Below are 267,754 nucleotides of genomic sequence, written 5' to 3'. Positions count from 1 at the left end.
AAAGACTTGGTTTTTATTTGTTTGTTTTGTTTTATTTTTTCAGTTTGGGGTTTTTGTTGGTTTGGTTTGGTTTGGTTGGTTGGTTGGTTTTGCTTTTAGGGCTGCACCCAAGGCATATAAAAGTTCCCAGGCTAGGGGTCAAATCAGAGCTAAAGCTGCTGGCCTATGGCACAGTCACAATAACGTGGGATCCAAGCTGTGTCTGCGACCTACACCACAGCTCAGAGCAACACAAGATACTTGACCCACTGAGCAAGGGTGGGTATCAAACCCGCCTCCTCATGGATACTAGTTTTTAAAACTACAAAATGGGAAGAGGCATTTTCCCACATTCTTCCCAACCCTTCTTTTAAAGGTTGAGATTCTGCATTCGTTTTCTATTCCTGCAGAAAAAAAATTACCCCACAACTTAGTGGCTTAAGTCAACAAATATTTTCTCACAGGTTATCTGGGTCAGGTATCTGCGTGTGAGTTAACTGGGTCCACTGGCTCGTAGCCTCATGACTGTGGTTATCATATCAACTAAAGCTGCTATCTACTCAAGGCTTCCCTAGGGGCTGGGGAAATGCTTCCAAAGTCCCCTCCATGGCTGGTAACAGGATCTGCTTCCAAGGTCCCCTGCATGGCCAGTAACAGGACTCAGAGCCTTCCTAGCCATGACATAGGACGTTAGTTCCTGTCTCATGGATCTCTCCCTGGACACCACACACCATGGCAACTGATTTTCCTCAGAGTAATGAGAGGGTGAGAGCAAGAGCAAGACAGCAGTCATAGGTTTCTTGTGACTTCATTACAGAAATGACTTCCCAGCACTGCTGCTGTATTCTATTCACCTGGAGCTGAGTCACTAGGAGTAGTCCACACTCAGGAGAAAGAGGTTGCACAAGAATGTGAATTCCAGGATCATTGGGAGCCATCATAAGATAATCTACTACATGTGCCCAAATCTTGGAATGATCCTTGGTCCTCTTTTCCCTCATACTCCACATCCAAGTCCTCCTCTACATCTTACATACAAAATAGACCCAGAATCTGATCACTTCCCACCACCTCCAAGGCTACCATCTTGTTCTAAGTCCCTGTTATCACTCACCTGGATGATTGCAATTATTTCCTAACTCTGGTCTCCCTGCTTCCATCCTTGCACACCTCAGGCTACGTTCCTCAAAGCAGCCAGAGGGATCCCATCACTTTTCAGACAATGTGCCCTCCAATGCCTCCCTACCTCATAGTCAAGCCAAAAGGAGTCTATGGTGACCTATGGGCCCCTATTCTAGCTGCCCTAACCTCTCTGATTTCATCTCCTGCCACTTTGCCACTTACAAGCTGGGCTCCAGCCACAGTGGGCCCTTGACCTTCGCTGTCGTCTCTTCCCCGAATGATCTTCTCCCATTCTCTGTGGAGCTCACTCCTTCACTTCTTTCAAGCTTTTATCCAAATATCATATTATTTTCAAGACTCTAGGACCTCCCCTGCCCCCCAGGCTAGCTTTCCCATCCCGTTTACACTGATATATGCCTCTCATAGCAATTTCACCATTGGACATTCTATGTATGTACTTGATTATTCAATGGCCTCATTCGCATGTATGTTAGCTACTTGGAAACAAAAAGATTGACTTTTTCTTTCACTGTTATAGCCCCTTGTCTAGAACACTGGTTGGAACCAACCAGATACTTAATAAAGACTTACGGAGTGAATGACTCTATGCTTCATTCAGGACTTAGGTTACTGTTTCAGATGTAAAGCAGTTATGCAGGTCCCTGCTGGCAGGGAGCACCAAACACAGTGAAGGTAATAGGCTCTAAGGAGTGGATTGGAGAGCAACTTTGTCATAGGTGACATTCTAATTACTACTGCTGCATAACAAAACACCCCAAAACCTAAGATCAATAAACAATGGAACTGTGGGGTCTGGAATTCAGACAGGGCACAAGAATGGCCTTTCTCTACTGTCTGCTGTCTGGGGCCTCAGTTGGAAAGACTCATTTAGGGATGACAATGGGGGCTGGAATCATCTGAAAGTTTCTTCATTCATACTTGTAATGATTGAGTTGACTATTGACAGGAACCTTAGCAGGGCTTTCAGCTAAAACTCCTATATGTGTCCTTGTCAGGCAGTTTGTGTATGTGCTAGTTTGAACTTCATCATAGCATGGTGGCAAGGTTCCAAAAATAAGTGTCCCAAGGTATCAAAGTAGGACAGGGAAGTTTTATGGTCAAGCCTCAGAAGTCACATCATATCACCTGTGTTGTCACCATAAGCCTGCCCAGATTCATGGGGGGGGGGGCTGGATATTTACCTACTTCTCCATGGAAAGACTATCAAATAGCATGAGGGGAGGGGAATATTGCTGCAGTCAGCTCTGGACAATCCAATCTTTCGTTCTTGAAAAGAGAGCGTCGTTGGAATGATGGATATAAAGGTACCACACTGGCCAGTTCTTCATCTAAAGTCCCCCCAGGGAAACTTTCTTAGGTGAGGGAAATAGAATAAGTTCTCAAGGGAAGAGAGAATTTGTCATATGACAAAACACTCTAATCTCAGCACTTTCACCACTGCAACCTGGGGTCAATTCCTGGTCTGGGAACTAAGATCCCACATCAAGCCACTGGACACCACCCAAATATATATATATATATATTATACATATAATATATTTTTTTAAAAAAGGAACTATCTAATCCTATCTCTGACTCCCTCTCTTGTTCTTCCCCTTCTTCTTAGCAACGTACACTCATTTACTAGAAGGATGACAGCAGTGTAACTGAGCCATAGAAGGCAGTGTCTGGCATGGATCCCATAGAAGGGAGTAGCTCACAGATAAGAGGATCTGAACACAATCTTGTGCACAAACTGTTGCTGCTCAGAAGAAAAGATGAGGCGCTTTCTAGATGTAAGAATTTTCCTTGATCAACCCCTCCTTCTGACCAGAGCTGGCCCCAGACCAAGGCAAACATAGAGGTTCCCCTTCCCCTCCCGGCCGTTGTAATGTTGTAATGTTTTCCCAGCAGATGAATCTGCTGAGGCCCCTCCCCATCCCTCACAGCCCTCCTCCATCCTCTAAAACAACAACAGTCGTGCTTCCTCTCCAGAGATCTAAAGCCACAACCTCACCCAAAGCCACAGCCACTGCAGTGCACTCTCAAAGCCAAGGGTTCCCATTAGATGTGGCTCAATTTTATCAGTGACATCTCTGAAGTGGGAAGAATAGGGCCCCCCTCCCTTGAGGCCTCATTCCCAGGGGCTCTCCTTCTGAGCAGCTGTGCAGTTCACCGAGCACAGTTGTTGAACTCTCCCACAAGACTGAGAAACCCTTAGAGCCGTAATCTCTTATACTTTGTGTCTGATTCCTCTTTCACGATCTAGAAGCAGGAACTGCCAAAATCCCACAGCCCTTGCCACCCATCATAGTCACTTCCTCTTATATTAGGGAGACGGAAGCTTCACTTCTCACCGCGGAGCACAGAGTTTCCAGGCTCTCTAGGACAACATTCAGAAAGAGCAGGTTCCAGGAGCCACCAAGATGCCTGTCCCTGCCTCCCCATCCAACCTGCCTCTGCCGTCCGTGATGCTGCCTCTGCTGCTGGGACTCACAGGTGAGCACCATGCCTTGAGCACCAGCCCTCAGATACCCCTGTGCAGGGATGCTTACCTGAGTTTGGCAATGGTACCACCCCCCCACCTGCAGCGAGGCCAATGGATCTCTGTTCCAAGGCCTCTTTCTTTTCTGCCTCTTTCTCTTCAAAATATTTTTCTAAATGTTCTCCTTTACAACAAGGATATCCTAAACAATTTCCCCCAGCATTCTTTTTTTTTTTTAAGGGCCTCACCTGTCACCTACGGAGGTTCCCAGGCTAGGGGATGAATCGGAGCTGCAGCTGCCGGCCTACACCACAGCCACAGCAACACCAGATCCAAGCCATGTCTGCGACTTATACCACAGCTCATGGCAAAGCCAGATCCTTAACCCAATGAGCGAGGCCAGGGATTGAACCTCCACCCTCATGGATGCCAGTCAGATCCATTTCCACTGAACCATGACAGGAACTCCCTCCCCCAGCATTCTTATTATTTACAGAGATCTACTTCTCTCCAGTGCAGGTCCAGACAGGATTTAGTCCACCCAGGCATTTCTCAGTGACAGGGGTTCCTAGTCACTCCTCAGCTCCCATATCCCTGACATCCTGTGAAAGATCCATGATCCTCTATGGCTTTACCTGAAGGAATGGGTACCATCCTAGGGAGGAAGTGGAGATGTGACAAGTGAGCCTTCTGTCCTGCTAATGACCATAGAACCTGGGAATCAGGGCTGCTTAAACTGAGATGAAGATAAATGGATGGATAGATAGATAGATAGATAGACCACAACTACAAATGCAACATAGAACTATTAGAAAAAACTGGCACGTGGTACTTTTTAGACTGTTAAGTCTCCGAGAATCTCAGATTCTTAGGATTATATTCTTAATATGGGGATTATACCTGCCTGTTCACTTTCATTTCCCTAGATATGACCCCAGACCCAGGCAGGCTGGTGAGACACCCCTCCCTTCCCAGCAGTGTTATCATCTTAGTTGAGAGGTCAACCTACAAGTGGTTAAAAGCATAGATATATTTTGAAACCAATATGCCAGTGTTTGAATTCAAGTTCCATCACTTATAACATGTTTGACATTGTGCAGAAACACAGAGAAGCTTAGTAAGAAGTTTAGGAGTTCCCGTCATGGCACAGTGGTAACAAATCTGACTAGGAACCATGAGGTTGCAGGTTTGATCCCTGGTCTTTCTCAGTGGGTTAAGGATCTGGTGTTGCCGTGAGCTGTGGTGTCGTTTGCAGAAGCGGCTCAGATACGGCATTGCTGTGGCTCTGGAGTAGGCCGGCAGCTATAGCTCTGATTTGACCCCTAGCCTGGGAACCTCCCTATGCCATGGGTGCAGCCCTAAAAAGCAAAAAAAAAAAAAAAGGAAGAAGAAGAAGTTTAGTAACTTCTCTTTGCCCCTGTTGTCTTGTTGAAAAATTCTTTACTAACAGGATTATGGTGAAAATTAAGGAAACTAATTATATTAAATTAGTTAATATATCCAAGTGTTTTGAGTGATGCGTGGCACACACCAGCTTCTATAGAAGCTCTGACTCATTCCCTCCAGGATTTAGTTAATGCAAATATGAACACATAAAAATGATCTCACTGTTTCTGGCATTACAACATTCATTCTGGGTCCTTGACAAGCCAGTGTCTTCATTTAAAACTCACAGCAGACATGAAAAACGGGAATGATCCAATATGCTTCATAGAAAAGGAAACCAAATAAAAGGGAAGGGGCTTCTCAGAATCTTCAGGCTTGTTAGTGCTGGAGTCAGGCTATGTGCCCACATCAGCCTGCTTCCCCGGGCCAGGGGCGTCCCCTTGGCTCCAGTTCTGGGTGTCTTTTTAAAGTTCTCAGTTTCAACAAATCTCAAGAGAAGTCCCCTGGGCCAGCCAGGAGACTTGGAACTGCTTTGTGTTTCCCTCCAGGAGCAGCAGGTGAGGAGGGGATGCAGGTGCTTCAGCCTGAGAGGTCCATGTCTGTCGCACCTGGAGAGACGACCACTCTGCCCTGCACTGTGACCTCCCTGATCCCCACTGGGCCCTTCAAGTGGTTCAAGGGGACAGGACCAGCCCGGGAGTTAATCTACGATTTCAAAGGAGATCGGAGCCACTTCCCCCGAGTAACAAATGCTTCAGATACCACAAGGAGAGACAACAAGGAGTTTTCCATCCGTATCCGGAATATCACCCCTGCAGACGCCGGGACCTACTACTGTGTGAAGTTCCGGAGAGAGAGCCCTGTGGACGTGGAGTTTAGGTCTGGGCCAGGCACCCGGCTGTTTGTGCGTAGTAAGTCCAGATCCCTGAAAACGCAGACCTCTGTTTTAAAACAATCACAACCTCCAGTCTTTTAGCCCAAGGTTCCTGCATTGTTAGCCCTTGGATCAAGTTTGAGGATAAAAGATGGGGACAGTGAGAAGTCACAGGAAAAAGAAGAGTAAACGTAATCTCAGGGACACATCAGTACAATCCTAACCCTTTAGAATATTGCAGGTTTCGAAGGCCACGAAAAAGACTTATAAACAAAGTGGATAAAAGTATAGACTCTAGGTCCAAATAGCCTGGGTTCGACTTCTAGTTCTGCCATTAACAAGCTGTGTGACTTCATTAACTTGCTAAAGTACTCTGTCCCTCAATATCCTCTTCTAAAAGATAGGGAAAGGAGTTCTGTCATGGCTCAGTGGGTTAAGAACCCAGTGTAGTTCCGGGAGGATGTGGGTTCAATCCCTGGCCTTACTCAGTGGATTAACGATCTCACATTGCCACAAGCTGTGGCGTACGTTGCAGATGCATCTCAGATCCTGCATTGCTGTGGCTGTGACATAGGCCTCACCTGCACCTCTGATTCAACCCCTAGCCCAGGCACTTCCATATGCCACAGGTGCGGCTGTAAAAATTTTTTTTAATTAAAAAAATAAATAAATAAATAAATAAATGGAAGAGAGGGAAAAAAACTGTACTTACTTTGTGGATTTGTTGTGAGGACTATAAATTTAAATGTGTTTATAAATGTTAGGTACTTAGAAGAGTACCTGTAACATAAGAAATATTATATTACTGTATATTGTCAGTTTTCAGGATTTAAAACTAATCAGACTTAAAAATACATTCTTAACAGCACGGAATCATATATTACACAGAAACAAAGACTAATAGAATTATTGAGGCAGAAAATTATAATCACTTTTTTTGGCCACGCCCATGGCACAATGGAAGTTCCTAGGCCAGGGATTGAACTCAAGCTACAGCAGTGCTAACTCCAGATATTTAACTGCTAGGCCACCAGGGAAATCCTAAATATCATCTTTTTATGTAGAATATGTAATTTTTATATTTCTTAAGTTTTGTTCTGGATTTCTATAAGTCCTGCACATTCTTGGATTTGGTCCTGACTAATAGAATCATGGCTAAAGACCAACCCTGCAAAACTCTGAATATTATCCATCCATTAAAGGAAACCCTGGGAAGTGGAGCGATTAGTTCAAGCCTGTTGGTTGACAAAGAAATGAGTATAATGTTTTTGATATTGAAAAATTAGTTTGAAAATTTACTCTAATAGGAACATAGCAACATACATCAATAGACTTTTTGACTCTTTAAAAGTTTGGCATCTTAGGATCATGGAGAAACAAAGACAACGGCAGGTAGTATTTGGGGACAAAGAGAGGATCACATGGTTTTCAAGAAAGCAAATTATATGTGGGCAATTTGAATGAGATCAGCAAGAAATTTCCAAGGACAAAATTGAAAACTAGAATGTAAGGAGCACTGCCTTCAAAATTCTTAGGGAATCTGATTTCCAACCTAAAATTCTACATGCAGCCAATTTGTCAAGTTTGTAAGTTCCTAGAACTACATTTCATTCACCTTTTTTGTTTTACCAGGAAGAGTTAAACAATGACAAGGTAAGGAGTTCCTGTTGTGGCTCAGCAGGTTAAGAACCCCATGTGGTCTCCATGAGAATGTGGGTTCAACCTGTGACCTTGTTCAGTAGGTTAAAGATACAGCATTGCTGCAAGCTGCAGCACAGGTCACAGACGAGGCTCGGATCCACTGTTGCTGCGGCTATTGCATAGGCTGCAGCTACAGCTCCAATTCAGCCCCTAGCCAGGGAAATTCCATATGCCATATGTGTGGCTGTAAAAAGAAAAAAAAAAGGCAAGAATGGGAAGCAGGAACAGGAGATTGGAGATCCCAAGATAGGAGCTGTGCAGGAGGCATAGGAATGGCCATAGGGTCATTCCAGACCAAGAGGACTGAGGGCTTTTAGAAGGACATCTCAAAAAGATAAAATTGCTAGAATATTAAATCATTTACAAACTCATACTCACCATTTCCAATATTATTTAACATTGCATTAAAGCATAAGCCAATGCTTTTAAAAAGAAGAAAGCAATAAAAAGCAAATGAATTATAAAGAAAATGGGAAAACTCTATGGCACCTGGAAAACTTAAGAGATCAACATTAAATTTTACAATCTATAAGATAATTTAGTAATTTAGCAAGTTATAAAATCAACAAACGAAAATCAAAAACTTTCATATATACAAACAAAGATAGTAAGAAGATATAGTAGAAAGGACAAGCACATATACGGTAGCAAATTTTAATTAAATTAAATTATTAGGTCAACTTCCACCAAAACTGTAATAGGGACTGGATTGACTTACCCACTAAAAATCTAGGCAAACTATATGAAATAGTGGTTGACAAGATGTTGGATACCAGGCAACAAACAAGGGTGATCTCTGGGAAATAAGGAACAAATGAAGTGAGACCCAAAACTGCCTCCAGCTTACACGCTGAGAAAGCTTGCAGACCACCGTGCAGGAAGAGAGAACTCAGATGGAGCCTGGAGAGCTCCCGAGTTGATAAGAAGGAGCTAGAAATCCAAGGAGGGAAAGGTGGTGGAATTTTCAGTGGAGCTCCAAAGGGGAGAGAGATACACAAAGAGCAAAATCCAAAGTACTTGAGCATGACCTTGAGGGAAAGAACTCTGGAGCTCACCTAAGACCAAGAACAGTGCTGTTCTCATCAACCTGAGGGGAAAATCTCATAATTTGGGTGTATCTGGGAGAATACAAAGGGTTCTGCTGCAGTAGAGGTAAAAGAATAAACTCTAAGAGTTTCGTTGTGGCTTAGTGGGTTAAGATCCCAACACAGTGTCTGTGAGGATGCAGATTCAATGGGTTAAGAATTCGGCATTGCCGCAAGCTGTGGCATAATCTCAGATGTGGCTCAGATACGGCATTGTTGTGACTGTGGCATAGGCTGGCAGACACAGCTCTGGTTCAACCCCGTAGCCTGGGGACTTCCATATGCTGCAGGTGCAGCCTTAAAATAAATAAATAAATACATACATACATACCTACATACATACATACATAAATAAGGAAAAAAAGAATTAACTGTACGCTAAAAAATGCTGTGATTCAGCACCACAAACCATAAATACAACGTATGAAAATGTCAAACTGTTTCCAGGTAATTTAACCATTCCCAAAACAATTTTGAGCATGTTTAATACAATACAAAATATCCAATATCCAACAAAGTGAAACTCACAACATCTGGTATGCAATAAAACATGGCCAGGCAAGAAAAAGACAGGAAAATATGAGAGAAAAATTTATAATGAGAAAAATCAATCATTTGAAAACCAACCAGAAAAGACAGATGATTAGGATAGAAAATAGATGAGTTGGGATTAATTGGAGGTAAGACATTGAGAAAAAAATTAATGAACTAAAAGACACAGCAATTGAAACAATCAGGAGTTCCTGTCGTGGCGCAGTGGTTAACGAATCCGACTAGGAACCATGAGGTTGCAGGTTTGATCCCTGGCCTCGCTCAGTGGGTTAAGGATCCAGCGTTGCCGTGAACTGTGATGTAAGTTGCAGATGGGGCTCAGATCCCCAGTTGCTGTGGCCCTGGCGTAGGCTGGCAGCTACAGCTTGGATTAGACCCCTAGCCTGGGAACCTCTATATGCCATATGAGTGGCCCTAGGAAAAAAATAAAAAGAAAGCAAGTAGGAGTTCCCGTCGTGGCGCAGTGGTTAACGAATCCGACTAGGAACCACGAGGTTGCGGGTTCCGTCCCTGCCCTTGCTCAGTGGGTTAACGATCCAGCGTTGCTGTGAGCTGTGGTGTAGGTTGCAGACGCGGCTCGGATCCAGCGTTGCTGTGGCTCTGGTGTAGGCCGGTGGCTGCAGCTCCGATTCAACCCCTAGCCTGGGAACCTCCATATGCCGCGGGAGTGGCCCAAGAAATAGCAAAAAAAGACCAAAAAAAAGAAAGAAAGAAAGAAACAATCAATAGGCCAGACCCCACACTGACTGCACTGAGGAATCCTACTAAACATTTAAGGAAGAAATGCTAACAATTCTATATATATTATTCCAGACAATTCAAGAGGAAGTAATGCTTCCCAATCAATTTTTAGGTCCAACATTATTCTGGTACTAAAACTAGATAATATCCCTCATGAACATAGAATTATTATGAAGCTACCATAATCATACAGTAAACTACTGGCATCAAGATAGACTAGAAGATCAATGGAACAGCACAAAGATTCCAGAAATAAACCCATACATATTTTCAATCAATTTCTTTAGAACAAAAAGTAGGGATCACTCCTGGGCATATATTCAGAGAAAACTATTATTAGAAAAGATACATGTACCCCAATGTTCCTTGCAGCACTATTTACAATAGCCAAGATTTGGGAGCAACTTAAATATCCATTGACAGATGAATGGATAAAGAAGATGTGGCATGTATATAATATATACAACATATATACAATGGAATATTACTTAGCCATAAAAAAGAATGAAATATTGCCATTTGCAGTAACATGGATGGACCTAGAGATTATCATACTAAGTGAAGTAAACCAGACAAAGACATATACCATGATATCATTTACATGTGGAATCTTAAAAAGATGCAAATGTACTTATTTACAAAACAAAAATGGACCACAGACATAGAAAACAAACTTACGGTTACCAAGAGGGAAAGAGAGAAGGGCTGAGATAAATTAGGGGTTTGAGATTAACATATACATACAAAATAGATAACCAAAAAGGACCTACTCTATAGCACAAGGAACTATACTCAATATTTTATAATAACTTCTAAGGGAAAAAATTTAAAAAAGAAATTGTGTGTGTGTGTGTGTGTGTGTGTGTGTGTGTACATATATATAATATATACTTCAACTTTTAATCTATAAATACTTTTTTTTTTGTCTTTTCTAGGGCCGCATCCGCAGCATATGGAGATTCCCAGGCTAGGGGTCTAATCGGAGCTGTAGCTGCCAGCCTACACCAGAGCCACAGCAACTTGGGATCTGAGCCCCATCTGCGACCTACACCACAGCTCATGGCAACACCAGACCTTTAAGCTACTGAGCGAGGCCAGGGATTGAACCCACAACCTCATGGTTCCTAGTCGGATTCGTTAACCACTGGGCCATGATGGGAACTCCAAATAATTACATTTTAAGAGGTAAGGGGAGTAAATAAGTAATAACTGTGTTGATGTCCTTAGAAACTGGGATTTTCAGTATGAGAACCAGATACAGAGTTTAAAAACTGCATTATTAAAATTTAATTAGAACTATGAGCATTAATCCATTCAATTGTCTTTCTCAAAAAAAAAACAAACAAACAAACTTAACCCCCCTGCCCATCATAATGACCCAGTAGCAACCCAGTTAATGAACACCACTGGTACATAGATTAGAATCTCTAAATAGCAATAACACTAAAAAGAACCAAGGCTCCATAGGGAAATGACTGATTCCAGATCTTGAACAGGAAATGTCCAAGCAAAATGAGCTTGGAGTATTTTTTTATACAGAAGCAAGGAAGCAATATCAATTGAAGTTATGTAAAATGAATCAGGAAATAATTTTTTTTCTTTTGTCTTTTTAGGGCTGCACCTTCAGCATATGGAAGTTCCCAGGCTAGGGGTCAAAACGGAGCTACAGCTGCTGGCTGACGCCTCAGCCACAGCAACACAGGATCTGAGCTGCATCTACAACCTACACCACAGCTCACAGCAATGCCAAATCCTTAACCCACTGAGCAAGGCCAGGGATCAAACCCACGTCCTCATGGATACTAGTTGGGTTCGTTAACCCCTGAGCCACTACTGGGAACTCCACAGGAACTAATTTAAAGGAGGCTTCCAAAGATGGGACAATGTATGAAAAAAAAAGAAAAAATTGGGCTAGTGGAGAACTTTATATAGATGGATTGAGCTGGTGGCACCCAAAGCCACTAGTCAATCTGAACACCGTGAAAAGAGAGACAGCCTTATATCACATGCCTCAACATAATGCAACCGGAAGTTGTCAGAACCGCATATGAACGATTCTTGACAAAATTATGAACCTGCTTCTAATCAACTAGATCCTCTAGCTCCATCTACTGGCAATACAGGGAGAAAGGGTCTTGTTAAAGGACACCACAGGAACATAGCCAGAATGTGGGAAATTCTGCAGGTTTTGTCCTGCAGATTGGGTGTTTTCAGCAAATAATTCTTAAAAATAAGATGGTGGGGGAACTCCTTTAGCTCAAAAGAATGTTAAAAGACATAATAACAAAATGTAACATACGGATCTTATTTGCATCCTGATTCAAAGAAGCTGTTTGTAAAATGGTATTTGGGAGACAAACCGGAAAGTTTAAATGCTGACAAATATTAGATGACATTAGGGAATTACTGTGAAGTTTTAAGTTTGATAATAGCATTTTATTACATTCTTTAAAAGAATTCTTAACTCTTAGATATACATGTTGAGGTAATTGTGAGTGAAATGATTAGCAGTGTCTTTAAGATAATCCAACAGATGGTAGGGCAGTAAAGATGAAACAAGATTGGCTATTAAAGTCTCAATGATGAGTACTTCCTATTTTTATGTGTTTTTACAAATTATGGTGATAAACAATGAGTTTTTTTAATACAAGCCTATACAGCCCCTGCAAAGTCTTTTATGCATTTCCAGGTATACATGTACCCCAAACTGAAGTCCACTGTAATAGTGTTTTCAAAAATACTGGGAAGAATTACACCCATCTGGCAGGATTTGAGGAATGAAGTTTTCATAGGTTTCTAGAACATTAAACCAATGAAAAGAATGAGAAACTTAATTTCCAGGAAAACTAAAAGCTGTAAAAGAAAGAAAATATAATCATGACTTCTTATATGACCCAGTTGTGAACAATGCTTCTTTGGCCATAATGATATAAGTGCTGAATCCTAATAAAATCAGAGTTGAATGCATCCATGCTAGAAGGATGTGAATGGAAGAGTGAATGACAGATGGAGGCAGATGTAAGAGAGCTAACTCACTATCTCCCATAGTAGGTCTATTCATGATACATAACACTGAGAGATAAATAATAATATAAGAAGGTTACCTAGCAACACAGAGAGAAATGTCCAAAAAATCAACTAAAGTACTTTAAAAGTAGTTGACCCCTAATTTTTGCAAGAAAAGGAAGTTACGACTCCGGTACTTTCCACTACACACCTTAGATGACTTTTAACACAATGTACTTTGGGGAACAAAAGAAAGGGGAGGGAAAAGGAATGACATGGTTGAATCTGCATGCTCGCATGATCACCACAGCCTGGTACTTCAGTGTACATGCAAAGGTTGAGAAGCAAGTTAGTGAGACCAGCAGAAAAACTGTTATGATAAGAAGAGTCATAATAGGAGTTCCCGTCGTGACTCAGTGGTTAAGGAATCCGACTGGGAACCACGAGGTTGTGGGTTGGATTGCTGGCCTCGCTCAGTGGGTTAAGGATCCAGTGTTGCCATGAGCTGTGGTGTAGGTCGCAGATGCGGCTCAGATCCCGTGTTGCTGTGGCTCTGGCATAGGCCAGCAGCTACAGCTCCGATTAGACCCCTAGCCTGGGAACCTCCATGTGCCGCAGGAGCGGCCCTAGAAAAGGCGAAAAGACCAAAAAAAAAAAAGAGTCATAATAAAAAATGAATATGAGAAAACTGAACCTGAGATGCAGTGGGGAGAGTTCTTGCTGGATGAACCATAAGGGCTGGTTTTGCCCTGGAAAATAACTTGTCATCTTCCCTTCTCTCCTTTCTCTCTCCATCTTGCCTTGATCAAAGCTAAGCCATCTCTTCCAAAGATTTCTACCTCCTCCAACCCAGCCCGCCCAGGCCAGATAGTGAATCTCACCTGTGTAGCAGCTGGCTTCTTTCCCCAAAATATATCTCTCAAATGGTTTGAAAATGGCATGGAGCTTCTAGCCCATCAGAGCCACATCCTGCCACGTGGAGAAGCTTTCTCCTACACCATCATCAGCAACATCCTGGTGACCCTTGCCTTGACTTCACTCTACTCCCAGGTCACCTGCCAAGTGGTTCACAGTGAATTGCAGCACCCCCTCAGTGGCCATCTGAATATCTCCACATTCCTTCAAGGTAAGGACCCCACCTACACACCCACATGGCCAAACCTAAGTGACCTCTACCTATTCCCCGTTTGGAACACCTCACCTGAATCTTCCTATTCATTCTTCGCCAAAACCCACATGAGGTGGGTACAAGTTCCCCTATCTTATGTAACCATCCTATTTCCTTTAATGCCATGATCAAGACCTTTTCTTTCAGAGCTTTCTTCCCTCCATTGTATTTGGGAGGTAGGAGTTCATTCATTCATTCATTAACAAGTATTAATTGATTATCTGCTGTGTGGTGGCATTATTCTAGGAACTGGGGCTTCCATGATAAACAGAACAGACTTGATTCTTCCTCACTGAGTTGACTGTCCTGTGAGTCCCATCAAACAAGAAGTAATGACTTGTGACATTTGCTAGGATAGAAAAGAACAGGGTACTGAAATAGATGAAAACAGCAGACATCTAGTTGACGAGGAAATGTCTTTTTGAAGAAGTGATGATGAAGCCAAGTCATGAAAGATGAAAAAGAGTCAGCCAAGCAGAGTAGAGCCTTCCAGGTAGAGGAAACGGAATGTGCAAGACACTGTGGTGCAGTGGGGTGAAGCATAAGACACACTTGAGGAGCAGAGGGGATCCCACAAGTGGTGGATCTTAGTGAGAAAAGAAGTGCATGATAAAGGAGATGACGGGGAAGGCAGGATGGGGACCAGATCACACAGGGCTCCTAGGCCACAGCAAGGAAGTTTCTCCCACTTGGACCCTCCACATGGACTCCTAAACCCTTGTCCAGACCACCATGTCTCTACTGCTTTGCTGCCAGTACACCACCTTTGAAACCCACCCTGGCTCCAAGGGAGAGAACAGTGCAGGAAAGGCTATGCCCCCACCTTTCTTGCTGTGACCTCATAAAGACAAATCTATTACTGTAATGTCAGACTTTGCATCTCAACTTGCTCTACATGTGCTTAAATAGTCACTCGGGACATAACTCCTGGGGTATCACAAATGTTACATCACTCTGGAAATATTCCATGGAAAAATAACATCATAGTGATTTGATTTCCACCATCACCCACTTTGACAAACAAGACAAAGTCATCCTTCATAACCAGAATTTTTATCAATCCTTTTTCTTCCTAAATTCGCATTTCCATTCTAATTCCTATGGAGAACTTTATCTTAGGATAGCATATTTTATATGTGAAATTCTTTTATGGACCAGAACATTAACATATCATAGAGAACTATGTGAACACAGAGAACCACCAAAAAAAGTCTATAAATTAAATTTATTTGATTTTTCCTTAGGAACTAAGGGTCTCACTGTTTAAAAAATATTTTGGATTAAAGTGCATAATTGATCAAAAACAATCTAGATATATGGTAAATTATTGTAACATAATTATTAGAATAACAAAGTTATATCAGAAAGGTGGTTCAGTGGGAGATGGAAGAGCTTGTGAAGCTTTTTTTTTTTTTTTTTGGTAAAGATGGAAAGGGAGAATTGAGAAACAGGAGGCAGGAGAGGGGTCTGGCTCTACTGTGCAATTTTAGGAAAGAGTCATATGAGGGTTCAGGATATGGCAGTTGATTGTATGAAACAATCTCTGTATTTACTCTTTAGGGTGTCATTATGGGCCCCAGGGTACCTGTAGCAGCAGTAAGTATAGACAGTCTTCAAAGTGGCTATGAATTAGGCTTCATTTCATCTACATTGCCCCTACTCACCAGGGTCACCTTTCTGTCCTTGGAATGTGCTAGGCTTCACCTCAAGGCCACGGCCGATGCCCTTCCCTTTGCTTGAGATGCACTTTCCCACACACAGCCAACCTCAGTGCCCGCCCACCTTCCTCTTGCCCTCCTCCAGCCTCTTTGCCTAATGGTCCGGTTACCAGGGCTGCATACTTTATCCCAAAGTTATTCCTATATTCTAAACTTATTCCAAATCTTCAAAATTGCTCACATATGCTGTAGTTTAGGAAATTCAGACAGGGCCCATAGTGATGGCTTTCTGCTCCATTACATCTAGGACCTCAGCTGGATGATTCAGAGGCTGGGGTCACATGAAGGCTCCATCACTCCTCACACATCTGACCACTTGTGCTGCTTTGAGCTTGGGGCTTTGGTTCTTGACGTGAACCTCTCCTTATCGTCTTTCCACATGGGCTGGCTCGGGCTTCTTGTACCTTGCTGGCTGTGTTCCAAAGGTGAATGTCTCAGGATTCCCAGGTATAAGCCACATCAACTTTTATAACCCAGCCTGAGATATCATACAATGTCACCTCCACTGAACTCTGTTCCTTGTCACAAAATTCTGCCCAGGTTCCAGGGGAGCAGAAATATTCCCCTGCCAATCAGGAGTGGTGAGGTTCTGGATGACCTGGTGGGCTGCTGTAGTCATTTGTGGAAGATACAATCAGCCATACAGAGTTCACACATATTCATCGTTCATATATCTGCACTTTTCCAAAATCCTTCCCTACCCGCCCACCTCCACACCAGATCAGGTGTCCCTACAGGCTTTCATAACCCATATGGGGGTCAGGTAACTGCTCTTCCTTTCCTGCCCCCCACCAAGAGAGGGAGCTCCTAACTGTCTTTGTTCACTGCTGTATCCCAAGAACTGACAGCAATGCCTAGAAAGGTATGGGTGCTCCTTGAGCATCTTTTGCATGAAGGAATAAGTAATGAAGGAAAGGCTGTTGTTGCAGTTGTTCCCACAGTAAATATATCAGCACACCATGTCCCAAGCCTCCAGATGGCCATCCTCACCTGCCACGTGCAGAGGTTTTATCCCAAAAGCATGCAAATCACCTGGCAGGAAAGGAAAGGATGCTTCAGGACCTGTGAAGACTTGACCCCCACCAAGAATCCAGATGGCACATTCAGCCAAGACAGTCATAATCTGGTCAGCATCTCAGAGGACAAAAGTCTGTTCACCTGTCAAGTGTTGTACAAGGCCCAGACACTGGTCCAGACCAGCTTCCAGCTGAGCGAGTTTACAGAACAGCAAACAAGTTTAGGTGAGTAGGGGAATAACAAAGCAGCTAAAGATTTGAACCTGGAGACAGACAGGCCAGGTTCAAATGCTGGCTCTATCATGTTAGTCATGTGTGATCTTGGGAAGGTCACTTCACTTTCTGAAACTCAGTTTCTACATATTTAAAATGAAACAGTAAATATAGCCACCTTTATACGCTGTGATGCCTTAGATTCCAAACAGCAGTAATCACTGCTGTGCCCTGATGACACATCCCTTTTACCAGATATCCTTGTGAAACACCAGCGTAACACATATCTTTCACCAAATCCCACCCAACCTCCCCAAATCCATTCAGATAATACAATTACTGAGCACATATTAGGTACTTTGCTGGGTGCTCTTATTTGATACAAAAATGATCTAAAGAGCATGCTATGATTCCCATTTTAAAGATTATGAAACTGAGGCTCAGAGAGTGAGGTGAGTCCCTCCAAGACCAAGGTGTAATCTTGGTACCTGAGTCCAGAGTGGACTGAACCTGCCTGGTGGTTGAGTGATGGGAATAGGAAGAAGGATTCATCCTGATATCTTCCCATCACCAGGTGCCATAGCATCCAGCTCTCTCTTTGGGACCGTCCTCCTGCTTATCTGGAAGTTGCTTCCCTTGACTATATTTTCCATCATCTATGTCCTTGGGAGGAGCCTCCCTTCCAGGTAAATGGGGGACCCAAGATAAGGGTTGGGCTCCCTGGGTGGGACTCCAGGCTGACAGGGGGTACTATGAGGAGAAGCCATAAGATGCTCCCTCCCAAAGTAGAGTCTCCTCTGCTTCGAAGGTACATTGAATCCAGAGGGTCCTTGAGAGCTGCACCCCAATTCCTACAATCTTGCCTTCCTCCTCTCCCAGCTTAGTCTAAGGATGCACAAAGATGCAGGCTGCTCTGACCTGGGCAGTGGCTAGAGGATATTTATGAGGGAGATAGAGTGGGAGGTGGTACGGAGAGAACACTGATGATGTGGTCTCTGGGGAGCGGTCTGAGAAGAACAAAGGCTTCAGCCCCAGATCCCTGCTTCCTCTACAGGTCTCGAGCACTGCAAGACCCTCTTTAGTGACATAGAACCCTTGTCCTTTCCTGTCTTATTCAGGAGGGCTGATCCAGGAGGACCACTTGCCGAAATGCCTGTAGCCACTACCCCAGCTTCTGCCTCATCAGCCTTCTGACATATGTCCAGCACTGGCTGCCCCTCCTTGTCTCCTGTATCCCCAGAGGAAGTGAGAGTCTCAACTGGGAAATTCAGTAGTGAGAGGTAGGCTCTCGTACCCTACCCAGGAATGAAGCTTCTGCAAACACCTGATCCTGAGCAAGAAACCCAGCAGAGGCAGAATGGGCTCCCAGAGAGAACCATACCTGCAACTCTGAAGGCACTTTCCAGGCTCCTCAAGGAAAACTCGCTATGGGCACCCAACTTCCATGAGACATTTACAGTCTCTTCATTAATGGAAATAAAGGAAACACTAATTGCCAATAAATATAAAGAGATATGCAATCTCATTAGTGATCAGAAAAAGCAAAAGCAAGACCACACTCAAATGACATTTTGTGCCTACTGAAACCACAAAAATATAGAAGCGACTGGGTCTTTATTACATTGATCATGTGCATTTAAATTGGCACAGCTACTTTGGAAAACAGTCTGGAAAGTTTAAGTTGAACATTTATATACCCTATAACCAGGTATTTCCTATTATCCTAAACAAATTCTGGTACATGTACACCAAAAGATGTACACAAATATATACATGGTAGTATGGTTCAAGGTTAGCAAAACCTGAGAACAATCCTAATGCTCACCTACAGAATTATGGGCAAATAAGCCCAATCACAGGATGAAATGATTTGCCACAGTAAATAAATAAATAAATACCACTACACACATTAATATGGATAAATCGTCACAAAAATATCAGATATGCATAAGCCCCCCAATATTTTGTAAAGTATGATATATGATAAAATCATATTTTTTCAAAACGGATGAATGAGCCAAAGATATGAAATAGTAGTTGCTTTGAAGTGGGGAAAGGCCAAGGAATGAGGATGGTGGGCGCGCACAGGTAGGTGTAGGTCATATCAGAATTCGAGATTCTAGTCTGAGTGGTGGCTTCATCAATGTTTACGTCATTTTACACCAAAAAATAAATAGAGAGAATAATAAAAGATCGATGAATTTGTATCTAAATAGATATATATATTGCAGGCCGAAGATTGGAAAGAAGGAAGGGAGGATGGGAGCAATGGGAAAAGGAAGGATAGGTGGATGGATGGAGGGATGGATGGGTGGATGGATAGGTAAATATATTAATAAAAGTGTGCATGGATCTATGATAAGAGTATCATGAAACAATAGTTGTGACTAAATACAATTTTATATACTTAAGATCCAAAGGAAAAAATGAAAGAGCATTACTTAGAGAGCCCCAAATTTCCTATTATGACAATTCTACATAAAGAGGAAAACATAATTTTGGTGCCACTATGGATCTGACACTTCACATGCAGTATCTTATTTCATCTTCATACCAATCCCACAGGTGGGTGCCATTCCCCATTTTACAGATGAGGAATTTGAAGGAACTTAGTGTCACTAAGGTGTCAAATGGCAGAACCAAGAAACTCAGATTTAACCCAGCTATGAACTCACCTCTATCTTGATTTTCTGTAATCCTATCACCACCCAGGAAATATTACTGTCGCTATATTTAAAAATCTATTGAAGCAGCTTGCATGTATATTTTAAAAAGCACTTAAGATAATTTTTAATTTCTGTATTTACTATCCAAGCAAAATAAAATAAAATGAACATAATAAAAAAATAAAAATAAAAAAATAAACCCAGCTATGCTCGGTGCTTTTTTTATTTTTTTTTATTTTTTCTGGTCACCCCTGTAGCATGTGTTTCCAGGGATCAACCAGGGATGAAAACCTCTGCCACAGCCAGCGCTGCAGGGCAATGGGGAATCCTGGAAGAGGGACGGCACAGTATAACAAAACACACAAGATTCCTTACATTTAGAAAGTGGGGGACCAGAAGGCACTCTGTTCTGCAGAACAAAGGCGCCTAGGCTTTAGCCCACGTGACTTTAATTAAGGAAGGTGAAGTATGTAGGTTAGTGAGCAGGAACAGGCATAGGTAATGACAAAGCTATCACTTAGTGAATAACAAAGGAAACTACTAGCAAGGAAATTACTGGTACCTATCTCTAGGACATAGTGCAGCTGCTTATAGAATAGCATGGTTTATGCATAACTCTCTTATCTTGTCTTTGAAGGAGACCCTGTACTTTAGAACTCTGTGTCAGCAGATATTTGCCTTCTGCAGAGTTCAGCAGTTCAGTGGTCTCCAGCAAACCTTGCCACAGCAGCGACCCAAGCCACTGCAGTGACCACACTGGATCCTTAACCCACTGCACCACAAGGGAACTCGCTCAGTGTTTCAAGGAGGCACACTGTGTACAGTTCTAGAGACAGACAGGGAGATATTGACCCCACCCTCATTCTACTTCTTCTTGGCCTCTCATACCTGCTGTTCACACTAAAGCCCACTCCATGCCTCTGAGTGGAACAGAAGGGAGGAACGCATGTGCTTTGCCAGGTTTGAAAGATGGTTCAGAAGTAGAACGAGGGTTAGACATGAGCCCCAAAATGACCCTGGTAAAGACATGGAGGAGGTAATACACTCCAAGTTCTGGAGAAAGGCTTCCTGTAAAAGGATAAATATGTCCAAAAGAAATAGGCATCTGTGGTATTTGTTTCACTGTGGCCTTGAACCTTTGGAGTCACAGAGATGGAGGAGCTGAGCCCAGCCTCCAGTACCTCTCATATGTTGTTCTCCTCTTCTCTTCTACTCACAATAGTGCAGCTTCAGCTTCAACATCCTCATCCCAGTCTCCTTCCGCCTCACCTCTCTCCAGGACTAGCCGAAGAAGAGCAAAGCAAAGTGCCCACAGAGCAACATTTAAAGATATGCTTCTTCTCAGGGCTGTAGAAAGACAGTGTTTGCACATGTCCAACTTGGCCAACTCACATTTTGGGTCCTACCCACCCTAGGCCTCCAGGTCCTATAGGATTCTCCTCCCTCCTTTTCATCTTCACATTTGCTCAGACCCCTCATCAGCACTCACCTAGATCACTCCAATAACCTCCTCATGTGTCTCACTGTGAAATCTCCATCCATACACCACAGACATCAGAATGGTCATTCCAGAACATTTGCTCAAAAACTTCAGACAGTCCTCAATCCCTAAATCATACTTCAGGAAATTGATGGTGAATGTCGCAGGTGTCCCAGACCTTAAAATCAGAGATAAAATGAAGCAGCCAGAGGAGCTTCCCAGCTTGGGCATGAAGATCCCTTCTCCCTTTAAGGAAATAGACCATGTCCCAAGCAAGCCCAGGCCAGAGCTGCCACACAAACAATTCCTCTTCTTGAAGGAGGTTATGCCTCCATTTATTCTGCAAACATTACTGAGCTCAAGGTATTTAACAGGCACTGTGTTCAACACAGAGAAAACATTGGTACAGATGGCCCCCACATTTGAGGAGTTTATTGTGTAAGGAGAATGGACAGAAAACAAATGAGGGAGGGAAGAAGAGAGGGAAAAGGTAGAAAAAAAATAAAGGAAGAAAGATGGAAAGACAGAGAAATAAAGAATGAATGGAAGGAAGGAAGAATGAAGGAAGGACAGAAGGGAGGGAGGAGGGAGGGCAGGAAGGGAAGAAGGGGAATGTGATGACTAAGCTGAAGAAAATAAAAGGGTGCACAGAATGATGGGGATTGCAATGCTGGAGATCTCCATAGGAATCAGAAATTAAGAGGCTGCTACCTAGAAAGAATGGCAGAGAAAGCCCTTCTGAGAAGGAATTATTCCTCAGAAAGGCGTATCTGAAATTTGCAATAGCCTGGAGAAAATACTCTCTTGTTACAGATAGCCCGCTGTACCAAGCCCTAAGGTCTGAAGGAAATTAGAATGTTCAAGGAAGAGGAAGAGGGTGGTGGAACATGAATTTGAGGGTAACAGGACATGGAAAAATGATGAAAAAATGGGTAGGAGCCAAATCACACAGGACTATCTGCCATGGTAGGGATTATGGATTTTATTCAAAGAATGGAAAGATATCAGAGAGTTCTAATTTATAGGGTATTACGTCTAATTTACAATTTTGGAAATCACCATGACACCTGTGCCATAAGTAGATTGGCAGGCAACAAGTAGTTAGAAAGTTCAGATATGAGGTTACTGCAACAAAGCAGGAGGCAGTGAGGGTGGCTTGAGCTATGGCGGTGCCAGCAGAGATGGAGAGAAATTGATAATATGAGGTGTGTTTAAGAGAGAAATGATGAGACATGTTTGAGGACTGAATGTGAAAGTTCATGGAGAGGGAGGAATTGGAATGGCTTCCAGGCTAGGTTGAGCAGAGGAATGAGATGGGGAAGTCAGGTGGAAAAATAAGCTGGTGATGGAAACTATGGTTTCAGCGTTGAACACATTAAACATAATGTTTGTTCATCATCCTAGAGCAGATGTTGAGTAGGCAGACAGACATATATGTCTCCAGCACAGGAGAGGGATTGGAGCTGGAGAGATATTTTTAGAGTCATTAGGTCTTGAAAGTTGGTTGCCAGGGCAGCCAAGCAGCAGAGCTGAAATATCCATTTACCTTTTCTTTCTTCTTGCTTCTCCAAAGCCCTAGGATACAACGTAATCTCCAGACTGTGGTTCAAAAGGAGTACTTACTTATGTATACATAGATTGGAAGGGGAATCAGAAAGACAAAATGTTTCCATTTATCATGATGACAGGATGGTACCTATGTTTTTCTTTTGCATTTTTATATAATCTCTGCAGGAATTGGGAAGGTCCCCTTTTCCCCTGTCATACGGGGCTATCCTGGTAATGCTCACTGGACACTGTGGGAAGGACTGCAAAGAGAGTAACATATAAGGAAGACATTCACAAGTGGGCAGTGAAAGGAGTTCCCGTTGTGGTTCAGTGGTTAATGAACCCAACTAGCAACCATGAGGATGCAGGTTCGATCCCTTGCCTTGCTCAGCGGGCTAAGGATCCAGCGTTACCATGAGCTTTGGTGTAGGTTACAGATGTGGCTCAGATCCCGCGTTGCTTTGGCTGTGGCTAAGGCCAGCGGCTACAGCTCTGATTCAACACCTAGCCCGGGAAACTCCATATACCATGTGTGTGGCCCTAAAAGATTTAAAAAAAAAAAAAAGTGGGTGGTAAATAGTTTAGAAAATCAGAGACATCAGCTGGAAGATCTCTTGATACCATTTAATCCAACTTCTCTCCAAACCAAATTGGGGAGTTGGTGTCTTGGAGATATTAAGTGACATGATCAAGTTCAAACAATGCAATTCTTAATACCAAACAATACCACTCCAATGTGTGCAAAAGCACTACATTTTAAATTTTTTCCATGATTTAACATGATTTCTATTCTAAGATCCCTTTCCATGGATTTAATCTTAGTTGGATCATAACCTCTTCCATCAAGTCAGGATCCCCCTCATCCTCTCCATCCTCTGTGGTGTTAAGGTGCCTTTGTGATATTAGCCCATGCAGGCATTTGTTCAGATGCACCTTGTGCTGCCCTTGACTACAGATCCACAAGGTGCCTCTAACACTGGTGTCTTCCTGGTCTCACAGCTTCCCAATAACCACTTGATTTCAGCTCTGCTCACACTCCTTTAAAGCACTGCCCACAATCCTCTTAAGCACACTGGAAAATTTGGCTACTCTGGGATCCCGGAATCTCTGCGAAATGCTCTCTGGTCCATTCGCCTGGGAAGAGCACACACTCAGTTCCACTCCTCTGTTGCCAAACCAAGCTGGAAACAGGAATTCTGCAAACCATGTTATCAGGAAGGAAGGCATATGTTCTCCTGACTCTACCACCCTTCTCTAAGCCAAACTGGACCTGGGGTTTGGGAAGCAGGTCTCGGTTCTCCACCAGTGTTGGTTCTCTCCAGCTCCCCTCATCCTTCCCACAAGTTGGGCAATGTCATCTAGTTTGAGAAGGTAACTGGAATGTGGGGGGAGATGAGCTGCCTCTACTAGAGCCTGAGTTTTTCCAAACTTTTGCATCTTTCATCTAGATATCAGCTTTTGAAACTCAGAGGTGAATTTATCCTCTATTTCTGCAATGATAATATCCTTTGCATTACTCTGATCTACCATCTAATTTTGTCAAAATAAAACAATCCACATTAAGGTGAAGGCATTAGTCAAAATTTTGCATCAGTAAGATCTCAGCAGTGACACCAACAGGCACATTTTATAACTACAGCTGCAAGTCTATGGCGTAAAATTCAATGCATCCCAACTCTATGAATACACTCAAAACCATTGAATTGTACACTTTATAAGGTATGAGGATTTTAGGTTAGGTTAATTATATCCAGTAAATTTATAAGAGAAAAATGACAAAGTTACAACCAGCCTTATTACAAATTTCCAACATTCTTTCATTATTAAAATGGTGGAAGAGGGAAAATAATGAATTTCAAAAAACCTTTTGGAGCCTTCATTATTTTCCACTTCCCAGATAGAACTAATGTTGACATTTGTGGGAGGAGGCAAACAAGTCATGTAGAGGGCTATTTCATACCATGTGATATTGTACCCAGTTCTCAGAACTTAAAGCTCTGAAACTTCTGACAATAGTTTCTATGATGCTTTAATGATGGAAAGTATTAGACTCACACTAATAGGAAGTTTCTTACCAAATCCACTGTCTGTACACAGATGTAATCAGCTAGTGGAAATTTTTTCCCAGAAGCCTCCATCCAACTTCTTTTTACATCTGATTGGCCGGAATCTCAACACATAACCCGGACTTAACCATTACGCAACCAATCACTGAGGAGAGATCTGGGGCTGCAATAACTGGCATGGTCTAGCAAAGATCCATCTCCTGAGGCTGGGAAAGGGCTTATACCACTGAAATTCATTACTGCACATGAGTGGGAGGGAAGGGGATCTGCTACCCAGGTGAGAGGGGGTGTGGCAGGGCAGGGGCCCAAAAGCATCATCCATGTGGGTGGGTGGTGAATCCAGTGATTTGTAGAAAATTGCACCCTGCTAGGTTGCAATATCACTCTGGTGTCAGGACATAGAGACAGTGTGCAGAGGTGCATGCCAAAGATTTGGCACCAAGAACCATGATCCTCATATATCCCAAGGTTGGGGGGGGTTGCTTGGGGATCCATGAAAAATTGATAGTGTTCACCCTGCCCAGACTTAGTGGGGGCAAGTGCTCATATTAGATTTAATCAAAGTAAGAAAAAAAATGTTTCAAGTGACAAGATTATTAATTGCAAAGAGAAAAATAATTTTGCAATGGAATCTCTTGACAGATATCATCTCAACCAAGCAATCAAAATGAACATCACCTGTAATGAGATGAATTTAAATCTGTGCTTCCTGATTGGTCACAATGAGAAAAACACAGCATCGCTTCTGGATATATCTGCTGAAGATGCAAAACCTGACTCTACTCAAAAGGAAGTGTCAAAAATCAAAAGTAGAGATATTCTACCAAAAAAAAAAAACTGGCTGATGCATTTCAAAAGTGTCAAGATCATAAAGGAAAGACAAATTGTTCTATATTAAAGAAAACTAAAGTGATGTGACAATGAAATGAAACTGGATCATTTTCTAAAAAAGACATTTGGGGACAATTGGCAAAACTGGTAGGAGATCTGAGGATAATATGATAGTAACATTTCAATGTTCCTGATTTGGAAGACACTGTGACAAAGTAAGAGAAAGTCCTTATTTTTAGGAAATACACACAAATATTTGGGGATGATAAGGCAACATGTCAGCAATTTATTCACAGATGTTTCTGAAAAAATTAGTTCATCGTACCATACTTACAGATTATCTTTAAAACTGAAATTATTGGCGTTCCCGTTGCTAAGAATCCAACTAGTAACCATGAGGATGCAGTTCAATCCCTGGCCTTGCTCAGTGGTTAAGGATCTGGCTTTGCCATGAGCTGTGGTATAGGTCACAGACATAGCTCAGATCTGGCATTGCTGTGGCTGTGGTGTAGGCCACCAGCTTCAGCTCCAATTCTACCCTAGCCTGGGACCTTCCATATGTTGCACATGCAGCCATAAAAAGAAAAAAAAAGTAAAAAAGAAAATCAACTTAGTCTAGTTCAAGCTTCCTTGCTCTTAACAACCACATACTCTCCTTTGATGCTCTGTCTAGGCCAGTGACCTTAAAGACCATTGATAACCCAAGAACTCCTAAATTAATTTACACCTCTCTCTTAAACATTATAACTACCTACTCACTTGGAGAGCAAAGTTAACATTTCAAAAACTGACCTTCTCAGCCCCCTAAAACCTCCTGCACCTGTACACTTCCCCGTTCCAGTTAACGGGAACTCCATCTGTCCAGGTGTTTGACAAAAAAATCGAGGAGGCATCCTTGTCTCTTCTCCTCTCCCATCCTACATCCTTCCTACCAGGAAATTTTGTTGATTATACCTTAAGACATATCCAGAATCCAGCCATGTCTCTCCATCTCCACTGCTTAGATTCACCCACAATCCTCTTTCCTGGATTCCTGCGATCAGCGCCTCGGCAATGTCCCTGCTTCTGCTCTCACCTCATCCACTCTCAGTAGAGCCAGCAAAGGATATGTTTAAACAAAAGCCAGGCCCTGCCCCACCTCTGCTTAAAACTTTCTAATAGCTGCTTGCATTACTGGGAGGAAAAGCCCCCATGGGCTCACCTCATCTCCCTTTCCTTGCTCACAGCTTTTTTTCATAGGATTGAACACTTTCTAACATACTCCATCCTTTACTTATCTGCTTCATTATTTATTCTGTGTGGCTTTTCTTTCTTCCTACTCCCTAGGATGTAACTCCAAGAAGGCCACAAGTGTTGTTGGTTTTGTTCACTGATGTTTCCTAAGCACCAAGAACCGGGCATACGGTGGGTGCTGAATACTCATTGAGTAAACGAATGAGTGAATGACTACACTATACAGTCTCTCATGTTGAATAGGTGAGAGAAGAAATGCAGAGACAGATAATTAGAAGGCAAGAAGCAGAAGGGGAGAAAAAGAAGAGAGGATTCTAGATCTAGGGCTGCAGAGAAAATCCCCTGGTCCAGCGAGCTGCTCTAGCTTATCCCATGATCTATGACTAGAAGTTTCTAGGAGACCACAATATTTAGGAAAATCATTCTTTTGGGAAGGTAGCAGTGAGTACTGCACAATATGAGGGTTTGTGAGACTGTTGCAAGCTCACACACGGGGCTCACCAATGTCTGCCATTTCTCTTGCCACAGAAAGGCAGCTTCTCTGATGTGGGATATTGTCATGTGCCTTTGTCAGGTTCCAGGGAGGGAAGATTGGGAAGAAGCAGCCCTTTACCTCACCTCCTGTGAAGCCATAGGGAAGAATGAAACCTTGCCCTGTGTGACAGTCTGGGTGGACCTTGAAGGCATTATGCTGAGTGAGATAAGTTGGACAGAGAAGGACAAATACTGTATGATCTCACTTACAATGTGTAGTCTAAAAAAACAAACAAACATTTGTGATGGAACATGATGGATGATAATGTGAGAAAAAGAATGTATATGTATACAGATGTATATAGATGTATAACTGGGTCACTTTGCTGTACAGCAGAAATTGACAGAACATTGTAACTCAACTATAATTTTTTTTTTGTCTTTTTGTATTTTCTAGGGCCTCACCTGCCGCATATGGAGGTTCGCAGGCTAGGGGTCTAATTGGAGCTGTACCCGCTGGCCTACACCACAGCCACAGCAATGCCAGATCTGAGCCACATCTGTGACCTACCCCACAGCTCACCACAACTCTGGATCCTTAACCCACTGAGCAAGGCCAGGGATCGAACCCGCAACCTCATGGTTCCTGGTCTGATTCGTTAACCACTGAGCCACGACGGAAACTCCTCAACTATAATTTTAAAATAAAAAAAAAAATAACTCATAGAGAACAAATTGATAGCTGCCAGAAGCTGGGAGGCAGGGGATAAAATGGCTGTAGGAGATCAAACTGCCCAAATTTCTAGTTATCAAATAAATGTCATGGTGACTATAGTTAATAATACTGTACTGCATATTTGAAAATTGCTAAGAGAGTACATTTTAAAAGTTCTCCTCACAAGAAAATTATGTTTATAACTAAATATGGTGATGGACGTTAACTAGATTTACCATGGATTTTGCAATATATACAAATATCAAATCATTATGTTGTGTACTTGCAACTAAAATAATGTTAGATGTCAACTATATTTCAATTAAAAATTTAATTAAATTTTAAAACTGAAATGAGATATCATCTTACATCCATTAGGAGGGCCACTATTAAAAGAACAAAAAATAACAAGTGCTAACAAGGATGTAGAGAAATGGAAACCCCTGTGCCGTGCAGGTGAAAATGGAAAAATGGAAAATGGTATAGAGGTTTCTCAAAAAATTAAAATGAGAACAATTATATGATCCAGCAATCTCCGATATACATCCAAAAGCATTCAAATCAAGATTTTTTTTTTTATCTTTTTGCCTTTCCAGGGCTACTCCCTTGGCATATGGAGGTTCCCAGGCTAGGAGTCTAATCGGTGCTGTAGCCACCGGCCTACACCAGAGCCACAGCAACTCGGGATCCGAGCTGCATCTGTGACCTACACCACAGCTCACAGTAACACCGGATCCTTAACCCACTGAGCAAGGCCAGGGATCAAACGCAAAACCTCATGGTTCCTAGTTGGATTCGTTAACCACTGAGCCACGATGGGAACTCCCTCAAATCAAGATTTTGAGGAGATAGTTACACATTCATGTTCATCACAGCAAGAGATAGAAGCAACCACATGTCCATCAACAGATAAATAGATAAAGAAAATGTGGTATGTCTATGCAATGGAATTTTTCAGCCATAAAAAAGAAGGAAATTCTGGGAGTTCCTGTAGCGGCTCAGTGGGTTAAGAAACCAGTGCTCTCTCCAAGTGGATGCAAGTTCCTCCCATCCCTGGCCTTGCTCAGTGGATGAATGATCTGGCAGAGCCACAAGCTGTGGCATAGTTTGCAGATGCGTCTCAGAGCTGGTGTTGCTGTGGCTGTGATGTAATCCTCAGCTGCAGCTCCAATTCAACCACTAGCCAGGGAACATCCATATCCCCAGGCTCCTCCCTAAAAAGAAAAAAAAAGAAGAAAAATGACATCCCATCACATGCTACAAGTTGGATAAACCTAAAGGACATTGGCTAAACAAAATAAGCCAGCCACAAAAGGACAAATACTGCATGATTCCACTGATATTACATATCCAACGTAGTCAAAATCATAGAAATAATAAGTAGAAAGGCAATTGCCAATGACAAAGAGGGATAGTTAAAGGCGAATTAGTGTTTAGCCAGCATAGTTTCTGTTTTTTGCAAGATGAAAATGTTTTGTTAGTTATTGCACAATAATGCAAATATACTTAGCACTACCAAATTGTAAACATTTTGAAAGGGTCAAGATGGTAAACATAATGTCAGGAGTTTGTTTAACCACAATAAAAAAAAAAAAAAGAGCCCCCACACACTAAAAAAAAAAAAACCTTAAGATGAGTGAAAAAAGCCAGACACCAGTCACTATATGACTCTATTTATGTGAAATTCAAGAACAAGCAAGATGAGTCTATGGTGACAGACAGCAGATTGGAGGTTGCCCAAAGGGCCAGAGATTGAATAGAAAGGAGCGAAACAACAACAACAAAAAACAACTTCACTTTCTTGGGGTGGTGATTATATGGGTGTATACAGACATAACAAGTCTAACAATTCGGTGAGCTATGAGTTTGTGCACTTACATACATTACTCTGTAAATCATACCTCAATAAAAATTAAAACAACACTGTACTACCATACACAAAATGGATAAGTAATGAAGACCTACGTGTAGCACAGGAAATCTGTTCAGTGCTCTGTGATAGCCTGTATGGGGAAAGAATCTGAAAAAGAAGGATATATATATATTCCAAAGTGAATCAGCTAGAGAAAGAGAAAGATCTGTATAACTGTTTCACTTTGCTGTATCCTGGAAACCAACAGAACATCGTAAGTCAACCATATTTCAATAAAATGTATTCTAAAAAAAAAAACCCACCAACAAACATGTCATGGGATTTGAGATAAAATAGGAAATATAAACAAGAAAGGGGGATGGACTGGGAGTCTGGGGTTAATAGATGCAAACTATTGCATTTGGAGTAGATAAGCAATGAGATCCTGCTGTATAGCACAGGGAACTCTATCTAGTCACTTATGATGGAACATGATGGGGGATAATGTGAGAAAAAGAATGTATTTATATGTGTGTGTGAGAAAGAGAGACTGGGTCACTTTGCTGTACAGTAGAAATTGACCAAACACTGTAAACCAACTATAAGGAGAAAAATAAAAATCATTAAAAAACAAAAAAGAGGGAGTTCCCATCTTGGCGCAGTGGTTAACAAATCCGACTAGGAACCATGAGGTTGTGGGTTCGATTCCTGGCCTTGCTCAGTGGGTTAAGGATCCCGCGTTGCCGTGAGCTACGGTGTGGGTTGTAGACGAGGCTTGGATCCCTCTTTGCTGTGGCTCTGTCATAGGCCAGTGGCTACAGCTCGGATTAGACCCCTAGCCTGGGAACCTCCACATGCCAAGGGAAGCAGCCCTAGAAAAGGCAAAAAGACCAAAAAAAAAAAAATGCACCAAACCACAGGACAGGACAAATTCCAAACAGCAAATAGTCAGGATCAAGGATCTAGTTGCTTCAGAATTAATTAGACACCAAGTGCTTCTTCTAAGTAAAAAGAATGTCTGACATGACACTAGATGAATTCAAGGTCAGATTTTTTTTAAACTAATTCTGTTTGATTCTCATAGAAACTGGGGGATCCGTTGCATACAGACCACTGGGCAGCCTCACTGTTATAGCTCCCTCATCCACCCCTAGATTTTGGAGAATCAAGAGTCTATGAGAGTAGCAGGAATTCCCCACTAGCGGTCACAGCTGCCTGGAATTTACAAGTGACTTATGGAAGATTTATGGTGGAGGCCACTGCAAAACCTCACATTTGCAGCATTCCCCATCGTGGCCCAGTAGTTAACGAATCCGACTAGTATTCATGAGGATGTGGGTTGGATCCCTCGCCTTGCTCAGTGGGTTAAGGATCAGGCATTGCCATGAGCTGTGGTGTAGGTCGAAGACATAGCTCGGATCCTGTGTTGCTGTGGCTGTGATGTAGGCCGGCAGCTAGAGCTCCGATCAGACCCCTAGTCTGAGAACCTCCACATGCTGTGGGTGTAGCTCTAAAAAGACAAAAAACAAAAAATAAAAAAACCAAAAAGAACCCTCACATTTCCCATCTTCTGATGCCCACACATCGTCCCTTTCCATTTCTAGAAGGACATTCCATGCCTCTCCTTCTCTTTCACCTTCCAAATCTTCTCCCAGCACCTCTTAGTGGAAACTAATCCAGAGCAAGCCTGGCAAGAAGTTCTGGAATATGTAGTCCCCAGGGTTCATCCTCTCTGGTAAAAAAGAGAAAAAAAGGAACAGTGGTCAATGCAGTTGCAAAAACACCAGGGTCGGTATTTTTTAATTGTTGTTTTTTTGCTGATGAACTTGAGTGTCTTCCTTAGACTCATTTACCGGGTTTTCCATTTTGCGGTAAACAATGCAGAAGCTGTTGTTTTACAAAGTTCCCTTTCTGCAGGGGGGAAAAAAGCCGAGGTAAGTGTAGACTAGTGTTGTTTTTATACCTCAAGTGCTCCTGTTGAAAACAATTTAGACTAACGCCTCAAGCTAGTAAGAGATACCACCATTCCCGTAACAACCAAGTACCAAGTCCACTAACCAGGGGAAAATCACTGCTCCTGGTTCTGAGTGATTACTGGGAGCCAGTGCCCCGCACGCTAAGCACATGGCATCCATTTTGCAGTGAAGGGTCAGGTTTACTATTTTTTATGTACTTCTTTATGCATTTTTCATCCTCATAGTAGCTCCTACCTGTGCGGCTTTGTCCCTGTCAAAGCTGGAGCCTCTGACTTGTTGCCTTAAGGAAGGGACTGGAGCGATTCCTGCTAGAACCAAGAAGACCATCTGCCTGGAAAAGAGCTGAGGTTAGGAAATTCCCCACAGAAAGATAGGGACGCCTTCCCTATAATTTGATGAGGGTGGCCAGTCAGGGGGAGGAAGGGCAAGAGTTGAGATGCTGGGGTCCTGGCACCCCACAGCTGGAGTCAAAACTTTGGGGTGGGGTGGGAACGGTGCATATAAATCCCAAGTATGTTTAGAGAGCCTAGAGCAGAAGAGATTTGGCCTGGCTTTTTGGGGAGGTCAGGAACCTTCCTCGGGTGCAACAGGCCACACGGGGCCATGTTCAACCTGACATCCGAGCAATAGGTCAGAAACAGCAGAGGAACTGAATAGCTCCAGAAACTGGTGACTCTGGTCAACCTTAGGGAAGGTAATATTGAGAAGAAGCCCTACGAAGGAGACTATGAACCCTGTGAATTTTTAACCCTGTGGATGCTTGTGGTAAATAAAAACATCCACAATTGGAGTTCTCATCATGGCTCAGTGGTTAACGACCCAACTAGCATCCGTGAGAACACAGGTTCGATCCCTGGCCTCGCTCAGTGGGTTAAGGACCTGGGCATTGTCATGAGCTATGGTGTAGGTTGCAGACTCGGCTCAGATTCTGCATTGCTGTGGCTGTGGCGTAGGCCAGCGGCTACACCTCAGATTCGACCCCTGGCCTGGGCACCTCCATATGCCACAGGTGCAGCCCTAAAAGACGAAATATATATATATATATTCACAATTCTTTACCCCCTCCCTATATCCATGCCCTTTGTAATCAGATTTTGAAGCTCCTCCTCTTGAGAGGTGAGGTCTATTTTCCACTCCTTGAATCTGATCTGGTCTTGTGACTTGCTTTGGCCAAAAGAATGTAGCAGAAGTGACATGGTGCCTTACAATTTCTGCTTTCTCTCAAAACTGCCTCTCTCAGCTGAACAAGCCTAGACTAGCCTCCCGGAAAATGAGAACTGAGGTAGCCTAGGCAACAGTCAACCAACCACAATAGCAAAGCAACCTAGTCAATCTGCCACTGATCTCAAGTACATGGCAATTACCAGTCAAAAAACATCTGACATGTGAAGAACCATGGAGTTGACCCCAGACAAAATTTTCAACCCCACAGAATCACAAATTAAGTCAAGGTTATGGTTAAGTCATGGTTACGATGTCTTGCCTATTAAAATAAATAAAAGCAATTTTTTATTTTTCATTTTTTTTTATTTTTAATTACTCAGAGAATTCTACCACATTTATAGTTGTACAATGATCATCACAACCAAATTTTATAGCATTTAATAAAATTAATTTTAAATAAAACGAGAATAAAAGAAATAGAATTCACATAGATGAATGGCTGATTCAAAATTTCCCCTGTGGGAGTTCCTATTGTGACTCAGCAGGTTATGAACCCAGCATAGTCTCTGTGAGGATGCTGGTTCTATCCTTGACCTCACTCAGAGGGTTAAGGATCCAGCATAGTTGCAAGCTGCAGGTCAGATGTTGCACTGGCTGTGATATAGGCCTGCAGCTACAGCTCCAATTTGACCCCTAGCCTGGGGAACTTCCATATGCTGCAGATGTGGCTATAAAAAGAAGAAGAATTTCCCCTATAAGGATGACTTGGAGGTCCTGATGTTCTGGTAGAAATTTTTAGGCCTGTGGTCTGTACAAAGAGGCTCCAATGTGGGTCTCCTCAACAAGAGAACAAGCAGAAGAAGCATTGGGATTTGCAGTGGTGCCAATGCAAGGTCCCAAAGGCCACACAGGACCAGCCACACCTCAACAGACCCAGTGCAAAGTACTCAGGGACAAGGCCAGACCAATCTCTGAGACAAGACCCAGACCCAGGGCCCACCATCCTGCCCCAGAAAGAAACTTCAGCTTCCTCTGCATCTAAGACCATCTGGAGTGGGTAAGAAGGAGGAAAACACTGAAATCTTGAGCTTCTGGTTTTTGTTGGGTTTTGGGGGGATTTTTTGTTTTGTTTTGTTTTGTTTAAAGATTGAGTTAACCTAAAGATGATGATGTGATGGTGGCATATACGGGCTTACTCCATCTCACACATGCAGCCACATTTTATTTGTATTTTGCAGATTAAAGGTGCTCAATGGTTGCCTGAGTCACTCAGCCAGATCTGGACAAAGCCAAGATTTGAATCCAGACAATGCAGATAAAGAGGCTGTCAGAAATGGGGAGAGCCTGGGATTGCTTTAATTAGCAAACTTAAGCTTTTCCTTCCTGATAGCCAGCATGATGGGAGGTCCCAAGGAAGTTTAGATCTGTTACAGAAAATCAAGATGCCATAAACACGAAGTTTTGCATAATCTGAGTGTGTCATGTTTGGAGCCAAGGAAATGGAGGTTTAGAGAGTTGCATGATTATACATTTAGGAAGAGGGGTCTGTGCCCACTCTGCACTGCCAAAGGGGGCCTCCACGGGACAGGCTTTATAATAAACCCTTCTTCTTAAGCAAATGTCACCTCTTCTGGTTCCTGCATATTATGAGCAATGATGGCTGATATGTGTAGCCTTTACATTGCACTAAGCCCTACAACATCTTTCTTAGAAAGAGATTGCTACTATCTGAATTTTGCAGATGAGGCAACAACAAAGGCTCAAAGATAACAAATGACTGAAAGGCCACACAACCAAGAAGAGGCAGACTCAGTTCTTGATCCAAAGTCAGGCTAACTTGGGGGCACACTGTGACAGCCATGCTCATCTCCCTCCCAGGGGTCCAGGACAGGGCCTTGGAGAGGTCATCAATGTTTTGACAGAGTGATTATAGGAACTACTGCCTAGATACAAAAGCGGAAACCCCTTCACCCAGCTTCTTCCTCTTGCACCAGCAGCTTTGTCTTGCTGTAGTGAAAACACTTCTCCAAGTAGCCTTGGCCAGAAGAAGCAGAAAACAACTTTCCCATGTATCCCATGTCAGACTCGAACACCCACTGGAGAGAAGAATGGTGGCCAGTCTAGGGGACCACAGAAGACTCCCCATACAGTTTGTGATGCTTACCCCTACCTGCCTGGCTCACTCGCCTCCCTGCTGCTGGCTGCTGGCACTGCTCCTTGTCCTTTCAGGTGAGTCGGATCTGAGACAGAACAGGTCCCATAGAGGGATGCCAGGAAGGGCTTGACCCCACCAGGATAGAGTAGGAGGGGGGAGCCGAGAACTTTCCTGATCCTAGCAGAGCACGAAGATCAAGTGTCTGGAAAAGCAGAACTTCTTTGGCAGCACAGGGACAATGAGCTCCCAGTCTCCGGGCTCACACCACTGTGTTCTGGACACTTGTATGCTCATGTCAGAAGCTCTTCTACAAGGAGCCTCTCATGGGACCTTTCTCTAGGGAAGCTGTAAATATTAAATATTTAAACGGTGAGGCTCAGCCCAGGATCAGCTATATAATTTGCCCAGCCCAGTGCAAAATGAAAACACAGGTCCTTTGTTCAAAAAACACTAAGAATTTTAAGACAGCAACAGTAGAACATTAAGACAAGCAAGAGGCCTCTCTAAGCATGGAACCCTGTGCAGCCATACAAAGCAAACATCTATGAGCCAGTGGGGCTCCATAAAATGGGGCTAATCCTAGGAGCTACCTCATGACTTTGTTGGGAGGATTCCACAAGATAATACCTGTAAATATCTGGCACAATGTAAATAATAACTGTTTGCTATTATTATCATACTCATGCCTCTTCTAAATCAGAATCAGTCTGGTTTAGCTCCTGAGTTTTGAGGCTTCTGCATACAGCTCCTCCTTGAGCCTAGAGTCCTCTGATCTGCTAGGCAAGATACATGGCTCACAGTGGGTTCATCCATCCCCTGCCATCTGGGTCTCTGCCCCAGGCCCTACTGAGATGTAGATTCTTCATCACCCCTTGGGTCTTCCAGGATGGTCCCCTCCAAGAGAGGTCCCAGTGGGACCCAGGTGTGGAGACAGACCTGGATGTTTCCTCACTCACTGGCTGTGACTTAGGGTACTTCTCTCCTTCAGGCTAATTTCCTGATTGCAAAATGTGAGCTGTAATTGCTAGTCACAATACTTTTTTTTTTGTCTTTTTTTGTTGTTGTTGTTATTGTTGTTGTTGTTGTTGCTATTTCTTGGGCCGCTCCCTCGGCATATGGAGGTTCCCAGGCTAGGGGTTGAATCGGAGCTGTAGCCACCAGCCTACGCCAGAGCCACAGCAACGCGGGATCCGAGCCGAGGCTGCAACCTACACCACAGCTCACGGCAACGCCAGATCGTTAACCCACTGAGCAAGGGCAGGGATCGAACCCGCAACCTCATGGTTCCTAGTCGGATTCGTTAGCTAGTCACAATACTTTTAAGTGTCCACTGCTTGTTAAGCACCAGTCTAGGAAATCATACACCTAATCTAATTAGGACCAAAGATTCAAAAAAAGTTTTTTTAGACAGCCACTCCCACGGCGTATGGAAATGCCCAGGCTGGGGCTCAAATCAGAGCTGACGCTGGGGCCTACCCGACAGCCAAGGCAACACGAGGTCTGAGCCACATCTGTCACCTATGCCACAGCTTGCAGCAACCCTGGATCCCTAACCCACTGAGCAAGGCCAGGAATCAAACCTGCATCCTCACAGAGTCTATGTCAGGTTCTTAACCCAGTGAGCCACAGTGGGAACTCCAAAATGTTTTTGAAAAATAATGATTTCTACCAAGCTTCCCAAAGGGAACCCCTTGACTGTGATCATGAACACCAAGGCATGCAGATGGGAAGTGGGTGGGAAGGAATCCTAGAGCTGTGGTCCATCCAGCTTCAGAGACACGGTAGGGGCAAAGCTCTAGGACATTCCCCAAAGTCCATGTGGCCACATGAAGGAGAATCAAGAAGAGGAAGGTGAGAAAGGGTGTGGGGCCCAGGGCAAGATCTCAGGTTCCTGTTCCTTCACTGTAGTTTCACTTACCCTGACTGACTCAACTGGGATAAGAATCATGAGGTTTTCTGAGCCCTCACTGCCTCCCATTGCCTCTTCTCCCATTCGTGCTCCCTTTCTCATCTCACACAGAAGCTTCTTCTTCGTGACGTTTTTAACAGCTTTACTGAGGTACAACTGACATACAATAAACTGTACACGTTCAAGGTGTTCAAGTTGATACGTTGTGTGAGCCTTGATCGTGTTTCACACTTGTGAACTTATCACCAAGATAATCAAGATGATGAATAGATCTGACACCCACAAAATCTCCTTGTGATTCATCCTTTCCACTCCTTCTCCCCCTCCCCCCGCCCACAATTGCTTATCTGCTCCCCACCACTGTAGAATAATTTACATTTTCTAGAACTATTTTTTTTGTCTTTTTGTTTTTTGTTTTTTGTTTTTAGGGCCATACCTGTGGCACATGGAGGCTCCCAAGCTAGGGGTTGAATCAGAGCTATAGACACCAACCTACACTACAGCCACAGCAAGGCCAGATCCAAGCCGAGTCTGTGATCTAAACCACAGCTCATGGCAACGCCGGATCCTTAACCCACTGAGCAAGGCCAGGGATCAGACCTGCGTCCTCATGGATACTAGTCAGACTTGTTGCCACTGAGCCATGATGGGAATTCCAAACATCATAAGGTATATACCGCTTTTTGCCTGGCTTGTATTTTTTTAGGGCCGCACCTGTGGCATATGGAAGTTTCCAGGCTAGGGGTTGAATCAGAGCTGCAGCTGCCAGCCTCTGCCACAGCCACAGCAAAGGGCAGGATCCAAGCCCCATCCTGGACTGATGCCACAGCTTGCAGCAAAACTGGATTCTTAACCCACTAAGTGAGGCCAGGGATCAAACGTGCATCCTCATGGATGCTAGTTAGGTTCGTAAACCACTAAGCCACAAGGGGAACTTCTTGTGTGGCTTCTTTTACTCATCGTAATTATTCTGAGATCCATTAGTATTGTTGTACATATCACTAATCATTTCTTTTCATTACTGTCTACTGTATGGATAAGCCAGTTTGTTTTTCCCATTCACCTATTGAGAGGTGTTTGGGTTGTTTGCAGTTTGGGGCTATTACAAATAAAACATTTATGAACATTCATGTAAGGTTCTTTGCACAGACATATGCTTGCATTTCTCTTGGGAAAATACCTAAGAATAAAATGATTGGATCATGTGGTAGGTGAATGTTTAATCTTTGTGACACTGCCAAAATGTTTTCCAAAACGGTTGTACCATTAGACATTTTCATCATCAATGTATAAGGATGACATTTCCCCCACACCCTTGCCGACACTTAGTATGGTCAATCTGTTCAATCTGAGTCATTCTAAAATGTGTGTAATAATATCTCATTGTGGTTTTAATTTGCATTTCCCTAATGTGTAATGATGGTTCACTTGCATTCTTTTTTGATAAGATTCTGTTCAACTCCTTTTTTTAAATTGTGGTTTTTTATTGAGTTTGGAGAATTTTTGGTATATTCTGGTTACAAAACTATTATCAGATGTATGCTTTGCGAAGATTTGCTCCTACTCTGTGGTTTGTCTCTTCTTCCTTCACAAGTGTCCTTTCAACTCCTTTATCAATTTTTTTTGGGGTTTTTTTTGGGTTTTTTTTTTTTTGGTCTTTTTGCTATTTCTTTAGGCCACTCCCGCAGAATATGGAGGTTCCCAGGCTAGGGGTTGAATCGGAGCTGTACCCTCTGGCCTACACCAGAGCCACAGCAATGCGGGATCCGAGCCGAGGCTGCAACCTACACCACAGCTCACGGCAACGCCGGATCCTGAACCCACTGAGCAAGGGCAGGGACCGAACCCGCAACCTCATGGTTCCTAGTCAGATTCGTTAACCACTGCGCCATGACGGGAACTCCTCAATTTGTTTTCTATGGATCATCATTTTGGCGTTGTATCTAAATACATGGTAGAATTCCCTAGTGAAGCTATCAAGGTTTGGACTCTTCTTTGCAGGAAGGTGTTTTTGGTTTGGGGGGGGTTGTTTGTTTAGTCTTTTTAGGGCCATACCTGTGGCATATGGAAGTTCCCAGGCTAGGGGTCAAACTGGAGCTGTAGTTGCCAGTCTACACCACAGCCATAGCAATGCGGGATCTGAAATGCATCTGAGACCTATAGCACAGCTCACGGCAATGCCAGATCCTCAACCCACTGAGCAAGGCCAGGGACTGAACTGGAGTCTTCATGGATATTAGTTAGGTTCGTTACCACTGAGCCACCATGGGAACTCCAAAATGGGAGACTTTTTAATACAAATTAAATGTTGTCAATAATATAGTAGAACTCTCCCCTTATCTCTTCTTGAAGTAGCTTTGGTTGTGATATTCAAGAAATTTGTTTGCATTGTCAAATATATATATTCACAAAACATGTTCACAATAATGCCTTATTATCCCTTTAATATCTGTAAAATCTATACTGATGTCACCTCTCTCATTCTTGACATCTATGGCTCTCACTCCCTCTCTCTCTCTCTCCTCTCCCTTTTCAGTATGGCTAAAGGTGTATCAGTTTTAATGCCCATTGATTTTCTCTATTGCTTTTGGTTTTCTACTTTTTTGATTTTCACTCAGATATTTGTGGTTTCCTTTCTTTCATTTACTTTTAAGTTGGCTTTTTTTTCCAGTTTCTTAGGGTGAAACTATGATCATTCATTTAAATCCTTTCTTTTTTCCTAATATAAGCATTTAATGCTATAAATAGCCACCTGCTTAAGCAGCATGTCACAAATTTTAAAGTTGTGTTTTCATTTCCATTTATATTACCTTCTAATTTCCCCTTTAGTTTGTCTTGGCTTGTGTGTTATTTAGAAATATGTTATTTTGTTTTCAAATATCTGGAGTTTTCCAGGCACCTGGTTTTGATTCTACTAATTTAATTCTATTGTGGTTGAAGTTTATGCTTTTGGTGACTTGAATCCTTTTAAACTTATTGAGGCTTTTATGACTCAGCATATGCTCTATCCTGCTAAATGTTCCTTGTGCACTTGAAAATAACTGTATATCCTGCAATTTGGGGATATAATTCTCTATAAATGTCAATTAGGCTAAGTTGTTAATAGTGGGGTTTGTGTTTGTTTTCATTTTGTTTTTGTTTTTAAGTGGCCACACCTGCGGCACATGGAATTTCCCTGAGCCAGGGATCAAGCCACCACCACTTGTAGAAGCAACAACATGTAGTTAATGTTGTGAGCCACAAGGGAAATCCAATAGTGTTTTTTAATTTTCTGTATTCCTTCTGATTTTCTGTCTACTTGTTTTATCAACTATTGAAGTAAGGATATTAAAATTACAGACTCTGACTGTGGACTTGTTTTTTCTCTCTGAAGTTCTGTTGGTTTTTGCTTAATATACTTTGAAATTCTGTTATTAGACACATAAATGTTTGAGTTTTTTATGTCTTCTTATTTTCTGCCTTTATCATCATCAAATGACATTCTTTATTCCTAGAGATAGTCTTTGCTCCAAAATCTACTTTATCTGATTTTAATAGCTATTCCAGCTTTCTTTTGATTAGTATTAGCGTGACATATCTTTTTCCATAATTCTTCTTTTAACATATTTGTACCTTTAGATTAAAAGTGCATTTATTGTAAGCAGCATATAGTTAGATTTTACTTTTTTATCCAATTGGACAATCTCTAACTTTTGCTGAGAACTTTTAGACCATTTACATTTAAAGTGTTTTTGATTTAATTAGGTTTAAATTTATTAATTTCCTATTTTGTCCTACTTGTTCATTGTTCCCTTTTTCCTCTTTTTCTGTCTTCTGTTGGTAATTTAATATTTTCATAATGCTATTTTATCTCCTTTGTTGGCTTATTAGCTACAACACTTTATTTTGTAATTTAGTGGTTGCTTTAGGGTTTATAATATACCTCTTAATTTATCTACCTTAAGTGATATCATATCATTCATACATAATATAACAACTTCATTATGGTGCAATATTCCCAACCCCCATCCCTTATTCTATTGTTGCCATAACTTTACTATACATGTGTTTTAAGTCTCACAATAGAATGTTATTATATTTTATTATTTGGGGGCCTGGCTTTTCAGATTTGCTAAGTGGGACCAGAGCACTTCTCTCCAGGTAGAGTACTTTCTTCTGTGTAGTCTACCCATTGCCCTGTTGATCATGAGATTTTTCCAGTGACAGGTGAGAATAGGCACTATTCTTAGCCCTATGCCAAGTGCTGGGCACAGTTCAGTGCATATATATGAGGCCAGGGAAAGAACCGTGAGAAATAATTAGAGAGAACAAGGTTTGATTGATTCCAATAATGCTGCTTGGGGGTGGATGTTGCTGAATTTCTTGGAACTAAGGACACCAAGGGCAAACGGAATGCCTGGAATTGAACATGAGTTGTCACTTGGTCACAACCGTGAGGCAGTTCCTAGTGGCTAATGGCACATGTCCAGCTGAAGATGGGCAGGGAAAGAACTTAGAATGCCACAACTTTCCCCAGGTCCTCTTAGAAGGGAATGTTTTGCTTCAAATTTCTACTCCACCACCTCACTTGCATTGGAGAAACATCATGATATACTGCAGACTTAAGTCTTGGAAAGAGATCAGGTTATTCTCAAGCCCTGAAGGAAACACAGATGAAGGGAAACTCAGGGCGCAAAGATATTGACCTTGTGGTGAGCCGAACCTCGAATCACTGAATCCAAATCCTGGCCATGACACCTCCTGAATGCATAGTTCCCCTCAGGTGTCTGCACTTCCCTAAGCATTAGTTTTTCTCTCAAAAATAGAGAACCTCACAGAGTTCGTGGGGGGAGTATCTGTGACGATGTTGATAACCCATGGGATGCCCTCGTTCTCTGTGCCCAGTTTGAGGGTAAACTCAACAGTTTAACCTCTCTCCCAAATAGATCCACTTCATAATGCATTAGCAAGAGTGCAGTTTGTTGAAGGAGTCACAGGAGGTGGGAAGGGCACTGAACATCACAGCACATAAACTTTATGTGATGCATTTGGGGGTAAGATCAGGGACTCCAAAAACAGGCTGCAAGTGTTTAAATTCTGGCTCTGCCATGTTTTTTGGTGGGTGATGTATTTGTTTGCTAGGACTGCCATAACAAAGTACCACCCGTTGCTTGTTTAAACAACAGAAATTTATTTTTCACAATTCTGGAGTCTAGAAGTCCAAGATGAAGGTGTTGGCAAGGTTGATTTCTTCTGAGGCTCTGTCCTCAGCTCACAAATAGCTCTCTTCTCCTCATGTCTTCACAGTTTCCCTCTGTGGGTGTCTGTGTCCTAATCTCCTCTCCTTATAAAGACATCCGTTACAGTGTGTTAGGAACCAAATATTTTAATTTAATTATTAGATAGAAGACCCTGTCTCCAAATAGAGTCTCATTCTGAGATACTGAGGGTTAGGATTTCAATATATGAACTTGGGGCAAAGGCACAATTCAGCCCAATAAACACCCATCCTGAGAAATCCAACTAAGCTTCCCGGGCTCTGAGTGTCTTCTGTTGTGACAGGAAGATGATGTCCCCACCTCGAAGGAACATCAGAGGAGTAAATGAGATAATATGCGCAGTACCAGGCCTATGGTGATCTCTCAAGTGCCATCTGTCACTCATAAGTTCTTTATCCAACAGCCTTGTTCTCTCTCTCCAACTGGTTGCCCCTCCTGTTTTACTTCCTTCTCCAACAGCACCCTGTCCAGTGTTCTGAGCAATTGTTCCTGACCAGGTAATGGTTGGTTTGTGTTACACTTGCCTCTCAGGGCTGCAAGTACCTCCTACCCAGCATGAGGCCTTTCTTCCTGTATTATAGGAGCTTCTGAGCGGAGCAACAGGTGTGAGGGGCAGGTTCTACAGCCTGAGGGTCCCATGTTGGTGGCAGAAGGTGGGACACTCCTGCTGAGGTGTACAGTCACCGGATCTTGCCCTGATAACATGATAAAATGGGTCAAGGTGAGCAACAAGGACCAGCAGGAAATTTACAACTTCAGACATGGCTTCTTCCCCGGGGTGATGCCCATGATCCTGAAGACACTGGAGCCACTTAACTGTGACTATTCCATCTATATCCACAACGTCACCAGGGAGCATGCTGGAACCTACCACTGTGTGAAGTTTGATGGCTTGCGTGGGCACGCAGAAAAGAAGCTGGACGAGGGCACCTCTGTGCTTGTGAAGAGTGAGTATCATGTCCTGCAGGTCAAGCACTCTGCTCTGCTCTACCTCCCTGCATCAGTTACCCTTATCCATACTCATGCTACACATCCAAAAATCTCAGTGGCATACAACAATTAGTATGTCTCACTCACATATATATAGGCAGCTGGAGTGGTGCTATTCTATGTCTCATTCCCAGGCCCAGACTGGCCAGAGTGCATATTTCTCATGGAGATGGCAGAAGCACGAGAAGGCAAGTCCCAATGCCCTTAGCACAGTTTCAAGGTTCTATTCATATACTGTCTGCTAATAGCCCATGGGCTACAGTGGCTAAGGTCAAAGTTAAGAGACAAGAAAGTGCACCCTGCCACCATGGGGCCATGGCAAGAGTTTGGAGGTACCACACCATTAGAAGGGATCAAGAACAGGGGCTGATCATTTAATCTACCATGCTCCCCAAGTAACCAGTCATGCCATCTGTAAGGGCACCAGTGGTGACCTGGACACCAAGTCCTGGCTCTGCTATTCAATAGAAGTATGTTCTTAAATCGGGCACTACAGCACTATATCCTTCAAGTACTTAACTCGTAACACAGGCAGTATAATTCCTACTACAAGGGTCCTCCAAGTGATGAAACAGAAGAAGGGATGTTTGTGAAACCACCCTGTACATGGTTGAGATGGAGGGTAACTGTATGCATGTATTGGGATAAGTGTGAAGGTGGGGGGCTCATTGTAACTTCAGGTAAGCATTTCAGGAAGTCTTCTCTAACTCCTTCCAAGCTGTGACAGATGCCTTCTCTTGGTCCTGCAGTCCTCTGGGTTTCCAGCCTCAGGGGGGTTTCTGGACTGTCTCCATCACCAGACTGAGAACTTATCCAGGGCAGGACATTTGTGTGTCTTGCTGAGCTTCTCTTTCCCCAGTCCTAGTAGCAGCACATAGTAGGTACTAGCCACTTCTTTGCAGAGTGAATCAGCCGATGAATAATGATGGAATGTGGGAGGGAGTGTCTGAGTGAAAAAAATCAGGGAAGGGAAAGGGGGAAGATACAAAGGAGGAAATGAGCAGACTGTGGAGGATAAGAAGGAACAACAGTCCTCTCTTTGCCTTTAGGACCTACGGACACAGAGCCAGACCTCTGGATCATCCAACCCCAGGAGCTGGTATTGGCAACCGCAGGAGACACTGTCTTCCTGAACTGCACGGTGCTTGGAAATGGTCCCTCAGGACCCATCAGGTGGTTTCGGGGGACTGGTCTGAGCCGAGAGGCCATTTACAACTTTAGAGGCATCTCCCACCCCAATGTGACAGCAGTTCAGGCCTCCAACAGCGATTTCAGCATTCTTCTTCATGGCATCTCCACTGAGGATTCAGGCACTTACTACTGTGTAAAGTTTCAGAGGAAACACAACAGGCAGTACCTATCTGGACAGGGCACCAGGCTGAGAGTGAAAGGTGAGACAGGTGTCAGGGCACAGGGGGAGGTGGTCCACAATGAACTCTTTACCGTGTCCCAAATAAGCCTGGTCCTCTTAGCTTCAATGCCTTTACATAAGCTGTTTTCTCTGCCTAGAATGCTTTCGCATTCTCTATGGAGAACTACTACTTATCCTTCAAGACCCAACACAAATAGCCGCTCCTCTGTGAAACTTTCTCCTTCTCCCAGGCTGAGTTAATCTCTTCCCATTCTTGGATCCAGGGAATTTTGTATAGACTGTTAATGACTCAAAAAATATCTATTATTGCAAGCTTCTTGACTGTTCTATGCTGTACTAAGTGCTACAGATACTGCAATGAAGCTGACATGGTCCCCACACCAGAGACACTCAAGCAGCTCTAACTATTCATTCATAGTTACAAAGTTTGACTTCTGGCCCCCACCCCAGGTAGATACCTGCAGATTCATCTCAGTGACTCCAGTTCCTAAGGCAGGGGCTCAGGAAGTGGAGGGATAGAAAGAAAGGGGAAATGTGAGACCGCCTCTCTCTCTTGCAGCAAAGCCCACTCCTCCCCAAGAGCCAGAATTCACCAATGTACATGCAGCCAAGTTATTTCCATCAGGTAAGTGTGCCTACCTCCAGGGGCATTAACCAGGTCCCCACAAGTAAATGGGGCCAGAAGTGGGAAGGGAGCAGTTCCAGATTTTTAGGGCCCTTCTGTCACTAAGGAAGGGCCCAGGATTCCATCTCATCTGCAGAAGCAGCCCCCAAAGAACCATGTAAAAACTCAGTCAAAAAAAAAGGACTTTCTAACAGTCTGTGCTAACTGTTCAGTGGGCAGTCTTGCTTGCAAGGTAGTGAGCTCCCTGTGAGTTAGAGCAAGGATACACTGTGAAGTTGTGTGTTACAGTGCTGAAGACCTTGGCTTTGTAGCCAGGCTCCCTGGATTGAGCCTCTTTCTGGCTGTCAGACTGGGGACAGGCTGCCTCACTCCTTGCATCTCTGGTGCCCTGCTCTGTAAACTAGCGGGGGAAGGGAGATAAGAATCAGAGAGCCTAAATCATGGGTTATATACCGAGCCAATGGGATCACAGGTAACAAGTACCCAGAACTGTGCCTGTCACATCACCTGAAGGTGCATTCAAGGGCACCCTATAACTCAGGGGAATTTGGACTAGAGCTTAGCCTCCCTGATACTCAGTCCTATTCTTAACCATTCCTGGGAGACAGACCATCTGGTCCCACCACTAACTTGACCCAAATGGTGGCCCTGAGCAAACCACTTCTCCACTCTGGATCTGTCTTCTCATTTGTACAAGTTGGATTGCTATCCTACTTTGTAAGATTAGTTTGAGGGTGATATAAAACAATTAGAAAGTGCTTAGTTCAGGACCTGGGACAGAGGAACTTGAGTAGCCAATACAAAAAGCAGTTTTCTGTTATCAGAGGTTGTTATTATGATGTCAAAATGATTAAAGGTATGGGTGGGATTTGGGACAAAGGCACTTCCTGCCTGAGACAGGGGTCAGGGAGGTCTTTGATCTCTTCCAGTGTAGCAAGGATGTGATCCCAGAGGTTATACAGAAGCTGGCCCCAACTTCGCCAAGGGGGCACTGAGGCATGGGTGGTGGGGGCGCTCACCTGAGGCCTTACCTGAGCTTCCTCTGTGTCCTCCAGGCCTCCTGTCTGTGTTCATACCTGCAGTCCTGGGCCTGAAAGCAGTGACCTTGGCCGCACTTCTGCTGGCCCTGATTGCCCGCCAGAAGAGCCTTTAACAAGGAGACGTCAAAACTGCAGGCCCAGCAGAGCTGTGCTCTCCTTAGCATGGGGCACAGGGTAGGGATGAATGAGGAGTCAGCCCTGGAGTGGGTCCTCTGAGTCAAAGAGGGCCCGGGACTCCCCAGCTGTTGCTCTGCTTCCAGTTCCAGCCTCCAGATGCCCTCAGGCCTCATGGTGAACTCTGGGATCCCTACATCTGGTTTCAGTAGATAACCAGTGATCTCCACTTCCATGGCATAGAGGCAGCTTCTTACTTGCTCTGTGGGCTTGCTGAGCTCAATTCTGAGCTGAAATGACACGTCTTTGTACCACCACCTCCCCTAGGGTAGCATAATGGTGGGCAGTAACTCTCAAGAAGAGTATACGTTGCCCCCCAGGGGATAGGTGGCAATGTGTAGAGATGTTTTTAATTGTCGCAAATGAAGGTCCTATTGCCACCTAGCAGGTAGAGGTGAGGGATGCTGCTAAATATCCTATAATGCACATAGCAGACCCCACAAAGCAGAGTTATCTGGCCCAAAGTGTTAGTAGTACTGAGGTTAAGAAGCCCTGGTATAGAGGAAAGCGTGAATCCACCTGATTTCTAACCCTGAAGCTCCCATCCCCTCCCTGTGTGCCATTAGTAACTAATGAGTCACTGCACCTCTTGGAACATTGGAGAAAACAATGTGGACTCTGCAGTGTACAAGAAACAATTCGAGGAGTTCCCATCATGGCTCAGTGGTTAACGAATCTGACTCAGAACCATGAGGTTGCGGGTTCGGTCCCTGCCCTTGCTCAGTGGGTTCAGGATCCGGCGTTGCTGTGAGCTGTGGTGCAGGTTGCAGATGCAGCTCGGATCCCGCGTTGCTGTAGCTCTGACGTAGGCTGGGGGCTACAGCTTTGATTCGACCCCTAGCCTGGGAAGAAACAACTCGATTCAACACAGCCTCAGGGCTTACTATGTGCTCTGTGTATACTCAGTACACACGAACTCTCTTCTCTTTCCATGAGAACATTTACTAGTACCTATTATGTGGGGGAGTGGATTAGCCTGGATGTTTTTCATTACAACAAACAGAAAAACAGCTGGAACTAAACTAAGCCTAAGGGGCCATTAATCTATTCTGAGTGTTTTGTGCCAGTTTCAGTGAACTGATAACCAATGTTGTGGTTGGGCCCACCCCTTTCGTTCTTACTATAATTGCAAGACACCCTTCAGTAATAATCATCAGGGAAATTGGAAGAAATAGAAGTTACAAGACCTGGGAGTTACACAGCACTCCTGGGGCCACACAATGAGGTCACAGGTAGATTAGGGGAGAGAGAGAGAGAGAGAGAGAGTGTGTGTGTGTGTGTGTGTATCTGAGGTTCTGTTTTGGGGGGATCAATAGTTTCATGGGCTCACTCTTTATTGATGAATTTAAAACTTAAGCGTGGGAATGTAAAGCACAGGCAGAGAAAAAAAACAAAAACTATACCCAACGACATTCTCTCTGCATAGTAACCAACACCAATGTGTGCAACTTGAATTTTTAGATGGATTATTTTTAATCCTTTAAAGTGAAGTTTATTTAAGGGTTCAAGAAAATAAGATGAAGGATCTTTCTCATAAATGAGTCACACTAAAAAGATGATATATGATCAGTTATTGAAATCAACCAAGGAGTTTCCATTGTGGTTCAGCAGGTTAAGGACCTGACGTTGGTCTCTGTGAGAATGCAGGTCCAATGCCTGGCCTCACTCACTCAGTGGGTTAAGGATCCATTGTTGCTGCCAGTTGTGATGCACGTCACAGATGCAGCTCAGATCCAGCATTGCTGTGGCTGCAGGCCTGTAGCTGCAGCTGATTAGACCCTTAGCCCACGAACTTCCATACGCTGCAGGAAAAAAAGAAAGAATGAAATAAAGGAAGGGTAGGGAGGGGGAGGGGAGGGGAGGAGAGGGGGAGGGGAGGGGAAGGGAGGGAAAGAAAGGAATCCACCAAGATCTCTAAACAAAAAAGCCTCACTGCAGGCTTGGCTCTTTTCTAGCCAAGGGGCTGGATTCGTTTTTATTAGAGATGAACACGTTGAAGCAGATGCCTCTTTGAAATGGATTCCTCAGCAATCAAAGCTTAAATCAGACAATCGCATTACCAAAAAAAGGGAAAAAAACAATTGTCAGGGTTTCCAAGGCACTGAGAATTGAATAAATCAATGAATTACCAGACATCTGAAGAAAGGGTAGGTACAATAAATCGAGTAAGGTCTTTCCACAAAAAACCTCCAAGCCCTAATCCCTGGAACCTGTGACTGCTACCTTATTGGCCAAAAGGACTCTGCGGACATGCTTAAAGATCTTTAAATGGGGAGGAGGTCTGGAATTATCCAGGTGGGCCCTAAATCACAATCCCAAGTGTTCTGATGAAGGAGAGACAGAAAGAGAAGGAGAAAGCAATGTGACCCCAAAGGCAGAGATGGGAGTCATCTGTCCACAAGCCGAAGCACGCCTGGGACTGTGAGAAACTCAAAGAAGCAAGGAACAGATTCCCCCCAGAGCCTCTGGAGGGAGCGAGGCCCCCTGACACCTTGATTTCAGCCCAGGGATACTGACGTCAGACTTCTGGCATCCAGACTATGTGAGAATAAATTTCCGTTGTTTGATGCCACCAGATTTGCAGTGATGTGTTACAGCAGCCACTGTGACATTAACAGAATGGAATGGGGCCTCTGCGCTAACTGGAGATAGTTCCCTGACCTGCCCCTGGAAACCTCCTCACCTGTCAGGGTCCTGCAGGATTTAGTCCCTGCCATGCACCCCTCCCTCTTCTCATGCCCCACCCCTTAAAGTGACTCTGCTCTGTACACACCTGGGCCACACACATCCAGCCAAGCCTACTTAACCATTTCCTTCAAGATGCCTCCCCAGACCACCCCGTCCAGCATGACATCTTCCTCCTTCTTATTTCCCGTTTGCAGCTCGTTTCCCTCACAGCACTTACTGCTACAAGCAAATGTGAGTGTGTATGTGTTTCCTTGATGTTGATTCCTTGTCCCCACAAGACCTTGAGCTCATCAAGGGCAGGAACCTAACTTGTCACTATTGCAGCCTCTTTCATTTGGCCCTAAAGAGCAGCTGGAGGCTGATGATGTGCCAGGCAGGTGGTGGGAGGCGGGACTAGAGAGTGGGACTGGGGTGAGCCTAGGATGGGAACTAGGGTGAGGATGAAACTGAGCAGGGGGTGGCGGGGGTGGGGGGAGTTCCTGTTGTGGCTCAGTGGGTTAAGGAACAATATAGTGTCCATTTGGGTGCAGGTTAGATCCCTGGCCTCACTCTGTGGGTTAAGGATCTGATGTTGCTGTAAGCCGCAGCATAGGTCGCAGATGCAACGCAGATCGGGCGTTGCTGTGGCTGTTCATAGGTTGGCAGCTGCAGCTCTGATTCCACCCCTCGCCTGGGAACTTCCATATGCTCCAGGTGCAGCCCTGAAAAGGAAAAGAAAGAAACTGGAGCAGGGCTGGGGATGAAACTTGGGGAGGGAGTGGGCTTTGGAGGATAGGGGGTGCATGGGGTGCTGGCAGCAGGGTTGGTGTGAAAGGGGTGGGGCTGGGTAGGTCAGGAGCTGGTGGTGGTGGATCTTCAAGGCATAGGTGAGCCTGGCAGTGGCAGCGGTGGTGGGTCTTGGGGGTGGGGGCAGGGCTGGAGGTAGAAAGGAGAGCTAGGCCTTCAGCACCACCCCCACCCACTTTTGTGAAGGACATTTAAATAGGTGTTATGAAGATATAGTTTCAACTTCATACCCTCAAGTACCCTTCCAATCAAATTGTGGCTGTAAATACCTGCAGTCAGATCACCAGAAGTGGAAGCACACGGCCCCGTGGGCCAAAACGGGCCAGGATGGGAGTTCCGGTTGAATCCGGCTAAGAACCATGAGGTTGTGGGTTCGATCCCTGGCCCTGCTCAGTGGGTTAAGGATCCGGTGTTGCTGTGGCTGTGGTGTAGGGCGGCAACTGTAGCTCCGAATAAATCCCTAGCCTGGGACTCTCCATATGCCGCAGGTGCGGCCCTAAAAAGCAAAAACAACAACAACAACAATAAAAACCAGGCCAGAGGGGTGTAGTGGTTAGGAGCACAAGGCTCACACCCCAGGTGCCTGGGCTCAAGTCCTTTAGGAACCTAGGTTTCCCCATTTATAAAGTGGAAGTGATGACAATAGAACTCACTGCATAGGGGAGTCATGAGGATGAGTGAGTTAGTGTAGTTAAAGCTCTTTTAAGAGTGTCTGGGGAGTTCCCGTCGTGGCGCAATGGTTAACGAATCCGACTAGGAACCATGAGGTTGCGGGTTCGGTCCCTGCCCTTGCTCAGTGGGTTAATGGCGCAGTGGTTAATGAATCCGACTAGGAACCATGAGGTTGAGGGTTCGGTCCCTGGCCTTGCTCAGAGGGTTAACGATCCGGAGTTGCCGTGAGCTGTGGTGTAGGTTACAGACGCAGCTCGGACCCCATGTTGCTGTGGCTCTGGCGTAGGCCAGTGGCTACAGCTCTGATTCGACCCCTAGCCTGGGAACCTCCATATGCTGCGGGAGCGGCCCAAGAAATAGCAAAAAGACAAAAGAAAAAAAAAAGTGTCTGGGGTGTGTAGTAAGTGTTCAATAAACACCAGCTGTCAGGTAGTTATAGGGGGAGGATGCCTGGGGTGTGGGGGGGTGCAGGGGGATATGGAGGAAGGGCCAGGGATGCCCTGGCATTAAAAAAGGCTTCTCCAGTGGCAAAGAAGTGAAGAGGGGTGACATTTAGGTTCAGGGATTCAAACACCAGCCAGATCATGGGGAGCTGATCCCCTACAAACCTTTAAGCTGGAGCAAGTCATCGATCAGTTTCCAGGGTGGACAGACCTGGCTTGGCAGCAGAGCAGAGCATGAGTGTGGTCGGAGTAAGTCTCCAAGATCCTGGACTTTCTGGGAAGTCGGGGGGCGTTTGGGGTTGGCACAGCGATGAAGAGGGCAGGAACTGGGAATCAGGGCTGGTGCTGGATGCTGTGGCAGCAGGAAAGGGGATTCTTGCACCACAAAAAATGTTCCCTCCTCCCACATGTCCTGTCAGGACCTGGTATAGCTGAAAACTTGATTTTAATAACGTTTGAACCTAGATCCTCATTCATTTAACATATAAACTTGAGGTATTTTGGGCACAGTTTTGATATACACCATGTTTTCCAGAAAGCAACTACCTGCCAATAGAAGGCAGGTGGAACTTTGTGTTGCTTATAATCTTAGAGAGGCTTTTTTGAAAACCACTTTGAAAAATTACATCAGCCAATAGCAACACACTTACAATATTTTTTGTCTTTTTAGGGCCGCACCCATGGCATAAGGAAGTTTCCGGCTAGGGGTCAAATCGGAGCTGCAGCTGCCAGCCTACACCACAGCCAGAGCAACACAGGATCCGAGCCGTGTCTGCAACCTACACCACAGCTCATGGCAATGGCTGGATCCTTAACCCACTGAGCGAGGCCAGGGATCAAACCTGTGTCCTCGCGGATACTGGTCGGGTTTGTTACCGCCAAGCCTCAATGGGAACTCTCATGGACAATATTTTAATCACCCATAATACAGCCCTGTAGGTAGAGATAAGCCTCTAATGGCTTCATTTTGCTTTTTCCTGTTCTTATACTTGATAATTTTATCCCAATTATCATCCTTTTTTTCCCCTCCAGTTAGGGCATGATATTGGTGTTCCACATGCACGGAGGTCAGTTTTGCTATCTCTGAATTCCATTTATGGCACTAAAGGGATGTGAGGAAAATGGGTCTGAGAAGGCTGTGAACACTGGGCTGGCTCACCCCACCTCCTACCATCTTCAAATAGAAGCCCAGAGTGGGCAAGAGGCCCGTTCTTCTCACCCAGCTTGTCCAGGGTCACCATTTCTCCTAGCCACAAAGGCATCCATTCTATGGAAAATGAACATTTTATTTATTGCAATTAGCCCACAGTCAGCTCAACACTCTTCAGGGGTCCAGGTACCCACCCTGCATCCTTGTCCTCCAATGTCAACCCCTGCATTTCTCGCCTGGTTTCATTTATCCACTCCTTCTTTAATTCAGCAGTCATTAAGTGACGATAAGTGACAAGTTTAATGCCAGTGGCTGCAGGTCATGGGAGAGAAAATGACAGCTAACATCTCCTGGGGCCTTACCAAGCATCGAACCTTGCTCTCAGCAGTTCACACTGAATCCTCACACATCCCTCATGGGTAGGAACTGGGAGGAGCTCCACTTTACCCATCAGGACACGGAAGCTTAGAGACATCATCTGCCCAGTAACACAGGCAGTGATAGCTGGGCTTCAACTCCAGGCTATCCAAGTCCAGAGCTTGTGTTTCTTGTTTGTTTGTTTGTTTTTGTCTTTTTAGGTCCACGCCTGCAGCATATGTAGGTTCCCAAGCTAGGGGTCTGATCGGAGCTGTAGCTGCCGGCCTACAGCACAGCCACAGCAATGTGGGATCAGAGCCTCATCTGTGACCTACACCACAGCTCGAGGCAATGCCAGATCCTTTACCCTCTGAGCAAGGCCAGGGATCGAACATGCATCCTCATGGATACTGGTCGGGTTTGTTAACCTCTGAGCCACAATGGTAACTCTTAGAGCTTGTGCTCTTAAGCCACGTTGCACTGGACACAGCCTCAGCCATACTGCCACCGGGATCATGGCCCTTGGGGAAGGTTTGACATGGTGTCAGAGGGCATGCAAGGGGGACTGTCTGATGGAGCCTGGGGATGAGAAAGGCCATGGGAGGAGGGAACACCTAAACTGAGACGGGAAGGATGAGCAGGAGCTGACGGGGGAATAGGGAGAGAAGAGCACCCCGGGTAGGGTGGTAAAAGGCAACAGGGCAAAGAAGCTGAGGACCTCTAAGGCAAGATTGTGTCTGAGGATGTGCCCTTGGAGCAGAGACTCAGGAAAGTGAGCACCTTGCCCACCCATGAGGGAAGGGTGTTCCAGGCAAAAAGAGCAACAAGGCTCCGAGGCCAATATGTGTCTGGTGCACCGGAGGAACAGCAACAAGGACCGCGTACCTGGAGCCAAGGAAGCTGTTGAGACGTGTGAACTGGAGTTTGGCACTTGCCACCTGCCTCTACATGGACTGAATCAACACCCCCCGAAAGGAGCTCAGGGTAGAGATCAGGAGTGAGGCACTCTGTGCTCTGGGGAAACCAGCAGGACAGGTCTTCGGATACGTAGACATTTTCAGGAGATTTGATGAGCTCAATTCTTGCATCTCCTCATACCTAGAAAAGCACTAAAATCCTCTGTGGTGATGTTTGCACCTCGTGACTAACAGTAATCTTCATGAGACTAGCAGCAAACATTTGTAAAATATGGCTTGCTTCCATGTACCTTCCCCTTCACCAAAATCACATGTATACTGACATTTCTCACTGCCCCTTTGGAGCGGTATTTCAGAGCTATCTGAAATGGTGCCTCCCAGTCTGTATCTTCATTTTGCCACACATAAAACTCAACTCTCAACTTTTAGGTTCGCATTTAAAAAAAAAAAGCTTAGGAGTCTGGGGTCTTGAAGGCCGTGAGATTGTCTTTTATGCACATTGAGATGGGGAGCCAAAGAAGGGTCAGGAGACAAGAGTGACTCTTTCAAGGCTGTCAAACATGGGCAACAAGAAGGGCAGGTATTTTATTTTGCAAGCCATTGATCCTCAGCCCTGGAAGAGCAGGAGCCCTTTGACAACACTCAGTAAATATTTGAACAAGTAAATGAATGAACGAATGAGTAAATTAATGACATGATAAACCAACTCAGTGTATAATTGTGAAACCGACTCCTTCCGGGAGCCTTCATGCCACAGGCACTGGTGGAAGACTCGCCCTGCTTCTCATCCTCCCCTCATCTCCCACCCCACGCCATTAGACTTCGGGTTCGCGCTGTGGCCGCCAGAGGGCGCGGAGCGTTGACGGTTCCCGGACGGAAGACTTTGCGTGAGGCACCGCGTGGGGCGGGGCCTGTGGGCGGGGTGCTGTTCGGCTGGGCTGGGTCTGCTGGCGGGCGGAACGCGGTGGCGGGGCTGAGGCTGTGCGGCGTCGCCCGGAGCGCTTTGGGCGGCGCACGGGGCGAAGATGGCGGCGGAGCGACAGGACGCGCTGAGGGAGTTCGTGGCGGTGACGGGCGCGGAGGAGGACCGAGCCCGCTTCTTCCTCGAGTCGGCCGGCTGGGACCTGCAGGTAGAGCCGCGAGGCGGGCCGTGTCGGGCAGGCTAGGGGCTATGGGGCGCGGGCGCTTGGAGCCTCAAGCCCGAGGTGGCCGAAGCGCACAGTCATCCCGCCGGGCCCAGGCCTCAGGGTCCTGGGGCCGCTGCCACGCGTCGCAAGCTCCGCCTGGGTGTGGTGATATGCGGGCCAGCCCCGGGCCCGACCTTCTCTGCTGGGCCTCAGTTTCCCCTTCTTCCTGGCTGTCGGGTTAGCGAGAGTTGGGGCACTGCCGCATCCCGCGTGGAGAGGGGAGCCTGGGGGCGTGGCTGCCGCGCCGTGTGTCGGCTGCAGGCCGGGCGGCCTGGACCGACCAGCTCCCGGGTGGCGCTGGGGACGAGGTGCTCCTTCGTTTCCATCTCTGAGGCCCCAGCCGCAGGAGGAGGGAGAAGCTGTGCCTGGGACTTGACCCACCCCTCCTCCTACCTAATTGCTGGGAGAAACTGGGTGGTGGCGCAAGATTGGAGCCTATTCTAAGTTACTCACCTGTAAAGTGGGAGTCTCAGTGGAGCTTATCGTCTAATTCATTGGCACGTATTGGTACATTAAATGTTTGGTAATTAGTTAAGGAGACAGGAAGATGAGCCAAGCGAGGCAGGGAATTTTGTAAACTGTTGAATCCCTTGTGCCTAGAACAACATCTGACTCAGTAATTAATGGTAGAAGAAATTGCATACATATTCTTGGCCAGTGTACATCTTAGATGATGATGATTAATGTTTATTGACTGCCCACGAGAAGCCAAGTGCTGTTCTAACTGCTTTTTGTGTCTTAAGTCGTTTAACTTTTGCATTTTGAAGCTGAGGTTTAGGGAGGTCAAGTATCTTGCTCAACGCCTCACTAGCTCCTAAGTGGAAAAGATGGCATTAGAACTCAGTTTTGCCTAATAACAGAGCCCAAGCTGTCAATCACCATGTGTCAGACACTTTATATATGATTAATTTAATCCTAGCAACACTGTGAATTAAAGAAGTCTACCTCAGTTGTACAGATGAGGAATCGGAAGCTCAGAGGGCAGGTGATCGGCCCAAGGTCACACAGCCAGGAGTTAGGATTATGATCTGGGTCTGCTGACCTTACCATTTATATGCTTCCCCACAGTGAGAGTCAGGTAAAGCATTACGCTTCACACAGTGTGAAACCCCTGCGCTGGGCAGAAATACAAAACCTAGCTTTTGCCTGAAAGACCTAAAAGCTCACAGGGTTACAGTTGGCAACTCGTCAGCCCCATCTCCTGATGCTATAGGTGGTGAAGCCGGCTCATGCATGTGGCATGACTGTCCTGGCCCTGCCCTCAATGCCAAGTCAGTGGGCGTTCCACCACAGCTCACTGCCTCCTCACAGGCCTGCTGCATCCTGCCAAGGCATACTGCTTCCAGCAGGCTGGTTGTGTCCCATGAAGGAACGCTGCTCCTGGCAAGCTGGTTATGTCCCACAGCAGCTCACTGGCTTCTATGAGTTGGTGACCTCTACTGGAGCCATTTCTTTTTCATCTCTGTAAACCTCATTGCTGTCTTTTTTTTTTTTGGTGTGCCAAGTAAGTGATTAGTAAATATCTATGCGTTGAGTCCATGAGAGAAACATCCAATCACAAATGGCCAAAAGAAACCCATATTCCTTCTGTATGTATAGAGCTGAGACATGAGTGTGCATAAATGTTAAAGGATCCTCTCATCCGTTTTGCAGGGTTGGTGGAACGGGTGTCCCCATTGCACAGATTACGAACAGCTTCAGAGAGAAAGTAAAAGTAGCAGTCTGGACTGACCTCACAGTTCCCAACTCCTGGCTGTCACCTAAGAGCTGAGAGTAAGAGCCTGAGCAGACTGCCTTAGATCAAGCCTGGCTCTACTCCTTACTAGCTGTGTAGGCTTGAGCAATTTTCTTAACTTTGCAGGGCTTCTCTATCAGCTATAAAATGAGACAATAGCACTAACTACATAGCGTTCTTTCGGAAATGAGTTAACACAGGTACAGTTGTACTCAGAACAGCATGGCATGTAAGTAAGTGCTCAGTAAATATACACTGCTTTTCCAAGATCACATTTCCTAATAAAATGAGAATGAGGAGTGTCTCCATCCCAACTTTCCTTCTTGTCTTTTTTTCCTCTTGGTAGGTGGTATTTGTTTTATGTGATATGAAAATTAGCAATTGGGCCTTTGGAGTTCCCATCATGGCTCAGCGGTTAACGAACCCCTCTAGCATCCATGAGGACGCGGGTTTGATCCCTGGCCTCACTCAGTAGGTTAAAATCTGGCTTTGCCATCAGCTGTGGTGTAGGTTGAAAACACAGCTTGGATCCTGCGTTGCTGTGGCTCTGGTGTAGGCTGGCAGCTACAACTCCGATTGGTAGCTTGGGAACCTCCATATGCTGTGGGTGCAGCCCTGAAAAGACAAAAAAAGACAAAAAAACAATTTGGCCTTTACTTTTTGGTCTGATTTTCTGTGGCCCCCAGATACACATTGCCTTGTAAACATAGGCCGTGTTTTTGCATCTTTGCTTCTTTGTGATCAGAGAAGATGTGTTAGGTGAAGGTTTATTTAAGGATCCCAAGTTATCACCTCTCTGTTTCAGATCGCCCTAGCGAGCTTTTATGAGGATGGAGGGGATGAAGACATTGTGACCATTTCTCAGGCAACTCCCAGTTCAGTGTCCAGAGGCACAGCCCCCAGGTAAGGGCCAATTTCAGTTATTGCTACATTGGTGTGTTTCCAGCAGTGATGATCTGTCTCCTGCCTCCACCTAGGGGCCAGGCCCAGGGATGTGGACCAGTGGGTTTGAGTGAGAAAGACTGGCTGGTGAGTAGTAGTTCCTTGCAACGCTCGTTGCTTTGCTGAAGAGATGAGAGATTCTTAACTGAGTGTGGTTTATGATCCAATCCTAGAGGAAACCACAGAACCTACTTTTAAGATACTTGGGGCTCTCTTATGTATGAAGTGTGAGGACTGGCCTCTCCATCTCTAGAAGTTTTTAAGGAGAAACCAAAGTATTTCCTTTCTAGGCTGCTGCAGATGTAAAAGGTTAGACCAGATGACTTTAGAAAGGCTCTTTGAATATTTTATGATGCCATTACCCTAGTAAGAAGGCTTAGAGGAAATAAACCTGTTTAACCCACCTTTTCCAAATTGATTAGGGAGACCTTTCTTATCTTGTGCAACAATGTTAACCTTTGTGATCCCATTTGCGCCCCCTGTCCTGGCCACCCCGGCTCCCAGGTTCCCACATTACCATGATCTGCAGAATAGGACAATGCAGGTCTTCCAGGAGACAGGCAGGGCCTCTTCCTATAAAGGTGTCTGAACTACAGCTCTCCTCTCTTCTGTAGCCTGATTTGTTTCTACTTTCTGGTGTATGTTTTCACCAGAACAGTTTGTCTGGGTTTGAATTCAACCTTGGAAGCCAGTTATAGTGTTTCTTTGATGAAGAAATGGTAAGTGGCATTCCTCTCTAAAGGCATCTGAGCTTGAAATTACATTTCCTCCCTTTCAAGAAGGAACACTGACCTCAGCTCTCATCGCTTTCTTAACTTCTTCCCCACCCCTGTTTCCAGAGGAAGGAGGTAATAGGACATCTTCTAGTTATTCATAGGTGCTAACGTGTGAGGTGTCAGTGTTGGCACATCAGGATGTGACTGCCTGGACCTGGTTGACAGGGTAAGCGCTCTTCTTGCAGCTGCTGATAGACTGCTGGTTTCCTGGAGTGTGTCTTTCGCAGACATCCAGATTACTGTTGGGTGTTGGCACAGAAATACAGAGGGGGGAGTTGAAACAGCCAGTGATGACAGTCTACCTGTCTTGTCTGGTAGACTTTAAGGCCTATTAAGACAGTGACTTATTAGAGCATGGCCTAGGAGCCTGACTGCCTACGTTCAAATCCCAGCTCAGCCACTTTAGAGCTTCGTTACCTTGGGCAGGTTACTGAACATCACCGTCCCTCGGTTTTCATCACCTGTCAAATGGAATGATAGTGCCTACCACATGGGAGATTAAATGAGTTAATACTTACATAGCCCTTAGAATACAGAACATGTTAGCTGCTGTTATTGTCATTTTATTATTAGCATCCATTCTCATTTTCCCCATTCTCCTCTTATTTCTACCCCTTCTCATTCCACGATAAGTTCATATGTAAAAAAGTAGACTTAAGGGAGTTCCCGTCATGGCTCAGAAGAAATAAATCTGACTGGTATCCATGAGGACGCAAGTTCCATCCCTGGCCTCACTCAGTGGGTTAGGGATCCGGCATTGCCATGAGCTGTGGTGTAGGTCGCAGATGAGGCTCTGATCCCACATTGCTGTGGCTGTGGTGTAGGCCAGCAGCTGAGCTCCTATTCGACCCCTAGCCTGGGAACCCATATGCTGTGGGTGCGGCCCTAAAAAGACAAAAAAAAAAGTAGACTCAAAAGTAAAATAATGAAGGGAATAGAGTTTAACATTAAGACTGAAGGGAATAAAAGAGTGAGCACACATGCAGGCCTAAGTGTCTTGTTTTTTCACTTTGATTAAGCCTCAGACTTGGTATGGGCTTAGGTTTAGCCAAGGGAAAGGGAGAGGGAGGCATAGTCTGTTACATCACTGTCCTGGTCCAGAAGGACAATGCTGGCTGCATCTTCAGGAGAAGGCAGGCTTGTGCTCGCACCTCAGAGGAATTCTGTGCGGGGGCTGCCTTTCCCCTGAGTGACCTGACTGTTGCAGGATTTAACCTGCTGCTGAGCTCTCCCTGACCCCACTGTCATCCTCTCACATACCCTCCACATCTTCACTGCCTCTGTGGCACAACACTCAATTCCTGAGTTCCTCCTCTAAAGAACAGGGGTTCTTCATGTGGAGGCCCTGAACCCCAAAAAAAGGAATCTGTGGAATGGATGTCAGAAGGTCCATAAATTACCTGAAATCATAGGTAAAAACTACATGTGTTACCTTTTCTAAAGAGAACATCCATTATTTTTATCAGATTTTCAAAAGGCTGTGGTTAACCATCACTATGAGAGAAAGTCATAACTCCTCCATGATAAAAGCTGTCATTTATCAGGGCACATACCAGCTGCCAGGCACTGGGAGGCTTTTATATGTACATCTCTTTAATCCTCACCACTACCCTGTGAGGGTGGGTACTGTTATTCTTCTCATTGTACAGATGAAGACACTGAAACTGGGCATCTTCTCAAGATCATACAGTTAGTCAAACAAGGGTTTAAGTGCAGATCTCTTTCTGCTTCCAGCATTTAGCTCTCAGCCAGAATGATGCATTGCCTCTCCCTGTGGACAGTCAGCATCCTTCAGAGTTTGCCATGAACCTGCCATCCTCATTTTACCCCCTTTTCCTCCTTTCTTAAATCTTCATTCCAACCAAACGGATTTCTTTGGTGTCTCAATTCTGCCTTATTTTTGGTTCTTCTCCTTTTGTTTGGGCCTCTCACCCGATGACTGGACATTTCGCAGTCTCTTGCTTCCTTTCCACCTGTGCAAATCCTTTGTCTTCCTCCAGGTTTAGTTCCCTCCCCACCTTTTTCTTTTTCTCTTGAGCATGTTATCCCCCAACCTGTAGGCAGCACGCCCAGTCCTATGCCTCGGAGCTCCAGGTCATGACCCATATCCCCACACTGCTCTGTGACATCTCTCCCACATTGTCTTCAACCCTTCTGCTGATAGTTGCCATAATATTTTTCTCCCTGAGTAAACTCTTAAGTTCCTAGAGGTGGGAGGACTAGTATTCAGAGGCATCCACTATTTAGGTCTGCCCCCTTTTTTTGGGGGGGGGGGGTCTTTTTTAGAGCTATACCCATGGTACATGGAGGTTCCAAGGCTAGGGGTCAAATCAGAGCCACAGCCACTGGCCTGCGCCACAACCACAGCAATGCTAGAACCCAGCTGCATCTTCGACCTGTGCCGCAGCTTGCAGCATGCCACATCCTTAACCCACTGAGTGAGGACAGGGATCAAATTCGAATCCTCATGGATACTAGCCAGGTTCTTAACCTGCTAAGCCACAACAGGAACCCCTCTGCCAGATATTCTTTTTTTTTTTTTTTTGGCTTTTTGCCTTTTCTTGGGCCGCTCTTGCGGCACATGGAGGTTCCCAGGCTAGGGGTCTAATCAGAGCTGTAGCCGCAGGCCTACGCCAGGGCCACAGCAACTCGAGATCTGAGCTGCATCTGCAGCCTACACCACAGCTCAGGGCAACGCCAGATCCCTAACCCACTGAGCAAGGCCAAGGATTGAACCCGAAACTTCATGGTTCCTAGTTGGATTCGATAACCACTGCACCATGACAAGAACTCCCAGGTATTCTAACATATATTCTCCTCTTGTATCTCGATAACTGTGAAAGTAGATAGGATGCTAACCATTTCACAGATCAGGATGCTGAGTCTTAGAAAGGCTGAGTAACACATTTGCTGTTATTGCAGATTCAAATCAAAATTTGTTTAAATCCAAAGCTTTTTCTACCGCCACATGCTAGCTGCCTCCTCATCCAGTACCTCCCTGGCCCTCCCCCCCCCCCCCCCCCCCCCCCCGCTCCCATACCTAGCAAGAGGTAGGCTTTTAGTTTCTTCCTTTTTTTCTTCTTTCATCCAACAAAACTACTTTCTTAGAATTCTAGGGATCACTATTGTATGAGTCTCTAAAACTATACTATCCAGGATAGTAGCCACTAGCTTTGTATGGCAGTTTAATTAAATAAAATAAACATTCGGTTATTCTTTCACATTTACCAAATTTTAAATGCTCAATAACCACGTGACTAGTGGCTTCCATATTGCCTGGTACAGACACAGCATTTCTGTCACTGCATAAAACCAGATCTGACAAAGCAGTTTTGTGCCACTTCAGGTTGCCTAGGAGATAGACTTTTGATGCCAAAAAAATTGAAATTTCTGAATCATTTTGCCAATTTGTAGAGGATATAAGACAGTATTCTGAAATTAGTAATGACCCCAGGACATCTGTACCATTGAGTAACTCCCAGAGCATTGCAGTATTTCTCAGACTTAAGCATGCATCAGAATTACTTGGAGAGCTCCTTGAAACAGGATTGCTAGACACTCCTTTGAGTTTCTGATTGAGGAAGTCTAAGGTGTGGCCTGAGGGTTTGCATTTCTCACAGGTAATGCTGATGCTTCTGGTCTAAGGACACTTGGAGAACTGCTGCTCAAGAGTAGTGCTTGAGATGTGCTACTCCGTGCACCAGCACCCCCAGTGTCCACAGCAGGCCCAGGAGGTTGGTGCTGCTTGTCTCCATTTTCACGTGAGAAGACAGAGGCTTAGAGAACCTCATTAGCAGGCTCAGGATCCCAGGGTGGGAGGCTAAATTGGAATTGGAACCACGTATGTGGACACCAGAGTCTGTGTTAGAAACTCTCAAAGTCTAGGTGTGAGAACATTTAGGGAAAAGAGACCGATAGCCAGAGCAAGTGGTTTCCTCAAGCAGTGGTTAGTACATGTATTTGAAGGTGTTTAACAACAAAGAGAGGACTTTTTTTTTGTCCCATAGATGCTAAGCTGAGCATCTGTGGAAGACCCTACCACCCCACCCCCAGGAAAATTAATGAGCGGATTAGCCTTTCTGGGCAGTAGTACGTATCTTATGGCTTGCATCCTTTTTAACCGTGTTGTGTAGAGCATGAGGGGATGCCTGGGAGGTTGCTCTCAGCTAACTCAAGCAGGAATGTACTTGCTACTTCAGTTGCTCTTTGTCCTCTCATTTCTAGTTGGTGGAGCCTTAAGGCCTATTCTGTCCTTTAATTGTCTCCCTGAAATTAATCTTTCCTCAAGACTGAACTGGAGAAAGAGTTCACATTGTGGCTGAGCTGGTTAAGGACCTGACATTGTCTCTGTGAGGATGTAGGTTCAATCCCTGGCCTCATTCAGTGGGTTAAGCTGCAGCATAGCCTGCAGGTGCAGCTCAGATCCGGTGTTGCTGTGGCTATGGCCTAGGCCTGCAACTGCAGCTCCAGTTCGACCCTCAGCCCAGGAACTTCCATGTGCTGCAGGTGCAACTGTAAAAAGGAAGAAGGAAAAAAAAAAAAGGACTGAACTGGAGTAAACGACTTCTCCTTCACTAGCGTCAGTAAATCTCTGTTACCCTCTTCCCCCCATATTAAAGAGAAATGACTTTTTCCCCCTAAGAGATACCAAACATGTTTTATAAATTGTGTGTCTCATGATCCTTCAACGACTAGGAATGTTCCTTGAGGACAAGACTAAACTAGAAAAAAGTGACCGTGTCAGAGGAGGGAGTTAACCCTTCTCATACCACGTTTAGTGTGCTCTCTCCACTGCACCCCACACAACTCTGCTCTTTCTCCTAAACACTAATAAATCTTTCTTTCTGTCTCTTTTTGGCTGTGCCCACAGCATACAAAAATTCCCAGGCCAGGGGTCAGACCTGCACCACATCAGTGACAAACACCAGATCCTTAACCAGTAGGCTACCAGGGAGCTCCAATAAATAGTTCTTCTTGACCTACCCAAGAGGCCTCTTCACCCACATGCTCATTTCATCTCTAACATGTTACCCTCTGTATATGTGCATACGTGGCTTTCCTGCAATGCCCTGCTGGTCCCCTTTCCCCACCAGGCATACCGTCCTTTATTCGACTGGCTGATGGTCCACTAGTTCTTCAGCACTTGGTCCAAATGCTACGTTTTTCTGAAAAGTCTTTCTTGATATTCCCCCACCCCTACCTAGAGCAAGAGACTCTGCTGTCACATCCCAGTGCTTCCCTGTGTCACAGCCACTATGGCACAGTATTTAATGGATGTTTCCTGGCCAGAGTGCCCCTAGCCTATAAGCAACACAAGGGTAAGAACTGCACGTGATCTTTTATAGACCTAGCATCCGGTTCAGTTCCTGGCAGGCAGGCATTCCCTCAGTATTTAAAAATTAAATGATGAAAACCGCTATCCAGGAGTAAGTTTAAAGTAGTACAAACCCTATCCCATGCCCTCCTCCACCGGAGGAGAGCTTAAATTGGATTCCATTTTAGTTCATGGTACACTATCTAATTTTTCTCTTAGCACCATGTGACCTTTGAATAAATAAATGTCACATTATTTTGCATATAAACTCAAGAGAGGTTAATCCTCTTCCACATAGATCCTCTTCCTGCCCCACAAAAAAAAAAATCTAACCTCAGTATCTTCAACTCTTAGCAGCTGATGATGGGGAGTCACCTTTCTGTAACTCCCCTTGAGATCATTTTGCTCCTTTCTGTGTCTCCAGTGATAATAGGGTGACGTCCTTCAGAGACCTCATTCATGACCAAGACGAGGACGAGGAGGAAGAGGAGGGTCAGAGGTGAGTTTATTGGGGGCACAGTCCGTAGGAAGGTCCGTGTTAATGTATAAATTACCCAGAAGGACCTAGAAGGATAAATGTGCTTGGTTATCATTGGCCATTACTACTGTGGGCTAGTCACACACATACTAGAAGCAGTTCCCCACTCCTATTGCTTAGAAGTGACCCCTGTCATCTTAACTATTTTTATTTTTCTTATGGAGTGTTCTGGATTTTGTTTTTTTTTAGTTATTAAAATAATATGTATTAAAGAATATTGGGGGAAGGGAAATAAATTAAGAAGGAAAAAAGCCATTCATAATACTACAACTCAGAAGTAGCTAGATAACAGTATTTTTGGTGTATTTCCTTCCAGCATTTTCTTAACTGAAAAAGCAATGTATCACATAATAAACAGACTAAAGAGCTTACAAGTGTATATTCCCCCAAAATACAGACACGGTACTGTTATTTCGTTTAACTTTTAGGAATGTTATAAAAATCATTGTCCATTGTGGAAGATACAGAGTAGTATGTTGAAAACAATAATATAGCACTTGTGAACCCTTCAGTAACTATGGTTAATATTTTGGCATATTTCCACTCAGTCTTGGTTCTGTGTATAAATGTTTATATTGTATTTTACATGGTGAAGTTCAGATAATTTTTTGTTTCTTGCTTTTTTAGGATTAATGCTACATCTTAAATAATTCTCCATGTTATTGAGATTCTTCATAAATGTTTTCAGTAACTGTAATAATAATACATCATATGCAATGTCCAACATGTAGATCATTTTGAAATTTTTACCACTGTAAATATCAGTGCTGTAAATATCTCTGTGTATTAATCTTTGACTTCATTTCAAATTATTTTCTTAGAATAGTTCCTAGAAATGAAAATAACTAGTCAAGAGAATACATATTTTTAAAGCATTCAATCACAGGTTCCTTGTTCATAAACCAGGGCTTAATAAAGACCTTTCACTCCATTGAACAAAATATCTACCTGGAATGAACAAGGATGAACTGACTACAACCTCATTTTACAGGTTTTGGTTTTCCACGGACTCTGCCTCGGTCTGTCCAGCATTCCTAAGAACATTGTATAATAACCATATGGAAAGGCAGTTACCTCAGCATGGTCACTCTTTTGGAAGTGGGCCAAAAATTACATGTGTTCTGTTTTCCATTCTCACTTACGTAGTGACCTTTACACTGTCTCAGAGCCTTCAATTCAGTTACATTCAAAGTTCAGGAATAAATGTGATGTTCAGTGTTTTAACACCCATGAATGAAAGGTAGTGTCAGCACTTAAGTGAATGTCCAACTCCTAAATGGCCTCTTCCTACTTCTCCCGTCCTGTGACATCGTCCAGTCAGTGGCCTTCTTTTACTTCACATCCTGGTTACCTCCTTGGTCCCTCAGCATTTCTGATCTGATGACACTGCTGCTGTTGTCCATGCCAAGACCTAGGGCTTTTTCCCTTGCATTTCCTGGGGAATGTCAGGTATAGAAGGCTGAGGCTCAGTTTTCTAGGTTCTCAGTTCTCCCCACTTGGAAATGTGCTGCTGACTTAGCTGTGAATAAGAGTGATGACGGGGTAGCTATGGGATTGCAGTTTTCAGATCCAGGTGAAAAAGCACTGACCTAATCTCAGGCCATGCTTGGCCCATTGTAAAGCCTGGTGTGGATATCTTGGGGCTTGTGTATGAGCTTCCCTGACCCTCTGCAGTACCCTCTTTCGTTCCCTTGGTGTACGTACGTCACAAGACTTGCAAGGTGCGGTGAGGCTTGGGTGAGCTCTCGGTGCTGTATCACACCACCTTACATGTGTGCATTACTCTGTGCTTATTCTTTTGCATACGCGCGCGCTGCTTTGAACCTCACGGCCCTGACTTAAAGGAGCAGGTAGGTAGGGCATGTGGTCCTTCCCTCCCATTTCAAAGAAGGAAAGTGATGTATACTCAAAGCACCGGCCCGCCCAGGTCACTCAGTGGCAGAGCCAACACTGGAGCCTAGCTGCTTGCACTAACCACGCCGCTGCCGCCATTAATCTAGGGCTGCTAGCAGTAGCTGCTTCTGACTGTGGCCAGAGTTATCATCTCCTGGAAAAGTGCTGGCCACCTGATGGATAATTCCCAGACCTGATACACGGTCATGCATGCCTGGAATGCCTTTCCCTGGTTTCTTTACGTGATAAACTCATCCTCAAGGTTTAGCCTAGAAGGCACCCTTCGTGGAACCCCTGACTGTCCTTCCTAGCTCTGTGTTCCCAGAGCACCCCTAACTGACCTCTGGTGGCTTATACTGCAGTATGCCTGCCTGCCTCTTTACATCTGTCCCCAACTAGACAGTAAGTTCCTTAAAGATAGGCATTTGTAGCCTTCGCCTCAGTGTGCCCATCTCCTGGCCCGGAGCCTGGCACATGCTCTATTCCTGTTTTCTAAGTGTATTTGGTGTTAAGTGTGTGTGTTCTCACAGGTTTTATGCTGGGGGCTCAGAGAGAAGTGGACAGCAGATTGTTGGCCCTCCCAGGAAGAAAAGTCCCAACGAGCTGGTGGACGATCTTTTTAAAGGTGCCAAGGAGCATGGAGCTGTAGCTGTGGAGCGAGTGACCAAGAGCCCTGGAGAGACCAGTAAACCAAGAGTGAGCACAGGGGATCATCGTCTGTGTCTGAGGTTCCAGAGCCAGGGAAGGAGGCCTTCCTCAGCCCCAGTAGTGACTGTAGTGAATTGGTTTTTGTTTTGTTTTTCATTTGCTCACTTCCTCTCTTACGCAGAAAAGCAGCACAGTTGCTCTTATCCTTTAACATGAAATCAAGATTTGGGGCAGAGTTTTCAAATCTGTGGCCTGTGGTCTGGATCAGGTCCTGCAAACATGTTTTGTTTGGCCTAACCGACTTGACTTACTCAGTGTCTTGCTTTATTTTTATTTTAATTGAATCAGTGGCCACCTGTTTTACATAAAAATCTGAATTTCTGTTTTCTTTGTGAAAAATCAAAGTCTTTGGTATTATCCCACACGTAGATTCCTCCGAGCCAGTCACAGCTAACAAGAGCTTAGTAGCAACCATTCCCTTTTTGCAGCAACCCCCCCAACCCCCGCTTTCCAGTTTTCACCCCCGTCCTGGTCCTGTAGCTCTGAGTTTGCTCCCAGAGAAAGTACACCTAATAGTTAACACGCTTGAGAAAACATCATTGTATATGAGTAAACTGATCACCATGGACCCACTCCTTGGGTGTTTATGAACCTGTCTTTTATAGCCATTCGCAGGGGGTGGCTACCGCCTTGGAGCTGCACCAGAGGAAGAGTCTGCTTATGTGGCAGGCGAACGGAGACGGCATTCTGGCCAAGATGTGAGTGTGCCTCCACCTTCTTTAAGGAAGCTTGTGAACTGTTTTATCATTTTTCAGGAGAAATCGAACCCTTGTTACTGGTGAATCAGTAGCCTCTGAAAGGAAAGAGGCAGCACCTTTGTTGTCATCTGTGAATGGAAAGGCTTACCTGAGACTCAAAGACAGCTCTCATCTGGCTGGAGGGGGCACAGGGGGCTTCATCTGTCCATGGGCAAAGCAGATGGACGGATGAAGGTTTCTGAGCATTCCATGGACGTCAGGCAGAGGAAAAGTGATTCCAGGGTTTTCTGCTCCTGTGGACATGGCTAAGGAACTTGGTCTCCAGACCACCCAAGGAGGCCTGAAACACAACTTTTTAATTTTTTTTTCCTTATTGCCATCCAGTCCTTTTTTCCCCATGCATAGGGATCTCCCCCCACCCACCGCCGCAACCAATAAGTGTAACCATACTGTAGAGACACTTTGGAGTTTTTAATATGCCTTAAGCATTTTCATATGACCTTGTGACCGTTAGTTTCCATAATGTATTTGTTTTTAGTCATTTGGGGTTTTATTCCAAAATAAAGTCAAGGAGTTCCCGTCGTGGCGCGGTGGTTAACGAATCCGACTAGGAACCATGAGGTTGCGGGTTCAGTCCCTGCCCTTGCTCAGTGGGCTAAGGATCCGGCGTTGTCGTGAGCTGTGGTGTGGGTCACAGACGTGGCTCGGATCCTGCGTTGCTGTGGCTCTGGTGTAGGCCAGTGGCTACAGCTCCGATTGGACCCCTAGCCTGGGAACCTCCATATGCCGCGGGAGCGGCCCAAGAAATGGCAAAAAGACAAAAAAAAAAAAAGAAAAGAAAAGCCAAAATAAAGTCAATCAAGAAGGAAATAAACTGAGGCATGTGCTACCTGAGGCAGCCACTGCTAATATGTTGGTCTTTAGCCCTATAGGCTCCTTTTTAGAGGCATAGAGGAAGTTGTTAACAGAAACTGAAGGTGTCATTGTTAATGTTGCAAAAATAGTCCATGTAAGATTTCCATGCTGGAGTTCCCATTGTGGCTCAGCAGGTTAAGAACCCAACATAGTGTTCTGAGGATGCGAGTTCAATCCCTGGCCTTGCTCAGTAGGTTAAGGATCCAGCATTGCCACAAGCTGTGGTGTGGTCACAGATGTAGCTCAGATCCAGTGTTGCCGTGGCTGTGGTGTAGGCTCCAGCTGCAGCTCCAGTTTGACCTCTAGCGTGGGAACTTCTGTAGGCCACAGGTGCAACCATAAAAAGAAAAAAATTTAAACTAAAAGAATAGCCATGCTAGTTTAGTTGAGCATGAGCCTTGTGCCAAACACACTGACAGCCCAACCAATAAGGAAGCCGTGGGTTCATTTGAATCGCCTGCTCTGCCACTTTGCTGGTGAGTGGCAAAATCGCGACACAGACACAGGTCTGCTTAAATCAAAGCCCATGCTTTTAACCTGTGCCACATGACCTTCCTATTTTAGGTTAATACTTATTTCATCGGTTGTTGATGGAGCTCCTTGTGCATGCATACACGTTTGTCCATCTGTGTGTTTTAATAATGACACGGTCAAATAGTAAAATTCACTAATTTGCAGGTTCACACTGGTGTGCTTGCCAGGTTCCTGACAATGTATGGACTGCTTACCTCCTGTTGTCACAGGTTCATGTAGTGTTGAAGCTCTGGAAAAGTGGATTCAGCCTGGACAATGGTGAACTCAGAAGCTACCAAGACCCATCCAATGCCCAGTTTCTGGAGTCTATCCGCAGAGGGTGAGCAGAAAAGCCCTCCTTCAGGTTCCATTCTGTGAGATGGCAGATTGGAAAGAAGCAGCTGATTCAAATGTTTGTTATTTAAGAATTTTAAAATTTTAAGCAGATTTAGCACAGTTGAGACACAGATTCACAGATGTGCTCCAAGAGCCTTTCCCCTCTGGAATTAGGATAGAGCCAAGTCACCAAGTAAGATACAAGCACAAGAGAAGGGACAGCAGACAGGTAGACAGGCTGACAGGTAGCCACTAGAGTAGCATGGAGGCCCTGTGCTTTTTGCAGTTGGGACTGAGAAGTTTCTTCTCCCTTTGCATCCATCACTGTTATTCCCTTCCTGCTCTGTGTGGGCCCCAGCATTGGTTTTTCTCCCACAGAGAGGTGCCAGCAGAGCTACGAAGGTTAGCTCATGGTGGGCAGGTGAACTTGGACATGGAGGATCATCGGGACGAGGACTTCGTGAAGCCCAAGGGAGCCTTCAAAGCCTTCACTGGCGAGGGTCAGAAACTGGGCAGGTAAGAGCAGTACAAGTGGGAGTGGGACTGTGTGGGTCACTCCTGCCAAGCCCAGCAGACCCTGTATAGCTCTTTACTGTTCGTCATAAAGTACTCCACATGTTATTGTTACGGGAGAAAGAGTATGGGCAATGTGGGCTCTGGCATTAACAGGCCTGAATTTAAATGTCTTCTTCTAGCCATATGACCTTGGGCTTGGCTCAATTTATAAAGTGGAACTAGAGTCCTTACCTCCTCGATTACGGTTGGGGGAGCACATAGAGCACTGCCTCATGGTGAGCATTGGTGTAAGCAGCAAGGGTGACACATTGCTGCTCTGACCCTAGGGTTATCTAGGGTGTTGTGGGCAGAGATGACCTCCTTGATGGCTTTAAGGCTGAAACAGACACATGTACTCGGGTCACATAAAGTGGGGATTCAGAGAGTGTGGAATCCTGGACTCCTCCTCCCAGCCAGCCTTGCAGCAGCATTGTTCAGGATCCAGGGAAGCTTAAGGACATCATTGCCCCTGTGCAGGCTGCTGCTCCACCATTATGGCAGCTCTTATCTCTACTTCTTTGGTCCTGCCTGAACTCACTGTCGCTTCCTGTTGCCACTATCTCCATCTTTCTTCCAACCCCTGATAGGTCCTGAGGGGCTGAGAGCCCCTGTGGCAGACGGGGTTCCCCCACCAGAACCTTGACCAGCCCCATAGGCAGGCAGCCTTTCCTCAGGGGCCCCCTTGGCTTTGGCTGTGTGTGGAGTCCCTTGGTCAGTATTCTGCCGAGGGATCTGTGTACAACGAGGGGCCCTCAGAACGTAGTGACCCTCCCCACCAGGACGATCCTTATTTTACAGAGGGAAAGCTGAGGCTTTTGGACTTGACGGGTTAGCCGTGGGTACATGATTTGTATGTGATGGAGCCAGGACTGGAACCAGGCCTTTTGATTGGCATTCATTCCTTCCCACACTCCTGCACAGCATGACACCCTCTCCAACGCAGCTCTGGCAGCTCTTGAGCTAGGCATTGCCCTTATTCACCCCACCATCATCTGAGTGTGGTCTACCAGCAGCTTCACTCTTTGAGCTTCTGACTGGCTCCTAGAATCCCCTACCTCCCTGCTGGCCATTTTTGCCTCATCTGGAGCAAGGGTGATAGCTCAGGACATCGGAGACCAATGGATTGTGATTTACCAGGACCACAGTAGTTAAGTCCACCCTGATATCATTTCGTCAGCTACATTGGGGCCTGTGAGTTAGTCTGGAACAGTTGTTCTCAGAGTGTTCCATCTGTGGCTTCCCTGAGCTTTTTAGAGCACCAGATAATTTTTTTCCTTATATTATTAAAATAAAATGTATTTATCTTACCAAAAAAAAAAAAAAAAGGAGTTCCCATCGTGGCTCAGCAGTTAACGAATCCGACTAGTGTCCATGAGGACGAGGATTTAATCCCTGGCCTCGCTCAGTGGGTTAAGGATCCAGCATTGCCATGAGCTGTGGTATAGATCGCAGACACGGCTTGGATCCTGCGTTGCTGTGGCTGTGGTGTAGGCCAGCAGCTAAAGCTCCAATGGGACCCCTAGGCTGGGACTTTCCATGTGTCAAGGGTGAGACCCTAAAAAGACAGAAAGAAAGAAAGAAAATAGTCTTACATATATGCATATGGGAGTGTATATGTGTGTGTGTGTTATGAACAACATTATTCATCTCTAATTAAATCTTTATATACCCTTTGATGTTGGACTAGATGTAAATAAAATTGCTAACTCAAAAGATCTTTGTATTTTTAAGATGTTGTGAAATTGCCTTCCAAAAAGGTTGTATCCATTTTTCACCCACCAGCATAAGGAAAGGCTCAGAACTCAGAACACCATGCAGTCTGGGTTTGTCAGATTTCATGATACTAACAGAAGATGCTTCTACTATTGGAAAGTCTAACTATTATGTGGGCAAGACTCCACATCTCAAAAAAATACCTTTTAGGAGTTTGTTTTAGCAGGATGGGAATAGATACTTTATTAGTGTGGTTGATGAATCAACAAGTCAAGACAGAGCTCGGTAATCAGACATGATGTTTGTCAGCTAAATAAATATTCATTGCCAGTTCCACTTTGATTTTATTTCAGTTTTTGTGAAAAATGAGCTAAAAAAAAAAAGTTTTATACAGCTAGGAGAGATGGGACTTTAGCTTTTCAGTGTAAACCATATGGACATCTTTTTTAGTTTTTCCAATAAATTTTACAGTGTCATCTTGTTAACTAAAATGATCACAAGCCCAAAAGTTTAAAAAATTCTTCTCAGGTTTGCCTCAAAACATCAGTCAATCCTTGTTTTTTCTTCCAATTATCTAGAAAAATAAAGTGAATGCATAGATCTTTCTCAGTTCAAAAGTTTGAAAAATTTCTTTCAGTTGCATGAAACTTTGTTTTAGGTCTTGCATCTGTTTGGATGGGAACTAATCTGAAGATTTGGAAGGACTTTGTTTATTTGATTTTGCGTAAAAGTACCAGGAGTCCACTTGGGCTTGGGGGGTGGTCACTGCTGCCAGGGATGAGCCTCGGCCGCTTACCATGCTTTCTGTAGTGGTCATGTGTGTAAAGGAGGTGGCAGGGTCTCAGGACTTAACCTCTGTGGCAGCAAAGCACCTCGGTGCCCAGTTTATTCCCACTACAAAGGAAATGAATGAACAGTGAGGGGATTCAGCTTCTTCCTTGTTCAGGCCTTTGTGGCAGGCAATAGCTTCGGTGAGTACCTATCACGTACTTGGAATTGTTGGAAATAGTTGAGGGACAGGCTGCCTAGAGTCTAATTAGAGAGTTGACCTAATGCCCTTAAATCGATAACCAAAACAGAATAGATCTTAGGCATTTTACAGGCATGACGTTTAACTTCCCACTTTTCCAAGCACCTCCTCAGGCCTGTGGTGATGTAATTTATCTTTGTGTCTCAGCCCACTTTTGAGTCCCACACCCCGTGAGGCTGATGCATAGAGCAGCTCCTCGCACAGCCAATAAGTATTGCTAGGGTTCTCTTCTGAGCTCCACTTGAAATTCTCTAAGCCCATATTTTTCTCTTTCACAGAAAAGAGTAAGTTCACTTTTCAGTTTTTTGTTACTAATAATACGCTCTGGGGCAGCATTTCACAAACTGTGTTCCGTGAAACAATCTGCAGGAGGTTAACAAGTATGACATGAAAAAAGGATGTGGCAGTCAAAAAAGTTTGGCTTAACTGCCCAATCCCTCAAGACCTTTAATGTGTTAGTGGCCTGTGACACTGTTGGTATGCTATGTGGCATCACTAAAACCTTCCTGGAGATAATTCAAGGGCCTGGAGTCCCAGGGAACACACCTAGGAAAGCACTTTGGTTGGATTTGCTAAGAACACCCTATTTAGGTTGTAAAGATGAGAGGGAAGGGTGAGGTGCAGGAACTGACCTAAGTAGAGGCTTTGGGAGGAAGCAGGGGAGCTCTCATCTAGTGGCCTCTATTCTTTGCTTTAGGTTTAGGCCAGGGCATCTGCTAAGAGAAAGGCTGACAGCGAGATGCATACCTGGTTTCAGGAGAGAGATGAAGTCTCCAAATAATTGCAGAGAATTGGGAGCTCATGTACACTTTATGTTTGTCAGCCACCCTGAGTGCTTTATGTTGCACCCCTTTAAGCCTTACAAAAGCCGAGCAAGGCAGGTAGCCTTTACCTTTGTTAAAAAATTGTCCTTAGTCCCCTCATTGAAACTCAGGGAGCTTAAATAATAGCCCAACACCACCAGAGCTAGTGGGTGAATTCAAACCCTGGTCCATCCCACTCCTAGATATGAGCTCTCAACACTGCAGCAGGCACCATGTCCTGTTGTATTGTGCGATTAATCCCTGTGGTGCCAGGCATTTATTTGGCCTTCTGGAAATCTCAGCTACCTCCTGATAGCTGACACATGAGTATGAGATACTCGCATGAGTGAGGTTTCACTAGGACAGGCAGGCCTGAAAATTCCAGCAGAGGAAGAGTCTGGACTTGTCCCCTGTATCCCAACAGTCAGCTGCCAGGCTGTGTCAAGCCTGCCTCAGCTGCAGACTTGGAGTGCCCCCTCCCCGTTTGGCCCTCAGCCTTTCTCATTGAGACTAAAACCCACCCTGGTCTGTTGGGTCCTCCAGCCTCAGGTCCCGTCTCCCAGCCCAGGCGGTCCCCCATACTGCTTCCCTCCTTTCAAGCCCTTGTTCCATTGCGGACATCAAGGAAGAACGGAGCTGGTAACTTACCCAGCCCCAGGAGTGAGGAGCTAGCAGTAACTCGGGTTTGAGGGGAATTCCACTGGACCCATAAGTTCTGCCAGAGCAGGGATTCTGTCTTGGTCACTCCTTGTATCAGTAGCAACAAACAGCACCAGATGTCGCACATGCTCAGTAAAAATCCAAGACAGCCTTCGCCTCCTGCTTGGGGCCTTATTTCTCTTCGTATCCTAATGCTACTCTCTCTCCTAGCACTGCCCCCCAGGTGTTGAATACCAGCTCTCCAGCCCAACAGGCAGAAAACGAAGCCAAAGCCAGCTCTTCCATCTCGATCGACGAGTCACAGCCTACCACGAACATCCAAATACGGCTTGCCGACGGCGGGAGGCTGGTGCAGAAATTTAACCACAGCCACAGGTACCTTGCATTTTGTGGCCCAGCTTATTCTAAACAGGTCCCAGAAATTCCTACACATAGATGGGAAGCAGGGAGCAGTTCTTCCTAAAACCAGCAGGCACTCCCTGGCTTCCCCAAAGGAGGCAGTAGGGTAGGAAGGTATGGAAATCTGAAGTCTTTGGTTCAGTCCCCACGCTTCATAAAGTGTGGCCAGTGACTGCACACTCCCCTCCTTGGGTCTTATTCCTCATCTCTAAAATTAGAGGATCAGTATCAGATTCAGGGGCGCAGAGGGGAGGCATTTAGCCACCAAACTACTTGTTCATAGGAAGTTTCATGCTAAAGCCCAGGCGTAGAACAGAGAAAATTTAAAATGCAGTGGTTGATGGAGAAGAGATGAGACACAGTGCCAGCATCCCACCACCGGGCCTCCTCTGCCTCCCTCCCCCATGTGGCCTCTGAAAACCACTAGGCTATTTAGGGCTCTTCTAGATGGGGACTTTGAGAATTCTGGAATACCTGTTCTACCATCTCAGATCATCTAGGCTGGATCGAAGCTCACTGTGCCTCCCCGTTTAAAGATAGAGAAACTGAGGGATTGGCCCAGGGCGCGGGGAGGACTGTTGTCAATTAAGGTATTTGGCAGCTCCTTTTTCTAGAACAGCAGTATCTACATTTCATCACCCATAGGCCATATAAACCGGAACCCACATGCAAGGCCCAGGGACTGGCTTGCCAATCCTTGTGTGTTTACAGGCTTCACATGAGGTTAGTTATGCAAATAACTAGTTGTGATTAGCATTATAGAAAAGAGATCAGGCAGAGGAGGCTCTCAGAAGGAGGACCCAAATGTGAGCAGGGAGCACGGCCTGGTGAGGAACTGAAGTTGGGCAGCGGGAGAACAAGGGGGAGGAGGGAGGTGTAAAATTAGACCTCAGGACCACAGTCTGGAGATTGGTGTTTAAACCAAGGAAAACGGGAGCAACTGTGAAGGGTTTCAGGCAAAAGAGTGACAGGAGACCATGTGCTTCCAAATGAGAGCTTCAAGAACTTTGGCCACCCTGTGGAGAAGGATGGGGTGAGGAAGGACACTCAGGGTGTGATGCAGCCTCCCACAGGGCAGGGGTGGTGTGGGCAGCAGCGGACACTGCTCACCCACCTCCCCACTCACCTCCACTCCACCAGGATCAGCGACATCCGACTCTTCATCGTGGACGCCCGGCCAGCCATGGCTGCTACCAGCTTTGTCCTCATGACTACCTTCCCGAACAAAGAGCTGGCCGATGAGAGCCAAACCCTGAAGGAAGCCAACCTGCTCAACGCCGTCATCGTGCAGCGGTTAACATAACCGCCCAGCCCGGCCAGCGGCCTCATCTCCCTCCTGTGTCTCCCATGGCCAGCTCCCCGTGGAGGCCGCCCCTCCACCCCTTCCCAGGCACCCAGCAGTCCAGTGCCACGTCTCCTCCGTAGCTCTGGGTTCTTAGTTCTCAGTTGGACATTTGTTTTCTCCTTAGTTGCATTTCCTGGGTTTTTGTGACGATCAATGGACTTTAAAGAAAAAAATAAAAACAACCAAAAAAACTGAAGGAATATCACCAGCATGTTGTACGGAACCTCTCCCCTCAAGGCAGGCTTTGATTGCTGTCCATCATGCTTACGTCTGGGGTCTTTCCATCCTCGCCGCGTAAAAATTGCATGTGGCACACAACACCCGCCACCCCCAGGGTGACTAGTGGAGGGTTTCCTCTTTGTAGGGACAGGAGTGGGAGGACCTAGGGAAAGGCTTGACATTCCCTTGCTTCCACAAGAACAAAGCTCTTGCCTGATTAAAACTGGGCAGCAACAAGAGGCCCCTGAAGCCTGAGGTCAGATCCAGAGGTCAAAGTGAATCACTTCCCTGTGCTCCTTTCCCACAAACCCTGGGAGGTTTACACCCCCCAGGCCTTTCCTCCCTCGTCATCCGGGCTGCCCTCCCCAGCCCTTTCCTCCCTCGTCATCCGGGCTGTCCTGTCATTGCTTTATCTCCTCCACGTGCAAAAATCTGTACCTGGGAGGAAGGAGAGCTTCACTGTGCCAACCCAGATGAATTCAGAGTCAGGTGTCGTGGCCTGACAGGGAAACACAGTCGAAATGTCACTGAGCAGATGATGTGTGGCAAGTCACACGTTGAAGGAGTGGCTTCCCTGTGCTGCAGGCTCCTTGCACTATGTTAGCATTTGAAGGCAGCTTCTGCTGACTAGGTGGGGTGAGTAACGGCGATGGCTTTGGTGTGCAGGCTCCCCTCCGCTCTTCTCTGCCCGCTGAGTTCTGACTTGCACCAGCTTAGGGAGTGGGCCCAACCTGGCAAGGACTGATCCCTCCTAAGTGTGCAGGTTTGGGAGAGGAGAGTCGCTGGGGTCTAGTAGCCTTTCCAGCCCCTACGAAATGAACTGCAGACTTGAAATCAATGCTGACTCAGAACCTCCTGGTCTTGAATCCTAATGTGCCTCTGTCCTCTTTCCAAGCAGTGGATCACTCTCTCTCCTGCTTCACCCCTCCTTGATGAGCCGAGAGCCCACACTATGACTACCCAGGGTGGGGAAGGGCTTGGGCTTGCAGCCCAGACCTATCCTGAGAAAGGGACTTGGGGATCCCACCCCCAAAGAGGTGGGGGTTGCTAGGGCTGCAGCATCCAGACACAGCATGTCCTCCTGCAGGTGGAGGTAAATATGAAACTAAATGAGGTTCTGGAGAAACTGTAAATTACTGTCACCTTGACCATTAAAAACGAGAATGAGGGCAATGGAGTTTTGTACTTTGTCATGAGCTGCTTTGAAGGAGTTGTATAATGACGGCAACCATCATGAGTACTTGAGTGCCTCAGCAGTCCCTAAAGCCCAGGTCACACAGCTGCTAAGCTCGTAACCACCATGCCCCACCTACATTCTCACCCCAACCCCAACCCTGTGTACATACGCTCACCCCCCCACCACGTCCCCCTCTTCAGAGTTTCTCCTCATGCTAATTAGTACACACCAGGGAGATCATAAAAACACACAGTCTGCCTCATCTAGGAGTTTCCGAAGGCTCTGGATTCCCACCCAGCCCTGAGAAGTGAATGAGGCAGCTGATCTAACTGTCAGCCAGCAGCGTGCAGACCAGCCAGGTGTCTGGCCTTAGGTCAGAGGGACTGCCAGCCCCAGAGCCAGGGATCACACTAGTCTGGTTCAAAGCTGTGTAGGGGGGTTTTCAGGCCTACTCTTTTGTTCTGGGTGGCCCAGTTGGGAAGGATCTTCCCCCCAGATAGGCTTTCATTGGTTTAAAAAAAAAAAAAATGGAGATACTCAACAGCCACTGTTTCTGGGGCTTCCGAATTCGGGGCACTTGTTCTCAATTGCATTTTGGATCATCCCCAAAATCAGTTGATGTGAGGGATTCTCCAGACATTGAATAGGACAGGCTGAGGATATGCTGCAACACAGGGGACATGTCCTAATGAAAAGATATCTAAGATCCGTCTTTGAGTGAAATATCCAGCTTAGCTGTCGTGATGATGCCCTAACAAGCACGTTTTAAACTAGTCTCCACAGCGTTGCTGTGGCTCTGGCGTAGGCTGGTGGCTACAGCTCTGCACCCCTAGCCTGGGAACCTCCATATGCTGCGGGTGCGGCCCTAGAAAAGACAAAAAAAATTTTTTTTCAATTAAAAATAAACTAGCCTCCACTGGGGAATATGTGCATTGTTCCTGTTTGGTCTTGTAAACCACACCAGGCTAAACAACTGCAGGTTTGGGGCCTGTGTGGTTGCTGCCTCAGGAGATGGCTTTGGGAGGCACTGCAAAACTGCAGTACAGAACGTTCCTGGCCCCGCCAATAACCCCTCTCGTCTGACTTTGGTGCAGAAATGTGGGTTCCCTGCTGCTCCCTCTATTCTGACTCCATTTTAGGAGGGACTGCTGTCAGGACTTCTCCCTCCCAGGGCCAGGTGAAAGGAGGTCTTCCTTCTTTAATGTGGGCTGTGCTCCCTTGTCTTGGGCTGGGACTGGCCTCCCACCCCCCACCCCCTTCTATGTCCACTCTCTTCTCCGGCCAGGCAAGGAAAGCAGAGCAGTGAACATTGTTGCCTTCTAGTGTCAGGGCTGGATCTGGTCTGAGCATCTCTCTCCCTCTCCCTCTCTTTCCTCTCAGCAGCCTCACCCCACATTCAGTCCCTCAGCCAGTCCTCCAGGTTCTGCTGCAAATGCATCCCAAATCCAGCCACTTGTCATCCCTCCCCTGCGATCTCAGGTCCGTCCTCTGTCTCTCACACCGACAACTGCAGCTTCTTCCTTGTTGGTGCCCCTGCTCTTGCCCTGGCCCCTGCCCCTGACAGTCGGTTTATGCACAGTCACCACATTCATTACTCTCTTCCTTTTGAGCCCTCAGGAGCTCCCAATTATCCCTAGAAACTTCTTACTAAAGCCTGAAGAGCCCCACAGGACTGGCCCCTGCCAATCACTTTATCCTTCTGTCCTGGCTTATTTATTCTCCATCTTATCCTATCCTGTCTCCACCTGATATATTATATACTCTGTTTCCTTTGTCCCTTCACTAGGTTATAAGCTCCATGAAGCAGCGGGTTTGTGTTCTTCACTCTTGTACCCTGAGCACCTGGTACAGTGCCTGAAGCATAACTTGTTAGATGAACCTGTGACCCAGAGACAAGACCTCCTGGTCGCCCTTCCTCCCAAAGCAGTTTCCCTTGCAGCCACAAGGGGGCATCATTCTAAAGGGCACTGTAGCTTCAGGGCCTTCCAGCAAAGGCACAAAGAAGGCAGAACAAAAAGTGTGTATGTGGGGAGGGAGAGCAGGCTGTAAAGGGAATGCCCCCCACACTTTCCCCGCCCTACGTGGGCTGACCTAGGAGGTTTATTAAGGGCCATTTACCTCCACAGTGAGCATCCTTGGTGCCAAGACCAGTTCTTCAGCTTCTACTGCGGTAATAGCAGCTGCCATGAGCTGAGCACCCATGGTTAGCCCATTTTTTTGAGGCCCAGCTGGGTGAAGGGATTTGCCCGAAGTCGCACACCAAGTAAAAGGTAGAACCAAGATTTGACTCTCCAGTTACCTGACCCCAAAGCCATGGCCTTTGACCACCAGGCTCTACTGCAGTGAAAAAGGTAGGCTCAAGAACAGAGGTGGGAGGGGTGACTGGGACAGGTGGGGAGAGGAAGGGGAACATCAGGGAGGGCTTCTCAGAGGAGGGCACCCTTGAGCTGGGCTGTGAAGGATAACCAGGAGTTGGCTCATTAACAAGAAGGTAAAGGATTTTCCTTCATCCTTTTCCAAAGGATGTGTGAAGGCACGGAGCAGGCAGACCTGGCCCTGAACTTAGGTTCCATCTTTTACCAGGTATGATACTGGAAAAGTCACTTAACCTCCGGGCTCCAAGAGGAAGCCAGTGCCAGGGACAGCATCTTGTCTCCTACTGAGGGACAACACTAAGTTACCCCTCGGACTTGGGGGATGAGACAAGACTGAGGAAACCAAAAATGGATTCCAGAGGCCTGTGGTATAGGTTGCAGACACGGCTCAGATCCCATGTGGCTGTGGCGTAGGCTGGCAGCTGCAGCTCCAATTCAAACCCTAGCCTGGGAACTTCCTTATGCCGCAGGTACGGCCCTAAAAAATATAAATGAAGTTGGGGGTTAGGGGGAAGTTGGGGGGGAAGTTGGCACAAAGGCCAGACAATGTTCTAACCAAGTGTCTCAAGCCCCAAGGACACAGGTAGAAATGACCAAGAGACAACGTGCCAGCGCCCTGAGCTGGACCTGGATTTGAGTCTTGCCACACCCCTTACTGGCTATGTCCTCTCTCTGAGCTTGCATGTCCTCATTTTTTCTCCCCCTAGGGTCGCACCCACAATATATGGAAGTTCTCAAGCTAGGGATCAAAACAGAGCTGTAGCTGCCAGTCTACACCACAGCCGTAGCAACGCCAGATCCTTAACCCATTGAGTGAGGCCAGGGTTCGAACTTTCATCCCCATGGATACTAATCGAGTTTGTTACCACTGAGCCACACAGGAGCTCCTTAATGTCCTCATTTTTAAAAGAAGATAATAATTATATATGCCTCAGATTGTTACTGTGAGAATTAAATAACATAATTAGGCACACACTCAGTGTTAGTTGTCACATGGATCAGGGCAGAAAGCAGATAAGCCATGACCTCAGACCTCCACTTGCTAATAGCCCTCAGGTTCACCAGGGCAGCTGAAATCTTGAGCACAACGAAATACATTTTCTAAAAGCCAGGTCTCTTACAAATTTAAGAAATTAAAACAAGTGAGAGAAATATAGCCCATGGTATCCATCAGTCAACAAGGGTTTGTAAGTACCTGCTTAGTGCCAGGTCCAAGGGTCTGAGGTGAGCCACCAGCTCCTTGAGAGTCACACCCCATGTACAGTCTACAGGGGAGTAGGGGCAGTAGCTAAAGAACACCAAGGAAGATCAGGGGCAAGACGGGCCCCAGGAGCTTGTCACAGACAGATACGGCCTGTCAGGGAGCCAGAGAGCCTTTCCTGAGGACTTTGGAACTAGCTGGACATTGTGCAATATCGGCCACATGGTCAGAGAGCGGGTGAAGAATGTTCCAGGAGGAAGGAGCAGAAAGTGCAAAGGCCAGGAAGATCCAGAGAGTGTAGTGCATTCTGGCTGCTGAATGAGGCATGTACCCATGAATGAATGAACAGTTTTGAATCAGTCTTTGTAACGTAAGATTCTAAATGAATTTAACCAGATGGTGAAGTAAATCATGGCACGTTCACACAGTGAATACAATGCAGCCATTTATAACAAATTAGTGCTTATGCATGAAAATGGATGTTCTCCGAGATACCGATAAAGTCATTTCCAAGAATAGGGCTTACCATGTGCCAGGCAGTCTTCTAAGCACTTCACAAGTTTTAACCCATGATCCTCATACCAACCCCATTAGGGAGAGAAGAGCAACATAGAGCGTAGGTTACTTTCCAAGATCACGTAGCCAGTAGGTGGAGGAGGCAAGATTTGAATGTGAGGACCTGGTTTGAGAATCTGTGCTGGACCATTTTCTCCTCCCTCCCTGGGAACATTTAGTTTGCTTCTGTAGAAAAAGCACAACTTTACCTATACCCATCTTAGGTTTTCAACTGGGACTCTAGCAAAAAGATAGATTAACAAGAGAAAAACCGTTTATCAATGCGTCCAATGCATATCACACAGGAGAAACTGAACAAAAAGGAGTTCAAAACGGCAGCTTAATATTTCAGCTTATGTAGATAGAACCTTCGACAAAGATCAATAAATTTGTAGAGAAATGACAGTACAGAGGAAAGCAGTTTTCACCTTCCAAAGATGGCAGATTGTGGGAAGGTAAGTATATGAGAGGGAACAAGTGGAATAAGGTTTGTTTGCAGATTCCTCTGTTGTTATCTCTGGGCTGAAAAGTCCGTCTCCAGTAAAAGGAGAATTTGTATCTGCAAAAATTTTCTGGGTTTGCCGCTTCTTAATCATCCTCGGTTTTAAATAATTTTTATGTCAAAGAGGCATAATTTTAGGATGACCTATTCTGGTTTCCTTCACATCCATACATATTAAAATCAATATATGTGTTTGCTTGTATCTATATAGACCCCACACACACTCTGGACAGACAAACCAAATGATAATTGTGGCTTTGGCAAGAGGAGGCAACTGGGTGACTGAGGAACAGAGTGAGAGGACTTATGTTACATTTTTTTTTTAGCTTTAGAATTTTGAACTATACACTTTTAATGCCTATTAAAGATCATGCTGGCTGGGGGAAGGAAATAGATTGGTAACATATACACTGTGGGTGGGAGTGTAAATTGTTAGAATCACCTTGGGAAAAAATTCTCCTGGGTGTAAGAGAAGTGAGCACCTATGCCTACAAAAAGCATTTCAACAGCTCCAAAATGGAAACGATGACAAATAGAAAGCCAGATTCTTCTCCAGCAAAGAAAGGTTTATTCAGGATCAGCAGAGAATTGCAATTCAGGGTCTGTAACCATGGTGAGCCATGTACAAGTCCACCTACAGGAAGGAAATAAGAATGCTTTTATAGAGGAGAAAAGGAAGTGAGGAGGGCTATAGTAAACAAAGGATCCCTGGTTTTCATTGGCTGAGTCCTTGCCGGGAGAGAAGAGATGTCTCTCTTCCTGTTGTGCTCTATCATCACTGGTGTGAGAGCTCCCCCTACTGGTATCCATCTCTATTTAATTGAGGTTTCTGTACTTTTTTTTTTTTTTTTTACAGAAAGAGACTAATCTCCCATTAGTAAATAAATGTGGTATGTTTGCACAGTGGAATACTCTGAGCATTGTAAATAAACCAGTGACCACTACACACAAACATACTGCTGAATTTCACAAACATAAAGTTAACAAAATAATCCAGACACAAAAGAGCAAATACCACGTTTCCATTTATATAAAATTAATTGGTTGTGTCGGAAATCGGCACAGAGAGTACCCTTGGGAAAAAGAAAAGGAGCCAATGGAGGGGCCCAAGAGAACTTCTTAGGGGCCAATCATATGCTCTTTCTTGATTGGGTGATGATTTCTCAAGTGTGTTTGTAAAAATTCATCAAGATGCACACTTTGATTTTACCATTATCTACATATGTGTTATACATGAATAAGAGGCTTTAGAATGAAAGAGAAGCCTGGAGGCATTTGCAGTTGTCAGGGTAGAAGATGACAGAGCGATGCCTGGGATGCTGGTCGTGGGGTGGAAAGAAGTGGGTGATTTGGGGGGTGAGGAGGAGGGGCAGGATTTTCTCGATTGGTGAGGCAGGGGCATGAGAAGCCAGAAGGGTGCCCAGCTTCTGTCCTGCCACGTGCGGTGGTGCCATCCAGAGAGATGCAGAGGAAGGTGGGAGACACAGGCCTGTGGGAGTAGGAGGGGCTCAGCTATCGCTGTGCCTGTGGGACTTGCGGGAGGACACCATTCAGAGAAGTGGTGGCTTCAGAGGAAAGACCAGGGATCTTTCATTTCTCAAAGTCCAATCTGGTGCTCCTTCCAGGAGGAATCCTACTCCCTGGGAACCTGTGAAGTCAAGAAAAACACAGCCTTGTCCCTCTGAGCACTGTCCTGGAGCCCTGATGGCTTTATGGAACCTGGCTGGTCTAGCCGGGGGGGGGGGGGGGGGGGGGGGGGTAGAATTGGAGAGAGCCTGCCTTTCTCAGTGGTCCTAGAGCTGGGCGCCTGGAAGAACAATGAATGAGAGAAGGGAGAGTAGATGTCAGGGCCAGAGCCCTTGACTTGAGGAGAAGTTAGGTCAAGGGCTGGGTTATAGTAACCCAGCTGGCCAATGCCAGGTGGGCAGTGTGGGCCACTGGGACCCATCGGTATCACTGTCAAAGGGGTGGACACAGGAAACTGATGTTTCACAAAGAAGCTCAATATAGTCTCACTACAGAAATTCAAATGTGCCCCCTCCCTAAAGAAGTCAGAGGATCCCACCACGACCTATCTACTTCCCCATGGTCACAAAATGAAAGGCTCTGAACCACATGCACAGGTGCCTGCACTGCGTCCTCTTCTGGCAGCCCACGTCCACCATCACCTTTACCGCCATCCCCACGATTACCTGTGCCTCTCCCTCTTCCACCTCCACCATCATCTTTAACTGTCACCGCCCCCACCATCATCCCTCCACCATCACCAGCACTGGCTCCAGCCCCACGGCCTCCTCCCCTACTTCCTCCACCTCCCCCTCCTCCCCCTCCAACTCCACGACCATCACCTCTATTTCGTCCAAACTCAAGATAGTTGATAATGCCCACAGTTCACAGGGATTTTTTTTCTTTCTTTTTTTTTTTTTTTTTTTTACAGCCACACCTGCAGCATATGGAAGTTCCCAGGCCAGGGGTCAAATCAGAGCTGCAGCTGCCAGCCTGCACCACAGCCACAGCCACAGCCACAGCAATACCAGATCTGAGACGTGTCTGCCACCTGCACCACAGCTCACAGCAACACTGGATCCTTAACCCAAGGAGCGAGGCCAGGGATCGAACCTGCGTCCTCCCAGAGACCACGTCTGATCCTTTGCCCACTGAGCCACAGCAGGAACTTGCACAAGGAAATTTTTTAAAGGAAATGCATTAATAGCTATTTTTCTTATTACACCTAATCATTTGAAACATAAAACAACACAAATTTACTGTCCTCCATAACCCACCATCACCAGATAATTCATCGTTTAAGGTAGATCCTCCCTGACTTTTTTCTATGATGTTAGCTAGTATTCCCAGAGGGCTTGCTTCCTGCCAAAAGCTCTTCTGCGTGCTGAAGTGGAAATTATAAGTTTAATTTTCACGACACCCTTATGAAGGACGTGCCATTGTTTCCTGTTTTACACGTGAAAAAATTGGGGCACGAGGTGTGGACTGAGTGTCGTGCCGCCCCCCCCCACCCCAGCCAGCCGCTCCCTCCCCATACTGGGCCTCCCTGCTGTTTCTCAGTGGAACCCAACACGCTCACCGCCCCCCCCCCCCCCGCTTGTGCCCTTGCACAGGCTTTTCTCTCTGCCTGGAACACAATCCTCCCAGATCTTTACTTGACCTGTTACACACACGTGCACACACACACAGACATTCTGTATTCGGGTCTCTGACCAAACGCCACCTCCTGGAAGAGGCCTCCTCTGACCCCCACCCCCTTGGACCAGTTTTGTTTTGCTTCATAACAATTGTCCCAGGAGTTCCCTTTGTGACGCAGCGGAAACAAATCCGCCTAGGAACCATGAGGTTGCAGGTTCAATACCTGGCCTCACTCAGTGGGTTAAGCATTGCTGTGAGCTGTGGTGTAGGTCACAGACTGAGGCTCAGATCTAACATTGCTGTGGCTGTGGCGTAGGTGGACGGCAGCGGCTACAGCTTGGATTCAACCCCTAGCCTGGGAACATCCATATGCAGTAGGTGCAGCCCCAAAAAGCAAACAAACAACAAAACAAAAAAAACAGTTTTCCCCAGCTGCCATTTTCAATCACCCATTCAGCACAAATTTACTGAGGCCCTGCTATGTGCCAAGCACTGTTCTGAGCCCTGGGGCTGCAGCAGGGCAGAGACAGACACAGGCTCCACCCACACAGAGTGCCTGCAGACTTTACATCAGGTGAGTAGTATGCAGAGCACGAAGGAGCCTTGCAGAGCTGCTGTGGGGAAGTGGGGAGAGAGGGAGAGAGCTGCAATTTTAAATGGTGAGTTCAAGGGGAAGCCTCACTGATAAGGTGCCATTTGAGCAAAGGTCTGAAAGAGGCAAGGCAGTGAGTCACAGAGGTACCTGGGGGAAGAATGTTCCAGGTCTGGGGAACAGCAGTGGGAAGGCTGAGGCAGGGACAGCTTCTGAGCACTAGGAGAGCAGGGACTCTGCTTTGCTCACCACCAAATCCGCAGCACCCAGCACGGAGCCCAGCACATGGTAGGTGCTCAATAGATGCTTTCTGAATGGCTAAGCACTTTCTACACCCCAGACACGATTCTAAGTGCATCGTACACATTTTTTTCATTGACTCTTAACAGCTGGCCTATTTCTTGGCTCCATGTATGAGCTCTACAGCTTGGGCAGCTGCTTAATTTTTCTGCATCTCAGTCGTCTCATCTGTAAAAGGGGGCTAATCATAGTGCCCACCTTTGAGGGCTGTTACAGGGACGACATGAGTTAATGTAATAGCAACTGTTCAAGAATTATTAGCAAGTATTGGAGTTCCCATTGTGACTCAGCAGGCTGAGAACCTGACATAGTGTCCATGAAGATGTGGGTTTGATCCACAGCGTCACTCAGTGGGTTCAGGATCTGATATCGTCACGAGTTGCCGAGTAGGTCATAGATGCGGCTCTGATTCGACCCCTAGCCCAAGAACTTCCATATACCACAGGCGTGGTCTTAAAAAGGAAAAATAAAATAATTTTTTAAATTGTTATCAAGTATTATTGTAGTTGCTGTTACTGTTATTAGGCTCTGTAGGGAGCCGGAAGCAGTAGTCAGTTTTCTTCCTCGACGAGGTGGTGGATGAGTTAGGAAGTCAGGAAGGTGACCCTGTGGCACAGATGTTTCCAGAGCAGACAGAGAGATCAACGGGGCAGAGAAGGCATTAGAAGGAAAGCAGGCCCGGAGCCAGAGCTCAGAGAGACGGTGGGATTTAAAGAGGGGGGAGATGGGGAGAGAAGCCCCTCCAGGCGAGAGTCATGTCCAACAGAGGTGCTGAGGTGAGAACCTGGGCTCAAGCGTGCTTCTGTTCTTGTTGCCCAGAGGAGGGTGTGTGTACGCGATGGCTAGGTGCCCCCAATTCCCTCTCGGCCAGCTGGTGAGTCTGCCCTGGGGACAAGGAGCATGAGGTGACATCCAGACAGAGAAGAAGTGTCACCAGAGTATTAAGTGAGGCTTAATCCACCCTTGAACTTGGTTGGGCCCCCAGCGGAGCCAGCTTGGCCAGAGCCACTTTGCCCTGGAACAGATGGAGCAGCAGCTCAGGTGTGATAAGAGTTTTCTCCCACCTCTCTGCTCTGGCAAATTCACTGACACCTCGACTGCCAAGTCCAGTGGCTGTCACACTGGGCCTTGCCCTCCCTGGAGCCTCCACATAAGGGCCCACTGGCCCCTTGGGGCTTCACACACCTGCTCTTTCCCAGCCTCCTTTGTTCAGATACTCGGGAGTGGTATCTTTCTAGCACTACAAGATGTTCCAGGCATTTCCTACCCTTGTTTGAGAATCGGTTATTCATCCAAAGAGCCCTGATTTCTTCCATTGGAGAATGGTGTTAGCCACCAAGATGCAGGTACCAGGTGTGCTCTTTGCTCTTTGGGTACTTTTCTTTCAGGCCATCTCAGCTAACAGAGCAAAGAAATACATGCATGTCTACTAACCAGTAATATACATAACACCTATATATATATACATATATATACACACATATACATATACATATATATATATATATATATATATATATATATATATATACACTTTTTTTTTTTTTTGCTTTTTAGGGCCGCACCCATGACATATGTATGTTCCCAGGCTAGGGGTCTGATCAGAGCTGTAGCCGCCGGCCTATGCCACAGCCACAGCAACACGGGATCTCAGCTGCTTCTGCGACCTACATCACAGCTCATGGCAATGCCAGATCCTTAACCCACTGAGTGAGGCCAGGGATCAAACCCACAACCTCATGGTTCCTAGTCAGATTCTTTAACCACTGAGTCACGACAGGAACTCCCTGGAGTCAGTTCTTATGTTCAGTTCAGAAACTCTGGGTCCTAGCTAAAGCCTTTATTTTAGCAGGCACTCACCCTCTTTAGGCTTAACAGAGAGTTGCTGGACTACTTTTGTGAGCCGGGGTTCCACTGGCAGTTTCACTTTCAGAGCCTTTGGTGGTATTCTTTTATTCTGCTTGGTTTTTCTGGGGTGCCTGGGTCTCCCACTGGCCTCTGCTCAGGTGGCCAAGAGGGTGCAAGGAGTCTCCCCGAGCCTGGATGCCATGAGTCTCTGGATGGGGAGGGAAGTGTCAGACCTGCTGTGGTTGCGTGTTGTGGCAGGATCCCTCTGGCATGTTCCACCTTCTCACCCCGTGTGCCCCTTGTGGGGAAGGAGGGTGCTTCCCCTGTGTGTTTATTGTCAGTGGGGCTCCCCATCAATCCCCCTGGCCAGCGGTGTTGGGCTCACCTGATGTTGGCAGAGGGGCTCCCGTACCCTTGCTTACCTGGGCTGCCTTCTGTTGTCAGGTTGCGGGGCGGGAAACAGTAGGTCCAGGTTGTCTCCTTTGGTTGGGTGGGGGGATCATGAGATGCCTTGCCGCTGGGTTGTTCTCCAGTCTTGGGCTTCCAAACCAGTTGATCTTCGTCTTATCTGTCAGAGCACCCCTTCGGTTGCCCCTTACTTTATAGTCATGCTCTCCAGGGAGAAGCAGGGGGAAGTGAATCTATGTCAACTTGGCTGACCGGAAGTCTGGGAAGCACATTTTTAGGGCTATTGACTTGCATTGTCAAACTGTTTTCTTGCAAGGCTAGCTAGCTGTTGCTTTGCTAGAGGAGAAAAAAAAATTCCGTTATGGGAGAAGGGTGGGGGTCACTAAAAGGAGGAGGCAGGTGGGTAGAAATCTGTGTCCTGGTGTCCCCACAAATCTTGAGGAAGGTGGGGTTAGTTAGGATAAAGGGGAAATCAGCAGCACTGGAGAAGAATCACACCAGGAAGTAAAACCCCACAGCTTAAGTGAGGCGTATAGTGTTTCCTGATGTTCCCCACACACCAGTCAGGTTGGAGACCTGCTGCTGTGTAGTAACTGTCTTGTATGTATTTCAGTATTTTAATAATCATCGAGATTTATATAGCAGATTGTACATCCCAAATGGCCATAACGAGATCACCATCCAACATGTTCTTCTTAATGAGGTGACTTTGACACTCCTCCCATTGAGAAGTGGGGTCTGAGTTCCCTTTTCTTTAATCTGGGGAAGGGGGTTAACTCTGGAGTAAGTCAGGGGATGTGACTTCCAAGATTAGGTCATAAAATGTGACAGAGCTTCTACCCAGTTCTCTTGGGACATTCCCTTTAGGAACCCAGCCACCATCCTGGCAGGAAGCCAAGGAGCCATAGAGAAAGTCTACACATAGCCATTCTGGCTGTTATGGATTGAGTATTTGTGACCTCATAAGCTGAAGCCCTAACCCCTGAGCTGATGGTATTTGGAGGCGGGGGGGGGGGGAGTCCTTGGGGAGGTAATTAGGTTTAGATAAAGTCATGAGAGTGGAGTCCCCATGAAAGGATTAATGCCCTGATTAAAAAAGGAAGAGATGCCAGAGCTTCCTCTCTCCACCACATGACGATACAGCAGGAAGGCCGCTGTCTGCAAGTCAGAAAGAGGGCCCTTACCAAGAACAGAATCTGCTGGCACCTTGGTTATAGACTTCCCAGCCTCCAGAACTACGAGAAACAAGTGTCTGCCTTTAAAGCCACCCAGTCTGTGGCATTTTGCTCTGGAAGCTCAAGCTAAGACACTGACCAATAGATCCAGCTGAGATCCCAACCAAGAGTTCACATTGACTACCAGACATGAGGGAGTGACCCTTCAGATGAGTTCAGCCCCCAGCCTTCAAGCTACCCTGGATGACACAGCAGGGAACATAGACTAGCTTTCCCCATCAAGCCCTGCCCAGATTGAAAATTTAAGAGCAAAATAATCATTGGGGTTGTTTTTTTTTTTTTTAAGGTGCTACATTTGGGGCAATAGACAACCAGAAACATCTTTAGTCAAAGATGCCCAGAGGAATATCACACTGGCCACCTCTTCATGGATCCTACATGTGAACACCCATAGCAGCATCTCCTGCCCTAATTCCAAGGGGATTTTAAGCCTTTATCTTCCCAGTCATCATCTTGGGAAGCTGGATAGGGAGGCAGAAATAAATAGCTTTGAGAAGGTGTCGAAAGATAGCTAGATAGCTAGATATAGATATCGATTTATGGCCACACTCACAACATATGGAAGTTCCAAGGCCAGGGACTGAATCCGAGACACAGCTGCAAGCTACACCAGATCCAAGCAATGCTGGATCCTTTAACTCACTGTGCCGGGCCAAGGATCAAACCTGCACCTCCACGGCAACCTGAGCTGCTGCAGCCAGATTCTTAACCCACAGTGCCACAGCAGGAACTCCCGAGTTGTCTCAGTATTTACCCCCACAGAAAAACTGTTTTACGTAAAACAGTTTTGTTGCCGTTTTTAATTATCTTTTTAATGAAGACTTTCCATACCAGCCACATTTGTTCAGAGTTGAACGATTGCTTTGAGAAGAATTTCAAACTTGGTGAAGGCTTCCCCTTTATGGTCCTCGTTCAAATTCCCCAACTGTTAACCCTCTACACTTGCTTTATCATTCCCCGCCTCCGTCTCTGGAAAGAGATCTTTTAAAAATCAAACGGGATTGATTGATCCCATGAAACCTGGCTCAGGTAAGATGGAGTAAACACATGGCACTTTGTTTCTCCCACTGAATGCAACTATAAAACCTAAACAAAACGCAGCGAGTAGCTATGGAAGAACTGTGAAAAATAAGTAATAGCAGATAGACTGAGAAGCAGGACCAGAATTTGAAGTACTACCAAGCCAGCCGTGAACAAATCTTTTTTTTTCCGTCTTTTTAGGGCTGTACCCATGTATATGGAAGTTCCCAGGCTAGGGGTCAAACTGGAGCTGCAGCTGCTGGCCTACACCACAGCCACAGCAACACAGGATCCAAGCCACATCTGTGACCTACACCACAGCTCATGGCAACACTGGATCCTCATCAAACCTGCGTCCTCATGGATACTAGTCCAGTTTGTTACTGCTGAGCCACAAGACAGAACCCTGAAAATCATTTTTTTCCTCCAGTACTTCCCAACCTGGACTCAGTGCAGCTTAAAGACTGGAAGTATATATCAGGGCAGACAGAGAAAGGTCTAGAAGAAGCCCTCTAGTTCTGTTTGAGGAGCAGGAAAAGGTCTCCTAATGCTCCTAATTAGGGGCAATCTCCCAGCTTTTCCTTTCTTTTTTTCTGTTCATTTGCACCTCCAAGAAATGCTAGGATTTCTTGGTAGCAAAAGCTTGTACCTGCAGGAGCCCCAAACTCTGAAAGATGGGCACCTTCTCCAGTCAGAGGAGCGATGAGGGTAGGGCAAACTCCCATTGCCTTTTCTTTCTATTTATTCACTGCTTAGTCCAGAATACAGGTGCTGTCATGGGAAATGATTGCCAGAACAGGGTAAACAAGGTCCCAGATTTCTGGTTAGAGGACCAAAAAGGGAAGCCCCAGTGAACCAAAAATTTATTGAGGCAATTACAGAGAGGGAAGAGCTCAGGAAGCAACCTAATAGAGTTGTTACGAACTTCTGGGCTCCTCCCGCTGGATGCATGAATGAGTTAAGCACTAAACAGTTCACACAGACTTCGAGAATTTATTACAGGATAGACCACTGCCCAGGTTCCAGACAGACCACTGACTGGTGCACCACCCAGGACAGATCCAAAGGACATGGGAAAGTCTTTGAAAATAGACATAACATTAAAGCCACAGAAGGTTCATTGAAACTCACAGCCTAAGCCCAATCTGGTCAGCTGTCTGCTAAAACAAAAGTGTCAACATTCTTCATAGGATCTTAAAAAGACTCTTCAGTATTATAACATGGTATTCAAAATGTCCAGGATCTATTCCAAATTACTTGACATATGAAGAAACACGGAATTCTCAGCTCATATGGAAAAAGACAATCAACAGATGCCAATGCTGAGACAACACAGCTGTTGGAATTATCTGACAAATCTTTAAAGCGGCTACTCTAAAAATGCTCCAGCAAGTACAGGCAAACAATCTAGAAACAAGTGGAAAGATAGAAAGTTTAAACAAATAAATAGAACCTACAAAGGACACAGTGGAAATCTTAGAACCGACCAGTAAAAATCACTGAAGATTATCACCATTCAGGGTGGTATGGCCGTAGACAAAATAACCAAAGATTTTAAAACTCCTTGGATGGACACGTAGCAGAATGGAGATGGCAGATAAACAAGTCAGTGATCTTGAAGATAGAAAAGTAAAAATTATCCAAACTGTACATCAGAGAGAAAAAAGACTGGTAACGGGAACAGAGTTTTAGGGCCCTGAGGGGACAAGTCCAAAAGAGCTAATGATTGTGTCATCAGAATCTGAGAAGAAGGAGTTCCTGAAGTGGTGCAATGAGATTCGTGGCGTCTCTGCAGTGCCAAGTCACAGGTTCGATCTCTGGCCCAGCACAGTGAGTTAAAGGATCCAGCGTTGTTCCAGCTGTGGTGTACGTGGCCAGGGATCTGATCCCTGGCTGGGGAACTCCATATGCCATGGGGTGGCCAAAAAAAAAAAAAGAAAAAAAAAGAATCTGAGAAGAACAGAAGAAATAGAGTGATACAGAAAAAAATATTTAAAGAAATAAAACACAAACAGGATAAACCCAAAGAAATCTAAGCTCTATTTTTTCAGAGTTTGGAGCTACAAGGAAGGAATCACTTCCCCTGCCATCAGGGATGCTTACACCCTGAGACTCAAATTACTCCCTGTCTCCTTTATAAACTGTAAAAAATAATAAACACACAGAGTAGAAACAAAGTCAATCTGTTCAGAATGATATTAAATGAAAAGCGACATTTGGAGTGGATAAGCAATGAGATGCTGCCATATAGCACAGGGAACTATATCTAGTCACTTGTGATGGAACATGATGGAAGATAATGGGAGAAAAAGAATGCATATGGGTGTGTGTGTGTGTATGACTGGGTCACTTTGCTGTACAGCAGAAATTGACAGAACATTGTAAATCAACTATAATAGAAAAAATAAATCTTTTTAAAAGTCCTGTAAAAATTCATAATGGAAAAAGAGTATGAAAAAGAATAAATATATATGTATAACTACATCATTTTGCTGTACAGCAGAAATTAATACAACATTGTAAATCAGCTACACTTCAATAAAATAAATTTTTAAAAAAGTGAAATCTCCTCCCTTTCTCCCAGTCCCATGTCTTAGGGTCACTCACTATTTTTCTTTTGAGTTCTTCTGGTTGCTAAAGGGTGATTTTAAAAGATTTGAACACTGAGCATTTTTATTAATTAATAACTAGGCTTAAAAGAAGAAGTTAATTCTCATGAGAAAATAAATCATATTTTGTGGAAAAATTAATAACTATGCTATATATGAACATAGAATCAAAATCAACTTGGAAAGGAACTCTCCCAGCTGTTTAAAAAAATCTTAGAAATGTTTAGAGTTCTCTTGTGGCGCGGTGGGTTAAAAATTTGGCGTTGTTGGAATTCCTGTCCTGGCTCAGTGGTAAAGAACCCAACTAGCATCCATGAAGACTCGGGTTCGATCCTTGGTCTTGCTCAGTGGGTTAAGGATCCGGTGTTGCCGTGAGCTGTGGTGTAGGTCACAGATGTGGCTTGGATCTGGCATTGCTGTGGCTCTGGAGTAGGCCGGCAGCTGTAGCTCCAATTAGACCCCTAGCCTGAGAACCTCCATATGCCAAAGGTCAGCCCTAAAAAAGACAAAAGACAAAAAAAAAATTCTTCTCTTCTTCTATGGGCACAGAATGCCTGATTTTCAGTTGGGCACATGGCCACCCAGAATTAAGACTGTATTCCCCAGCTTGCCATGCAGCTAAATATCGCCATACAATAGGTTGCAGCCAATGCAGTGTAAGGGGAAGATATACATGCAACTTCTAGGTCATTCATTTAAAGAGAGGGGGATGTGCCTTCACGGTCCACCTTCCTCCCTTTCCCCTGGTTGGAATGCAAATATGTTGGACAACAGTCTTGGACCATGCATAGGAGAGGAGGATCCTAAAGATGGAGCACAAGTAGCAAGAGCTTGGGTCTCTGGACCAGACAGCCTGTGAAACTAAGCTGTCCTACCTGCCTCGAGACTGTTACAAGAGAGAGACACACCAACTTCTGTCTCAATTCAGCCACTGTTAATTTGGTTTCTGTTACAGCCCCTATCCTGAATAACATGAAAAATGCCAAATCAGTCACAAGCTCCCTGAGATTCTAGGGAAAAGGGACTAGATGATGGACAGAGTGTTGAAGAATGTTGGGGTCATAGCAACACCTCAGGAGCACACGAAAGGAGATCCAGAGGATGAGTCCATATCTGCCTCCCTCAAGTCCTGGACTGTAGCACAATGCTCCCTCTGGCCGAAATGCCTCTGCATGTTCCTTCTGCTTCACCTACCCCAATACACATATAGCTGGTCAGCTCCTTCAGACCTTGGCTAGACCTGGCTACTTCAAGGAAGCATGTCACAACAGTCCAGGTTCAGTTCGGCATCTCTATTATATGCCCCACACAGCATAATGCCATGTACTGCTCTCACAGTACCTACAGCTTTGAAAATTTACATTTATCTGTGTGGCTATGATTGTCTCTCCCTTATAAGAGTGTAAGTTCTGCGAGATCAGGAACTGAGGCTGTCTCCTTTACTACTGTTTCCCCAGCACCCAACACAACGCACAGCACAGAGTAGGTGCTCAATAAGAATATATGTGTGAAAGCGATGAATGAATGAATGAATGAATCCGGACAAGAGAGAACAGGCTTCCCGAGGGGCAGTATAAATGCTGATGTTTCCTCCAAAGCAGAAAACCCACTGATCTGGACCCCACTGATCCAATGCTAACATGAAAGAACATCTCGCTGACCTCTCACAACCATCCTTTTCACAAATGAATAAGTGTGGACTTAGAAGTGTGAACTTGTGCGGTTCCCGGTAACTGGAGGATCCTCAATTCTTACTCCCATTTCTCAGATGCGGAAACTGGGTTAGAGACGCCGGCCCAGCTCGGGGCACAGAGAAAGGAAGGGTGGGGAAAGTCGCCGGGCCCCTCCACCCGGCCGCATCCGGAGGCCTCGGGGCTTCCGGGCTTCCGGTCCCCTTGCCCGGCGGCCTGGGCTCCGGGGACGTGCGCGCCGTGTGGGGCGCGCACGCAGGGCGGGGCGTGCGGGGGCGCGCGCGTGCGCAGGCGTCGCGCGGAGGGACTAGGCAGAGCCGCGGAGTCGCCGCCAGGTCGGTTTTCTCTGCACGCTGCCCGTCGCGCCGCCAGCCCGTCCGCCGCCGCCGCCGCCGCAGCAGCCATGGGAGTGCAGGTGGAGACCATCTCCCCCGGAGACGGTGAGTAGGCACGCTCAGCGGCCCTGGGGTGCCCTCGCCGCCGCGCGCATCCGCTCACCGCGCCCGTCTGTCTGTCTCCTTAGGGCGCACCTTCCCGAAGCGCGGCCAGACCTGCGTGGTGCACTACACGGGTGAGTCCACGGGCCCGCGGGGCGGGATGGGGGGCGGCCCGTGGGCGGCCGGCACGGCCTTGGGGCAAAGGCCCGGGGCGTGGCGGCGGCGGGCCCGCGTGGCCAGAGGCTGAGGCCTGGGCGGCGGCAGCGCCCCCGAGGGGGCAGCCTCGGGCCTGCGGAACCCCGGACGGTCTCAGCTGGCGCGTGCGAACGCTGACCGCGAGCGGGACGTGATCCTGCCTTTGGAAAGCAGTTCTGTGCCTCAGGTGCTGCGGTTCTGCCCACAGTACAGATGGGGAAATTGAGGTTTGGGGAGTCGAAGTCGCTTGTCCAAGGTCATACGCTTGGGACTGGGCAGAGCTCTGGCCAAGGACCATCAGAGAGGATTTATATCATTTCTGTGTCCCAGTTGACACCCTATTCCCGCTTCCGCCCCACCCTTCGCTGAAGATAAGAAGGGCGAGGTAATTCCCGGTCCGTGGGAATTCAGCCTCTTAGCCGGGGAACTCGCGCTGCGCTGCGGGTAGGGAAACGTCCACTTTCTAAGTCTTTGCTCTGGCGCATCCTGGCCTTGGGGTATCTGGATCTGCCCGGTCTTTTTCCTCCTCTTACTTTTGAGTCACTTAACAAATCCAAGCCTCAGTGGCAGTGATGGCCCAGGCTGACAGAACATGTAATTTAGCCCCCGCAGCCCTTCCAAGAGTAGGGGCTTATCCCTACACTAAAGATAAGGCAACCGGGGCCCAGTTAGGGTAACTAACAGTACTGTAAGCCAAAAGAAATATTAGACCCTCAGCCAGAATTCTAACATGATGGTCATATGCCTTGAGACCGTCTTTTACTCCATGCCCTTACAAGGTCCTCCCTGCGTTGTGTTGGTGGGGGGCGGGGGTGGGGGGGAGGCTGAGCAGGCGCAGACTTCTCGGCTAAGGGGGGGTGGTGCTGGTGATTGGTGTAGCCACAGTGTTAATATGAACAACTTTCCCTCCCCTTCCTCTCCCTTCCCACCCTTTCCTCTCTTCCTCCTCCTCCTTCCTCCGTTTCTTCTCCTTCCCTCCCTTTTCCTCCTCCTCCTGGGTAGTAGGCAGTTCTGATCCTGCTGCTTAGGGATAAGCTGTGCCCTTCTCTCCCAGATCAGGAGGGGAGCCCCCTGCCGACTTTCTTTTGGAAGGGAAAAAAAAAAAAAGGCAGCTAACCTTCCCCCCTCTGATACCCTTTAGTCTCTGGCTTTTTATTCCACTGGCCCTTCTCCCTAGGTAGAAAAAGGGGCAGGGGGTGGAGGGAGTTAGGGACTGGAACTTTTCAAAAGGGTACCAAAGGGGGACGTATTGAAACCTGTCTTTGTAGGGAAGTGTCTCATGCCTGCAAAGGAAACTGGGAAAAGTGGGTTTGATGTTTTAAACAGCTGTCTTTGTAGACCACGGTCAGCACCTGAGCCTAGGAGGGCTCGTGGAGGAAAACTTGTCAGTGTGGTTGTTTTTGATCTGTGAGATGAGAAGAGTAACCATGGCCTTTTACAGTGCTGGGTGAGTGGGCAGTTCTTTCAGCTCCCACGGCCAACTGGGGCAGAGACTGGGACTCGGAGAGGTGGCTTCTGTCCCTTTCTCTCCTCAGTTGGCGAGTCGCCGCATCAGGATAAGTGGCTATACCTGTCCCACTCCCAAGTCCATGCCCCTTGTCCGTGGCTCACTCATCTTTGGTGCTGATGGCAGGACTGGGCACCAGCATGTAGGTAGCACCACATTTCACCGTGCCTCTTGGTGAGATGTCCCCACACAGCATGCCTGGAGCCTTTCCCTAAGAAAACAGATGGTCGTGGGACCCAGAACACCATCAGGGCTCCCAGTGCCTCTTCTCCAAGTCTGTGTTTTCCTCGAGGGTGGCACCCACCCACGCGTTCCCAGAACAGCAGCAGGACCCTGGCATGCATTAGGACAAAAGCGTTCTTTTTTATTTCATTTTCGATAAGCGCAACAAAGAGGCCCTGGTGAGAAGCCAGCTCTGCCTCATGCTCACAGAATAGGCTGTTCTGGGGCAGGCGGCTTTGTTTCTGCGGGTCTTTGCCACCAGCCTCCCAGGAAGAACCTGTTTGAGACCTGTGGGGGCGTGAGAAGAATGGGAAGGCGCTTTGAGATTTCATCTGTAGCAGTAAAGGCTTTTAAGGCACTGGGAACAGAATCCATCTCGAGGGAGCATGGTGGGGAGTATCATAAAAATCTAAGGGTCCTCAAAGGTAGGGGACCCACTGGACCTCGAGAAGGGAGAACAACTTCTCCTGGTGCCCCTAGTTTTCATCTCTGCGTTTCTCTACCTGGCTGCCTCAGTAGTCTCCTGTGACCGCCTTCGTTTTTCTTCTTCTCCCAAATGGTGGGTGGCAGAAGTCCCTGCATGCCCACCCAGCCTCCTCCCTTGCCCCTGGCCAGTTTCTCTGTCACTTGTGTAGCTCCCTCAGAGTGCCTGGGTGTGTGGCTCCCGTGGTTACAACTCCTAGGAGGGAGAATCTGATTGACCCAGGTTCAGGTTGGGTGAACAGTCTAGATCCAGTCGGCTCTGGCCAGGTGTCTGCTACTGCTGATTTGGGGCCAGATTGAGAGAAACAGCAGTGGAAGAAAGAAGGTAAAACCCCCTCTCAGCCAGCAGAGTTAGGCATGGCACAGACTCACTCCGACTACATGGATGTTTTAAATGCTGCTGGTGGCTGCCACTTGTAGCCTGGATGCTATTCTCCAGGCTCCTTCTGGTGCCTTCTGTGGCCTCTAGCAGAGCACAGTGTGAACACAGCCTCAAAGAAAGGCCTGTGCCATTGGCACAACATTGGAAGTCAACTATACTTTTAAAAAAGTTTTAAAAAAGAAAAAAAAGTCATGTGCCGCCCGTTTGTAGTGCCAGAAGGGAAAATGGAAGATTTGCTGTCACCAGCCAAGCACCTCCTAGTAGCATGACAGGCAGGCGTTGAGGTAGGAGGCAGAGGTGGAAAGGTAACCTGCCAAATCTGTGCCTTGAGGATCAGGTGGATTCTCATGGCTCCCCCTCCCGCCAGGAGCTTCGTCATCTTTGTGGTTGAGCTTGTCTTGACACACAGCTAGAGGCTTACGTCCCTTTTACTCACATCAGCAGGCCACGTGCCTGCTATTGTCAAAGCAACCTCAAGTGGATTGAGGAATTCTTTTTTTATAGTTGACATCCTGTCCTTGGGACTGGGTTTAAGTTGTCTGCAGCCTGACTTCTGACTGAGGAAGAAACTGAGGATCCCTCGGTTTATCTCCTCAGGAGGTCCACTTGGAGGGACACTGCAGCTCCCAGGGCAGGAGTGGTCACTTTCCTGCAGTTGCGGTGGTCCGTCTCATCCACCCCCGCCCCACACACGCATGCCCTGTGCGCGCGCGCGCGCACGCACACACACACACACACACACACACACACACACAGCTTTCCTTTAGCTTCTGTCATCCCTCTCCTCTCTGCTTTATTCCACCCACTCCCTGCTGGCTGTTTCTTGGCTGATGATCTGGTGTCTGGAGGCTCACCCCCAGCAGAGACTGCTCAGATGGCTTCCCCCGATGTGCGCTGTCTTCAGGCAGACAGGCTGTGACTGTTTGGGCAGGGCCCTGCCAGGACCCTTCTCCCTCTTATAGCAGGTATTTATTGAGCAACAGCAACCAGCCAGGCACTAGGGACGTGGCCCATGAATGAAACAAAGACCTGATCTAGTGGGGACAAGACTAACAGCTGCTCAGGTGGTGAGCAGCTCTGTGGAGAGAGATTAAAGCAGAGTGAGGTCCTGGGAAGGGGGCTTGCTGTTTTTAGTGAGGGTAGTTGGAAAAGACCTTTGACAAAATGACGTTTTATTTGCCCAAAGGAAGATGGGGAGTGAACGGCGTGGCTGCCTAGGGGAAGGGTACTCCAGGCAGAGGGAGGAGCTGGCTCAGGGACCCTGAGCCTAGAGCCTGCTTGGTGTGTTAGAGGGACAGTGAGGAGACCAGAAGGCTGGAGAGGATTGCGTGAGGGAGAGGTTGGGAAGAGATGAGGTGATGGTGTGGCCTTTTAGGTTATGAAAACATCGGCTTTGTCTCTGAGTGAGATGGGAGCCCTTAGAGGGTCATGAGCCAACTTGGATGTTAACAGGACCCCTCCCTTCTGGCTCCTGTGAGGACATTGGACCATTGGTGGCAAGTGCAGAAGCAGGGCCCTGCTTGTGTCCCGGGCATAGAGTATGCCAAGGGTAGGTAGGCGGAAGTGGTACCTGGTGGACAGTGATCCCCAAAGAGTATGTAGATCCTTTGGTAGGTTCAGATCATAGTCTGGGCAGACTGATCCACTTTTCTCAGCTTCCATGTGCCATCTGTAAATGGGGATGATAATGCCTGCTGTGAGGAGTTGCTGGCCATGAGCGCCTTCTGGCGGGGGGGGGGGGGGGGGGGGGGGGGAAGCAGCATGGAGATTGCGCATACTGTCATTAAAGGTCCCTGTGTCCTAGGCACTGCGAGATGTATTGTCCTTGGCCCAAACCTATAAGCACTGCCTACAGAATATATTGGCTAAGGAAGCTGCAGCTGTTCTTTTTAATTTGGGGGCCAAGAGAGGTTTTTAGTGTTTGCCATTGTTTCTTGGTGGGTATGAGAGGAGCAGGGTTGGTTGAGCTCCACCGGCTCAGCTGTGAGAGCAAGTTAAGGTGTCAGTCCTTTTTCCCCTCAAGTTTCCTTAACATAATTGGATTTTAACATTTTGAAAATAGACCTTGCCATGTAAACATTATTTTCTTTCCTCTGGGATTGTGATTACCAAAATACAGAATCACACGGATGCCACCATGAGCGCAGAAGAAGGCTCATTTGTCTAAAATGAACCAAAGACCTCATAGCATTCTTGCGTCTTTGTGCAACTCTTGTTCGTGAAGGTATCAGACATAGAGAAAAACAAAGTAGAATAATACATACCCATGCGTCCACTACCTAGATTCCGCAGTGGCTGATGTTTTGTCATATTTGCCATTCTTTTCTCCTTAAAGTTGTAAGTGTAGATGGGTGTCATCTCTGTGGGGTCTTTTGCTGAGCCTCGTACATTGCAGACATGATGAGACTTAACCTCTGAGTACTCGCGCAGATGCTGTAAGAGTGAGAATATTCTCCCTATCCTACTGCTGGTCACATCCGAGGACTTTTTTTTTTTTTGTCTTTTTGCCGTTTTTTGGGCCGCTCTCGAGGCACATGGAGGTTCCCACGCTAGGGGTCGAATCAGAGCTGTAGCCACCGGACTACACCAGAGCCACAGCAACGCGGGATCTGAGCCGTGTCTGCAACCTACACCATAGCTCACGGCAACGCTGTATCCTTAACCCACTGAGCAAGGGCAGGGATCGAAGCCGTGACCTCATGGTTCCTAGTCGGATTTGTTAACCACTGCACCATGACAGGAACTCCACGAGGACATTTTAAATGATTCAGTAGTATCTAAAGCCAGATTCATACTGAAACTACCCCAGTTGTCTTCAAAGTGTTTTTTTAAATAGCTTTAAAACAAAAAACCCAGAATTCAGTTGAGGTTTAGTGGGATATTATGTCTTCAGTATCGATGTAGAGGAATCTTCACAGCTCACTGCCTTCCTGGAGAGTAGCTCATTATCACACAGGACACCCCGCATCTGTCTCATTGTTTTCTTTTTCTGCTGTTGTCTGACCCCTTCCACCACCTTGATTTCCTGTAAAGCAGATGTTGAAATGTCTAAGTAGCTTCCGGTTAAAACATCTTAGTGTGACGATTTCTTCAGTGACGCCCAGTACTTCACATTGGGCGTGCCTTGGGGAACATCAGCATGGGTCCTGCCAAATTTGATCTTTTTGTAAAGGCGCATTTTACCCTTGGCAGTTAGTGGGCAATCTGTGAGGCGCTTGGACATCCTGCACGCCCTGCTCCTTGTCAGCTTTTCACCTCCTGGTTCTTACCCCAACTGATGGTTCTTACCTGAAGAAACTATTTCATTGGCATTTACAAAGGGATCATTTAAACATTTTTTTCATATTTCTACAGTCACTAACTACTGTTCTATAGTTACCCAGGGTAAAGCTTAATTCCTTCGTTTTAATTACCAATTTTGCTTTTCTTTTAGAGCTGTACCCGAAGCATACGGAGATTCCCAGGCTAGGGGTCAAATCGGAGCTACGGCTACCAGCTTGCACCACAGCCACAGCAATGCCAGATCCGAACCACGTCTGCGACCTACACTGCAGTGCACAGCAACACTGCATCCTTAACCCACTAAGCAAGGCCAGGGATCAAACCTGCAACCTCATGGTTCCTAGTCAGATCGGTTGCTCTGCACCACGAAGGGAACTCCTTAATTACCAAATTTTTTAAATCAGTAATTGGTTCTGTTGTCAGCCCCAGTGGTGACAAGTGACTTTTTCCTCCTCTATTAATTTGTTTTTTGTGTACCAGGAACTAATACATCTTACTTGGAGCCTTAAGATATTGATATTCATTATTCCTTTTGATACTCATTTTGTCCCAAATTTGGGCAGTAGGAGCCCCTTCAGGCTGGCTCAGTACCTTTTTGACATGCTCCCACTATGTTTAATCATTTCCTTGGTTTCACTGCTCTGATCCTGGCATCAGTCATCTCTCCAAAGAGTTCTGGTTCCTTACAGTGGGGTCTCATAGACTTTTTTCCATTAACAGCTTTGTTGGATGTAGTTTATACCATAAAAGTTTTAACTTGAACATTTTTGGTGGTTAAAAACCAATTTTTGTGAAGGAAGTACTGATTGAGTTCATTGTATATGTAAACTGAAGCTCATTTGTCTGCCTTGGAATTTCCTCTGAAAATAGTGTTGTCACCTGCTATCTCCATGGAAAAGGCCAGGGGCGTCTTGGGTAACTTAGGCATGCATCGTCCAGTTCTCTCTGTGGTGCTCATGGCAGGATTGTGTTTTTTCTTTTCTTTTTTTTTTTTTTTTGTCTTTTTGCCATTTCTTGGGCCGCTCCTGTGGCATATGGAGGTTCCCAGGCTAGGGGTCGAATCGTAGCTGGAGCCACCAGCTTACGCCAGAGCCACAGCAATGCAGGATCCGAGCTGCGTCTGCAACCTACACCACAGCTCACAGCAGCGCTGGATCCTTAACCCACTGAGCAAGGCCAGGGATCGAACCTCATGGTTCGTAGTCAGATGCGTTAACCACTGAGCCATGACGGCAACTCCCTGTGTTTATTCTTATATCTGTTTTTCCTCTCCTGTTTTTTTTTTTTACCTAATGAGGAACTCAATTTAGTCCTTAACATTTGTTCCCTCAGACCCCTTTAACTTTGGCCAGATAAATTGTAGCCACACAAAAAGGAGGAGGAAGGGGAGTGAAAAGGGGAAATAATCAGCTTCTGGACGCTGCTGTCTCTGCTCTCGTTGCCTTTACTTTTCCCCTTCCAGGAGCACAAGCCACCCTGGGCTGTATTCAGTTCCTCAGACACACCAGGCTTCCCCCCAGGAAGGTCTCCGCCCCAGTGCTCAGCTGCCCGCTCCCCACCACACGGCAGGCACTCCGTCAGTGGGTCTCCCCTGACCCTTGGCTAACATGCTGCGTCACACACGCACACCTCTGTCTCCAGCAAGGTGCCTGTCCTCTTCCTTCGTCACCTTCCTCGCCGTCAGGCTGTGCGCACTCACATCTGCTCTTTCCCCAGGAGACTGCAGGCGGCCAGGCCATGCAGGCGGTCTTCCCCTGGGTCTCCATGTCAGTGCCTGGCTTCAAGTAGGTACTCATTGACTCTTTCACATCATCAGTTAGGACGTGGCATTAGCCTCTGGCTGGAGTGTGGAAAGCCCACACTCCTATTTGCATTGGTGGTATACTTCCATTGCCTTTAGGGTAGAATGAGAAAGAGAACCCTTGCAGTATTTTGGACTCAGCCCAATCCCTGTGGATTAATAAAACTGTGACCACTCCTTCCTCTCTCACCTACACACACAGGTCAGCGCCCCACAGCTTGCCCTGTCATTCAACAAGTGTGTTAGGAGCCAGGGCGGGGGAGCCTGGCCTTGCCCCGGCGTTGCCTACCTTGTGGGGAGCGCCTTCCATTACCAGGGAAGTGCCTTGAGCAGCCCACACCTGGGACCAGGCATGCCACACAGTCTTGGACGTGTATGGCTCAGTCAAGGACTTGCCAGTGTGTGCAGTGGCCTGGAGCGTGGGAATGGTGCCTTTGATTTTTCTACAAGTACTTTATTTTCTGCAAGTACCATTTATTATGTGCAAGGCATTGTCCTGGGTACCGAGAATATAGGAGCAAAGAGTCCCTGCCCTTGTAGGTCTTGTGGCGGGAATGACAGATAACAAGTAGGATTAATAAGCAAACGCGATAGATACTAGCCAGTAAGTGCTAAGGAGGGAACAGGAGAAGGTTGAAATTTTCGATAGAACCGTGAAGGCCTCAAGTGAAAGATAGCTGAAAGGGGTGAGGGAATAATCTGAGGGAATAATCCATGTGACTGGGTGAGAGCATTTTAGGCAGGGAGCACCAAGGACAAAGACCCTGGGGCTGGAGTATCCTGAGTGTGTGTGTACAGAACATAAAACTGTGTTCTCTGCGTGGAAACATTTGAGAGGAGGCAGAGATAAGCCAGGTGGTGCAGTGCGGTGGCGGCTCTGACAGTCTTGTAGGCCATTTTAAGGACCTCGGCTTCTACTCTGAAATGAGGAACTATGGGAGAGTTTTGAACAGAAGAGTAATTTTAAAAGAAGATCCCTCTGGGTGCCATGTCAAGTTTAACTGTAGCAGGGCAGAAACAGGGAGACGAGGAGGGGTTCCTATCATAAGCTGGAGCCAACCTCCAGAATTCACTCCTTTAACCATTCTCCCCTGCAGCTTTCTGCTTCTGTGTTTTCTGGAAAACAGAAAAAAGAAAAGAAAGTTAAAGATCATGCATGTTTCTGTCATTTCCAGGTCGCCTCTGTTGAGTAGTGTGTTTCCTTCCGTGCATCTCCTCCCCAGTCCTCTTAAACTGCAGTGAAGTAGGGAGTGGCAGGCCATGTGTTCTGGTTTGCATCCTGCAAGCCTGCTTGTTCTTCCCATCGTGGTGAGCCTGCCTTTGAAAATAGACTTTTGGTCATAGAATCTAAAGGAATTTAACCAAAGGTCAGAAGCGTTTTCAGGTAACAGACGGGAAATATTCTTGCACTTTGTGTGTTGGGGAGGCAGAAGCTGGTTCTCTCTTTGGGTCGGCACTTGACTCTTATCATAGCATGTGCACCGGACTTTCAGAACTGCAGTTCAAGGTTGTCCTGAGTTCAACCACAGAGCCCGAGAAATGGAACAAAGACATAAGCTTTGAATTAATGCCTCAATATGTAGAATCTCTTTCACCCATCGTGATTGGGACAAGTAGATAGTTGATATGATATGTTAATCATACAAGTGGCATGGTTTCTCTAAACATTTTGTTTAAATCCAAACAAATCATTTAGTAAAGGTCTTTCTTTTAGGATGGTTCTTCTGGCGGAGTTTTGCAAGGTTCTTGCAAAAACTAAAGTTGGCTTCTTTTATTTATTTTTTGATCTTTTTAAGGCCGCACCCACGGCATATGGAGGTTCCCGGGCTAGGGGTCTAATCGGAGCTGTGGCTGCTGATCTCCACCACAGCCACAGGAACGTGGGATCCAAGCCATGTCTACAACCTTCACCACAGCTCACAGCGATGCCGGATCCTTAGCCCACTGATCGAGGCCAGGGATTGAACCCACATCCTCATGGATACTAGTCGGGTTTGTTAACCACTGAGCCACGACAGGAACTCCCAAAGTTGGCTTCTTTTAAAGTAGAGCAGGGACTGTTGTGAGGTCACCTAAGTGCCACACCTTTCTAGGTTTTTAAGGCTGCTTTTTCCAAACAAACCTTAGTCTCATCCCCACACAGTTATTCACTAGCAATATTTTTTAGGGAGTCAAAACAGTCAGCTAGGACCACTCTTTTTCTATTCATTTATTTACATTACCATTTCATTGTATTTTCTATATTCAGTAAATATAATTCACAGAAAAGGATTTGGGAATAAACCTAGCTCACTGACCCCTAGAAAGCATAAAACTCACATGGGCAAGGAGGAGTGAGGATGAGCTAGAGACAGGACATGAAGGCGCTTCCACAGCCTGGGGCTGTGCGGACTGTGGTTTCAGTGAGTTTCTGGCATGGCAGTGAGGCATTAAGTAAAAGCTAGTTGACAGAGCTTCTGTACATAGTAAGGAGGCAGGATAGCTTAGCCTAGGTCAGTATGCCCATTTGTACCCAGGTCAGTACAAGATTCATCGGCTACTGAAAACCACATTGTGAGCCATGAGGCTTAACCACAAGTGGTGAAGCTCTAGCCCTCCAGGTGCTTTCTTGAGTCATCATCCCTTACCTAGTTGATGGTATTTGGGGCAAGGGGCTCCATGTCTGTTGGATTATAAGTGAACTAGTAACCCAGGGGTGCTCCTGAATCTCCACATGCTGGCCCTGGGTCTTAACCACTGCTTCTGTGACAGGGACGCAGTCCAAGGGTCCTTTGCACAGCAGCTGCTGGCCAAGTCTGCCTCTGCCGGTTCCTTTGGAGTGGGAGAGCCTTCCGTAAAGGCAGCAACAGCTTTCTGAGCAGGAGAGAGAAGCCGTCGGGGAGATGAGATGGAGACTTTTCTCCATGCTCGTGCTCTCTCTTTAAGCCCTTCTGCTCCCTCTCCAGGGATTTGAGTCCGGTTCTTCCCAGCACTTGCTCCCGTTTTAACTCTGTGAACAGCTCTGTGCCAAGTTTGGGAGGAGACCCAGGCAAAGGTAACACTGATGGCATTGGAACCTGAGGCTGCTTTAACAGTCCCTCAGGCTGCCATAGCTTTCACTCCTTTTGTGGTTTGTGCTCTTCACTGGGGTCCCCCACATTTTCACATGTTCCCACTGATTAGTAATTTGAAAGTGCCAAAGTGAAAACTGCCATTCTGGGATTACCCCTCAGGTCCTTCCATATAGGGGAGGGGTCCAGATACGGAAGCCTGGAGTTTGTCTTACTAGTCCTTAAACGTCGTGCAAGTGGAGGAAATTCAGAAGTGCTCATGAGGCCCCTGTTGAGAGGGCCCAGGGTTTGAGCTGAGTGCCACAGGGACATAACTCTGAGTCCGGTCTGTGACCTCAGGCTGTCTAGTTCAGAGACAAGAACTAATTCTTGAAATCAAAAAATACATAGCTATCCTAGACAATTTCTGGGTCATGAGGCATAGTTTTGTGTGTAATCAGAAATGAAATCGGTTAGATCTGCAAATAGAAGGTCATGCTGGTGATCCAGGTTTTTGCTAAGAGTGGCCTTTGGAGCTCAGAGAATGCCAGCTGTTCTGTCTGAACTGTAACCTCAGTTGCCTTCTCTCGGCAGAGTGTACTTTCTCTAGGAAATTACGCTGCTAACTTGGCAGGTAGCTTCACTGTTCAAGGGCTCCAGGTCTTGGCACAGAGCTGTTCACAGAGTTAAAATGGGAGCAACTGCTGAGACTTGACTTGCTGCCTGCTTTACCTGCTCCTTTGCAGAGGAAGCACCTGCCACATGCTGCCAGGTTGGGTGTAGGAGGTGGACATACGTAGGATTTTAGTAAATCTCACTATTCCCCTTCTCCCCATTTTTTTTTTTTTAAATAACAGTTTTATAAAGGCATAATTGACATCCAGTAAACTGCTTTTTTGGGGCAGGGGAGCTGCAACCACAGCATGTAGAGATTCCTGGGCCAGGGATTGAACCCGAGCCACAGCGCTGACAACGCCAAATTCCTAACTGCTAGGCTGCCAGGGAACTCCCATATACTTTTCATATTTAATGTGTACAATTTCATAAGTTTTAAAATGTTTCTTTGTTATTCTTTGAAACCTCCCCCTTCCCATCCCAAACAACTACTGATATGCTTTTTCTGTCTGCATAGGTTAGTTTGTATTTTCTAAGGTTTTATATAAATGGAATCATATAGCATGTACTATTTTGTCTGGTTTCTTTGACTCAGTATAATTATTTTGAGATTATGTTGTTCCTTATATCAGTGGTTGATGCTTTTTTTTTGTCTTTTTTTTTGTAGGGCCGCACCCGTGGCATATGAAGGTTCCCAGCCTAGGGGTGGAATTGGAGCTGTAGCTGCCCATCTGCGCCACCCCACAACCACAGCAACACGGGATCCAAGCCACATCTGCAACCTACACCACAGCTCACTGCAACCCACTGAGCTAGACCAGGGATCGAACCTGCGTCCTCATGGATGCTAGTCAGATTCATTTCCACTGAGCCACAGCAGGAACTCCAGTACATTTTTCTTGCTGAATAATTGTACAGATATATTCGTTTTTCACCAATTGGCAGATGTTTGAGTTGTTCCAGTTATTGGCTATTACAAGTCTGCTCTGAACATTTGTGTGTGTAAGTTTTTTTGTATAGCCATAAGCTTCATTTCTCTTGGATAAATATCCAGGAGTAGAGTGGCTGGGTCAAATGGGAGGTGTATGCTTAACTTAAACTGCCAAGCTATTTTCCAGTGTGGTTTTTCTGTTATATATTCCTACCAGCAATATGTGCGAATTCCAGTTCCTCCACATCCTCGCCAGAATGTGATATGAGCAATCTTCTCATTTGTACTTATTCTGATCAGTGATAATAATCCTAGTGGTTTTAATGTGCACTTTTGTAATGATGATAATATTGAACATCTTTTCATGTGCTCACTTGCCATCTTTTATCTTTTTCAATGGAGTATCTGTTCACATCTCCTGCCCCCCCCCTCCGCCCCCGCACCTTTTTTCGTGGCCACACCCACAGCATGTGGAAGTTCCCAGGCCAGGGATTGATCCCAAGCCACAGCAGCAACCTGGGCAGTGACAACAGTGGATCCTTAGCCCACTCTTCCAAGAGGGAACTCCTCTTCTGCTCTTTTTTAATTGAGTTGTTTTCTTTTTGAGTTTTGAGAGCTCTTTATATATTCTGGACCTAAGTCCTTTATGAGATGCATGCTTTATACAGATTTTCTTCCAGTCTGTGGCTTGACTTTTCATTCTCTTAAAAGTATCTTCTAGGGAGTTCCCATCATGGCTCAGCTGTTAACGAATCCGACTAGGAACCATGAGGTTGCAGGTTCGATCCCTGGCCTCACTCAGTAGGTCAAGGATACAGCGTTGCCATGAGCTGTGGTGTAGGTCGCAGATGTGGTTCAGATCCCGCGTTGCTGTGGCTGTGGTGTAGGCTGGCGGCTATAGGTCCATTAGACCCCTAGCCTGGGAACCTCCATATGCTGCGGGAGCGGCCCAAGAAATAGCAAAAAAGACAAAAAATTAAATAAATAAATAAATAAATAAATAAATCTTTGCCTAACCCACAGTCACAAAGATTATTTCCTTATATTTTCATCCAGAAGTTTTACAGGTTTAGTGCTCATTTAGAGTTGATTTTTTAGTTGATTTTGATTGTGATATGGAGTATAGATCCAAGTTTTTACTTTTTTGCCTGTGGATATACAGTTATTGCAGCCCAGTGTATGTTTTATCTCAGGCATTGGAGTTTTCGTCTCCGGAAGTTTGGCGTGAATCTTACTGTCCTCTGCTAATTCTGACATCGCTGATAGGTCTGGGTTGGTTTCAGTTAACTGACTGGTCACATTGTGGGTTACTTGGAAACAGTTTGATCCTTTTAGGTCTTTTATGATTTGTTAGCTGGCTTTAGGGCTAACTATTCCTCACTGCTGAGGTGAGGTCTTCCTGGGTGCCCTACCCACTACCTCACGAACCGTGACTTTCTCCAGTCTGGCTGGTGGGGGACAGACACTGATCCTAGCCCTGGGTAAGCTCTGAGCACTGCTGGGTCTAAACCTTTTGGATGATTCTTTTCCGGGCGGTGAGTGGTTTTCTCAGAGACATGCATTGACTGGTACTGTGCTGAATACTCAAGGGGAACCCTCTGTAAATCTCTAGGGATCTCCCTCTAGAGCTCTCTCCTCCCTGGTACATGTCCTGTGGATTTGGGCTCCATCCCACTTTCCTTTTCCTGTGAGCTCTTAAGGGTGTAAGCCGGGGCTGTCATAGAGCTTGCCTTGTTAGGTTCCCATCTTTCAGGGATCGCTGTTGTGCATTGTAAGGTCCAGAGTCTTAATTGTTTTAACTCTTGTCTGGGTATTTCCTTCCCTTCCCCTTCCCTTTCCTTCCCTCTTCTCTCTCTTTCTCTTTTGGGTTGTTTGGGGTCTTTTTGTTTTTATTTTTGGTTGTTTCGATAGATGAGTAAACCTGATCCCTTTTCTTCCCGCTTGGCCAGAACTACATGTGTTGCTGTCACAGCTTCTCTTGTATTCTACATTCAACACTGACAGTCCTAATTCCCTCTCCAGAAAACATCATTTGCACATCCATTCCTGCTTCTTAACGGACATGGCTTCCTCTCTTGCATCACTGCAAATTATAGCCATATATATTATATAGTGGCCTGTTGGGGAAGCCCTTTTTCTAGCACCTCCTAGCTTCTTTAGCCTGTGCCAGTTGGGTGACATCCTGCTCCGATCTTAGGATATCATTTACCCTTTGGACTCAGATTATGGGACATCCCCTCCTCACAGGTAAGGAAGCCGACCGTTACCAGCACCTCATCCCTCCCTGGGAAGATTTCTCCTCCAAGGAAGTAGGTGAGATTGGCAGATGGCGACTGGGCTCTGAAGTTCTGGAGTGAGGCTCGTGTCCTCTTCCCAGGGACAGGGGCTCATCTGAAATAGGGTAGGAGAATAAAGATCCTTGGCCGAGCTCCTGCTTAAAGCCCTTTTACTTAGCCCTTCTTTTTTTCAGCTTTTACGGTTTCTTTTTGCTCCTCGGTGACCCAGAAAAGCTTAAAGGGGACATCCTCCCAGACCCACAGTTTCTGTGCTTAAGAGCGTCCACTTCTCCTGACTGGCTTGCAGCAGGGAGAGGCTGAGTCTCCGCTTGTGCTCCCAGCCCAGTGCCAGTCAGACAGTCGAAACATCTCCCCTTCAGGCAAAGCAGGATGGATGCACGTAACATCTAGAAGTTGCTTGGCAGTGATTTGATCAGGAATAAAAGGAAAGTGTAGGGAGTCTGTCTCTGTACTCAGTGATTTTTACTGCAGTCCAAATACCATTTTACTCTGGCTGGGAGCATGTTCAAATTTGGTAGGAAATAGTATAATTCCTTTGGAGGTATACTGTGTTTTTTAAACCGAGTTGCAGCTCATTAGTGTGTCATAAAATAAATCTAGGGGATCACAATCAACAATCTTTTAAGAAATGGGAAGTGCATCCCACATATTAACTGTTATATGTAAATTTTGTTTGATTTATAGACATTTATGTGGGTACTGGGTCCTGACACTGGTCTGTCATCATAGTCAGTGATAGCTGTTACTGATGTGGGTTGTTGAGTTCCATTTCTTTGTTACTTCTCTCTTGGCAGCACTACAGTGTTTTACTAAGTAAATGTCAAGAGATTTACCTCATTCCAGTTAGATTACTTTCAGCTGCAGGTAACCGAAAACCTGACTTAAGGCAAAGCAGACTTTTAATCACCTCAGAATGCAAGTCTTAAAGGAGGTGGTTTGGAACTGGTTCAGAGCAGTGAGGTTCTTGGCTGACATCATGGTTACAAGATGGCTGCCATGGCTCCAGACATCACATCCCCACATGACAGCATTCAACAGGAAGGGAGGGCAGAAGCTTTCTTTCTGGGCATGTTTCTTTTTTACCAGTGAGGCAGGTCTTTTCTGCAAGACTCCAGTAGACTTCATGGTTGATCCAGGTGCATAGACGAGCCTGTCCGCCTACCCCCCACCATCTCCGGCATAGGAGAAGGTCTTGGATGGATGCCACTTCATCGTCTGGGCTAGGCTGTTCCTGCTCCTGGAAAGTTGATGTTCAGTTAGAGCGGAGGATAGGGGTGCTGGCTCTGAACTTTCCAAGGGTCTGGAATGTGCCACAGCCAGGGTTTCAGGTGCTCCCCTGGGGCATGTTTTCTCTGTGGGTTTTGTCCAGCAGCCTTTGCAGAGAGGACTCAGAGGACAGGGACCACCCTTCCATCCTTGGCTCTTTCCCATGGGCCTTCCTCACCTAGTAACTTGTACATTGTGGCTGCTTAGGATGCCCCGGGGTTCTATCGGGGTCTCCTCTAAAGAGCGCAGACCAGGAAGAGGCCACTTCTGGTCTTTAGTCTCTATTTTAGCTCATGGTCCCCATTGGGCTAAATCAAGCCTTTTGCTAGAGCCAGACCCCACTACCCACTGGCTCTGAGCCTTAGCGTCGATTTCCTTATTTCTATGACAGGCACTCTGGTGGGTGGATGGAAAGGCTCCTGCCCAGCCAGGGAAAGGATTCTGAGATTCCTGGCTGTTCAGTGCCTGCGCTCACCCTTAGTGCCGAGTTCACCTGGGGTGGGGTCAGTGTATGGCTTAAAGGAACGTCTATGGGGAGTATTGTGGAAAATGGAGACTTTGTCTTCACCCAGTTTCTCATTTACAGGAAACTGTACAAGTCCTGCCATTTGTCATTTCTTTGATCAGATAATGATTGTGTTCTGGTAAAGAAAGGAGCTACATGTACAGCCCAGCGTGTTAGTACTGGGGTGCTAGTTCCTGACACTCTGTCCTGTCTCCCTCTCAGTCCTCAGCTTCAGGCTTCAGGCAGTGTCAGCGCCCACTCTGTCTCAGGATCCCAGGACATCTGTCTCCCCTCCCACTCTGTTGGGACAACAGTTCCTGTCCCCCTCCCTGCTCCCTGTTTCCTATTTTGTTTAAAGAAAGAAAGTCTGGTGGCTGTGGTACAGCTCTCAGTTGATCTCTGCTTCCCCACCCCATCTCCCAGTGTCAACCATTGTTTTTAGGTTGGGATTTCCCTCCACCTCTAGAAACATACAAACTCAAGACAATTCCGTGTTTTGCTGAGTCTTATGAGTGATACTTAGAACCATGGTGTGGGCCTACCCTCACCTCCAGTGGAATCAGCTTTGTGTTCGTTATTTGTCGACTACCAGCTGGCCCCTTCCAGCCCAGGGTCCCAGTATGAGAGTTTTCAGGACCTTGGTGACAGCTGTCACAATTGGCTGGCGCTGGCTTCCAGAGAAACAACGTGCTGCTCTTTTTTGAGCAAGGAGTTGCAGTGTCTGTCTTTTATCATGACACTCACCCTCTGGCACCTCCGTCTCTAGAATTCCCCCTTTTGGTGGCAGGCGCCGTTTGGGGTTATCTGGCTTCTGGGAACCACATAGAATGAACATGGTTTTTGGATTTATAGCCTAGCTTTACTGCTTCAGTAAGTTACTTCACTTCTCTCTGCCTCAGTTACTCCTTCTGTGGAACGGAGGCAGTGCTATGGGGAGGATTGAAGATGGCTGTGTGGGAAGTGCCCACAGTTCTGCCAAAGTGGTTAGCAGTTCACTGGTGCGAGGTTTTCAGTGTCTTGTCCAGTGCTGCTTCTCCAGTTCGCCGACACCAGTTAAGTTCTGACACTGCCCCCTTTTCTGTACATGATGACGGGTGAATTGAGAAAGGAGTGTGGCTTCTTGGACATGCAGTGGCTTTGAGCTGCTGTGTGTGCCCAAAGGGCCACGGTTACTCTGAGTCTGGGAGGAAAGCCCCAGGGAGGGGGAGGTCATGCCGGGAGCACGCACCCTCATACCCTCTCCACACCAGGGTGGCTCTCCTGCCTCTGCTGTCAGCCGACTGCTTGGAGTCGGGGCAGAGCGTTCACAGGCCTGGCATAGAGGGGCTGTCCCAGCTCCTCTGAGGCCTGCCGAGGACACGGGAAGTCTCCTAGGACACCCTGCCAGGCCCTCCGGTGCTTGCCTCTGGGATGGGCACTCTGCTGCTGGCTTGGACTGGCCTCGTGTCATTCCTCCTCATTGCTCATGTTACACCTGCCCTTTTCCGCAGGGATGCTTGAAGATGGAAAGAAATTCGACTCTTCCCGGGACAGAAACAAGCCCTTTAAGTTTGTGCTAGGCAAGCAGGAGGTGATCCGAGGCTGGGAAGAAGGGGTCGCCCAGGTATGCTCTCCTCGCCTTTGTTTTGTTTCCTAGTGTCTACTTGGAAATTTTAAAAATTATGGTTCTGGGTAGAACATTCATAGGGTACAAAAGATGGACAAGTAAAAATTTCACTCCCAGCTCCCTCACCCAAATAACTCCTTTTATTCATGTTTCTTGTAGAATTTCTTTCTCCTTTTTTTCTCCTAGACAGACAGAACACACACATTGGTCTGTCCTTGGCTCTTTCACTTGATCCATCTCTGATACTTTATATATCAGGACATGAAGGAGGCGGAATCTGTCCTCCTCATAGTGCTTCATAGTGTAGGTGGACCTCACAATATTGCAGGTTCAGTTCCAGACCATCATAATAAAGTGAATCTTGTGGCGAAACAAGTCACAAGAATTTCCTGGTTTGCCAGTATATATCAAAGTTATGTTTACACTGTACTGTAGTCTAAGTGCATAATAGCACTGTGTCTAAAAAAACAGGGCCAGTTTGTTCTTGAATAATAAGGGGGTAGAGGCACCATCCTCTCCCCATCTCACCCCCACACCCCCAAACAGTTGGAAATCCACGAATAACTATAGTTGGCCCTCATCCAAGGATTCTCCTGGAACCGCTGATCAGGTAGCATTTTAGTACTGAAAAAAATTCGTAAGTGTACCCATGCGGTTGAAACCCATATTGTTCAAGGGCCAACTATACATACCTTAATTAAAGAATACTTTATTAGGAGTTCCCATTGTGGCCCAGTGGGTTAAGAACCTGACTAGTATCCATGAGAATGCAAGTTCTATCCCTGGCCTTGCTCAGTGGGTTAAGGATCCTACATTGCCACAGGCTGCAGCGTATGTTGCAGGTGCAGCTCGGATCTGGCATTGCTGTGGTGTAGGCCGGCAGCTGCAGCTTCAGTTTGACTCCTAGCCTGGGAACTTCCATATGCTGCAGGTACAGCCCTCAAAAGGAAGAAAAAAAAAAGAAACTTAATGACAAAATTCTAGCCATCATCTGAGCCTTCAACAGGTTGTAATCTTTTTGTAGTAGTAACATCTATGATCACATATCACTATTCAAATGTAGTAATGAAAAGTTTGAAATATTGCAATAATTAACCAAAATGTGACACAGAGACATGAAATGAGCAAATGCTTTGGAAAAATGGAACCAGTAGACTTGACTTGACACAAAGTTGCTTTGTTTGAAAAAAAAAAAAAATGTCTGTGAGGCACAGTAAAATGAGGTATGCCCATATTTCCTTAGGTGGGTGTACTGTGATTTTTTTGACCAGTACTCTGTGGATGGCCATTTGGGTCATTTCCAGTACTTCAGTATTATAAACAGTGCTGCAGTGAGGGCTCTTGAATGGACTTTATTTTACATTGTTGCAAGTGTTCCAGCTGTTGCCATAGGCAAATTCTCAGAGATGGAGTGAGTGGTTTTCACTGGCTATGTCCACTGAATTTGGACATGTGGTCAGGTTGCCATCCATAGGGGTTACACACTGTGACTTGCCACCAGAGGGCTGTTCCTCACAGCTCTTCCAGCAGGGTATGTTAGTAAACTTTTGGCTTCGGGACAGTCGTAGTGAGTCAAAATGTCATCTCGGTGTGGTTTTGTTTATTCATTCTTTTTCAGTGCCCTCGCAGCATATGGAAGTTCCCAAGTTCCCAGGCCAGGGATCACATCTGAGCTGGAGCTGCGACCTCTGCCGCAGCCGCACTGGATCAGGGCTGGGGATTGAAATGGTGCCTCACAGAGACGAGCTGGATCGTCTCCACAGAGACTGCGCCACAGCGGGAGCTCCCTTGGTGTGGTTTTAATTGGCATTTGTCTTATTATTGACTGTAATGATAAGTCAGACCACTTCTGAGAGGTCATGCTCACGGAGAAAGTCATTTTGTTTGCTTTGAGTCTTTCTTCACCTCTCCCCTCCCCGTTTGTGTAAACAGCTTTTGTTCTGCCAACTCTGCAGATTCCCAGTAGACAGTAGGGGACCCAGGGTTGCCAAATTTCAGTTGGATTTTATCCTTCCACCAAGCCCAGGAATTTTTTTCTTGGCACTGACCAGGTAGAGGGGTGTTTATGGCAGCCTGAGCCCCAGGGGTCTTCATAATTGAGTGCTGCTGCCATGATGGGTAATTAGTCTGTTTCCTCTCACCAGAGAGAATTGGAGACTTAACCAATGTGGAGAGAGAGATTTCTGTCTTCCTTTCTCTTTTCCAGAGTACAAGTTGCTCTACTTCCTCTATAAAAGAGCAGTGATTTATCTCCACGTAAACTGCTTGCAGAAACTAAGCCATCCCACCCCTGGGTGTCTAGGTGTCTGTTCCTATGTGGCTGAGGATTGGCTGTACAAAAAGGAGAGGCTCTCTGGGGCTTACTCCCTTTGGAAACCCCTCCACCTCTACCTTTCTGTCCCATCCTGTCCCCCCCACCCCACGTCTGGCAGGCTCTTGGGTCTGTAGCCCATCCCCCATATCCCCTGCCAGCCATTGTCCACGCCACAACTCATCTTCCGTGGCTCTTCCAGCACTGGAGCAGTAATTATGTTATGTGTCCCAAGAACCAGAGCTGCCACCGAGATAGTGTTAGCCTGTTTCACACCCAGGCTTGGTGACGCATGATGGGTGTTGGGGAGATGCCCGGTCACCCCTACGCCCAGTGTCCTTTGGGTCTGTCAGAGCACTGTCACTTGTGAGAAGTCTGGGTGGTCTGAGAGCTACAGGGAGCATCTTTTAAATCCTTCACAGAGGAGTTCCCATTGTGGCTTATTGGTAACGAACCCGACCAGTGTCCATGAGGGTGAGAGTTCTATCCCTGGCCTCACTCAGTGGGTTAAGGATCCAGCATTGCCGTGAGCTGTGATGTAGGAACAGACACGGCTCAGATCTGGTGTGGCTGTGGTGTAGGCCAGCAGCTGCAGCCACGGCTGTAGCCCTAAAAGACGTCTTTTAAAAATCCTTCATAGACTATTTCTGTAACAAGTGAGTTGATGGCGGGGTGGGGAGAAGGGTTGTCTTGTATCCCTTTTCCCGTTATGATATTGTTGTTCTGGTTTTCTGTCTTTACAAGTCTGCAGTCCTGCCGCATGCACTCTTTCGGCAGCTAGTTTTTTTCATCTAACGATGTATCTTGGACATCTTTCTGTGTTGGTATGGTTAAGACCACTCTGTTCTTTCCGAATATTCCCTGCATTCTCTCTGGTGGCTTAACCCATGGGGCCTATGTACCTATGAAACCACACCCCTTGCAGTGAGCATTTGGGTTGCTAGGAGATTCTGGAAGTGGAATTGCTGGGTAAAAGTATATGATTATTTTGAAGTATATTAAGCCAGTATCCGTATAACTGTCCTTACTAGCTTGGTCCAGTGTGTCCCAGTTTCTGAAGGGAGCTGTAGGAGGTAAGCCAGCAGCTTTCTCTTCAGTCACCATCTCTTGGGCTGGGTCAGAGCCAGGAAGGCAACATGGAGACTTAAAAGCCATAGGTAGAAGGTGGACATAGAGCAGAGAACCTGCTCACTGTTCTGTTCTCCCCATAGAAAAATACTTGTGTTACTTGTGTCCTTCCAAAGGTGTTTTCTGTTTAGGCAGGTAGGTACAAATATATAAATACTTCCCTCTTGTTCACACAAATGGTAGCATACTGTACATGCTACTTTGTACCCCAGAAAATCATACTTCTCTTTTAGTTTTTCTGTATTTCTGAGTATGAGTATAAATATAGAAAGAACAGAAAAGTAGACTAGACTTCCTCCAAATATTACTTTCCTTGGTGTTTTCTTTTAAAGCAAAGTTGTTTTTTTTTGTTTTTTTTTTTTTTTTGCCATTTCTTGGGCCGCTCCCCGTGGCATATGGAGGTTCCCAGGCTAGGGGTCGAATCGGAGCTGTAGCCACCGGCCTACGCCAGAGCCACAGCAACGCGGGATCCGAACCACGTCTGCGACCTATGCCACAGCTCAAGGCAACGCCGGATCGTTAACCCACTGAGCAAGGGCAGGGACCGAACCCGCAACCTCATGGTTCCTAGTCGGATTTGTTAACCACTGCGCCACAACAGGAACTCCAAAAGCAAAGTTGTGATCAAAATACTCCTTTTTCAAGAGTGTGGATGCCTCAAGTGACAGGCCACTGAAGGACTAGGTGGTGACACTTGTAGAGTGTTGGTTGCTCAGTCAGGTCAGGGAGACCTGGGCAGAGAAATTGAGGGCCTGACCGTTCTGTTCTGGGAGTCGAGAGGGATTTTATTTTAATCTGCTGTTGGGCCTTTGGAGCAGATGCAGGGCTCGTCCAGGCTGACTGCCTGCTTCCACGTCCTGCACTGTGGGTGCTCGGTGCCCAGGCAGCCACGCAGTCACTGGAATGTCCCAGTCACACCAGCCTAGGCAGGGGACACCTTCTGAAGGAGACAGTTGAGGAGTGCCTCCAGCTCATTCATCCTTCCTTGCTCTTTTCACAGATGAGTGTGGGTCAGAGAGCCAAGCTGACTATCTCCCCAGACTATGCCTACGGTGCCACTGGGCACCCAGGCATCATCCCACCGAATGCCACTCTCGTCTTTGACGTGGAGCTTCTAAAACTGGAATGACAGGAATGGCCTCCTCCCTGCGCTCCCCATTCTTGGGTAAGGAACTTAATGCCGAGGGACCTTCTTTTACCTGTCTTTGCTCCTGCTCAGTCAGGCCCAGCGTGTGATGGGCGTCAGAGAGAACCGAGAATGCCCTGTCATTCCGCCTCCGCCAGCTGGCCTCAGAGTTTTATTTTCAGTGTATACCTTGGAAAGGGATGGCCTGTGCTCTCGAAAGAATGTGTACCGGAGGGAGCTGGCTTTCTGGAAATGTGGAAGGACAGGGGGAAGAGGGGTGAAGGGCTGTGAGTCACCCTGGCCTAAGCCTCCCCCACATGCTGCCAGAGAACCGCCCAGAGCTGCTTGCAGGGGTCTTAAAGGAAAGCCCAGGGACGGAGCCAGCAAGTTACAGGTTCAGTGAGTGACCGGAGACTGCAGCCTCAGTCTGCTGGATGTGGGGGAACCAGCTGAGGGCTGTGCACGTTGAAGTCCCTGGGGAACGTTTAAGGTTCTCTTCCTGCCCAGACCAGTTAACCGGAATCACTGGGAGTGAGGTCCAAGCCTTCAGATTCTTTAAAGCCCCCCAGTGATTTCTGTATGCAGCCGGCTTGGAGCCCCATTGATAACAGGAAACTGTACTGTTAGCTGCCCTGGTGGGCTGTGCCCATCCTGCTGTCCTCAGCAACAGAAATGTAACCTTAGGTTTCAGAAAACACAATGGGAGTTCCCGTTGTGGCTCAGTGGGTTAAGAGTCTGACTAGTATCCATGAGGTTTCAGGTTCGATCCCTGGCCTTGCTCAGTGAATTAAGGATCCAGTGTTGCCGTGAGCTGTGGTGTAGGTCGCAGATATGGCTCGAATCCAGCGTTGCTGTGGCTGTGCCTATGATGTAGGCTGGCAGCTGCAGTTCTGATTGAATCTCTAGCCTGGAAACTTCCATATGGCACAGGTGCGGCCATAAAAAAGCAAAAAAGTAAATAAATAAATGAAAATTAAGAAAAAGCAACGAAGGTAAGCGGGAAAGAGGTTGCTCACCCGGGGATCCAGCCTGAGTCCAGCTGGCCCTCCTCAGCTGGAGCAGAGGGGGCGACGTCCAAGGTGAACCTTCACGGCTATTGGGGAAGGGACTTGGTGTGGCAGCAGCCTTGTGGCTGTCCCCACTGCACACAAAAAGCCCTGAGTTGCTGGAACTTACCCATTTTTTTTCCCCCAACAGATGTGCCATGGAAGGATCTGGTGCCTCCAGACGCGCACGAGTGCGCACCGGGCTTTTGCTGGCGTCGTACTCGGCTCTGTGTAAACATCTTCCCTGACCGAGTGTGTTCTGTCACTGGCTTTGCTCTTCCCCTTTCTCCTCGTATGTGTGTCGACCTGAACTATATGCCGTAAACCTCAAGTTACTCATTTTAGTTTGTTTTGTTTTGGGGTGAAGATTGAGTTTCCGTCTTTTGAATCTAGAGTTCCAGTTAAGTATTAGTCAAGTATTAACAGCACAAGCAATGGGTTAACTTTAGACTAGGAATTGGGGGGGGGGGCAAGAAGTTTTATTTTATTTTATTTTTTTTGGATGAAATTTTTATCTATTATATATTAAACATTCTTGCTGCTGCGCTGCAAAGCCATAGCAGATTTGAGGCGCTTTCGAGGGCCGAATTATTCTCCAAGTTGAGAGATGTCCTCGGGTTGAATTAAAAGCCCTCCCCAAAACGAAAGTGGGAAGAGGGAGAGCCTTTGCCTCCACTGCCCCACCCCCATCCTCCCCGCAAACCCGCTGCCTTTTGAAAGCAGATCGTTTTCACTGAGCTGTTGGACACTACAGGTGTCTGTCCTGGGGCCAGCAGGGACCTCTGAAGCCTTCCTCTCAGCCTGGCCTTTTTTTCTTTTTCCTTTTTTTTTTTAATCCTGTGGTTTTTCTAATGGATATTCAGGACTTTTATAATCTCATAGCTATCCAAGCTCCACTTCCTAAATTTTAAGAACTTTAATCGAACGTTTAAATTGAAGGTGCTGTTTGTAGACACTTAACACCCATGAAAGCCCAGCCATCGTGACAAATCCTTGAGTGTTGTCTTAAGAAAATGATGCTGGTCATCACAGCTTCAGCATCTCCTGGTTTTTGATGCTCAGCTCCCCCTGCTGATCTCAGAGTTTTCCTGGCTTCTCCTTCCCCCTCTCACCCCTTTGCTGTCCCGTGTAGTGACTTGGTGAGAGAAATTGCTGCCTACTCCCCCACCCCCTGCACTACATATGAGTTTCAAGTTTTATTATTGCAATAAAAGTGCTTTATGCTGGCTTTTCTCAGCTCATTGTGATGGTGGTTACTTTCAGGTGCCTCACCTTGACCTTTGGTGCAAGGGGGTGGGGTTGGGGTGTGATCATGGGGGTGTCACTTTGGAGGTTGTGTCTTGGCAAAAGAACTTGGAGTTCCCGTCGTGGCGCAGTGGTTAATGAATCCGACTAAGAACCATGAGGTTGCGGGTTTGATCCCTGGCCTTGCTCAGTGGGTTAACGATCCAGCGTGGGCCGTGAGCTGTGGTGTAGGTCGCAGACGCGGCTTGGATCCCATGTTGCTGTGGCTCTGGCGTAGGCCAGTGGCTACAGCTCCGATTCGACCCCTAGCCTGGGAACCTCCATATGCTGCGGGAGTGGCCCAAGAAATGGCAAAAAGACAAAAAAAAAAAAAAGAACTGCAGCAGGAACCTCCTTCCCCCACTGGCCTCTTGGGAGATGGAATCGCGGGGCAGTAGATTTGCATCTTGGCCATGGAGGGAACCAGTGGGAGGTCGGGCTGGGGTCATCAGGAGCTACCCTTTGCCTGTATCAGATGTGTGTTAAATGTGTGTTCTGGGTAGAGCTCTATGCTGGGTTCTCTGCGCTTGCCAAGAAGTGAGATGCGAACAACCGAAGAAAGGAGCCACAATCCAGTTAGAGATGTGCTACCACCAAATTGATCAAATGTTACAAAGGGAAGATTTGTTGTTTTGTTTTGTTTTGTTTTTTGCTTTTTAGGGCTGCACCTGTGGCATATGGAGGTTCCCAGGCTAGGGGTCGAATTGGAACCGCAGCTGCTGGCCTGCTCCACAGCCACAGCAACACCAGATCTGAGCCACGTTCTGCAACCTACACCACAGCTCATGGCAACGGCAGATCTTTAACCCACTGAGTGAGGCCAGTGGGTTAAAACCTGCTTCTTCGTGGATACTAGTTGAGTTCATTGCCTCTGAGCCATGACGGAATTTCAAAGATTTGGATTTTAAACTGGTGTTCCTTGGTGACACTTGGTGTGGAGGTTTTTAGCTGTGTGGACGGTCTGGATGGTTGCAGCAGCTTCCCTGGCCCTACCTTGTATGTGCTAGTAACATTCACCCTTCAAAAAGAGTGGTGTCCCACAACCTTCTAGATGTCCTCTGAAATTTCCCTGGTGCAGAGACTTTGACTTTTTTTGGCCACGCCTGCAGCATTTGGAAGTTCCTGGGCCAGGAATCAAACCTTCGCCACAGCGGTGACAATGCCAGATCCTCAACCTCCTGAGCCACCAGGGAACTCCAAGAACCTTTTAAACAGAGAAGTGGTTCAAGAAGTTGCGTAATGACTTTCTTAATCTGTCCCTTTATTAATTTAAGTCACCAGAGTATTTTTTCAGGGTTATGTCTTATTTTCCCCAAAATGATTTTACAAAAATTGCCAAACAACAAAAAATTTTTCCAGTGAACACCCATATACACTCCACCTAGATTCTATAAGCATGTCGCCACACACCTATTTATCACATATTTATTCATCCTTCTATCGGTCTGTCCCCTTATATCACATTTCAGAATAAATGGCAGGCATCACTGCACCTTCCCCTGAATAGATATCGTTAGAGTTTAGTGTGTGTTTATGCTTTTGTGTCCTGAAACCCTGTCAAAACACAGAACGTCACTATCATCTCAGGGAGTTTCCTTAACGCCCTTTCTCAGTCCGTCCCCACCACCCCCGCCCAGAGCTAACAGTTGTTTTAATTTTTTCTACCACCGTGTTGCCTGGTAGAGAACTTAATTTCAGCATCAACTCATGTGTCTTCTCACAATCAGACACATAGGGAAGCTGTTTGTTCTCATGGAACTTAAAGTTCAGAGAAATCTGGATCAGGGTCAGGCATGCACCCCAGCGATGCCCACATCCTGATTCCCAGAGGCTGTGAGTGCTTTTCATGGCAAAAGGAATTTTGTAGATGGGATGACGTTATGGGCCTTGACATGGGGAGATTGTCACGGATTACGTAGGTGGGTCCAGTGTAATCACAAGGATCCTTAAATGAGTCAGAAATGTGAGAATGGAAAGACATCTGAAGATGCCATGCTGCAGGCTTCAAAGGTGGCAGAAGGGACCACAAGCAAGGAATGCCCGCAGTCTCTAGGAACTGGAAAAGGAGAGGAAAGGAATCCCCCCTGCCCGGGGCCAGAAGGGATCAGCCCTGCGAACACTTTGGTTTTATCCCGTGAGACCCATTTTGGACTTCCGTTATCGCAAGCCACCAAGTTTGTGGCAGTTTGTTTTACAGTGGCAATTTGAGCACGAGGAAACCCATTCAGGTCTTTGTTTCTTTTAGTTTTAATATATAACAAAAAAACAGAATAATAGTAAATAGGAGTTGTTGGTTTTTTTTAAACCTCCAGGATTCTACCACTGTAACAAATCAGGCTTCAGTTTTCTCCCCTTCCCCTCCAGTTCTTGCCCTAGGCATTTCTAGTTGTCATCACAGCCTCGTACAGATGCTGCATTCTATTTTTTTTCCCCACTGAATGTTTCTGATCCAGAATATTTGTCTATATTGCTATATGGTCTTTATAACTGTTTTAATAGGGCTATAAATAAAATCAAATGAACAGTCTAAATTTATTTAACCACCTTGTAAAGGATAAATTTTTTAAGAAAGTAAAATCGCATGTGGAAACACAGAAGACCCCAAATAGCCAAAGCAATCCTGAGAAAGAAAAATGGAGCTGGAGGAATCAGCTTTCCTGACTTTAGACTACAAAGCTCGAGTAATAGAAACATTATGGGACTTCCTGTTGGGACTCAGTGGGCTGAACCCGACTAGTATCCATGAGGATGCATATTCTATCCCTGCCCTCACTCAGTGGATTAAGAATCCGGTGTTGCCACAAGCTGCACTATAGGTTGCAGATGCGGCTTGGATCTGGAGTTGCTGTGGCTGTGCTGGCAGCTGCAGCTCTGAGCTTGGGACCTTCCATATGCCACAGGTGTGGCCCTAAAAAAGAAAAGGGAAAAAAAAATTGTGGTAGTGGCATTAAAACAGATATATAGATCAACTGAATAGGATAGAAAGCCCAGAAGTAAACTCATGCACTTATGGTCATTTAATCTCCAACAAAAGAGGCAAGAATATACAGTGGAGAAAAGACAGTCTCTTCAATAAGTGGTGCTGGAAAAACAGTATAGCTACATGTAAAAGAAGGAAATCAGAACATTCTCTAACCCCATATACAAAATAAATTCAAAATGAATTAAAGACCTAAGCAAAAGACCAGATAATAAAACTTCTAGGGAACAGTCTTTGACATAAATCACAGCAATATCTTTTTGGATCTGTCTCCTAGAGTAATGGAAATAAAAATAAACAAATGAGTTCTCTTGTGGCACACTGCGTTGAGGATCTGGTGTTGTCACTGCAACAGCTTGGGTCACTGCTGTGGTAGGGTTCAAACCCTGTCCTGGGAATTTCCACATGCTGAGGGTATGGCCAAAAAAATAAATAAATAAACAAATGGAACCCATTTAAACTTAAAAGCCTGCACAGCAAAAGAAACTAAATAAAACGAAAAGACAACTGTTGAATGGAAGAAAATATCTGCAAACCAAATGACCAACAAAGAATTTCCAAAATATATATACAGCTCAATTTAAAAAAACCAATCAAAAAATGGGCAGAAGCTCTAAATAGATATTTCTCCAAAGAAGACATACAGACATACAGATGACCAGCAGGCATATGAAAATATGCTCAGCATCAGTAATTATTAGAGAAATGCAAATCAAAACTACAATGAGGTTTCACTTCACAGTGGTTAGAATGACCGTCATCAAAAGGTCTACAAATGATAAATACTGGAGAAGGTGTGGAGAAAAAGGAACCTTCCTACACTGTTGGTGGAAATGTAAATTGATGCAGCCACTGTGGAAAACAGTATGACGTTTTCTTTAAAAATTAAAAGTATAACTTTGTATAATCCTGCAGTCCTACTCCTGGCCTTATATCCAGAGAAAGCTGCAACTCGGAAATATACACGTACCCCTGTTCATTGCTGCACCATTTACAACAGCCAAGTCATGGAAGTAACCTAAATATCCACTTAAGAGATGAATGAATAAAGATGTCTGTGTGTACAATGGAATGTTACTCAGCCATGAAAAAGAATGAATGCCATTTGCAGCAACATAGATGGACCTAGAGGTTATCATACTAAGTGAAGGAAGTTGGAAAGACATTATATCGCTTATATGTGAAATCTAAAAAGTATGATACACAGTTGACAACACTGTAAACCAGCTGTAATGAGAAGACAAATTTTAAAAATACATGATGCAAATGAACTTTCAAAATAGAAATAGGCGTTCATAGAAAGCAAACATGGTTACCAAAGGGGGGGATAAATTAGGAGTTTGGAATTAACATTTATACACTACTAAATATAAAATAGATAACCACCAAGAACTCACTGTATAGCACGAGGACCTATACTCAATATCTTGTGATAACCTTATCAGGGAAAAGAATCTGAAGATATATATAAAAATATATGCATGTATGAAGAAGTTATACGTGTGTATCTGTATACGTGATACGTGTATATGTTGTATATGTGAAACTAATACAACACTGTAAACTAACTATATTTCAATTTTTTTAAAAAAACAAAATGATTCAAATACAAAATGAACGCGTTGAAGATTTTATTTAACTTGTTAATTAATTAGAAAACCAGTAAGATGTTTTAATAATAAGCCCAGTAAGAATGCTGAAGTTGCTTAATAGATACAAAACTGGCCAGTATCCACAGAGCAACCTTCAGTTAAATCCTGCTGAATGAAATTTGCATTTCTTGGCTTAAGAATCATCTGCATTATCAGGAGTTCCCGTCGAGGCTCAGTGGAAATGAATCCGACTAGGAACCATGAGGCTGCAGGTTCGATCCCTGGCCTTGCTCAGTGGGTTAAGGATCCGGCGTTGCCGTGAGCTGTGGCGTGGGTCACAGATGCGGCTCGGATCTGATGTTGCTGTGGCTCTGGCGTAGGCCGGCGGCTACTGCTCCAGTTAGACCCCTAGCCTGGGAACCTCCATATGATGCGGGTGCGGCCCTTAAAAAAAAAAAAAAGAATCATCTACATGATCAGTTCCCCTCCATGTACGTCATTGTAAAGCTTAGAGTCAGGTGGAGACAACCCAGAAGGGCGGGTGGGGTGGTAAATGGAACCACCCGGGAATTGGAGGGGGAGGTAAGCTGTTTCCAAGCCTTTCACAGTGTTTCCTGGCACCTTATTGGTGGGTATTTGGGTTATTTCCATTTTTTTGCTTTTATTAAAACAAGAAGTACAGCTTTAAACATGTTATGATTTTCTTTCCTAAGAAATACCTTGATTCTATAGGATAAAATACCAGAAGGCAGACTCTATGGTCAAAAGAGATTTTTATGACTTGCAGTTGTCCAACTGTATAAGCCTTTTCCCACACTCTTAAACTCCACCCATGCCCATGGCAGAACAGACCTTGGGCTGTCACTTCCAGAGATCTCCTTAAAAAACACGAGCACTTCCTGGGAGTTCCCATTGTGGCTCAGTGGAAACGAACCCGACTCGTATGCATGAGGATGTAGGCTCGATCCCTGGCCTTGCTCGGTGGGTTAAGGATCTGGCGTTGCCGTGAGCTGTGGTGTAGGCCATCAGCTACAGCTCTGATTCGACCCCTAGCCTGGGAACCCCCATGTGACTCAGGTGCTGCCCTAAAAAGAAAAAAAAAAAAAGTGAGCACTTTCTTTTTCCAGACACCCTCGCACCCATCCACTGTTCCTTCATGTTCACTGGCCAGAACTAAACTTGTGATGAATTGACTGCTCTGGACCAGTTGAAACACATCACCCCTCCCTCAGTGCTCGCTCCCCTGAAGCCCAGAGCCCCTGAACCCCAGAACAGTATCCAGGAAAAGAAAGAAAAAACGAAGCAGTGGCACCACTCGAGTGGGCCCAGCTGGAACTGATTCATGTTGCTACTGACTTTATTTTCCTTTTTATATTTGAAAAGCATGATGGTTACAGTCAGAGCCCTAAGATTCAGGAGATCTAATTCTGCTTCTGACCTTTGCTATGGTTTAGACACTGAATCCCCCTGTTTCTGAGTTTTTTCATTTGCTCAGTGGGTTGGGATGGGAGACTGGGACGTGCATGGCAGGTCAAAGTGACCAGGTGAACTTTAAGATAATCTCCAACTCTCAAATTGTAGTTATTCGAAGTTCGATGATCATGTGAGAATTTTCAGTTTGTGTGGCCGTGGCAGCTGCACACTCCCCTGCCTGGCAGTAACCAGGAGGACTCACCCCATGACTCCAAAAAAGGCATTCCATTGGAGTTCCCGTTGTGGCTCAGCATAAACGACTCTGACCAGCATCCGTGAGGATGTGGGTTCAATCCCTGGACTCACTCAGTGGGTTAAAGATCCGAGCTTGTGAGCTGTGGTGTAGGTCCCAGACGGGGCTCAGATCTGGCGTGGCTGTGGCTATGGTGTAGGCCGGCAGCTGTAGCTCCAATTCAACCCTGAGCCTGGGAACCTTCATATGCCATGAGTGTGGCCCTGAAAAAAAAAAAAAAAAAAAAGGCATTCCATTGACCCCCGCTCATTCTAGAAAGTAACTGGCCACAGACACTCCCCCCACTTCCTCTTTTAAATGTCCCCAAATTGCCTGGCCCCTTTCAGCTAACTGAGGATGGCCAGATGTACTTGAAGACCAGTTAGTGCCTCCCTCACTCCGCAAATCCTGCCCCTCCGGGATGTTTTCCACTGAGACACTGTGTCAGTATTTCCTTCTTCCTCAATAAAACATTCTTCCTGACACGTTTGAACCCCTGCTGAAGCAAAGATGGCCCCAGAAGTGTTTCTTTGCTGCAAGTTTCGGAATAAACAGGCTTTAATAAATTTTGCCTTGGACTTAGATTTATCTTTGGCACACGTGGGATGCATGTCTCTAAGAATTCTGCCCTCAGCATGCACCTGCTTCCTGGATAAAAGTCAGTTCACTTTGGTTGACAGCCTTGGACTGAACTGCATTCTTAGGAACCACCAAGAAGCCAGAATTTAGAGATTCTGGAGTTTCCATCATGGTTCAGTGGAAACAAACCCCGACTAGTATCCATGAGGACACAGGTTCAATCCCTGGCCTCGCTCAGTGGGTTAAGGGTCCAGTGTTGCCGTGGGCTGTGGTGTAGCTCGAAGATGCAGCTCGGATCCAGGGTTGCTATGAGCTATGGTGTAGGCTGGCAGCTGTAGCTGATTTGACCCCCTAGCCTGGGAAGCTCCATATGCCACAGGTACAACCCTAAAAAGACAAAGAAAAAAAAAATTTAGGGATTCTTGTTCAGCTCCCTAATTAAATTCAGTGAATTAATGAGGGACAACTGACACCAAAAATGAATTAAAATTAAAATGCCGGAGTTCCCGTCGTGGCGCAGTGGTTAACGAATCCGACTAGGAACCATGAGGTTGCGGGTTCGGTCCCTGCCCTTGCTCAGTGGGTTAACGATCTGGCGTTGCCGTGAGCTGTGGTGTAGGTTGCAGACGCGGCTCGGATCCCGCGTTGCTGTGGCTCTGGCGTAGGCCGGTGGCTACAGCTCCGATTCAACCCCTAGCCTGGGAACCTCCATATGCCGCGGGAGCGGCCCAAGAAATAGCAACAACAACAACAACAAAAAGACAAAAAAACAAAAAAAAAAATTAAAATGCCAAAGGCATGGGGGTTCCCGTTGCGGCACAGCAGAAACGAATCTGACCAGTATCCATGAGGATGTGGGTTCTAACCCTGGCCTTGCTCAGTGGGTCAGGGATCTGGTGTGGCCATGAGCTGTGGTGTGGGTCACAGATATGGCTTGGATCCCATATTGCTGTGGCTGTGGTGTATGTAGGCCAGCAGCTATAGTTCCAATTTGACCCCTAGCCTGGGAACTTCTATATGGCATGGGTGTGGCCTTAAAAAAAAAAAAAGCAAAATAAAATGCCAAGGGCAGCACTCCCCTGGCTTCTGCCCAGAGTGTTGGGTCTTAGGAGTTCCCTGGGTTTCCTGCATGCATCAGGCAGATTGATTACAGACCATTAGAAGCTGGGCTTTGCAGCAGCTGCCCTGTAGGATACACAGGAAAACAGCTGTCATCTTTTATTAGGAAGGTGGAAATATTTGCCAGTGGGTATGCAGGACTGATATATTATTGAATCTGAAACTGACAGCACTAACGGCCGGAACCCAGCCAGAACACAGATTGGGATTTGAACCCACATGCTGGGACTTGAACCCAGCCCAAACCCAAATTGGGACTTAAACCCACAGTTTTAAATTCGAATTACTCACCCTGTGTCTGGACTCACCAAGGCTCAGTCTCTTTATGCCTCCGCACAGAAGGAATTCAGCGAGAGACAACGTGATAGGCAAGAAACAGATTTCTTAGGATAGGACGCTTGTAAGAGGTACATGCGGAGAGGCAAGGAAGCTCTGCCCAAGGATCCGGTGGGCCACAGTTTTATCAGGGGAGCGGGGGGTTGGAAAGGCCGCCCCCTCATTTCCGGGAGGAGGAGGAGTTCCTCCTTAGTATCCGATAAGGTGTGTATTCCTATCAGCTGAAAGGTGGTCTTCAAATGTCTGCCCCTGGTCGGAAACTGAATGCAGGTCTCATCCTACCCGCCACCCAATCACCTGAGGCAATTCTGCCTGCACCAGTCAAGCAAGCCTGCTTTGTTCCGATGGTTTTCCTAAACTTGCAGTGGTCCCCCAGCACCTCCCAAGTTTCCTTCTTTATCTCTGATCCCCTGTTGGGACTTCCACAACCACCTGTGCCTACTCTATCCCTATCAGACCTGTCCGCCAAACACCACTGTAGTTTTTCCTAGTTTAGAGTTAATTCATATATTCCTCAAAGCAGTAGATACCCAAGATTAAGGTGGGGGGGGAATCAATTAACCACAGGGTATGTTTATGGTAAGCCATCCCTGTGACCAGTGCTATTCCAGGTGTTAGGGATAAATTCGGAGTAGGAGAGAGAAAGGTGCCACCAGCAAGGACCTTGTATTCTGGTGGAGACCCAAAACCTGAACAAATCATGTCAAGTACACAGTATTGAGGAGAGTGGGGAAGTAGCCACCTGAAGGCTTGGAGGAAATCCGTCATAGGATGAAGGGAAGAGCAAATACAAAGGCTCTGGAGGGGGTAAATTAGGGGTGCTGGGAGAACAGTAAGACCACGTGGGAAAGCAGAGGTGTGAGGGGTGGGGATTGGGCAAGGGCCAGGTAAGGCGGGATGTGACGTCACAGGTTTCCATGGGAACCATGCAGATGCCATTGGTGGGTTTCTGCCGGGGCATCAAGTCTCTTTGTTTTTAAAAGATGTCTCTGGAAACTGGAAAATTAAAGGAGATATGGTCTCTACAGATGCCCCTAGTGCTTCCTCTACTCCTCTTGAGTCTGGGCTGGTCTTGTGACTGCTCTCACCATTAGAAGGCGGTGGGACGGGTGCTCTGGGAGTTTCCAACCCCAGACCTTAAGAAGACTTCCAGGAGTTCCCGTCGTTGCTCAGTGGTTAATGAATCCAACTAGGAACTATGAGGTTGTGGGTTCAATCTCTAGGTGGGATCAGTGGGTCAAGGATCCAGCATTGCCGTGAGCTGTGGTGTAGGTCACAGACGTGGCTCAGAACCCCCCTTGCTGTGGCTGTGGTGTATGCAGGCGGCTACAGGTCCAATTAGACCCCTAGCCTGGGAACCTCCATATGCCACAGGTGCGGCCCTAGAAAAGGCAAAAAGACAAAAAAAAAAAAAAAGACCACCAGCTTCCACTTCCTTCCTCTTGGAAGCTACATGGAGGCCAAATTTGGGGCAGAATTGAGGCCCGCAGCCCACAGTCCCAGCTGGGGACCCAACCAGCTGCCAGCACCAACTGCCTGGCACGTTGAGTGAGCCACCTGGACGTTCCACCCAGTCGAGCCCACAGATGTCCACAGCCTCAGCAACATCTCATGAACAAAGGAACCACTTCACTCAGCTGAGGAAAAACCACAGAATTGTAAGATTTAATACACTGGTTTTAAAGTGGTTTATTTCACAGCAATGGATAATTGAAATGGTGGTAAGGAGGAAAGCACATACCAAGGAGGCGTCTATCGGGGTTGTTTAGCACTTTTCTTTTTTTTTCTTTCTTTCTTTTTTTTTTTGTCTTTTTGCCTTTTCTAGGGCCACTCCCACACGGCACATGGAGGTTCCCAGGCAAGGGGTCAAATCCGATCCGTAGCCGCTGGCCTATGCCAGAGCCACAGCAACGTGGGATCCGAGCCGCGTCTGCAACCTACACCACAGCTCACGGCAATGCTGGATCCTTGACCCACTGAGCAAGGCCAGGGATCGAACCCCCAACCTCATGGATCCTAGTCCAATTCGTTAACAACTGCGCCACAATGGGAATTCCTACTGGGGTTGTTTAGGCCAGAGATAAGAGAGGCCTTGACCAGGGGTTCCCGTTGTGACGCAGTGGAGAAGATTCATGAGAATCGTGGAGTAACCATGAGATTTTGGGTTCGATCCCTGGCCTCGCTCAGTGAGCTAAGGATCTGGCATTGCCATGAACTGTGATGTAGGTTGCAGATGTGGCTTGGATGTGGCATTGCTGTGGCTATGGCGTAGGCTGCAGCTCCGATTTGACCCCTAGCCTGGGAACCTCCATATGCTTTGAGTGCAGCCCTAAAAAGACAAAAAAAAAAAAAAAAAAAAAGAAGGGAGGCCTTGACCAGACTGGTAGAAGTGAGGGTAGTAAGTGGTCATGTTCAGGATATACTCAGTGTAAGTCTCAGGCTGGACTGTGAGGGAAAGAGTCGCAGTAGAAAAGCAGCACTTTCCCGCCTGGCCCTGCTCACTCCACCCACTCCATAGAGACAACGAGTTTAAACTCTTACTCTCTTCTACAGTTACCACTATGTTACAGCAACTACTTATACTAGTGGGGTTTTTTGTTTTGTTTTGCTTTTAAGAAAATAAGATTGGGAGTTCCCATTGCGGCTCAGTAGTAACTAACCTGACTAGTATCCATGAGGACATGGGTCTGATCCCTGGCCTCACTCAGGGGGTTAAGGATCTGGCATTGCCATGCACTATGGTATAGGGCATTACCCTGAGCTGCAGTGTAGGTCACAGATGCACTCAGATCTGGCATTGCTGTGGCTGTGGCGGAGGCCAGCAGCTGTAGTTCTGATTTGACACAGCAACATAATGTAAAATTCTTTGAGTACCTTACTATTTTTTTTTTGTCTTTTTAGGGCCACACCCACGGCATATGGAGGTTTCCAGGCCACCAGTCAAATCAGAGCTACAGCTGCCAGCCTACACCACAGATCACAGCAACACCAGATCCTTAACCACCTGAGCAAGGCCAGGGATTGAACCTGCGTCTTCAATGATGCTAGTCAGCTTTGCTTCCGCTGAGCCATGATAGGAACTCCTACCTTACCATTTTTAAGTGGACCCATCTATTAATAATTTGAGATTTTATTTTTTAAGTAGGCTTTTCTACTCAGATTACTTTAAACTTTTCTTTCTTTTTTCTTTTTTTCTTTTTTTTAAAGGGCCACAACTGTGGCATATGGAAGTTCCTGGGCTAGGAGTTGAATTAGAGCTGCAGCTGCCAGGCTATGCCACAGCCATAGCAACACCAGATCCAAGCTGCTTCTCCACCGACCCTGTAGCTTGTGGCAATGCTGGATCCTTAACCCACTGATCGAGGCCAGGGATCAAACCTGTGTCTTCATGGATATTAGTTGGGCTCTTAACCTGCCAAGCTACAATGGGACGTCCAACAGAGCAAAATCTTTGAGAACTGAACTATGATGTGGAAAACTGCATGGTTTCACATTGGCCTCTGGGTAACAAAAAAGCAGGGCAGAACAAAACTGTGCTGTGTTTGAACTTAAACAGGTTGAATGCACCCTAAAATAGAAGGTTTTAAAAGGAAACAGAGTTGTGTAACATAATACCCAAAAAGTCCAGGGTAAAATAAAATATCACCAGTCTGAACTGGAGTGAGAAAGGGCAATCAACAGATGTCAACATTAGGGTGACAGATGTTGGGATTATCTGACAAAGATTTTAAAGCAGCTATCATTTAAAAAAGAAAAAAAGGCAGGGAGGAAGAAAAAGGATCAACAAGCAACTATGAAACTATGATCACTCTTGAAACAGAGAAACAGAAGTTTCAGCAAAGAAATAGAAGATATAAAGAAAAGCCAAATGGAAATTCTAGAACTAAAAATACAGAAATAAACTCACTGGATGGACACAGTGGCAAAATGGAGATGACAGAGAAAAGAGGCCGTAAACTTTAAAACTGGCCAATACAAAACTCCACACCCTGAACAAAGAAACAATAGGTGAGAAAAACAAACAGAACTTCTGGAGCCTATGGAACAATACCAAATACATTTATGTCACTGAAGCTTCAGAAAAAGGAGAGTGCAGTGCAGAAAATATACAAAGAAATAACAACAGAAAAATCCCCCAATTTGGCAAAAGAACATGTATCTACAGACTTAGGAAGCTGAGTGAACTCCCAACTGAGAAGAAAAAATGGTGTTAAAATAGTATGCACTAAAAGCCAAATTCAGAGAGACAGATGGTGGATTCCAGGAGCTGGGGAAGGAGAAAATTGGGAGGTATTGGTCAAAGGGTGCAAACTTCCAGTTACTAGATGGAAAAGTTTGGGGATCTAAAGTACCACATGGTAACTATAGTTAACAATCCTGTATTATGTACTTGAAAGTTACTAAGAGAGTAGGTCTCAAATGTTTTCACTACAAAAAAGAGATGATAGTTACGTGAAGTGACGGGATATTAACTAACACTACTGTGGTCATCATTTTGCATTACATATGTTATAAAACATATATAGTTTATATATATATAAGACACAACACTTATATGTTTCAATTCATTACATCATATTCTGCAAACTTATACAATGTTATATGTCAACTGTATCTCAAAGCTGGGGAAAAATGCAAAATGTATAAAAAAAAAACCCAACTAGAACAGCATTTCTACAAATTGTGAGATGCTTACAAGAGGTATAATATACACATAATGAGAAAAATGAAAAGGAGAAGAAAAAAAAAGCAGAAAACATATTTGAAGTAGTATTGACTTATAATTCTCCAAAATTAATGCGAGGCACCAGACTACAAATCCCAGAAGCTCAAAAAATACCAAGCAGGATAAATACCAAAAAAATCTACACCTGAGCATATGGTATTCAAACTGCAAGAAACCAAAGACAGAGCAAATCTTGAAAAAAACAAACGTTGAGGGCAGGGGGGCACATCTTACTGGTAGAGGAACTTTGGATTTTCTCATCAGAAACCATACAAGCAAGAAGGGAGTGGAGGGAAATATCCAAGTATTGAAAGAAAATAAGTGCCAGCCTAGAATGTTGTATCTAGCAAAATTATCATTCAAAAGTGAAGAAATAAAGTCTTTTCTCAGACAAACAAAAAACCGAAGGAAGGTGTGGTCAGTAGACCTGGCCTTGCAAGAAATGTTAAAAGAAGTTCTTCAGAGAGAAGGAAAATAATATAAGTTGGAAACTCAGATCTTCCTAAAGAAGGAAGAGTATCAGAGAAGGAAGAAGTGAAGATAAAGTCTTTGTTGCTTGACTACCTCCTTGATCAGAGAGATAATAGTGACAATGAACTGGGTGACGCTAGCAGATGGACAGTGAAATAAATGGCAGCAACGTCACAAGGGATGAGAGGAAGGAATTGGCACTACTCTGTCATAAAGCACCTGTGCTACCCAGGAGATGCTAGAGTGTTATTTGAAAAGGGACTTATAAATAAACATCACACCATTATGTTGTATACCTTTCAGGTACTACAATGCTTCACGTCAGTTACACCTCAATAAATAATTTTTTTTTTTTTGAAAAGTGAACTTAGAGGGAATTCCCAACATGGCTCAGCAGAAACGAATCTGACTAGCATCCATGAGGATGCAGGTTCGATGCCTGGCCTTGCTCAGTGGGTTAAGGATCTGGCATTGCTGTGGCTGTGGTGTGGGGCATCGGCTATAGCTCCAATTCCACCCCTAGCCTGGGAACCTCCATATTGCACAGGTGTGGCCCTAAAAAAAAAAAAATGGACTTAGATTAGTTGCAAACATACATTGCACACTCTAGGGAAACCATCAACAACTTTTTTAAAAGAAGTAATTGATGGAGTTCCCATCGTGGCTTAGCGGAAATGAATCTGACTAGCATCTATGAGGACAAAGTTTCGATCCCTGGCCTCGATCAGTGGGTTAAGGATCCAGCATTGCTGTGCGCTCTGATGTAGGTCACAGATGCAGCTTGGGTCCAGTGTTGCTGTGGCTGTGGCATAGGCCGGCGGCTACACCTCCAATTTAATCCCTAGCCTGGGAACCTCCATACGCCATGGATGTGGCTCTAAAAAGACCAAAAAAAAAAAAAGCATAATGAATACACAATGGTTACAAATACAGTAGATATTAATCCAACTATAGTAGTAATTACTTTAAAGTTTCAATAAAGTGAAGAACAATAGGGAGGAAAAAAAGACTTAATGGCATAGCAAGAACTCAGCCTTTTTCTCTGGAAGCATCCTACCAACCCAGGGAAAGTAGCAACCACTGTGAGGTCCTGCAGGGAAAGGGAGGCGCTCAGCCACCACTGCTCCTCTGCCCTTGCCCTACGGTCACCTCACGTCCATGAGATCTGCACCCTTGACGAAATCCTTGTGAAGTAAGGGTTCATTTGAGCAGGTGGATTCTTTTCCGGGCAGCCGGATGTCCCCGAAGCCCTGTAGTGGGTCCGACGGCCATCAGCTTAAACGTGGGAAGGGAGCGGAGCCTCCAGGCAGGGAATGAGGCTGCCTTTTAACCAACTTCAGCTGCAGCACAGCGTGCAAGAAAGGCGATGGCTGACTGACAGGATTGAAAGAAGAGGTTGTTTGGGGCCCAGTCCAGGGCTGTGGATTCCTCTGCCACTGCTGGACACTGAGAGGGCATTTCTGCACAGGCTGGGTGGGAAAGAGGTGGCCACAGGGGCAAGCACAAGGGCCTCCAAGTGGCAGGTGTCCTTGGCAGGTGGAGGCAGCCAGAGGATGGGCCCTTCCCATGAGGGGGCGTTACTGCACTAAAGGCCCAAGAAGAGCTAGGCAGCTGGAACAGGGGGGTAGCAGTGGGTGAGGCTGCCCCGGCCTGGATTCGATGCCTAGAGAGGTGCCCAGGACTGGAACAGGTGTGCTTTTGTCAATTGCTTTTTACCCCGAGGCCTGATCTCTCCATCCCCAGACTAAGTAAAGCTTGTGAGAAATAACCCATCCCATCCAAAGCACAGAGAGGGTGTGAATTCTTTTTTTTTCTTTTTTTTTCTTTTTTTTTTGTCTTTTTGGTGCTGCACCCATGGCACATAGAGCCTCCCAGGTTGGGGGTTGAATCGGAGCTGTAGCCGCCAGCCTACACCACAGCCACAGCAACGAGGGATCTGAGCCACATCTGCAATCTATACCACAGATCGCGGCAACGCCAGATCCTTAACCCAATGAGCAAGGTCGGGGATTGAACCTGAGTCCTCATGGATACTAGTCTGATTCATTAACCACTGAGCCACAAGGACAGGAACTCCAGGGGTGTGAATTCTTCAAGGACACAGTTTGTTATAACGAGTTACGCCTAGAACTCGGGGGCAATGGCTCCCTGTTCTGGGCTCCCTCCCTCCTTCCCTTTTCCACCCCTCTCTGGGGATGCACAATGGTTAAATCTTGTTCTGAACATCAAAAGGACCCTTGTCGTGAAATGAACACCATGGAGCACCAAGGGTGGACAGAGGGAGGCCGACCAGTGTGGGCAGTGAGGGAGGTGAGGTTTTCAGAAAGTTTAGAAGCAATAAGGAAACCACTGAAAAATCCCCTGCTTTTTTTTTTTTTTTTTTCTTTTTAGGGCCAGACATAGCATATGGAAATTCCAGGGCTAGGAGTCAAATTGGAGCTGCAGATGTGGTCTACACCACAGCCACGGCAACACTGGATCTGAACAGCATCTGTGACCTATGCCACAGCTTGCAATGCTGGATCCTTAACCCACTGAGGGAGGCCAGGGTTCAAACTCACATCCTCACGGACATCATATCAGGTTCTTAACCCGCTGAGCCACAGTGGGAACTCCATCGCCTGCTTTTTATTATCACTCTGCACTGGCAATTCTAACCAAAGTCAGTGATTCAAATTCTCCTCCTAGTAAAAATCTTTTGTTCGTCCAGGCTCTAAACTGTCACTGTGGTGACTGTTAAGTTTTAATAACATGATATTAGCATATTTTAAAACTACTTTCCCTGTAATAAACACTGTGTTCTACATGGAAGTTAATCCAGAGAACTTCATTACACACTTGGCTCCCAACATACCCAGACTCAACTGCAGGCCTTTGTCGTGAGTTTGGTAACAATTTGTAATGACTAAACTCAACTTCAGACACAACTGGGGCACCAGACAATGTTCCACCCGCCCCTGCCCTTAAACAGCAAGTGTGAAGAGAGCAGTGACAGGGCTGTGATTGTGAGAAGCCCACGTGACTTCACGCCATCACTCCACAGGCAAATCACATTCTGAAGTTCTTGGATTCACTCCCTTTTTTTTTTTTTTTTGGCTGCCCCGCATCATATGGAGTTCCCCGGGCCAGGGATCAGATCCAAGCCACAGTTGTGACCCAAGCTGTAGCTGCAGCAATGCCAGATCCTTAACCCCACTGTACAGCACCGGGGGTTGAACTTGCATCCCAACATTCCCCAAATGCCACCAATCCCAAAGTTGCGCCACTTTGGGAACTCCTTGGAGTCACTCTTTGGAGGCATTTCTTTCCTTACTTTTTTCTTTTTTTTTTTTTTTTGGCTTTTTTTAAGGGCCGCACCTGTGGCATGTGGACATTCCTAGGCTAGGAGTTGAATAGCTATAGCTGCCAGCCGACACCACAGCCTCAGCAAAGCGGGATCCAAGCCATGTCTGCACCCTACACCGAAGCTCAGGACAACACTGGATCCCTGACTCACTAAGCCAGTCCAGGGATCGAACCCTCATCCTCATGAATACTAGTCAGATCCATTTCTGACGCACCACAATGGGAACTCCCTGGAAGCGTTTCTTAGTGTATTGTTTTTCCTTTTTTTTTTTTTCTTTTTTGTCTTTTTAGGGCAGCACCCAAGGCATATGGAAATTCCCAGGCTAGGGATCCAATCGGAGCCGTAGCTGCCAGCCTACACCACAGTCACAGCAACACGGGATCCGAGCCACGTCTGCGACCTACACCACAGCTCACGGCAACACTGGATCCTTAACCCGCTGATCGAGGCCAGGGATTGAACCTGCAACCTCATGGTTCTTAGTCGTATTCGTTTCCACTGCGCCATGACAGGAACTCCTGTTTTTCCTTTTGGGAAAAAAAGATGTTAATGTGACTTAAAAGAATTAATTCATTACTGTTTTCCTTGTTTTGTACTATAATACTGTATTTGTTGAGTTAGTTCATTATTTTTCATTGCCAAGATTTTATACAGATATATATAAAGTCCAATAAAAGAAAATTTTTTTCCTCTGAATTTCTTTTCTGGCCATTGTTTATTTTATTTCATAATCATTGACGACCATACGTATGTTGCATAGCAGAGGGGATCGTGAGAAAACAGCTGCTAAGTGAAGGCTAATTCCATGTCCGGCTGTGCTCAGCCCTGACCTCGCCCGCAACTTTGCATCGATCCCGTGAGAAGGGCTTTTGTGGCCCCTTTTACAGGTGAGCAAACCAAGGCTCAGAGGGGGGAAAAAGAACCCAGGATGACGCAGTTAATATGGGGCAGGAAGAGGATTCAAATCCAGGGTTGGCCGGACTCCAAAATCCATGTCTGAAACGCCAGCAAGTGCTGAGACCCTATCAGAGCAAGACATAGGGATGAGGACAGGGTGGTCAGGGAGGGCTTCCCGGAGGATGTGGTGCTGGGACGTTTAGGGGGAGCAACGAAGCATGAGGACCATGTGAGGCGTCAGAGAACAGGGGTTCAGCCTGAGCCCTGGTCACCCCCTGGCTATATGGCCTTGGACAATCCCTGAGCCTTGGTGTTCCCTCTCTGGAATTTTCAAAGGCCCAGGACTCCACAAATGAGGCTAAGACAGTGGTCTGGGCAGTGAGCTTGGCTCAGGAGAGAGTATGATCGTTCCCTCCCAAGTTGACCCCCCAGGACTGGGTCCCCAAGTCCCTCCTTCCCCTTTACCCCCACTTCTGGGGTCAGAAGTCCAGCCCCTGGCTGGAAGTCCAGATGACATCAGTTCAAAACATAAGTCTGCGCTTGGAGGGGATAAGCAATGAGATCCCGCTGTCCCTGCTGTAGAGCACAGGGAACTACATCTAGTCACCGGTGATGGAACATGATGGAGGATGATGTGCGAAGCTGCGGGCGAGGTCAGGGCTGAGCACAGCCGGACATGGAATCAGCCTTCACTTAGCAGCTGTTTTCTCACGATCCCCTCTGCTATGCAACATACGTATGGTCGTGAATGATCATGAAATAAACAACGGCCAGAAAAGAAATTCAGAGGATAAAAATTTTTCATTGGACTTTTTATATCTATCTGGGTCACTTTGCTGTACAGAAGAAATTGACAGACCATCGTCAATCAACTATAATAGAAAAAATTAAAAAATCTTACAAACAACATCAACGACAAAGCATAGGTCTTGGTACTGGACAGGCCTGGGTTTGTGTCCCAGATTCGCCACCTCCTTCTCAGATGAGCGACTTGGACGTGCCACTTCTGGGCCGTGTTCTCAGTGTAAAGGAGGATCATCCTATTGACTTTAAAGAACAGTTGTGAGAATTAAATAATCAGCAGTTCCTGTTGTGGCTCAGGAATCCGACTAGGAACCATGAGTTTGTGGGTTCGATCCCTGGCCTTGCTCAGTGGGTTAAGAACCCGGCGTTGCCGTGAGCTGTGGTGTAGGTCGAAGACGCGGCTTGGATCCCGAGTGGCTGTGGCTGTGGTGTAGGCTGGTGGCTACAGCTCCGATTAGACCCCTAGCCTGGGAACCTCCATATGCGGTGGGAGCGGCCCTGGAAAAGGCAAAAAAAGACAATAAATAAATAAACAAAATAATCATACTGGGCATTTCTGAGACACCAAAACTGTTCTAAGAAGCTTACATTGATTTTTCTGGGCACTTCTGAGGCACCAAAACTGTCCTAAGAATCTTACATTGATTTTTCTCATTAAATCGTCCCGGCAACCCTGCGAAGCTCTTACTCTCATGTACAGCTGTGGCAATGGAGGGACAGACAGCACGATGATGTTAGTTGCCCAAGGTCACATCTCTGTTCTTTCCCAGGGGAAATGGCTCACAGTTTCAGTCATAACCAGTTCTGACACATGGGGCCCACACGCATCTCACCATTTCTGGAATGAGGATGTGTCACACAATTGACGTCCAAGGAACGTGCCAGCCAGCAGGCAGAGGGGGTGTTAGGTGTCCTCACTGTCTGCTGTCCAGTTGCTCCCACGGCTGAGATCAAGCCTGATGGAATTTTACCAGCTTGGATCCCTAATTATCACTCGAAATGAATTATAAAATTACGCCACATGGAAATAGAAGGTTATCACATGTTCAGAAGGCCATCACCAGCCAGGCAAAACACAAATTGCTGAATTCATCCAAAGAATATGAACAGGGAGTTTCCGTGTGGCTCAGTGGGTTAAGGATCTGGCATTGTCACTGCAGTGGTTCAGAATGCTGCTGTGGCTCAGGTGTGATTCCTGGTCCAGGAACTTCCGTAGGTGTGGCCAAAAAAAAAAAAAAAAAAGTTAAACAATCAAAGAATGTGAAGAACTTTGATCAAACTACCAAAGGGACCATGGTGAGCAATTTTAGAAATAGCACACACTATTGTCAGTTCTTTTAAAGGGCACACCTGATAGGCTGCTTTTTTCTTTTTTTTAACCAAAAAGTTATTAAACAGATATATTTTAGAGTTCCTGTTGTAGCTCAGCGGGTTAAGATCTCGACTAGTATTCATGAGGATGAGGGTTAAAAGATCCCTGGCCTCATTAAGTGGGTTAAAGATCCTGAGTTGCTGTAGCTGTGGTGTAGACCAGCAGCTGCAGCTCCTATTTGACCCCTAGCCTGGGAACTTCCATATGCCATGGGTATGGCCCTAAAAAAGACAAATAAAACAAAACAAAACAAACCAACAAAAAACCTCTTCGACTTGATGTCATAGAATCAAGTAAATCCAAAAAACATCTTCTGGATGTGAGCAACAAAAAAACCCGCTTCAAACTGGCTTAAGTGAAAAAGGCATTTTATTGGCTCTTGGACTTGGAAAACCTAAGGGTAGGGAGTTGGCTTCAGGCACAGCTGGACTGGAGGGATCAGGCTACGGAACCAAGCCCTTGACCTCCCGGTCCCGGCTCTGCCTTCTCTGCAAAGGCTCCCCTCCCAGCGGGGGCAGGATGGCTGCCAGCAACCCCAGCCTCCAACCCTCCCAGGTTCGATACTTCCAGACTAACATTTGGGACAAGTCCTAAGCCTGACTGCTGGTGACTGGAACGGCCGCCTATCCCCTGGACAGCTCCCCCGAAGGGTCCGGGAAAGGAATGCAGGCGTTAACCTGGCCTGGCCACGCTCCTCCCCTTGTCGTCAGCGGTAGAGTCAACGCCACCCACTGCAGCAGGCTGAGGTGGAGAAGGCTTCCCCTGAGAAAAATCGGGGGCCGATACCATAAGAGTGAGGAAGTGGATGCTGTGTGACCTCCAAATAACAGCCATTTTTTGGAAGATAGGAATTGATGATGAAAGATTCAGAGAGGTGACTTGTTACCAGATCATCCACTTGGCAGCTCAGGGGGTCCCAGAAAGGGAAAACCTCATTGTCAGACCACCGTCAGAGTGGGAAGAGTCCTCGGAGGTCCCTGGTGTGGTAGGGACAGGAAGCCAGAGGCCCAGAGAGGAGAATGACTGGTCCAAGGCCATATAGTGGCCTCCAGGTGGAGATAAAAGCAGAACACAGACGGTAAGTATCTTGGTCCCTGGTCCAGTGCTCCCAGCTGGCCTTGTGAGGGCCCAAGGGGGCTTTGGGAGGGGACCTCCAGCTGGCTCATCATTCTTGGAGGAGAAGCCTGTCATCCTCTTTGGGGAGAGAGCTTTCTCCCAGCAGACAGAGGAGAGCATCTTTGACAACCACGCCCACATCCCCACTGCACTGGGGTCTCCAGGTCTGTCTCAGTTGGAAGGGCGTTGGGTGAGAGGCGCCGGAGATTCCTACAAGCCTTCCCAGTCATTGCTGGCACCATCTGAGGCCTTAATCTTGTATAAAATGCAGAAAGTTTCGCCGCGGGCCAGCGCCTCTACCTGCTCTAGCTGCCTATGGCTTCTGGAGCCGCCATCGTTGGCCAGGCAGGGTTGGTCTTCTCTTGTCTTCCTCGGCCCTGAGAAGGGCCAGATCTTTACCCAACTGGATCCTGAGAAACCTGCAGGGTTTCCTCATCTTGTGCTCAAAGCTGGAAACCACACAAGCAGGAACCCACCAGCACCCCTGTCTCAGGGAACTCTCTAGGGGAGGGGTTTGGGTGCAGCAGTCTGATTGGCAGTGGGAAGGAGATCTGTCTTAGACCTTTGAATGAGCACATCCTTTTTTCTAGATGGTGCGTGCTCTGGGTGGTGGTGGAGAGGCTTCTGAGGGAGATTAGTAGGGGCTTAAACAGTGATCAGCCCATCCTTTGATGCCACCATTGTTATCACCTATTTATTTACTTAGCTTTTTCTGTCTTTTTTTTTTTTTTAGGGCCGCACCTGCAGTATATGGAAGTTTCCAGGCTAGGGGTCCAATCGGAGCTGCAGCTGCCAGCCTACGCCACAGCAACGCAGGAGCTGAGCAGTATTTGTGACCTACACCACAGCTCACACCGGATCCTTAACACACTGAGCAAGGCCAGGGAGCGAACCCAAATTCTCATGGATACTAGCTGGGTTCATGACTGCTGAGCCACAACAGAACTCCTGTTATCATCAGTTTAAATTAGAGGTCCACAGCTAACTCATCGGTAGGGCATCGGTGGTAGAAATCCAGTCTCCACAAATGATGAGAAAGATGTATGGGTTGGGGACTAGCGGCGTGGACAACTTCTTCCCAGCGTGTTAGGACTCTAAACAAGGATAACCGAGGACAAAATATACGGCATAGAAAGTTGTCAATGCTTCAAGTGAAAACAAAATTTATGAGAAAGAAAGTGTGTGTGTGTGTTCCCCTTGTGGCTCAGCAGTTAGTGAACCCGACTAGTATCCATGAGGACCCGGGTTTGATCCCTGGCTTTGCTCAGTGGGTTAAGGATCCGTTGCTGCCGTGAGCTGTGGTGTAGGTCACGGATGCAGCTTTGATCCTGCCTTGATCCAGCTACAGCTCTGATTGGACCCCTAGCCTAGGAACCTCCATATGCCACCGGAAAAAGAAAAAAAAAAAAAAGGAAAAAGAAAGTGTGTGTGTGTAAAGTTGGTGGTTAAGAGCATAGCATTTGGAGCCGCTGCCTAAGTTCAAATCTCATTTCACCTCTTACTCACCTTGAACATTTTATTTAAACTCACTGTGCCTCAACTTTTTCATCTGTAAGATGGGACTAACACGAGGGGTGAGGGGAGGAGTCCATAAGCTACTCCATGCATCCCAAGTGTTTGATGGAAAGTTCTGGCATACAGTGAGTGCTCAAACGATGCTAGTCGCTAATCGTGTTAGTCTCCTGCGCAGGGACTTCATCGTTGCAGTCGGTGGCCTCCTGGCCCGACCCACCCCCACCCGGCTCCGGAACCCTGAAGCCCTGCAGCGGCCGCCGCCCATTGTTCCCGCCTTCCTGCTCAGCCCGGCTCCGGAACCCGTGGGAGCAGATCCGGCCCCGCTGGGGGCGCCCGCACCCCCTCCCCCCGTGCCACCTCCACACACGTGTCGCGATCGGCCAGGCCCCTCCCGCCGCAAGCACTGGTCCGAGGTTTCTTGTCCTGCTCGCCCTAGTCCCCTCTCTGGGAAATAGAAACCAGTGGAGGGAGGCATCCACCTCCCCCGTGGCCTGAGGCCTAGAGTGCAGGAGCCGGAGCCCCAGGGCTGGCTTCCTACCCAGAGTGCCGCTGTCCTGGGAGGTCCTGTGCCTCTGGGGTAGGCTTTCAGAGGGTCTGCTCCCTGCCAGGATGCAAGGGGCACCGTTCAGCCCTGGCGTCCGTGCCTGAGTGGATTTCTTGGATCAGCCCTCCCCCTCAGTCTCTCCCCCAAACCAACGCAAAAAGTGGATGAAAGGGCTGGGCAGCTTTCCCAGACTGGCAGCCGGAAGAGATAGGATCTGGAGTCCTTGCATCCTGGCTCCGCTGCTGAATTGCTGTGTGACCTTGGGCAGGGCCTTCCCCTCTCTGTGTCCCCAGTTTCCCTCTTCGGATGGCTGGAGGACCCTGGCTGTACTGCTGGCTGGCTGGGTTACTGTGGGAAAGTTGAGCCCTCCAGGGCTCAGTTTGTCCCATGTGCCAAACAGCCTGCCGGTCTGGATTGATGAGATAACTCCTGATCTCAGGAAGTTTCTTTCTTGCCTTTCCACTGCCCTCTCCCCCGTTTCTCTGCTCAGACCAGGAGCCTGGTCACACGCTGGGGCTGGCTATGACAGGCTTCTGGAGGAGCACATTCAAGCCTTATGGGCTGTCTCTCTGTGTTGGACAGGAACAGGATCCGTTTTGGGTTTTTTTGTTTTTGTTTTCGCTTTTTCTTAGCGTGGCACCTGCAGCACACATAAGCCCCCAGACTAGGGGTCCAACCTGAGCTGCAGCTGCTGGTCTGAGCCACAGACACAACTCGGGATCCAAGCCACCTCTGGGACTCACACCACAGCTCATGGCTACACTGGATCCTTAACCCCTTGAGTGAGGCCAGGGATCGAACTCTCGTCCTCATGGATACCACTTGGGTTCATTAACGCTGAGCCACAGTGGGAACTCCAGGATCCGGTTTTTGATGTGCTTTCTCTCAACCTTCACCCCAGGGAAGCAGGGTCTGAGAACGCAGGTTGGCTTTGACACAACATGGACAACACATGGTTGGTTGAGTGACTGTTGTGCAGGAAGGGGAGTCATCAGAGGGCGTTGACTCCCAGGTTTGAGGAGTGGGAAGGAATTGACCCTTACATCACATCACAGCTTCAAGGCCTCACCCTATTCGCAGAGTACCTCCCCGAGGGCTGCACGCTCCCAGGGGACTTTCCTGGCAGTTACGTACCTGCCAGCCTCTGTCCATCACACTGCCCTCCCTCTCCTGCTCCCCTCTTTTTGCTCCCCTATCTTGTGGACTGCCACAGGAACCCCCAAATCTTCCTTCCTGTTATACAAAACAATTGTTCTGTTCCCAGTTTTGATGGAGGCAGCTGTGGGGGGAGGGCTTGGATGCCTCTATAAACTCCATCAACTTCCCCCAAACCATCCCAAATAAGGAAGCCACCCCCAAAGAAATCTTAGGAATATTTTGTGCTTTGTAAGCACATAGACTTTTTTTTTTTTTTTAATGGCTGTTCTCACAGTATATGGAAGTTCCTGGGCCAGAGACTGAATCCAAGCTGCAGTTGTGATCTCAGCTGCTGCAGCAGGATTCTTAACCCACCGTGCCACAGCGGGAACTCCCAGCACACACAGTCTTAAAATAAGCCCCTTCCAACCTGCTCCCCCCCACACGCCCCTTTTTGCCAAGCCCCTGCTCTCAAATTTGCCCATCCAAGTTCATCAAAGGGCTCAGTGGGGTCAAGGGTCTTCCACTGAAAGTGCCCCTTTCCACAAAAAGCTGCTGAGAGTACAAAGGCACTTTTCCCCATGTTACTCATGTATTTTAAAGCATCTTCACTAAAATCTGCCAGTTAGGAAATACTGCTCTGATTTTACATAAGAGGAACTGAGGCGCCTGTCTGGATTGGAAGTTCTGTCTGGCACGACAGCTCTAGGCTCTGGGGTGTCAGATGTCTTTTTCCTCTTCAGCCCCCTCCCATCCAGGTAGGTCCCAACTGGACTCAGTGGCAGCCACCCCAACCCCCAGGACATAGTGACCACAGTCGTCTGGCAGACCCCCCCAGAGGCCAGAGGTGGTCCTTAATGTCACTCTCCATGTCATTTCCCAGGCTCTGCCCTCCAGGCATATGGTAGGTTGGCACTCCCTGCCCCCTTGTGATTGAATGGGGTCACATGTCCAGCCCTGGCCAAGGAGGTGTGAGCGGAAGTGACATGTGTCACCTCAGGCTGGAGTATTCAGTTACTAGGTGGAGACCCTCTCCTCCGCCCATGGCTTCTGCCAGCCTATGAGGGGGTAGCTGCTCTGTCGCCCTGGGCCCTGGAAGGAGGCGATGGGGAGGGCTCTGCCAGCTCTAGATGGATACTCGGGCACGTGGGAAATAACTTCACACTGGGAGCCGCTAAGACTTGAGTTGTTACTGCAGCCTGACCTTGCCTACCTCGCCTAGAAAGTCACACCACGGCGGAGCTGAGGAATGGCACAGGACATTCTGTCTCTGGAGACCTGTCTTGTATTCTTTCAGGACTTGGTTTGTCAGGTGCAGCCACAGAGCAGAAGCTCAGGAAAACAAACGTTCTTCTTTGAACAGGTCCTAGCCACAGGAGGCATGCCTGCCATGTGGGGAAGGAGGGGGCGGGGGGGTGGGGAACAGGGTGGCCGAGAGGGGGAGGGGAGCATGCTTAGGTCACGGCCTTTATTGGGGTTTCCAAGGGAAAGGCAAGGCAGGGAAAGGTGAAGAGTTTAGGATAGACTGGTCTGAATAATTCTGGTGGGCTCTGGGCTGTAAAGTGATACCTGGCCAGGAATGATTACGCAGAGGAATATGGGCTCCTGGGGGCGCAGCCTGACAGCGGTCTGGCCTGGTGCATGAGGCCAAAGGCCCAGGCTGGATACCTGTGGCGTCTCAGGCCCAGCAGGGACTGGCTGACCCTGAATTGGCCCTTTGCTGGATCAGCACATGGACGAGAGTGACTGAGACTGCTGCCTACCCAGGACCTATGCTCCCCTTTCCTTTGTAACAGAACCCCAGTATTGCTCCAATAATGTGCCCAGGCTTGCACACAGCTATGTGGCCATATGATGCAATTCTTGCCACCTAAGTAAGTGGAAGTCCACCTGCTCTGCTTGGTGGGCTTCCCATTGGGGCTGACTCAGCTGGAGGTCCTTCTGCTGACCCGGGAGGCAGGCTTGCAGGCCGCCATCTGGCAGTGTGGGGGCTGGTCCCAGCTACAGGAGGCAAAAAGCAGTGAAAGGTGGTCACTGGCCCTGGCTCAGGTGTCTGATGGACCCAGGCTCAATGGCACGACCTGTCACGCATGCATCTTGCAACCCTAGGCCTGAGCTTGCTCATCTGTAAACTGGACGTGCTTTCTGTAGATGGGAGTGAAGCTAACAGATGTGAACCACCTGGCGTGGTACCCGGGCCATGGCAGCCCTCATTAACAGCGGGGTCTTCGACTATGCATTCCTGGTCTCAGTGGACACTGACATCCTTATAAGATGCTGTTTTCAAGCTGCCTTCCCATGTCTGGTGAATTCTCCACCTAATGACACTTCCCTGACAAGACAGCTTCAATTTACCAGCATGCTTTGCAGTGAGGGCTGGCACAGGCCTCAGACTCACCCACCACACACCCCCAGGGCAGGTATTTGGGGAAGCCAGACCTAAGGAAGCAGTGCTTCCATCCAGGGTCTGTAGTCAGCAGGGACAGAGGCTTTGCGGGGAATGGCCAGGTCTGGGTGTCACTGGGACAGGCTGCCATGTCAGTGCCCCCTAGTGGGAGCTGAGGGGTGATGGGCACAGTGAGACCTCCCAAGCTGGGTTCTCTAACTCTCTCAGAGGATGTGGGCCGCCTAGTAGCCTTTACCAGGTTCCTTTCCCACTTAAGTAACCCACAGCGAGTTTCTGCTGACTGTGACCACAAACCCCAGCTGACGCCCCTCCCTGGGCCCAAATGCTGACACTCCCCTTTAAGGCTGCTCTCTGAGCTGCGGACCCCACCCCCACCCTGAGCTGTCTGAGTGATGCTCCTCCTGTGCCTCTAGGCTGCAGCGACCAGCTTTTACCAGCAAATTACAAAGTTAGACCCGGGCCCAGGACAATGAGGGTGGCACAGCTGCACTCATGGGAAAGCGGACACATTCCAGGTTCAAATCCCAGTTCCACAGCAAACCCCCCTGAATGTCAGTTTCTTTCCCAACACCCAACAGTCATTTTTGGAATGTTTTAGGGGTTCAAAAGAGGCAAGGGATGGAAAACCCCTTGCCCCACGCGTAGCCCACTGTATGCTTTGGATCTGAGAAGAAACTGGGTCAGGAAGGAAGAACAGCAGTTCTCATGTTGCAATTTTGCGTCCGAATCACCTGGAGAGGTAAGTCAGTGCAGAGTTGGAGGCAGCAAGGCTGGTCGTGCCCCAGGACCTGCATGTTTAACACGTGTCCCCTGCCCTGAGGTCTCTGTTGCAGGTGGTAGGGGTCACTGCACTTGGAGGAATATAGGATCCGAGGGGAAGAATGGAGATGAGGGCCCGGCTGGCTCGGCCACCACAGCAGTGGGGCCTCTGAGGACCTTGGCTTCTTCCTTGCTAGAAGTTTCTGCAGTAACGGTCTCAGGGAGAATCCAACTTGGATTTCTGTTTCAGAAAGGATGCAAGTAATTTATTGTATGTTTGATCTTTGATTATATCTAGAACAGCAGTAGATACATTTTTCTCACTTGGATAGCAGTGATCCAGTAGTGGATTATAATAGTTCAAATTCAATGGGCTCTTCCCAGGAGCCCCGTCTTTATGTGAGTGCTTTATCTGGGCTAATAAATACAATGTGAAATCATTCTTCCCATCTCGCAGGTGATGAAGCTGAGGCCCAGAGAGGTAAAGTGGCCTGCCCAAGGTCACGTGGCCTAAGGGAAGGCATTTAAGCCCAGGTAGCCTGGGATTCCACAGCCACACAATATGCTTGCCCCATTAGGGTATCTCTTTGGGGCAGCGTGAGAGTGGGGTCTCTGGCAGGTGCCTGTGCTCCCAAGTGAGGGGCTGAGGTGCCGAGAGGGACAAAGTGGGGTGTCAGCCCCCTGGGCCTCTGACTCACCAGGGTCCTCAGCCACCACCTCAGGAAATCCCTGACTCAGCTGCCTGGGGATGGGAAAGGCTCCCTGAGCTTTGGTGGCTCCATTCAGTTCAGAGCCAAGGCTTGTTCACTCGAGCTGTGTGGCCTTGGGCAAGGCGCTCCTCTTTCTGAACCTGGGGGCTGCTGAGAACAACAGGAGACCGGGCTCTACTCCACACCCCGCACACAGGGCCTGTAATGCAGACAAGCGCTTCCTGTTGTCAGTGGCACGGATGCAGCTGTGGTGACAACCTGGGTTTTCAATACCATCCGATTCTGCGCAGAGGGTGGAGGGCGCAGCTGGTCCTTGTCTCTGCCCAGCAGCCATTCTCCCTTCTTCTGGGAAGGGCATCTCCATCCTCACTTGAACCAAATGACTTCCGTTTCTGTAACTTGTAGCTGGGTTCATTCCAAGAGGAAGCTGGAAAACTACTTTCATTTTTATTTATTTTTATGTGCATCAGCATGAAAGTTCCCAAGCCAGTGACTGAATCCAAACCCCAGTTGCCCAGCAATGCTGGATCCTTTAACTCACTGCACCAGGCCAGGACTGAACCCTCGCCTCCGCAGCAACTTGGGCCATTGCAGTCAGGTTCTTAACCCACTGTGCCACAGAGGGAACTCCTAGACACCTACATTTATTGAGTTCCAGCTGTGTCCTAGGCACTGCACATGATTCATTTAATCTTCAGGACAAGCCTGTAAAGCAGGTACCAATTCTCCGTTTGCACATGTGGAAACTGAAGATCCGAGAGGTTTAGTAACTTGTGCAACGTCACAGGTTTGGGACACACATCTGATGTCCCAGCCCAGCCCATCTTTTAAGTAAGAGCTAGTCATTAAGTTTAAAACTGATGGACTCTTCTAGGAAGGGCATTCATTCATTCAGTAAGTACTCCCCAAGAGCCTGCTAAGTGCCAGGCATGGTGCTCGGCCCGGCAGAGAAGAACCCACAGACAAGTCCCTGCCCTCATGGAGCACCCACTCCAGATGGCACAGAAGTTTCATCGCACAGGTCAAATCTAGGCAGCACCAGCTGCCTGTGACATTACTGCGAGAAAATTCTGAGCTGCTTCTGGGCTGCGCAGGAAGGGAAATGATGGCGGAACACTCAGATATGCAAAGGGTGCCGTTAGGACACTGCTGAGTGTCGCTGCATGTTGCACCCCCACCTTTGAGACTCCTGACGACTGTTCACACCTGAGTATAACAATGCAGAATCATATCCTGGTCAGAGCACAGATTCCAGTTTTTATTGTGAAAACAGCCACTGTAGATCTACTAACAAGGCCCTACCCTCAAGGAACTTAGGGTCTAACTGGGAGCCTAAGGACATGGGAACAATACAAGATGATTCCTATCAAAGAGCCACAGGACTGTCTTATCTGGCCACGTGGGTGGGGTGGGGGATCAGGAGGCTTCCTGGAAGAGGCGCTCAGCGGATCTGGCTAGGCCGAGTGGGGGCAGGGGGAGGGCATCCCAGAAGCAGCAGCACAGGCAAAGGTATGGTGTGAGGTGGGAGTGGAGTGGATGTGGCTTGGCTGGGGTAGAGGTGTTAGGGGAACAAAATCGAAATGGTCATAAGGGGGCTGGACCATGGAGTGCTCACTGTCAGGCCCCCGAACTTAGTCCTGACCCTGACCCTCCCTCCCTGACCCTTCAGCAGGATGTCACTGAAGACTCTGAGCAAGGGCGTGCCAAGAAAAAGGACTTCTGGGTGGCTGGCTCGGGGAGAAGTCAGAGGCGGAGGCAGCTGTAGCACCAGGGAATGGAATGAGCCCCTGCATTTCGGTGGGGGTGAGAGCACGTGGGTTCTAGTCCCAAGTCTATGCGGACGTGCTGGATGACCAAAAGCAAGTTCCTCACCCTTCTGGGTTGGCTTCCTCCTCCATCTTCTCCAAAAGCCCCTTGAGACCTCGACTGGGTGAACTGAGGTGTGCGGAGGGTGGGGTGTCACTTGGTTCAGTCTCTATTTTCTACTTTGCCCTTGAGAACCCCACCTAAGGAGGGTCCACACCCATGGTTCCCCGGCGCTTCGGGCCCAGATGGCTCAGCCTCGGGTGTGTCCTTGCCTCAGCTTCAGGTGCCTTTTTCTTACAGACGGAAAACAGGACCTTGGAGCCATGTGCAGCTGTGTGACTTCAGAGAAGGGACCTTGCCTCTCGCCAACTTGCGGGATGGCGGGAGCCACCTAAGCCTGTGACTGTACAGCACCACGCTCTGCAGGCAGGGAGGGCTCCTTGACTGGTAACTGCCTTTCCTGCTCTTGTTCCCCCTCCGACTTCCTCCCATGTGTGGCTCTCGGCTGGAAGCCTCTGAGTCCGGCAGGGCCTCCTCTCTGGGGCTGAACATGTGCCCAAGGCCGGTGCGTCTCTGCCCAGGCTCATCACGGGGACTGTGACATGGGCCACCCGGCCTGCTGAGCAGCCCCAACACTCACCCCACCCTGGGCGGCTGCCCTGCGTCATTCCTCAGGGGACTGCCCAGCACCAGGGCCAGTCCCTCCCCAGGCACCAAGTGCGACAGGCACCTCTGTACAACCCAACCCACGGGGACTGCAACTACATTCCTCCCCCTTTTCTGTTTGATTTTATATGATTGTTTTGGGGGATAGTTAAATACATTAAATTTTTTCAAAATTTAAAAGGCACCCCAAAGTATGTTACGAAAAAAAGCCCCTCCCACCACAGCACTCAGCCCCTTAGTTCTTCCTGGAGACAACCCATCTAAATTCCTCCTAAAAACAATTAATCTATTTTTTTCTTTTTTCTTTTTGTCTTTTTGCCTTTTTCTAGGGCTGCACCTGAGGCGTAGGGAGGTTCCCAGGCTAGGGATCGAATCAGAGCTGTAGCTGCCCGCCTACACCACAGCCACAGCAACTCGGGATCCAAGCCGCGTTTGTGACCCACACCACAGCTTATGGCAACGCCGGATCCTTAACCCACTGAGCAAGGCCAGGGATCGAACCTGCAACCTCATGGTTCCTAGTCGGATTTGTTAACCACTGAGCCACAACGGGAACTCCTAAAAACAATTAACCTTAATTTGGCGGCCCCTCCTTACAAAAATCATGAACGTTCAAAGAAAAGATTAACAAAACCAAACCCCACCACCCAGAAACAGACACAAAAGTACAAACTAACAACCCCCACCCTACCCCATCTGGATTTCCAGCCTTTTCAGTTTTGTCCTCCCAGACAGTTTGCAGTATCTATTCACTTTTGGAAAAATGAAAACAAAACACAAGCTGATTATCACAATATTGACTTTTCCATATCTTGCCGGAACACTTCCTCCTGGTTCCTTCCTTATCAACAACGCTGATAGCTTTATGACCTTCCACAGAGGCTGCCTTATTTAACCAGACCCTGGCAATGGACATTTGGGGATTTCTAGATTTCCCTATTATAAGAAACACAGTGATGGGCCCCCGAGACCTCACTGGCTACTTGTTTTATTTTCTTGTGACAAATTCCTAGAAAAGGAAACGGTAGGTCACAAGGTACGGCCACTTTTCAAGACCCATCAATCTGTCCTGATGTTCAGCAGGACTACATGTCTGAGCCAAGTCCGGTTACCTCGAGCCAGGAAGTCCTGGTTCACACCCCTCTCAAGAGGAGCTGTGTGAGCTTCCATCCCCACCTCCACATCCAGACTAAGGCCACAGCCCTCCTCTGGACCTGGTGACCTAAGGCAGGTTGCCCCAGCCACCACACCGCACCTGGGCCCATCCCAGTCCTGGATGAGTCAGCTGACGGGGGAGCAGGAACCCAGCTAGAACAAGGGCCACCGCCTTCCAGGGAGAGGAACAGACTCCGTTGGCAGTGGTTGGAGAAGGACAAGCAGCAGCACCTGGGCTGCAGGTAAGAGCCAGGTGCAGGGCCCCTAGAGCTCGGGAAGGGATCTAATCCATCCTCCAAATGAAAGTTAGACGCCACTCTGCTGCTTAACATTCTCCAGTGCCTCCCATTTCGCTGGAGTAAATGCCAAGCCCTCAGCATGACCTGCTCTCTCCTGGCTTCTTCCCTCCTGGTCCCGACCCTTTGGGGACTTCCAGGCCTTTTCCTCTCAGGGTGCTTCTCTCTGGCAGCGAAACATGAACTGGGGTTTCCTCTTCTGACCCCAGCCCCGGGCCAGGTGTGACGGTTGGGTGATCTTCACCCAGACATGGCTAGGACTCTCCAGGCTCCTTCAGTCTGCCCGGGACTGTGCTCGCGGCTGGGACCCACACTTTGCTCCTTGAAATGGGCCCTTGGCAGGGCAAAGAGCACTTTCCACAAGGAGCCGAGTGCAGGCCTCAGTTTCTGTTACTTCTCTGCCTGAAGCTGTTTCCATCCACAAGCTCCCTGCCACGGCCAGGAGAACCTGCTGGGGAACTGGGCTGGCGGCCTGACCCGAGAGCTGGTTTCCTCTGTGGAGACTCCCACACAGTCGGGGGAACTGAATGAGGTAATGGATATAAGGGCCCCGTACGTGCCCTCCACACAGTGAGCCTCAGAAAATGGTGCTTAAGATGGGGCTGCTGTGTGCCGGGCAGGCCCTGCGCTGGCCCAGACTCCCACCAGCTCTCCCAGCATCACTTCTCAGCTGGGCTCCCTGCCCACTGGGCCCCTCTAATCCATCCTCCAAATGAAAGTTAGACGTCACTCTGCTGCTCAACATTCTCCAGTGCCTCCCATTTCGCTGGAGTAAATGCCAAGCCCTCAGCATGACCCACAGGCCCTGCTGGATCTAGCTCCTCTCACCACCCCTGCATTCGCCTCTCCTACGCTTTCCCTCTCAACAACCGACTTTGGTCTCCCTGCTCAGATACTCCCTGAACACACCTCAGGGCCACTGCCGTGGCTGTGCCCTCAGCCTCAACGCTTCTCCCTCCCCATTGAAATGTTCACTCAAAAGGCATCTTCCACCCCCATCTCCCCCACCCAGCAGGGAGGCTCTTCGGGACCTCTGGGCTCTGTCTACCCGCCCCCCTCCCGCCCCCGCCCTGCTTTCTCCCCATCACGTCCTACCACCTAACACTGCACAGGCACTTACTTATTCAGCTAGGACATGACACTCAAGGGCAGATTTTTCTTTTGTTCCCTGCCTAATTACTGGTACCCAGAACAGCACTGGGACTTAGGCACTCAGTAAATGTACTGCATGAACAACAGCTAATGACTACTGTGTACCCTTTATGTGCCAGTGCTTCCCATATATGTCTTATCTCTTTTAAGAAGCTTTTCATCTCTATGATAACACTGCGATGCAAGTATTGTTAAGCATATTACAAATAAACGACATGCCAGAGGGATATGTCCATGCTTGCTCTGCCAAATCAGAGGCAGCAGTCTGAACCCATCCTGCTTGCCTCTGAGGTCCTTGCTCCCACTCTGCCCCTCCTGGACAAGGATTCGGGAGTGTGTCTGCATCCACTGAAGAAGTCCACAGCTTTCCTCCAGCAGGCAGTACAGCCTGAAAGGAGGGGAGTATATGCTGGTGGCCTAGCAACAGCCTCTTCCTTTCCGACTCACCATTTCTCTGGGCTAATTTGGCCTTCCAGGAGCTATTCCTCTGACACTCTAACCCACGCTTCCCTCCCGCACAGTCTTTTGAAGGATGGATGAGCTGTCCACAGGAACAAGTGGGCGTCCTGTAGTTTCAGCTCTTTGGAACAAAGCATTCCAAAGGAGTGTTCTCACTCCAAAGTCCAAAGTTGGGGGTGGGCGACCCCTTTTCGGCCCTGCTGGTTTCTGAGGACCTGATTGCTTTGTTGGGGACTTGTTATTGCTCAGAATATCAAAAAGTACAGAAGTTCAGGGATGGAAAAATTTCTCTGGGTAAGACAGATTGGACAGGTTCTTTTCCTTGCAGAGGAGCCAATTAATTGCAGGAAGTCATCAGCACTGAACTGAGCACACTTCCACTGTCACATCACAGAAGCTGGCCTTTCAATCTCCCTCATCACAGTACTGTTTTTTCTCCCTTACTAGGTCCAGGGTTTTTCTTCAAAGGACTTTTCTGTGCTCTCTTTCCCCCCGGGGGTGTGCTTTTCCATTCTTTAAGAAACAGTAACTAGATACCTGTTTTGTGCCAGGCACTGGCCACAGCACTGGGGCTTCAGAAGTGAGTGACAGTCCTGACCTGAGATGGAGACAGGAAAACAAATACAGCACAGGAGAAATCCAATCCAGGAAATGCAAAAGACCTTGCTCACAGTAGGTGCTTAATAAACAGTAGTGGAAGGAATGATGAATAGGCACATCTGAGACTCTGGGGTCTAGAGAAGGTAGGTTTGCCAAACTCTGTTTGGTTTTCGGGACTTGCGGGGAAAGGTGTGACTGGCATTCAAGACATAGGAAACGGGAGTTCCCGTCGTGGCGCAGTGGTTAACGAATCCGACTAGGAACCATGAGGTTGCGGGTTCGGTCCCTGCCCTTGCTCAGTGGGTTAACGATCCGGCGTTATCGTGAGCTGTGGTGTAGGTTGCAGACGCGGCTCGGATCCCGCGTTGCTGTGGCTCTGGCGTAGGCCGGTGGCTACAGCTCCGATTCAACCCCTAGCCTGGGAACCTCCATATGCCGCGGGAGCGGCCCAAGAAATAGCAACAACAACAAAAGACAAAAAAAAAAAAAGACATAGAAAACGGCACCTGTAAAAGCATGGAGGCATGAACTAGCAGGGTGAGTTTTAGGATCAGCAAGCAGTGTGGAATGAACAGATGCAGGGTGAGTGTGGAAGAGTGAGGAGGGGACCAGAAGTCAGGTCATGGAGATTTGAATATTAAGTGGAAGCTCGAGATCTTTATCCTAAGGGCAAAAGCAGGCTAAGGATAATTCCCGGATTTCTGGCTCAGCCCATGGGGTCGATTTGGTGGGATCACTATAGAGGGGCAGCGAAGCTGGGGGAAGATGAGTTCAATGTTAATAACCTTCAGGAGGCAAAAAAGATCTGTAAGGGAGCTGGACTCTTAGGCCTGGGCCTCCCTACCCCTGGAGTGACATACTCCGCTCTCACCTCCTGAACCTCCATTCTTCACCGTCCAGTCAGCATCTTCTTCCTTCCTCCAGGAGACCTTCCCCGTTACCCTAGACTTTTATCCTGCACCCCATAAACCCAACTGCCTGCCTCTCCTAAGAATCAGTGGGAAGTGACCCGCCCGGGCAAACACTGTCATCTTGGGTGGGCCCTCAGAGTGAACCTGCGTGGAGTGGGCGGGGCACTCGCAGCTCTACGCCAGATCAGGAAGAACAGGGCCGGGCAAGAAATTTGGGACGGTGACGTCACATCGGGTAGGAAATACTCGGGAATCGAAGGAGCTTCCGAAATCATGGGGAGCGAGGGGACTTCCTCTTCAGAACGAGCAAAGCAACAGCCAGCACAAAGCACTGGCGTGTCGACTTTGCCCTCCTCCCTCCCACAGCTGCCTGAGAATGAAATCTTATCAGTCAGCAGGGGGCGGTGCAACCGCACCCTCCTCCCTTCGGGAGACCGTCAATGGACCAGGGGTCAGAGTCAAGGGGAGGCGAAGGGACATTCGTCCGTTTAAAGCTCGATTTAACCCGCATAACCGCTGGTCCCGTAAAGAGGGGACGCGAGAGCGACGGAGACTTCCCATCCCTTACTCTACTGCTTTACCTGATTTCTTTTTTCTTTTGCTGCATGTGGGCCCCAACCACGAGGGCCTGGGGAAAGCATTCTAGGATTCCAGGAAGGCAGCCAGCCTACAAGGCCACCATTTTCCACCCCGCAACTGCGGGGCATCTTGGGAGCTGCCGGCAGCGGCACGCAGGCCTGGTGGGTGAAACGCATGCGCCCAAGCCGCTGCAGCGCACTCTAGCGGCCTGGCGGGGTCTCTACGCAGGCGCCGTAATCCGTAACAATCTGGCTGCGCTCAGAGCTAAGAGCTGTTCGGAGTGGGAGTCCTTAGTTGATCGGTAATTCGAGATCGTGGGACAGACTGGGAAACTGAGGCCAAGGGACTGTTGGAGCTTCTTCTGGTGCCTGAGTGCATGGAGTTTGTGCCTGGCTGCACTTTACAAAGCGGGAAGTTGAGGCTGAGGGAGAGGGAGGGTTCGTCCTGAGGTGGGGTCCACCCCATCCCTAGATTAAAACAAACAAACAAACACACAAACAAACAACGTGATGCCCTGTCTAGAGAAATGAGGACAATTTAAGTAATTTATCATAAAAGAATGTGCACTTCACATTCAGACAGGATTACACCCAATGGTGCCTGTACCTAATTTAAAATGAGTAAATTTGAAGCAAAAGATTAATACAATGTGAAGAGAAGCATGGAGTTCCCGTCGTGGCTCAGTGGTTAATGAATCTGTCTAGGAACCATGAGGTTGCAGGTTCAATCCCTGGCCTTGCTCAGTGGGTTAAGGATCCAGCATTGCCATGAGCTGTGGTGTAGGTCGCAGATGCAGCTCGGTTCCCGCGTTGCTGTGGCTCTGGCTAGGCAAGTGGTTACAGCTCTGATTCAACCCCTAGCCTGGGAACCTTCATATGCTGTGGCAGCAGCCCAAGAAATGACAAAAAGACAAATAAAATAAAATAAAATAAAAATAATAAAATGAGTAAGTTTGAATATAATAAATAGTATTCAACTGAATTTTGCCAAAGTTTTTTGTTGTCGTTTTTGTGGAAGTTCCTGGGCCAGGGATTAAACCTATGCCACAGCAGCCACCAGAGCTGCTGCAATAACAACCCCAGGTCCTTAACCTGCTGTGCCCCAAGGGAACTCTGCCAAAGTTTATATTTAGCATCTGAGTGAAAGGTTAAATGTATTTGTATTTGGGTGTGGAGTCACTGTGACACCTCCAAACTGCAGACACACCGTGGGCATGTCCTGGTGACTCACCTGTGATAAGAAGGATTGACAATGATTTTCCAAAACAGTGAACAAAACAAAAAATAACTTCCTCAGTTAATCTGGTGTATACATTTCTGGATAATATATAGTGTATTAAAAACCAGGGAATGTTTCATTGTATATAAAACATGTTATAAACAGGTTTTTTCCTACATGGAGGTTTGGCAGGATATGGGAAAGTTGTGCAGGACAGTTTGTGGTGGTGAGCTGTTCTGTGCCCCCCGCTGCCTAAATGCTAGTAGTGTCCCCTCAATCTTGTGACACCCAAAAATGCCCACACCAAATTTCCAGTATTCTCCTTGGAAAACCGCTGATTTATTCTGTTGAGCAGCAGTTTTTGCCAGCATGCATGTGCCGGGCACTCTTTTGTTGGGGAGGCATAGGTTGGTGAACTGGACACAGTCCCTGCCCTTCTGAGTCGGGGTCCAGTATGAGGAAATATCCAGATAATAATCATGTAGCATGATAACTAACCTGACAGTGAGGCAGTACAACTCAGTTTAGGACTACAAGAAGACCCAGCCAACAAGCAGAGGGTTCCTTGGCCTGGAAAAGCCAACTGGAGAAGCAGCATTTGAGCTGAGCCTTGAAAGCACTGTGCAGAGAAGGGTGGTGTGCCAAGCAGAGGGATGAGCATGGCTAAAACAGGTCCAAGGTTGCTGGCACCCAGTGGACACTCAAATGTTGTGAATAAGTAAGTAGATGGATGATTGACTGAGACCCAGAGCATATTTGCTGCCTGGGAACCATCCCCACTCTGTCCTGAACTGCTGAGAGGCAGGGGAACACCTGCTTCTTGATTCCACCCAGAGCCCCAACCTTAGTGGAGACCCAGTGGCAGTGGTGAAAGGGTCCCAGATACGGAGGAAGGGTTGAGTGGTCCCAGCCTGGGAGTGATTTCCAGAAAGTGGATCTTCTGATTCTGCTCTCCCAGAGGGCAGCTGCTAAAAATATAACTGCTCTGCTGCTTTCGTGTTTGAAAAAGCGGGGCAGAGTTGCCTCTCATTTTCACATCTGTCACTCATGCATGATCCTGGTGACAGGGTGTGTTTTTGGCAGATGGTCCCTCCTGAGGACTTTCCCAAGATAAAATCCCCCAGAATATCTGCACAGGGGAAGGCCACAGGCAGAGGGGTCTCTTCCTCCAGCTGGTTTAAAGGAGGTCAGAGCCAGTCTCCCTCTCCCCTTAGAACAGTCCCTGTCCTCTTGAGATGATCATTTCTGTCCCAAAGTCCAGGCTAGGGCAAAGGTCTGGAGCTGCCTGCCTCCAGGAGCCAAGCAGGCAGCTAAAGCAGCTGGGTGGGCACTTTGGCACACAAGGCGCCTGCAGCCCCGTCTAAGAGGCAGGCTGCAACTCCAGCCCAGCGGAGTGTCACCACGCATGATTTCTGCTCTTATGTTGCCAACTCTTTCGATTTTTTTTTCTTTTTTGGATACAAGTTAGAAGTAAAGAGTTTTATATTTTCAGGTTTTGAAATCTTGGCAGTAGTTTAAATAAAAACAAACAACCAAAAAAAAAAAAAAAAACCAAGCCTCTGAGAGGTGAACGAGATCTGTTTGGCATCCCTCGTCCTTGTTTATATCCTGGGAAAGTGTGTGTCCTTAGGACATCAGAGCTTTACTTTACAAGGAGAAAAGCGGAGACTCAGGCAGAAAGCATTGCTTCTGGAAATGTTATTGTATTGGTGTCCATGCCCAGGGCTAGGGGGTCCACAGCCAATTAGAAGGTCCAGTCCAGGTAGACAGACTAGTAAAGAGGCAACTACGGGAGGAGTAAAAGACACAGTGTAAGGACATGAGTGGGGCAAGGATTGGGGCTGTGCAGCGGGGGAGGGTGGGTGGCACGAAACAAGGCAAGCTTCCCGAAAGAAGATCCCTCTGGTTTGGGACTTGAAAATAATTGGGTGTTAGCCAGGTAGGGAGTGGAGGTGGGGGAGACAGTACTCCAGATAGAAAGAATAACACATGCAAAGGCCTGGGGACATGAACGCGTTCTTTTAATTCAAGGATCTGAATGTAGCTCATTGTGGCTGGAGCTGAGCAGGGGAGTTGGGAGAAGGATGTATGGCAGGAAATGAAGCAGGAGAAATAGGCAGGGGATGACAAGCAAATGTCTACTGGGACTCAGGGCCAGTGAGTGAAGGGGTCTCAGCAAAAGAGACAGCAGAGACTGCTGGGGTCCGGGATGCCCTGGAGTTGGCTGTGACTCAGTTGCGGCCATTCAGCGGCGGTCCAGGGTTGCCAGCACGTCCTGTTTTTCAGAAGCAGTGTGAAGTTGGATTATTGAATGCAGTGTCTTCATTGCATTTAGGCTACTAATATGAATGTGTAAAGTATTCAGTAGGGCCAAATAAAATCTGTTTGCCCCTGGTCTGTGAGCCATCAGTAATAAGCTCTGGAGGAACGGTCATGGCCTTGTGGTCCACTTTAGGGAATGTGGGCTGGATTCTGAGAGTGAGGAGCCCCTGGGGGGCTTTAGGCGGGGGGCATGGCATTCCAGGTTCATGCAGAAAGGGCCTGGTGGCTGGAGAAGAGCAATGGAGGAGTTAGGACTCGTTGGATGATGTTGTGGTACCTGCAGAGGGGTGGGAGAGGCTGGAGGTCTGCACAACAGCATGGCAGTTAGGGATGGGATGTGGGAGAGATGGGATATGATGGCAGATTAGAAAGGATGGTGTGTGTGTTGGGGGGGATTTGGGAAGGGTTAAGGCTGACATAAGGGTCAAGGCAGCAGGTGCAGCAAAGGACAAGGAACAGTGATGGGTGAAGCTCACCTTGGCCCCTGTGGCTCGCTCAGGGGAGAGGCCCAGAGGATCTGGACCTGGTCCAGGGAATGTGGGCCCAGCAGGGAGAATGGGACCCCCCTTGACCCCAAGGAACTGCAGGTCATCTGGGAAGAAGTCTGAGGACAATCGACGTGTCCCGGGCAGGAGGCTGGCCCAGAGTCTCTCCGGAGGGCAGGGCCCTGGGTGGGAGCAGCAGTGACCTTGTTGCCTGAGGAGCTGGGGTGGGCCTGTCCAGATGGAGCCGAGGGTGGGAGGGTGTGCAGGGGCATCCAACTGGGTCAGACTGGCCCAGCAAAGACCTGGAGATGTGGCGAGCCGTTATGAGGGGGTAAATGGAAAAGAATCCAGAAAGCCAAATTGTTCATCTAGGAAGGAAATAAAGCATTCCTGGGAGGTAACCCCTTTGAATTTCTTTGGGTTTCTTTCTCCAAGGTCCTATTGGTTCTCCTCCGGACAGTTAGTAGGCACTTAGCAAATGTGTGTGGTGCTCCCCTATTTCCTCCTTCCTTTGGAAAAATAGTCCGTTGAGTGTAGAAATTCTGCCACAGTTTGTGTGCATGTTTGTTTTTTGGCTGCCCCCAAACATATGGAGTTTCTGGGCCAGGGATCAGATCCCAACTGCAATTGTGACCTACAAGGCAGCAGCAGCAACGCCTGAGCCTTTAACTCACTGTGCTGTGCGGGGATGGAACCTGAGTCTGGTACTGCAGAGATGCCGCCGATCCTGTTGTGCCACAGTGGGAACTCCTGTGTGCCTGTTATTAAGAATTTGCATTGCTGTTACTTCACTGTTGTCAAGAGCAAGAGTCACCAGGAGTTTCCACTGTGGTGCATCAGGTTAAGCACCCAGCATTGTCTCTGCAGCAGTGCAGGTGCGAACCCTGGCCTGGTGCTGTGGGTTAAGGATCTGGCATGGCTGCCGTTGTTGCATAGGTTGCAGCTGTGGCTCGGATTTGATCCCTGGCCTGGGAACTTCCAAATGCTTTGGGTGTGGCAAAAAAGAAAGGAAGGAAGGAAGAAGGAAGAAGAAAAAAAAAAGCAAGAGTCACTTGAGACTGGAAATGGCTGGTATACAGTAGGAGCTCAAATGCCCAGAGGTGGAGGGGCTGTGAGGGGTAGGAGAAGTATTCTAAAGTGCCGGCTGCCTTTCTTTTGTAATCTTAAGTCCCCACCCACTTGACACTGGACTGAACCCTGCATGGTTGTGGGATGATGCTACGCAAACCCCTAGCGCCACCTGGGTATACAGCAGCTGCTCACCAACCTCTTCTGTTGGACTGAATCTAGGTCTTGAGTGATCAGACCTCGGAAGCCTGTCTGGCCTTTGAAACGCGGCCCCTCATCCTGCTTTGCCTGGTCAGCCTGTCTGGGGTGATCTCTGGCCCAGGTTCGAAAGCCCAGACTCTGCGGAACGTGATGGGCTGGGATTCTGCAGGGATGGAGAGCTTGGGCCCGGGAACCAAACAGACTTTGGGTCAGATCTCAGCTGCCCCATCTCTAAAATGGGGATAGTAATACCTTCCTGACATCTTTCTCATCCTGACAGTGCTGAGTGACATCCATCCGAGCCTCCTCTCACCCCTCACCCTCTGTGCCCTGCAGTGTGTTCCAAAGAGCAGCCATGTCCACCCTGTACCCATCTCTGGAGGACCTGAAGGTGGACCAAGCCATGCAGGTAAACCGCCAGGCTGTTCGCTGAGTCCCCTGATGGGGCCCTGGGGATTACGCCAGGGTAACTAAGGGGGACTTGTCTTGGGTCAAGTGTTGGGGGCCCCTGGGAGTTCCCGATAGGCCCCAAGGCCCATGGGCGCCCTCTGCAGGGCCTGCTGGGCAGAGCAGGTGTCTAGAGGCTGAGGCAAGGCAGTTACAGCAGAAATGGAGAAACCAAAGGGCTGCAGACAGACCCGTCTCGTGCCAGCCCCACCCCAGCTCTTCCTCCATCCAGGCTCAGACAGACCCCACGCTCTAAGACAAGCTTCCAGAGGAGACCCCAGCATCTGGTCTACTCAGCCCAGAAGCCCCTTCCTCCTTCCATCCCACATGATGTCCTAGTGGATTTTGAGCACTGGGGACTCTTTGACTGAGAATTTGTCTGGCTGCCTCAGGTGGTAAATAAGCCGTGACATCTGGGGGGTCGTGGGCCCCGGGAGAACCCCCTTCCAGAAGCACGGACATCTCCAGAGGCCACATTTTCACAAAGGGTCATGAACACCCCTCCCCCTGGCCCGGCTTCGGCCCACCAGCATTCCTAATGCCCTAACCCCCAGCCCCAGGGAGCCCCAGGCTCCAGGGGCTCTGGGGGTCTCGGCCACAGCTGACCCCTCCTTCCTCCCCAGGCTCAGGCCAGAGTCGTCCCCAGGATGCCCGCCCTGCCAGTGCCAGAACATGACTCGCGGACTTCAGGTGAGTGGCCTGGGTGCTCCAGGCTGAGAGTGACCTCTCCTGGCCATTTCCCAGTGCCATCCTCTTGCCTGCCACTGAGGAAGCTGCTCTGCACCTGCTGCCCTGACTTGGTGCCCCCAAAGAAGGCTGCATGAGGAGAGCAGGATGGGTGTGGTGGCCCTGGAGTTGCTCGTGGCCGCCTCGATTCAGGTCCTGTGGTAGCGAACTTGAACTCAGGACCAGCTCTTGCCCTCCTCGCCATGCAGTTTCCCGGAGCTGCCCTGGGGTGGGACGCCTGCCTCTGGCAGCACGGGTGCTGTCCTTTGTGTTCGATGTCTGGCTGATGCCAAATAAAGTCATTTGGGTTGAACCAAAGTGGTACCTGAGGGAGGTTCCAGGCCACTCCTGGAGAAAGCGGACGGTCATTGTCACTGCCAGCGAGCGATCCCAGGGATGCAGCGTGCTCTCAAGGGTGTGCTGCATTCTCGCGAGTAAACAGCATCCCCAGGCCTGGTTTCTTAATAAAAATGAGTGACCGCCTGGGAGCCAGGTGGGTGTGGCTAAGCTCATGCCCAGGGTAACACATTTTTTCTTCCTTCCTCCCTTCCCTTCCCATCAGTTTTGTACCCAAACCTGGCAGAATTGGAAAATTATATGGGTCTTTCCCTCTCCAGCCAAGAAGTCCAGCAGAACCTGCCTCAGATTCCAGAAGGGGCCAGGGTAGGTATCTGTCTCTTGGCTAAAGAGCCCTCCTTCCTGGTCTTGCCATTTAAACAGACTTGAAACAATCCTTCCCCAGCATTGCTGTGCCTCTGTTTCTTGATGGCACTTTTCATTTTTGAGTCTTCGTTTTAAGGGCTGTGAGGTTTTGCGGTTTTCCATGGGCCTTGGGGCTGGAGGGCTGCTGCCTGCTCTTTGACCTCTGACCTGCTGGCCTGAGCCTGCTGGATGAGAAAGGAGGGCATTAAACCAGGCCTGAGCCCAGGCATTTTTAATGAAGAGCTGCCTGTGACTTGAGAGAAGATGTATTTTTTTTTTTTTTTTGGAGTTCCCATTGTGGCTCTGTGGTAACATACCCGACTGGTATCCATGAGGATGTGGGTTCGATTTCTGGCCCCGCTCAGTGGGTTAGGGATCTGGTGCTGCTGCAAGTTGCACTGTAGGTTGCAGATGTGGCATGGATCCTGCATTGCTGTGGCTGTGGTGCAGGCTGGCAGCTGCAGCTCCAACTTGACCCCTCGCCTGGGAACTTCCATGTGTGGCGGGTGCAGCCATAAAAAGACAAAACAACAACAACAAAGCAGGCATTTTACATTGATACAATGTGTGTCTAAGGTTCTAGGTCATTTTATCCCTGGAAACTATCAACATAATCAAGATATAGAACGAGGTCATCACTGCAAAGCTCTCTCTTGTGTGGCCCCTTCGTAATCATGCGCAGCCTCCCCTCACCATCCCCAGCCCCCAGCAACCATAAGTATGTTTTTGTCCCTATAATTTTGCCATTTCAGAAGGTTATGTAAGTGGCATCACATAGTGTGTGACCTTTTCAGACAGGCTCTTTCCACTCGGCATCATGCCCCGGAGATCTCTCCAGGCTGTCGTGTGTATCAACTCTTCATGCTTTTTAATTGCTTGGTTGTGTTCCCTGGTATGGATGTAGCCTGGTTTGTTTCACCCATTAAGGGACATTTTAGTTGTTTCTGGTTTTTGTCTATCACAGACTAAGCTATTATGGATGTTTGTGCCCAGCTTCTTGTACAGACCTAAGTTTTTGTTTCTCTGGGATAAATGCCCAGGAGTGCAATTGCTAGATGGTGTGATAAATATACGTCTAAACTTTTTTTTTTTTTTTGGTCTTTTTGTCTTTTTAGGGCTGCCCCCATCACATCTGGAGGTTCCCAGGCTAGGGGTCGAATCAGAGCTACAGCTGCCGGCCTACCCCATAGCCACAGCCGCACAAGATCCAAGCTGCATCTGCCACCTACACCACAGCTTGAGGCAACCGGACCCTTAATCCACTGAGCGAGGCTAGGGATAGAACCAGCAACCTCATGGTTCCTAGTGGGATTCGTTTCTACTACGCCATGATGGGAACTCTTTTTTTTTTTTTTTTTTAAAGAAACTTTTTCCAGGAGTTTCTGTCATGGCTCAGTGGTTAACAAATCCGACTAGGAACCGTGAGGTTGCAGGTTCGATCCCTAGCCTTGCTCAGTGGGTTAAGGGTCTGGCGCTGCTGGGAGCTGTGATGTAGGTCGAAGATGCAGCTTGGATCTGACACTGCTGTGGCTGTGGTGTAGGCCAGCGGCTTACAACTCTGATTCGATCCCTAGTCTGGGAACCTCCATATGTCACGGATGCAGCCCTAGAAAAGACAAAAAGACCAAAAAAAAACTCTTTCCAGAGTGGCTGTGCCATTTTATTTTCCTGCCAGCAATGCATGACTGTTTCAATTTCTTCACATCCTTGCCAGCATTTGGTGTTATCACTATTTTAAATTTTAGTCGTTTTGATAGCTCCGTAGTGATGCCTTATCATAGTCTTGATTTGCATTTCACTCATGGCTGTTGATGAGTATCTTTTCATGTGCTTAATTTACCAGCTGTATATGCTTTTTGGTAAAATGCTTCTTCATATCTTTTGCTCATTTTCTAAATGTTTTTTAAGTCAATTTTTAAGACTTTATTCTAGAGTCCTTTGTCAGATATGTGATTTGTAAATATTTTCTCCCAGTGGGTAGCTTCTTTCGTCACATGAAGAGTTTCTTACAGAGGAAGAAGCTTTCATTTTTTTCTTTTGTTGCTCATGCTTTGGTGTCCTAAGAAATTTCTCCAAACCCTAGGTCCTGAAGATGTTTCCCCCCCGCCTTTTTTTTCTTTTTTGGCCGCCCCTCAGCTTATGGAGCTCCCAGGCCAGGGATCTGCTCCCAGCCTCAGTTGCAACCTGAGCCACAGCTGTGGCAACGCTGGATTCTTAACCCGCTGCATCAGACTGGGATCAAACCTGCATCCCAGAGCTCCAGAGATGCTACCAATCCTATTGTGCCACAGCGGGAACTCCAAGATGTTTCCTTTTACTTTCTTCCAAGACTGTTAAGAGTTTTATGTTTTACATTTAAATTTCTGATTGAATTTGAGTTAATTTTTGTATAAAATGTGAGATCAGTGTTCATATTTTGCCTATGGATGTTCAATTGCTCCCACACCATTTGTTGAAAAGACTATTCTTCCTCCATTGCATGGCTCTTGCTCCTCTGTGAAAAAGCTCCTATTGTGTAAGGCTAATTTCAGTTTCTCTCTTCTCTTCCTTGATCCGTGTGTCTGTCCCTTTCCAGCATCGCACTGTCTGGATTACCGTAGCCATGTAATAAGTCCTGAAATTTGGTAGAGTGATTTCTGTTTTATTCTTTTTGTCAAAATAGTTTCAGCTATTCTAGTTCCTTTGTCTTTTCATATGAAGTTTAGAGTATCTTTGCTTGTATCTACAAAACATCTTGGAGAGATTTAATTGCATTAAATCTGTATATCATTTTGGGGACAATTGACAGCTTTACTACATTCTCCCAATTCCTGAAGACAGACTGTCTCTCCACTTATTTAGATCTTCTTTGATATCTTTTATCAGTGTTTTGTCATTTCCAGCATACAACTCCTGCATATGTTTTGTTAGATTACACCCAAGTATTTATTTTTTTTTTTTTGAGTGAAAACAGTATTGTAGGATTGTTTTGGGGGGGAAGGGGCTTGCACACACAGCATGCAGAAATTCCCAGGCCGGGGATCGAACTGGAGCCCCGGCAGTGACAACACCAGGTCCTTAACCCACTAGGCCACCAGGGAACACCTAAGTACTATATTTTTAATTTCAGTTTCTGCATGTTAATTGTCAGTATAGAGAAGTAAAATTGGGGTTTTTGTTTTTTGTTTTTGGTTTTTTTTTGGTCTTTTTAGAGCTGCAGTCACGGCATACGGAGGTTCCCAGGCTAGGGGTCGAATTGGAGCTACTGCTGCTGGGATATGCCACAGCCACAGCACTGCCAGATCTGAGGTGTGTCTTTGACCTACACCACAGCTCACTGCAACACCAGATCCTTAACCCACTGAGTGAGGCCAGGGATTGAACCCATGTCCTCATGGATACTAGTCAGGTTTTGTTAACAATTCAGCCACAACAGGAACTCCAAAATTTATTTTTTTCTGTGTTGGTCTTGTATCATCTGACATTGCTCAACTCACTTATGAGTTCAAGGAGTTTATTTGTAGAGTCCTTGAAATTTTCTGGTAGAATACAGGGACCATTTCATGTCTTCTTTTCCAATCTATATGCATTTTATTTCCTTTTCTTGCCTTATTTCTCTGGCTAGTTCTCCATTACTGTATTTAATAATAATGGTGAGAGTGGACATCCTGCCTGATTCCAGATCTTAGGGGGGAAACCATTCATTTTGATATTTTAGCTTAATTTTTCTCAGGGCAAAAATCAAATTGAGCCCATTTGCTTCCACTGTTCACTATTTGCTATGAAATTTTTATTTACTTTTTCAGTGGATTTTAGAGGGTTCTTTTCCTGGTACCAACTTGCCTGGGAAAACAGGGCTCCTTTCCTCTTCTTTCCCGGTTGTTATTAGGGGTGTGGACTTTACCGCCCCCTAGTGGCTTCACGCAGCCAGGTCCCATCTCGTCCTTTGCAGAGAACCGTGTGGGCTGGGGGTGGGCTGGGGCCCGTGGTCCACTAGGTTTTCCTTTCCCCATTCATGACCTCACCCCCGACACCCCGGAGGCATGAGGCCCCAGGGGCTGGCTGACTGCTACTCTGTCTGCAGGCAGCGGTCTCGGGTTCCTCGCCGGGCCAGCTGGTGGCGCCCGTGTCCGGGAACAGCCTGGGGGTGCTGCGTGCGGAGATCAAGCCCGGGGTGCGCGAGATCCACTTGTGCAAGGACGACCGCGGCAAGACGGGGCTGCGGCTACGAGCCATCGACAAGGTGGGTTTGGGGTTGGGTGGGAGAGGAGGGGCCTCGCGGAGGGAGGAGAGCGGAGGGCGAGCCCGCGTGCCTGCAGCCCGAACTGCCCTGGTTCCTCCCCGCGCCTCTGGGGTTCCCGCAGCATCGCCCAGGAGCTGCAGGCGGGACAGCGCGGGAAGCCCCGTCCACAGTAAGGAAGGAGCTGGGCAGGCTGGGAGCCGAGGCCCACCCAACTAACCCTGAGGCTAGGCTCTTCCTCTCGAGATCCCAAGGTGCCACATGGGCCAGCCCCGGGTTGCTTTAGGGGCCCTCCACCTGCACCTCCGCGGCTCCTCTCTGTCATGGCCCTTTCTCCTTGCTCCCCACGCACAGGGATCTGGCTTCTGGGTGGCTCTCTGCAGACCGCGGAAGCCAGGCGTGGCAGATGCCTTTGTGAGAGGCCTGGTAGTCCAGTGGTCGGGGGTGCGGTCCAGTCGGGGTTGAATTCCTGACTCGGCTGCTTCTGAGCCGAGCTGTGTGGCCTGGAGTGTTTCTTTGCCAGGAAAAATGAGGTAGCCTGTATCTCCTGCGTAGCACTGCAGCCCCAGTGCCCTGTGGGCTCTGGAGGATCAGGAGGCAAACAGCAGCTTGGAGAAAGGACCCCGGCTCAGGGTCGCAGGGGATCTGACTGTGGGGCCTGCCTCCCCCAGGGGGTCTTTGTGCAGCTGGTCCAGGCCAACACCCCTGCGTCGCTGGTGGGGTTGCGCTTTGGAGACCAGATCCTGCAGATCGATGGGCGTGACTGTGCCGGGTGGAGCACGGACAAAGCCCACCGGGCGGTGAAGAAGGCATCAGCTGAAAAGATCGTCATGATCGTTCGGGACAGGTGAGCAGCCAGGTCCCAGGACCCTCTCTGCCCGCCCCCAGCCACGCCCCAGACCCAGCTCACTGTCCCTTCCTGCCAGGCCGTTCCAGCGAACCGTCACCATGCACAAGGACAGCACGGGCCATGTCGGCTTCGTCATCAAGAAGGGAAAGGTCATCTCTTTGGTCAAAGGGAGCTCGGCGGCCCGCAACGGGCTCCTCACCAACCACTACGTGTGCGAGGTGAATGGGCAGAACGTCATTGGGCTGAAGGTGAGCAGGTGCCGGCTGGGCGACACCGGGTGGGGGGAAGGTTTGCCTCAGTCTCTCAGCCTAAGATTGCTGCAGGGATTCAGTGAGACCAGGTCTGTATGGCCCCGAGCACAGAGCAGGCTCAGTAAATATTAGCTGCTGCTACTTTTTGTTTCTTGTCCTCCCTATGATCTGAATGGCTTCTTCAGGCCTCTCTTTTTACGGGTCAAGAGATGGAAGAGGAAGAGGGGCCACATGGGCTCAGCTCGGGCTGCCTGGCCCTCAGGAGCCCAGCAAAAGGAGGGGGTGGGTGTGCCTTCTGTTCCCCACTGCATGCTGCTTCTCTTTGTGCTTTGCGGCCAGAGCCCCCCGTGTGACAGGGGCCTGTGAGATGGCAGAGGAGATGTGTGCTTGGTGAGGTTCCCTGGGCTCCTTGGGGTAGGTAACGTCTGCGAGGCCCTGTTAGTGTCACACCCACACGGGCCCTCAAAGTGAGGGTAGGAGTGGCACTCCTTTTACTGAGAGACCCCCAGGTGGGAGGCCCACGTTCTTGCTGGAGCAAGGCCTCAGCTGGGGGCCTGCCACCCTCACCCCAGGGGCTGCCCCGTCCCTGCTGTCAGATGTCAGGGGTGTCCTCCAGTAGGGGCCATGCTGACCTCTCTAGAGAGATGCCTGCAGAGTTGCCTCTGGCCCCCAGGTGACTGCTCACTCCCCTCTCTTCCAGGACAAAGAGGTCACAGAGATTCTGGCCACCGCTGGAAATGTCATCACCTTGACCATCATCCCCACCGTGATCTACGAGCACATGGTCAAAAAGTAAGGCTGCTTCCCTCCTGCCTTCCCCCCCCAACCCCAGCTCCTGGCCTCCTCCAGGCTCCTGCAGAGCCCGGCCTGGCCTGCCCCCAGTTCTCTTCTCCTTCCCTCCCTTCAAGGGAGCCAGTGGCTTCTGGTGATTTGAAAGTCTTAGACATGGACTTCAGGGCCCACAAGGGAGGCCCAGGCTTTGAAGGGAGGGGGAGGGGCACTGCCAGTTTGGGTGACTGTCCTTGTTGCTGTATCTAGGTTGTCCCCGACCCTGCTCCACCACACCATGGACCACTCCATCCCGGATGTCTGAGGCCCCAGGAGAGCAGCTTAGCCCTCCCATCCTCCTGCAGGGAAGGGAGGGCCCCTGGATGACAGGCTGCTGCCTGGGGGAGGGGCTGTCTCAAGGGGGTGCTTACTACAGGTGGGGTGACACTGGATCACGTGGGTCTGTCATTTATTTAAACACACTGGCCTCCTTGGATTCTCAGACTCTTAACTGAGCTAAGGCGGGGGCAGGGCCCGCAGGCAGTGATTCTCTGTGCTGATTTAAATGCTGGGCATGTAGGCAGGCTGGCTAAAGTTGCAGCTGGGTCCTTTTCAAAATTTTGCCTCTACCAGTAAAACAGTTCCATGTTTTGAGAGAATGCAGTTTTTGTGAGAATTGTTTGTTTCCTTGACTTGCTCTTTGTCACAAACTGTATATAGTTATAACTTTCTTTTGAATAAAGAGATGATTTTAAATAAAATCTCTTTTTCAAAAGCAATTGAAATTCCAGAATCCTCGATCCCATGGACAGGACAGAGCTGGTTTTCTTTTAAGCAGTGGTGAAACCAAGACCTTTTCTGCACATTGCCTCTGAGAGGGGTGACCTGGCTTTGTCACATGCCGCCCGCCAGACTGAGGCAGCCCGAGGGGTGGGGTGGGGCTCTGGAAGGGGGTACTGCTTTAGTGCACCCCACTCAGCAACTACAACTGGCTTCTGCATCTGCAGAAGGAACGTGAGACCCACTTCGGGGTGTTGGAGAGGATGCAGTGTGCCTGCAGGCAGGCCCCAGCAGGTCTGACACTCAGGGGGCGAAGCGACCCCCAGCTGGGGAGTCAGCTGCGGGGCAGGGCTGAACCAGCAGGCAGCCCCCTGGTTCCCTTGACCTCAGAAAAGCTCTCTGGCTGCTCCGCTTTTTCCAGCGTGGGTAGGCTGGGACTCCCACGCAGGTGGGAACAGTGTGAGCCCTCTCATCCGCCTCACTGCCCCCCACCCCAGAAAAAGACACACTATGAAGGAAACAGGCCAAGGTCTTGTTGTGTTTTCATGCTTTAATTCAGAGCTGTCTGCTGCAGGTACAACTCTGCAGAACAAAAGGACAAAGGAGACAAAAGTGAAGACCCCTCCTCCCTCCCCCCCTTTCCTGTATCCCCTGAATTCTCTGTCAAGGGCATGGCTGGATATAGGGGTGCACTGTGACTTGTTTGCATGGACCCCCCCACCAGTCAGAGAGGGGTCATGAGTTCACAGAGCTGAGGCCCCTCTGTAGGCCTCCCCATTTGCACCCCCCTCCCCAAGGTGCTGTCAGGTACCCCTGTGCTAGTGGCAACTGGGAAGGGTGTTCGGTGAGAGCTAAATTAATCCCCTTGGGAGATATTTGGAATCAACTCCACTTGAGGCCAGCTCGCTGAGCAGAGTCCTGGCCTCTGACTCCGATTCCTGCTTGAGCCTGGACCACAGGAACAGCGCGGGGGCTCCGGCCTGGGCCCGCAACTTAGAAGGAGCTGCTTCTGGCAGCTAGATTCCGAGGGACCAGCAGTTCTGGAAGGTGGTTCCTGGGAACATTGTCTCCTTAGGGTCTAATCAGCTCCAGGCTGGGGGGAGGGGAGACCCCAAAGATTTCTGCTCCGGAAGCGGAGGCCCAGGGGACGGTCACAGCCAGACAGGAGGAGGTATTAAGCAGGAAGGAAGAGGGGAGCCTGGGAGGATGAGCACTCAGCGGGAGGCCCCCGGCCCCTGGCCTTGCCCGTCAGCCCCACTGTCTATGCCCTGCAGTCAGGGCCTGGAGCCCGAGCCAGCAGGCCGCTGTGCCTCCACCGCGCAGAGCTGCCCAGGCAGCGCCACCGCTTTTGCATAGATGCCGGATACTGAGCACACACACACCACACATGCGCGAGCCAGGGCCCTGGCCAACGTGGTCCCAGCGTCTGTCCCAGGCCGAGAGCAGCGAGCCACCTCCTCCACTGACAAGAAGAGACAAAGCCATTGAAGGCCCTGCCAGACCCCTCCAAAGAGAGGACCCTCCACGCTGTGGGCCAGGGCCCCTGTGACCAGATGGGAAGGCCTCGGGCCAGAGCGGGAGCAGAACGCTGGCCCTGCTCACCGCGTCCACAGCGCTGGGTCCACGCTCTTCACGCGTGGCTCCTCTGGCCACAGGGACAGAGCAGAGCACACGGCCCCAGGCTGATCACGTCCACCAAAACATAAGACACAGTAGGAAGGCCACAGACAGAAGACGCAGACAGGAGCAGAGGAGCTACGCAGCTTGACTAGATTCCAATGGTGAAAAATATATAGATTTTATGTCGTCAAATATAGTAATACATTTATTTTCTCGGCAAAGCTTGAACTATGTCTAACGTGGCTCCGGGAGTACACGGCACAGGAGGCGGGGTCCGTGACCAGTCCTGACTCACCTTTGGATTAGATTTGTCCACTGCCCCTCCGTGTCACAACCCTAGGGTCCTGTGGGGCAGTCTGGCCTGGCCCCCCGAGTTTGGGTTTGGTTCAGCTGGGATGGGGGTGCTCCACAGAGGATGGCTGGTCTGAGGCCTTGAGCAAGGAGGGGGAGCTTCAGAGGCACAAAGCAGGTGGCAGAGGGGCTCCTCCCTCTATGGCTGGCCCGGCTGCCCACCCCCAGTACATGCAGGTGTCCCCCGGCTGCCCACCCCCAGTACATGCAGGTGCCTGCAGAGGGCACAGAGAGGAAGGGCGGAGACCCCAAGTCAGGCAGCAGCTGTCAGAGCAGCGGGGGTGGGCGAGCAACCTTGGCAGAACCAGAGTGGCCCCCAGGCCAGAGGGAGGGGTAAGACACAGGGTCCTGCCAATGTCCCCCCCACTGCCCCCAAATGTGTAGTTGACTCTGAAGAGGGTGGGATGACCAGATAGTACAGTCCTTCAGGGGAAGAGGAAGAAGTTTACTCTGTCAAATAATAATGCTAATAAAATGTCAGCAGCTTTGCTGGGGTCCCCGATGTGGTCCCAGGGAAGGAGGGGGGCCAGTGAACCCTCCCAGGCTGACTGGGCTTGGGTGGGAGCCCCATTCTACACCTGCTTAAGAAGCATCCCAGGGCCCCCTGCTTTGGCCTGGATGGACATCATGGCTTCAGTACCTCATCTTGCCATTCATCCTGCTGGAACTGCCCCCGCAGAGGCAGACAGGTGTAAGATTTAGGAACCCTCATTCTAGAAAGCAAGCAGCCACCTCCCTGGAGATCCTGGGATGCGTGAGAACCAAGCCTCAAAGTGAACGTAGTGCAAAGCAGAAGCTGATCCTAAGGTCCCCAGAGAGACTCGGGCAAGCTCCAGGGGCAGGGAAACCAGCCGGGCCTTGCCGAGTCCAGCCCTGCCTCCCAGGCTGCAGGGCCTCTGCTCAGAAGGCTGGAGGAGCCCCCTGGAGCTGCCAGCCCCCGCCTCTCCTTCCATGCTGGCAGTCTCCAGACAGGAGCTGGGGCTCAGGCCAGCATTCACACCCCGGCACTCGCCTGTCTGGCTCTCCCAGAAGAAGTATCTGACACATCCAGAAGCGCCAAGAGGAAAACAGATGTGGGGGAAGGTCTGGGCTGAACAGACCGACACGGAACCACACGGCCTTCTGCCTCCTGCTGCCCATCACCATCTCTCCTCCAGCCCATGGCCTTGACTGTGCTCCTGAATCCCAAAGTGGGGAGCAGCTTGGAGAGGCTGGAGCTCAGGTGGGAGCCAAGTGGTTCCTGACCCTGCTCGGAGTCCTGGTCAGTTGCCTGTACTTTGGGTCGCAGCTGCCTGCATCTGAGCAGATAACACTGGCCCAGAAGCCTGGGCTGAGGGTAAAGGGTGGCTGGGAGCAAAGGCTTAGGGTGAACTGGGAACTGGACAGACATGGGGGTGAGGGATGGGAGGCTCAGCGGACGAGGCCTGCCTCCCCAGATCAACACACCAGAGACTTCCTGAGCAGGGGCTGCCCTGTGTGAGGGCCTGGGGGTGGCAGGGGGGGCCGTGCTGGGGACCCCACCCCCCCTCCTTGCAATGGGTCCAATCACGTGCCTCCCTGCCCTTGGTCTCTCTTCCCTTCTCTCCTGCTGAAGTTTTGGGGCGCCTTCCCCCAAGCCCCGCACCCAGCTCCTGACACTATTATCATCCTGAAAAAACCACTTCTGAACCCCAAAACTAAACAGATAAGATGATGTCCCAGGGAATGTGCGAGAAGGAGGACGGCAGCCCTACAATCGGCAGTCAGATCTCCGGAGCCCCGGTGGGGCCCGCTCAGAGCTGGGAGCTGCCGCCTGCCGCGCTGGTGCTCGGGCCCTGCTGGCTCAGCGAGCGGCAGCTGATCCTGCGGATGGAGTGCAAGGCCACGGTGCAGCAGCCCCGCAGCAGGGAGCTGATGTTGTAGATGGGCTGGCCCTGGCGCCGCTGCGAGCGGCAGAGCCAGGCCACCGTGGGCACAGCCGGCACCACCACCGCCAGCAGATCCACGATGTAGTGGCGGCTCCAGTAGCTCTTGGGCTCCTTCTCGGCTGCGGCCGCCTCCTCCTCCTCTTCCACGGGGCACACCACGCTCACCGACGGCCCGGGGTTGGGACTGGAGCCAGGGCGGTGCAGGGTGGGCCCTTGGGTGATAGGCTCTGGGGCCTCGAGCTCATCACCCATTGTCAGCACCACGGCAGAGTTGGGGTCTCTGGGCCCCGGGGGCTGGGGGTCTGGCTCCAGGTGCCAGTCCCCTGACTCAGGGGCCATCCCGCAGACCTGGGCCTGGGTCACTTTCTCCAGGATGGTGTCCAGGTCGGGCTGGTACTGCACGAAGTCCGTCTGGATGGCGCGCTCCTGCACACAGCTGGCCTGCACGCCGGCCTCCGTGCCGCACAGCAGCTTCTCGTAGGTGTTGCTGGCGGGGAAGCGGGGGCCCAGGCTGAAGGAGCTGTGCAGCGAGGAGGGCTCCTCGGGGCCGCAGTCCACTCCCGATGACAGCAGGCTGCTGGCCTCCAGCGCATCCGTCCGGCTCAGAGTGTCATCGGTCGCTGCGAAGCCGCTGTCAACCCCGTCCTCCGCCGAGGCGCCGGGCGGGCGGTCCCCGCAGACGGCGGGGTCGCTCAGCTTGGTGTAGGTGGAGCTGCGGGTGAGGGAGCGGGCGGGGGAGCCGCCGGCCGACTCGGCGGCGCCGTCCTCCTTGGCTAGGCCATTCTGGGCCACCTCCATGCTGTGCAGCAGCGTCTCCAGCTTCTTGTTCTGGATGTTGATGTCCACGAAGTACTTCTGCAGCCCCTTGTCCTTGTCGATCAGGTTGTTCTTGACGGTGTCGATGACCTGCTTGAGCTGCTTGATCTCCTTGCGGGCCTCCTTCAGGGCCAGCTGGGCCTCCACGCGGTGGCACTCCTCCTCGATCCAGTCCTCCTGCATGCGTGACAGCTGTGTCTTCAGGTCGTCGATCTCGGTGTCCCTGTGAGCAGACGAGACACACAGGCTCACTGCCTGGCCTGGCACTGCTGGCAAGGATAGGCAAGGAGGAGGCTGCCACCAAGAATGGAGGGCCCGGGCTGCTGCTGCTCAGAGCCAAAAACTAATGACTCAAAGCCTTTTTCCTCCTCCCCTTTGTTCCATGGGGGAAGCAATGGGGGTGGGAGAGGGGTCAGGGGTCAGGACAGGAGAGGCCTCCCCCTCAGGGACAGGAAGGAGCCACCACCGCATCCCCACCCCCCAGAGCCAAAGCGCAGGCGACTGTCCACATTCAAACCCACTCCCCAGGGAGTTCCTGTCATAGCTCAGCGGAAACGAGTCTGACTAGTATCCATGAGGACGCAGGTTCCAGCCCTGGCCTCACTCAGTGGGTTAAAGGATTCGGCGTTGCCGTGAGCTGTGGTGTGGCTCACAGACACGGCTCGGATCTGACATTGCTGTGGCTGTGGTGTAGGCTGGCAGCTGCAGCTCCAATTCAACCCCTAGCCTGGGAACCTCCATATGCTGCAGGTGGGGCCCTAAAAAAAAAAAAAAGACAAATCCACTACCCAGAGAAGAGAGTCAACAAGAAAGTGTCAGGTTTAAAAATGCTGCCATTATAAAAACTGAATATATCCATTAACAAAATCTCAACATAAAATGATAAAAACTCAACCGAAAATCTCTGCTCTGCAGAAAGGGATGTGGCCTCCTGCAAGAGCCGGTGGTGGACATTTTCAATGGCAGGTGCTTTGGCCAGAGACCCCTGGGAGAAGGTGATGAGCCACTTTGGTTTTTATGAGAGAAATTACTGCCTTAGTGGAACTGATGGTTTCACGTCCCCCGTCAAGGGGAGGGATGAGAAGTGGGGGCTGAACAGAGGAGAATGATGAGAACAGGGTGGCTGTCATTTATCCACACTTGAGGCTTCCTTCCTGTGTCTGCCATGGGGAGCAAAGGCCCAGAAGATTGCCGAAAATGGCACAGAGCTACTCCCGAGAGAAGAGGCAAGAGCCGGTAAACCAGATGGTCGGAAGACACTTGCCGACAAACTCAGGCTTTTACAATCCCTGAGTCATAGATGGATGGGGGGGTGCAGGGGCGGGAGGTGAGGTAGAAAATGATGCCATCCCGTCCAGAGGTAAAGCCAGGTGAGACTGAACAGAGGTGAAGCCAGCAGTGAGAAAGAGGAAAGTCATTCACGAGACTGAACTCCAGCCCCGGGTGTTCCTCCACCAGCAAACGTCTCAGTGATCCGGCCCACACGCAGCCACTCAGCCCGGACCCTACATTCACGGAAACAGAATCCAAAATGGCATGACCGTCACTTTGGGGTTTATGAATCCAGCAGAGGGACCCTCTCAGACCAAGCACCATGCACTTTTCAAAGTCATGGTCAGGAAGTGGGCCCAGGAATCTCACTCCACAAAACCCTGAAGGGACTGGGACTAGGGCTGCAGGGGCCACAGGGGCAGCAACGGCATCAGCTGGAAGGGACGGAGGGGGATGGGCTGCCCAACAGGACACAGCTCAGTGATGGAGGTGGGGTGGCAGTGGGGACCAGGAGCTGCTCTGAGCCACAAGAGCAGACATCCTGACAGGTGTGGGGGATACCTGTCTACTCCCCTGCCTCAAAGTGGGGGCTCACTCTAGGGTCACTCTCCTCACTGATGCTGAGCCCTGAGAAGAAGTGTGAGTTTGGAAGAAGGACGGGCCATGCTCAGTTCGCTGGTCCCTGCTCCTTGGAGCCAGCAGGACCCTGGAGCTGTGGCTTCCCAGCCCAGGTCTCAGGAGGCTGCAGGATGTCATTTTTGTACCAGGCCTTTTTTGGGGGAGCGGGGGTGGCATGCCCACAGTATGCAGAAGTTCCTGGGCCAGGGATCGAACCCATGTCACAGCAGTTACAATGCCAATTCCTTAACTGTTAGGCCTCCAGGGAACTCCCTGAGCTGGGTCTTGAAGGATGAGTTTTTCCAAGGAAGCAGGATGAGGGAAAGGGCATCTTGGAAGTGGGGACACAGAAGGTGAAAGCACAGAGGGTCGAAGCATCTTTGAGGACAGGGTAGGTTCCTGCAGGAATGAGAGCTATCAGACTGAACGTGCGGAGCATGGGTGGAGGGTGACAACGCAGCAAGTAAGGAACTGCCACAGGTACTGCCAGAGTCACAGGCAGAGAGGCCTGGGAGCTGAGGTGCAGGCACGCCCACGACAGGGCGTCCTGCCCAAACCACACAGGGCAGACGGTCTGCTCTGAGCCGCAGGGCAGCCTGGAAGGGAAGCAGGGAGATGGGCTGTCTGCTTCCTGTGGACATCAGTGCAAATGGCCAAGCAGACTCAGGGCATTGCAGAGAAGATGAAATAAAAATAGAAATCCTAGCTCTCAGACAAGGTGGCCCACAGAGTGTTCCCTGTAACCTCAAGTTCAAAACCACAACAAATACAAACTGGAGTGTCTGCTTGGCAGAGCTGTGGTCATGCACACTGCAGGCTCCCAGACAAATATATATACCAGACAAACCCACAGAGACAGATTAATGGTTGTTGGGGACTGGGGTGGTTGGGAAGAAATAGGACGTGATCACTACTGGGAACAAGTTTTTCTCTTGGAGGGATGAAACTGTTCTAGAATTAGTTACTGTTGACAGCCGCACCTGTTCTATGAATATACTAAAAATCGCTGGGCTGTTTACTTTGGGTAGATGCATTGAACCGTATGTGAATTATGTCTCAATAAAGCTGTCATTTTTTTTAAAAAAAGGAACGATGGAGGAAGGCGTGGTTGTGGCGGCCTGCCCTGACCGGCAGTGCCTCGCCATCCAGCTCAGAGTCATCTGCGTATTTGAATAGACACAGATGCTTAGATGATGCTTAGATGCTTAGAGAAGATGCTTAGATGATGAAGAGATCAGAGGGCAGCCCTGAAGCTTATGTTATAAAGATGAAGCCACCAGCAGAGGCCATGAGGGTCAGGACTGGCCCTTGGGTCTGGGGAACGAGCTCAGATGGGCCCACGGGGGCTCCTGGGCTGCGTGGGAGCTCAGAGAAAAGCTTCCCACGACCTTACATCATCTGTAAGTGGGTGAGGAGGAGGGCTCCTGGGGCGTGAACTGGTGGGCCACGAGCCCCTGGTGACCCCCCCGGGAAGAAGCAAAGGAGGGCTAACGGGTTGTTTCTCCCCCCACAGAGTCAGGTAGGCTAGGAAGAATGCCCTGAGTTCCTACCTCCCAAGTAGAAAGGAGTCAGGTGATGAGAAGTGGCTGGAAGGGGCTGCCAGGCTACAATGGGGAGAGCACTGCCTTGTGTGGAGCCCTGGCAGGCTCTCGGAGGGGACACTGCTCTGGGCCTGGCCCCCGAAGCCACCTGAAGTTGTCAATGAGCAGCAGAGGGGAGGTCCGGGAGGGGTGGGGTTTGGTCCAGAGAGGAGCCCCCAGCCACTCCTTCCTCCCAGGGATTGCACAACCGCCCCCCACCCCGGACCCCCACTCACCGGTCCTGGAGCCGGTCCTGTGTGTCCTTCAGCCGGGCCTTCAGGTGCCGGATGCACACCTCCTTCTGCTGCAGGGGGGTCAGGTACTGCTCCGGGGTGGGGGGCTTGATGCCATGGTTGTCGCTGCACAGCGTGTACTTCATGGAGCGCCTGCAAGGTGACACTGATCAGCGCGGAGGGAGGAAGAGGCCTGGCGGGGCACAGGCGCTGTGTTTCCAGGGGCAAGGGGAACCCGGCCTGAGCATCCAGGTACCATGGCCACAGAGACCCTGTGGGCACGAGGACAGCCAGCCCTTCTGGAAGGGGGGTTTTATCAAGGCTCTTCTGAGGGAAGAGCACAGCATCAGGGTGGGGAGCTCACGGCTCCTCTATCTCAGGGTCTGGAGACACAGCAGAGCCTGGCACCACCTAGGACATTCTACCAACGCCACCGCTGTCAACCCAGTCCCAGCGCTGTGGCCCAGAGCTCAGGCGTCCAGCCTCCCAACCCAGAGAACGAGGCTGGGGGTGGGAGGGGCCTCCTTCTCCATGTAAGTATCTCAGGACCCGCAGGGTGAGCAAGGCCTTGTCTGTTGTGCGTGCGTGTGAGTGACTTGGTGTGAAAACCTAATAACTGCACGGCAAGAACTGCATGAGACGTTTCTGTCTCGCCATCACTGTCACCTAAGTATTCGCTGTGCAAAGCGTCGTGTGCAGGACTGGTATCGAAGTGGACAGCCTGTCCCTGCCCTGGCATAAGGTGGGTGACAGTTAATATAAAATTAATGGTGTGTTCTTTTCCTTCCTGTTCTGCAGCTTTGCTTTCGAAGAATCACATCACTATATAGCATGCGTTTCTCTTGTGATGGGAGAGACTGCCTAGCAGCCTGTTATCACAGGTAAGCAGTTTTTAGAAACGTGCAACAACATTTCTTAATACCATATTATGAATATGACAGGACTCCTGTATGCCATAAAAATGTTATAATGAGGAATTCCCATTGTGGCTTATCATGTTAAGTACCCAACATTGTGTCCATGAGGCTGCAGGTTCAATCCCTGGCCTTGCTCAGTGAGTTAAGGATCCAGCATTGGGGCAGCATTGCTGTCACCATGGCTGTGGTGTAGGCTGGCAGCTGTAGCTCGGATTCTATATGCTGCAGGTGCAGCCTTAAAAAAAAATTCTCATGATGATTCATTCATTAGATAGGCTAGGCTACCATGAAGCAATCACACTGCTGCTTCTTCATTATCAGTGCATGATTATACCTGGAAATAAGTATTAATTTCTTTTTCACATTATTTTTTTTTTTTTGCGCGGGGCGGGGTTGCCTGCAGCATGTGGAAGCGCCCAGGCTAGGGACTGAAACTGTACCACAGAAGTGATCTGACCTGCTACAGTGACAATGCTGGATCCTTAACCCGCTGCACCACAGGGAAATGCTCTTTTCTTTCTTTCTTTCTTTCTTTTTTTTTTTTTTTTGGCTTTATAGGGCCACACCCGTGGCATATGGAGGTTCCCAGGCTAGGGGTCGAATCCGAGCTGTAGCTGCCAGCCTTTCCGTTTGCAAGGAAACCTCCTTGGATCTTGGCTTAAAAACCTCGGCATGTTCTCACACAATTTGGCAGAGGCTTTGCTATCATCCAACTCTGGGACCCTGGGGCTGAGAAAAGACGGGCGCTGGTGGGACCCGTTGGCTGAAACAACCAAGCTGGAGGCAGCTGTAAAAGTTCCGTGGAAGCTATCTAACGTTTACTGAGGAAAAGGCACCTGAAAACTGTCAACTATTGAAGAGAAGGTGTGGAGAGAAGGGGAGAAAGAGAAATGATGCTTTTCTACTCACTCAGCTCCTGGCCCCTAAGTTTAGCTCAAGTCATACACTGGCCTGATTTCCTGTGTGGGAAAGAGGAGAGGGGTGGGAGTTTGGGGTCCCTTCTGCTGGATGCAAAGAAATCTCCTTCCAGAAGAGAAGAAGCGACCTGAGCCCCACGTGCTAGTCCTGCACACAACCTGGTGCCCAGCAAGGGCTTGGGCAAGAGGGACCAGAGCTGTGGTGGATAGAGAGAGGCCTTTTCCTCGGGCCAGGGATGGAGGAAACAAGATTGCTTAAACTAGGAAGAGTTGAGGATTAGAAAGGAAATAACTATGTTAGATTTTTTTTTCATCTTTTTAGGGCCAAACTCGCAACATACGGAGGTTCCCAGGCTGGGGGTCCAAGTGGAGCTATAGCCACCGGCCTACACCACAGCCACAGCAACGCCAGATCCAAGCCGCGTCTGTGACCTACACCACAGCTCACGGCAACAGCGGATCTTTAACTCACTGAGAGAGGCTAGGGATCGAACCTGAGTCCTCATGGATGCCAGTCAGGTTCGTTAACCGCTGAGCTATGACAGGAACTCCCCACATTAGCCTTTTTCTATTTGCTTTCCTGAGTATTTCTTCCCCCGCTAACATTCAACACTCATATATTTTTAGTCACTAGCTCTCCTTGTGGCAAAACATATTTTTAAAATATAGTATTTACATATATGCTATATTTTACCTAGAAGAAAAATATGCTATATTTCCCATCTCTCAGCTATGCATGCCTTGGAACGCCTGGCTATTTGCAGCAAGGCCACAGCCGAGGTCAGGCTGCTCACCCAGTAGCAGCGGCTCTGAAGGTGGCAGGGAGACCCTTCCATGAATGCAGCTCCCAGCCTCAGGGCGGGACTGCCCTCTGGGGCTGTAGTTACAACACACATGGCAGAAATCTGCTGCCCATACAAAAGTACTAAAGTTGCCAATTAGGGAATCCCTGTTGTGGTTCAGTGAGTTACGAACCTGACTACTATCCATGAGGATGTGGGTTCGATCCCTGGCCTCACTCCGTGGGTTAAGGATCCAGTGTTGTCATGAGCTGTGTGGTGTTGGTCACAGACATCGTTTGGATCTGGCATTGCCGTGGCTATGGTGAAGCCGGCAGCTACTGCATGGATTCAACCCCTAGCCTGGGAACTTCCATATGTCATGGGTGTGGCCCTAAAAAGCAAGCAAACAAAAAGAGTTGCCAGTTTGTGGGAGCTCTGCACTGGGAACCACTAACTCTCCCTGCAGCCAGTCACACAACCCTGTACCAGCCAGCACGGTGTAGACAGAATTTCCTGGGGAACATATCCCATCTCAGAAAACACAAAACTGTGGGAGGTTTGGGGGCTCTGGCCGTTCTGCCTTCTTTCTTTCCGGACACTGACCTGATGTCTGGAAGTGTAGGACCCATCTGGTAACGACGAGGACAAATGCTGTACACCAAGGATGGTGGACACAGGTCCTCGGCATTTCAGGGAGCTGACTGCCTTGGGGCCCCCTGTTCTAACAGCATCACCCCAGCTTGTCTCAGCCACTGTCTTTGGTTGCATGCAGCTGGGTATTATGATAGGCACCTTACAGATGGGAACTGAGGCTCAGGAAGAAGTGACCTGCTTAAGGTCACACAGCCAGCGAGTTTGTTAGAGTTGGGGACGGTTAGAACACCCACCTGCCTCCAGCCCTCAGGGCACCCAGGCTCCCAGCCAGCTGGGCCGGGCCAGGCGGGAGGGAGGGAGGGCTGCTTACCTGGGCGTGGGGCTGCTGTCACTGCCCTTGCAGGAGCCCGAGTTGCTGCTGCTGCTGAGAGAAGAGGTGCCGTAGGCGTCCCGCATGCTCACGGGTGGAGAGGTGCGCCTGGAGGCAGGAAGAAGAGGCAGGTGCTCGTTCTGGCTGGTGGGCAGCTGCGGACACTGGGCGAACACTGCCAGGCCGCTGCGGCCCAAAGGGCCCCCACTTCGGGGTCACCGCCGGGGAGAGAAGTGGCGGGGGGGAGGCACAGACAGAGGTGACAGAACAGACATTGCAAATCAAGATGGAAAACCAGAAAGACGCCAGTACTCCTGGTTCCCCAGGACAAGGATGGAGGCTGAGCAGGGCTGTGGGTCAAAGGTGGGGTCCCAGCTACTCTTACCAAGGGTCCTCAACTTCCAGGGTCCCCCAAGCCCAGAGTGGGAGGTCCCTGCCCAGACTGAGCGAGAGGTGGAGAAGGAAGGAGCAGGCAGGAGTGGGGACAGGAGAGGCGCACACGGAGGGCACTGAGTGAGCCTGGGTGGAAGACTGCACGACATCCCTCCAGTAATTGTGAAGGTTGAACAATATGGATGATGGTAGGGATCCAGTGCTTTAAGCCTTCGGAGGACTTTTATGTCCACAGTGAGATTTCGGCCCTTAAATAGTTCCTGAGGCGAGTATTAGCGAGCACATTTTAAAGATGGCAAAACCGGGGCAATGACTTGCTCAGAGACAAGTTGGTGGCAGAGTGGAGACGAGACCCTCCCTCCTCCCACCGTCAGAGGCCAAGGCTCTGGGCGAGGGGGAGACTCACCTGCGGGATCCGGCAGAGGCCCGTCTACTGCCTGGCAGGGACATGGCCATGAGGCTGCGGGTCCGGGTGAGGGGTGGGATGGGCGGTGTCCCCGGGGCTGAGGAGAGAGGGCGGGTTGGGGGGGCCGTGGGGAGGGCCGGGCCTGGCCACGTCATCCTCTCGCTGGGGCCGCTGCCCGGCATGGCTTCTCCTCTCGCCCTTCAGCAGGACACCCGGGACCGAGCGAGGGGCTGGCAGGCCAGGCTCTGGCCACAGCTGCCTCCACCAACGATGTTAGCAGGCTCCCACCACCCGACTTAAAATCACGATTGTGCCAGGGCCTCAGGACGGCCAGAACTCATCGGTCCAACCCCGTGTTCTCCAGATGAGTGGATGTGCCCCCGAGAGAGAGAGAGCGAAGGCCTCGCCCAAGGTCACGTGGGCCCCGGGGCAGGCCCAGCACCAAGTCCTCTGTGCTATGAGCCAGGCCCCTCTCCCTGATTCTCAGACCCCACCCCCACGCTGGTCAATCCTCCCTCCTTGGCGGGGACGGAGGACTGGAGGACTCCTGGAGCAGGACCAGCACCCCCCAGTTAGGCTGGGCTAGTCTCGACGTCACCTTCCCAGAGGGCCTGTTGGTACGTGGCTCGGGGCTTCCCGTCTACAAGGGAGACAAGACAGACCGACACACCAGCACACGTGTAGAAAGACATATGGATACACATGAACATGAAAAGGTACCACATCCCTGCCATTCCAAGGCGTGCCACATGAGGCTCAGGGTACATGCTCAGGGGGCTGGCCCCTGATGTAGGACTTGCAGCCTTTGCTTGCCCCGCCCCCCTACCACCCACATGCAGCACACAGGCAAGCCTGCACCCATCCATGCAAATGCACATGCACATTTGGGGATGCAGCAGAAACTCAGGGTGCAGGCTCAAAGCAAATGAGGAGGGGGATGGATGGCAGCAGAAGCCCCCACCAGGGCTGGACCCAGTAGGAAGTGACCATGCCCACAGAGGTCCATCCTTGCCCCTCTTGACAGGTGGGAGGGAGACTCAGATAAGGAGATTCCTGCCTGTGAATCCTGAGGCTCCTTTCCCAGTCGGGGCTTGGGTTCCCAAGGCAGCCCTGCAGGGGCTGAAGGAGGGGGAAAGGCTCCGTGCTGGGAGGGACACTGTCTGGGGTGGGAGGAAGCCTGTGCTGGGCATTAGCCCAGAGTTCCTGGCATCTAAGGTGGAGGGGCCTGGGCTCTTTGCAGCCAACACGCTAGTTCTGTGCCATCTCCAGAGACCCAGTCCCCTCCTTCCATGCTCAGAGCAGGGACTGAGGACAATGGCCTGGCTTATGGGAGACTCGGCAGAGGATACCGTGCGCCAGGCCTTCCCCCATGCTGGGAGAGAAGCGGTGACCAAGCCCTGCCCACACTGGACCCCGTGCCAACCACATTACGTACATCACGCCATCGACTCTCCCAACAACCCTATGAGGAAGTGCTGCGATTAGTCCCTTTACGGATGAGGAACCCAAGAGCGAAGGGGCTGCCCAAGACACAGCCCAGCCTGGCAGGGCCAACACCTGAACCAGGCCAACACCAGATGGGTCTCAAGCCCTGGAGCTCCCACCCAGGGCACCACCCCTTCCCGTGTCAGGGCCTCTGGGGAGCCCGGTCATCCCTCTAGCAGCGGCTACCTCCTGAGCAGACAAAGGCGCTGCTCAGGTGGCCTGTTTCCTGGCTATGACACAGACGTGGCCTGTTCCCTGGAAGGCCCGGACACAGCCAGCATTGTCTGCCCAGAGGTGTCGGGTGCTGAGCATAGGAGCCGCCGACACCCCGCCTGTCACCTGAGCTGCTCACCCCAGCTTGGCGACGCATCCCGCCCACCATGCCCCAACCGCCCAGACAGGGCCTCCTGGAGCCGCAGGGCTGGTCCCCAAAGGAGGAGCTGTGGAACGGGGACCGGGGGCACAATAGTGCCCCTCCGTATTTCCAGGAAGGCCACCACTGCCTCTTGGGCACAGAGGGCAAAACTAGGAGTGGTGGGGACAGGGCTGAGAGTCCTCAATCATGGGTGGGCAAGGGCCTCAGGGATCACCTGTCATTGATGGGACCCTTCTCTGGGCAGGTGACCGGGCTGAGTGCTTTTACGTGCCTTGGCGCTTTACTTCAAATAACAATCCTTCAAGGATGGATTTGTTATCACGTTTGGGTCCAAAGTCACACAGCTGCACATCTGACAGACCCTGGCTTCCAGCCCCAGTCAGCCTGGCTTCACCAGCCATCCTCCCAACCTTACTCCCCCCTTTCTGGCCTTTAGGAGGATGCTGTGCTTTCAGGAGGGCTTCTCAGCAGAGGCAGGACTCAGAGCTGAGGCCGAGCCTTGCTCTTCCAAGCCAGCTCTGGCGAGTGTTGCCAAGGAGCTAGGAAAATCCTGGTGGAGTTCCAGGCCCAGGTCCTGGGAGGCAAACACGATGCCTGCTTGGCCCTGGAGCTGCCTGTGGCCTTGGTACAATGCGGGCTTTGTCCCAATTGTCCCTGCTCCTACCTCGCCCGGCAACCCCTCACCTCCCTTCTCTACGGCTCCCTCTTCCTTCCCCTCTGGCTGGGGGTGGGAAGGGGATGACATTTGTACCTGGATGGAGCTGACAGACTCCTGGGAGGCCAAAGCCAGCCATTCATCTGGGAGGGAGGTGGAAGTGGCATTTCCCCTGCTGGGACAGGACCTTTGCAGGCAGGGGTCCCTCTGGGAGGGCAGAAGACACCCAGGCCCAAGGGGAGCAGCCTCTCTAGGATCTAACCCAGAAGTGGTGTTGCAAACCCTGTGCTTTCTCAGGGCCACACCCTCCCCTCTGGGCCCCAGAGAGGAGGCAGGTTGCCATGGCGTTTGTCACCATGCCGCATGCCTGGCCCGGAGTCCTGTAGGCCTGTCCCCAGGTGGCTAGAGCCTGCAACTTAGACTGGAAAGTGGAAAGGAAACTCTTGGCCATGGGGAGCTAGACTGATAGCCGCCCATCACCTCCACCCCAGGTAAGCCCAGGCCCTCTCACCCCAGCCTCTGGTTCCCCCATCCTGGCCATACCATGGGCCACCCTGCTGCCTCCACCCCTTTGATCAGACCCTCACGTGCCCAGCACGAGGGGTGCAGGGCATAGAACAGGATCCAAGGAACAGGAGATGGAAGGAGGCAGAAACAATCAAAAAGGTCTGGCTCAAATCCCAGCTCTGTCACCCTCCAGCTGCCTGCCCTGGGCAAGCCACGCCACTTCTCATGCGTAAGTGGGGCTATAATGGAATGAAATTCATATAGTAACTGTGAGAATAACACGGGATAACTATGCATAGAGGGCTTAGCCCAGTGCCCACCACACAATAAACACTTAAAAATGGGACCTGCCAGAATTTTGGAGGTTGATAATTGCAATGTAATGGGAGCTTTGAAACAAACATTCAAGATATAATGGTGGCCTCAGGAGAGTCAGGGAAAGTTTCTCCAAAAGGAAATTTACACAGGGTCTTAAGGGATGAATAGGAGTTTACCAGGCAGAGAAAGCAAGTGGGAGGGATGGGAAAGCCTGGGCAAAGGCAGTGAGTGATTCAATAGCAGGGCTGCTTAGGAAACTAGGAGGCCCGGTGGAGGCAGGCGCACAGTGGGGGTGAGGCTGCACAAGGACGTGGAGCCAGGCCACACAGAGCTCTCTCTGAAAGCCAGGATCTTGTTCCATGGCCAACAGGGAGCCATGCAAGGGCCTTAAAGTGGAAGGGATGGACACAGATTTGCATTTTAGAAGGCCCCTGGGGGTGGGCCTGTGTGGACTATAGCTGTAAAGGGACAAGAATAGAGGCAGAGAGACCAGCTAGGAGAGTATCAACAAATTAGAAGGGCGTGGGTCTGGGCAGCAGCAAGAGCAATGGAGAAAAGGGCCTGGAACCTCTTCAAGTTCGTTAGAGGCTCCCAATTAAGTAAAAATTAGGGCAATACTCTTCAAGGCTCTCTCGTCTATACCTTTTTCAACCTGCTCTCAGCTGCTTGCTGACCCCCGAGCAAAGCCCTGTTTATTGCCCCCACATCTTTGCACAGGCTGTTCGTCCAACTGATAGCACCTGCCCTGCCCACCTCACCCTTTCTGTAAAGCTCTGACCCCACTGGCCTTTCCTCCTGGGACTTCACCCGCCACTTACTCTCTTGACCGCTTAGCATGCCACACCTCAGGTTGAAACTCAGGGAACAGCCCCCTCTGGGGAACTTCAAACACAATCAACTTAAACTTAAACAAACACAATCAACACACAACTATTAGGAACACAGTGATTTAAACGCGCACATTTGATGAACCAAGGGGTTGGATTTGATGGTCTCTAAGATGCTTCTGGATCCAACATTCTCTGATTCTGGGGCTGTTAATGAAATGATAGACTTCTAATTGAGGCTTTCTTCCCTTTTAATTACTAGAACTCCCAGGTTTCAGTTTCTACATCCGTAAAATTAGGAAGTGGCATTCTTCAAAGGGACACCATGGCATTTTACTCAATCAGCAAGTCATGGGAAGAAACCAGGCACTTGGGTTAATCTAATATTCTAGTTAAATCAAAGTCCCTGTATACAATTACAAATTATCCCCCCCCCCAAGAATTAACCACCAATAAAAGAAGAAAGCTTTCCTAAAATCCAAAGGAACAGAACAATCTGTGTCTGATGACTCCTCAGGCCTCTCACAGCTGTGGAAAGCAGAGCACTGCAACCAACAGAACAGAACTCAGGAGGAATCCTCCCTCTGCCGAGGCAACACTAGAATGCAGAACATTCCACCCTCCCCATCCAACAGCAGAGGGCCTGGTGCTCCTAGAATGCTAATGCAGAAGGAAGTGGGAGATGGAGGCCAGGCCTGGGAGTGTTGTAGCAGCCACCTCTGGATCTCAGAGGATTAGCACTAGAAGGGCACTTCGGGTTAAGGAGTTTGGTAAACCTTCCACTGGCTGCATGACCTCATCAGACACTACGCTTCTCTGCACTATCCGTGAAACCCAGGACCTTTCTTCCTGGACCTGGGAAGGGAGGTGGTGTGGTGAAATTTCTCCAGCTTGCTTCCTGTTTCCTGTCCACGCTTCCCTGAGAGCTGGAACCATAGATGGAGCCACTGGACCCCTGCTTGCAGGGCAGATCCACAATTTGGCTGAGTGCTGTGAGATCCCCCAAGGCAATCGGGATGGGAGTGAGGGCTGAGGAGGCTGCTATGCAGGAAGTATGTGGTGTTAGACTCAGATTCCAGAGCTTGGAGGGCATTGAGCCCAGTGGTCTTCAAACCACCCAGAGAACTTGCCTCTGGGACTGCTGGGTGCCAGGGGCTCAGGCCTCTTTTCCCATTTCACCTGGAGAGGCTCCTAGTGTATCTATTCTACACAAGGAAGGTCTGAAGTAAGACTGCCTTTTAAAAAAGGTTTTACAGAACCTTTTTGTGGCTCAGTGGTTAACGAACCCAACTAGTATCCATGAGGATGCAGGTTCGATCCCTGGCCTTGCTCACATTGCTGTTGCTGTGGTGTGGTTGTGGCTCAGTGGTTAACGAACCCAACTAGTATCCATGAGGATGCAGGTTCGATCCCTGGCCTTGCTCACATTGCTGTTGCTGTGGTGTAGGCCGGCGGCTTCACCTCTGATTCGGCCCCTAGCCTGGGAACATCCATATGCCGTGGGTACGGCCCAAAAAAACCAAAAAAAAAAAATTTTTTCAGGTTAAACAGGTATGTCATATGTATTTTCTATGATGAGATACTACTTTGTGTCCATTAGGATGGCTCTAATCAAAAAGACAGACAATAACAAGTACAGGCAAGGATGCAGAGAAATTGAAACCCTTGTGTATTGCTGGCAGGAATGCAAAATGGTACAGTCCCTGTGGAAAACAGTCTGCCAGTTCCTCAAAAAGTAAAACACTAAATTACCAAATGACTTAGCATTCCACTAGTGGGTATATATACCACAAAGAACAGAAAACAGGGTTCCCACAAAAACTTGTACAGGAATGTTTGTAGCAGCACTATTCACAATAGCTAAAAAGCTATTGTGAGCAATACCCAAATGCTCATCAATGGATGAATGGAGAAACTAAATGTGATCTATATATACAATGGACTATCATTTAGTCATAAAAAGGAATGAAGTACCACCTAATGAATCTTGACAATATTATGCTAAGTAAAAGAAGCCAGATATAAAGGCCACATGTTGTGATTCCAGTTGTATGACATGTCCAGAATAGGTAAATCCATAGACCGAAAGTAGATTAGCGGTTGACGAGGGCTGGGGGAAGGAGGGGTGGGGAATGACTGTTAATGGATATAGGGTTTTTGTTTTGTTTTGTTTTGTTTTTGGATTGATGAAAATGTTTTAGAATTAAATAATGGTGATGGATACAGAAATTTATGAATATACTAAAATCATTTGTATTGTACATTTTAAAAGGGTGAATTGTATGGTATGTGAATATATCTCAATTAAAAAAAAAATCAGAGTTCCTGTCGTGGCTCAGTGGGTTAAAAACCTGACATAGTGTCCATGAAGATGTCAGTTTGGTCCCTGGCCTCACTCAGTGACATTGTGGCAAGCTGCAATGTAGGTTGCAGATGCAGTTCAGATCCAGTGTTGCTGTGGCTGTGGTATAGGCCTGCAGCTGCAGCTCTGTTTCAGCCTCTAGCCTGCAAACTTCCATATGCTACAGGTGTAGCCTTAAAAGAAAAAAAAATCTATATCTCTCTCTCTATATTTTTCAAAACCAACTATTTTAGGAGTTCCCGTCATGGCTCAGTGGTCAATGAAGCTGCATCCATGAGGCCTTGCTCAGTGGGTTAAGGATCTGGTGTTGCCATGAGCTGTGGTGTAGGTTGCAGACACGGCTCAGATCCTGCATTGCCGTGGCTGTGGTGTAGGCTGGCAGCTACAGCTCCAATTCGATCCCTAGCCTGGGAATCTCCATAAGCCACAGGTGCGGCCCTAAAAAGCATTAAAAAAGACCCCCCCCCCAAAAAAAAAACATTGTGAAAGGACAATTATTGTCCAGGAAAGGGAAGGGAATGGCCCAGGATGGCTCAGCAAGTTGCAACAGGACAGAAACTAGAAGCAGCTGTCCTGTCTCTACCTGACTTTAGGCAACCAGGTCAAGAGCAGGCACTGACCTGGTGTTCCTGACTCTGGGTCAGCCTAGAGGAGACAGGTAACTAAGGCTGTCCTCTTTTGAAGGTTTTGCATCTCCCCAAGCCCATCTCACCCTCACAAATTCCCTGTGGAGGAGGTCAGGTGGAGAGAGATCCTTTGGACACATGGGAAACCTGAAGCTGTGGAGTTTTTGAGATCACTCAAGGTCACACCTGGACTCACAGGTCACGAGCGCCTGCATTTCTCCTGCATCATGAAGGCCTCACAGTGCCAGAGAACTGGGACACATTCTGTTATGCTGCATGAAAAAGGAAAAATCTACTTTCTAGGAGACTCTAAAACACTGCGGTGGAGATGCAGGAGTTACAGCCCTGCATCCTGGGCTCCTCGCGCTTCCATAAAAGTGGAACATCACATGTGGAGAACACGGAAGCCTCGTACACTGTGGGCGGGAATGCCACTATGGAAACAGTATGGAAGTTCCTTAAAATACCAAAAACAGAACTACCATATGATCCAGCAATCCCACTCCTGGGTGTATATCCATAAAAAAGCAGAAACACTAATTTAAAAAGATACATACATACTCCCCAATGTTCAAAGCAGCACTATGTACAACAGCCAAGACATGGAAATAGGCACAAACGACTGGATTAAGAAGATGCGTATATGTATGTGTGACTATTAGCCAGAAAAAAAAGAATGAAATATTGCCATTTGCAACAATGTAGATGGACCTAGAGAGTATTATCCTTAGTGAAATAGTCAGACGAAGCCAAAGATTATATAATATCACTGGTATGTGAAATCTAAAAATAATACAAATGAATCTACATACAAAACAAAAATAGACTGGCAGATGCAGAACACAAACTTGTGGTTACCAAAGGGGAGAGGGAAGGAGGAGGGACAAATTCGGGGTATGGGATTCACAGATACAAACTACTATCTATAAAATAGATAAGCAACAAGGATTTACTGTATAACACAGGGAATCGTACCCATTATCTTGTAACAACCTATAATGGAGTAAAATCTGCAAAAATACTGAATCACTAAACTGTATAGCTGAATCTAACACAATATTGTAAATCAACTATAATTCAGTAAAAATATAATACATAAAATAAAAGAACACATTTTCTAAAAAAAAGAAAGCAGGACATCGCAGAAACAGGAGGGTAGCAGAACAAGGAAGAGTGTTCAAAAAGAAATCCTTCATGTGTCTTCTCCCTAATCAGCCTGTCTCTCCATATTCCTCTGAGAATCAGATGTGTGGGCAAAGGAGAAGCCCCCTCTCTGAGGACCACCCAGCTCAACTCCTCCAACAGTGGCGTCCTGCTTATTAGGCCGGTGCTGTGCAAACCCAGCACTGAGCCCCTCCACACTCCATCCGCATCAAAAGGTCCCTCTCGGTGACCTTGGGCCCTTGACCTGTCTGAGTCTCAGCTACCTCATGCATTCAGTGCAAACCACCCTCCTGACCCGATCTCTTTAGGATCCGACCAAGGCAACAAATGGAGCAGTGGGCGAAGTTCTTAGAGGACAAAACATTTCTTGCTGCTACTATTACTACCACTCACTACCTCTCGATGGGACTCTCTTCTCCTTTTTCAGAGATATTCCTTGCTGTAGGGTAATCCAGAGCAGGTACAGGGGGTGACTCTGAAATCACTGGCACCCTCTGTCAGGTTGACTGCCCTGGGTTGGCTCTGCAGGACAGTGCCTGCTAAGTCTCCTATGTGGGGAGGGGCAGCAGAGGCAACACTGGTTTCCAACTCCCCCACCACCACCATCCAGTGGTGCCAGAGATGCCCCCTCTACAGACAGCCATGAGGAGGTGTAGGAGACAGAGAGGCCCTGGTGCTAGCTTGGTAACTGCCTGGCAATTGGCTCCTGGCAGATGGAGGCCCTTCCATGACCTTGGTCACAGCACATGCTCCCCTGGGCTTCCTGGCTGATTGAGCTGTCAAGCTGCAGCCTGGCTCTTCTTCCTGCTTCCGCCTCCTGAGGTTCCAGCTCTAAAGCATCATAGGATAGGGCCTCTGATCCTATGGATTATCTCTTTTTTTCAGATCTCTGCCTGTGTTCTTAGGATCCTTGAGTCAGTGTCTGTCCCCTCCCCTGCATCTACCCCAAGTACCTACAGGGGCTAACACACAGAATTCTAGAATGGAAAGAATCCTGGATAGACTTTGTCATGGCCCATCATCTTATAGAGAGAAACTGAAATCCAGAAAGAGCATGTGATCTGTTTAAAGTTGCCCAGCAAGTGGGGGGCAGTGCCTAGGCTGGGAGCTTAACTCCTGACTGCAGTGATGAGGCTACTGCTTACAGCCCCCACCATACACCCCCATTTGAATCCAGGCAAAACTTCAGTAAAATCAGAACAAAGGTAGCTTTTTGAATAAAGAAGTCATGGAAGTGTTTTTCACAGAATAACACAAATAATCCTAATTTATATGGAAAAATAAAAGACCCAGAACTGCCAAAAAATCCTGAGGAAAAAGAACAAAGCAGGAGGCATAATCTTCCCAGACTTCAGACTATACTACAAAGCTACAGTAATCAAAACAACATGGTATTGGCACAAAAACAGACATATGGATCAATGGAGCAGAATAGAGAGCCCAGAAAAACCTACACCCCCATGGACGATTAATTTTCTACAAAGGAGGCAAAAATATACAGTGAAGAAATAACAGTCTCTTCAGCAAGTGGAGTGGGAAAGCTGGACAGCCATGGGTAAATCAATGAAATTAGAACACACCCTCACACCATACACAAAAATAAACCCAAATGGCTTAGACCCTTAAATATAAGACACGACACCATAAAACTACTAGAAGAGAACAGGCAAAACATTCTCTGACATAAACCATATCAATATTTTCTTAGGTCAGTCTCCCAATGCAGTACAAATAAAAGCAAAAATTAAAAAATGGGACCTAATCAAATGTATAAGCTTTTGCACAGCAAAGGAAACCATAAACACAATGAAAAGACAACCTACAGACTAGGAGAAAATATTTGCAAAGGATGCAACCAACAAGGGATTCATTTCCAAAATGTACAAACAGCTCATACAACTCAATAACAACAACAGAAAAAGTCAAATCAAAAAATGGGCAGAAACCTAAATAGACATTTCTCCAAAGATACAGATGGCCAATAGGCACATGAAAAGATGCTCATCATTGCTAATTATTAGAGAAATGCAAATCAAAACTACAATGAGGTATCCCTTCATATCACTGAAAATGGCCATCATTAAAAAGTCTACAAAGGAGTTTCCATTGTGCCTCAGCAGGTTAAGAACCCAACATAGTACCCATGAGGATGTGGGTTTGATCCCTGGCCTTGCTCAGTGGGTTAAGGATCTGGTATTGTTGCAAGCTGCAACGTAAGTCACAGATGCAGTTTGGATCCAGTGTTAACGTGGCTGTGGCATAGGCCTGCAGCTGCTGCTCCGATTTGACCCCTAGCCCAGGAACTTCCATACACTTCCGTGTCACAGGTGCAGCCTTAAAAAGAAAAAAAAAAAAAAGTACAAACAACAAATGCTAGAGGGGATGCGGAGAAAAGGAAACCCTCCTACTCTCTTGGTGGGAATGTAAATTGGTGCAGCCATTATGGGAAACGGTATGGAAGTTTCTCAAAAAACTGAAAATAGAGTTGCCAAATGATCTAGCAATCTCACTCCTGGGCACATATCTGGACAAAACTATAATTTGGAAAGATCCGTGCACTCCTATGTTCATAGTAGCACTATTTACAATAGACAAGACATGGAAACAACCTAAATGTCCATCAACAGATGAATGGATTAAGACATTGTTGCACATACATACAATGGAATACTACTCAGCCATAATGAGAATGAAATAATACCACTTGCAGCAACATGGATGGACCTAGAGAGATTATCATACTAAGTGAAGTCAGAAAGACAAACACTATACAACATCACTTATATGTGGAATCTAAACTATGACACAAATCAACGTATCTATAAAACAGAAACAAACTCATAGACATAGAGAACAGACCTGTGGTTGCTAAGGGGGAGGGAAGGATTGGGAGTTTGGGATTAGCAGATGAAAACTATTCTTATATATGAAATGGATAAACAACAAGGTCCTACTGTATAGCACAGGGAACTATATATTCAATATCCTATAATAAACTATGGTGGAAAAGAATTTTTTAAAACAGTAGTCATGAGGAGTTCCCATTGTGGCTCAGTGGTAATGAACCCAACTAGTATCCATAAGGACGTGGGTTCAATCCCTAGCTCTGCTCAGTGGGTTAAGGATCTGATGTTGCCGTGAGCTGTGGTGTAGGCCAGCAGCTGCAGCTCTGATTCAACCTCTAGCCTGGGACCTTCCATATGCCACAGGTGTGGTCCTAAAAAGACAAAAAAAAAAAAAAAAGAAAAGAAAGAAATAATAAAATGAAGGTATGGAAGGAAAGCTGAGGGTGAGACAAAGTCCCACCAATTTTAAGGCAGCTCACACATAACAGGTGAAACTGAGGCCTTGAGGAAGAAGGGAGTACCACAGCCTGACCACTCACACAAACATGGCAGTGATAATGGGGATCAGATTTCACTCCTAGCTTCCTGGCCACCAAAGGGGAGAGTGGGAAGCAGACTAGTTCTTCAGGAGAAATAAAGGTGAATGATTCTCCCTAAAATGAATGCTAAAAGAAACATTGCAAGGGATTTGCTGGAGGGATAAAAGACTGCCCATTGGGAACCTGCAAGGAGAGCCCCAAGGTGGAGGAAAGAGCTCACCCAGGTTGAACTGTAGGTGCTGTGCTTTGCTGACATAAGATTGCAGGAACAAAGGACCAAAGAGCTAAAGGGATGTGCAGATGTCTTTTGATCGGCCTGGGACCACAGCCCCCTTCCATGGAGGTGCTCCAACCAACCTGAGATCAGAGAGCTTCAAACCAGGGAACCATATAAACTCATACCGCCTCTAACATTCTGTCTCTCCTGCCCTCTTGCTCTCTCTCCCGCCCTCTTGCTCTCTCTCCCCTGGTATTTTATGACAATCTAGGCCAACTGCCACATTTTCTAAGCAGAAAACTGAGGACTTGCCAAAGGCCAGAACGTAAACTGTAGAAACAGGGAACAGGAAACTGAAGGTGGGCCAGCTGACTCCAATCCCACAAACCACTCTGGGCAGGCTGCTCCTGCTGGAAGCCAAGGCTCATCTATCTTCTTGAGGCTTCTGGGGGCTTTGTGGAGATACAGGCCCAGCTCACCCACCTGTTCCTATTGAGCCCAGGAGCCATGCCGATCCCATGTCAGCGTCTTTCACGTCTCCTCCTGGACCCCCTTTCTTTCTCCAGCTGTCAGCTCCCTGCCACCCTCAGCAGCTGATTCCTGTCCAGCTGATTTTCAATAGCACTTCCCCTGTCAAGCTGAATTCTTTTGCCTTCACTAAGATTCATCCCGTATCCTCACGGGCAGGGCTCATGCTTGCTAGAAAAGGGTGGGTAATTACAAACCCCTCTCCCAAGAAGACTCCCTGCTCTGGAGGGGAAGCTGCTCCACCCCTTAATTTAGCAAAAGGGAGCATTTTAAAATGTTTTAAGAGGGCGATGTTACAAACATCTACATCCTATATTAAAAGTCTTCTGTCTCAGAATGAGTTTTTTCCTCTTTGCTGAGAGGAAAGAGGAAAGAAATCAAAGCTTTGGGCTCAGGTATACCTGGATTTGAATTCCCAACTGCACCACCGCTATCTTTATGACAGAGGAAATACTGCCTTAACTTCCCTAAGCCTCAGGGTCTTTATCTATAAAATGGAGCTAATTACAATTGTGCACAAGCAGTCAGGATTAGCACTAACATGTGCTGAATGCTTAGCAGGGACCAGCATAGGGAAAGCACCCCATAAATAGTATTTATTCACCTAAATAGTCTTAATCTTAATGTTATTCATATGTATTACATCTGTATCCCACTCCAAAATCTTCACCTGAAACATTACAATAAGGAGTTCCCATTGTGGCTCGGTGGGTTAAGAACCTGACAGTCTCCGTGAGGATGCAGGTTTCATCCCTGGCCTTGCTCAGTGGGTTAAGGATCCGGTGTTGCTGTGAGCTGCAGTGTAGGTCACAGTTGCAGCTTGGATCTGGCCTTGCTGTGGCTGTGGTGGAGGCCAGAAGCTGCAGCTCCAATTTGACCCTAGCCTGGAACTTCCATATCCCACAGGTGCACTTGCAAAAAGAAAAAAAATGAAATATTACAATAGATTTTATCTCAGGAGTCCCTCTCTTTCTTCCTGTGCTTTATTTTCTCCACAGTCCTTAGCAACAGCTGATATATTTACATATTTATTGATTTTTTTTATTGTCTCTGGAATATAAGCTCCAAGAAGGTAAGGATATTTGTCCATTTTGTTCTTTTTAGTTCCCAGTGCCTTGAGCAGGGCCTGGCATACCACAGGCCCTCAGCAAATATTTGCTGGATGAACAAGAGGTTCTGTACTCACCTGGGTTGATGTCACTACGCAGGCAAGCACGGCCTTCCAAGCAAGTCAAACAAGGGGCAAAAAAAGCTTTGTAGAACTTGGTTTATAGTCCTTGTCACACGTGTCCTATTTAAGTGGGCTTATCTCTCCTGCTAGATGGTAAGCCAGGGTTTTACTCAGCTCTGAATTCTCAGTATCTGGCAGAGTCTTGAGTACAAAACTCTTAAAAACAGCATCTTAGGGAAAGCATGAAAGCAGCACAGTTTGAAAGCTACCATTTAATCGGCCTCTTGCCAGGCACTGCCTTGGTTGCTCCACACTTATTCTCTCAATTACCCTTATGTCTCCCTACAGGTTAGAGGGTGTTCCCTCCACTTTACCACGAAGGAGGCTCAGGCTCCAGAGGCCAGTGAATGTGCCTGAGGGCAGCTGGCAAGGGAGCGGTAATGCTGAGAGCAGACCTCAGAAATGATTCCAGCTGCCCCTCCAAATTACATCTCCGCACCCAGAAAGTCCAATTCGTTGTCTCAACACCCCCAAATCAGCCACCCTCAGAGAAAGATGAAAGATGCAATTGCAGTGGCTCCTCATTGCTCGCAGATTCCATATTTTCGATTCACCTCCTTGCTAACATGTATTTGTTGCCCCAATCAATCCCCAGTTCCTTCACAGTCACTGGTGGGCATGCGCAGACTGGTGAAAAATGTGTTACCTGATGCCTATGTTCCCAGCTGAGGTGGAACAAGGCAACTGTCTTGTTTCATTTCTCATACTATAAACAGGTGTCCTTTTGGAGGTCTATTTAGAGCCACGTTTTTAACATTTTTGTGCTTTTTTGGTGGGGTGATTATGCTATTTACAGTGGCTGGCGAGTGGAGTGCTGCAGTGCTGTCTGTGCGGTATTCCTAAAATCTGGGAAGGCTGTGGCAGGACTTACAGAGTAAATATGTGCCAGATAAACTTTGTTCAGGTGCAAGTGATAGTGCTGTTGGCATGAATTCAATGTAAATGTATCAACAATATATTAAAGCAGGCGTCCAGTATCAACAATATATTAAAGCAGGCATCCTTAGAAACACAAAACAAAGTTATGTATCGATCAGTTGATAAAAATGTTGTGACCGGAGGCTCTCAGGAACCTAGCGCTGTATTTTCCCTCAGGAGCACTGGTTTCATACTCATTAATTCAGGGTTTGCAGCAGCTTTACAGGACAAAACCATTGCAAATAATGAGAATTGACTGTACTATGCAAGGTGCCCAGATTTGCACACAATAGGTCCAGTTGTGTTTGCGCACGAGTGTGCATGCATAACCACACTTTTCTGTGTACTCAACACCACCATTAGCACTGGCACCAACCAACCCCTCCAAGGGGTGAGGGGTATAGGGACTGAATGTGGGAGCTCAGGGGGTGGAGTCAGATGCTCCCGGATTCAAGCTCAACTGGGGGCTGTGTGCCTGCAGGCTAGTCACAATCAAAGCCAATTTCCTTATGTGTGAAGTTAATCATTGTCACGAGGTAAAGTACTGTGCATGTCAGGCTGCCAAGCGCAGTGCCTGGCACACAACAAGCCACAGCTGGGATGGAGTTTTGGGGCAGTGGCAGGACAGAGCCTTTAAGGCCCTTGTATCTATATAGGGCAGGTATGGGGGCCCAGGAGAACCAAACTTAGGGCTTCCTCCTCCTTAGCAGGCTGGTCTTCCTGCTCTCGCAGGCCTGGGCCTCACTGTGCCCAGTGAGACCTCCAGGAGCACTGGAGGCCGCAGAGCCCAGGAACCAGAGGGTCAAAGCCAGAAGGTGCTCAGAAGCAGGAGACTCCAGAGGTCCCCAAATGGCAGCCCACAGGCCATACTGTGCCTGTAAAACCACTCTCCTTTGGTCTGTACGTATGTGTATTCTCATTTCAGTCAACATTTATAAATTGAGAGAGTTCATATTTCAAAAACCCAGATTTCTAGCTTATCTTAACCCCAAAGATCCCGCAGCTCTGTGCCTGCATGGCAGTGATGGGCTGAGGCTGAGAAGTGGATCCTTTCTGCTAGTTCTTACCCATGCTCTCGTATTTCACCTGGGCTGTTCTGTTGTTAGCAGCCTAGCATTGGAGTTTGGAATCGCTAGTCTGGTTCAATCCCATTTTATAGGTGGAGGATCTGAGGTGGTGGGGTGGCACTTGTCCAAGGCCACAGGAAAATCAGTGGTAGAGCTGAGACTCAAGGGGGAAATTCTGTTCAGGAAAAGGCTGCTGGGGTGGAGAGGTAAAGCAGAGACCAACATCCCTGGTTGCCATCAGAAAAAAGCTCTCTCCTTCCCACCTATTGCAGACAGCGGCCTTCCCCACATGTAAGATAACCTCTTCCCTGGCTCTGCTGACACAGTGCTCTCAGGTGTCCCTGTCCCCTGCCTTTTCCCCTCAGCAGGCAAAGGTCTTCATCATCACGGGGGTCCCTGGGGAGGCATGCAGGGCAGGGGCTTTTCCTAGTGCAGAACCCAGCTGGAAAACCTAGTTCTCAGTAGATGATGGACTGTGGGCTTTAGCTTCCTCATATGCAACATGGGGTTTCAATTGTGACAATTTAATCGGATAATGCTTGTGAAGAGTCTTGGCACACACCGCCCAATGAGCAGTAATTTCCTTCCCTTTATAAACCAAGGTCCAGAGACAAGTGAATAATTCCAAGGATGTCATAGAATTAGCTCCAACTGCATAATTTTTTTGTTTTCCTTTTCAGGGCTGCACCCACAGCATATGGAAGTTCCCAGGGTAGGGGTTGAATCAGAGCTGCAGCTGCCAGCCTACACCACAGCCACAGCAACACCGGATCCAAGCCACACCTGCAAACTTTGCTGCAGGTTGCGGCAACACTGAATCCTTAACTCACTAAGAAAGGCCAGAGATCAAACCCGAATCCTCATGGACACTATGTCAGGTCCTTAACCCACTGAGCCACGATGGGAACTCCCAACTGGGTAATTTTTAAATGTTAAATATAGTTCTATTTATGAAAGTTATTATAGCTACAAAAGTAGCACACACCTTAATAAAAACTTCCAGAGTTCCCTTTGTGGCTCAGCAGTTAACAAATCTGATTAGGATACATGAGGTTGTGGGTTTGATGCCTGGCCTCGCTCAGTGGGTTAAGGATCCGGCATTGCTGTGAGCTATGGTATAAGGTTGCAGATGCGGTTGCAGATGGTGTTGCTGTGGCTGTGGTGTAGACCGGTAGCTGTAGCTCCAATTCGACCCCTAGCCTGGGAATTTCCACATGCTGCAGGTACAGCCCTAAAAAGCAAGTAATAATAATAAAATTAAAAAATTTGGGAGTTCCCATCGTGGCGCAGTGGTTAACGAATCCGACTAGGAACCATGAGGTTGCGGGTTCAGTCCCTGCCCTTGCTCAGTGGGTTAACGATCCGGCGTTGCCGTGAGCTGTGGTGTAGGTTGCAGACGCGGCTCGGATCCCGAGTTGCTGTGGCTCTGGCGTAGGCTGGTGGCTACAGCTCCGATTCGACCCCTAGCCTGGGAACCTCCATATGCCGCGGGAGCGGCTCAAGAAATAGCAACAACAACAACAACAACAACAAAAGACAACAAAAGACAACAAAAAAATTTAAAAACTTCCATTTTTTGCTACTCAAAGATAAACCACTGATTAATTTGATTGATACTCCTCCTAGTTTTTTTCTAATCACAGAAAAAAAATTGGGAGGAGGAGGTTGTTATTTTTACATAGTTGTAAACCATGGTGTAGAGACACCTTTTATCTTTTACAAGTTTAACATGGTTTATTAATTGCCTACAATATGGCAGATTCTTTATAAAAGTATTTTATGGGCTGTATAATATTCCATTTCATGAGTCTATCATAGTTACCTTAATATTCTCTTCTGGTGAACATTTAGATTTTCTCATTATTAAAAAGAATGCTGCTATGCACATTGAGGTATATGGAACAATTAGTCAACAGGGACCTGCTCTATAGTACAGAGAACTCTACCCAGCATTCTGTGATAATCTATGTGGGAAAAGAATCTGAGGGAGAGAATGGATATGTGTATATGTATGACTGGGTGACTCTGTTGTAAGGCAGAAATTATCACAGCCTTGTAAATTAACTATACTTCAGTAAAACTTAAAAAGAAAGCTACAATAGGAGTTCCCTGGTGGCTCAGTGGGTTAAGGATTCAGCATTGTTACTGCTGGGGCATGGGTTTGATCCCTGGCTTGGGAAATTTCATATCCTACAGGCATGACCAAAAAAAAAAAAAAAAGAATGCTACGATAGACATCTTTGTACATAATTATTTTACTGTGTTTAGAATTACATCCTCAGCGTGGATCCCCAGTAGTAGATTTACAGGGTCAAAAAGCATGACTGGGCTCCCAAACTGCTTTCCTAAAGGGTTGAGTTGTCTGTTGAGTCTCCCCCCTATAGCATATGCACAGCAACTGTGTTTTCTCTTGACAAAACCACTGGCACTTAGCCTTGCCTCGTGAAAGGCAAGGAATTCAAGCTCAAACCCAAGAATTACCCAAGACGGTCTGTGTCTCTTTGGCCTTGTGATAAGTGTCTTCATTCCCACAAAGAGGGAAACTGAGGCCTCTGAAAGACCTAGCTCCAAAGTGGCCTAGCTCCAAGGCTGGAAGCAGGTCCCCCCAAGGTGTCATCATCACCTCTTTGGCTTTGCTGAGGGTCACAGGAATCAAGAGCATCAAGGTGCCCACTGTGGGCCCTCTCCCTGTAGAGATCAGAGGTCTGTGTGGACTCTGATGCTACATCCCATGGGATCTCAAGGACACGGGCTCCCTGTTTGCAAAATGAAGCTGTCGAGATGTGGGAACGTTAAGTACCTCTAGGTGCTGTCCTGTGATTCTACATGGTAGTAGAGAGGGACTGAAGTCAGAGGCTGGAGTCTCTCTCTGAGCCTCTCTCATACACATCCACATGTACTCATGCAGAGGGAAACTGCTGACCCAAAGGTATATCCATACAAAGACTTACACATAAACATTCATGGCAGCTCTATTTGTAAAAGCAAAAAAAAAAAAAAAACTGGAAAAAAAACCAAATGGCCATCAACAGATGAAGGGAGAAACAAATCATGGTTTATCCTTACAGACAATGGAATACTACTCAGCAATAAAGAGGAATAAACTGTTGATGTACATACAACATGAATCTCTAAATGATTATGTAGAGTGAAAGAAGCCAGACCCTTTTCCACCAAAAGAAAATGCTGTATGACTCCATTTATATAAATTCTAGAAAATGCAAAGGAAGTGACAGCGACTGAAAGCAGGTCAATGGTTGCTTGGGGAAGGGAGGAGAGATAGAGGAATGAGGGGAAGGAATTACAAAGACACAAGAGGAAGTTTTGGGGGTTGATGAATATGTTTTTTAATTGTGGTGATGGGTTCATGGGTTACATAGTATGTCTAAACTTATGAAGCTATACACTTAAGTGTATATGGCTTGAGGTGTGTTGACTACATGTCAATAAAGCTAGGAGGGGAAGGGGCAGGGGAAAGAAGAGAAGGAAAAGTAGCAGCAGGCAGGAGGAGTCTTTCTAGAAGACCAGCACACACATACATGGACACAGACACACAGATGTACATGCACTGAGTATGGAATTGCCACTGGGCCTCTAGGGAAGTCCTAAGAGTCTCTCAACTCAGGGTTCCATTTTTAAGAAACACCAAGGCTACTTGTCATTCACTCATTATGTGTGTAGCATACTTCCTATGTGCCTGGCTTGGGGACTCAGAGATAAATCAAACACAGGCCCTGCTCTAGGCAGTTCATGCTATTGGCCATGGTGCAACCTTCCCCAAATTCAGTCTAAACACTTAGCCTCATGCCCCAAACATTCCAGTCAGGTTCCCGCCACAGGATATATTAGAACTCTTTTTGGACCCGATTTTGTTTCTAGCCTCACCATCTCTTGGGAGAAAGCCTTCAATTAGCTCCCAACTCCAGCAGACTTCTGTCTTTTATCTGAGCTAAGCGGACATCCAAGCTGAACCCCAACAGACTTCTAATAATTGACTAATGAGATCTGAGTCAAAGTCTTCACAGAATCACAGAAATTCAGGGAAGGAAAGAATCTGAAGGTTTCAAAGCCCACCATCCATCTATTGAAGCTCCATTTCTTTGAAAAACATTCCTATTCTGCTGTCACCCAGACCCAGTGTGAATACTTCCAAGGAGAGGGGAGCTGACTACCAACCGAAGGTGTACTGGATCCTTGGAAAATTAGAGAGGTTATAAAGTTCTTTCCTTCTAACTGTGGATGGAAAGGTACTGGCATTTATTAAGCACCTACTGTGTGCTAAACCCTGTGCAGCTGAGGCCTATGCCAGAGCCATGACAGCACCAGATCTGAGCTGCATCTGCGACAGCTTGCAGCAACCCTGGATCCTTAACTCCCTGAGTGAGGCCAGGGATTGAACACACATCTTCATGGACACTATGTCAGTTTTTTAATCTGCTGAGCCATGATGGGAACTCCTATCCTTTTTAAATGTAATAGTTTCAAAATGCCCTTCTCTAGCTCTTAGCCTGGCTCACTCCAGTCAGGCCCAGGGCTGGTAATACCGCTGGTAAGGGCCCAGCTAAAGGCCGAGGAGGGAGGAAAGCATATTCGCAGGCCCAAGAAAATAGAAATAGGGAGAGAAAGAGAATGAAAAAGCAAAGGGAGAAAAGGGGTGGGAAGGATGTGGGCTCTAGAATCAGATATTTGGTAGCTCAGCCTCCTACAATGGACAAGTTGCTTAAATTCCCTGTGACTCAGTTTCCCCATCTATAATAATTCCTCCATCAGCAGAGCTGTAGGAGGATGCGCTAAGTCACCCATCTCTGGTGTGCAGCAGTGCTGACTGTTTACCCGGAGAAGAGCTGGGACCTGGGAGGCAGAGAAGTAATTGAGGCCATGTATGGGGACATGGGCTGTGTGCCAGGCCCTTTTACAGATCATCCCTTCTCCTTTCAGGCAGGAATGATTGATCCCTCTGTGGTAGATGAGAACATGGCCCAGGGGGTTAGGCTATTGGCTGAGGTCTCAGGCTAATATGAGGCAGAACTGGACACCAGCCAGGCCTGACTCTGAAGCCAGTGCTCACCCTGAGCAGCAAGTAGTTCCTAGGAGGCCCAGTCAGTTCAGCTCGGTGCCCTAAACATGAGGAAGATGGCCTGTGCGAGATGCCATGGGCTTCGCCTCTGTGCAGAGGCTTTGGCACACCTTTCTCCCAAGAGAGCTCAATGTCCAAAGTCTGCCACTTCTGAAAGGGAGGCTGGGAAGGAGGTGAGTGGTACAATGAAGAGAGAAGGGGTAGCTGGGAGGTGAGAGGAGAAGTGGTGCCAGACCAGCCTCCTAATGAGGTTTCATTAAAGACCCAAGGTTCACTGGGCTCCTGTTCCCACCATTTAAAAAGCCCAGAGCACAGAGGGATGCCCTTTGCTCAGAGGTACTGGCCCTCCAGCCCAGCTCTCCCACTTAGGACTCACTCACCTTATCCAGTCCTGTTCCTCTCCCTTTCCCCAGACCTTTAGATCCTGCTCTAGTTCCTCCTCTTCCTCCTCCTCCAGGAAGCCTTCCCAGATAGACCCAGCCTACAGCTTCTCTTTCTCCTGGCAATGTTAGTGGCATCCACTGCTTGTATCACCTGTGACCAGTCCTGTACTAGAATTCCAGGTCCTGTGGATTGCAAGACTGTCAATCATAGCCATTCCAAACTCCATTGCAGTACAAGAATTCCTTCTAGTACACCCAGGCCTATGTGAGCAGCTCAGAGGTGAGGAGCTAGCTCTCAAAACATGCTTTTGCACTGCTAAGTGGTTTTTCAATTTAGAATGTTCTTCCTTGAACTGGGACAAAATTTTCCTCCCTGATTGGCACTCGTAAGTGCTGGTCCGGGGTCTGCCCTTCCAAGCATGTGGAAGCCTGAACTCTCCCCTGTGACTGAATGTTGAGTATCTGCAGACTATGATCTTTATCCCTGAGGACATGTCCAATACACCTAAGTTGGGGGCCTCAACCCTACCTCTTCATGGTTATATAACTCTGGCCAGTTCCTTGTTCCACTAGTCTCAGCTTTCTCAACTCTAAAAACTCCCTACCTCACCAGGTGGCACTGCCTCACCTGTCTTATGTGGTCCTATGTGGTTTGATTGTTTTGTTCAATGGTCACTTTAGAGGCAATATGGCTTAGAAGAAAGAACACAGCTTTGATGCCAACCAGACCAGCATTTAAGTGCAGGCTCTGCAATGCAGCAGCTGAGTAACTTTGAACAAACTACTTTCCCTCTCTGAGCCTTAGTGTCATCCATAAAATGAGGGTAACATATGGTAAGTGGGCCTGAATTGTTTTGCTTCTTGTTTTCTCTGACTCATCTGTGTCTTGGCCTTTCTTCTGGATCTGCCCAGTTTTCCAAGTTATCACTAATGCAGCTACCCTTTTACTGAGCACCAGTGTGTGGCAGGCACAGCGCCAAGTGCTTCAGAGGAAGATTCCATAAAATCCCCACACCCACTCTTTAAAGCAGGTACTGTACAGCTGGCATCCAGTACTCAGAAGGCACACAATCGCGTGGCAGCTGTTATTAATATTTCCATGATCCAGGCCCGGTGTCCCGTCCTTATAATCTTTACCAGCCTAAAATGCTCCCTGAGGGTAGGGAACACATGTCCATGCTCACTTCTGGAGGCATTGGCTGAATGAATGGATGTAAACAAGTCTTTGCATTCCCCCACAGTGGCCCGGATAAAGCCTGACCACGAGAGTTGCTTGATGAATATTTGATTAACTAGAGCCACAAAAATGTAAACTGTCCTCAGTGGCTTTAGTCTCAATCCCAAAATGCCCTGAAAGCATGTCAGTCAGGTTCCTCCTGCTAATTAGGAATTCCTCTGAGGTCCTTCTCTGAGAACGTTCCAGGCTTCCTCCACAGTCGAATCCCAGCTTTTCCTCGATAGTGGCCGTGTGGCAGATCTGTGTATGCAGGGACTGCTTGCTGTCTAGACCTCATTGCAACCCAGGCAGGAGGTGGCACGGCTTCCAGAGACCAGGAAGCGCCCCTCCCACGGAGGCGCTGCCAGGGCTTCTCCTCAGGGCTGCCTCTCAAGGGTGGCTTCTGCGCCAGCTTCATGGGCCATCAGCCAAGTTCCCTCTTCTGAGGCTGCTGACCAAGCTTCCAGAGACCCTGTGGTAGAGAGGCCAGCTAGTGCCAGCTGCAAGGGGGCTCAAAGTGTCTGGAGGCCTCCATCCCTAGAAACCCAATCCTGACAGTGCTGCTGAAAGGGAAGGGGCACAAATAGGGCCTCTGAAGCTGGGGGCCCAGAAGCAGAAGGTCACAAGTGGCCAAAATAATGTGTCCTCCTTGCAGACAGGGCATCCCTGATCCAGGCCTGCCTTCCAGCCTCGTTCCCCTTCTCCAATAACTATGAGTACACATGCCTGGCATCTAACACTGTACATCAGGGGACACAGACTGATGGTCTGCCACAGACACACTGTAATATGTGCATTTAAAAATGCTGCCTGGTTGGCCACCTTTTAAATAATCATGAGATGTCACAAACAAGCATCCAGACTTCTGCCTTGTAAATGAGACCTGACCACATGAGGCCCACATTCTTGTAGGGCAGGAATGGCAGGGGCAGCCAGCGGCCTCTTCTTTCAAGCAAATACTCTCCAATTTGCTGTCACCCCCCAAACAGCCCAATTGACCTGTTTTGCCTCCAAAGACAACTGGGTTTGAGGTCCTCTGCTTTACATGTTATATTATGGTGCACAGACCTCCCAGTGACATTACAAGGTAGATGGCATCACTGTCTCACAGTCCTCATTGTTCGGATGAGGAAGCAGACACTCTGAGAGAAAATGTAACTTGGCCAGGATTTGAACCCAAGCAGCCTAGCTCCAGAGCCAAACACAAGGGCCCTGGGCAAAATATAGACAATATGGTGGTTTTTTTTTTTTTTTTTTTGTCTCTTTAGGGCCACACCCATGGCATATGGAGGTTCCCAGGCCAGGAGTCGAATAGGAGCTGCTGGCCTACACCACAGCCACAGCAACCAGATCCGAGCCACGTCTGTGACCTACGCCACAGCTCACGGCTACACTGGATCTTTAACCCACTGAGTGAGGCCAGGGATCGAACCTGTGTCCTCATGGCTGCTAGTCAGATTTGTTTCTGCTGAGTCATGATGGGAACTCCTGGTGGGTTTTTAATAAAGCAAAATACATTCAATTAGAAAGAGTGCTTATTTTTTCCTGATTTTATATAGCCTTCCCACTTTGGGGATAAAGGTATTACAATATTCTCTGTCTCCTATAGATTGTAATAGGAGAACAAGTTTCATTTGAATGTGCTTATCTGACAAAATTAAAAGTTGGCCAGCCTAGGATGGATTCCCAAGTGTACTGATCTTAGAAATCTAAGTCTGAGAACCACTGCTCTGCTACACAGCGTTCCTGTCCCAGAATGCCAGCATGTTTTGGCTGCTCCTCTGGGCTAAAAACCCCCCACCTCTCCCTGTATCTCATCCCATCTTTGCCAAGGTAGCTTTTGAACGGAGCCTTTCCCAAGCCCTCTCCCTCCGGCAACCCACAGAGCATGTGTTCATGCCTCTTGTTATATTTATCTCATTCTTCCTCAAGTTACAGTTATCTGTATCCTATCAACTCTTGTACCCCCTAACGTGGTTATAGAACAGAGGCAAGAATTGCTGAGTTTTTAGCTGGTCAGCGCTCGAAGAGCCCTTAGAGACCCCCACTGCTGACTATCATTTTGCAGGTGTGGAGAAGCAAAGAGCCTTGCCCCAGGCCACCCAGGAAGTCATGGCAGAGCTGCGGTGACTCTCCCAACCCCTCGGTGCTGGCTCTTTCCACTGCACCAGGATGCTTCCCAGATGCTCCCTTTTTGGTTGGCTCAGCATCTCAATTCAGAGGTGCTGAGCATGTGACAAACACTTCATAAATATCTGTCCATTAGGAGGTACAAAGAAGCCTAGGGAACATGGGCCTCATCGTCTCAGAGGGCCCTCAGCTTGAGTTTCAGTGCAAGCTGCTCACCGAATGAAGAAATACGGCCCCTAGGTCCACAGTGACCTGGATGTAGAAAGATTCCATATGGCTCAGAAATGTACTCCCCTTAGGCCAGAATTATGATCTCAGCCTTGCTGAATAATCTTGGGGCAAATGCCTTCACCTCTTAAGGTGGTAGGTGCTCCAGACAGGTGGAAAAATGGCATGAGGAAGAATTCCTCAAGTTTATTGGATGGTAACAGGCACTAAACAGCTTTCCAAGAGCAACCTCAGACTCCTGCCTCTAGAGGCCTCTAAGGACAGGGAAGGTTCTGCTCCACCAGAGACAAATGGATGGTTTCATTGCAACTGTGCTACACAGTGAACTTGGATGGTCCCTCTGACTCTGTGGCCACTTTTTGGGTTGCTGGAGTCAAGAGCCAGCAAGTCTTTAGAACTGTTTGGAAAGGTCCTCAGCTGTGTAGAACATCATCATCTTCATCATCATCCCCATCATCACCATCATCACACAAACTCAATGCAGAAAATAATGAGCTGACAATGGCATCACCTCTCTCAAGTCTTCCCGACCCATTGAGTAGGAAAGACCTTCTTCCCCCGCTCCCTGTCTCATTACTCCCCTGTCAGTACTATCACAGCTCCTAGATGGTCTGTCATACCTCCACATTTAGACATCTGTCTCTCTCTGCTAGCCGTGAGCTTCTGGAAATTGGGAATCACCTCTTAATCTTTCCTGTATCCTGTGCACTTGGTTCAGGGCCTGATAAATAAACAAATGCTGATCAATGTTTAGCTAAACAAAGGAGCTAAACACTCTCCACTCCTGTTCTGGGACAAGGTGGCATTTAGGCTATTTAGAGCCAGAGATGCATCCAGTCCATTTGGGACATGCAGAGGGAAACTGGCAGATCCAAAGTTACTCAGGCAAGTGAGAGGGCACAAACTAAAAGCAGCCCTTTCAACTCTCAGCATGGTGCACTTCCAGCACAACTGTCTCAGGTTCCACAACACATTACCTGGGTGACTCTGGGCAGGATCTCTCTGGCCTGGCTTTCTCACTTGTAAAATGGGTAAAATTATAGTGCCTACATAATGAGGTTGTCTGAGGAGGAAGGAACCTGTGTAAAGCAGAGCACAGTACATAGGAGATGCTCAAAAAGTGTGCCTGTCATGACCATCATTCGCTCCCAGCTGTTCTCCTGGGTACAGGGGCGCCCACCACCCAAGAGCAAAGCAGAGCTCAGGGTGAAAGGAAAACTTTCCAGCAGCGACTTACACGCTCTTGAACTCAGCACATCCCCTGCAATAATCCCTTTGGGGAAATGCCAGAACTTTTGTCACGAATCCTTAGCAGCTTGCCTTTCTCCAAAGCCCTCTGCATGTGCGTGAGTACATGACAACCCAGAGAGATGACAAGAAGGGGAGGTAGTAAAAACTGCAAGAGACCAGGTGTCAGATAACAGTTCTGCCACTTGGAGCTGTGCAGTCTTAGGCAGGTCAACCTCGCTAAGCCTCAGTCTCCTCATCTTTCAAATCAGGATAATCCGTTATGCAGATTACCTGAGAGGGCAATGATCAGCTACTCTGTAAATGACACTGAGAGTGATAATAGTTGTCTGATTTTGATTTAGCAAAATCCACTTGACAAAATGTCAGAACCAGAAGGGGTCTTAGGGGACCATGTAGTCCAGTCTTCTCGTTTTACAGCTGGGGACCCAGAGGCCTTGAGAGGAGGTGTGACTGGCTCAAGGTCACACAATGAGGTGGTGGTGGAACAAAACCTGGGACCTGGGTCTCTGGATTTTTTTTGCCACATCTCCATTTTGGCTGGTTTGATTCTCCTTATCTGACCCCCTCCCCAAACACAGGAAGTGGCTGGGATCACTCTTCCCATCCCCCTTCCCTTCATGCTCATCTTTCACCAGCCAGAACCATCTGTTTGCCAATATTGCCATTCTCCCAGGCACATCTAGTCCCTTCAAGCCTGACTGGAGGAGAAGGCAAAAGAAATGTTGGCCACTGGCAAGAGCAATAATAACAGTAAGAGCAATAATAATGGCAATGAACAACATGCACAGTGCCCTATACTTTAAAATGCTTTTCGCTATACTGTCAACACATTCCTGTAGTTTCTCCCTAACCTAGTTGGCTTAGGGACATAATTTTCCTCAACCTTATTCTATTTAACACTTACTAAGGACCTACTTTATGCCTAACTGTGAGCTAGAGGTTGGAGACCCAGGGAGGAAAAAGTCAGGGCCTCTGTTGGGAGAAGTTCACAACTGAATGGGGATATAGGGCAGGTGAGGACGTAACTTCTTTTGGCTCAAATAGAGCAGCAGCAAAATGCCTTGCCCCACCCTACGGGGAGCCTTCTTTATCATGCTGTCAAGAGGCAGAATGTATCTGTGGAATAAACTGCAGCAAGAATGGATGAATGCAAGGCTGAACAGGACAGCAGGAGGAGGGGAGATAAAGAATAGAAAATATAGACACCAAACACTTTGACATCCTTGTCTCAGAGAGATTCTAGTGAGAGACTCTTGGGAGGACAAGACAGCAGCAGTGAGATCCAAAGGAAACCACGAAGCCTTGGTCCCTGCCCCGCCCCCATTAGTACATAAGGTTCTGACGCTCTGTTCCCTTAGGGACTCTGTCCTCAGATGCCAACATTTTCCAAACCCAGTCCTGGGCTACATCTGCCTCCTTGGGACCATCATTTGCTGGAATGATGTCAGCATCCTTGCAAGGGAAATGTTTGTACCTCCTGGTTGCTTCCTAGGCCCTCGTCCTGGCAGCCCAACACACTCCAGCATTCGTTTATCCCCTGGCAGGGAACCATCCACAGGGATGTGAAAGAGCCTAGTGGGGTGCGGGAGGTAGGAGAGAACAGGACTAAAAGCAGCCACCCCTCCTCTCTTCCTCTGGTCTATCTCCAAAGCCCTGTGTCCCTGAGAACCTACTATGTGCTAAGCACAGGCACTGTTTTAAGTACTTTCATGTACTTTTCATGTACATTTCATTCAATCCCTACATCAACCCTCTGAGACATGTACCCTTCTTCCCATATTACAGATGAGGAAACTGAAGCGTGGGGAAGGGAAGTAACTTGACAAAGGTCACCCCCGTGATGGCGCAGGGATGCCAATATAGGACTGTCTAATGCCTCCAGTTCCATGAGGCCCACAAGGTCAGTGTTTCTCCTGAGAGTCCAGAGTTGAAAGAGATCAATTGAGGAAACCCCACTTATTTCATAGGCCCAAGTTTAAATTCTGGGTTGTTTTAATAGAGCCATCCCCCTGACAGTTAAGAGCTGCCTGAGTGGCATATTAAAATTGTACAGACCATCCAATCCAACCCTGCATTTAACAGATGAGCAGACACACACCTACGCCTGGAGAATTTTAAGATGGCTACTTGTGGCCTACGAGCAAGCTCAGGGACTAAAACCCCAATGTCTGGCACTTTCCCTACCCCACCCTGCCTGCAGAGATCACCTTTTTTGGGGAAGCAACTCCAGCCCATCTCACCTCCAGAAGGGCAGAGAAGGCAGAGGAAACCAGCAGGGTGTCACCAGGCCTCTCCTCAATTTGCAAGGTTGAGGAAGGGAATATGGGGCTCCCCGGGCTAGTAGGTGTTCCCAACAGCCCAGCTCCCTGCTGAGGAGCAGAAGGAGAAATCATCATATCCCTTAGAAGCTCCAGGGAGACTGAGGCTCTCAGATCTCCTACTCTAGGGACCATGGGCGTTTTCCCCCCCACTTACTGCAGGGCCCTGACTCTTCTCAGGAGGAAATATGGGAAGAAAGCAGTCATTAGCACTTGACCTTGGGCTGGGTGTGGGGTTCCATCCTTCCCCCACCCCCAGGTATCCTTGCTCCTATTCCAAGAAGGGAAGAGGCTTAAACGTTTGCCAAATGTCGGAAGAGGAAGACAAACAGGAATGGGGTGGTCCCTAAAATCCCCCTAATCGCCCACTTTGGTCATCTTGTCTTGCCACCAGCATCCTCTAATTAGTGAATTTCAAGGTGGTGGGGCGTTTAGAAGGATGTAGGGGAATGAAGGGAGGGTAAGAATGAGTCACAGTTAACCCCTCCTCGGCCGGTGCCCTCTAAGGGGTTCCACCGCAGGGAGCGGCCCCCGCCCGCCGCCCAGCGCGGTGCGGCGCAGACCCTCCCTCCCTGCTCCGCCCAGGCCTCCTCACCTGAGTCCACTCGCCCTCCGCAGCCCCGCCGCCGGCGCTCACCACTCCGGCCCCGCTTGGCGCAGCGCCTCTGCAGTTGCTGCTGCAGCTGCCTGGCCCAGATCAGCAACCTGCGGCGGTGGGGAAAAAAGGACAGACAGGGGCGGGTGAGGGCTGGTGAGGGCGGGCGGGGGTGGGGGGGTACACCCGGGCAGCGGAGCTCCCGGCCGCTGACAGCTGGGCCGCCGCAGCCCACCGCCGGGCGCTCCGTCCTCTCCCCCGCGCCTCCCCTCCCCCCACCCCGCAGTTAGCTCTCTGGGCTGCGGCGGCACAGCTGGGTGGTGGGCCCAGAGGTCCCTGTCATCACCTGCGGAGGCTTCCATGGCTTCGGCTGCCCTGCCCAGGCCGCCGAACTGCTCTCCGGAGCCCCTGCTGGAGGCGGTTAGCTGGGTGCTCGCCGGGGCTGGGGCTGCCGGGAGGGAGGGGAAGGGAGGGTGAGGTGGATGGAGAGGACCAGCCAGTCGGCGGCTCGCCGGCAGCTGCGTAAGCCGCCCGTCTTCACTTTGCTTCTTAAAGTGATAGTTAGCATCTCGCGCGGGAGCGGAGACGCCAGCACGTACGCATCGGGGGCCTCTCCCGCCTCCACCCCAACCTGCACAGTGGAGCTGGGCGGCGGGGCCTGGAGGAGAGCACGATGGTCCACTGACAGGTCTTGTGACCCAGGGCAAGTCCCTTCACCTCTGGGCCTCAGCTTTCTCATCTGTAACATGGGAAGATGATACCAATCTTACTTCTCGTCAGGTGGTCGGCTTAAATGGCAATTTGATCCTTATTCCTGTACGAATATTTTTTCACTCCCCAAACCAAGTACCTCTGAGTACCAAGGTTATTTAATGCAAATAGCACTCGGACTACTTAGAAAAATGATAGCAAGAATCTTAAATATCTGAAAACAAAAATGTTTTTCTTTGAAAAAGATGGAAAAATAAACACTCACAACCTAAAGTAAGTGTTCACTGTACACCTTTCTCCTCTGTCTTCCATCCAGGGAAGACATAGGGAAGAAGGGGAAAAACAAGTGGGAAAAGTCCAGAAGGCTGGACTCTGCCTAGCCCTAGCCCTTCCACTTCTAGGCCTGGTTTCTTATCCGCTCTATGTGTGAGAAGTGGGGTGCAATGGGAAGGGGCTTCCTCCTACTGAATCAGCCCTATTTGATCAGTCAGGCCTCTGCTCTCCCTCACTCACCCCTCACTTCTTCCAGATTGCTGCTCAAATGTCACTGTCCTAGGGAAGCCTTCCTTGACCACCCTAAATAAAATAGTGACTCCCTCCTTCCTCCCTTCCTCTGCCCTAGTTTATCTATATTTCACCACTAGCTGACATATTGCATTTTTACTGTTTGTAGTCTTTCATCATTACCCCCACTAGAATGTACACTCCATGAGGGAAGGGACTTTGTTTTGTCTCCTGCCATGGCCCCAGTGCCTAGAATGGGGCCTAACGTATATCAGGTGCTCAAAAAACGTTCATGAGGACGCGGGTTCAATCCCTGGCTTTGCTCAGTGGGTTAAGGATCCGGCATTGCCATGAGCTGTGGTGTAGGTCGCAGACATGGCTTGGAACTGGCAATGTTGTGGTTGTGGCGTAGGCCGGTGGCTACAGCTCCGATTTGACCCCTAGCCTAGGAACTTTCATATGCTGCAGATGCGGCCCTAAAAAGCCCCCGCCCCCTGCAAAAAAAGAAACTATATTAGAAGGAAACTTGGAACATTAGGAATGAAAGGACAATAAAAATGGTAAATATTTGGGTAAATTTAATAGACTATTCTTCTCCTCTTGAATTCTTTAAAATATGTTTGACAGTTGAAAACAAAAAATTGTGACACTGTCTGATGAGGTTTCAATGTAGGTAGATGTAACGTACAAGACAACTACAATTACAGTATAAAGCAGGAAGTGTAAAGGAACTTATTTAGTACAAGGTTTCTACACTCCACTTGAAGTGGTAAAATACTGATTCTTAGTAGAGTATAAAAAGTTAAATATGTATTTTGTGATCCTTAGAGCAACCATTTAAAAATATCCATAACAAATGATACAGTAAAAAACAACAAATAAATTAAAATGGAATTTTTTAAATGTTCAAATATTCCAAAAGAAAGCAAAAAAGGTAGAAACAGAAGAATGAAAAAATAGAGGAAACAAACAGTAAACAAATAATAAAATAGTAGATCTAAATTCAAACATATCAATATTTACAGTAAATATAAATGATTTAAACACATCAAATAAAACAGAGATTATCAGGATGAATAAAAGAATGACTTCATTAGATGTTTTCCACAAGAAACTCACTTTAAATATAATGATATAAGTAGGCTAAAAGTAAAAGATGGAAAAAGACTAATACTAATACTTAGTATTAATACTATAATTAATACCAATAATTACTATTAATACTAATACAGAAAATACTAATCAAAGGAAAGCTGGGGAGTTACTGCCATGATGCAGTGGGTTAAGAATCTGACTGCAGTGGCTGAGGTTGCTACAGATGTGCAGGTTTGATCCCCAGCCTGGCACAGTGGGTTAAAGGACGTGGCATTGCTGCAGCTGTGGTTTAGGTCACAGCTGTGGCCCAGATTCGGTCCTTGGCCCAGGATCTTTAATATCCACAGGTGCAGTCATAAACTTTTTTTTTAAAAAAAGAAAGAAAGCAAGCTAGGATGACTTGATATGAGAAAAACTAGACCTCAAAGTAAAGAAAATTACCAGGGATAAAGAGAATCATTATACAAAAAATAAAAGGGTCACTTCACCAGAAAGACATAATAATTGTAAATAATTGAAGAAGAGCTTCAAAATATATGAAGAAACCCTGTCAGAACTGAAAGGAGAAACAGATTCAGTTATAGCTGCAGACATGAATACTCCTTTCTCCATAATTAGTAGAACTAGTAGACAGAAAATAAGCCAGGATACAGAAGAACTGAACAGCACTATCAACCAACCAGGTTCAACTGACATTTATAGAACACATGAGCTAACAACTACGGAATATATTTTTTTCAAGTGCCATGGAACATGCACCGAGACAGACCCTATACTAGGTCATAAAACAAACCTTAATAAATTTAAAATAATCAAAATCATTTAAAGTATGTTCTCTGACCATAATGAATTAGACTAGAAATGAATTACAGAGAGATAGCAGAAAAATCTTTCTTGAAAATTAAACAATATACTTCTAAGTAACCCATAGGACAAAGAGGAAGACTCAAGGGAAATTAAAAAATATTTTGAGCTGAACAAAAGTGAAAATACAACATATGAAAATTTGTGAAATGCAGCTAAAGCAGCACTTGGAAGGAAATATATAGCATTAAATGTTTATATTATAAAAGAAGGAAGGTCTCAGATCAATTAATCTTCCACCTTAATCAAACTAAAAAATAAGAGGAAAATAAATTCAAAGCAAGCCACAGGAAGGAAATAATAAATATCATGGCAGAAATCAATGAAATTGAAAAAAGAAAAGCAAAAGAGAAAAATCAATGAAACCAAGATCTGGTTCTTTGAAAAGACCAATAAAATTAATAAACCTCTAAGATGACTCAAAAGAAAAAAGAGAGAAGATACAAATACCAGTATCTGGAATGAAAAGGGGGTTATTACTATGGATTCTGCAGACATTAAAAGGATGATTAAGGAACACTACAAACAACTCTATACACATAATTACCAATTTAGAGGAAGTGGAACAATTCCCTCAAAAATACAAACTACCAAAATTCACCCCAAACAAAAAAGATAGATAACTGCATAGTCTTATAACTATTTTAAAAATTGAATTCATAGTTTAACACTCTCCAAAATATGTATCCCCAGACCCAGATGGTTTCATGAGTGAATTCTGCCAAACAGTTAAAGAAGAAATAAAATCAATTCTACAGTATTTTCCAAAAAAATAAAATGGGAGGAAACACTTTCCAAGTTATTTTTATGAGAACAGTATTATCCTGATACCAAAACCAGAAAGGGACTATACAAGAAAAGACAAATACAGACCAATATCCCTCATGAACACAGATGCAAAAATTCTAGACAAAATATTAGCAAATCTATGAGACAATGTGCTTAATATTATTAGTAATTAGGAAAATGCAAATCAAAGCCATAAGATATCACTCCATACTCACTAGGATAGCTATTATCAAAAAAGGGGCAATGACAACTGTTATCAAGGATATAGAGAAATTGGAACTCTCATACATTGCTGATGGAAATGTAAAATGGCACAAGTACTTTGGAAGACATCTTGACAGTTCCTTAAAGTTATATGACCCAGCAATTCCATTCTTAGGTATATTTCCAAGAAAGATGAAAACATACATACACATGTTCACAGTAGCATTATTCATAATAGTCCAAAAAATAGTCCAAAAATATATGAGAGACAGAAAGTCGATTAGTTGTTGCTAGGAGTTATAGGGAAGGAGAGGGTGGGGAGACATTGCTTTTAAATATGGAGGTTTTTTTGAATGATGAAAATGTTCTAAAATTAGATAATGGTGATGGTTGTATAGTACTCAGAATATACTAGAACCCATGAATTAATAAAACATTAAAAAAAGGTTTAATGCTTTAAAATTTTTATGGTATGTAAATTATATCTCAATAAAGCTGTTAGGCTATATTAGCAAACAGACTCCAGCAATACATATACCATGATCAAAGAAAGTTTATCCTGGAAACACAAAGTTGGTGACAATTTTAAAAATCAGTTGGTATAATCCACCATATTTGACAGTCAAGAAAAACCTCATGGTCTAATTAATTCAGAAAAACATTTAAGAAAAATTAACATCCACTCATGATAACAAACAAACAAAACCTCTTAGCACACTACTGAATAGAAAAGAAAATCCCTAACCTGAAAAAAAATTACCTACACATACTCACAGTCATCCCCCCACCTCCACCCGACACATACAAAACCAGCTATACCTAACATCATACTTAATGGTGAAAGAGTGAATGCTTGCTTTCTTGCTTTGGGAACAGATGGCAAAGGAAGAAATGAAACTGTCCCTCTTTGCAGACATAATTGTCTGTGTAAAATATCTTAAGGAATCTACAAAAAAAATAAACTCCTAGAGCTAATTTATGAGTTTAACAAGGTCACAGGATACAAAATTAACTCACAAAGGTCAAGATCACAGAGATGGAGAACATATTGATGGATGTCAGGGGTTGGGAAGGATGTTAGGGACGGAGGTGGCTATAACTACAAAAAGATAGTACAAATGATCGGTGATGAAACTATTCTGTATCTTGACCATGGTAGTGGTTACACAAAGCTGCTTATATAATAAAATTGCATAGAACTAAATACACATGAACAAATGAGTATATGTAAAACTGGTGAGGTATGAATAAGGTGAGTAGATAGTATCAATGTCAATTTCCTATGATATTATACTACAAATGTACAAGATGTTACTATTGGGGGAAACTGGGTGAAGGTTATACAGGATCTTTTCTTTCTTTCTTTCTTTCTTTTCTTTCTTTCTTTCTTTCTTTCTTTCTTCCTTTCTTCTTTCTGTCTTTCTTTCTTCTTTCTTTCCTTCTTCTTTCTTTCTTTCTTTCTTTCTTTTCCTTTCTTTTCCGTAATTCGTTCTTTCTTCGTTCCTTCTTTCCTCTTTCCTTCTTTCCTTCTTTCCTTCCTCTTCTTTCCTTTCCTTCCTTCCTGGTCTTTCCTTCCTTCCCTTTCCCGTCTTTCTTTCTTTCTTCTTCTTTTCTTTCTTTTCTTTCGTTCTCGTTTCTTTCTTTCTTTGTGTTTCGTTCTTTCTCTTTCTTATTCTTTTTCTTTTGTTTCTTTCCCCTCTTTTCCCTTCTTCCGTTTCTTCTTTTTCCATCTTTTCTTGTCCTTGCTATTCTTTTCTTTTTCTTTCTTTCTTTCTCTTTCTTCTTTTCTTTCTTTCTTTCTTTCTTTCCCTTTTCTTTCTTTCTTCTTTCTTCTTTCTTTCTTTTCTTTCTTCTTTTTCTTTCTCTCTTTTCCTTTTCTCTTCTTTCTTTTCCTTCTTTCTTTTCTTTCTTTTCTCTTTCTTTCTTTTTCTCTTTCTTTCTTTCTTTCTTTCTTCTTCTCTTGCTTCTTTCTTTCTTTTCTTTCTTCTCTCTTTCTTTGCTTTCTTCTTCTTCTTCTTCTCTTCTTTCTTTTCTCTCTTTTCTTTCTTTCTTCTTTCTTCTTCTTCTTTTCTTCTTTCTTCTTTCTTCTTTTCTTTTCTTCTCTTTCTTCTCTTTCTTTCTTTCTTTCTTTCTTTCTTTCTTTCCTTCCTTTTCTTTCTTTACTTTCTTTTCGTTCTTTCTTTGTTCCTTTCTTTTCTTCTTTCCTTTCTTTGCTTTTGGGGACTGCACCTGTGGCATACAGAAGCTCCTAGGCTAGGGGTCAAATCGGAGCTGCAGCTGCTGGCCTATGCCACAGCCACAGCAGCACAGAATCTGAGCCATGTCTATAACCCACACCACAGCTCACGGTAATACCGGATCCCACTGAGTGGAGCCAGGGATCACACCTAGATCTTCATGGATACTAGTTGGATTCATTTCCACTGTGCCACAACGGGAATTCCCAGGATGTTTCTGTATTATTTTTTACAACTTCATGTGAACCTATAGTTATCTCAAAGTAAAAAACAAACAAAAAGTCAACTGGAACTCTCATATGTTGTTAATGGGTGTACAAAAAGTTACATCTGGAAAATAATTTGTTAATATCTTATAAAGTTAAACAAGCACTTACTCTATGACCCAGGCCTAGATGTTTACCCTAGAGAAATAAGAATTTATATTCATGCAAAAACTATACACAGGTGTATGTAGCAGCTCTATTTATAATTGTCAAATTTGGAAACAACTGAGATGTCCTTAGTGGGTAAATAGATAAATAAACTGTGGTATAACCAGACAATAGAATACTACTCAGCAATACATGGGATTGAACCAATGACACATGCTACAATTTGTACTAATCTCAAAGACACACCCAGTGAAAGAAGCCAGTCCTAAAAAGGGTACATACTTGATATAATTCCATTTGTATGACATGCTTAAAAAGATAAAGCTATAGTCAGGTAGAAGAGAGGTTGCCAGGAGTGAGAATGGGGGAAGGGCATGATTAGAAAGGGATAGTACAAGAGAGTTTTTTTGGATGAAGTTACTGTAGGTATCCTGCTTCTGGTGGTGGTTACAGGAATCTATACATGTAAAATTCATAGAACTGTGCACCTAAATGAAAAAAAGTCAATTTTTTCTGTGTGTTAATTAAAAATTAAATGAAATTTTTAAAAGGCAATTTTGACATTTGAAGCTTATAGTTAGTACATTCAAAAGGGCCATTTAGAATTTAGTCTGTAGCATAATTCTAGATACAACAGTATTTTACAGTACACTATGGAGCTCACAGAGCATTATACAAAAAATTTTAAACTCAAACTTCAACTAAGAAAAAAAGAAAAACAATAGTTTTAATGTCAAAAATGTTTGGTAAAAACCAAATAAAGAACATTTATTTCATGACCTCTGCTTGAGTTGTAGCTGCAGACAACATGCTAGATGTGTCTATTAAAAAAGCAGATTTAGTTTTGCTGACACATGAAGTGTGGTCATAATAATCATTAAACGGTAAATAAATAAATTGAATGACCTATATAATTAGACTAAAAGCCTCTCAGATAATTTAAAACAAAGATGAATTTTATAACTCTTCAATTATATTAAAAACCATGGCATTATGTCAAATCAAGAATGATATGCATTAGACTCAAATAAATTATTGTCTGTGGGGAAATAGGAAAGTGTTAATTATTAATTAATCCCAGAAAATTTTAGTAAATAATCCAATTTTTTAAAATCCTTGAATGTTTCTTAAAGGCATACTGTATTTAAAATGTATTCTAAATGCAACATTCAAGTCAGGGAAATGGTAAATGATATACATCAAGTCAGCTAAGTTAAAAATATTACTTAGCTATAATTAAGTATTTCTTTAAGCATCTAGGTTTCCACTTCTGGCTATGATTATTATAGAATTTACGAAAAGGAAATAGGAGATCAACCTATGTATGAAATGGATCAGACCTTCAGCTGCTTCCAGATGGCTTCTGCATTAAACTGAACAATCTACGCAGAAATTCCAGTGATGACATAAATCTGAATGTTTTGGGTTTCCTTCACATTTTATGGAACATTGGTCCCACTGTAGCTATGATATCTGCATAGGGAGCACTCTGACTCAGCTCAATAGCCCGCTGTTTTTTTAGGACAAGAAAGCTATAAAATTTGGCAGCAGCATGTTTTCGGTCACTATTTCTGCAGAGCTTCATCAGACTAAAGTACTGCATTCCCATCTTGTTAGATTCCTGGGAAAACAATTATAAAAGAGGAAAGGGAAAGGGAAACAAGATCATTAGAAACAGAGCAGGCTGCGGATGCATAATGAACAACAAAATACTGATATTTTTGATAACTGACTGAAATTCGTAAATGGAGAAATGCAAATGACTCATTAGGAAGCATAAAAAAATCATAGGTCATTGAGCACAGCTTGGATCATTGAGAAAATACATGCAAAAAAACTCTGAAGTGCTATACAAATTTCTAATGTGTTATACAAATGTTAGGTCTTTAAAAAAAATTGATGTTAACATAAATGGCTCCTGGGGAAAGTAAAATTAATTTAGACTTGCAGGGAGAAAAGCCATCACAGGATTCAGGGACCCTTCAAAAACAATGAAAATTATCAGTCTATCAGACTTCTTTTCTTTAAAAGATGGGGGCGACTATAAATGACTCTAGTGTAAATGTAATGGCAGAGGAATATAACTAAATAAACATCTTGTGGTTTCTTTTCACAGCTTAAAAAGATGTTGGATTCACCACAGGGTAGCCAGGAATCAACTAAAAAAAAAAAAAAAACCCTGAGGTACAATAAAGTATTTAATTAGACTATGTACTTAGAATCGGATTTCTAGAATAGGAGTATTGTTTTTTAGTTAGAAATACTGTGGTGAATACTGGCCAGTATCCCTATGAGTACTGTACTAATTCACTAGCTGTGAAGCATTTTTAAAAGTACCATCTATGGAGTTTCTGTTGTGGCTTAGTGGGTAATGGACCTGATGTTGTCCCTGTGAGGATGAGGGTTCGATCCCTGGCCTTGCTCACTGTGTTAAAGAACGCAAGCTATGAAGTTCTCAGATGCAGCTCGAATCCAGTGTTGCTATGGCTATGGTATAAGCCTCAGCTGCAGCTCCGATTTGACCTCTTGCCTAGAAACTTCCATATGCCTCAGGTGTGACCATAAACCATTAAGAAGATGAAAAGATGACCCACAGAATAGAAGAAAATCTTTCTAAACAACGCAACCAACAAGGGCTTAATCTCCAAAATATACAAACAACTCATACAACTTAACATTAAAAAACAAATAACCCAATCAAAAAATGGGCAGAACCTAAATAGACATTTCTCCAAAGAAGACAAACAGATGGCCAGCAGGCACATCAAAAAATGCTCAATATCACTAATTATTAGAGAAATGCAAATCAAAACTGTAATGAGGTACCACCTCACACCAGTCACAATGGCCAAGTCAACAAATAACAAATGCTGGAAGGATGTGGAGAAAGGGGAAACCCTCCTTCACTGCTGAATGTAAACTGGTACAACCACTATGGAAAACGAGTATGGAGGTTCCTCAGAAAACTAAACATAGAACTACCACATGGCCCAGCAATCTCACTCCTGGGCATATATCTGGACAAAAGTTTCATTCAAAAAGATACATGCACCCCTATGTTCATTGCAGCAATATTCACAATAGCCAAAACATGGAAACAACCCAAATTTCCATCGACAGATGAATGGATTAAGACAATATGGTACATATATACAATGGAATACACTCAGACATAAAAAAGGACAAAATAATGCCATTTGCAGCAACATGGATGGAACTAGAGATTCTCATACTCAGTGAAGTCAGAAAGAGAAAGACAAATGCCATATGACATCACTAATATGTGGAACAAATGATCCTATCTATAAAATAGAAACAGATCATGGACATGGAGAGCAGACCTGTGTTTGCCAGTGGGGAGAGGGGAGAGAAGGGGACAGGTGGGGAGTTTGGGGTTGGTAAATGCAAACTATTATAATATTTAGAACGGATAAGTAATGGGGTCCTACTGCATAGCACAGGGAACTCTGTCCAGTCTCTTGGGTTAGAACATGATAGAAGATAGTATGAAAGAAAAAAAAAAGAATGTATATGTATAGCTGGGTCACTGCCATATAAAAGAAATTGAAGAAACAATGTAAATCAACCATACTTTAATAAAAAAATTAAAATAAATAAAGCCCAGAAAGAAAAAATATGATATATAATAGCAGTAATTGAACAATTAAAATATGAATTAATAATTAATTTAGAAGTGACCTTGACTTAAGAGAATGTAGCATATAATATACCTAAGATTTCCTGGATATAGCAGAGGTTGTGGTATTATGTGACGAATGATTAGGAATTAGATCACCTTAGATATGAAACTACCATATGGAAAGCTGTATTTCAATTTGGTTGGAAAAGGCTGGATTGTTAAATAAAAGCTGGAATAAACAGATACCTAAAAAAACAAAGACAAAAACAAAAAACAAAACCATATACAAGGGTTTTTTTTTGCCAATCCAAAATATTTAACAAATTAATAAGTTAAATACTTCATCATACTTTATCTCAACCAAAGGAGTGGCCCAGTATCAGCGTCCTTTCAGAGATGGCATGCCAAGCCTTCATTTATTCCCTCTTGAGGAGATAAGATGCGGATTGGGTGGTTTTTCTCCAGGGAGAGCAGGGACAGCCTTAACAATTTCAAGAATCCTTTTGAAAAACACCCTGAGAGGATAAATATGCAAGATTTATATGAATATGCTTATTCTTTTTTCTCCAGAAGCTCCTCTAAAATGAAAGTAATGGAATAAAGGAATAAAGGAAGGCAAGAAATACAAAGTAGAAAACTTATCAGACTTAGAGTAGAGAAAGCTGAAACCTAAGTGCCAGCAAAGAGGAAAACCAGCAAAAAGCAAGCCAACCTAAGCTCAGAACATTTACCCTGTTTGAGGAAAGCATTTTAGGAACTTATTTGTAGAAGAAGGATATTTGAGGAATGCACTAACCACTCTTCCTCTAGACTGTTTCTAGCCTGCTGTTCTAATCCGCAGATCCTGGATTTGAGCTGCATCATCCAATTGGATTTTCAGCGCTAGCCAGCTCTACTCACTTTCAGCCTGGCCAGACCCTAGAATCCAAACTGGCATGAACCCATTCCTTAATCTATCCTGCTGCTACTGTTTCTCCTGACCAATAGGGATTTGCACAACTCAGTGGTTTTTGTATACTGACAAAAAGATTCCTGAGTTTGTCTAATGTCTGAAGTCAAGGAGAGATTCTGTTGGCAACCAAGGACCTCTCAGTCCTGAATGGATTTTTTTCTCCAATCGCAATCTGAAGCTTTACATCTATCTTCCTGACCCTATAGAGTTCACTTGTGCCACTAAATGTGTAAATGTATATAGACAGAATTTTATATCCCCTAGATTCCCTAATTGTTTAATATATTCTACAGTCTCTAATATATCACATCCTTGAAGTCATCCATCCATTTATCTTTACACTTCAACAATCTAGACAACAGGCCAGCATATACTTATGTTTAGTATTTAATGATGAAATTTATGCATAGGTACAAAATATGAAACATAAAAGCTGTAAAAAATATAAAATATGAAAAACATATATGAAACATATAAAATATGAAAACTATAAAAAACAATAAGGCTTTTCAGCAGTGACAGCCTCCCCATGAGAACATGCCTCTTGCTAAAGATCTCCTTCATCACTCTTCAAAAGGGAAGAGGAAACAGAAGAAGAGGCTCCCAGTCCAGAGCCCAAATTCCTACTTCATGGATGTGAAATGCCCAGGGTGCTATAAAATTACCACCATCTCTGGCCATGCACAAATGGTAGTTTTGTGTATTGGCTGTTCCTTGTCTTCACCAGTCTGCAGGAAGGAAAGCAAGGCCTATGGAAGGATGCTCCTTCAGACAGAAGCAGCACTAAAAGCACCCCGAATCAAGATGAGTGGGAAACCATCCCAATAAACACATTTGAATCAAACAAAAAATCAAAACCCCCAAAATGAAACAACACCTAGGAAAAGCCCAGGAATTATAGGCAACCTTAAGATGGAGATGAGATGAGGGGTGAAGCCAAAAAACATAGGAGTTGCCTGAAAAGCTACCTGAGAACAGTTAGATCCTCAGGTGTACTTCACCACCTCACAGAACCAGGAGACCACTACTCCCAGACCCTAGCAGGAAGCTGGAGATACCAACAAGTGAGGTTCCAGACTTGGGATACCAGGCCCTGTGGATGGTGGAGGAGAAACGTTACACATTGGGGGATTAAGTGAAATTCTAATTTCCCAATAGTGAGACCTTCAGCCTCTCCCTTACTCCCTTCTGGGCACTGGACCACAGGCATCATATTTTTATCTCCTAGGCAGTAGATTTGAAGATTAAGCTGGGAAAACTGACCATTTCAAGGAAAAAAAACTTATAGATGATAACATCTTTGTGTGTTTGTGTTGGGGAGGCACCACCCAATTACCTCACTATAAAGACCACAAGTCTACAAGGCCCACCCATGCTTATATAACCTCCATTTGGCTTTTTGGTGTCTCACTCAAATAAAAACCAAAGATCTACTAGACACTTGAATAAATTCCAACAGTCAAAAGAAAAAAGCAAAAAAAAAAAAAAATGGAGTTCCCATCGTGGTGCAGTGGTTAACAAATCTGACTAGGAACCATGAGGTTTTGGGTTTGATCCCTGCCCTTGCTCAGTGGGTTAAGGCTGTGAGCTGTGGTGAAGGTTGCAGACACAGCTCGGATCCCATGTTGCTATGGCTCTGGCATAGGCCGATGGCTACAGCTCCGATTAGACCTCTAGCCTGGGAACCTCCATGTGCCATGGAAGCGGCCCAAGAAATGGCAAAAAGACAAAAAAAAAAAAGCAAAAAAGAATGCATTCAAGAGAATTACTAAGGAAATAGAGACAATGCAGGCATCAGAAGAAAACTATAACCTCTGAAAGCTAAGAGAAGATACTGCATCCATAAAAAATGAATAGGGTGATATTGAGAGAAAGCAGGTTGGTGGTTGCTTGGGGATGGAAGGAGGGGGACCAGTGGGAAAAATGGGAAAAGGGATTATCAAGAGACACAAGAAAACTTCTGAGGGTTGTAGATATGGTCACTATTTTGATTGGGGTGATAGTTTCATGGATCTATAAATATGTCGAAATTTATCCAACTGTATGATTTAAATAGGTATGGCTTATTGTTCTGTTAATCATACCTCAATAAAACTGCTAAAAATAAATAAATAAAAATATTAGGATGCTAAAATACAAAATAATAATAACTAAGCAAAATTCCTGGAAAACAAAAAAGAAATGAAATTCAATAAAGTTGAAGAAATAAACTAGAGGAGTTTCCGTCATGGTTCAGTGGTTAATGAACCTGACTAGTATCCATGAGGACACAGGTTCGATCCCTGGCCCCCCTCAGTGGGTTAAGGATCCAGTGTTGCCATGAGCTGTGGTGAAGGTCACAGACACAGCTCGGATCCCACGTTGCTGTGGCTGTGGTGTAGGCCTGCAGCTGTAGCTCCGATTCACCCCCTAGCCTGGGAACCTCCATATGCCATGGGTGTGGCCCTGAAAACACAAAAGACAAAAAAATAAAAATAAAAAAAAGAAACTAGAGAGGAAAAAATAAAAGACAAAATTAATAAAAAACAAAAGACAAAAAATAAGACAAATTTTTTAAATAGAGGATTAAAAAAAATTTTAAAGTAAAGATGCAATTCAGGAGATCTGACATCTGACCCATAGGTAGTCCAGAAAGAGAGAACAGATAAACAAGGAGAAAATCCAAGAAATACAAAAAAAAATTTCAATGCAAGGACAAAAACTTTCAGAATAATAAATGAAAAAGACCATACCAGAGCACATTATCATGAAATTTCAGGCCACTGGGAATAAAGAAAAGATCTAAAAAGTTTCCAGAGAGAAAATAAAGGTCACCTACGAAGGACCGCCAACCAAGCAGCATTTGACTTTTCAATAACAACACAGGAGCCTAGAAATGTTACAAAGCCTTCAACATCTGAGAGGTATTATTTTCAAACTATGTTCACATACATCAAATCAAGTTAAAAGTAAAATAAAGACATTTGCAGACTTGTGTGTAGGGTCTCTCCTATGCACTCTTTATCTCAGGAAATTATGGGAGGATGTTAACCACCAAAAAATTCAAGGTAAAGATCAAAGCAACAGGAAATATACAGGAACTACCATAGGAAATAGACAAAGGAATTCTCATGTTGTGGTAAAGGAATGTCCTAAGACAAAAACTGTGGAGCAGACCCAGAAAGCAACTAGTCCTGATTTGAACAGGAGGAGAATGAGCTCTGGGAAGGATATCTCCAAGGAAGAAGAAGGAACTGATGAATCAATTTGAGGTATCTGACCATACTAAAAGGGGTATTATCTTATTGTCAGAGAGTTTAGACAAAGAATTAAGGACAGGTATGTAGACACTAAGCAAATGGGGAAAATGATGTAATGATTAACTCCCCCTAAAACACTCCATGAAGTTGACAAGAAATATAACTGCACTATAAAGCTTCAATTTAAACTAATATTTATGTAGTTTTTGTGACAGCAACTGATGGTTGTCCCTTAATATCCATTCTCTTCCTCCATAGTAATAGAATTATTAGCTGGGTCCACAGTTGGCAGATGAGGACTATATTTCCCAGCTAGATGTGGTAAGGTGGTAAGGTGCTAAATGCTAGTCAATTAAATGTGAAAAGTGATACACATAATTTCTGGGATGTACCCTTACAGTAAGGAAACCTTACTGCTGATTGGAATGCAGACATGGTAGGTAGGTAGTCATTTTGGATCCTGAGAATAAAGAAAATGAGATAAAGGGAATCTGGGCCTCTGATAACTTTGTGAGCATAGATTCCATACAAGACAGTACTTTACTTGAGAGAGAAATAAACATCTATCTTTTATTTTTTTGTATTTTTTTTTGTCTTTTTAGGGCTGCACTCGCAGCATATGGAGGTTCCCAGGCTAGGGGTCTAATGGGAGCTGTTGCTGCTGGCCTACGCCAGAGCCATAGCAACGCCAGATCCAAGCCGCATCTGCAACCTACACCACAGCTCATGGCAACGCTGGATCCTTAACCCATTCAGAGAGGCCAGGAATCGAACACACAACCTCATGGTTCCTAGTTGGATTCGTTTCCAATGCGCCTAGACAGGAACTCCAGAAATAAACACCTGTCTTTTAAAGCCACTGATACTTTGGCTCTCCATCACAATCAAACTGGCATCATGGCTATTACAGTTGTAACATTGTAAATATTGAAAATTGTGCTGAAAAATAGATTAGGGAAGATATAACTAAGCCAAATTTTATTTTTCTGTTGAAAGAAACCAACAGATAAAATGTAAAGCTGAAATATTAGGAAAGAGCAGTAAGAACATGTAACTAGAAATACAAATATAAATACTAAAAGGAACAGCTTAGGAGTTCCTGCTATGGCGCAATGGGATCTGGAGTGTCTCTGGAACACTGGGATACAGGTTAGATCCCCTGCCCAACACAATGGGTTAAGGATCCGGTGTTGCCACAGCTGCAGGATAGGTTGCAACTGCAGCTTGGATCTGATCGCTGGATCAGGAACTCCATATGCTGTGGGGTGGGCAAAAAAGAAAGAAAGAAAGAAAGAAAGAAAGAAAGAAAGAAAGAAAGAAAGAAAGAAGAAAGAAAGAAAGAAAGAAAGAAAAGAAAGGAAGGAAGGAAAAAAGAAAGGGAGAGAGAGAGAGGGAGGGAGAGGGAGGGAGGAAGGAAGGAAGAGAGAGAGAAAGAAAGAAGGAAAGAAAGCAAGAAAGAAAGAGAGAGGAAGGAAGGAAGGAAGAAAGAAAGAAAGAACGAGTTTAGTGCAGTTTTCTCTGGTAAGAAGAACTTAGGCATAAGAAGGGGCACAGAGGGTTAAGGATCCAGCTTTGCCATGAGCTGTGGTGTAGGTGGCTTGGCTCTGGTGTCGCTGTGGCTGTGGTACAGGCTGGCAGCTGTAGCACGATTCAACCCCTAGCCTGGGAACTCCCATACACTGCAGGCTCGGCCCTAAAAAAAATAAAATAAAATAAAGTAAAATAAAATAAAATAAAATAATTTGTTTCATTTTGAAACTATTATAAATTTAGTTTCATATTGAGAATTAGTTGAACAGCCTGATGAACAGAAGAACGGGACATAGATTAGATGTCTAGGGGTGTGAATATGGGTAAGAGGTTGATTAGAACACATGGGCACCCAAGACAAACTCTCATATTTAGCCTTGGGTATGCATCTCAAAATCATTTTACTCTAGTGTAAGTTGGCCTCAACAAAAATTCAATGAAAATGGTCTCATTTTTATTCATATCTAGAGGATTGAACTCAGTATTTTATTTATTTTTAAAAATTGAATAGGGTTGCCAAACCCTGCCATCTTACCCGCAATCTGTTTAACATTTGAAGTATTCTTCGATTCCATCTCTCTGCCTCAATATTTTGTTCATTCCCCAATGACTCCTGTTTGAATAATTGATAAAATATTTCATGTAAGCAAATTTTACTGAATATTTACTATGTGCAAAGCACAGGGTTAGTTCTCACAAGAAACACAACTATAATACTGGATCCTGCCAAATAAGAGTCTGATAATAGGAAGAATAAGACTAACAGATATAGTTCAATCTTTGTTCCCAGGCTCTCTCCTGACAAGAGGCTCGAGAATAGGAGATTCTGCCATCTCTATTGGTTATGCATTCTAGGCATAGTGCCCTTATTTTAAAAGTAAAGATGAACTGGGAGTTCCCTTCGTGGCTTAGCGGTTAACAAACTAGGATCCATGAGGAGGCGGGTTCCATCCCCAGCCTTGCTCACTGGGTTAAGGATTCGATATTGCTGTGAGCTGTGGCATAGGTTACAGACATGGCTCAGATCCCAAGTTGCTGTGGCTGTGGTTTAGGCCGGCAGCTGTAGCTCTGATTGGACTCCTAGCCTGGGAACTTTCATATGCCGCAGGTGCAGCCCTGAAAAGGAAATAAAAAAAGTAAAGATGACAATTTCTGGTTAGGACTGTCCCAATTCTGTTTAATCTGAACTCAGTTGACAAGAATAAACGTAAAACTATAGAAGAACTGTCTTGGAAAGGCCTTTTTTTTTTTTTTTTAATTTATCTGATGTTTATCCACATCTGAGGTTGTGTACAATTAGGTTGGTAATATTTTGAATTTCAAGGGTGCCTTGTCTAAAAAAGATCAACCCACTGCCATTTGAACAGATTATTCTTTTCAGTCTTTAAAGTTTAGCTGCCTTCAGAAGCATCTTAATATTTAAAAATTGGAAAGCGTCACGGGAACTCACTCTAAGCCCTTACCAACAAACACCTTATGAGCTGAGAACAGAAGTGGGGATAAGAAAGGTGCTGATGAGTCTGATAAAACAGCAAACTGACAAAGGGTTGGGGGAAGCAAAAAGCACAGATCTGACCTACTTTATTATTTTTCCTATGCTGTCTCTGACCATGCAACCCAACAGCTTCTGTGTTACCCTTATCACAGCCTCACTGTTTGTCAAGCTTTCATGTATGCATTTGGAGCCCAGACACTTCCTAAAAGTGCTTTCAATTTCATGGAGTCCAAGATGATTTCAGAAAGCTCCAGAATATCTTGTATGACATTGCAAATCATTTGAGGCTAAGTGGAACTGCCAAGTCCCCATTCCTACCAGCTATAACAGCTTTCTGGTTCCGCCTATACAGCATCTTTTCTCATACTCCAAAGAGACTGATTTGAAAATATGGTCATTGTATTCTGAAGAGTTTTCTAAATTCCTCCAGATATAATTAAGTTTACTCTGGAGTTCCTGTTGTGGTGCAGTGGAGACGAGTCCAACTAGGAACCATGAGGTTGTGGGTTCGATCTCTGGCCTCGCTCAGTCCTGGAATTGCCATGGACTGTGGTGTGGGTTGCAGAAGTGGCTCGGATCTTGAGTTGCTGTGGCTGTGGTATAGGCCAGCAGCTACAGCTCTGATTGGACCCCTAGCTTGAGAACCTTCATATGCCACGAGTGCAGCCCTAAAAAAAAAAGTTTATTCCTTTTCGGTCTGTTCTGGATCAATGAGTTTACCCAATTACTAGTGTTTATTTTATTGTTCAGTACACAAATGCTATTTTTCAAATGTAAAAAGCAATGGCCCAATTTTTGTTAAAGATCAATGAGACTGCAGCTTTACCTATCTTGCACAACTAACCAGGAAAAGGCTCAGAAAAATAGTTTGTGCATTTTGCTGAAGCCTGTCCACTTGATTTATCTGGACACCCAACAGCTGAGTCCATTGTGTGGAAAGCCCAGTGGATTATTAAAACAGCTGAACTTGTGCTATGTTGTGGTTTGCTTGACCATGTATGAAAATAACCTGTGTCTAGAAGCAAAGAGAAAGGTGAAAGTGACTCAACCCTCCTCTGGCTCAGCTGTTTGAAAGTTTCAGGTAAAAAGTTCAGGTATTTATTCTGTCCTAGATTTTCCAGAGAATTCATTCTGTTTCCACATATGAAAAAAACAGTTTAACCATCTTGGAACTCATTGTAAAGATGATTTATTTAAAAACAAACATTAGGCATTAGCAGGTATTTTGATATTATTTACTAAGTCATTTTTGTTAAAATTCATTACAATCTTAAAAATGGGAGTTCCCACCGTGGCTCAGTGGTTAACAAATCCAACTAGGAACTATGAGGTTGTGAGTTCAATCCCTGGCCTTGCTCAGTGGGTTAAGGTTCTGGTGTTGTGGTGAGATATGGTGTAGGTCACAGATGCAGCTCGGATCCCGAGTGGCTGTGGCTCTGGCGTAGGCGGGAGGCTACAGCTCTGATTAGACCCCTAGCCTGGGAACCTCCATATGCCACAGGTGCGGCCCTAGGGGAAAAAAAAATCTTAAAAATGCCTTCAGTACTGTGGAATAACGACTAGAGAAACAAATGAAACAGTAATCTATGTGGAGTCAGGTGAGTTGGATGTCAGCTCTGGCTTTGCTACTGACTTGTGGCCCTGTGAGCAGACCATTCTCTTTTATAGACCTTGAGCCATATAATGTTTTGGGAAATAATGTCCATATACTTTTCTTTAAATAAAATTAAATTTCAAATGCCCTAGGATATACACCTATATCTCTGTTTCTTTAGAGATGTTTTAAGAATAACTTGAAACAATGATTTCCAACATTTTTAACCCATTAATAAGGATAAGGATCCCATACCATTCTTTAAAAATTACTTGAAGTTTCAAAATAAACAAAAAAGATTAAAGCAATTTTGAACATGTTTTATCAATATACTCATAAACTTCGTTGTTAAGATCACAAATTTAAATTGTAATTTTAGAGAGTAATTTGATAGCTCTAAAAAGAATTTTTAGGTAGATAAGGTGTTAAGTTTTTAGGAAAAAAGTTTTTAAGAACATTCTCGAGACTATACATGTATTTACCAATTCAGTTAGACAGTTTTCAACTTCTTCTGCCAGGGTGGCATTCATTAAAGATGATTCCTCAGCAGTTGAAGAGACCATTTCAACAATATCCTGCTAAAGCAAGTTAGGGAAACATAGGTAAGTCATCACAGTACTTGCAGTCATCATAGGGATGATCTCATTTTGTTAAATGCTTTAATCACATGAATGCTCATTTCTAAAACTAATTGAAAATACGACCTGCATTCTCAAAATGTTATTTCTGAAATATCCCAGAGAGGCAGCCCCTGACTTAAATATTCCTGTTTTCTTTATGCCTCCCACAAACAACACACTTGCCTCGCTCTCCTTGCTACCTATCCTTTTCCCTATGTTCCTCAGCAGTACAAACCTCATATCAAAGGTCTCTGCTGCTGTGCAGCTGAAACCCCCTTTTCTGTGAAGCATTTGTCTTTGCCTTGGTCCCCTACCTCTGTTCTCATGCCAGAACCAGGTGGCAGAGGAAGGAGAACTGCAAGAAGAGACAATGAGAAAGGTAGAAGGGATTTTAATATCCCTACCAAGGGCCATGTCAGGATTCTTGCTGCTGGAGCTGCCACTGGCAAGAGGGAAGAAAACCGTGTCTTCTGGAAGGGGAATGAAGACATAAAGGAAGAAGGAAAAAGAGAAAGCCAGATATTCTCCATTCCCTAGCAACCCCCCCTTTCATTGCTATGGAGGCTGCTGGCCCCTTTTTCACCCTCAACTTGCCGCCAAGATTCATTCCCCAGCTGTCATCTGTGATTGTGATTAAGTTAGACGCTTCCTACAACATAGCTTACTTAATTTTTTCACATTAGCTTTTTAAAATTTTCGTGAGTGTCAGGGATTACATTTTATTCTTTATTATATATGTTTTTGGAGCCCTATCATATTTTTTCCTTTTAATTTCTATGAATATTCTACATTTTAGATATTCTCAATTGTGCAGTTAATTTACAAAAAATTGCTTAAATTTTTGAAGATTTGAAAATGATTAATCAGAATCAGTATTTTTCTGTCCATTCAAATTGACTGTGATTCCTGACTATATTTTACATTTGTTGACCATTTTCAGAAGCAGATAAGAATGGAATTGAGGAGTTCCTGTCATGGCGCAGCAGAAACGAATCCGACTAGGAACGATGAAGTTGCAGGTTCCTGTCCCTGGCCTCGCTCAGTAGGTTAAAGATCCAGCGTTGCCGAGAGCTGTGGTGTAGGTCGCAGATGCAACTCTGACCTGGTGTTGCTGTGGCCCTGGTGTAGGCTGGCGGCAACAGCTCTGATTAGACCCCTAGCCTGGGAACCTCCATGTGCCACGGGTGCGGCCCTAAAAAGACAAAGAGACAAAAAAAGAAAAAGAATGGAATTGAAGGAGTCCCTGGTGGCCTAGTGGTTAAGGATTTGGGGTTGTCACTGCTATGGCTGGGGTTGGATCCCTGGCCTGGGAACTTCTGCATGCCACAGGTGCAGCCAAAAAAAAAAAAAAAAAATGGAATTGAAGGTTAAAGCTTAAGCATAGGGAGTAGATAAAAGAGTAAAATGTTCTAAAGAACCAGGGCGTCAATCTCTTTCCTTTACTTCAAGCACTTCAGAAAAACCTATTTTGTTAATATGTTACAAAAATTATAAACTAAACAAGCTTGTCTAATCATAATTTTTAGCACTCTAAGAATTGCTGGAGCCCAAATAAGGAAGACAGCAGTACTGGCAACACAGTATCTCAATATTCAGTATATGAGCAAATATTTAGTAAAAAAAAAATTCTAGTTTCTGTTGTTGTTTGTTTTTCTTTTTTGGCCACTCCACAGCACATAGAGTTCCCAGGGTCAGGGATCAGACTGCAGCTTATGCCAGATCCTTAACCCCCTGTGCTGGGCCAGGGATGGAACCTGTGTCATCCCTTTTGCACCACAGCAGGAATTCCACATTCTGTTTTAATGCATTATGAAATGTCTTTCCTTCTGAGGGCATTCAGTTTCATTGTGGATTGACTCTGAATTCCCTGAGTGGTTATCAAAATACAATGATGATGGAACAAACCAGAAAAGCACTGGCTTATTTTTATCTGGTGTGGCTATAATATTTACACTTGTACAGTCAATAAAGTGACATTGGGAAGATATTTTCAAGCACACTGTTTCCAATTACATTTTTTAATAACTATTTTTAAATAAAAATTATGTCTTCAAATAAAATTTTTTAAAAAGTTTTTGTTTTGGTCATAGATCTTTAGATAGTCTTTCAGATTCAAGGCTAAGGTAAATGGTGGCTCTAACACATTCTTAGAGGTGGGATGGGTGAATTTATGATCAGAAGCAAAATATAAGTGTCATTGTCTAGAGTTCTAAAGGATTCCATGACATACCTAATGTAAGGCCTCAGTATATAACCAGGTTCAGGTATAATCATCTATTCAGTGTACCGTGCAAAATACTATTTCAGTATGAAACTACTTACCTTGTGATTTACTACCATAAACTTCTAGAAAATACTGTTCTGCAGATGGAAATCATGTTTTACCCTTTAAAACATACTGCTACATACTAAAGAAATTATAGAGTAACATAAGATCAAATATAAACAATAAATGTTAAGAAGATATACCAGAGTCTCAATGTTCCTTCGCTGTATCTGTGTCAGGAAGATAGTAATATATTTATGATTGTCTTTGGTTAACTTACATCGGAGTTAATATTTTTATTGGTATCCTTGTGAAAGCTACACTTAGATCCATCAATTTCTTCCTTCCAAGTTGAGGATTGACTTAACTCTTCCAGGGAATTTGACCCTTTCATCATGGAGGTCTCTGAATTATTAAGGAAGTAGAAAAGATTTCACCAAAATATCTTTCAAACTAAAAATCAGGATATAGTTGTTACAAAAGAAAGCTTCTAACAGACAACTTAGAATTCAAGAGCCTAAGGGTGTACGAGCTTTCTTGTAGCACCTCAAGTCTCACATATTTATATTCCCTTTCCCCTCATCTGTCTCTTTATCACCTCTGCTCCCCATCTTCCATCACTTGTCTCCTCCACACTTGTTCCCACACATTCACTCACAAGACAACATGAATAGTTCAAGCCCATCTTGGTATATGGTTCAGCAAATTTTAATGCCTTCAGGAAACAGAGGTTCACTTACCGCATAAATTGGTTTTATATTCCTTTGTTTTTTAGGCCTGCACCTGCAGCATAGGGGAGTTCCCAGGCTAGGGGTTGAATCCGAGCTATGGCTGCTGGCCTATGCCACAACCATAGCAACATGGGATCTGAGCCGTGCCTGAGACTTACACCACAGCTCACGGCAATGCCGGATCCTTAACCTACTGAGTGAGGCCAGGGATCGAACCTGCATCCTCATGAACACTAGTCAGGTTCTTAACCTTCTGAGCCACAACAGGAACTCCCTATAATTCCTTTACAATAGTCACAGTAGTAGTTAACTATTCATATTAATATTCCATGTATCCTCTGTGGATGGAAATGACTTATGTCTCAGGTTAACTGTATTGTTTAAATGCTATTCTTATCACTAACTGGCTTTTAATGGTACTTGTCTTAGAGTGAAATATAATCCTACTAGATATAAACATTTTCTTTGTTGAAGACTTGTGAGTACTGCCGTTGGAGGTGGGGAAGGTAGGAAAGAATGAGATTAAGAAGAGTCCACATAAGATAGCTTGTTAGACAAAAATTAATCTGCATATTAGAAAAATGTGATGCTGATGTAACAATTTCTTTTAGGTTCAAATACTCTTCTAAAAAAGAATGTATATGTGTGTGCGACTGGGTCATTTTGCTGTATAGCAGAAAATTGACAGAACACTGTAAACCAACTATAATGGAAAAAATAAAAATCATTTAAAAAGAAAACAAAAAATATAATTCTAAGAGCATTTATACTTGGGAATACGGAATTGGATGCCATCTTTACTTTGAAATGTAAAATGAAAGTTTTGTTTCTACAACATTCCCCTCAACACCAGCAGAATTAGGATGTCTCACCTACGATGTTTTCATTTCCTATTTCTTCCCTTTCTGACTTCTTCTGCATCAATTTTCTTCCAAGTTTAAAGCCAGAGGACAAAAAGCATTGTGTAAACAACTGTAAAAATATACACTTTTGTTTCTGATTTTTGTATAAGTAAAGCAATGCAGCAAAATACAAGCACATATGCTAAAAAGTAAAAACTATAATTTATGTACACACATATCCAGCAAATTAATTCAAAAGTAAGGGAGTATTTTTCACAAGTTTAAATTCTGTTGTATATATGAATATAAATATGCATTTATTTATTTATAACCAAACATCACACCCATGTAAAAGGGTGGAAACTTACCACTTTTAGTTCGGCATGAATCAAATCCTGGGCAGCAGTTGACAGAAGTGTATCTGCTCCTCCCTTCTTCTTCCACATCATCAGTCTTTGGGTAGGAGGTGCAAGTTCCAAAACCATGAGTGTGTCCGTAAAGGAAGTAAGCTGTCTATGCATAATTTTGCTACTGATCTCCTTGACTGGATCTATGAGCAATTTCCTCTTTTTGCCTTTTCTTTTTTCAGCAATATCTAAATATAAGAAATAGGTACAAATGTGACTGGTTGTATAGCTTTGTAAAATGATATTCTAGGCACTGCACATCTCAGAAATGTCCACAAGACTACCTACAGAGTTGCCTTAGGAAGAAAATTCCCTTCTCTCTATTGAAAATTATGCTTTATAAGGTTTTTGCGCAGCTAGTATTTCTTAGTAGCCAATAGCTGACACATTTTGCAAAGTGCTTAGGACGGCCCCTCTTGACCCAGTTAAGTGGACAACCGAGAAATGTGGAGTAGAGAGTATATTTCACAAGGAAGTCACTCAGTTTTTAGATTCCTTAAAATATCTACCTAACAGGGTAACTCTTTGAAACATTACTTTATATTTGCCCAGTGTATTTTTCCCTCTCCCATTGAAACTCGTATACAAACTCCAAGTAGGTACCTAGACCAATGGGATTTCACTTCTTTAAGTAATTTTGCCAGGTAGACAGAAGAAGTCAAGTTTTTCCTTAATAAAGATGCAAAAGGGGAAGGAGGAGGTTAGATTTCATGGAACAGGTGATCTGAAATCAGACTGAGCCAGAAGGAAACTGTTTGCTGATGTGCCTCAGTAATATCCTGAAAACATGACAAGATCCCAGAGCAGCTGGCTATGTGATGGCCCCTGACATTATGCAGGCTGAGACAGTGTCAAAAACTGGTGTGGCTGATGACCAGAGGTTCCCGTCCACCTGCAATACCCCTCCCCCAAACTTTGATACTACACGGCTCAGGGCAGACAGGGGAGCTAAGCAGATTGAATTCCTTGCCAAGCAAGTAGGATGGGGGCTTAGAGTTGAATTTGGTGAAGAAAAAGTTGAATGCTTTATTCCTTGCATGCCTTGCATTTATAAACTGAAACTCATATCAATTACACCACTTAAAACTAGGATATTCTTCAAAGGTCTAGTTATATATTAGTTTCATATTCAGTGCCTCTCTTCTGGTCCTATTATTTTGTCTTACTTTGTATTCATTTGAATATTTATCTTCCTGATCAGATTGTAAGCTTCTAAAGAAGATTTAAAAAGTAGGAACTATGCCATCTTCTTTTCTGGGCCCAACATAGAATAATGGCTTAATAGCTCCTGACACTGAACTCAGCTTTAAATTTTCCAGTTTCCCAACTGGATAGATGGTTTGACCAGGACTGAATATAGTGAAAGGATCATCTCAAATTTCTTCACACTCTTCCTTTATTGTATTACAAATGTTATCATTAGATTGACTATCTCCTATAATATTTTAAGAATTATTCAGCTATCTCAGAAATAAAATTGTAGTGCATCAAAAATAAAAATAAAAACATGAATGACTCTGACCTGAAGTATCAATTGGCTCAAGTGTAAATCCTTCCTCTTCATTTGATAATGTGGTTTCATCCATTTTTTCATTTTCAGGTGGGCATATACACTCCGGATTATCTGGTTCTACTAGTCAACATTGCCATAAAAGGATTTATAAAAAAAAATAATGGTTATGTTGCAAGCTAAAGGACTATATGAGAATTAAAGGGAAAGATAAACTAACTGTAGATTTATATTGCTAACCAGAGCCACACATGAATTCTTAGAATCATGTATTTATTTAATAGAGTTGAGGAGGCTCAGAGATTATATGGTCTGGGACCCACAGTGACCAGGTGAGTCAAGTATTATCACCCTCTTTTGCACCTGTGACGTCTAAGGCTGGGTTACAGTCACAGCAGAAGTGAAAACAATAGTAGCAACCACAGTAAATGACTGATACAAATTTGTATTCTGTTAATAATTAGTTGACCCATAAAGAACCGTACATAACTAGTTTTTTATTGCCTGCCTCTTTTTACATCTTAAGTTTCTATTTCTGTGTTAGAAAGCAAATGTGACATTGAAAAGAGTGAAAAATCAAAATGAGAATAACTGTACTTTTAATTCTTAAGAAAAATCAACTGAGATACTTTCACATGAATTTCAAGCAGAACATATCCATAGGCATTCCTGTCGTGGCTCAGTGGGTTAAGAACCTGATATAGAGTCCATAAGGATGTGGGTTCTATCCCTGGCCTCACTTAGTGGGTTAAGGATCTGGCATTGCCACAAGCTGTGGCAGAGGTCACAGATGCAGCCCAGGAACTTCCATACACCGCAGGTGCGGCCATAAAAAGAAAAAAAGAAAATATTCCTATATTTGTAATTTCTCTTAAACTGCATGTAGATTGTCAAGCCATATTAATACTAATATGTTAACACTGATGATAATAATCTTCATGTCAAATATTAATAATGCTTTTACCACATAACATTTATTAATAATTCAAAAATAGGGTATTTTGGCAAAGTATTTAAATGCGCTCTCATAACATAAACCCACCCCTGTTTAAATATCCATCATTACACCTTTATCAGAAACTTATTTTCTCTTCCTTATCATCTAGAGTCAGGAAGAGTCCAAGACAAGATTCTTTATTATCTTTCACTGTACTATTGTGCTACTTAAACCCTTAAGCTTTGAGACTTAATTTGAATATTACTGTCTGTTCACTTTCTACACAAAGGAAAATTCCAACATACCCACTATTGTATTGGGAAGCTCAGGAGGCAGGGAAATTTCCCTATTCAAATGCATGTCTTCTAGCAGGATATTTGGATCATCTTGCAACAGATTGTCTTCAAAAAACACAATAAACACTTTTGTTATACAGAACTGAATCTGCCATTTGTTCACTAAACACTTGACATTATTGTATACAAAGAGCTGTGAAGGGATTAAAAAAAAATGAGTGAACCCCACTTAATTAGATTTGATTGGTTATATAGACTACCACATCTCATGAATATAACATAGAATTTTATATGTTTAATTTCCTTTCCTTTATTAAAAAATCTATTTTTACATGTTAATTTCAGGAAATAATTCCCTAAACTAATATCAAGATAGTAGCCTTGTACAAAGCCATGTTTGGATTTCAAATCAATAAGTGAAAGTTTTCAAACTCTTCTGGTAGAAATCTAAGGTAGAGTCACTGTTTTTTGAGTTTTCAAATTTCAAAAACTTTACCATAACCAGACTTTAACTGTAAACTAGAGAATTTAACAAAGATTTGATAGGTAATGGCCAATATCTTTAAAATTATGTGTATTTGGATTTCCCAGTTTTTGTCTACCCTATTTCTATGATTACTTTATAAATATAAAATGATAATGTAACATGCTGGATAGATCCTCTAGAATAGCCAACTGTCCCATAAGCTCCGTTAAAGAAAACAATGTTTGAGGAGTTCCTTTGGCCAAGGATCTGGCATTGTCACTGCAGCCACTCAGGTCACTGCTGTGGCAAGGGTATGATCCCTAGCCTGGGAACTTTTATATGCCGCAGGCACAGCAAAAAAGAGAGAAAAAGAGAAAATGATGTTTTCTGCTATACGATGTAGTATATTTTGCAAGGAACATACTAACCTCACTCCTTCCTCTCTAAAAACTAGGAATTTGTGAGGATAAAAGCAAATATTTCACAACCTATATGGAAAATGTGTTTAAACAGATGGCTATTTACTTAGACCTAGCCTAAACGTTTAAATACACCATAGGCTTTGAAAACTTGATAAAAAATGTGTTGACCTATATGACACAGAAACATACTTGAAATTCTAATTTGATCAAATAAAATTTCTAGCACCTTGTAGTAATGTGATTGAAAGAAGTACCCAGTTTCTATATGACCAGATAGCATACCAATCATTTCTCCTGCAGCCCCTTCATCTCCAAATCCATCTCCACTGTCATAAAACAGAGATTTTTCTCCAAAGAGGCTTCCAGAACTATGTTCAACTAAAGGACCACTGGAATTCAGCAATATGTTGTCATCAAAGAAGCTATGTCTTCTAAGGATTTCGGCTTCCTCCCCTAAATAAATATACATCATTAATACTGAGTTTGTCATAGAAACACAGAATTTTAAAGTTAAAAGCTAGGATTTATATATCATCTTGTATAGCTCCCCCATTTGCAGAGAAAAATGAGAGCAAAAATTTTTATTTGAATTATTCAACTAAAGCCATTCTGCTAATCAGTGAAGACTGAATATATAGTGTAATGCTTTTTTCTAATACAATAAGGAAAAATTGCCAAAATATCAAGATAGAGTTTTTAGTGGTGATATAGTTTAATAACTTCCCAGAAGGTTATTATTGGCAGTGGAATTATTTATTCTACTTTAGGTGGGTCATATCCCGTTTGAACAAGTATTATTTCATATTATTTCAAGAAGAGTTGCTTGAACTCTTTGTCCATAATAAGTATTTGGAAAATAAAGAAGCATGTTTGCCTTCTTAGTAATGAAAAGTTAGGCAAAATATTAAAGAATGGGCTTACAACATTTGTTCAGTAAATATTTATTGAATGACGTATTAGGCAATATGTTAGGGATTGGAAATACAGCAGTAAAAAAGACCTGGACAGCAAATACAAACTGAGTGCTTATTATGTGTATTATACAGTAGAAAATAGTATTATAATCTTCATTGTATAGACAAGGAAATATCCACAGATTGGCTTCATAACAGGCACACAGGCACACCCTAATAAATGACACCCAGGATCTGAACCCAGCAAAGATAGTCTTAGTGTCAGTGTTAGAATTTTGGCAAAATAGAGACTCATGAAAGAAAACTCCTAAGACACTGAGAGCAGCAGATAAATGAACTCCCGGCTCCAAACTGACTTGCTTCCAGATTGGCCGTCAGCACATGCATATTCTTTCCCTTCTTTGGGTGTGAATCTGGATCCAAAAGGCTGAAACCCCAGAAGTCAGAGGTTGGTCTTTTTCCCCCTTCCTCTAACAACCCATGTTGGTGCTAGTCAGTAAAGAAAATCATGAAATATCACACACTGGAAATTCTTCTGTAGGACTACATCTTCTGGAAAGAAAGAGCAAAATGAGGAGTTCCGGTTATAGCACAGCAGAAATGAATCCGACTAGGAACCATGAGGTTGCAGGTTCAATCCCTGGCCTCGCTCAGTGGGTTAAGGATTCGGTGTTGCTGTGAGCTATGACGTAGGTCACAGACGTGGCTCGGATCCTAAGTTGCTGTGACTCTGGCATAGGCTGGCAGCTATAGCTCTGATTTCGACCCCTAGCCTGGGAACCTCCATATGCCATGATTGTGGCCCTAAAAAGACAAAAAAAAAAAAGAAAGAAAAAAGAAAGAGATAAAAAAGGCAACTTTCATCACACTGAACTAAAGTTTTGCTCAAAAGAAAAGATGGACTTTTTCAAAAGAACTAAAAATACATTCACATCTTCCAGGTACAGCTTAATAGCTCCCAAAAGAATAGTTAGTCTTAGTCAATAAGATAATAACATTTATGAACAAATACTATATTCTGAGCACTAAGCATCATGAGAATCTGAGATAAGACCAAAGAATTAAAGAAATAATTTTACGCTTTTGCTCATATTATAATCCAAAATAGGATGGATTAGTATTAAACATTTCTTAGAGGACATTAGGTTTGGGCTAGTTTTTGAGGGAAAGAAAACCACTTAGTGAAGAGTACTGAAGGAGGAAATAAGGGTAATAACTATGTGACATCGCTAGTAGTATCCTAATTTTACAGATAGGGCAGTAAACCTCAGAAAAGCTAGATAATTTGCCCAATATCACACAGAAAATCAATAGAGAAAGCCCAAATTCAAACCCAGATCTGTCAGTCTACTCAGAATATTTTCTTTCCACCTTTTCTAATTGTAGAAGACAGACCTGAGGACAATTAAATTATATTGGTGGGCTGGAAAGATATTTGCTTAACTAGAAGAAAAAGTCAGTACTGATGTAAAACAAATAAAGTTCATGGAATAAAGATGGTCATAAGTTGGTAGAGGGCCTTGAATAGGCAGGGTTGTCTATTAGTAGGGAATAGGGACCCAAGTCATTGAAGAACAGAAACGTGATATGAAAAAAGAGTGGAATTTAAGGACAACTGCTCTTGCAGAGATGTATAAAATGTGGGAAGAGACTAGAAGAAGATGTGTAGGCCTTCAGTACTAACTACATTAGTGGTTAGAGAAGTAGAAAGAAGACAAGACACATTTCCATTTTTTAAAAAAATCAGTACTGGTATGAAGCTTATAGAAAGTATAGTTAAAAGTGTTATTGAGGAGTAAATGGGATAATTATTTTAAAACATGTGGCAAATAATTATTCAATAAAAGTCAAGTCTCCTCTTTCTGAAAAAAAAAAAAGGAGGGGGGATCCTAAATTTTCAGGCCTGAAGAAGAGTAGTAACATTTATAGAAAAATGTGTAAAGAATGTCTTGGGCAGTAGGAAATATGATTGATTCTTTACCAATGTGTTACATTTCAAGGTCTATGGTAATAGCCAGTAAGAAATCTGTGTTACATGAGGTATAGTCTGTGTACAGTGCTGGTCCACAGCAGAGTAAATACCCAATTTAGAGGTAAATGGTTTTTTTTTTTTTGTCTTTTGTCTTTTTTTTTTGTTGTTGTTGCTGTTGTTGCTATTTCTTGGGCCGCTCCTTGGGCATATGGAGGTTCCCAGGCTAGGGGTCCAATCCGAGCTGTAGCCACCGGCCTACGCCAGAGCCACGGCAACGCAGGATCCGAGCCGTGTCTGCAACCTACACCACAGCTCATGGCAACGCCGGATCGTTAACCCACTGAGCAAGGGCAGGGACCAAACCCGCAACCTCATGGTTCCTAGTCGGATTCGTTAACCACTGCGCCACGACGGGAACTCCAGAGGTAAATGTTTATAAGGTTTTAATCCAACATCACAGAGTAATTTATACATGTTGGATCTAATAAAAACTTGAGGCTTATATGTTGATTTTTAAATTTTTAATTTTTCTAGTAATTAATTTTTATTGTATTTTACAAATGTATCATTGCATGACAGATAGGAAATTGACAAAATTATAAAACTAGTTTTTCACCACAGATTATTTGGGAAACACAGCTATAGATCATAAAAATTATGGAAGAAGAGTCAGGATGAGAAGAGGAGGTTATGGTGCAGCTCAAGTGTTACTTACTACCTTGACTACCTTCCCCCACCTAAAACATTTAGGCCATCCTTCTCCTACGCTCACTGCCTTGGGCACTATAAGAAAGTCAGAGGTGAATACGACACAGATCTTACCCTCATGGAGTTTTCAGAATATAGACCAATACAATAAATATCATGATACAAGTCAGAGAGTGATAAATGCCATAAAAGGGAGCAAATAGGAGTTCCCTTATGATGCAGCAGGTTAAGGATCTGGTGTTGTCACTGTAGCAGTTCGGGTCACTGCTGTGGCATGGGTTCAATCCCTGGCCCAGGAACTTCTACATGCCATGGGTGTGGCCAAGAAAAAAAGAGAGAGAGCAAATACCATATAGTTAAATTATACCACATAGCGTCGATTCTAAAATACGTTCAAGTTTCTTTCCCAATCAGTGTGTATTTAGTGTGTATTTCCTTCTTACTCCCAAGCTATTTTTAAATCTGTTATTTTACAATTGATATCCTATTAGAAGAAATATATATTTTGAAAACTTTATATGCAGCACATGTGTAAAACCTTGTATATATGTTAACTGTAGCAACTGTTTATTTGCATGTCTCTCTCCCAGCCTGAAGCTCCTTCAGGGCAGGAAATGCTACTTTAAACTTTGTATCGACTGTGCCTGTGATAGCACCTGACATATGGTAGATATTCAGTAAAGGTGTGTACTAAGAAGAAAAGTATAGGCTAAGACTGAGTGTTGGCATTGACATCTATAGTAGAAAAAAGGCAAGAATAAATTTATTGGGTTGTTATATTTATACATCAAAAATTTAATATAGAGATATTTTTACTGGCATAGAAATGGCTTTGGCATTGTTTTAATACAAAAATGCAAATAGAATTGATTATGATTTGTAATTTTAATTTTTAAAATATTCTCACCAAAGCTCCCAGCTTGGAAAAGTAGATCATTGCCAAAATCTTCTTTAAGTGTGATTTCTTCTGGTTTGCTTTGGTTCTGAGTAAAGTGTTCTGAAATATCAATAGCACTATGGAGAAAGATAAGATTGAGGAAAATATGTGAACAGAACACAATGATTTTGCATTATACAGCAAAACAAACACCCTTAAAAAAAGGTTTTAGTACAAAATTAAAGGAGATTTTTATTTTCTCAGTAGTATTACTTACAAATACTAGTTCCTTATACATGCATATGATCTCCAGGTTGTCAAATCCAATGGACAATTCTCAATCCTTATCTTACTTACCATAACCAACGGCATTTGAAAATACATGTCCACTCGCTTCCTCATGGAACACGTTCTCCTCTTGGCTTCTGCAGCACCACTATCTCTTGATTTTTTTCCTCATCTCCCAGACTATCAACTATGAGGAATGACTCAACATTCAGAACTCCGATCTCTCTCTTTTTAAAAATCTATGCTCACTTCCTCAGGAATCTCTTATGTCTCAGGCCAACATTCCATCTATACACTAATAATTCTCAAATTTATATATCCCATCCAAACACCTTTCCTGAATTTCAGACTCAGATATTCAACTACTTACCTACTCCCCTTGGATGTGTAAGTCATCTCAAAACTTGTGTCCAAAACCTAATTTACTTCCTTTACCATGCCCCTTTTAAACATGCCATTCTCTAGTTATACTAATCTCATTAAGCGGTAACTCCATTCTCGTGCCAAAAATCATAGTCAACCTTCACTCCTTTGTTTCTCTTAAAGCCATATTCAATCCTTAGCAAATTCTGTCAGCTCTACCTTCAAATCTATATCCACAATTTGACTGTTACCACACTGATAAAATGAAGATTAAGAATTGATCACACCCCATGCTGTACAGTGGAAAAAAAAAAAAAAAGAAGGAGTTCCTGTCGTGGCGCAGTGGTTAACGAATCCGACTAGGAACCATGAGGTTGCGGGTTCGGTCCCTGCCCTTGCTCAGTGGGTTAACGATCCGGCGTTGCCGTGAGCTGTGGTGTAGCTTGCAGACACGGCTCGGATCCTGCGTTGCTGTGGCTCTGGCGCAGGCCGGTGGCTACAGCTCCGATTAGACCCCTAGCCTGGGAACCTCCATATGCCGCGGGAGCGGCCCAAGAAATAGCAAAAAGACAAAAAAAAAAAAAAAAAGAATTGACCACAGACACTGTCATCTCTCACCTAGACTTTATTGTAATAATCTTCTCACAGACTCTCTGCTTCTGCCCTTTCCCCATTTTAGTAAGTAGCAAGAGGAAGCATGTTGAATTCAAGTCAGATCCAGTCACTTTCCTATTCAAAACTCTCCTATGTTCCCTGAGTAAAAGTCCTTATTTATTTATTTTTCTTTTTTACAGCTGCACCTGTGGCATATGGAAGTTCTCAGCCTAGGGATTGAATTGGAGCTGCAGCTGCTGGCCCATGCCACAACCAATGCAGCACTGCTCCGAGCCACATCTGCAATCTAAGCTGCAGCTTGCAGCAATGCCTGGATCTTTAACCCACTGAGGGAGGCCAGGGATTGAACCCACATCCTCATGAAGACTATGTTGGGTTCTTAACCCATTGACCCACAACGGGAACTCCAGAAGTCCTTATTATAGCCTATGACACCTTCTATCATCTGTAGCCCCAGCTACTTCTCTGGCCTCATCTCCTACCACTGGGCCTTTCATTTACTTCACTCCAGTCTCACTTGCCTCATTGCTGTTCCTTGAATGTGTCCAATATGCTTTGCCTTAGTGCCTTTCCATTTGTTCTACCTGGAAATTCTTCCTCACATTACTGAATGCTTCGTTCCTTCACCTCCTTCAGGTTCATGTTTGGACCTTATTAGAAAAGCCTTTCCTGACCTTTCTATTATTTTCTATTTCTCTTCTTAACGAGTATCGTCTCCTGGCATATTGCATATTCACTTGTTTATTTGTTTATTATTTGTCTCCCCCAACTAAAATGTAAGATTCATGAGGCCAGGAGCTATGTTTTTCATTGCTATCTCCTCAGTGCCTAGCATATGGAAGGCACCCAAGAAATACTCAATGAATGAACATACTGCTAATATTGCAAACCACTTTCAGCAAACATGATGATACATTTTCGGTGTTGTACTTTGAAATTTCACACTAAGTTTAAGTCTTTGTCAACTGAATGTGTACTTCAGTTGTACTACAGTCTTGGCATTCATGAAATCTGAAGATTAAAAACAATAACTATCAGGAAAATCAAATAGAGGGAAAATAAATAATTTACTTCACATTCTGGGTGTCAAAATCATGAAATTCTTCTGGCAATGTGATAGCAGTGTAAGTTGCTTCAAAACTCTCTTTTGGAAGGTCAACCAGTCCTGAAAAGAAGGAAAAACCACATTTAATAAGCCATGATGCTATATATAATAAACTCCCAATGAAATCCCTACTTTCCCTCACTAGACTATTACTTTGTCTCCTAACTGGTTTCCCTGTATCCACTCCTGCCCCTCTTCAGTCCATTCTCTATAAAAAAGCCAGAGTGATATCATAAATATACAATTGGATCAGAAGACCCCATACTTAAAGAGACTCAGTGACTTCACTAGCACATTTAAATAAAATCCAAATTTCTAATCAGGGCCCTGCACCCCTACAAAATCTACTGGCATCATCTAATGATACTTTCCCTCACTCACTATACTCCAACCATACTGGCCTTTTTGCCCTCTGAATGAGTCAATCATTTTGCCACCTCAAGGCAGTTCCCTCTCCCCAGAATGCTATTCCCTGAGGACGTCTTACATGGCTGCTTCTCATTCTTCAGGTCTGAGTTTAAATTCTATCCTCTCAGAAAGGTTTTTCCTGACTAGCCTCACTTAAATACATTTCTGCTATTTTCTGTTGTAGTACTCTTTTCCTATTCCTTCATAATATAATCTATAAGTATTATAATAATTCTTTTAAGAACCCTTTTAATTATCTGATTTCCTTACCAGAACAGAAGGGATTTTATTTTTGTTTGTCCTTGTATCCCAGAGCCCAACATAATGTTTCACCCAAAATATGGGATCAATAAATATATACAGAATATATAAATGAGATAATGAACAAATTTACTTCTTTGAACCAAATTTGATGTGATTATAAATCTACAGAGAGATGCTACAAATATTTTAAACGAAGAAAAAAACCTTGTCAATCTTGATTCAACAATACTAATTGAAGGAACAGTATGTGCAAGAAATGAGACAAGTACTATAAGAGATTCAGAAAATAAATACAACAAAGATTTGCCTTCAAGGGAGCTTGCAGTCTAGTGTGGGAGGCAAGATAAACATAACATAGGTGGAAAATGATGAATGTCTTAAAATTAAAATTAAATTACTATTTGAAGGCATTCATTTATGACACGTAAATCTCTAGCACTTTGGAATGCTGAGATTTTCTATAGTATTTCATAAATAGAATGCTACTTAGAGTCCTGAGAATTCTGAGAACAATGACAATTATTGATATCTAGGTGCTGTCAATCACACTATTTCTAATATATCTCATAAAGGCAAAAACAGATAAGACAAACTAAGTGACCCATTAAACCTGAATATCAGTTTCTTATACAAACGTAGTAGCTGTAAGTATATTTCTTATCAAATTTTTGAAGGCATAACCTCTTCCTGCCAGCACAGGAAAAGAGCAAAGAAAATAATATACTTTGTTCGTTAGCTGTGGAAACTTAGATTCAGTCAAAAGGAAGTTTACATTCACTACATTTACCCTAGAATTACAGAGTGCTGCCAATTAAAAGAGCCCACCCAAAATAAAAATGCAGAAGGGAAAAAAGAGCAGTAAGACAAGTCAATATTGCACATATACCTGGGCGAAATGTCATCTTCATTTTAAGCAATGCTTCACTGCAATCTGCCAAAAGATATTTTGCCTTCCTATTATAGATTCGAACAACTCCCAAAAGAAGGTGTCCTGAAGTTCGAAGTGCAATTTTCACCTTTCAATAATTTTTAAAGTATTAGAATATTAAAAATTAGATCACAAACCCTGTTTTTTGAGAATTACAAAATCATAAGAATTTATTCTCTTTATGAAGCAGACATTTTGTATTCTTACTTAAGTGAATCAGTTAACTTTTACCTCATTTTGTAAAATGATTAACTTTTTTATTCAGTGAAGATAATCTAATGTGGCATTTAAGTGAAGTATGATATTACTGGTTTTATGGGAAGAAATACAAACTTTACAGTCAGACAGACTTGGGGTCAAGCCTTGGCTCAGTTGCTAAGGCTGAGTCACTTAACTGTCCTGAATTTCAATTAATTAATGGCTATAATTTATTATACACTTATTTAGTGCCAGGCACTGTCCTAAGAGCTTTTCGTTAATTAATTTATTTATTTTTGACAACAATCTGTATTTACCGAAGAAAAAATTGAGACTCAGACACAATAAGCAGCATGCCCAAAGTGACAAAACTATTAAGTGATGGAGAGGATTTAAATTTAGATTTTACCAACTCAGAAATTCATGCTCTTAATTACCACACTTCACTGAGGCTAAAAGAAGCCTCTCTTGGGATCATTGTGAAGATTTAGCAAACTAATGAACATAAAAGTCTAGCCTAGTGCCTGACAAGTAAGTTTTCAATTATAATTCGTCCTTCTCTCAAGAAGAAAAACTTAGCCCATAAAAATATTAAAATAATTCTTTAATGCAAATTCTAATAGCTTGTTACAGTGTCTTATAATAAACAGAGTACTTTATGAAGTGTTTTCATATATATTTTGATTTATACTAAATCCTCTTTTCTTTCTACTCTCCCTATTCAGTCACTCACTATTTTTCTAAGAAACACTCATTTGGTACCTACTACATATACAATATTTTGTTGGGAATAAGGAACAATCACAAAATATGTATAAGATATGGCCTCTATCCTTCAGGATTCAATCTCTTCATCATAAACATATAAAACAGTTAATTACCAACAGAAACAAATATATGTTTATGTTCAGACAATAAATGATTTAGGAATTAAAAGAGAGAAGACCATCTGGGAAGCAATATTTCCTTGGAAATGTATTGCATTATTTAATGTATTTTAACTCCTTTCCTCTCCATAAGTCATGGCAAATACATACTATAATTTTAATCAATAACATACCTTAGGTGAAAGAATTTTTTCAATGGTTATCTCTAGATTACACTCAAATACATGGGCCTTAGTGAGTTTCTTCTCCCAGTGAGCTGCAAGCCAGATTTTGGCCAATGGCCCTCGCTTACTCATAAGCACATGTGTGTAGAACATGCTGCCTGTATTCCTCAGTAGTTTTTAATGAACTAGAGAGAACATTAAAAGATATTTAAATTTTGATACAAAAATCTTTCAGTGCATTTTTACAGCAAGCAAAAGCATTTTTCATTAATTCTATTAAATAACAGAGTACCTTCTAATTCAATGTGTAATTCAATTCAAATTCTTTTCTGTTCTTTCTTTTTCTTTTTATGGTAGCACCTGGGGCATATGGAAGTTCCTGGGCTAGGGGTTGAATTGGAGCTGCAGCTGCAGGGCTTCACCACAGCCACAGCAACACCAGATTCGAGCCCTACCTGTGACCTACTTCACAGCTTGTGGCAACAAGATTCTTAACCCACTGAGGGAGGCCAGGGATTTAACCCACATCCTCCCAGAGACTATGTGGGATCCTTAACCCACTGAGCCACAATGAGAACTCCCTCAAATTATTTTCTTGTAAAAAGAAACTTTTAATTTTCTTTACATACAAAACTATAAACTAATGACACAGCTCTATATAAGACTGTGAACCACATCTCATTTAAATGCATTCTGATCAATGACCCCTTCTTACATTTTACATATCTTATCCTACAAAAGATTTGAGTTCTCTTAATATGACCAAATAAATAGAGGAGGAAGGCTGAAAAAAACAGGGGATGGAAATAGTGAAAAAATGATAGAATAGGAAATGTTAGACAAAACTAAGAAAAGCAAAGGTCATCACTTTTCTAAAACTTAAGAATGTGAGAAGTGTTGGGTCATTGATTTATATCCAGGTATTGAATTTCTTTGTTCTCTTTAAGATGCTATGTTCAACAACTGGTAATTTTTGGAGTTCCCGTTGTGGCTCAGTGGTTAACCAACCCAACTAGGAACCAGTGTGGGTTCGATCCCTGGCCTTGCTCAGTGGGTTAAGGATCCCTCTTTGCTGTGAGCTGTGGTGTAGGTCGCAGATGCGGCTTGGATCCCGCGTTGCTGTGGCTCGGGTGTAGGCCGGCAGCAACAGCTCCAATTAAACCCCTAGCCTGGGAACCCCCACATGCCGTGGAAGCGGCCCCAGAAAAGGCAAAAAGACCAAAAAAAAAAAAAAGTTAATTTTTGAAATTGAAATAATGGAACACCAAAGAACCATAAAGTAGAAAAATCAAAGTAAGAAACTACAGGAAAAGAATCAGAAGAAAGGAAGAAAAAAAGAATCAAAGTGGAATGTTTTTAAATAAGAAGGGTAAAAGAAAACCTTCATTTAAAGACCAAAAATTTGCACATTTCTACAAATTGTACTGTCCTCAATAACACTGTAAGGCTCCACTATTAGGCAAAGGCATATATTAACACTTTCGCAGACTTCTGGAGAAGAATCAAGTTATTCCTTAGATAAAAAATATTCTTAAACTGCCACTAGAGAAGCATCTTTTTGCTTCTTATCTGATAAAAGAAAACTGAACCAAATGAATACAAAGCAAAATCAGCCACAGAATTAAAAATTTAGGTGAACTTTGATCAATACCCACTTCTGCCCTGAGAATCAAATCACTGGGCCCAAAATGTCATGAAATCTACCAAACCACATTCCTCAACGGGTCGGCGAGAGATTTAATATGTATGACCTATGCCTGCCTTGGCTCCACTTTCTTCCTTTCTAGTCTGCGCTAGACTTGGTAACTTGGAATAAATTTCAATTTATCTTTTTCCATTGCTCCCAGGTGTACGATTACTAATGTACTTTAAGAAAAAAAACAAAAACAAAAACAAAACAGGAGTTCCCGTCGTGGCGCAGTGGTTAACAAATCCGACTAGGAACCCTGAGGTTGCGGGTTCGATCCCCGCCCTTGCTCAGTGGGTTCAGGATCTGGCGTTGCCGTGAGCTGTGGTGTAGGTTGCAGACGTGGCTTGGATCCTGCGTTGCTGTGGCTCTGGCCTAGGCTGGCAGCTACAGCTCTGATTAGACCCCTAGCCTGGGAACCTCCATATGCCGCAGGAGCGGCCCAAGAAATGGCAAAAAAAAAAAAAAAACAACCCACCAACCCTGTGATTTAACATTCCCGAAAACTTGATTTTCCTGAGAACAACCCCCCCCCAAAAAAAAGCCCCACAGGTCCTGCGAGTTATTTCTAGTTTGAATTGACTTTATGCAAAGTAAAGTACGTGGAACTAGGAGCCAGGAGGTGGCCTTAATTCGTGGGAAAGAGTCCCGGGAGAGGAGGGGTGAAGGCGGTGGGCCAAAGGGGCAGAGAGTGGACGCTGAGGTGAGCGGGTGGGGGGAGAGGCACAGGGGCGCTGTTTCTGCGGACCGAGAAGGGGGGAGGGGCGAGGAACGGGAGGCGCTGGGGTGGGGTGCGGGGAGGGGAGGGAGGCTGTGAAGAGAAAAGAGCGAACGCCAAGGTCTCCCGTCACACACGACCCCTCCGAGGTGAAGGCCGGGTTCTCAGAACACCGAAGCTGAGGGGTGACAGCGAACGTCCGTTTCCTCTCCTCAGGCGAGATCCCTCAGGGCTCGCGCCGGTGAGGAGCCTAGGGGGGCAGGTGTGGTGATGAGGGTGGCCACCGTGACTCAGCCCGCCTCCAGCCCCCAAGTCCCGCCAGGCGCCCTACTTCCAGCGCGGGGTCTGAGGCGAGGTGCGCCGGAGCACGGGATGGAGGAGTCGCCGGGTCAGCACCTACGATCCTAGACGCCTTGCTCCCCTGAAGTGCTAGGCGTCAGGGAGTGCGCTGCCGGACGGTGGGCGGGGCGGAGCAATGGGCTGCGGCTGGGGCGGGGCGGGAGGAGGGGCATCTGGGAAGGGGCGTGTCTAGGAGCGGGGCAGCGGGCAGGGCGGTGAGCTGGGGCTGAGGCGGGGCAGAGAGCAGGCTGAGGGGGCGGAGCAGCAGGAGTGGGTGGGGCAAAGGGCGGGGCTTGCTCGTGGAGCTCACCTGCTCAGGGACCAAGTCCCTACAGGACAATTGTGAAAGGTGGTAATGTCTCATCCCTCTGCCTAGTCTCTGAACATCACTAGAATGGAGTCTCATCTCTTCCACTTATGAGTGAGGGGTCCCTGAAGAGATCATTTGATCTCTTTAACCTCAGTTTTTCTCATCTGTAGAACGGAAATGATGATAATAAAAGTGCACTTTGTCAGGGTATTGTAAGAAATAAGTGAGATGAAGCATGTAAAGAACCTACCAGTAATAAACGCTCAATAAATATTAACTACCATTACTGCTGTTGTTATTAAAAAGATCATTCAGGAGTTCCCGTCGTGGCTCAGTGGTTAACGAATCCGAGTAGGAACCATGAGGTTGCGGGTTCGATCCCTGCCCTTGCTCAGTGGGTTCAGGATCCGGCGTTGCCGTGAGCTGTGGTGTAGGTTGCAGACGCGGCTCGGATCCCGCGTTGCTGTGGCTCTGGCCTGGGCCAGTGGCTACAGCTCCAATTGGACCCCTAGCCTGGGAACCTCCATATGCCATGGGAGCGGCCCAAGAAATAGCAAAAAAAAGACCAAAAAAAAAAATCATTCACGTTGACCTACAATTTAGGGAAAGCAAACACTTTCCTTCCTGGAATATCACAGCTTTCAATAACTAAAGCCAATTGCTACACGTAAGAAAAATCATACAAGAGCAGAAGGATATCAAGGATGGTTTCCTCCTTGAACTTCACGGTAAATACTGATGAACAGTGGAAGGACAATGGTATCCAATACACAGATTATTGGTAGGTCTGCAGGCTTCCTGGTGAAGGCTTGTCTCACTCTTTAATCAAACCCACAAGGTAGTTATTAATTTTCTCCCTTTCGTGATGAGGAAATGGCCTGGAGAGGAGAAGCAAGCTGTCCAGGTTCACATAGTTGGGGATGTTAGAGAAGAATTCAACTCAGATTTAGCTCCCTTTTTCCCACCTGGGAATGGTATCACAGTGACCACTCAAGGAGACATCTGGGAGCCCTTTGATGCCAACCTCACTTTTACCTTAGGATCAATCAACCACTCCAACTTCAAATAGAACCTTGAACTATTCACTTCTCTACCCACTCCACCCTAGTCTAAGCCACCTCCCTCCTGGAAAAGCTCCAACAGTCTCTTTGGCAATCTCTCTCATGCCACATGCTTCCCTGCATCCCAATGTCCACACAGAAGCCAGAGAAGGCACACTTAAAGCCCTTTTAAAGCCCTTTAAGTCTTCCTGTTGCTCTTAAAATAAAACCAAACTGGCTGCTAACAAATACAAGTCCTGCATAGTCTCCCCCTACTTATCATTCTAGCTTCATATCATATGGATTTATCCTGACCACAATGAACCTTCATGCAAGCAAGGGCCCCTCCAAGGCAATGGGAGAAACAGAGCAATGTGTTTGCTTAGGTATATGTTTTTGTAAACATCACAGAAGTAATATATTTATCTGTAGTCTTTTAAGATTGATGTCTCTTTCAGCTCCAGTTCTGTCATACTATATGTGGCAACAGAGTACAAGAGGGATGCAGCCAAGGGAGAGTTGAGTGAGGTGTATATTTAATTTAGGTTCAGAGGTGTTATGGATTGAATGTTTGTGCCCCCCCCCCATTCATATGTTGAAATCCTAACCCCCAGTGTGGTGGAATTGGGAGATGGGTTCTTTGGGAGGTAATTAGGTCATGAGGGCTCCACCATTATAAGCATATGGGATTAGTGCCCTTATAAAAGAGATCCTAGGAATTCCCGTTGTGGCTCAGTGGATTAAGAGCCTTACATAGTGTCAGTGAGGATGTGGGTTCAATCCCTGGCCTCGCTCAGTAGGTTAAGGATCTGGCCTTGCTGCAAGCAGCAGGCATAGGTCACATATGTGGCTTGGATCTGGCATTGCTGTGGCTGTGGTGGAGGCTGACAGCTGCAGCTCCAATTTGACCCCTGGCCCAGGAACATCCATATGCCCCAGATGCAGCTATAAAAAGGGAAAAAGAGAGAGAGAGAGAGACCCTAGAGAGCTCCTTCAATCTTTCTGCCATGTCAGGACACAGCAGGAAGACAGCTGTTTGTGAATCAGGAAGTAGGTTCTCAGCAGACACCAAATCTGCTGGCAACTTGATCTTGGACTTTCCAGCCTCTAGGACTGTGAGAAACAAATGTTTGTTGTTTAGCCACCCCGTCTCTGGTAGTTTGTTATAGCAGCCTGAAAAGACTAAGACCAGAAGGACCCATTTACATGGTTCAGAGTCTCTTTCATCTATAGTTATGTCATTGCTGTCCGTCTCAGAGTAGCAATGGCCTCCAGGAATACTCCCTATTGTCCTCTGTGCTGACTCATCCTGCGCTGGGACAGGAAGGTTCAGGGTCACAGTTAGATTAGCTCCCAGCATCAGGGGTAGGTACAAAATGGTTGAGAAACAAAATTTGAAACATAGAGTGCCAGAGCTAGTTTACCAAAAATTCTCCCTATCATCAGACGTATGATACTATGTGCAGAGGATTTGGTTCCCAGGAAAGTCTAGTTAAAAGTAGAACTATATTTGGCAGCGCAGCCTATACAATTATAAATGTAATGCACATTTTTCCTCCTTTCTGATAGAGATTGCACAAACTAAAAGATACCAGAGTCCTATCTTTGTAGGGACGTGGCAAACTATAAACAGCTAGTAGGGCCATGAAGGAATTTGAGTGTTTTATGATCTCATTGTGTTGGTCATGTCTTACTTAGCATTTCTTCCCTAGCGATGAAATGGCCTATAGATCATAACAAATGTAGTATGGTGGGCTCTCCATATCCACAGGTTCTGCAGCAGGGGATTCAACCAATCTCTGCAAAAGTATTTGAAAAAAAATTCCACAAGTTTCCAAAAGGCAGAGCTTAAATTTGCCACATGCTGGCAACCATTTAGAAAGCCTTGCATTGTATCTACAACTATTTACACAGTGTAATACTAAATATTATAAGTATTCTATAAAGTTTAAAGTAAGGGTGTGTGTAGCTTATGCAAATACTGCATTGTTTTACATAAGAGACTTGAGCATCTGTGGATTTTGGTATCTTCTGGGTACTAATTGCCCTGCAGATACCAAGAGACAATTGTAACTCATTAAGAGGAATAGATACATTTCAAATCAAAGCAATGAATAGACTTGTGGATTTTTTGATAATCTAATTAAGAGGAATGAATTATAGGAGTTCACATTGTGGCGTAGTAGTTAAAGAATCTGACTAGGAACCACGAGGTTGCGGGTTCAATCCCTGGCCTTACTCAGTGGGTTAAAGATCCGGCGTTGCTGTGAGCTGTGGTGTAGGTCACAGACACGGCCCGGATCCCGCGTTGCTGTGGCTGTGGGGTAGGCCAGCGGCTACGGCTCCAATTAGACCCCGAGCCTGGTAACCTCCATATGCCGAGGGAGTAGCTCGAGAAAAGGCAAAAAGGCAAAAAGGCAAAGAGGAAAAAAAAAAAAAGAGGAGTGAATTATATAAATACATTGGGGACAGATCCAAATTTCTCACTTATTTGACATGAAACACTCACATGGATGAAGATAACGCAGAATTCATATTATGCTACCACATGTGGATGATAACAATAAAACTAGTTAATGTGCTGTCAACTCAAATGGTATTTAAACTTAGTTACTGTATCAGAAGACTTATAGCTCATGTATGAAAGAAATTCAGGGGCTTTCTCAAATTTGGCAACAATCCTAAGAATTTACATGGCATTAAACTTTAAAACTATTTTTAAATTTAAAAAATTTTTATTTTTTTATTAAAAAAATATATATTTTTTTGTCTTTTGTCTTTTTAGGGCAGCACCCGTGACATATAGAGGTTCCCAGGCTAGGGGTCTAATCAGAGCTACAGCTGCCTGCCTACGCCACAGCCACATCAACACCAGATCCGAGCTGTGTCTGTGACCTACATCACAGCTCGAGGTAACGCTGGATCCTTAACTCACTGAGCAAGGCCAGGAATCGAACCTGCAACCTCATGGTTCCTAGTCGGATTCATTTCCGCTGAGCCACGATGGGAGCTCATAATATTTTTAAAGATTTTTATTTTTTGGAGTTCCCATTGTGGCGCAGTGGAAACAAATCAGACTAAGAACCATAAGGTTGCAGGTTCGATCCCTGGCCTTGCTCAGTGGGTTAAGGATCTGGCGTTGCTGTGGTTCTGGCGTAGGCTGGTAGCAACAGCTCCGATTAGACCCCTAGCTTGGGAACCTCCATATGCTGCGGGTGCAGCCCTAAAGAGACAAAAAAAAAAAAAATTATTTTTTTCCATTATGGTTGGTTTACAGTGTTCTGTTAATTTCTTCCATACAGCAAAGTGACCCAGTCATGCATATATATACATTCTTTTTCTCACATTATCCTCTATCATGTACCATCATAAGTGACAAGATGCAATTTCCTGTGCTATACAGCAGGATCTCATTGCTTATCCACTCCACATAAGGTTTAAAACTTAAAATTGTTTAAACCATCCGCAAAAAGGTTAGTCAATCTTATAAAGACTGAATTATTATTTTTATATTCTTATAAAAAGACAAAAAAATTATTGTCCTATGACTATAAGGTCAAAGAATATACAGCAAAAAGTGTAGAGAAAAATTATTATAGAGCCATATCATGTAGCTCATTCATAAAAATATTATTTTGTTTCCAGATTTTGATTTTCATCAGCTTTAAAATTTTACAATTTGTTATTTCTTCTGTCATTCTAAAAAAATTCCCTTTCTAATCTAGTTCTGTCTTTATAGCTTTGCATTCTTTTTATTTAAGAAAAGAATCCCCTAAATTTTGTAAGCTTCAGGCCCCACAAAATCTGGCCCTGGCCCTTGCTCACTGTGCTCCAGCCATACTGGGCTCTCTCTACGCCCAGTTGCTTAGGAAAGTGCCTAGCACATAGTAGTACCAGAAAACTATTTATAAATGAATGAAGGAAGGAAGGAAGGAACGGGAATGAATGGCTCAAAAACTGGAATGCTAGAATGTTAACTACAGGAAAACATGAATTTGGTCTGTTTTATTTGTTCCTACATTCTCACATCCAGAACAGTACCTGGCACACAGCAGGTGTACAATAGGTATTTTTCAAAATGAATCCAGACCTATTTTATTGCATATAATGCTTCCTTCCATTGCCTCCAGTTATTCCGTTTTCAAAGCACTTTCCCAAGATCTCTCCACAGTTCTGAGAAGCATCATTTTCATTTTAGGGTTAAGATTCAGAAGAGGAGAAGTGACTTGCCCCAGGTCACTCAGTCAGTGGCAGAGCTGAAATTCAAACCTAGAGCTCCAGGGCCAGAGACGCTCGTGGTGCCGGTGCCCAGGGACACGTCCCACAGCAGGAAAGGAGAAGGAGCCAGTCCCACAGCAAATCGGGTTGGTTCCTAGAAGCGTAACTCTGCATGGACACGAGATGGCGCCCGTCCACAGAGTCGTTACCCTAGTCTGTGCTAGCACTAGACAAGAAATACAAAACGTTGATTAGAAACCAAAATGTGAGACACCAGTTGCATTTGCTTTCACTTGTCTTGCTTTTCCTTCATTGACCACTGCTCTTTGGGTCTCAGTTTCTTTTCTGTCAAATAGGAATAGTAACATACTTCCTAGCCAGCCAACGTGCTATGGTGCCAGAGTCTAGCAGATGTTCCACCATGCCCTCCGCCTTCTGACAGGGCCCAAGGTAATCCCAACTTTAGGAAATCCTTTTTAGCCTTGTACATTGTCAGGAGGATGATTTGCAGCAGGAATGGGGGAGAAATTCCCTTTTGTTGATCACCTACTGGGGTAGTCGGAAAAATGGCCCCTCCATCCTAATCCCTGGAGCTTGCGAATGTATTTTTTTTTTAAATATGGAAAAGCGGGGGGGTGGGGGGAGATTTGCGTATATGATTATGTTAAGGATCTTGAAATGGGAAGATTATCCCGGAATTATCAGGTGAGGCCTAAATGCAACCACGTGTATCCTCAGTAAGAAGAAGGCAAAGGGAGATTTTTACACACAGAGAGGACAAGGCAGAGGCAGCAATGGGAGTGCTATGGCCTCGAGTCAAAAAATGCCAGCAAGGGGGTGTGGAGAAAAGGGAACCCTCCTACACTGTTGGTGGGAATGTAAACTGGTACAGCCACTATGGAGAATGGTTTGAAGATACCTTAGATATTTATACATAGAACTTCCATATGACCCCGCAATCCCACTCTTGGGCATCTATCCGGACAAAACTCTACTTAAAAGAGACATGTGCACCCGCATGTTCATTGCAGCACTATTCACAATAGCCAGGACATGGAAACAACCCAAATGTCCATCGACAGATGAGTGGATTCAGAAGATGTGGTATATATACACAATGGAATACTACTCAGCCATAAAAAAGAATGACATAATGCCATTTGCAGCAACATGGATGGAGCTAGAGAATCTCATACTGAGTGAAATGAGCCAGAAAGACAAAGACAAATACCATATGATATCACTCATAACTGGAGTCTAACATCCAGCACAAATGAACATCTCCTTAGAAAAGAAAATCATGGACTTGGAGAAGAGACCTGTGGCTGCCTGATGGGAGGGGGAGGGCGTGGGAGGGATCGGGAGCTTGAGCTTATCAGACACAACTTAGAATAGATTTACAAGGAGATCCTGCTGAATAGCATTGAGAACTTTGTCTAGATACTCATGTTGCAACAGAAGAAAGGCTGGGGAAAAATGTAATTGTAATGTATACATGTAAGGATAACCTGACCCCCTTGCTGTACAGTGGGAAAAAAAAAAAAAAAAAAAATGCCAGCAGCCATCAGAGGCTAGATGAGGTCAAGAATAGATTCTTCCCTAGAACTTCTAAAGGGAGTGCAGCCTGGCCCCACACCTTGATTCTGCCCCTGTAAAATAGAAGCAGAACTTGGGGAGTGGGGAGGTGGTAGCACTGCAACAGAGGCAGGGCAGAAATCCTACCTTTGAACTGGGTTCAAGATATGCTGGGAGGGAGTTCTCTAATGGCCTAGTGGGTTAAGGCTTCTGGGTTCTCACCACTGTGGCTCTGATTGCTGCTGGGTAGTGCAGGTTCAACCCCTGGCCCAGGAACTTCCACACACTTCCAGTGCGGCAAAAAAAAAAAAAAAAAAAGAATAATAAATTAAAAAAAAACTTTTAAAAATTAAATCACACACACATACATACACTAGAGAGAGAGAGACAGAGAGAACCTGAAATAAACGTTGCAAATCTCATTTAAAAAAGGTCAGGGGAGTTCCTGTCGTGGCGCAGTGGTTAGCGAATCCGACTAGGAACCATGAGGTTGCGGGTTCGGTCCCTGCCCTTGCTCGGTGGGTTAACGATCTGGCGTTGCCACGAGCTGTGGTGTAGGTTGCAGATGTGGCTCAGATCCCGCGTTGCTGTGGCTCTGGCGTAGGCCGGTGGCTACAGCTCCGATTAGAACCCTAGCCTGGGAACCTCCATATGCCATGGAAGCAACCCAAAGAAATAGCAAAAAAAAAAAAAAAGACAAAAAGATAAAAAAGGTCAGCATTTCTTTAGAACAAGTCTCAAGTCCTAATGACTTTGGTTTTCTCAGAGCCCTTGTATGAGTCACCTTAAGTTCACCAAGATGGATGGTGGCAACAAAATGGCTTCACTCTTGTCAAGCTCCCCATTCTCTTTTCCACACCCCTACAATTCCAGAGGGTGTTGTCTAGAGATGTCTTTGAGTTCCTTTCACACACACACTGTCTCACCCTGGACCCTGCCAGAGGGAGGGGGAGGGGCGTGGGAACCTGGCATCTCTGTGTCCTCTCTCCCACAGCACCCCTCCCGCCCCTGCTGCTGTGGGAAGAGCACCATCATTCTGTGGGTCAGAACTCTACTTAGGCAGATGATAGAGCTGAAATGTACCCGTTGTGTTATTTTGGGTGACTTGGTTCTATGAAAACTCAACTCCTTCATTCATAAAATAGAGCTATAACATCACCCTTGCAGAGCCGTGGAGGGTTCAGTGCAATAAGAGCTTTACCACATCTCATACGGTGCTGGTAGTTAGGATAGATGATTGATAATGAAAATGAATAGCTTACCTGGCATATCCACAGTCCCTATTGGATGACCATTGTAACCATTGTACACATATTAACTGGTTTTACATGTATAACTCAGTCTCAGGAGGTAGGTATATTATTATCCCCATTGCATAGATGACAAAATTGAGGCACAGAGAGTTTAATGACTTGCCCGAGGGGACATAATTAGTAAATGGTAGAGCTGGGATTTCAACAGAGGCAGTGAGGCTCCAGCCACTATACCACCCTGAGTTTAAAAATGGCAGCCGTTGTTATTAATCATAATAGCTAAAGCTGATGTGCCCGAATATGTTGACTCACTGTGTGAACTGAAGTTTGGCACTTGCCATCAGTCTCTTAGCTGGAGTAAAATATGAGCCGCTGCGCCCCCCTGAGGGGAGCTCAGGGCGGAGACCGGGAGGGAGGCACTCTGTGTTCTAGGAAAACTGGAGGAACAGGTCTTCAGACAGTCAAGATATTTTCAGAAGATTTTATGTGCCCAATTCTTGCATCTCCTCATACTAGAAAAGCACTAAAATCTTTCATGGGGATGTCTGCTCCTTGCGACTGGCAGTAACCTTCGGGAGATGAGCAACAAACTTTTGGAAAATGGGTGCATGCATTGCAAGATGTGTGTGTGCAGCATGTACCTCCCTCTCACCCCAAGGAGGAAAAGGGGGAATGTATCCTGATATTCCCCCTTTTCCTCCTTGGGTGGTATTTCAGCCAGGTCTGTAGTTAAGGATAAGAATGTCACAGTCCTCAGTAAATGCCGTCACCTCCAAGGGGAGAGCCGGTGAATACTGCATGCTGGGAAAAGTCAGGATACTGGCCCCGATAGCTGATGTGCATATCAAAGGAATGATTTCAGTGAGCCCAGGCCTCTTTTGTTCCTGCTCTCTGCCCTTGGTTGCAAAAACTCCTAGATTTCCTAGCTCCGCCTTCACCGCCTAGGAGTGGTTTCTCGGGGCTCCCTGAGAGGCTGTCTCCCTGGCTTAAGTCCTAATTTCATCCCAAATAAAACTTAACTCTCAACTTTCAGGTTGTGGATTTTTTTTTTTTTTTGTGGACAATTTCTCTTGTATCCCCACTTTACAGAGCAGCAAAGGGGGTGGGGCAGGAAAAGTTATGCTATTCGCTGGTGTCAAGTCCCTAACTCTTAATCACTACATTATATTACCTGTGTACTGATGATGACGAGGAAGAAGCAGCAAAGGAAGAGGAGGAGGGTTGGAGGCTTGTCAGATATGCATGTATACAGGCCATAGTGAATCAAAGAAATTAGATGGCACTTGAAGAATGATGCTAATCTAGGCTTGCAAAATATATAAGACTTTCCCAGACCCCTGGGGGAAAGGGAGTGAGGGGAAGGGTACATCGTACAGGTGGCTGCTTGAAAGCAAGTTGCCAAATACTCCAGATGTTGCCATTGACCATTGACATTCTTGTTCTCATGACCAGAACCCTAAGGGAGTTGGAGGAAAGGGCGTAATAGCCTTAAGCATAAACAATAGAATCTTTCTCTGGAGGGTTAATCATTTATAGCATCTATGAATACAAAGGGTCTGTGCCTTGCATATCTGTAGCCTTGATCAGTAACATTGTAAATGACATGTGATTCTGTACATACAAGGAAGTAGAAAATAGCAAATAAAAATCATGACTTGGCTCAGAGGGTTGCTATTGCCTCTCGAGGGCAGTAGCCCCCTGATCCCCACTCTATTTCTTTGTCTCTTCTTTCTTAAATCTGCAGCACCGCTGACTTTGGGACCTGGGTTGATGAGCAGGTCTGAGCAGGTCTCATCAGAGGAGGAGGATGGGGAGGAGGGGGTGAAGGGGAGCAGAAAACCCACCTATTTTATACTAAACACCTATGATGTCTTCGGGGGGCTGAGGTGATCCTTCAGGCTCCCTCCCTATAGAGTTTGAAGGTAGAAAAGTAGCAGGAAAGTGATTTTTTCCCCCTGCACCCATGTCATGTGGAATTGGGGCGGGGGGGCGGTGAGGGCAGGATCACACCTGTGCCACAATAGTAACAACCGTAACCAGAGCCATAACAGTGACTATACCGGATCCTTCCCCACCTGTGGCCACACAGGAACTCAGAGAGTGAAATCTTTAGCAGTGGAAGTGGAAAACAAAAATATCTGGGAAGAAGACCAGGAAGTAAAGCCCAAAGTGCAAGAAAGCTGAAGCAGGAAGGTAGGACAGTCGGCTGAACAGCCCCACGCCTTGGTTCGCAGACTTCAGTTGGGGGAATGGGGTTTTACCCTGAGTTTAAAAATGGTAGCTGTGGAGTTCCCAGTGTGGCTCAGTGGCTAATGAACCTGACTTGCATCCATGAGGATGCTGGTTTGATCCCTGGCCTCAGTCAGTGGGTTAAGTATCTGGCGTTGCCATGAGCTGTAGTGTAGGTCGCAGATGCGGCTCCCGACACCAGTTCAGAGGCTTGCCTGGGTGGGGCCTGGGTGTCCGAAATCTGGGTGCGCACCCAAGGAGCTTCTGCGGCAATGGTGGAGACTGATAAGAACCCAATGACAGGACGAAAAAGCTGGTCTGTAGAGAGAACCTGGAGACTGGGTCTGAGGACGGTGAGCTTATTTCCCAGCCCCGCCCCCTGGGGGGGGCGAGACAGACCACGTGACTAATTCTAGCCAATGGGCTGTGGGCAGAAGGAACACACATCACTGCCCGGCTAAAGTGTGGAAGAGCCAGTGTGTGTGACTCTCCAATGTATCTTCACTGCTATAGCTTCTGGTGACATTGCAGATGGTGGCTGGGTCCTGAGCAGGAGCACCTTCCCTATCCACCTCCGTGTCGGCCATGTAGTGATAGCCAGGAATGGTCCTCAGTCATATTGAGGCCCTGAGATCTCAAGGCGCTGAGCCCTCCTCTCAGTAACACATTAAAACAGGGTAATGCTGGAGCGACAGAGTGAACTTCTAGATCCAGATCTACGCGTCACCTCCTGGAGTGCCTGCTCTTGGATGTTGATGAGATTCTGCCTGACTTTGCAATAAGCCCCTCCTGAGTTGGGCCTGTTCCTTGCAGCTGGAAAGCTATCTAGGCTTCCATGATGTGGTGGCTTTAAAACTGTCTGCAAGTTATTTGATGCCCCTCCCATCAAGAGTTGGTCTAAGTCTCTGCCCCTTGAATACAAGCTGGCCTTGATGTCTGGCTTCTGCTGCATAGGATGCAATGGATGTGACACTGCTTGTTCTTGGCCTCCAGCCACTATGCTATGGGGAAGCCCAGGCTACATGGAGGGGTCCTGGGTAGGTGTTCCAGCTGACAACCTCAGCTAAGGTCCCAGGCCACAGCCAGCGTCCACTGTCAGACATGTGAATAAGCCTTTGCAATGAATCAAGCTGGGTACCATCTGACTGCAGCCACTTGAGAGATCAAAAGTGAGAACCCCCCACCTGAGCTCAGTTGATCCCCAGAACCATGGGAAGGGTGATTTACTGCAATGGTGAATAGTTGTTGCAATAATACAATGACTGTTGTTGTTTTAAGTTTGGGAGCATTTTGTTACCAGTCTACAGCCAGAACACATGGGCTCTGTAAAGTGTCACAACTGGTTCAGGACTGGACGCTGGCTCCTGCTGAGCCTCTGATCCTTTCTGAGTTGTCATAATGTGAGTCCTGAACTGCCTGCCCTGACAGTAGGTGTCACATCTTGAACTGTTTTTCTCCTAATTTTTGAACTTCTGACCTCATCAATCCTTCCCACATCTGTGTCCCCTTCTCTCCTCAGCCTTGGGTCTACAGTCCTGTTCTTGCTGCCTTAGCAGAGAAAACTCCGGCGTTTCCTTTGTGAGACCATGATCCGAAGGCTCCCCCTGGTGCTCACAGGCTGCCTTGGACAAACGTGATCTCCAGCCCCGCGCTCTAGGAACTCACACTGAGGATGTTGTTTTCACTCCAATCCCCTTGTCCCCCAACATCTAGGCTCAGTCTGAGTTTGTTCTGACCTGGGATCAGGAACTGAACACTGGTTCCAGATTGGGGTGGGGGGTGGTCTGGAAAACAACAACTACTGAAGCAGAGGGGCAGGTTTATCTTCCCAGATTGGTAGAGGGGTGATTGGCAGATGCCTTTGGTTTGGGAGCCCAGCTATGGGAAGCTGGGAGAGGCAGAGGGTGCTAGCGGTTGGCACTGGGCATAGGAAAGCAATATCATTGCTATTTTGCATGGCCAGGAAGGTATCTCTCCTAATGATGGTTGCTAACAAGATTGTTTGTTTGTTTGTTTGTTTATCTTTTTAGGGCTGCACTTGTAGTAAATGGAAGTTCCCAGGCTAAGGGTCAAATCGGAGCTACAGCTGCCAGCCTACACCACAGCTCACGGCAACACTGGATCCTTAACCCACTGAGCGAGGCCAGGGATCGAACCCACATCTTCAAGGATACTAGACAGGTTTGTTACCACTGAGCCATGACAGGAACTCCAAGCTTGTTTATTTATAATAGTCATAATTTCACAAATCAGTGTATCTGTGATTACACAGCAATAATAAGCTGTCATTCATTAGCCTTTACAATGCCAAGTGCCATGTAAAGTGAGTTAAATGCATTATCCTATAGAAAATGTATAATAATCATATGCGGTAGTTACTTAGTTTTGGCCACGCCCATAGTGTGCAGAAGTTCTTGGGTCAGGGATCAAACCTGAGCCACAGCAGTGACAGCACTGAATCCTTAACCACGAAGCCACCCGGGAATTCCAAGCTAGATACTATTAATATCCTTTCTTTTGCTGATGAGGTAACTGAGGCCCAGAGAGGTTGAGTAACTCATCTAAATTCAGAGTAAGTACATGGTGGGGTTGGAATTAAAACTCAAGTTAACAACCACATTTTTAGGAACACAGAATTTAAGGTCACAATGTAACACCAGTTTGTACCTAATATTGGCAAAAACTAAGGAGACGGATAATGCCAAGTGTTGGCAAGAATGTGGAGCAGGAGTTCCCGTCGTGGCGCAGTGGTTAACGAATCCGACTAGGAACCACGAGGTTGAGGGTTCGGTCCCTGCCCTTGCTCAGTGGGTTAACGATCCGGCATTGCTGTGAGCTGTGATGTAGGTTGCAGATGCGGCTTGGATCCCACGTAGCTGTGGCTCTGGTGTAGGCCGGTGGCTACAGCTCCAAGTGGACCCCTGTCCTGGGAACCTCCATATGCCGCGGGAGCGGCCCAAGAAATAGCAAAAAGACAAAAAAAAAAAAAAAGAATGTGGAGCAGCAGGAGCTCTGGGACACTGCCTGTGGGAGTGTAAGTGAACGCCCCACTTTGGAAAACGTGATCCCTGTAAACCAGCATTCTCACACCTCCAATTCAACTCTTTGCTCTGCGGGTAACCATCACTTTTCGAAAGTTTGCTTTACACCACTTTGCTTTTATGAACGACCTACATTAGTACCTGTTTTTGTGAAGTGAAAGAAAGCCAAAGGTGATCTTCACTTTTACAAAAACGAGTGAAAAAAGAAAACAACGGCATTCAGTGTTTGAGGTTGGGCAACTGCTACACAGGCAGCAAACACCCTGGCGGGGAGTGGTGCCGCCAACCTCCTTCCGCAGGGGAGAAGCACTCAGCATCTCTGCACAAACAGTGAGTAGCTTTGACCCATGTCTGTGAGCATCTGTGCTCTTTTTTTTTTTTTTTTCTGCCTTTTTAGGGCCACACCTACAACATGTGGAAGTTCTCAGGTTAGGGGTCAAATTGGAGCTGCAGCTGCTGGCTTGCACCACAGCCACAGCAACACAGGATCTGAGCCATGATGGCGACCTACACCACAGGTCACAACAACACAAGATCCTTAACTCACTGAGTGAGTCCAGGGTTCAAACCCCAATCCTCATGGATACTAGTCAGGTTCTTTACTGCTGAGCCATGACAGGAACTCCTGTGCTCTGTCTAGATTTAACAAGATATGCCTTCCACAACAAGGTATGTCCTAAGGTAATTGCTTCCTCACTTTACATCATTTCAGCTTGTAAGAGTTTTCATAGGAATGCTCTACTTTCAGACAGTGGAGCAAAAGTGTATATCCTGAGACTCTTGGTGCTTGTGCACTGGAGCACATGACCAAAAGTGATCACTGCAGTATTGGTAATTACAGCCCGAAATTCTGTTGGTTAGAGATAGGCAGGAGACAGAAACCACTCCAGTTTTTTGTTTTTGTTTTTGCTTTTTAGGGCCGCACTCGTGGCATATGGAGGTTCCCAGGCTAGGGGTCAAATCAGAGCTAGAGCTATGGGCCTACACCACAGCCACAGCAATGCGGGATCTGAGCCGCGTCTGCACACTACACCACAGCTCATAGTAATGCCAGATCCTTAACCCACTGAGTGAGGCCAGGGATCAAACCAGCAACCTCATGATTCCTAGTTGGATTCATTTCCACTGTGTCACAACAGGAACTCCCCCAGTTTTTTGTTTGTTTGTTTTTGGTTGCACCTGCAGCATGGGGAAATTCCCCAGACCAGGGATCAAACCCTCACTACAGCAACAACCTGAGCCACAGCAGTTACAACGCCAGATCCTTAACTTACTGCTCCACAAAAGAACTCTACCACCCCAGTTATTTTAACAGAGAGAATTTAATAGAAAGAATTGCTGGGGAAGTTCCCATTGTGGCACAGCAGAAACAAATCTGACTGGTATCCATGAGGATGTGGGTTCAATCCCTGGCCACACTCAGTGGGTTGGGGATCCAGCATTGCTGTGGCTGTGGCATAGGCTGGCAGCTGTAGCTCCAATTTGACCCCTAGCCTGGGAACCCCATAGGCCATGGGTTCAGCCCTAAAAAGCAAAAAAAAAAAAAAAAAAAAAAGGAAAAGGAAAAAAAAAAGAATTGCTAATTAGGTATAGCGTTGTGAACTGGGTGACCAAAAGATTATGAAAAGAACTCTAAGACAGGAGTTCTGTCATGGCTCAGTTAACGAACCTGACTAGTATTCACGAGGACGCAGGTTCAATCCCTGGCCTTGCTCAGAGGGTTAAGGATCTGGCATTGCCATGAGCTGTGGTGTAGATCACAGACGCGGCTTGGATCCCACATTGCTGTGGTTGTGGTGTAGGCCCGCAGCTACAGCTTCGATTGGACTTCTAGCCTGGGAACTTCCATATGCCATGGGTACAGCCCTAAAAAGAGAAAATACCAAAAAAAAAAAAAAAAGAACTCTAAGATAGAATTAAAGCAGCATTTGCGGGAAGCATCTACCACTCTCAAGGCTGAGGGAACAAAGAGGCTGAAATTATTAAAAGTGAAAAACACAGAGGAGAAGCCTTGCAGAGTCACACTTCCAGTATCTGAGAAGGTTTAGACCTGGGGCTGGAGTGTCAGAGAGCAGCAAAGGACCAGGTAGGGCAGGAACTCAGACTTTGGAGGGGAGATGCTGGTGTCTCTGAGGTTGGGGAAGGGACCCACAGGGCTGGGACCTATTGCCTTGAGACAGGGTGCTGGCTGGGGCCACAGGAAGGAATTGCTGCTGTGAGGTGAAGGCTTGCTAGGGGATGCTCATGGGAGCAGGAAGGCCACAGGAAGCTACAGAGAACCAAGATGAACAAGCATGTCTTTTTTCCCTCTTCCAGCCCTTCGGTGTCCCCCCTGCCTACAGGCAAAGTCTGGCAAAGTCCAATGAAGCCCAACCTTGAGCAGCTAGTAACACATAAATGTGGTCAGATTACCCCACAGGGCAGGTAATTTTTAAATTTAATGTATTTATTTTTAACTGTGGTAAAATATAAGATAAATGGTACCATCTGAACCATTTTTAAATGTGTAGTGGCATCAAATATATTCACGTTACGC

The 267,754-nt window shown here is 46.3% G+C and overlaps 7 protein-coding genes, 1 long non-coding RNA gene and 1 pseudogene across 15 annotated transcripts; 6 read left to right on the top strand and 3 right to left on the bottom strand.

Moving 5' to 3' along the window:
- Positions 1 to 3,445: 3,445 nt before the first annotated feature.
- Positions 3,446 to 19,847, top strand: LOC125122734 (signal-regulatory protein beta-1-like). Of its 2 annotated transcripts, none has more exons than XM_047771441.1 (6): positions 3,446 to 3,600; positions 5,521 to 5,883; positions 13,743 to 14,057; positions 16,747 to 17,058; positions 17,621 to 17,732; positions 18,165 to 19,847. In XM_047771441.1, exons 1-6 carry the CDS (start codon positions 3,528 to 3,530, stop codon positions 18,238 to 18,240), a joined length of 1,251 nt encoding a protein of 416 aa, XP_047627397.1. In that variant the 5' UTR covers positions 3,446 to 3,527; the 3' UTR covers positions 18,241 to 19,847. The 2 variants fall into 2 exon arrangements, with proteins under 2 accessions (XP_047627397.1, XP_047627396.1); XM_047771440.1 differs by having other exon boundaries at positions 5,485 to 5,883.
- Positions 19,848 to 35,044: 15,197 nt separating this feature from the next.
- SIRPB2 (signal regulatory protein beta 2) lies at positions 35,045 to 47,621 on the top strand. The gene is made up of 5 exons (XM_047771439.1): positions 35,045 to 35,280; positions 42,955 to 43,320; positions 44,413 to 44,754; positions 45,295 to 45,360; positions 46,416 to 47,621. Exons 1-5 carry the CDS (start codon positions 35,160 to 35,162, stop codon positions 46,511 to 46,513), a joined length of 993 nt encoding a protein of 330 aa, XP_047627395.1. The 5' UTR covers positions 35,045 to 35,159; the 3' UTR covers positions 46,514 to 47,621.
- Positions 47,622 to 54,163: 6,542 nt separating this feature from the next.
- Positions 54,164 to 75,843, top strand: NSFL1C (NSFL1 cofactor). Of its 3 annotated transcripts, XM_047771435.1 has the most exons (10): positions 54,501 to 54,717; positions 57,315 to 57,412; positions 63,966 to 64,040; positions 65,924 to 65,929; positions 66,503 to 66,668; positions 67,286 to 67,378; positions 69,037 to 69,146; positions 69,521 to 69,658; positions 74,114 to 74,278; positions 75,443 to 75,843. In XM_047771435.1, exons 1-10 carry the CDS (start codon positions 54,613 to 54,615, stop codon positions 75,603 to 75,605), a joined length of 1,119 nt encoding a protein of 372 aa, XP_047627391.1. In that variant the 5' UTR covers positions 54,501 to 54,612; the 3' UTR covers positions 75,606 to 75,843. The 3 variants fall into 3 exon arrangements, with proteins under 3 accessions (XP_047627392.1, XP_047627391.1, XP_047627394.1); XM_047771436.1 differs by lacking the exon at positions 65,924 to 65,929 and having other exon boundaries at positions 54,164 to 54,717; XM_047771438.1 differs by lacking the exons at positions 63,966 to 64,040; positions 65,924 to 65,929 and having other exon boundaries at positions 54,573 to 54,717.
- Positions 75,844 to 94,782: 18,939 nt separating this feature from the next.
- FKBP1A (FKBP prolyl isomerase 1A) lies at positions 94,783 to 119,928 on the top strand. The gene is made up of 5 exons (XM_047771434.1): positions 94,783 to 94,963; positions 95,047 to 95,094; positions 112,966 to 113,078; positions 117,521 to 117,685; positions 118,844 to 119,928. Exons 1-4 carry the CDS (start codon positions 94,927 to 94,929, stop codon positions 117,647 to 117,649), a joined length of 327 nt encoding a protein of 108 aa, XP_047627390.1. The 5' UTR covers positions 94,783 to 94,926; the 3' UTR covers positions 117,650 to 117,685; positions 118,844 to 119,928.
- Positions 119,929 to 145,482: 25,554 nt separating this feature from the next.
- On the bottom strand, positions 145,483 to 155,843 carry LOC125122730 (uncharacterized). Its single transcript, XR_007133882.1, has 2 exons — positions 155,718 to 155,843; positions 145,483 to 147,622 (listed from the first exon to the last, which is right to left on the bottom strand). It is a non-coding gene; the product is annotated as an uncharacterized LOC125122730 (long non-coding RNA).
- Positions 151,586 to 169,733, top strand: SDCBP2 (syndecan binding protein 2). 2 transcript variants are annotated; one of them, XM_047771433.1, is made up of 9 exons: positions 151,586 to 151,960; positions 161,346 to 161,418; positions 162,080 to 162,146; positions 162,745 to 162,845; positions 166,948 to 167,106; positions 167,775 to 167,950; positions 168,030 to 168,201; positions 168,905 to 168,996; positions 169,243 to 169,733. In XM_047771433.1, exons 2-9 carry the CDS (start codon positions 161,365 to 161,367, stop codon positions 169,295 to 169,297), a joined length of 876 nt encoding a protein of 291 aa, XP_047627389.1. In that variant the 5' UTR covers positions 151,586 to 151,960; positions 161,346 to 161,364; the 3' UTR covers positions 169,298 to 169,733. The 2 variants fall into 2 exon arrangements, with proteins under 2 accessions (XP_047627389.1, XP_047627388.1); XM_047771432.1 differs by having other exon boundaries at positions 161,290 to 161,418.
- A 562-nt stretch (positions 169,734 to 170,295) lies between these two features.
- Positions 170,296 to 211,845, bottom strand: SNPH (syntaphilin). 4 transcript variants are annotated; one of them, XM_047771427.1, is made up of 7 exons: positions 211,739 to 211,845; positions 211,393 to 211,502; positions 183,964 to 183,990; positions 182,529 to 183,168; positions 181,730 to 181,837; positions 178,153 to 178,302; positions 170,296 to 174,669 (listed from the first exon to the last, which is right to left on the bottom strand). In XM_047771427.1, the coding sequence occupies exons 4-7, from the start codon at positions 182,708 to 182,710 to the stop codon at positions 173,496 to 173,498; spliced, it is 1,614 nt and encodes a 537-aa protein (XP_047627383.1). In that variant the 5' UTR covers positions 182,711 to 183,168; positions 183,964 to 183,990; positions 211,393 to 211,502; positions 211,739 to 211,845; the 3' UTR covers positions 170,296 to 173,495. The 4 variants fall into 4 exon arrangements, with proteins under 4 accessions (XP_047627383.1, XP_047627384.1, XP_047627387.1 ...); XM_047771428.1 differs by lacking the exon at positions 183,964 to 183,990 and having other exon boundaries at positions 182,529 to 182,823; XM_047771431.1 differs by lacking the exon at positions 183,964 to 183,990 and having other exon boundaries at positions 182,529 to 182,625.
- A 7,757-nt stretch (positions 211,846 to 219,602) lies between these two features.
- RAD21L1 (RAD21 cohesin complex component like 1) lies at positions 219,603 to 251,631 on the bottom strand. Its single transcript, XM_047770346.1, has 13 exons — positions 251,545 to 251,631; positions 248,818 to 248,993; positions 247,518 to 247,647; positions 245,926 to 246,019; positions 243,619 to 243,725; positions 239,400 to 239,570; positions 238,239 to 238,334; positions 235,448 to 235,674; positions 235,110 to 235,209; positions 233,787 to 233,911; positions 231,103 to 231,198; positions 228,067 to 228,144; positions 219,603 to 219,791 (listed from the first exon to the last, which is right to left on the bottom strand). Exons 2-13 carry the CDS (start codon positions 248,959 to 248,961, stop codon positions 219,603 to 219,605), a joined length of 1,557 nt encoding a protein of 518 aa, XP_047626302.1. The 5' UTR covers positions 248,962 to 248,993; positions 251,545 to 251,631.
- LOC125122091 (40S ribosomal protein S27-like) lies at positions 223,300 to 223,549 on the top strand (annotated as a pseudogene).
- Positions 251,632 to 267,754: the final 16,123 nt, after the last annotated feature.

This window comes from Phacochoerus africanus, chromosome 3 (assembly GCF_016906955.1).
Source record: "Phacochoerus africanus isolate WHEZ1 chromosome 3, ROS_Pafr_v1, whole genome shotgun sequence".
Taxonomy (NCBI): domain Eukaryota; kingdom Metazoa; phylum Chordata; class Mammalia; order Artiodactyla; family Suidae; genus Phacochoerus; species Phacochoerus africanus.
The sequence above is the reverse complement of the archived record's forward strand: the minus strand, read 5'-3'. Positions and strand labels throughout refer to the sequence as shown.

What these genes read in the sequence shown, in the direction of transcription:
- SIRPB2 (XM_047771439.1), top strand. Translation starts at nt 35,160, where the DNA reads ATGGTGGCCAGTCTAGGGGACCACAGAAGACTCCCCATACAGTTTGTG. An exon ending in ACTGCTCCTTGTCCTTTCAG is followed by an intron (nt 35,281 to 42,954) that starts GTGAGTCGGATC and finishes CCTGTATTATAG; the next exon opens with GAGCTTCTGAGCGGAGCAAC. An exon ending in AGCCAAGTTATTTCCATCAG is followed by an intron (nt 45,361 to 46,415) that starts GTAAGTGTGCCT and finishes TGTGTCCTCCAG; the next exon opens with GCCTCCTGTCTGTGTTCATA.
- LOC125122734 (XM_047771440.1), top strand. Translation starts at nt 3,528, where the DNA reads ATGCCTGTCCCTGCCTCCCCATCCAACCTGCCTCTGCCGTCCGTGATG. An exon ending in CACCCGGCTGTTTGTGCGTA is followed by an intron (nt 5,884 to 13,742) that starts GTAAGTCCAGAT and finishes CCTTGATCAAAG; the next exon opens with CTAAGCCATCTCTTCCAAAG. An exon ending in TATCTCCACATTCCTTCAAG is followed by an intron (nt 14,058 to 16,746) that starts GTAAGGACCCCA and finishes CTGTTGTTGCAG; the next exon opens with TTGTTCCCACAGTAAATATA.
- SDCBP2 (XM_047771433.1), top strand. Translation starts at nt 161,365, where the DNA reads ATGTCCACCCTGTACCCATCTCTGGAGGACCTGAAGGTGGACCAAGCC. An exon ending in GGCTACGAGCCATCGACAAG is followed by an intron (nt 167,107 to 167,774) that starts GTGGGTTTGGGG and finishes TGCCTCCCCCAG; the next exon opens with GGGGTCTTTGTGCAGCTGGT. An exon ending in AGAACGTCATTGGGCTGAAG is followed by an intron (nt 168,202 to 168,904) that starts GTGAGCAGGTGC and finishes CCTCTCTTCCAG; the next exon opens with GACAAAGAGGTCACAGAGAT.
- SNPH (XM_047771427.1), bottom strand. Translation starts at nt 182,710, where the DNA reads ATGCCGGGCAGCGGCCCCAGCGAGAGGATGACGTGGCCAGGCCCGGCC. An exon ending in GCCTCTGCCGGATCCCGCAG is followed by an intron (nt 181,838 to 182,528) that starts GTGAGTCTCCCC and finishes TCCTGCCTCCAG; the next exon opens with GCGCACCTCTCCACCCGTGA. An exon ending in CAGGACCGGCTCCAGGACCG is followed by an intron (nt 174,670 to 178,152) that starts GTGAGTGGGGGT and finishes GTCTGCTCACAG; the next exon opens with GGACACCGAGATCGACGACC.
- NSFL1C (XM_047771435.1), top strand. Translation starts at nt 54,613, where the DNA reads ATGGCGGCGGAGCGACAGGACGCGCTGAGGGAGTTCGTGGCGGTGACG. An exon ending in GAGAGACCAGTAAACCAAGA is followed by an intron (nt 66,669 to 67,285) that starts GTGAGCACAGGG and finishes TGTCTTTTATAG; the next exon opens with CCATTCGCAGGGGGTGGCTA. An exon ending in GACGGCATTCTGGCCAAGAT is followed by an intron (nt 67,379 to 69,036) that starts GTGAGTGTGCCT and finishes CTGTTGTCACAG; the next exon opens with GTTCATGTAGTGTTGAAGCT.
- FKBP1A (XM_047771434.1), top strand. Translation starts at nt 94,927, where the DNA reads ATGGGAGTGCAGGTGGAGACCATCTCCCCCGGAGACG. An exon ending in CTGCGTGGTGCACTACACGG is followed by an intron (nt 95,095 to 112,965) that starts GTGAGTCCACGG and finishes CCTTTTCCGCAG; the next exon opens with GGATGCTTGAAGATGGAAAG. An exon ending in GGGAAGAAGGGGTCGCCCAG is followed by an intron (nt 113,079 to 117,520) that starts GTATGCTCTCCT and finishes CTCTTTTCACAG; the next exon opens with ATGAGTGTGGGTCAGAGAGC.
- RAD21L1 (XM_047770346.1), bottom strand. Translation starts at nt 248,961, where the DNA reads ATGTTCTACACACATGTGCTTATGAGTAAGCGAGGGCCATTGGCCAAA. An exon ending in GCTTCCCAATACAATAGTGG is followed by an intron (nt 235,675 to 238,238) that starts GTATGTTGGAAT and finishes TCTTATATTTAG; the next exon opens with ATATTGCTGAAAAAAGAAAA. An exon ending in TTCATGCCGAACTAAAAGTG is followed by an intron (nt 235,210 to 235,447) that starts GTAAGTTTCCAC and finishes ATATTTTTACAG; the next exon opens with TTGTTTACACAATGCTTTTT.